The sequence below is a fragment of the Strigops habroptila genome, chromosome 5 (assembly GCF_004027225.2).
Source record: "Strigops habroptila isolate Jane chromosome 5, bStrHab1.2.pri, whole genome shotgun sequence".
Lineage (NCBI taxonomy): Eukaryota > Metazoa > Chordata > Aves > Psittaciformes > Psittacidae > Strigops > Strigops habroptila.
Window position 1 is genome coordinate 10,503,735 of NC_044281.2, and position 243,793 is coordinate 10,747,527.

General features: G+C 37.1%; 3 protein-coding genes and 1 long non-coding RNA gene across 8 annotated transcripts; 2 read left to right on the top strand and 2 right to left on the bottom strand.

The window, feature by feature from the left end:
* Positions 1-15,555: 15,555 nt before the first annotated feature.
* Positions 15,556-139,994, top strand: SLC39A10 (solute carrier family 39 member 10). 5 transcript variants are annotated; one of them, XM_030486337.1, is made up of 11 exons: positions 15,556-15,623; positions 33,049-33,123; positions 119,525-120,583; positions 121,636-121,837; positions 127,150-127,319; positions 128,341-128,559; positions 129,972-130,092; positions 131,902-132,270; positions 133,829-133,909; positions 134,705-134,895; positions 136,758-139,994. In XM_030486337.1, the coding sequence occupies exons 3-11, from the start codon at positions 119,534-119,536 to the stop codon at positions 136,914-136,916; spliced, it is 2,562 nt and encodes an 853-aa protein (XP_030342197.1). In that variant the 5' UTR covers positions 15,556-15,623; positions 33,049-33,123; positions 119,525-119,533; the 3' UTR covers positions 136,917-139,994. The 5 variants fall into 5 exon arrangements, with proteins under 5 accessions (XP_030342197.1, XP_030342196.1, XP_030342199.1 ...); XM_030486336.1 differs by lacking the exons at positions 15,556-15,623; positions 33,049-33,123 and adding an exon at positions 100,985-101,173; XM_030486339.1 differs by lacking the exons at positions 15,556-15,623; positions 33,049-33,123 and adding an exon at positions 101,070-101,173 and having other exon boundaries at positions 127,267-127,319.
* Positions 93,751-94,703, bottom strand: LOC115608113. Its single transcript, XR_003991439.1, has 2 exons — positions 94,556-94,703; positions 93,751-94,057 (listed from the first exon to the last, which is right to left on the bottom strand). It is a non-coding gene; the product is annotated as an uncharacterized LOC115608113 (long non-coding RNA).
* A 2-nt stretch (positions 139,995-139,996) lies between the features above and the next one.
* DNAH7 (dynein axonemal heavy chain 7) lies at positions 139,997-242,581 on the bottom strand. The gene is made up of 64 exons (XM_030486292.1): positions 242,549-242,581; positions 241,718-241,786; positions 241,140-241,248; positions 240,883-241,027; positions 240,472-240,565; positions 239,056-239,236; positions 238,173-238,242; positions 236,066-236,191; positions 234,369-234,488; positions 232,309-232,492; positions 230,670-230,849; positions 229,071-229,346; positions 228,013-228,140; positions 227,754-227,832; positions 223,121-223,345; positions 221,570-221,716; positions 220,275-220,960; positions 218,255-218,441; positions 213,607-213,800; positions 212,305-212,503; positions 210,671-210,811; positions 207,295-207,507; positions 206,254-206,363; positions 205,613-205,781; positions 204,215-204,317; positions 203,986-204,113; positions 202,530-202,742; positions 201,677-201,775; positions 199,080-199,328; positions 198,783-198,932; positions 197,406-197,588; positions 195,355-195,531; positions 194,914-195,045; positions 194,037-194,258; positions 192,421-192,618; positions 189,513-189,668; positions 188,799-188,967; positions 185,902-186,028; positions 184,819-185,038; positions 182,764-183,636; positions 181,698-181,927; positions 180,323-180,653; positions 177,457-177,803; positions 175,967-176,147; positions 174,538-174,723; positions 173,326-173,489; positions 167,081-167,235; positions 165,983-166,173; positions 162,942-163,075; positions 161,906-162,241; positions 159,299-159,425; positions 158,489-158,683; positions 155,567-155,659; positions 150,230-150,406; positions 149,796-149,957; positions 148,861-149,061; positions 147,859-148,020; positions 146,588-146,773; positions 146,041-146,178; positions 145,099-145,329; positions 144,057-144,209; positions 142,235-142,412; positions 140,776-140,879; positions 139,997-140,401 (listed from the first exon to the last, which is right to left on the bottom strand). The coding sequence occupies exons 1-64, from the start codon at positions 242,579-242,581 to the stop codon at positions 140,195-140,197; spliced, it is 12,033 nt and encodes a 4,010-aa protein (XP_030342152.1). The 3' UTR covers positions 139,997-140,194.
* Positions 151,374-155,058, top strand: LOC115608111 (baculoviral IAP repeat-containing protein 5.1-B-like). The gene is made up of 4 exons (XM_030486340.1): positions 151,374-151,520; positions 152,610-152,719; positions 153,047-153,161; positions 154,565-155,058. Exons 1-4 carry the CDS (start codon positions 151,383-151,385, stop codon positions 154,748-154,750), a joined length of 549 nt encoding a protein of 182 aa, XP_030342200.1. The 5' UTR covers positions 151,374-151,382; the 3' UTR covers positions 154,751-155,058.
* Positions 242,582-243,793: the final 1,212 nt, after the last annotated feature.

Below are 243,793 nucleotides of genomic sequence, written 5' to 3' on the forward strand. Positions count from 1 at the left end.
CTGTTATAGATGGTTACTTCATTCTGGTAACATAATTGGTCTGTTGGCATTACACCGACATTACTTCAAAGGATGAAAATAAAATTATGAAGTGCTGCATAAAGCCTGACATGGCTACCTTTAAGTTTAATCTTCCCTTTAATGCTGTAGAGTCTATAAAATATGCATTAATTCAGGTTTTTAATAGCTTTTATTAATCCATCTTTCCTTTGTAAAGGAGACAATATCTAATATGTATGGTCCTTCTCTTTATGCTTTCAACCTCATGATAAATCTTATTATCTTACCTTGTTTTAAAGTTACTTAACCCAGTTTGGTTGTCTGGAGCATGCAAAGCGATAACAGCTCCTGCTTTACTGGTATCTTCAGAATAAGGCGGTTATCCACAAGGTATATAGTGTAGGTGTACCCCAGTTCAACTGATTGAATATTAATGCCTTTCCACATAAGCAAATGGCAAATGGTTCATAAAACTTTAACATATTGGCAAAAGAATCGTTGTGTGATGTACACCAATTAATATGTTTCTATTGACTATGTACTTTTCCTTTGAGTACATACTTTCTGTAATATCCCTCAGCTTGCTGCTTTCTTAATGAACCTTCTATATTATATGGGAGAACAATAATGAAATTGCATGAGTAGAACAAAACTATCAGTGATTTCAAGTATTATATCACAAAATAATACTAAAAAGTAATAATGGGATGTTGCTTGAACATCCCTATGATGTTCTATGATACCTAGAAGTATCATAATTGTAGTCATGCTTCATAATTGACATAAAATACATAAAAGCCAGGGTATGACTGGGACCAAAGAGAGGAAATATAGATTTCTTCTCTTTGAACTACATGGATCTTTGTAGGGATAAGAGTTAATAGCTACCATCTTCCTGAAGGAAAAAAAAAAAATAAGATGCAGGGAAGGTTCATTCTAGTTTCTGTGGGTCTCATGGATTTTTATCTGGAGCAACATAGTTTCAGCCATACTCTCTGTCCTGGGCTTTCATGACAACATCTAGACAGAAGAGTTGTAGGATTTTGCTTTCACTAACATCTCTGAATGTGTATTAAATACTTTTATTCTTGCTATAGTTTCATCATTAAAAATGACTTAAAAATATCTATGTCTTGAGAATAACTGGTTAATATTTTTAACTGAACACATAATGTCACAGTGAAACTTACTGCCACCTGCCAGATACTTGTTTAGGTTCTGTGAAAAGCAGAATATTTAGGTTTTTTTAAGATAACCAAGGTTATATGAATGAGTAAGTCTCCAAAAATACTATAAAAGAAAATCTTCATGCTTCAAGATTTAAGCCAAACCCTGAATACTGCCATTACTATTAGAGGCTTAGCTCTTTCACAATACTAAAAACTGGATGCATGTTTCTCTTTCCTCTCCACCCTCCCTTAGTCCCTTTGAAAGCTTCAAGTTACTTCTGTAACTTTGTAGTTCTATAACAAAACAGGTAGCACTTATTCTGCATCCTGTTAGATTGACTTAAATCATCATATTTCACTTCATACTGAAGAACTGTACTGTGAGTGGAGCAGCTGAAAAGCTTCAGTTTAGAGAATGGTGAGAAGCAGCAGTGGACTCCAGTATGCTAGCCAGTATTCATGTTAGAGCTCCCCTTGATGGTTGTAATGTATCATTCCTGGGTTTTGATAGGATCTTGTATCTTTTAATTTTGATGCACTAAAATCCTAATGTTGAGTTAACACTAAAACCAATGTTGATTCTCTTAGTTTTCTAGGAGAGAAGTGGTAGGCAACCTACTGAAAAAAGTTTGGGGAGAGTGACAGAAAACTGGGAATCAGTGGTTACAGGCATATGTAGATGAAAGCAGGGTTTGTGGCAATGATCAAGAGATTAAAACTGAAGAGATATGAGATAAAAGAAATGGAGAACAGAACAGATACCCATTTGTCCACTACTATGTATGTGGCTGACTATTCCTACAACCTGGGTGCCAGTGAAAACTGCCCACTGCTGGCTGTTTACAGTGTATTGGATGAAAGGCAGTCGCTGCATAACCATCTGGAGCTATACTAGGATGAACCAGTACTGATATTTATTTTCCAGTACCTGTGCATCATTAGCTGAGTTATTTTTGCAGTGAGGGCAAAGTAACAGGAAGCGCTGCAGGGTTTTCTGAGGGAAGACTGCCTCACAAATCTGACTCCTAAACTGGAAGACTTTTAGGCTGTGTGGAACTGATGATGGGCTGAAAGCCTCTGTGATAGAAAGACCAAGATCTAGATAGCAGTATTTTGTCAGTCTCAGCTGATGTGTTTTAGGCTGTGCCACAAGTCTTGGGAATAAAAGGGAATTGGCTTGATGCATCAATATGATGACTGGCTTGTCAAATAGCTGAAAAGACTATTGTTTTGTGTTAGCAAGTTTGGTTAGGTGATGCCCTTGCTGTGAAACACCATTTCTGATTCTAGAACATTTCTGGTAGATCCCTGAGTCACTCATCCATAACTGCTCAGCACAGCTGTGGATAATGGTCCATTGTCAGGGCCCTTCCCTTTTTCCAAGGGTGCTCTGCATTATGGAGCTAACGTCATTATGCTGCAGACCAACTTTCTGTTACATTACATTACATTGCAGTACAACCAGATGTAAGGTGTGAACATGGAACTCGGTATCGTTTCCATCTTAAACTCAGTACAGTCTAGCAGCTATGTGTTTTGCAGATGCCAGGGAGCTGTTCAGATGAACAGCTTAGTTGGAAGAACTAAGGAGTTGACTTGATAGGAGTGTATTTTTTAGTGAAGGACTGGAAAACTCTAGTGTAGTGGAACTAAATTTCACAAAACAGAATGAGGAAACAAAAGCAATGCTAAACCCTGGTCACTGCAGCTTTCATCCTTGCTGACTCAAGAAATGTGAGTTGTTGACTGCAGCTCTCAACTGGATTTATTCCAGGTTAATAGAATCAGAACTGAACCTGAAATGTGGAAATCCATAGAGGAGTCTAAGTTATCCAATGAACATAGGAAGGTTGAAGTAGTGTGGCCTGTCATTCAGTAGGTTTCAATTAATTTCTTTGCTAACCCACAAAATTCTTGTATGACATTAAACAAATCAATCTATTTTGTCTGCAATCCCCCTTTGCTAAAATAGAATGAAACTTTAAGCTCATAGGAGAAAATCTGAAGATAAAGTAGGTCAGAAAGACTGATAGCAAAAGAGGAGTTTGCAAATTATTGCAGAGAACTGAGAGTAGAGATACTATTGAGGGAGAAGGTGTCTGCTGGAGCAGGGGGTGGTGGGTTCTTTGCTGCTCAGCATCTCATTCAGTGAGTTACCAGTAATGCTATTCTGACTCACTGGGATCATATTTGCCTTTCTGATCTTAGTACCAGGAAAAATTACTACATGTGGTGCCCAGAATCACACTGTGGAAGAAAGATGGAATTGAGCATTAAAAAAGATGGTGGGATGGGGAAAGAGTAGAGAGACAAGCTGCTTTTCTTTTATCACCTTTTGCAGTAGAGGATGCAGAATGAGTAGAAAGAATGTAAATTTAAAAAAGAGGGGGAAAAAACCCCGTGCAGATTGAGAGAGATGATGAGATGAAAAGGAATGATTCAAGTAAAGTAGAGTCCAGACTCAATCCTGCTGCCTTGCAGACAGCAAAACGTCCTCTGTGGACGTGGGATTTTTCTGTGCCAAGAAGTTACAAAAACATTAGTATCATCTTCAAAGACTAATGTGAGGAATTGTGGATTTATATTTTCTGAAAACAGGGTTATACCAGTAAGCTTCTGGTAAAAAACAGAAAGAAGTGTTCTGCAGTTGCTGCAGGTCTCTGGGATTTCTTCTCTATCCACCTTGGGATATTCTGATATGCTTTCCAAATATCCAACACAAGGAGCATTACCAGTAAACAGGAAGCCAGCAGAGGACATCCGTAGTGCTTTTTCATTACATTCTTTTTTGTTTTCTTGTTAGCACTCACATATTGGAAGTTTCGGAGCATGTTGTTTCTGAAATTCTCATTAATAAGCTACACTATAAATATGAGTGTGCTGTTTTATAAATACTGCTTTTCTAAATTCTCTGTGGGCAATAAATATGAAAGTTAATTCCCTGGAAACTAGCAGAATTAAGAAGCTGTAATGTAATAACGGTGCCTGTCTCCTTAGCTACCTTTTTTCAAGCAGTTTGTGATTAGGTCAGTGTTGCTTCTTCCTTGCCACCCATTATTCTCTCTTCATCCCATTGGCAAAGCCAACAGAAGGGTGCATTATCAGTTACATTTCTGCTGAGAAATAAAGTTACCTTGCTCCCAGTAACACTCTCAGTGATGCTAATGAAAGCCAAATGTTATTGCTAATATAAAGCTGGGGGAAGAGTGTTCACGGTGGGAATCAGCGATCTCTCTGCTGCACTATAAAGTAATATCCCATGCAGAGGCTTTACAAAATGACTGGGGCAGCTGTGATTGTTTTGCCTGATGCGTGTTGGCATGGATAATAGTGCTGTTTGCGCTTGTCGACATTAGGATGATCTATCCAGTTTATTTTAGCAATGTGGCCTACAAGAATGTAGAAGTCAACTACCTGTTTAGCTTTAAAGGCTACTGTTTTGAAAAGTTTTCAATTGGTGGTTTGCCAGTTGCTCATGTAAGAAGTCCAATCCTGCAACTGAGGCACAATTATTCACTAACTAGAGTGACTAAGTTAATTTCTATTGAAAACAATCCACAAAGATAGCTACTATAGGGTTCTTCCATTTGTAATATGTGTTAAGAACAAGGGAGGAGATGGTAACAAACCAAACAGTTGGGTTTAATAGATGAAGTTTTGCAGGCGAAATCAAGTGTGAATGGTCATTGTCTATCTCAGAGAGAGCAAGCCCATGCAAAACATGTCTCCACCACGCAACCTCTAGAGAATAGTTAGGTCAGTCTGTTGGAATATCTGAACATCTGAATTTTGTTTCCAAAATAACGCTAGTGAAATCCTCCCCAGTCTCTCAGTTTTCTTTCTTACAGCTGTGATTCCTGCTGGCACAGAAAGCGCTGAGCTGACTCAAGCACGAGTGAAGAGTGACACCAAGTGGTTGAGCAGTTTACTCCTATGTGATTTTTTTCGGAATATTTTTCTGCTTTATTTTTGATTTTGAAATATCGCTCCCGTTTTTTGTTTTTCTTTTCCTTCTAAACAGTCCTGATTTTGTCACTGAATATGTTTCTGTTTAAATACACACACACAAGCTCTCACTTGTAAACATCACCCAGATTTATGTTCTGATTCTTTCTGTCCATATAATATTTGTGTAAAATCTCTTTTCTCCAGACTAAGGCAGTTTCTGGGTTTTAATGAGGTATGTGCTGAGAAAGATGTGGCACTTCTCAAAGAGGAATAGAAAAGCAGCAGCTGCACTGCAATTCTTTTGACTGCAGAACAGTAAAAAGAATCAGCAGCAAAATGTGCTTTTGAGTAAGGAATGTTCAGGGCAGAGAAAATCTAGTCATGCTAGAATAATGCACACTTCTTTCTCCCTCACTTCTTTTTCAATGGTACATATCTAGTGGCAAGCTGTTCCCCTGTTTTCTTCATCTGAGCTCTGTGTAGGACAGGTATGAAGTAGCCCACTTACAACCCTGATTTAAAAAAAACAAACCCAAAATTGATAGAACTCTTGAATTAGAGCCTACTGCCAGAAAGCTCTTTAAATGGTGGTTTCATTCGTACAATCAGCAAAATAACAGCTCTGGTGATAGTTGTCCCCTCGTTTATCAAGGAGTAAATGGTTCTTGGTAGCCTTATGAACAGCCAGTTTTCTCAAATTAGGTAACCATTGTTCTTCCAGAAAGAAAAGATCTATTAGCCTGAGGTGTTGCTTTCTGTGGGAAGTAGGAGGACTAAGTCGAAGTAGACTTCCCTACCAAATATCCTGATGACCCTAGAAAAAGCGTATAGTTTACTGAAGTCCAGTACTTTCATTTTTTGGGGCCAAAAACACAAAGGAAAGGGAATCAATGCTGAAGGACACTCAGATGAATGACAGACAGAAAAAGCATGTGCCTATCCAGAAGACAAGCCTAATAAAGGGAGCACTGGAGAGAATAACAGTGGAGATTGCAGAATGAATGTTAATTTGAATAGAAGTCATTGGAAAGTCTCTGAGTTAATGGCTAGTCCTGCTGCCCATGGGGAAAATAGTAATTGTGTAATTGCTTGCATTAAAAATGATGCCAAAGACAAATCGGTTAAAGAACTGTGAATAATGACATAATTACTTAGGTCAATCTGCCATGCTTTCTAAAAATATCATATTTAAATAACTAGTGTTTCCAAAAAATGGCAACTGTTTTAACTGCACACATGAAATTGTTTCCATAAGCAAAATCTGGCATAGATAGTAAGCTCTCCGCTGTTCGTGTAGGACAAGTGTATTTGTGCGCTGAGTTGGAAGGTGACAATGTTTTTAGATGGTGCCCTTGTGATCTCAGTAATTATCACTTCCCCTGACAGGGTAACAAACTAATAGAGCAAAATATAGTTTGCAGGTACAGTTGTGAGAATTCAAGTAATTCAACTGCTACTGCAGAAGCAGCTGATGTGTCAGGATGGAGTGAGAAAAACTGCAAGGGATCACACTGTGTTCTGTGGAAAAAGTAAGAGCAGGATCTTCATAAAGGGATTATAGCCATTTTATATGGATGTCTCCAGTTGATGCTCTAGTTGATTTCAAAATCATAACATGCAGATTTTTTTTTTGAGTTTCAGTAAATACTGTGTTTGAGCATTGCTGTTACATTTTTGTTTCTTGCAAATCAGAAGCTGCTAATAATGAGTTCTTTGATTTTGCAGGTAAAACATTAGTATGTCCTCAGCACATGTATGTGTTTTATACAGGAAGTGTGAAGCTCCTTATTAATGTTCCTTGCATGCCTGTTAACTGGCGTTGCTTTGGCAACCTCTTCTTCATGCATTCCATTTATCTGCTGAATGGCTCAGCAACCATTATTTTGCATAATATTGGTATCAGTCCAGTTTTGTAAGACACACAATCAAATTTGTTGGTAATAGTAATTTTAATGATCTTTTTCCCCTTTTTTTTTTTAGTTATAAATAGAACTGGGTTTTTTTTAATGTGTTTTTTCCATGCACTTTTCAGTTTCAGATGAAAAGTAAAATTCTGGGCATAAGACATTGTTGCCATGTCAGCTACCTCCCCACCTGCAACAGACCGATGCATAAATCTCTTTTCTTCAGCTGTGGCTTTGCATAGTTTACTGTAGTGTAACCTTATATTTTGGAGCATCAGGTGACTGTATTAAATATCACGTGCTGGTAATAGCAAATACACAGCCCTTTTTGTCCACGCCTTTTGGAGAAACAGTGGTTGTTTTAGTGCCAGAGTTGCCTGATTTCCATAGACATTTGGTGTTCTCTCTTCGTGAATATCGAAAGTTAATTAATAAGAAATCTTCAAAGAAAGACTGTAAAAAGAGCTGCTTATGCTATAACAGGAATTCCATATGGCTTTGCATTTCCTACATTAAAAATCATTTTGCTATTCCTCATTCATGCTTTAGCAAGTTGAGAGCTATGTTACCATCTTCCTTTGCAAAAGGGCATCAGAGATAGCACAGAATATAAGCTAAATGCTGGAAAAAAATTATTGTTGCCAATCACTGGCAAACTAAGACTGTCCCATATCTTTCATTTGAAATCTGTATCTCATAGACCTGAGGCCATGGGAGATTGTATCAGGAGGTGTTTAGAGGTGATGCTGTTTATCTTCATTTGCAATAGGAAGTAGATTTTTATGTATTTGATCATTCCTAAGCCAAGCTCTTCAGTGGTTCATGCCTGCAAATATCAAGAGAGTTCCAAGACACCAAGCAGTAGCCACTGGAAGATCATAGAATCATAGAATGGTTTGTGTTGGAAAGGACCTTAGGATCATCAAGTTCCAACTCCTCTGCCGTGGGCAGGGACACCTCACACTAAACCATGCCACCCAAGGCTCTGTCCAACCTGGCCTTGAACACTGCCAGGGATGGAGCATTCACAATATCCTTGGGCAACCTGTTCTAGTGCCTCACCAGCCTCACAGTAAAGAACTTCTTCCTTGTATCTAACCTAAACTTCCCCCGTTTAACTACTAAATTTATTTCATAGTATTGTAAGCAGAGAACAACATAAAAATAGCATTTTTTTTTTTTCCAAGATGGAGATCCAGGAAAGAGAGCATGCTTGTGTGTGGTTTGTTGTAATGCAGATTTAAGTCCTACAGGGAAAAAAAATCACCTTCACTTTCAAGATCCAGGCAGGTTTTGTGACATATGAGGTACCATATGGGATGTTGCTGGATCGTGGGACTCAATTTAGCTCTTGCTAAAGCTGTTTTATCTAAGAGATATTTTGAATTGTTTTCATACAGTTTGCAGAAGTTAATAAAATATCATATGAAACAGTCTCAGAATCCATCACAAGCATTTTGAATCTCTCCTCTACTGTCAGAAAAAAAGGCTTGAGAGCTATTTAATATTGACTGGTCTCCCTTGAGGTGCCAATCAAATCAGCTGTAACAAAGTGACCATGAAATTTCACAGTATTATCAAGAACACTTCAGAACTGTCACTTTTTGTAATGTTCTATGTGTCAAAACAAAAAGGACCAGTCAAATGTATATTTTCTGGTAAGCTTTCCATTGACCCTAGCAAATGGATATGATGCATGACAAATCTAGTAACTTTTGTTCCTGGTAGAGAGTAGTGGAGCACCAGACTTTCAAGGAAATCTCAGATTTTATACAGTTTGTGCTTTCAAAAGCTATGGGCAGGACCAGTTTTTCCAGTAAGAATTAGAAGTCAATGTGATCAATGTTAGCTGAAGGTACTTAAGCGAAGTCTTGGCTCTTATATTTTCAAGGAGTCTCCGTAGATCCTGTTTGTCTAGTATTGGTATGGCTGGGGTTTGAGAGTCTGAGTGTCCTTGGGTGTGCTCTTACTAAACTGAGGAAAAAGTCATCCTTAAATCCTAATATAGGCAAGTAGCAATAACAAGCAGTTTCTCATTCTGTAGCTAAGAGTTATGAGCTGGTCTTCGGGTTAGCTGGATCAACCTAAGTTACCATTTGTTGGTTTAGGATTTTGCAAGATAGTTATCCTGCTTTTGCTTAGTGAAGACACAGTCTCTTTTCTATACTTGCATACTCTATCTTAAGGCACGCATCATCAGAGATGATAAACCTCAAGTACAGGAAGTCCCCATTTGCCTTTTTTCTTATTTCTCTTTATTTTAAACTATTTGTTGAGGTTTTCAAAGATTCTTGTAGACTCATCTGTTAAAGACTAATCCACATAAACTTAACAGAGAATGATACAATACAAATTAAAAACAGTCTATCCTTTCTGTACCAATACAATACTATGATCTCTCTCCCAGGATAAGTAAACTTTTACAGTTTTCCATAGAAATACTGCACCTACCAATTTAGAAGACCGTTAAGGGAAATATCTTAAGGAACCTAAAAGCAGCTGAGCAGATAGAAGCCCACTGGCAATTGCATATCATCAGTAAAAAAAATAAAACCAAATTTTGTATCTCTTAATGATATACAGTTGATACATTATATGAGACTAAATTCTCAGTTAGGCATCCTTATCTAGCTAATGTGCAACAGCCGAAGTGCCTTCTCTAAGTATGCCATTGGTAGTCTAGCTGCTTTTTTCAACTCTCACCAAGTTGCATTCACCACCTCAGGTGTGGTGCAAGGGTTAAACCAGTATCAGCCCTTATTATTGCACATTATTAATTGACAAGACATAAATGACTATTCATTATTTTTCAATGAGGTGATTATGCATGAGGTCTTAGCAAATCATTTAATGAAATCATCATGCTGTGCATGTTAACATTAGAGCAGTACCCTACTCACAAGGGGAAGTGAGGAAAAGAAAAAGAATCATTAATGAAGGGCTGAAAACTAAAAATAATACATTATTTTTCTAATGGAATTCAACTACCTTCTGTAAGAAAACAGGAGAATCCAAGCCTTTTTTTTTTTTCCCCTAGGTTTTCTACTTCTTCACCACGCTAAAAAGTACAAATAATCAACAGAGTCTTGCCACCTATACAGGTGGAAGCTGCATGTTTCCTCAGCTTCTTAGATTCTTACACATTTCAAGGCTTGAAAATCAGTGGTATCTCTTTGCATGGGCCATTTTTACTTGAATTTCTTAGGGGAAAAAATAATTTGTTTCTGCAGATTGTTATTTCTAAAGAGAAGGAGTTTACCAAATTTTATTTCACCTTTTTTTGTATATGCCAAGTAAATTATTTTACCACTGTTTACTTCTGCTTTTATTTGCCAGGACACCAAACACAGGTGTCCTTTGCATTTTTCATAAAAAGATTGACCATGTGATGACTGGCATTGAACGAACAGGCATTTGAATAAATTCCTGCATGACAGAATAGAAGAACCAGTCTTAATGTGCTTTCAACAACCTCAAAATTTTTCATGGTTATGCTACATCAAGGGAAATCATTGTTCAGCGTGCTCAGAACTCTTCTGTTAATTTTAATGGAAATGTGAGTGGAAATACTTGAAAAATCTTGAACTAGTGAGTAGTATTTTCCTCAGTTTTGAAACGGTCCTATTCTTAGAAGAATTAAATGTAATTCTATAGAAATTGTTCAAATATAGGTCATCATTCTTTCTGTTTGATTATTTTGTATTTTAGAAAATAAGTTTGTTACACTTCTTTTAAATGCTGTAAATTGGACCAAATTACCTTTAGAATGTTCATCACTTTATATTAAATTATCTGTTACTATCTCCACTGAAAATTGTCAATGAAATTTACAGTAGCAGGGTTGTCTTTGTGGTTGAAAAGCATTCTGCATTCTGAGAGATTTTAATGAATACTTCAAAAACCTCAGAGATTAATTTAGCTTTTCTGTGACTTTCTGTAAGTGCTTCATTAGGGTTATGTTTCCTTTTCAGCATTGGCAGGCATTCTTAAAACTGAGTGAATGCATAAACATTGCAACACTGTCATCTAAAATCATTTGCATCCTGTCCCCTAAACATCCTACGCATTCAGTCAAAGACCAGAAGACATGGCCAATTTAGGAAAGCTGCTTTGGAGGGAGATTAGGGGCAAACAATGCTGGTTTCAGATACCAAAATTAAGAAAAAATAATTTGTCTCATTTCCCACAGCTGAGAAATATTTGTTTGCCTATGTAGCCCAGGAGGTTCTCCCATCCTGCATCATTGTTTATGGTTGTCAGGCGTATGAAGAGTTTTTCACAGGGCTCTGTCACTCAGTCACTCAGCCATGATGGCCACAGGGCAAATTAAATAGCTGCATGATATGCTACAACAGCCTGTTCAGAACTCTTGAGCAAAAGTCTAGTCTCAAAGATCTTTGAGAGCTTAAGAACAAGGAGGGAGAGGAAAAAATGTTTCCATAGCACAATATTGATTATGGTTATATTATTTTTTCCTCAATAACTCATTATCTCTAGTCACCACCAACTAAACAGTAGAAATATTTCCAAGTATGGAAAACGTGACTGTCTATTGCACAACAACAACAAAAAGGTCAGCAGGACTCTCTTAGCAAGTAGGAGTGACAAAAGTGCACTTTTACTTTGCACTTTACTTTGGGACTTTTAAGGCCTGTTATTCAAGAGAATTTCAACCCTTTTTTTCTTTTTTTACGTGGCCCAAATTATTACACTAAAGCAGTGATGAGATCTGAACAATCAAATTACTATTGCCTGCAGACTCACTGCTACAGCTTCCCTTTGGAAAAACAGGCACAAAGTGCCTCCCAAGGCAGCTGTAACTCAAAAGTAGGAAGTTTTCCTCAGCAGCTGCAGAGATCTCTAGACGTGCTAACATTGTGACTTTGCAAGGACTTACAAAGGAGGGGGAGCACAGGTGTATTGGAAGATCATAGACTTTCAGGCACTGAGGACTGGATAGAGTTAGACAGTAAGCCACTCCAAGAGTAGTACTAGAAAAGCAAATCGAAGATGTGATGCAATAAGAAAAATATTACTATGAATTGCAGATAAATAATTTTTGGAGGCATGAACAGAAACAGTGAAGAAGAGGGATGGCTTCTAAGCAACATTATTTAAAGTCTTTAAAAAGAGCTGTGCTTTTCTTCTTCAAAATACTAGTGTTTTCATCTCTGGTTTTTGCATCTTCCATTTTGCTGGGGTTATGAAAAACAAACCTTAAAAATTCAGAGATGGCTTTGCTTGTCGAGAGTGTATATATTATTGGAATCATACTTAAGTGAATAATACTTTTCAGGATCTTCACAGTAATGCCTTGGATTTAATTGCAGGAAGTTAGTTTTATGTCATGGCATAAAGGCTTTCACAATTAAGATAGTAGCCGTGCACTTCTATTTTTCCCTAACTTCTCTTTGGGTTATTAAATTTTTCTTGAAATCTATATCAAATACCACTTTGGTTTATTAAATTCTTCCTGAGGTTTACACACTTTTGTGTTTCGTTGCAACTTGTCACACAAGAGAAGCACAGAGTATATATAGCGAGCATTCTCTTGGCATTGTCCCACCTAGTTACTAGCACAGCCTCCCTGACAGGACATAGGGTCTTGGTACAAAAGGCTGAACTGCTTTTTCCCAGTTTCCAATAGTGGTGGATGACCCCCTGTCATCTTGTAACTCAAGTTGATAGGAAGAGCTCAGACTTAGACTGTTCAGTTAGAATTTTTATACATTAATTTGTATGCATTTGTATCATTAATTTGCACGGCTACAGCTTTTAAATTTATGGTAGAATTGCTATTTCCAATGAATTCTTTTTGCAGATTCTTACAGTAGAATAATAGTGCTTTTCAATCCAGTTCAGAGTCTCAGAGTTCAGAATAAGGCATTTTAAGGTCTAGAATAAGAGTTAACAAGGGTTATCTCCTCCACAGTGATTTCCTCATGTGGATGAGCTCCTCAGATTTCTTGCCTGATTAGCTCTTCAGTGTAAATGTACAACTACCATTTTTCAGTTTCAAATTGCTTCCAATCAAACCAAAACCAAACCCAACATTGCCATTGCAGGTAGCATGTCAACATTTACTGAACATTTCTTTCCATGCAGGTTTTATGTTTAAAATAAACCTTTTCCCTTTCTAAAATCTTGGGCCCAAATGACTAATCATGGTTTTGTTGGTTTTGGTTTTTTTTTTTACCTCATTCGTTATTTTCTATAATGGCTACTGTATTACAATCATTCCTTCCAGAGAAGCAAATCCATCTCTACATACTGAAGCTGTTTTCAGCAACTTGTTTGTTGCTTTTCTGATTGATGTTAGCACTATCTCAGAGTGGTTTGACACTTGGGCAGCAAGCAAACTGATCTCTAAAAGGCTCTGCCCTGAGTGGCAGGGCTGTATATGACTGCTCTAGTGTGACCCGGAACCTCCTAGTAAAGGAAACATTCCTCTGAAGGGACCACTCCCTCACCTGTCAACTACTGCAGCATCCTAGCTCAAAACATATTTAAACATATTTAAAACCATAGGGGTTTACTAGTTTAAAAAGTTTTTAGTTGGAAATTGAAGAATACTTGTCATGGAAGGTGTTCTGAACAAGATTGTATTTTGAACATCTTTGAATTCTGGGAGTGTCTGCATTAGATTTTGCATTTTAACATACAAGTGGCTGTTGTATCAGGACTGAGGCACACTGGATTCAAGGGTACTGATGGGATATGAATTTTGTGGCCTAGATGAAAAGTGTTGATGGAGATAATTATTTATGGTTGCAAAGAGATAAAATATTTCAGAATCTTTTGGCAGAATGCAATACATGATATTGTGGACCAAATTAAGTTTGGGATGGAGCTCTGAACATCCCAATCTAGTTGATGTCCCAGCTTCTTGCAGGGGGGTGAGATGACTTTTCAAGGTCCCTTCCAACCCAAACTATTCTATGATTCTATATCTGAAAAAATTTGTTCTAAATCTTTTGTCCTTTTTTAAAAAGTCTACTTTTAAATGGAAAATGCTATTTTGAACAAAGCTATATTCAAATTTGAAACATTCCTTGTAAAACCCCCTACTTTCTTTGACAGAAATTATTTGCCAAATTTGCAAATACTTTTAGCTTCCTAAAACGATAATGCATGACAAATTTCCTGCTCAGCAAATACAAAATTTTGCCTATCTCTTTGCCAAATACCTTGAAACTCAGCAGAAAAAACAGATAATTACGCTTCCTGCAAGCTCATCTTTGCAATTAACTAGGTAGTAAAGATGGGCATGACTCCCGGGCCTGAATTAAGGCAGCCTGGGTTTTTTAGCACATTTTAGTACCATGACAGAGATGCCTTCTGGCTTTCCAGCTTTTCTTCCTTTTTTTTTTTTTTTAAATTAAAGGCTAGACATATTGTCTTGTTTTCCTATTACCAAATCTACGATTCTCATGTAATCATGTTGCTGGCTGTAGGTGCTGGCTTTGAAGGCTTCAGTATGTTCTGCTTATCCCCTAATTTGGCTCGGACAATAGCCAAGATAAGTTATCCAGTTAAATCTTTTGTGCAACTGTCTGGTATGGTTACTTCCATTCTACAAATGAGCAGGCACATGAAATTTATGTTCAATCAGATCAGCTCCTCCCCGCTGCCCAGCCTTACAACATACAGCAGCTAACTGGTGGTTTGGAGCTGTATAGCAAAGCTGATATTCATATCTGAATACATTAATGCTGAGAGACTGGGAGTGGAAATCTAGCTGAAAGGATGGGCCCTGACAGGAGGAAGGCTTGTGAAAGTACAGCTCAGAACTCTTTTTTTGCCAAGATAGTTTTGTATTCTCTTGGTTTGGCAGGTGACAGGAGAGCACGGGGAATTATTCCTCTCCTTGGGCTTTACCGCTTAGTTAACCGCCTGCAGCAGCACTGTTGTGTTTTCCATAACAAAGGGAAACTGCATATTTTTGATCTGGCTTTTATTAACACTGTGAAAGAAACAAGAGTTGAGGTTCCCATGAGGAAGCGCTGCATGCGCAAATGCTGTGAACTGCAGTCAGAACAAAACCGTTCTCCTTGGTGGAAGAACAGCTGCTCATAGAAACTTCAGATTCAAGTTTGTGGATTACAAAGAAATCCCAGTTCATATTTACTGAATGTCACGGTAACTATATTTAAATGAAAGCTTGTTCAATCCATCTATCCCATAAGCTTCTACGTCCAATAAAGGAGGAAGGACTGACTTATGATAAAGAATAAGGAAGACATTCCTTTATTACAGGAACACTTAAAAATGTGAACTAATTACTAGGCTGAAAATTCCAAAGGCACTGGCTAAAAACACATGGGAATCTAATATGTACTGTAACCGGATACACCCATCCAACCATGCTGCCGTGCACATCAGTCTTTCTCCTTCATTCGGCTGCATGTATGGGAGAGAACAACTCCAGCCTGTGTTTCGGTGGTAGTTCTCCAGGTGAGGGGGAAATGCTGTGGGAAGTGCTCTGAGTTTGTGGATAATAATCCTGTAAGGTGGCAAATTGTGGTTTCCAGAATCAAAGAAAAGTTTTGAAAGTTTGCTGCTACAAACTTTAATGAGACCCTGACCGAAGCCAGAACCACAGGTACGTTTGGATGCACTCATTCTTTGGGCTGAGCATACATGCTGTCACACTGAAAATCTCTGTCTTCCCTTTCCTGTGTGCACTTGGGATGGAGGGGGAGTGGGGGCCCAAAGTCACATACTGCTGCCTTCCAAAAATAAGAAAGTGACCTATTTAGAAAATTGTGATCACAGGGGGTAAGTGGGGGAGGACTGTTTTTCTGGTTTTAGTTTAAAAATGAGGCATTGGTCAAATCTCAAATTCTAAAAGCACACTCCTAAACCACTGTGCTAAACGGAAGATAAATGCGAAAATAGGACAAGTGTATTCTCTGTAAAAGACTGCCATTTTGATGAGATGCAGCTAATTGCTTTTAACCCTCTGGCAAAGTGAAGAAAATAGCTGCCTCCAAAATTTATGACGTTTCTTCCTTTTCCATGAAGGTATCCAACAGAATTGTAACCTGCAGGCAGTGTTAACATGCAAGCTGTGTTATCTGCACAGCAGGATGCAGTGTTGCTGATAAAGTGAAACTTTCCTAACACTGATCTGATTTGTAAAGAGATAAAAAAAGGGGTCAAGTCATGAACAAATACTTGGGTGTATCAGAGCTGGAGTAATGGAAAAGGGAGTTTGGATTGAGTGTTCTAGCTGTACAGACAGCATTTCTTTTTCTTCATTAAGAAGGAAAGTGTAGAAATTAGTAATTACATTAATATGCTTTATATTGTTCCTAAAAGGTCCTGCAGAATTAAACGTCTCTGAAGAGTTAAGTGTTCTTCTATTAGACAAATTTAACAGGAGAGTAGTGGAAGTCTTTCAGTTTTGGCGTTTTTTTTCCTTAACAACACATTAAACTTCAGGTATTAAAGCACATCTGTGTGAAAGGCCATGCCTGCTTTAGGCATTTCAGGTGTGTTTTAGTAATGGACTGACTTTTCCCCAAATCATTTCAGGACTTAAGTCCCTTTTCCTCAGGAAAATATATTACTATTTATACAAGCTGCAGAAATTCTGCTGTCACTACAAAAAATGTTTGGTCTGTACAAGCTTGGATGCATGTAATCTGAGGCTCCACAAAGCCTCTCATATCTTTGCACAGTTAATCACCATGCAGAGTTTGTTAGAAGGCCCTTGGGCTTCTTCTGGATGCTGTTTTTAATACCCAACTAAATGGGATCAGAACAGTACCAAAAAAAGACCAAAAAAAAAAAAAAAAAATCAAAATCATTACAAATATATTTAGCTGTGTTACATGCGTACTTGCTTCATGAATACACTGTTATCCCACATCTCCAGTGTTATTTTCTCCCCAGAGCTGTGCTCTTTTGAGATGGCTACTCTGAAATGCTACTTGAAATATATCAGGTTTATTGATGTCTGGCTGATGCCTTCCCATGCAAAGAAATACACCTTGAATAGGATTTGATCTGCTCTAGTATGAAGAAAAGCAGACAGAGCTTAGGTGATTCATGATTTATTCTCTTTCTGAATTTGACTGTACTAGTAAACCAGCTGTAAATGTATATATATATGTAAACTGTAACCTAGATGTTCTCTGCAAATTTTTAATCTCTTCTCTAAGGACATAGTTCTGTGTATCCTAAATTACATCCTAAAGCATGTAAATCAGCCTGTCAGCGAGGAACAAAGCAACTGTCCCAAATTTCAACACTGAGTTTGATATAGTAGATACAAGTCCACAAAAAGTCGAAAAGAATTTACAAAAAGTCAATGAGAAATGAAGGTAAATATTTCACTGAGAAAGGGTACAAGATGGACAGAAACCACAGGGAAACTCTGGTTCAACATTTTGTCTCAGGGGAGACAAGAAACAAATAACTAATGATTTTAAGGAGAGCTCACAGCCGAAGTACTAACTGGGGGGAAACCTTCCTTTATTTCTGAATCTACCCTCCCACAAGAAGCCAGGTATTTAAAGACAGACACATTTACCAGTTGTCTCCATATGAAAAATATAATAGGGCAAAAAAGAGTGGAATACTAAAAGCCAGACTAAGTAAACCTGCAGTGATTTTATAGCAAAGGATTCCAGTGTAGCCTCCAAAATATCAAAGTTGCAGAAGAATCATAAAAAGAAATTTAGAAGCTGTTCAGTGTAAATGCTTCTGACAGCATTCTTATTCACACAGCTGCACTATTTAAAAACAATTCTGTAAGAAACTGGGGTGTTTTTTACATGATTGGAATATTCATAGATGAGTGACTAGTACAACTAAATCTCTTCTAAATGAGATCCTTACAGATTTACAATGGATGTCTCTCTCAATGGAAGTTGCCATGGTTACAGCACAATTCTGCATGGAGCACACTTTCATCACAAATTGTTACACATTTATATACAAATAGTTGGAACACATATTTCCAGCTTCTTTTGAAGTGAGAGCTACAAGGATAGTCTTCAGCGAAAATTCCATGTTTGAGCCTCAGCACAGTGATGGTCCAGCTGTGCTCAGAGACATCGGATAGTTCAAGTTGGGGTGGAATAGGACCTCCTGCTCAGTCAGCTATCAGATAAGCCTAGGTTAGTTGGGGCTTTATCCAGTTGGATTTTGAAAGCTTTCAAGGTTGGAGACAGCACAACTTCCCTGGGCAACAGTCTTGTGTGCAAGAGGTGGTAGCGCTGCTTTGAAAACTCTTACTCTTTGCTTCCTGTGGCTGGGGTAAAAAGCACTTTTGTACAATCTGTCTTAGGAGAAAGACATTAGTGACTTACAGTCAGTCAGCTTTGCACTCCAAGCCTGCAACAAGACTCTCCACATTCTGTTGTCTTGCTCACAGTATGGAGTACAAACAGCAGAACTCTTGCTCCAGCCTCCTTTCCTGTAGTGATGCTCAAAGGTAATTTCAGAAGCCTCCTTGTGTAAAGACAAATGCTCTCTGGGCAGCCAGTTGTCCTGCTGAGGAGGTGTTATTAAAACATTTTTTTTTCTTTATTACTCTGCTGCATTTTATTGCTCTGGCTGCATCAGAGCATGCCATGCTTACTGAACAGAATAGTAACTGCTGTATAATCTCATGTCGCAAAATGCCCAGCATTCTTCATTCACCGTTTCACGATGTCCTTAACTCCTGTAGTGGACTTCTCTATTTGCATAGGCTCAGACATAGTTGTTTAGAATGTAATGTTTGATACAACTCTGATACAACTCTGAAAATGAGGGAGGAGACTTTCTTTTCACCATTTTGATAAATTCAGAACTAAACCAGCCTTTCAAATGACTTTGCCAGCAATCCTCATGTAACTAATTTGGCTCAAAGCTTCTTGGCATGGTTTAGGAGACAGGGTACAATCTTTTTTCTTCTTCTCCCCCTCTCCCTTATGAGTCCCTGATAAGTAACATAAATTAGAAGAACCTGCAGGAGGCCTAGACTCTTCTCTGAATCTGAAATAAATTTTTGAACATATGATTCTTAATGTTTTAATTGCAAGTACAGATTCAGAGGCAAGAAGGAAAACTAAGTTTCTAAACATATTGACTTGTAACAGAAATCAGGCCCCAAGTGCTGTCTGTGCCTATTCCCAAATCTTCCTGTTGAAATTTTTGCCTATTTATGTCTATATACTTGGATATTTAATGCAAAGTTGTCTCAGTAGCGCTGTGAGGAACCCTGATCTAAGTAATATGCTTGGAATCTGACTTGTCTCTGTTGAAAACTAAGTTTGCCTTTTGTTCCTCTTTGGGGTTTGGAGTTTTAAAATAATTATTGAAACAATTCTACAAATAAAAGCTGCTTATCACTTACTGCAAGTCCAGCAAACGCCTTCATGTGAAACATGTTTTATATGTGTGTGTCTACACAGCACGCACAGATCTTCCCTCGTATTCATCAAAAAAGAGACATTGACTTTGTTGTTTGATATGCAGGATTTTCAAAATACTCTCTGGTAAGCAAATGACCATTTAAAAATAAAACTCTAAGCTTATTTAATGATCTCACTATTGAGCTTCTCATTCATTGGCACCGTTTCCACTACTTTAATAGTCTTTCAGAATCTTCCAGTAGGGAGGAGAGGATTTTAGTAGAGTTATTTTCTTTATCTTTCAGCAATTGAAAAATCTAATCACTACTAAAAATCTTCTGGGCTTTTATTAAGTTAGCTCTGATTTATGTAGTTTGCCATAAAGTTCATTAAAGACTTCATTAATTTTTCACCAATCTGTAAGAGTCTTATCACTGCTGTTTTTATTAGCTCAGATATAATTAACTAGGTTTGACTTCTTAAATTTGGGGGCAAGTCATTTACCTGCCCTATCACTACTTTTATAATAATTACATTTTGCTTTGTCGGATGTGAAATGGTTCTCTTCTTATCCATCAGTTCCAGTGATTAGGACACGCTATTTCAGACTAAGTGCTTGCACTGACATTTCGATCTCAGCAGTTTATGTTCTCATTAGGTGACTGAATCCTTCGGTCTTTCTGCTTCCCAGAAGAATCATGGGGTTTGATGCTTCCAACACTAAAAAAGACAAAGAAAATTCCCATTGACCAGTAGCTCAGCCATGAACCCTGAATGGATGATGTCAACCTGGAATTCACTTGTTGTTTTTCCAGTGCCTTCCCTAGAGCTTAGTGGTCCTTTCTTGGAGCAAGGAAATATGAAAAATCTGCAGAGGTATGTTGCATGCCAGACTACCAGTCAGGGCACTGATTGGAAGTGTTTTGTAGTATACGATTCTTCAACAATCTTCTGTACTCTGGTAAGACTTTTCCACTCCCTAATGCACTATTATCTGTGCTATACAATCATCTATTTGACTTGTAATCTCTACCAGTGATTTCCAAAGAGATTGTCATTCCAGCACTGTTGGGTATACGGACCCACTCATGGCCTGGCAGATCAGCTGAATCATTCCGTTATGGACCAATGACTACCAATTCTAATACACCATTTCTCAATGTATGATAAGCCATGTACTCTTATATAAATTTGTAGGAGGTAAATAATAAGTAGGTATTAAAGGGAATGTTGGGAGGTGAAGTGGGAGAGAAGAAAGTGACGGTTCTGTGGTTTACCTCAAACCAAAGGTTATTGACTTTTTTCATCCAATAATCTAAAAACAGCTACAAGAAATTAATAGTAAGTGTATTTTTAAAGGAAAATTAGGCCGGTACCCATTCTCTCTTTCTTTCAGAACTGGCACTTCATAGTCATTTCCTCTAATACTAATCAGTAATAATTAGAGAAGAAACATGATCTTGCAAGAAAAACCCTGTTTTATTCAGAATTACTGTTACAGTTTCAGATTTTCTTTCTTTGCCCCCTTCCATTTGTACTCATCCTTGATAAAGTAAAATAACTGTGTAAAAGCTATCAGTGTGATTTGTATGATAACTCTGAGCCTTCTCCCACTGCAGTATTAGGAGCCTTTTGTGCCAAAGGAATGTTTCAGTACAGAAAGCAGAGCAATGCACTTGGTAAGCACAGAGGCTGTTTGGAACATTCATGGGAACTCCATTACAGACACAGTGACCTGACAAATACGTATATTGTCTCTAATACCTTAAATTCAGTGGGTTTAATCCCTACCTTTGAGAAGATTTTGACAAACCATTCATTTGAAGGACTTCTGGGATGCACAGGTGATGCCAGTTCACATAATGATTTTAAAGCTGTGTTGCTTGTGTTTACTTTTTAATACAAAAGAGAAATGCATACAGAAAGGCTAAGGAGGACCCTTTGCACACATTTGATACTCTACTTTGAAGCAGGAGTATGTTCTGATATTTAACTGAGAGTTTATTCAGAGATATATTCTTTAAAGGTAAACTTTCTTTAGTAGCAAAAGAGTGAAAGCATCTCAGTTAACCATGCTCCTGACTTCTCCCTCTTGACAGATGGGAAACTATTAATATAGCTTATTTCTAATTCTCATGATTGTTACAAATAGTGCTTTCCTCCCATACAACATTTTTGATCTGAAGAGCTTGAACAACCTGTGTCAGCATGGGAAACAGAATCACCATCCTGCCTTTAGATCTTCTGATCATAGCCTCTGGAGATTATATTTTCTAAAATGCCAAAGCTTGAGTAGGTACTCATAATTTTCAGCACATGAAAATGAAATTAGACTTGATTAAATGTCTAAATTAAAATACCTTGTTCTATTTATGGTTCTTGATTAATCTTTTTAAAACTATTGTACTAGTCTTAAGGTTTTCTCTAAATTAGCAATATTTCCTCTTTAAATTGCTTCAGAGAGGCAAGCCCTGTGTCTGCACCAAGCAGCATTAACTCCAGTGGGAACGGGAGCTTGCTCACATAGAATTCACAGCTTTGAAGACAAAGATTTAACCTTCTGATAGCATACATATCAGATAAATTAACTTGCCTGCAAGGAAACTGCAGCACTAGGATTTCTTATTGTATACTTGAAACTTCAAATTCACAAAGATGAAAAGAAAACAAACAGAAAGAAAAGCTAAACAAATTACTTCCAAGAAGCACAGAAGAGGAGAGATAGAAGTGGGTATTTTGTCTGTTATTTCATGACTTTTTTCTAATTTGAAGGTAAAACAATAACATTATTGTTGTAAATTCTTAATGGAAAAAAAAGAAAGAAAATCTGTCAGTTTGCAATGAAAAATAAAAAATCTCAGCCTTGAAGTTGAAAGATAATTGAGTTCTTTTCACATAAATACAATTTTAGGAAGATTTATTTGCAATTCCCTTTGAGACTGATTGGAGTTTCAAGGGCTGAGCACCTCCAAAATCAGAATATAAAAGCTTTTTAATAGCCAGCATCTTTTAGGATAGGGAATGCTGAGAGCCTGAAAAGCTGGCGAGAGCTGCCTGTGCTGTGTGTCAGTGTTTGCAAAGACATTCTGTAAAGCTCAGAACAGACAGGAAGGCCACGGGGGAGGAAACATCCCTACTAATTCACCAGCGCTGTTCTTTGTTCTCTTTCTGATTTATCTGTGCAGCTCTGCATTGTTCTAGCCACTGAGCAGCTGTGGTTTATCTTTTTTGATGGCCACAACAGGACCTATCATTGTAGCAACTGACCAGAGGTGGATAAAGTTCTTTAACAGCAACTAGTCCTTTCTGATGCACTTGGCTGTGTGCCTGTGACTCCTGATGCTTCTTTTTAACAAATACCTCTCAAGCTCCAAGGCAGTTGCTACCCACTGTTCTCCTCCCAGCTTCTGTTGTCCCTGGGCTTACACTGTCTCATGCTACCCATAACTACCCCATCATTGCTATCTTAATCTGCTTCTTCCATCTGCTGCTTCTGTACTTCAAAAGCCCTCTTCCCACTCTACACCTTCAGAAAGATACTCCTTACTGCCACTGTTGTTGAAAATAGAGGCATGCACACTCCAAATCTGCACTTGTCAGCAAACACTAGCTTGGTTGTTATTCTTTTTATTTTCCTTTTCCTTAGTAGGTATTGTGCAGGTGGAGATTCGAGAGTGACCTGAAAAAGTTTGTGCTGGAGGCTTTTTCCATGTCCTGCATTAGTCTTTTATTGCAGCCTTACACTTGTTTTTCACACAGACAGTCCACCAAATTGCTTGCTGATTTCACTCAGGCACACCCACATACAGGCAAAAATCCTTTAGAGACTATAAAAAACTTACACTCTTTTGAAACAAGATATATAAAGTGTGGTCTTTAATGGGAGCAGCTGTGATGTTATTCGCTCTAGCTGTTGGCTCAACAGTAACAGGTTCTTTCTCCGATGAACACTTCTCTTCATCCTCATGAAATTTTTGCTTACCCTTCTTTGATAGCCTTATGAATATTTTAAACTGTCTTCTACCAGCAATACTCCTCTTATATATTATTTCCCCTAAGATCAGTTCTCAATTTATGTGCTACTCATTTGGCAAATGTCTTGCTCAGAATAGTCATGCACTCTATAATTCAAATAAGCATTTGAAGAGGCGTAAGCTTTGAACATGTGCACAAGTATCTTGTGAATCAAGATGCAGTAAAGTAAGAGACCAAAATCTGTCCTGTGCACATGTGTAGATTTTTCTCAGTATATTCTATATCGCCTGTGTTTTGAATGTGTTTTGTGGTGGGAGATAAGAGCAGAATAGCATGGGGCAAACTTCAGTGTGAATTTGTAACCCTTAGCTACTTCCTGATAAATATCAATGCATGATCGATGCACAGTAAATTATAATTTTAGACATTTATCCTGTGCTACTGCCCGTACATTTATTCCATTGTAGCAGAGATGTATGCTATTTTTACTCTTCTAATAGAATTCTGTCTCACTCAGCTTTACAGTCAGTTCTCACTGTCTATAAACAGTAGCAGTCTGTAATATGTCATATTAGACCATCTTTCATTGGAGGATCTTAGAAGTTAGTTACAGTATATAGCACCCAAGAGAGTCAGTTAAGAAATCTGTTCTCACAGGAATCTCTTCAACCATCACAGAGCTGCATCTTCTCAAAGACAGAGTTGCAAAACATACAAAACAAGTCTCAGCAGTATGCATAAAGATTTCCAACAATATGAAAGGAAACATTACATGGAATTGAAGCTGATGCTATCAATCTCATTTTTTTTTCCAAATGAATCCTAGAGAATTTTTATGCATTCCTTCAAAGCCAATAAATTGCCTCATGTTGTCATCAGAATTTTCTTTGGAAATGAAAAGCAGTGAAAAAATGGCGAAGCCACCACACAGTGCATTATACATTCATTGTCTGACCTACAAAAGCAGTGGGTTTATTACTGTTAGTCTCAAGCACTTCTGTTACTGTGTGCACTTTGTATATTTAAACCTATTGTTAGATGTGAAAGCACTCATTTCACTTAATTTATAGGGAGAAAAGAAGCTTACATGTTTTTGACAAATCTACCTAGAAACAGCAGCACTAATATATTTTTTAAATAGGGTGAAAGATAGAGGGGGGCCTTCGAACCAGTAGTAAAGGCATTTTTGTATTCAATGTAATTTAATGAAAACATCTGTCATTAGGTCTCAACTTGTCACCAATTCTGGACTTGTCATTAATTCTCTTGGGTTTTGATTAATCTGCTCCCTGTTGGTTTGGATTATACATATTCATTGCTTAGAATTCAGAAATAACTACTTAGCTTCAGAATTTTCAGTTATTAAAATTAACATTTGGTTAATGTTTTCTTATTCCTTATTTCAGGCCATAATATAGAACTATAGTTAAAGCATTAGAATTAGCATTTTGAAACAGCTGTATGTTGTGAATTTTTTGTTTAAAGGTGATTTTTAGTCTTTATGTAAGGTGGAGACAGGCAGAAGGCGGCTTTATTGCTCTGGTTCAGTGTCTAGAGAAGTAGTGTGCTCCCACTACCAGCTCAGTGCATTTCTTTCCACTGTGAGTGGCAGAGAGACATAATGCTTCAATGTATGTACAGTGTTTAAACAGCAGTCAGATAAGGGGTCTGATATAGAGGGTCTATTCTCCAACACTTGATCAGTCAGTAAAACCCTCAGACTTTGGTGATTTCAAGTTACTAATTTATGACAGGGATACTGAGGGAAAGCAGCTTGGTGAGATTAGAAGAAGAAGAAAAAACAGCCCTGCCACATTTTGGAGGACAAAAAGGATATGGAGCCCTGATCTTAGTAAGTTGTTTGGAAGGAACAACAAAACTTATTTATATAGACATGATAACAGATGAGTTGCCAACCGGCCTTATGGAAGTCTGATGAAAAGCTGGCAAAACACTTGGACTACAGAGTGGGAAGTAAGTGGCAGTACAGGATAAATGGAGAGCAAGTCTTTTTGTCTGTATATTCTGCCATCATTCGGGATCTGGATTGTGTTTCTTTTCCTGTCCTTATGCTGTCTCCTGGATATAAGGTTGAAAGGATTACTTGGATTTCCTGTAAGAATTCCAGATTCTATCTTCCTTCTACAGACTGCTTTTCACAGGGCATTTTTGACCTTAGAGATAATTAACTGAATCTGGGGCTTTGTCTTTTTTAATTCTAATTGAGGAGAAACAGAATATCAATATTTTTCAGATGATAACGTCTGCAAAATGCTGAGGTGGCTTTTTCAAATACTGTATATTTTATCAAGAATATCTTTCACTTCAGGGTAAAAATAAGATACAGTCATTTAAATGCATGGTGTGACACAGACATTTTAACATCTAGTGCATTATTTGTTGAAAAGAGTGTAAAAGAGTAACTGAGTTTTCTGGCGGTATTGCAGAAATAAAAAATATTAAACTATAGAAAAAGCTATATTTTCTACTTCTGATTCATTAATATTTTGACGCTTGGTGCTGTGCTCCCAGTTAAGTGGATCCTTAACTTTTCCTGAGTAAAGCAGTGATGAAATTCTGTGAATGGAACTCACGATTACGAGATTCTTTTTAAGCTAATGAACTGATGCGACTTCCAAATATTTTGGGGAGTATTTTGCATGTTGCATATAGACATATGTCTGAGTTTATTCAGGTCCTGTAGTCCTGAAATATTCATGTCATGCAGAAACTTGTCTGAATATAAATGTCATCAAAATCTGGTGCATTCAAATCACAGCTTCTCAACTGACTGTTATTTCTGTAAACATCAAAACTCAGATCTAAACACATCTAATCTTAGTTTAGATCCAGATCTAAATTTCATAGTGGAAACTGATCTGTCCTATTCTTAGTATATCCTATCGTTAGTGGATCAATCTCAAATCTGCAAAAGAATGGATGATTTTTAAGTAATCACATGTCTATAATAGTAGCCAGTGCTGCTGATTTTGAGAGCCTTTCTTTAAATTTCAATTTTAAAAATCCAGTTTTAAAATTTTATACTGTGATTAAATTGCTTCTCTGACTGAGGTGTGTTTGAATAATCAATCTGTTGTATTCAGTTCACAGAGTTATAATTCATAGCTTTCCAAGTAATTTTTCCTCAAAAATTATGCAAATCTCTGTACAGACGTGCAGTAAATCCAAATCAACTGGGATCCTGTTAGATTTATTTTTCAAATGTCTTCTCTTTGTTCTTCACAGCTGAAATGAGAAATATTTCTATTTTCTGGCTTTTGTTTCCTCTAGGAGGGAACTTACTTCCAACATGTGAACCTCGCTCTGATCTTTTAAATAGGAAGAGGTACAGTGCTCAGTTCAAGTTACCAAAACATGAATGAAAGGTCATTTTTAGAATTATTTTTACTGTAATATATAGTTATTATAGTTGCTACATGCACACATATATGGAAATAATAGCCAGTGAAACAGAGCAGAGGTGTTGATGCATTTGCATGTAACAAATCTTTACTGTTCTCTTCCCACAGCTATATTTCTTTGGGTTCTAATCTAGTGTTTTAAGCCCCTAAGCAGTCTCAAGCAGCCAACAATTAAAGCTCTGTAAAAATACTTCTATTTCCTGTAACTATGGAATTTCCCCTAATATTGCATATGTTAGCTTAGTGGGTGGCTTTCTCTTGGTGTGTTTTTAGAGCTACACCTCAAAAGAATGGTGATCAATTTTTAAGTAATGAAGCAACTTGTGGAAAAAGGTGGCAACAGAAATCTCATCTTCTGTCTGTTTCCCCATAATTGAAATCTAGAGCCCAGTTTCAGTTCAAGGCAGTGAGAACTGAAATGATGTAGTAGCTGTAAACTCATCTGCTTCACCTCCATTTCAAACCTGCCTTCACTGCCACTCGTCTGCCCTACTCCACTCCTGGTCCTTGATTAAATCATGTTTAGTGCTTCACCCAAGTTCTTCATAAGCTCTTATGTGCTCCTGCAGGACCTTGCAATCTGATTGCTTCTGCTCCACTCCAGATATTTCTCTGTTCCTTGTCTCCTGCCTTTTCATATGCCTGGACATTGCCCATTAACACCAAAGTAAATAACTTAGAGAATACATGGCAGTGCACCTTACTGATCATTGGCACTAGGGCAACTATACTAGACCCACTCACAGAAAATAGAGGCAAGTTGCCACCTTTTCTTTGATAAAGGTTAAATGAGCAGATATCCTGGAAAAAATCTTGGTCCAGTTCTGAATTTCACCATGACACAAAAGACTTGGCCGTATAGGAAATGCAGCTCAAGATAGGAAATACAGTTCCTTGATGTTCTGTTGATTTAATGAACTGCAGAATTCTGCCAGAAAGCTATGAAAAGGAATTAGAATTTTCTCTTATAAAGCAGGCTATGAAAAGAAGATACAGAAGATTATTCCAGCTATACAGCAGATCCTGGATTTGAATTAAACTGTGACAAGGGGTATTCTTAAACTCATGACAGTTATTTAACAACATTTGTGCTCTGCTTGGATAAATCATGGAAAGCAATGTTTTGTCACAAAGGTAGTCCATGATTAACATTGAATAACTGCTTTACCAAGCACCTCTTGCTACTCCTAAGATAACAGAAGTAGCTGCTTACTCTCCATTATACAATTATCAGGTTCTAATCCCTTTATAGATCATAATCTAGCTTTAGGCCTTTTCCCATCCATAGCTATGCCTCTAATTGAGTTTACTTAGGAAGTGAATTGTGCAGTTGTCAGTAGCATAACTGGCAGACTCATTTTTCTACTTTTCAAACAGCTAGCCATGCAAACAGCCATAATATCTGGCAGAGCCTTGCTCTTTGTCAGCTAAATATTTCTTCTTCATTGTCTGTCTAAAATACCTTCTATCTCAAGAATAATTTGCATGTTTCTATGGCTTCCTGAAAGGTAGGAGAGTCTGTAAAGATGCTGTGATTGTGATGTACAACAACACAAACCGATCTAGTTATTGTATTAGTCTGCAGGGGGTTTTTTAAAGGAACTTTGTTTACCTAAAGCAGTCTACCCAGAATCTAACAGGACTTGGAACTACTATTCTATCTCAGTTCAATTCAGAGAAATGGTGTAAGCAAATCAGAAGAAGACAGTACTCCTCCCTTTGAAGCCAGTGTTGAACGTGGAAATGGAAATAGAAAATACAGTTTTCTCATTGACTCAAGTGAAGTAATGCAGATCCAAAAGGCAGTTCCAAGAGGGGGTAGATACATACAATGTCAAGACAATATCTTAGAGGAACAATATAGAAAGAACTAGCAATACAGAAAGAACTAGAACATGGTTTAGACATGGCTATGAATCAAGAGAAGTGCTTGGCTAATTATGTGATTTATACAGAGGATGGTGATATGTTGACAGCAATGCTAATCGGTACCAGTCTTGCCACGCCCTCTGCTTACCTTGCAAAGAGGAGAATTAAGGTAAATGAACCTACAGTCCAACAGAGGCTAGCCGTGATTGCCATCTTTAGTTTGCCTCTAGATGGACAGAGATTTGCAGCCCACTGGAAGGGTGTCCAAAAAGTGGCCATCAAAAGAAATCAGGGGTGGGATATTAAAATATAAAAGGTGAAAGTCAGACATGACACATCATCTTTCAGATCTACATATCCCAATGCATCATCAATGGCACAGCCCAGAAGTGATGAAGATCCCACAGTGAAGAAAAGTTAGGTAATGATTCAGGAGACAGACTCAAGAGTGTGAGGCATGATGTGATACACAGAAAGAGGAGACAATCCTCTTTCCATTTCTCTGAACAAGACTGCACTCCCCCAGATGTATTTAACTGCCACTATGAAAGGCATTGTTCTTCAGGGTGGAAAGTTTTTTAATTTACCAGTATTATCATTTCAGATGGTACTACCAGGGTTAAATCCCTTATGTGCCTCAGATGGAAGTTTACAAATAAAGCCCAATGGATGCAGGCATACATTTCCTAGAAAATACAGGTGTAATAAAAAAAAAGCCTATCTCTGATGTTTTCAATCTCAAGTGCTTGCTGTTGCTGCCTCATACTCCAGTAAAGCTGAGGGAGGAGAATGAGAACTGCAGTAACTGGCTGTATATCACTGATGCTATGGCAATAATATTGTGTCTGAATGGGGGAGCAACTCAGATTTTAGTACCAGCACATTTGACACACAGCATTTTGTCCATTGAGACTAAATAAAGTGTTTGACCCTCATGCTCACAAAAAAGGAAGTCTTCCTCTGGGTGAAAGCTTGTTTATTGCAGTATGGGCCCAAGTTCTTCTCTGTTCAGCAAAAATCATGTTTCAGTCTGCATTAACTTCTAGCAAGTATTTATATTTTTTGCTCGTATTGCAAAAGTGTAAAAACAATGTGAATTTCGATACTTACTTCATTGCTTTCCTGAATGGTGCCACAATGCCATTAAATAAAGCTGTTTTCAGCAGGGCTTTAGCTACTCTGAGATTAGTTTTACTGTATTTCATACGCGAGTTAAAAAGCATTTCCACAGAGTTACGGTATAACACAAAATCTTCTGTTCATCTAATCTAATTATTTCAAGTATGACTGGCACTCCTAACAATTGCCATAGTAATAATAATAACCTTTGTTTATTGGGACACTCTTAGTGCCTAAAATGAGAAATCTCAGCTTCTGAAGAGTTTTCAAAACATTTTTTTTACTTACAAACTTTTAGAAACAACACAGCAAAAAGGGATATACTATAGTGTGTGTGTCCTTCTGAGTGCCAGTGGCAGTTTATCTGACTAGGCATGAATGGTAATTAACCACACCAATATTTTCCTTGTAATATCACCTGTTTCCCCTTTTTAATTCCAAGTGGATTTCCTGTGCAAGATAAATTTACAAATACAAAAATCGCAGAAATTACAAAGCATAATTGCTACAGACACTGAACTTTTCCAGATCTGTTTAATAATAATAATCATAATAGCAATAGATATGGTGCCCTTGTCATTGAAGAACATAATTTCGTAAATAAAGCTCAGTGTATGTAAAATGTTCCTTCATAGTCAGTACATGAAAGTACTCCTAATGAGTCAGAGAATAACTATTGCAGTTCATTTTACTTAATGATGCCTCAGCTCAGAATTAGCATACGTTTCTTTTTGACAACTAAATGGGATTACCTGAATATAACTACAATCAGAATTAGTCTCACCCAAAACATGCAAAAGTAAAAGTTTTTTACCTAGGGTATTACTTGTTTTTATTTCATGCCACTGAATTATGCAGGCGTCCGGGAGCACCCATCGAGCACATAAGTAGTTTTGAATATCAGTGGCTTGGAAGAATCAGAGAAATAGGACCTTCAGAGATATGGAAAACTTACATAAACCAATAGTTTGTACAAGATTTTTTGTGTTACAGAAGTCCAGCAAACTGCAAATCTAGATAGGAGTTTTATGTAATAATCAGCATTAAAAATTCCATTATCAGAGCTACTAGGGGTGGATCAGGCATGATGAGAATATGCTGTGTTTATTGTCTGTATTAATGTCATCTTTCCATTTTCTGATCATACTAAAACCTTTTTTTATTAGGAGATTAGGCAGATGTGACTTGGAAGATATTACACACATTCTGATACATACGACATTGTTGAAGGTGCTTTTTCCTCTTTAAGTTTAAAATGTATTTTTCCCCAGTAAATTCCCTATGGTATATGCATTTTTGTTTAAAACATATAGCTCCTTTTCTTCTCTGAGGCAAAACTGCTAGGATTTTTATTTTCATTTCCTTTTGGATAAAACTTTAATCTACATCTGCTGGAGACACAAGAAGCGAGCTCTAAAGTAGGATTGCTGGAGAAAAATTCTTCTGGAATGATTTTTTTCCAGAATAAAATTAAAGTTTGGGGATCTTATGTAAGAGAAGGGGCACCCTACTACAGCTCATCTTCCTCCTGTTGCTTCATACAAGCATATCAAAGTAATATTCCTTTAACTTTGTTTTCTGTGTATCTAGATGTTCAAGACACACCAAAAGTCAACATAATTTTTAACTCAATTTTCAGTGATAACAATTACAGCATCATTTTTATTTTGATGAGTCTAGTATCTAGCACTATTCGCCTGATGAACTTCAGGCTTTTGTCAGTTAGAGAAAAATAAAGAATAGCTCAAATCTTTCATCGTTGAGCAGAAAACGCTAGGAAAGCCTGCTGTTCCTCTCAGCCCTTCACAAAACAAGTATAGAGAGGTTCAGTTCTTTTCTTTCTCTAATTCACCTGTATGGAGATATTGCTGGAAATGACTGTAAAGAGCAGCAATGAAGGGACACACGTGAAGAGGATCACCTTAAAATACTGTTGGCAAACTGAAATTTATTAGAACTCCATTGAAGAATATGACTGAATTTAAACAGAGAAAGAGAGCTGGTGGTAGAAAATTAACATAAACACAGGTAAGTCACTATACAAGAGGTATGCAGCCTCTGTTCACATAAGAAACGTGCTGCGTGAGATCTTTTTTGCTGCATCTGAACATCCACAGTAGTGACTGCTAAAACGTCACCTTCTTTCTGCAGAGCAGCAGAAGATTGTCCTTTCTTACCAGACCCTAATTTGGCAACAACGATGCACACACATGACTTCTAGGCCTGATTACTGCAATTCATTATAGCTAGGAATGAAGTAATTTGCCTTGAGACAGCTCCAGTTATATCAACCCACTCATTCAGCAGCCAGAGCTGTCAGCTCCCTGCTATCAACTTTCCACCCTATTCTCTGTCCCAGCTCCCTGTAGAACACATAATCCAATTCCAGGGTCTGATCTTTCCCAATGGGCATGGGATGGCTAATCAGAAACCATCACTGAAGCTGGCACTGACTGGTGCTTGTTTTGGCACCAGTTGCTGAAGATTGGGTGCGCCTGGAGATTGAGCTGACCTCTCCCTTACAGATGGGCTCTCTCCACCTGTTTTCTAAGCCAGCTCCTGCGTTCTTTGCCTACTCAAACCACCCACTGAAATGAGGATGTTTTGCATGCACTCAAAATGAGCAGGATCCCAATCTCTTTCTTCTTCTGAAGAATATTTAGTTAATTAAGATGCTGAAATAGAACTGAGGCATTTACAGTTATTATCTAAATTATTGTTATATGTCAATGTTTTTATCTGAAAATAGTATCTTATGTTATTTGGCTTCATAAAAGACTCTGCAAGTGCTGCTTGCCAGTTATTATACAAACATAGATTCTGTAATAAGAGACTCATGAGACTGAACTCTCACAGGATGGACCAAAAGTCTCTCACAACAGCTAGTGGGAGATGTCTAAACAAAGAGCATTGAAATTGGGTAAGCACACGGGGACACTTTCCTTGATATTCCTTCCCAATTTCTTACAGTCTTTTCCTTAGGAAACTCCTGGAGGGATTGCCTATGTTTCTGTGTTTAATAGATTTTTGTGTGTTATATACAAAGTTATATATATTATGTAGAAAATGGTTATGAACAAATAGTCATTCTCCTTGCCAAAGACAAGAGTGACAAGAGTAGACATAAGTGTGAGACTACGTTAATGTTATGAAAACAAAAATTAAAGGGTCATCTGGTCCACAGCAAGCCAAACAGAGATCAAAACTTCAATTTGTTTTCTTCATTCTGCAGTCTATATCTGTAAGCTATCTTAAGGATTGGTAGCTCTCTGACAATGTTGAAATTCTCTCCTAGGAAGGAACAGCAGCAAGTGTACTGATCCTGGTTAGACACGCAGTTCAGCCATGCTGAAGCCAAAGCGAGACCAAGGTAAGCATTGCTTGTAGACACAGCAAACCCAATTGTGTTAGTAATTAAAGGAGGCATTTCAGTCATAGTTCTATACTAGTCTTTATGTTCCTCATATACAGACATCCTGTCTCTACATACTGCTGAAAAGAGGAATGTAGCATGGCTATACTAGGTCACACAAAAGGTGATTTCTCCTCCATCTGTGATGCCAAGGGAAGAATACAGGAATAAGTAGAGTATATGCACATGTACAACTAGTATTTCCCAGCCTGCAGTCATTTGCAGTCCTGGGGCATTTTGAGGTTATCATAGCTCTGTCAATATTTTCCGCTTCTAGAGTTCTCTTTTTTTGAGATGCAGGCACTGGAAGAGCACCCTCATTCAGTTTGCCTTTCTGACTGTTACTGAGCACTAAGTTTAGTTTTTCATACAACTGTCATAACACCTAGATTTCTGAGTCAATGTTCAGCTGGGAGCTCATCATTTCATGCATGATTATTGTGCATCATTTATTTATATTCAATTTCACCTGCCATTTTATTTGCCTACTCACTCAATCTCGTAAGGCTCTTTTGCAATTCTGGCTGTGTTTTTGCCAATTATGACTCTCAGAACTGAGAGGAAGTATTATATGGACGTTGAAAATGGAAAATAAAGCCATAGTAGAAATGCCATGCAATAAAAAAAAAAGAAATGTCTTTGCGTTTTGGGAAATAAATGGAGGTCATGAAACAGCACAAAAATAATCAATAGATTTTGACTGATGAAATCAGAGAAGATGGTTTACTATGCAGCACTGAAAGAAGAGTAGATGTGATCCACTATGTTTGGATCAGCTTCTTAAGCAGTAGCATAAGTAAAGTAAGAATCTGGTAAGAAAGACCATATTCTGATCACATTATAGGAAGAAGTACTGGAAATCTGGTGAATGTCCTGTCCCATTTTACCCACTCCACAGCAATTTAGCTTTACATGGTTCATCTCTAGACCTTTGGAGATTCTTCTGTTACTAATTTTCATACTGGTTATAGAAGAAATAAGCTTTCATATTTTAAATCCAACCTTTTCATATACTAAACAATCGTAGAAAACAAGGTCAAACAATGGGATCTTTTTTAAAGCAGGTAGTACACTGTAAATAACTCCTTGGAAATGTGGCCATTGAAGGCAACTCCCTATCACAAAGCTTGGACAAAACACAGTTCTAGGAATATTGCCTGCTTTTCACTTCATAATTACCATTTCTCAGAGCAAGGATTTTGAATTAGTGACCAAGTAGAAACATCACTGTGATACCAACCTCCTCAGCTACCTAAATATAAATACAGATGCTCAAGTGAAAGGTGAGTTATATTTCTCATTGATTGCTCAGGTATTATAGCATGCAAGCAGGTTAAAGGTCTCTTCTGCTGTCTGGCCTGATTTCAGCAACTGCTGGGCCCACTCTAGTGCAGCCTCCTGGCAAAACTCTGCACAGCCTTCTCCCTGCATTGAGGCTATAATAGCCAAAAACTAGGCTAGGCTTGAGCTCGAATGATAAGATTGCAGCTATGGAAAAGCAGCTGTTTCATCATTACCTTCCTCAGTGGCTGACATGGAAGGGAAAAGGGTGTGGGATGTTGACTGCAGTAACAATGGTCACGTAAAAGGAAAGATGGAAAATGTCAAGTGTGACTTGTAAAGTAGCTAGAGGAAATCAAAGTGCATTATAAAATGTTAAAATCTGCATACTTACATATTTAGCTGGGTTTCCTGCCGAATGCTTTGTAGAGATACTGGACCACAAGATTTCCTGGTTTGTCATAATTTCTGGTGTAATTTATTAGGTTGCCACTTGTGTTGCTAGTGCTAGAAGCAGGATTGAATCTGGAAGCAGTGTTCCTTTAAATCCATATTAGAAATCAATATCCAGAAGACTTTTCAAGACTAGAATATGATGTGGTTGTAAAGCAAACAAAGGAGCAGCAGTATGAATGACAGCTTTACTAAAACATTAGGCTTCACCTAAGGCCAAAATCATGCGTAAGTGGAATAAAATTGCCACTAATGATCTTGGTCATTAATGTTTAATTATGCATTTCATTATGTAAAGTTCTTATTGTAAAGGAGTTCATTGTAACAATTAGAGTGCTTCTTTTCTAATTTATATGCACCTGTTCTTAATTACTACAGTATTGAAATCAATACTGAAAAATGCTTAGGTACTTCATATTCTACATACTGTACTGTATACAACTAGGATTACACCACCTTCACTGAGCTCTGCTGACATTGGATATATCTTCTGCTGTTCAACACCATACAGTTATTAGCTGCAGATCAAGCTGACATCTACTAAAATATGTTCCTCTGTTCTAAACTGAGGTCAAATCATTCTTCCTGTAAAATCCAAGTTTCATAGTGAAGGCAGAAGTTATCTGAATGAGTATGAAATTGATCTTTATAAGCCATTTCAAAATAATATTTTCTGGTTTCTATATTTTTAACTTCTCCATTCTAGAGTCTCTGTCACTGTTATATACCACTACTATATATAGTATACATAACATAACGGTTAAGTCAACTTTCATGGCATTCGTTACCATAATATGTCCTGACAGAAATAGTTGCTAGGGATAGTAACTGCGTGCCAACAGCAAGAAAGCTAGCTTCAGACATTTCATGTGAGATGACAGACTAAAAGTCCATTATCAATTCACAGCTCACACATACCAGTTTGACACTAAAAATAACCTTATTCTTTGTAATTTTTCATATATAGCCATATAATCTATATAGAAAGTCCAGTTTATGTAATATTTAACTTTAAATGAGTAATGGTGCTTTCTTGTGTAATTACTTAAAATTTTTCTTGATATGTATCTGTGATTATGTTTAACAAGCAACCCTTCAACAAGTATGCAGTGCTTAAAATAGTAATCCTTTTAACTTCAGCAAAACATCAGTGAGGTTAGAGAGCTGTGCCCTACAATTGCTCAGACCCAGCAACAAACACAGGAGTAGAATGAGAACCCTCCCAACTTCTCTTATTCCTCTAGCCTTTTGGTTTTGAAACCTATAGCCCACTGAGATTTCAAACGTTGCTACTTAAAGCCATTAAAGCTAAGAAATGGTTTGCGGTAAATTGGACTTCAAGCATACCGGGCACCTGTAGGAAGCCAGGTGTGGCTTTCTAGATCATATCTGATTCCTCAACTGTCAGGCAGATATGAGGCATGCCTCAGGCAAAATGTGGCTTAAGGTGTCCTTCCAGGTACCAGGCCTGTTCTGGTTTAGTCTTACATGTACTTGAGTCAGACCAGCCACACTGCCTTTCTCTCTTCCCTGGCCATCCTCCCATATATTCAAGATACAGTAGCATTACAACAAAGGTTCTATGCAATAAATGGTTTTTAAACCACTTAAATCTCTGATCTGATCCATGTGGTCTAAGCAAAAGGATTTTGATGTATGCTGTCTCGCACCTATTCCAGAATTCACAGTATTCTCTTCCCCTGTAAAAGCAAAAACAGGGAAAGTGGGGAAGTATCATAGCACCAATATGGTAGCAGGAAATGTTAGCAATAGTCCATGCAGACTTTTTAGCACAAAAAAGAAAACTGACCCAATACACTAATACACGGAAATAACAGAATCAACCTACTTGTCATAGGAACCCAAATGAAAGTTCATTCCCAGTTATGACTTAAAGGTATGATATGCTCATAATAAACTATAGCATTTTTCATATGAGAATGGAGTTCTGAGACACATTCTCTTACACAAATTAAAGTTTTTCAGTGCATCCTGTACTGGATGTACTGAATATTTGCTGGTATCTCAAGATGATGCCACAAATTTTGCCCATGAGATTCAGAAGAAGGTGAAAGAGGGCAAAACTGTCTTCATAAGATGAGTCTAGCAGGAGGAACCTTCAAAGAAAAACTGACTGATGTAGCAAATACGCTAAAAGCATAAGAACAAAGAAATACTCTCGATTGTGGAGAAGTTAGGATTTGGATCTGAACATTTCAGACTCAAGAAAACACTAACAATGCTAGGGCTTGCTTCTAGCACAAATTAAAGGCTATTCTTTAGGGTTTTTTCTAAATATGATTTACAGATGCTACATCTTCAAGCCATATCTTAATTACATTGCTCTGATGGTCTGGCTTTAATGCACGTTTTTAAACATGAAGCTGACAACCTGATAGCATTCATTAAAAATGTTTGTTTAAAATATTAATTTGCATCCATTTATTTATTTATTTTAACTTGAAATAACCATTCAAAAGAACAGTCCTGAAAGATCACTTTGTTCAGAAGGATAATACCAACACTGCAGAAATGTCTGCCATATAATTACATTGTCAATCTATTTTAAATTATGCAGATAATTACAGTTTATCTTCACAGAAAAATACTCTGGACTAAAATAATTGTCAGATGTAATCACAGAATCTCCTTAATTCACTTGCTCAAATATGGCAAATGTTTTAGGGTTTAGGTTAATGAAGAGAAGCAAGTAATAGCCTTGTTTTGGACAGGCATTCCTGCTTTAGCCTCCGGTTCACTAGAGACTGGTTGTTTCTATTTCTGTGCCTTTCCTACGTAAAGTACTAGTTATATCGACCTGTGTAGCAATTTTGCGACATGCACAAATTATGTATCAGTCTCCCTTTGTACAGAATCCCAGCTTTGTGATGCAGTACAAGGCTTTTGTCTGGTTTGGGATCAATCACTGAGATCCTGCTGCTGTAAAGCAGCTGGAATTGTTCATTAATCTTCCAGTCCAATAGTTTTCTCTTTCATGAAGCAAAATTGATTTCCTTATTTAAGCTCGCGAAGAACTGGAATGTGCACCTCTCTTGATTCATAGCCCAGGATGGGCAGTAACGGAGAAGGTATGAAAGCAGCAGCTTTTAGGACATCAGAAATAGGAGTTTTAGGTACAAAAGTGTGACATTTACTCATGGGTGGACTGCATACTGCACGGTAACTAGATAGCACTTTGAAAATAGGATATTTAGATTCTGAGAGATGAGATCCTTGGGGAGCCTTAGGTGTTTTACAGATTTGGTTTGTTTATTCTGTGCTGGAGAGCTTCCTGACAGTTTATATACTACAACAAATCACTTTAGTTGCAAGAGGGATAAATTTATTCCACTGTGTTTGAATCAGCTGAGAAAACGAGAAGTAACTTTGAGTTGGACTACTGATTAATTTACAGTATCTTTTCCAAGGACCAAAACCAACTCCAAACCCAAGTCAAATCTTGGTTCTCCCCTTTGATTTAACTGAAGTTCTGTGACAGTCTCCTACCTAGCAACTGACATTTGAGGAGCTATATTGTTTCCCATTCCTTTCCAATGTAGTCTGGGAGTGGCTGTACGATTCTTGCAAAGCCACCAACACAAATTCTTAAACCAAACACTGAAAAAGAGTGTCTGTATTACTTTGAATTTAGTCTACACTTTGTCCACCATCCTCATCTACTTTGTAATAAAAATGCAAATTATTTAAGCCTAGAATATAAATAGTATTCCAGACCTAGATCCCAGTTCCATATGGCTATTTCACTAAGTTCTTATTTTGTCCATTTTCTTTCCACTGAGAAGATACTCAAAACACTGCATTAATGTTCTGTAGACAGAAAAGAAACAGAGATAAATCAGCTAGGTATATCACAATTACTCCCTGGTCTGCAAAATAATTTCCTTGATAGCCATTTTTCTTACTGTTTGCTCCTACTTTCAGAACTCTCTGCATTAATAATGACGCTGTGCATCTAGATATTAACTATAGTAGGGCATAAGCTCTGCTAAAGGGAAGTTTAACAGTCACTGTCTGTGCAAAGATCATCTTATCTATGGGTTCTACCCACATGGTTGGTTAGAAGACGCAATGAGGAGTGTACTTGCATCTGTATTGCATCAATAAACAGAGCAGGGAATTTGTACCGTTAATGACAAAATATCACACCCACAAAAGGGGAAAATGTAACACAGACCTTTGATGGTTCTAGTTTCTGTTCCTTACTCATGTTATGTAGTCCTTTATCCCATATAAATACTTGTGACTACAAAAGATAAACATTTTACAGAGGTGTTATCCACCAGATGGTGGTGTCACTGTTTATGGTTGTTTCCAGCAGTTGGAATCAATATCTGAAATGTAAGTCAGACACTGGAAGACTTTGTAAATGTTTTTTACTGCAGCTTGGAATTGCAGCACTGGAATCTCTGACCTGTGGACACTGGCAGTTTAGGGTCTCCCGACATCTTGGTGGTTCTGTAATTTCATATAGCATCAGCAGAACTTAGCTAAGCATGCAAGGAAAGAGCTTGAAATAAATACCCTTCATGTTCAACACAGAGTATGCAGGTCACCTTAGGGGAAAAAAAAAAAAAATCAATAAATGCCAAGAACAAAGGGCCAACACAAAATATAACATACTGTTACTGCAATGCCCAGTGCTGTACACAGCTTCCTGTCAACAAATGCTCAGAAATAACAACAGATGGAGTGAAACCCCTCTTTTCATAGTTGTTTGGAAAGCAAAGCAACTGGAAACAAACCCATTCCACCAGGGAGAAGTGTTGTTCTCCTCCTATGAAATGGGTGACACCTGAGTTGTCTTAGACCAGGGCACAGGAGGGGAACCAGAGACAGAGTCAGCTGGATTTTACATCACGTAGTTATTTCTTTGAAATAAATGTTTTGCATTAGTTCTCTCAATCTTTTTATTACCATCGGATCTAATACGTGTGTATGTTTTGTTTTATAAGCAAGTGGAGTGCTAGATGTACTTTGAAGGATCTGTTAAAATGCCACTACGTGGAGAAGACCTGAACTAGATGAGGTTATAAGTAGTGTCTTTTTCTGGATTACTTCTTACCTTCATTTACCACATTTTTAACTGACTTTCAGATTCTGGTAGAACTGATTGCAGGCTAGAGTCCCTGCAGTACAGATAGGGTAAACAGTTCATTCAAATCTGAGATACGGGAAGGCTTAAGTAACTGTGCCATTCAGAAGGCATTACCCAAATTCCTGTCTGAGGAGAACTGCATGGCTAATGAACTACACAAAATCTACGCAAGACTTCAGAGTGCTAACTTGCTTAACTTCAAAAAATCACGTTTTGGCCATCATTTCTGCAGGGATTAGTGAGATGGGTGCTTTTGGAAGTACTTTTGAACAAAAGAACAGATTAGTTGAGAAAATATAACTTTGGTACTTCCCATCTGCTTTGTCAGCTTAATGGAATCAAGCTAGAATGAGGTACTAAGTATCATTACTTATGGGGCTGAAGTGGAAGGCCTTTATTCTACAAATGCCAGCATTAAAAGTGAAGGGAAATCCAAATACCAGTGAGAGGTAAATTCCTACATAAGAGAAGAAAATCAGTGAGCTATGGCAGTTGTCTGAAAACCTTATTAGTTCAACGAATCACATTTATATAGACACTAATAATTATAATATAAATAAGGCAGTCAGAATAATGTAAAATAGCCCATCATATAATACGCTATATGTCAATGTTATTACCATAGTGTTACAATTACTGAGGTTTAATAGAGAAATGTAAGACACACACAGAAAGTAATTGAGATAAAAGAGCACAGTAAATTGGTGTAGTACTGCAGAGAGTGATGAGCCACAGTTATTAATTTCAACAATTACAGACTTACAGAGCAAGTTCTGCTTCTCTTATCCCAATGAATGATTGTGTTAAAGCATAGTCCACGCTCCTAATATAATTCCCCTACCTCATAAATCTGTAAGGTTTGTTAAACATCCCACCTGGATTTTCTGCAGTGCTGCACTGCTTGTGTTTGAGTGTTTCTTCTGCAGCATTAATTGCAGATGGGGAAATTTCTTGAAGTGCTGTAAAATGTCTCTGCTCTTTGAAGTATCTTTTCTGAATGTAGCAGACATGGTATCAGCCTGCCTCAAAGCCAAGGACATTCATGGATCTCAAATGAAATAAACCAATTCTTTTTTGTGTCTCCCCCTACACTACAAAAGGAGAAAATAATCCAGGAAGATACAGTAGTGGTCACGTTTCTACAGTGCAGTGAGAAAAAGCAGGACAGATGTTTTGCGTAGCCAAAGTAATTGCTATTATAAGGAAAAAAGTCAAATCCAGAGAAATATTTGAAGTCTAGGAAGCAAGTCACCCTGGCATTGCCTTGGCATGATTTACATCAGACATTTCCTGGAGAAGAATTTCCATTGGAGAGGGACAGGGAGAGGCTCTGCTTGTGGTTTAAGGAGTAAAGGATACTGTCTGACTCAGTTGGCTTTGGATGTCAGCTGCATGAGATTTTATGATCAATCAGAAAATGCACATAGTGAAGTGCTTATAGGGTAGGATATCCAGCAAAAACCTTGCTGAGCTCCTCCTGTGATGAGCTTCTCCTGTTGAGCTCACACATCCTGTGAGCTCTCCCACTTGTCCAGATGTCACAGACATCTGGACATCAAAACTCTCTGGCCTTATTGCACTACTGGTTTGTGAGTAGTTGTCTGGTCTTAAAATAGCCTGAAAAATTAGGGTGACCTAATTTTCCACACACCCACAACATCCAACAATTAATTCTTTTATCCCCAGAACAGTCTTCCCTCCTCCTAGTTGCACATGTGTTCCTTCTGCAGCTTCTTCCCCACACCACCTTCTAATCCCAGAGGGCTGCAGAGAATCCTTAGCCTAACTGCCTTGCAGATCAGGAAAAAAAGAAAGAAGAAAGCGTAAGATTTACTGTGCCGGTTGGGGGGAGGAAATGCAGGTATCCTGAGATGCTTCAATGCTTTTAATGAATGAAATTGTACTGTGAACGAAATGCTTTCAAGGAGAGAAGGAAACCATTTTTTAAATGTTTGCAAGTTCAAGTTAGTAATTAATGCTTTGCATAGCTGTTAATAGGGGAACAACTAAGGCTGGATGAGACTGAAAATACCTGTTCTGAATTTGAATTTTTGCAGGCAATTGGACAATTAAAAAGGATAATGTGCAAATAAGAAGGGAAGATAACAGCTTGAAAATTCATTAAAGGAGAGGCTCAAAATCTTTTGATTTGCAGAACCCCTTCAGCATAGTATTTAATAACTTTTGCAGCATTCCCAGGATTTACAGTTGGAAATATTTAGACTCTGGGAAAGATCAGAGGTTTGTGCCTGTTTAACAGTATCACCTATGAGTCCGAACATAAGAAAAAAATATGTAAAGCTGTGAATGGGAATTACTGCTGGGACACACATATGCATTTTCCTGCCACTGTAGGAATGTAAGATTATTAGTCTGGGTCACTTTGTCTCTGGAAGAAATTCAAGAATTCATCCATAGCCCTTGTTTTTCCAGCTGCTTTTCTTCAAAGGTATCTAAGAGGGCTCCGTCAGCATAAATCTTTCCATGAAAGAGCAGCTTCTACATCCTTCCCCATAATACGCACACCCGTTTTCAGTCTGGTTCGTGGAAGGTGTCATGTCTGATGAAGGCAAGGAGCAGTGTCAATTGCCTGTTTTATGGGCTCCTCTGGATAAGATATTTCACAAACACCAAAATAACTTCTTCCTGTTGTGAGGGGCGTGTTTATGTTTCTCTGTGTCAGCTTAAGTAGAATGTGATAGCACTAGTTGCTATTCATATGAAAAACTATAAAGTGCTGTTCCAAGTCTATAATTCCATCTCTTTTGATACAGACCAATTAATAGGATTTAGTAGAGTAAAATAAAAAGTTGAAATATGCTTTCTATTAAAACAAACTCAAAGTCAAAAAAAAGCATTACAGTTTCTTAAATGAGCTATTTCAAGTTTGAGGGCATTTTCAGAATTGCATTTCAGACACAGAAAGTCCAAATCTTAACTTTTTACGTTGGTTCATATTCAAAGGGATGTAGAAACCTTGAAATGTTTCATATGATGGAAATCCTTTTCCTCCACTAGTTATACTTTCATCTGTTACTTCTCCTCCTGTCCCTGTCTCCTCCCCCCCACCCCCCACCCCCCCCCCAAAAAAAGAGGAATTAATAATTTTGGTCATTGAGGTACTTGTATAAAAATTAAAGTAACCTCGAGCTTTTACAATATAATGTGTATGCATTCACTTTGAAGTCTGATCCAGTACCCACTGACATCAATGACTAGACCTCTTTTGGATGAGACTAGTCACTGATGAGATTGGATGAGATTAGTCACTGAAATGAAGATGCTGTGTTACCAAACTCTCTGCCCATATTATGAATCTTAGGTAAAGACCCCATTATTAGTTTATGCTTACATCGAGCTTTACAAATTCCACAGGATTACTCTGTCTTAGTGGTATTGTCTTTAATGTTCAGATCTCTTCAAAATTCTCCCTCTTTTAATTAAGAGCTATGTGTAAAAATACTGTTAGTTCATAATCAGGCTGCAAAATTTATATATTAAAAAAAGTATTTATCTTTTGAGGAAACTTACAATAAGTTGGAAAAAAACAACCGAAATCTGTTTACCCCTAAAATTAACACATCAAACTTTATGATTCAAAAGCAAATGTTGCAAATATAGAAAGTTAAGTAATTTGCATAACTCAGACAAGAAATTTCATGTAACCCACTGTCAGTTTTATCAGTATTATGTTAAATTATTTCCTGCATTTGCTTCATTAAGCCCTGATAACATTTGTCTGTCTTTCTGGATTGAAATCATATTAGCATGACTAGAAGAGGAATCTGCTGGGAATGATTTATAAGGAACTTGGTGGAGCAGCTTATAACAATACCTAATCCTAGAACCTTAGCTATGACCTTTATTAACCAGAGAAATACTTCCAGTTATTAAAAAGATGAACTTCAAGAGCCAAATTTTACTTAAAAGCACTAAAAATAAAACCAAAGCCAAAGAAAAGCAGGTTTGGGAAAAGGAAACAGGCAATCTGCTTATGGGGGAGAAAAAAGAAACACGTTTCCAGACCAGAGCTGAGTAATTATCTAAAGCCAATTTCTGAATGCCAAAACCAAGATAAAAACCCCAGATGTGACATGACAGGCAGTCATGCCCCTGTGCCTTGTCAGTCATATAACCTTCCTCAGTGAGCACTGAAGTTGGGAGGCATCAAGTGGATCAGAATCATTCTGTCCTGCATTCCTTGGCTGAGACAGATTTGTACTTGTACTATCATATACTTGCTGTGTTTGGTTGTTTGCCTTCTATCAAAAGAAAGATGTTTCAAAACCGTTTAGAGTGGAGTACAAATGAATCCATACCCTATATGTTGCTGTTAATATACTCTTAGGGCACCCAGTGGACCTGGTTATGGAGCAGGTCCTTGTTGTGTTCAGTTACTATTCTGCTCATAAACATTTTAATGGAAACAACTAGATATAGCTGTGTCTGCACTTAAATTGCTCATTGTAATTTCACATCAGTTTCTATTCTGTATCAATTTTCTGTGCAAAATATCATAGTATCTGTTCATGTATTTTGTGCAGACTGTATAGCAAGAAATTTAATGTAAAACATCTGCAGCAAGACAAGATGATCGCATAAACATTATTTCTTGCAGAGGTTCTGACTATAAACTACACTGAAGTATGTTTCTACTGCATCAGCACAATCCTACCTTTGCATTTACCTTTTATCATCCAAATGGAGAACAGAGGAAAATAAAATACACAGGGAAAAGTCAAATTTCCAGGCACATAATCAGCGTGTTCAGACAGAACCTGACAAAGCTCTGAAAATTATGTCCCTAATCTGTAAACCTATTCAGTAAACTGCATTAAATATCACTGCTGAGTATCTGTTTATGTGCCTAAATTCCCAGTAAGCCATATTGAAAATTACTTTCTAATGTGGAATCACTAGAGCTTTTTGATAGCGAAAACTCTACACACATGCTAAACTGTTCCAGAGTAATTCATGTAGTCAGCAATTTGCAATTTTCAGAGCCTAATGGATACAGTAGACACTTAAGGGATGTCTCCACTTCAGCAGCAGCATTGTGCTCCATCACATTACCCTGCAATAAAAGCAACAGCACACAACATAGCTTCATAAAAGACAGTATAACTTATCCTTGGAGTTGAGATTTAACCTTGAAGGTTGGTATCCATACCCAAGTAATTTCTCTTCAATCATGCCCATTAGGCATTTTCTAAAGGATAGGAAAGTTTGCTCAGTATCAGACATGTTTCAGCTCCAAAGGTAGTTACATGCAGTCTCATCTGTGTATAAAATATAATAAGCATGCAGCTTGCCATCAACACACAAATAGCTTTTGTCAGCAAACATGCTAATTACAAAAATTTGTGTTCCAAGACTTTCCGTGTTAGTTCTTTAATGGACTAAGCACATTAGCTGTATTCTCATTACATCAGTTTGGATATGAGGATGAATGCAAGTCCCAACACAGGTTTCAGGCACTAGAGAGTGCAGATTATAAAGATTCACCTAATAGATGATAAATTTCACCAAAAAAAAGAGTAATTTTTACACACAAAAATGCTCTGAATGGAATATCTATTAAACACAATGCATGCCCTTTGGAAGTCAGTGGAGCACGTGGATCCCCTCTTGTGAGATTTTATTAATAAAATCTAGTCAGTTTGCATGATTTGTAGCTTCCTATTTGATCTTTCTACTTCAGAATGTTCAACATCCTTCGTGGAACATAAGCAGATGAGTTATATATTTGTACTTCTTAGATGCTTATAAGGATTTTTCCCTTTTATTATGATCCACCAAACTGGAGTAGAATTCAATTAATAAAACATACTCTTAACTCCAACTGGCCTATAATATGATAAGTCAGAATACCAGAGCCACTGCTGTAAATGCAGACATGTCAACACTTGAATGTCTGGTGACAAGTAGTTCATTGTGTAATTTTAACCAAAATAAATTAATTTTGTGGGGACAATTTAATAAGATTTTCCAAGCAAACTATATATAAGAAAAAACTACCCTAGTTTCTGCTGCTGAAGTAGCAGTAGGAGTAAAAGCACCATTTACCAAACAGGAAGTAAACTCATGGGAAGAAGGCTCATTTTCAAACCTCGAAACTTGGCTCTATGTACTGAAGTAAATTGAGGACATAGTACTGTTAGCTGCTGGTGAGTTCTCTTCTTTGGACTTTAGTAAATCTGGGGATTAAATAACAATAAAAATCCTTGGATGGCGAGACAGCCTTTGTTTCATATGGTTATGCAGGAGAAGAAACACAGCCCTATGGTACTGAGTCCAGTCCCAACTCACACTGTAATCAACACTCCTGTACTTAGTGCCCAGGCAGAGCCTCACTGACAAGGAGAGGTTCCTACATGCACAGGCACGGACATGTCAGCAGATCACAGGTATAATCACTGCGTCTTCAGTGGGGGGAGGAAAGAACTGTGAGAAAAAACTTGAGGCCAAAAACTGCCTAGAGCCTAAACACTGGCAATGACTTCACTTTTCGCTTTAGGACAGAAAGGAAGGTAGGAAGTCCTATTATGTGCGGGGAAGAAAACAGAGGCTCACTGGTGAAGTCTACGAATTGAAAAGTACTAATTTAACGCATGAGTAGTAAGTGGAATGATGGCATCTCTTCAAATGAATTCATAAATTAAAAGGTATTTCACATTCTTAAGGGAACATTTTTGTTGGTCATAAAGAAATTAAGAAAACTGAAAACCTCTGAGTAATACATTGTAATTGGATCCACAGGTTATCGCTGAACACTTGTGTTAAATGAGGAAAATAACATCTACAAAGGTTTTGAGCTTAAAATGAAAACTGTAGTAAGTCATTCTCAAAGACAGTTTAGTTCTTGGCAGCTCTTCTAAAGAACACATTGACTGATCTCTGCCCACATAAAAGAAGAGCCTATACTTAGTGCATTCAATAAATTGAAGGTTTGGATATTCCAAAAGGGTGTGGAGAACATGGGGAAAACGTAGATTTTCAAAATAGATTTTTAAAAAATCCCAGGTATTTCCTTCTGTGCAGCTGCTGTGCTCAATACAGTGAAAGCTGGTTCGATATTCCATATGCAGAAATGCACTGCATATGGAATAGAACTCAGCCTAGGTGAGCCCTTCTGACCTTAAAATGGAGACATAACTTAACTGAGTTTTATGGGACTCGGTAACATAGGCATCTGGCCAAAACAAGTTTTGTGAGAGTATTCCTTTGCATTATAGTTGTGTATTTAATGAGACTTCATACTTTTACTGTAAATTAGTATCTGAATCAAATGACTTTATTTACCAGGCTGTTTCCCTATCTGCTTCTTGTTCTTTTTTGCTCGTATTTCTCTTCCTTCATAGACTTTTTGCCAATTGTTTGTCCTTTTCCACTTTAGTGTCCCCTGCTACATACTTTTTTCAGTTTTTACTTGCATATCACAATTCATTTCTCTTCCTGCTTCTTTCCATCATCATCATCAAAAAATAGATAATAGCATCTTGCTGCTTTGCCTCCATTGCTAAACATATTTTACAGCTGGGAGATTGACCCAGGTAATAAATAATTTGCTAGTTTAGTAGTTCGCCTTTAAAGTATGTGTCACTGCTACAAACAGAACAGAGATCTTCTGCATTACTGGACAAAGCCCTAACTTATTTATTAATTATTTAAAGAACATTTTTCTTCTCTTTTACAAAACTGAAAGCACCTTTATTACAATTATAGATATAGCATCTTCTTTCAGAGATATACATACCATTTCATCAGTGAGAAATCTGATAGAGCAGTTTTCTCATTCCCCATCTCTGCTTTCGAAAGGCAGCCACGTTCGACACTCTGCCAGTGTTCAAGTTAGTCAGTAAGCACATCAGCACCACTGCCATTAAATACAAGTTCTTTTACAAGACTACCACACTTCTAAACCCACTCCCACCTTTTTCATACATCAGTTAAGTTTCATTTCTGTGGTTTTGTCCTCTGCATTAACTTGTCATGCCATGCCCCAAATCATACATCGAACTGGCTTCCGGTGCACTCTTTACAGAGGATGCAGAAAACACAGAAGTGTCTCACAGAATTCACTGATCACGCTGTGATTTATTATGAAATAATGAAGAAACTGATGGGCATTAGTTTCAAAGCTTTGAATCAGGCCCTTTGAGAATGGATGAAATTGGCTTGTATTATAAGATAGCAGATTTAAAGAAGAATTCTTCAAGTTTGGGTTGTATTACAAAAGATCCTGAAAAGATCCTAGCTAGCTTTGTCATCTATTTTGCAGTGAATTAAATAATTGTTTATACATGTGACATTCTCACTACAGGATTAAATTCATAATTATTCATTGTACAGCAATTCAGAGTACAAACACTCATGGAAAATACGAAGGCTCTAATCAAAACTATTTATAAATAATTGGTACTGAAGTAATTTTTCTGTAACAAGAATTTACCAGAGGGAAAAAGGAAACTCTCTAAAATATTTATAACAACACGATTAATTAGTTAAGCAAACAATAATTAATTTGTTTCTTTTGTAACATTTATTGCTGAGACTTAAAATGCATGGATGTTAGGCAGGGTTTTGGTTTATGGCAGTCACAGATTTTATAGTGCATGAGAAACTTGTCTTGTGTTTAATTTAAACTTTCATGGCATCCAACTTTTCACTTGAGCCTGCACGGGATCAGCACTTCCTTTTTTTGTATGCCTCAATGAAATTACAAAAAGAAAGCCATTTTATTTCACAAATGAGCATTTATTCATCTTAACGCAAATGGTTGAGGGTACACCTTGTTCATTAACACAATTACTGACCTAGCCAGAATTAAACGAACTCTGCATTTAAACTAATATGCTCTATGCAGCAGTGAATAAGGGTACCTAAACAGCAATTTAAATGCATCCATTTCAGTGGAATGAGTTATTATAAAAGAGAGACTTAGTTGATATTAGAAATCATTTCCTGCCCAACTCAGCATCTTTATATTATCTCCTGTGCTTATTTACTTTTCATATCATCACCACTTTTGCTTTGCCAGATATGGTTTTTTTAATTATAACATCAGTTTCTCTCAGCCAAGAGTCTTGTTTTCCATAGTTGCTCCTTATATTAGAACTTTGCAGAAATTAATGGTGATGTGGCATTACTTGTTGAGGTGATGCTGAGGACTTTCTAGACATTCAGAGCTAAAAATACACTTCCAGAAGAGGTAGTGGGAAATAGTCCCACTTTCAAATATAGGTTCCTAATTCAGCTGGTGACACTGACCAACACTAAGCCAGCAAGTTCATTCAGGGCACCTCTGAATTCAGTGGGCTTAGAAAGGTTCAGTTCACTATTGTCCTCTGTGCATAATTTAGGCATTCTTTCTCTCTGGTGAGACACTTGTGTGCTGGATTCTGTCTCTTTGTTTTTAATGTGCATATGATGACTTTAAAAAATTAGGTATCTTGTAAAATGTAAAAGACAGTGTTGTTAGAATTACATAATGCTGAGTGTAAATAAGGGTTTCCCAGAATGGCATTCATAACACTTTTGCACTAAGAACTGACTTTTCAGTAAAGACATCAGTTTAAGGCCAGATGAGGTAAGAAACGTTTTACTTTTTTACAACTGTTGTAGTCAATACTGCCTTTTTTATACTCTGAACAGTCAGAATTCAGTGATAAATGCAATCACTTTTTTTAGAAGTTTAGCTTAACCTGTCATTTATTTTGTATAAGATAGAAAAATTATCTCTTCATAGTTAGGATGGGACAAATGAGAGTTATACAGCTGCCACAAGAGTAATTGCAGATTCAGAAAGCTGATAATGAAAAGACATTGTAGATATGGTAAGTAATCCTACCATCTTCTCAGATCTGTGGAAGCCTCACAGTAGCCCTGAAGGTGAACTGGAACATCACATTCATTGTAAATATTTAGTCATCTCTTCTCCTGACCCTCCCCAGATCTCCTCCACCTAGAAATATCCATAAAGGCTGTAGTAGCTATCTGTGCTAGTTTTGGCTGGGATAGAGTTAACTTTCTTCATAGTAACTAGTATGGGGCTGTGTTTGGATTTGTGCTGAAAACGGAGTTGATAACACAGGGATGTTTTTGTTACTGCAGAGCAATGCTTACACAGAGTCAAGGCCTCTTCTTCTACTCACTCTACCCCATCAGCGAGCTGGCCGTTGGGAGAAGACACAGCCAGGACAGCTCACCCCCATTGACAAATGGGATATCCCATACCGTATGGTGTCCTGCTCAGTATATAGAGCTGGGGAAGAACAAGGAATAGGGGGATGTTTGGAATGATGGCATTTGTCTTCCCAAGTAACCATTAACATTCGATGGAGCCCTGCTTGCCTGGAGATGGCTGAACACCTGCCTGCTGATGGGAAGTGGTGAATGAATTCCTTTGTTTTGCTTTGCTTGCGTGCGCAGCTTTTGCTTCACCTATTAATCTGTCTTTATCTCAACCCACGAGTTTTCTCACTTTTACCCTTCCAATTCTCTTCCTCATCCCACTGCAGGGAAGTGAGCAAATGTCTCTGGTGCTTAGTTGCCTGCTGGAGTTAAACTACGATGGTATCTTATCTGTTCTCCTCTGAATGAGGTGCCAGTGGGCAAGTTGAAGCAACTGAACTAATATGACCAAATACCATTTAACTTTCCATGGCAATGCCTTGAACTCAGTTCGGTCCTTGGTTACATCTGTATAAAGCCAGAAAAGTTCTACTTACAAGAATCTGACTGAGTGCAGAATTTGATTGGTTATTTTTCATATCAAGTTAGGAGGAAATGGCATAAATGTGAAGTTCAAAATCAGTGTCTCCCAGCAATCCTTTTCCCACAGTGTTTCCTTACAAACTTACAGAATCAATATTTATACCCTATTGGGTATAAACTGAAGGTTTCTGTAATAAAAGACGGTGAAGTTAGTTCAGCAACTATTTAGAAGCCCTCAGAAACAACACATGCTAAATCAAGATATTATTATAATAGTGAAATGTATGGGGCACCAACTGGGATATACACTAGTTCATCCTCTGACCCAAACCTCCCTGGAACACACATTGTGACTGCATCCTGTTGGCAACCTTGAGTACCTGCTGCTAAAAATCCACCTATTGCAGTATAGTTTGATGAGTATGCTGCTTATCTTATATTCCATATATTCTCTCTTACAACATCCACTGGCCAGTATCAGGATAAGAAAATACCCCTTCCTGGAGAAGAACTTGGCATCATGTCCTGCAGGGCAGATGAGAGGTTTGTGCAGCTTCAGTTCAGGCTGCTGTTACAGCAATGTGGAATTGAGGTCCTGAAAAACAGCTGCTGTACATCTAGTGTCAAGAATATGCAGGCTCGTGTTTGGTTCCTATCATCAATCAAAATGTAGCCTGAGTAGTTCTGAGAATAGCCAAGTATGTGTGGGAACACTGACACATTAAAACCACCCTTCTTAAATAAATTTTTATTAATGAATTTATTAATATAAATTAATGAAAAATAATTTATATTAGCATAAGATCAATCAGATCAAAGTCTAACCCAGAGATTCTCTCTGGGAAGACTTCCCCTGTGATTTCACTTCATGTTTAGGTCTGTTGATCTATGCTGGAGAAATTGCATAACTGTATTTTTGGACTTTATCAAGTGATCCAAATTTCCTCACAGCTCAGATGTTGATTCTATAAAGTTATTCACGTACTTTAGACATCTTGAGAAGCCCAAATGCAGGGGCTAGTGTTCTTAGGCTATCTATAAATGTTGGCAGAGGGTGAGGGCTATTATAGGACATGTTTCAGAATAACATCTAAATTAGCATTGATATTCCCTCTTCCTTTGTGCCTCCCAAATTGTAATTTAGATGGCACAGTCCAATGCTTAGGGAGGACAAAGTCAACCTAGTATTATCTGTCAACTTTCAGGGGTGCTCTAGGTACTAAAATCATAGAATCACAGAATCATAGAACAGTTTGGGTTGGAACAGACCTTCAAAGTTCACCTAGTCCAACTCCCCCTGCAATGAACAGGGACATCTTCAACTAGACCAAGTGGCCCAGAACCATATCCAGCCTGGCCTTGAATGTCTCCAGGGATGGTGCATCCACTTCTCTGGGCAACCCGTTACAGTATTTTACAACTGTCATTGTACAGAATTTCATCCAGCCTGAATCTGCCCTCTTTTAGTTTAAAACCATTACCCCTCATCCTATTGCAACAGGCCCTGCTAAAAAGCCTCTCCCCATCTTTCTTATAGGCCCCTTTTAAGTACTGAAAGGCTGCAATAAAGTCTCCCCAGAGCCTTCTCTTCTCCAGGCTGAACAACCCCAACTCTCTCAGCCTTTCTTTGTAGGAGAGGTGCTCCAGCCCTCTGAGTGTGTCAGTGGCAATGCTTGTGTAAGCCTGTCTTATTTTATCCAGTATTTAGGAAGAGCTTATTATATTTCATGGCACTGTGTGGTTTAATTGTATGTGTCTTTTTTTCCTCTGACCCTTTCAAAATGAAGACTCTTATTTCCATGTATCCTTGCAGGCTATATGCCATTAATGATCATCCAGGCCACAGCTATATGTTTATTTCTGTGCATGATTTCCCACTGGCTCTCTGAAGTCTTTACTTTTCAAGTCATTCAGTCTTCTCTTGCAATATGTGAATAAGAGCTGATTTGTTCCTAAAGATAATCAAACTCTGCAAGAAGTGCCTGTGCTGGTTTTTATACACTACTCTTGCCTCTAAGCACAGAAGTACTTCTTAAATAGAAGTGTTAAAGCAAGTGAAAGGCAGGACGGTGAATCAACTAGGCACTCATGTTTAGGATGAGATAACTCAATGCTATTTCATGATCTTTTACTTGCAAAGGGGAACAGCAGTTGTGATTAAACACTGCCTTATATGTGCTCTTTGTAAGCATCGCGCAGTGCAGATGCCGGTGCGATATGGATAAGTTTTGAAGGCTTGTGCTTAAAAGAAATGTATCTTTAAGGCCAGTTCCTTACGTGGATTCTCTCCTAATTAAGAGCACCTGCAGAGGCCTGACCAGACCCTGTGGTTCAGCAGCAAACTGCCGAAGGGCTCCAAAAAGGCAGAAACTTTGTGTTGTCTTTTAGCCTAAATTATAGCAGGGTTCAAGCCTGTGCCAAGTGGAGTAAAGCTGTATAATTTATGAGCTATGAGGGCAGCTCTGGGGCCCTCTGAAGAGATTTTTATCAGTGTAGTAGCATAAACAGTTTTACTTTACTTGAACGTTGGGAACGGGGAGCACTGGAAGGCCTGCCATATAAAGGGGATCCAGCCTGAGCAAGTATCTGTGTAGCCCACGGATATTCAGGTAAGTGTGTTTGAATTCCTCTTCTTTTTTGAGCAATGGCTGAGGAAGAGGTTATGCTGAGCTCTTCTGCATGGGCTGTGTGCTGCGTGGCTATGCAAGGTGCAGTTTGAAGACAGCGGTTTGGTTTTTGCTGTTAAAGTTTTAAGCCTGTTAGAGAGGATCTCTTCTACTTCACTTGATTCGTTGTCTGCCTTTTCTTTTGGAAGGCCAGTTGTGCCAAACCTCACTCGTGGTGTAGTGGGACTCCCCACTGTCATGCAAACTGTACTCGGCCGTAATGATGGGTTTGGGCCCTTGCTCTGTGTGTGTTTTGAAGAAGTCTTATTCCTATGCACAGGCAGATGTAATTTAAGGACTGGTCCTTGAGTTCAGTGGAAAACTATTAGGTATAAGCAGAACTTGTAAAGAATTACTTTATTTGCTTGCTATATATTACTAATGTAGTTAGATATAAAGCATGAAAGATGGTTTGTAATAAACTCAGGATGATTTTATAGGACAGAACTCAACGCATTACATTTTTTCTGTCAGGGTTTGAGGGGCTTTAGGAGACTTAATCAGCTGTCACTGCAGCTGCATGTTCTTCTCAGCAAATACTAGGCAGGAGGTGAGAATACCCTAAAAGTATCAGCTAACTGAAAACAGAACTAATGCAATGTCCGGTTGACCCACCTCCAGAAACAACAGATAGGCTCCAGGAGCATCTGGCTTCTGTTTCTGTCTCAGAAGGTTGTTTTTTCGTGGTGCAGAGGTTTTAAACCCCTCCTTGGGAAGGGTTTAAACTGTTATTTTGACTCTAATCATTACAGGAAAAGGGATGCCTTGAAAATCTGAGTACTATGCTTCCCTCCTGCATATCCCCAGCAAAAAAATTAAATGTAAAATGACCTTAAAAGCCTTTGTTGGTATTGGTGCCTGACAGTTACTCTTAAAACAGCTGCAACAGTTGATGTCTGAATTTAAATATATATATTTAAAAACAAGGAAAGACAGAAACCTCTTTGAAGTTGCTCTATTTTTTATTTTCCTTGTAATGTTATGTGCTGACTGCTGCAGAGGGAGGGGTGGGGAGATAGATACATTTCAGGCTCAGCTTGCAGCAGAAGGGGACTTGTTATTTAGAAGCTTTGTCTTGATTAAAAGCTGCAGCCCTGCCCTCGTTAAGCACTGTCAGCTGCCATAACTCTCTTGTGCTGCCCAGTTATGCCCCATAAGTCTGGGATAAGAAGCTCTTTTTGCGAAATGATTAAGAGGGAGACTTTTAGAAATGTTTTACATTATGTAAGAACTGAGTCAAGCTGTAGGTTGTCCTTGGACTCGAAATAACCAGGGCCACAGTTCCAGCCCAAACATGAGCTCGGCACTCTCATCTTGGAGTTCTTCAGAATTCTAAGCCATTATGGTCTATGACTAACTCTGCCGCTTAGATTGGCACAGTCTCAAAGGGAAGGTATTTCCCTGCATCTGGAAAAAAAAGTGGATGCAGTCAATGGCCTTTTAAAGTAGACTGCAAGAGAACTATACAACAGCTAGAGGCATCATGTGTAGCTCCTTTAATTTCTTCAGCGTCATCCTTTTAATAGGTGTGTGTGTGCCAGTACCATAATTCTCCTTTCAGAAGTCCAGTAGAACACTAAATGCTTGACTAGTTCACACCAATGACTGTTATGGGATCTGCATGGTTCGTTGTTGTACATTTAATGCAATGGGTTTTTTCTGTAAACAATATCAAAGTCAGATCTCTCTTGTAGAATCTGAACATCATGAAAAGTTAAAGTATCTTTTGATTAAAAACTTTTAATATGTGAAGGATCCTATCTAATGTTGATAAGGTTGTTCTTAGTGTGATTAAATAACGGCATAACTTCATACAAACAACACCCTCAAAATATACATTAGGAGTGTATGAAACACACATGGGTTTAATTTCACTGGGTGATTATGCAGGCTGTAACATCCGCTATGGCTCATACTTCATTTTTGTTGTACCCTTCTGCTCATTGTGATTGTGTTTAGCTTTGATCCAGAAAGCAAAATGAGCATTTGAAATAATGAGCAGAAGAGGAAAAAGTATTGTCAAGGTCAGTTTGGAAGTTTCCCTTTCCCCTGGTCCCCAAGACCAAATCTGAGATTGATATTCATCCTTGCTTGAAAGGAGGAATAGAAAGCTGTGCCTTTGAGCAATTTAATGTTCTATCAGACATGCTTTGTCCCTGAAGTAAGGTGTGCAAGTTATAATAGTTGATGTGGTCACCTTGTTTCTCATTGTGAACAGTCACAGAATACTGGTCAGATGAACCAGACAATAGTCTCCTTGGATATTTGAAGGTATGTTGCTACCTGTAGTGGATTTTTTTTGTAATACTGCATGTGATGTCTCCCAGAAATAGAAGAATTTGGAATCTGATTTTTCTACTTTTTCCATTTTCAGCCACCTGACAGATAACAGCAGTTTGTGTATAGGTTTTCTATTGCTTTGTATAGGTCTTTGTGAACCAGGCAAATCACTGCTCAGACTCGAGGGAATGTATGGGTCAGGAACACTGCATACTCACCAGGTTGTCTAATGTCTGTTTAGACATTGCCTGTTTCAGGATTATTGTTTTTTTGTTTTATTCACATCACTGCTCATCTCACAGTTGTGATGGTCCAAGCACCTGACTGAAAAGCACATAGATCTCACTTCTCCTCTGCTTATTTTCTGTAATATTTGCATTTAAGACTTGGTGCTCCTAACAGAGAATTGAGTTGATTGTAACTAAGATCACTATCTACCAATCTCTACCAAAATGTTCTAAGGGTTTTACGCTTCTACAAAGCCTCTTTAAAAGGCGATTTGTTCTCAGATTACTGCATGAAACAGTTCTTGTCATAGGACTGAACAGTGGAGGTATACCAAAATCTTTCACTTGCTTCAAAAGCTTCTGTTGGAGATCCTCTGTCCTGTCTTGGTGCTGAGGGCACTATGTGTATCTTGTTGGTCATTATATTGCTGTGACTCCTCCAGATAAGACAGAATAAATAGCTCACCAAACTGAACAAGCAAGCTCAGAAGAACTAAGCAGACCTATGTATATAGGGAGTATGCATTCTGTAATGTGAATGATGGCCAGCGCTTAAATGAGAAGGTAATACCCAAGTGTAGTGTATTGGTGAGTACAAAGGTAAGCCCACCCTGGAACAAAGCAGTGTGTGGTGGGGTAGCTCTGAAAGAATGCCGATGGCAGACATCAGGAATGTATCTTCACGCCTACAAAATCCCTGCAAGTGAAAGTAGTGTCATGACCTAAAAGGCCAAGAAGTCATGCTGAAAAAATATAAATCTGGAAATCATCAACTTGAATCAGCCTACACTTTGAGTCAGGAAGGGCAGCAGGCTTGGGAAATAGGAGCATTGTGCACTTTGTGCTCAGTGTCCAACACTTTGCAAATTGTCCACCTGTGCTCCAGTCAGTGCTAATGCCATCACAGATGGGAACAGCACACTGGAAGTTTGCCGAGTGGTGATATGGCTGCTGACTGGGCAGCTGCCTCTGCAAGGCAAAGGGAAATCTTAAAGAAATTGGTGGATGAATGGGATTATACTTGTTCCTAGCATCAAAACCTCACAAAAAAAGGGGAGGAAATATTTGGGGATATGAAGGGAGGCAAGCTTTTCCAACCCAAACTATTCTACGATGTTGCACAGAAACAGCATGTTGAAAGAGCAAGGATAGAATGGGTGTTGTCAGGCATGGACATACCTGCATAAGGTATGGACTGCGCAGTGTGACGAGGCATAGTTTCATAAGCACTGTGTAGTTTGGGGTTTCTTCAAAAGAAAACAATAGACATCTATCTCCTGGGTAACTGTGTTAAAGAGAGAGGAAAATGGTGCCACCAGGACTAAAAAGAAGCAAATCCAAAGTGTGGGTTCTGGCGGTGCACATTAAACTCCCAGTAAGCCAGAAAGAAAATACGGTTTAGGGTGGCAACATCATTTAGAGGACAGGGATTCCTGTGCTGTTATAATTGACTTCAAATGTAGTTTGGTTGATTGTAATGAAAGGACTAAGAAAACTGGGAAAAAGTAATTATGTTCTCTATATATGATTTCTGTCATACTCAAGATAAATATTTCAATTTTGATTAAAATCTATGGATTCCTTCCTCCTTTACTTAGGCACTTCTTATATAAAGCTGCTACAACCCTTTCTCTTTATCAGTGTAGAAGTCTAACCCTGCAAACTTGCTAGAGAATTGCTTTACCCGCTTTCTCTTTCAGCTAAAACATAAAATTACATGTGCATGAAGTAGCTTGTGCGTTTTACAGGATCAGAGCATACCATGTTAAACTTTAATCTTGCCAAGTCTTTGGTACTGTCATGGTCTTGTCTTCCTTGGATGTTTCCATTGATGAGCATTGCTTATTCACGATAAGCTTAAGCACAGTTCAGCTGGAGCTGCTCTAGTTTTGGTCCATTATGCAACAAGAAAGATCAGTGTACTTCCTTAAATGTTAGCTTTGATTTATGATTTCTTTTTAATCTGTGCTAATTTTGGGGCTACTTGGCAGTAATGCATAGCTTGAAAAAGAGCATTAGTGACTCAAATGTTGTTGCCAGGTTTCTGTGGTTTACATTTGCCCATACCAGGCATTAAGCAATTAATTTCAAGGTCTTAGGCACAGCAAAACAAAACAAGTTCTCAGATGTGGCTTACTGTCAGTTTCAGAAAACTTTCATTGGCAACGAGGAATTTGAAAGAAAGAAGAACAGAATATTTATAAACAATAACTCTATGACAAAATGCTTCTGTAAGCAGAAACTAAACTTAGCATTTGCAAGATTTTTACCTGTTTTCTGAGTATTGTGAAGCACAGGTAAACTGTTTGATAGATCAAACAAAAGGTCTTGTATAAGTTGTCTACAGTTCTACACATACTTTTTTTTTTTTTTTTTTTTGACATCTTCCTGAAAACTACATTTGGGTTTTTTCCCTTTAAAATCTTTTTTCTTCATTTGAGGTTGTTAGACACAGCTCAGGTGAAAAGTTGTCTTTGAAATTGGTGCCAGGTGTTGTACAGATGAATTAAATTGCCTGGAGCAAATGTTGAGTAAACAGTGGGTATACAGCTTATGGCTATCCACACTTAATCAAAGTCAGTTTTCCTTTAGTGGGTATAGATAGCCACAGAGCACCTGCAATGCTAGGAACATCTGACGAGCCATATCATGGTGCATAGCTAAAGCACTTTATTGACCAGGCTTTTTCATGCTACAAAATGGGACAAACTCACTGGAAAACAATAAAGATCACAAGATTTTATTTACTTGCTTCCCTTGCTCTTCACCATCTTGATATGTTGCATATTTTTTAGTTGAGTTGGTTTATTCTGGCTTACATCAGAACCACATTGAAAGTGTTGGATGACATAGGACAGTAACTCCTTGCATATCTGGGCCAGGCATGAGCTTTCCAGCACTGCTGCATGACTTGTCTCGCTTGTTTAAAACCAGGCTGAAGTGTGGGTCTCAGTAGTTCCCTGGTCCATTAACAAACTGTGCACTGTGCCGAGGTCTGACACTGAGCACACATGTGTGTGCATGCTGAGGAATGAGTGAAGAGCTCTTTAATCCTAACAAGCCTCTCAACTGCTCCCTGCTGGCTGGAGTGAGCAGTTGGACTGGAGCCTGACTGCACATGGATGCCTGGCACTTGGGAGACAGCACCTCCCACCTGGGACACATAAACCACATAAAGGGTTAAGGATTGCTCATGTAGTCAGCTACAAATCGCTACCCTGTGGCTGCCAGCTGCCTGTGCTCTGGCCTTGCAGCACAGCAATCAAACAGCTCAGCTGTGACCACAGGTGAACTCGGTTGGAGCACATCAGACTGTCTCCATGAGGAGCAGCAGATGCTGCAGCCTCTGCCTTTCAGCTGAAAGTTGTGCTGCTTAGCAGTGGTTAAAGACAAGGGCAGCCACTCAGGAAACAACCTCATCTCTTTGATGTTCGCTGCTGAAATAAGTCTTTTCAGCCTTCATTTTGGGTGCTTTTAGGCTTCCTCCCCTTCTTTGAAATCCCAGAACTCTTCCTCAGGTCGTGCTAGGCAAATGCTGCAAATCTTCATGAGCCAAACTGCATTCAGCCTCAAGAAGTGGGGTTTTCCTAATAGGTCAAGATGACCAAGAGCATGTAGAAGCTCACAGATAGACTGGCCAGTGACCAGTGCAAAATTGCAAGGCTGGGTAGCTTGACAACTGCTCTGGAAAAGTAATTCTCTCTGCTTGATGTCATTCCTTGTTGAGACCCAGGATAAACCGTGTTTGGGTAGATGACAATATATAAAACAAAGGGTATTTAAACCACCAAATTACTTGAAGCAAGCAAAGATTTTGATGATGCTGGTTGCTTTAAAAGTATAGCTGAATCTTCAGCATAAGTACAAACCACCTCTAATATTTCTTTGTCCCATCTGTCTAGGTATATATTCTGACTTCATGGGGGGTCAGGAGGGTTTTTCTTCTGAGGCATAGGTGGGAGTTAAGGAAAAATGTTTCAACTATACACTGTTGTTACCAGGAAGTTTCTTAATAATGGTAGTTCAGAGAAAGCTTAGCAGAGTATTAGCAAAAGTGTAAAAGGAAACCAGGTAAAAATGGCTTTTGCAGAGAATTTGGGTTTCTTGTCATGAAACATGCTTTCAAGTTCTTGTGTGGGGAGATCAAGCAGACTGAGAGGAAACCAACATTTGCCAAATACTTTCAGTATTTCTAACAGGTGTGCAGACTACAGCTTTCGAAAGCTTCATTAGAATGCACAGTTAAAGACCTAAAAGAAGCAAATTTTTTAGCATTATATTGTCTCATTTTCTCCTGACAGCTTTGAAGATGATGTCCACTTTCAGCCAAATTTGACAGGCAAGTGTCACTATCTTTTTAAAGATAGTGAAGTTCACTAAAGTTTCATGAGATCTGTTGTATGAGCAGATCTGTTGTATGTATAGGAAGAGAGTTCCTATAGCTAATGCTAGAGAAGTTGCCCATGGATATGTTAGGTGTTGCCCATGCTGATCCTGCTAAGATTTGAGACTAGCAGCAGGGTCCTTTCCCACTAAGCATGATGTGGCACAAGAAGCATGGGGAAGTACAGTAGGACAAGTAAGAGTGTGGGCCTGAGGATAAGAGTATGGCTTCTGTTTTTCTAACAGAATTGTTCTGTGCTGCTAATGAAGTAATTTTAAACCAGCTTTTCATAACAGCTCCCTAATGTACCCTGTAAATGCCCCAATTAACATGTTGGAAGCTGTGAGGATGTGGGACTGTTACTAAGGGGAATTCCTAGCTGGATAAGAGTCTTCTCTCCAAAAAACAAGCAATGTACTTGCTGTGCTGGAGAAAGAGCTGTTCTCCTAACTCTTCTGCTACTATTTAACAAAGCAGAAATCCCACTTTTCTCCTCCTGTATGAAGCAGTGGACCCTGCTTTACTACAGGCTGCCTGCAACACCACTTTCCTACTTAATAGATGTAACCCAAACAAAGCTCAGCTATGTTGTTTCTCCCAAACCCCTTCACCTATCTTCATGTTACCTGTTACCATCACCCCATTCATTTTAAATAGTTGGCCTCTGTAGTTAGCTATCTTTATCCCCTTAGGGATTCTATCTGTCCTACACTTGTAGGGCCATTTCCTATTCTCATGAGCCCTCGGAGTCCTTTATTCCTTTCCACGTACCTGTTTACAACCTACTTATGAGGGCCCAGCTAAGAGGGCTAAAGGCCGAATCCAAAATTAACTAAATACAGCTGTTCCACAGGGAAGCATATTTACCGATAAGGGCATCAAATTACAGGAAAAAATAGAGATGCAGAACATGAGTCCTGTACAGCCAAGAGCAATTAATAATATTCAGACAATGGCTAAACCAGCTGGGTAACAAGGTTCAATATAGCCAGGAAAAAAACAACAGTGCAGCGAACTAAGTAGAGCTGTTCAGGCAGCCTTGTCTTGCCTCCTACCTAGGTAACTAAGATGTAGTCTGTGTTTTTGCCTGCTGCCCAAAAGGCATGATTATTCTGGGGGGTCCCTCAAGGCAGAAGGCTAGCACTGTGGATGTTGTTCTAGCAATCCTACAATGAATGTACACTGGGTATCTGCTACAGGAAGGACAGGAAGGATAGCTGCTTCAGGAGTCCTTAAAACCTCCCCAGGCATGGAGATTCTGCAGTCTCTTCAGATAGCTTGTTCCAGTGCTGTACAACTACCCTCCTTGTGAAGCTTTTACAGATAGCTTGCAGGGTCTTGCAGACCTTTCCTTGACTATCATTTCATTTGATTCCTCCTCAAAATGCGCTCTGGCCTCCTGCCTTAAAACTGAAAATCTTTTTCCTCCTCTTCCTGAATGTCCATAGAAAGACAATCTTTGAGAGTTTAGGAAAAATAGACAGGCTGCTCCTGCTTTCAGTGCCTGCCCTGGTTCAATGTTAGCATCACTAGGAATGTCCAGCTTTGCCTCTGAGTTAAGGATACACTTTCTAGTCTGAAGAACTATGTGCTAGGAACTATAAGGAACCTGGACATAATCATCAAGTGTAAACCTACACAACTGTGGGACACCAAGATGCTGGGGAAGGGGTGTCCAAGTGGCATTTATGAGCTTCTGTCAAAAGCTTATAACTTGGCCAAACTCGGAGGGATTTCCTCTCCCCATCCTTGGAACAACACAGGATCCCTCCCTGACATGTGTTCCTCTCATTCTGTTTCATACGTATAGTCTGCTGCATGAGGCATAGGAGAAAATGTTACCATAATTCTTGCTGAATTGACAGAGCTTTCCACACAAGCGTCTTAAAAAAGGGGCACAAAAAAGAAACCCCACCAAAAGAAAAACCCCACCAAACTCAGCCATGCACTGGGCATGAAATATTTAAGTCCAAATGATATGCAGTTGTACATCTTATGTGAAAGAAGTGATGAGCAAGTATATTAATATGTATTAATGTTACAAGCTTGGCCATTAACCAGTTCAGGTTATGCTTTATCTGTTGTGTTCTCTTACCTATTATGAGACTGGTTAAGTGAGAGAGGCAAATAAGATTTGATTCTTGGAGGGTTTAAATCTTAGCATCTGAAGTGCAGGATGCTTTTTAAAGAGTGATTAGTACATGTTGGAAAACACTATAAACCACTGTATCTGTTCCTCTGTAAGTTCACATCAGATGTGATTAATCTCATAAAATAGTAATAATAAGGTTTTTCTTTTAAGTGTTAAGCTTGAACTCAGTCTCAGAGTTGAAAGCCAAGACATTTCTTCATTCTGGTTCATTGTCAATAATAAAATGTATGTAGGCCAAACTATATTTTCATTGACAATTGCATAACCTTATGGAGTTGCTGCTGGCTGAAAATAACTAATTATCCTCTCAGCCTCCATTATTTTTGGTGTTTGTTTTTGTTTGTTTGTTTGTTTTAATGAAGAACAAGGAAAAAGCAAGTCTTCAGCATATTCTTGGCTGGACCTGTAAAGCTGACAATAAAAAAAAGCAGAACTCCTGTGTTAGTAAAGGAAGCTATTAATCTACCAGGATACAGAATTCATCAAATGCATGAGTTGAATATAATAGTGGAAGAAAGTAAGATGGAGTACCAGATACTCTGAAATGTAGTATTGCTATTGATTGGTGGTGTTGGAAATGCCTACACCAAATGGTGCAAAGGTAGTGGAGATGGTGAACAACTAGGTATCAGTAAGGTCTAATCTCTTCATGTTTTTGAAGTGATAGCATAAAGACCAGGAACTCAACTGGATGTACTCCCTATATTTTTCTCTGTAGGTAAATCAATAAACAACTGGATTTTTCCTAATAAACTCTCCAAAGGTAATCCTACTGGTCTGCTTAACTACACTGTGCACAGTAACAGCAAGACTCAGGAAGGTCAGTGTGCCTTGTGTAGATTTCAAGCCAGTTAAGATTAGTGTTGCTCAAAGGACACGACTACCGATATAGCCTGTCTAATCAAGAGATTATGAAATCTCTAATCATCATTGTTTAGGAGGTAAACTTTCATCTGTAGGAATGAAAACAGGATGTAAACTAGCACACATTCTGCAGCACAAAATGTGCTTACAGTAAAGATCCCCTGTGGGACTGTACACAGCTTTGGGCTAGAGGAAGCTTGATAGATGGAGCAGTTAGTTTCCCTTTCTCTTGCCAGCTTCTCTGAAGGGGGGCAAAGCTTTGAGTGGTTATATACCATATCAGAGGTATGCTCTGGGGAAGAAAGGAAATGTGGCAGAGACATTTATTGTAAGAACTGAGTGTAGTTATGTTTGTTAATCTCTAGTGGTATGCTATCTCTATGTGCTGTATTCAAATATTTATTAACATTACAACTGATCCACAGATGTTTGGTTTAAAATTGGCTTAAGGAAATTAGGGGCTGGAGTCAAAAAGCTTCCAATTCACAGGTTTTAAGAAAATAAGGGATAGTGGAGAATGAAGGCAAAATCAGGCCAGTACAAAAGGGAGTACAGAAATTTCAGCACACGACACTCCAGGAATGTCATGCAGAGCATGAAATTACCTTAAAGCTCTTAGGGCTCTCTCTGCTGCAGTGAAGTAATGGAAATGGACATGGGAGAAGTAGTTGACCTCCTTGACCTGCAGGTGGTTTAGCCTTGCTACTACTTCAGCTAATGGTGATGTAGTGACACAAAGCTTGCAAATGATATAGTAACATAATTGTGGTTCAGAGAGAAAACAGGCTTCTGTAACAGAAATATAATCAAGTTCTTAAGGGGTGGCAGTTGATGGTCAAGTAAAGGACAGACATCAAATAACAAGACAGGTAAAGAAGAAAGTATATTTATAAGCGTCCTGGTGAAGGGAAAGGGAGCACTCTAAGTTGACATTAAAGAATCTAAATAAGTAAATACACCAGTGAAGGGAATCTTATCAGTGCCCCATTGAAGAAGCAAAAGCTTTAATTGGAGCCTGAAATAACTTCAAGAAATGGAGCAGTCAGAAGGGAAGAGTTGGCATATGTGAAATCTTCAATTGTTCCCTCATTTTCTACCCTCCTCAGTCAGATTGTTTTTCTTCTGGTTTTGCTTACGCTCTCTCCCAGTGAAGTTCCAGTGTGGTCACAAATGATTAGTCAAATTTCCTTAGTATAAGTTCTCCCATCATCTGATCTTCTTTTAATCTCATTGCTGAGAAATATTAACATGGTAGGATCTCAAACATGTTTAAAAACAAAACCCACCAACAATATACACGCAGACTGTCCTATCTCACATTAGTTCTGCTTGGTCCAAACCAAAATATCCAGTATTAGTAGTGTGATCTGAACACTGTATTCAATTTGCTTTTGATTATCTCAATGTAACTGACAGTAGAACCAGCTCTGCTCTGTTGATGCATTTTTGGATCATTAGCATCTAGACAAGCTAGCTGAGATCAGAACTCTATTTTTCTAAACACTGAGCCCTGCACAAAACAAGACTGTAAAACCCTTGCAATACTAAGATTAAGGATAATCAACCCTTAAATAACAGTCTGCTGGGGAGTAGGCTGCTAGTTCAGAATCTGAAATAAGTGAAAGCAAGTCTTTGTTCACAGACTGAACTGTGGTTTCAGCACACAATAAAATTACAGTATTTTACAAATAGCTGCCTGCCAAATGAATCACAGTATAGTCTATGTGGACACTCTTTATCTGGCCCCTTAGTGAGGTAATGCAGCTTAGACAGAGCTTGCATGGAAAAAATATGCTGTGTCTTTGGAAGCAACCGGCTTCGATGTACAAACGCTGACAGTATCAAGGAAGCTGAACAGACAACAAATCATTTTATTGCCTCTTCAATATAAAACTCAAAAGAGAGCAGAGAATCTTAGTGCATCAGTGAAATAAATTCTGGTGGTCTTTGGACTAAAACATAAGACAAATATTGTGGTAGCCACCCCCAAGAGCAAGTTCTGAAGCTTTCGGAGATATGGTATGAATTTTAGGATCAGAAGATGTGTACAATGAAAACTGAAAGTCATCTTTTAAGCTGAAAATTCCAAACTAGGTGAAGTTAATTTCTTTGCTTCTCTCCCTAGTGAACAAGGAACACACTATTTTACATTTTGCGTGACGAATTTGGGGCCTTCAAAGAAATGGAGTGTGCAAGGGACCAGGTAGTGAAAAACATGCTTAGTTGGGGAACAGATGTGTAAAAACTTGGGTCCATAGCCTTTCAAGACTTCCATTTATGCTTATCTTATGCAGATAAATCATCTTTTTTTATTTCACTTTACATACCACATATGTAAAGCTAAGTAAGTCTGTGTGCACAAGTAAAATGCCTTCTGATGATCCTGCAGGGACTGCCTGCCTGTGTGGTAGAACAGAACTTCTTGTAAGCTTGTATTACTGTGTTTAATGCTCTGCGTGTATGTGCGCTGTTACGTGACAGTGTTGCATCCTTGTAAGCATTCCAAAGCATTAACCCATTTCTAAGAATACTTTATTACTGACCTAATGGCAAGCATGCAGAAATGTGGAGAAACGAGCTGCTGATTTACAGGTTAAAAGATTTATTAAACAGGAATTTTCACAGTCAAGCTGCAATACATATTGTGGATCTTTAGTAATAGCAGATTGATCTTACACTGGTGTGAAGCCTAACTGTAGCATATTTTATGAGTATCATGAGCTATTATCATCAATCATTCTTGCTAGAGTTGCACTGAAAAAGGTGAATAAACTTAAGTAATTGGGCCTTTACTTGAAATGTAAACATATGATTTAACAGATTGCTGGAACAGATTATATATTAAAATGAAACTGAATTGGGTTATTTCAGAAAATTAACCAAGGTTAACAAATGTTGTATAAGAAAAAGAAATTTCCCAGAATTCCACTGTCAGCAGTTAAAATGCATTCAGTACTAATCATATGTGACAAGCATAGAAACAACTAACCCCAGTTGGAACACATCTAGAAGATGAGTTCTTGATTCTGTTGGCATTGTAATTGTTTTAAACTGAATTCTGAGCCCATCTCTGGTGTTGACATGCTATTATAAAAGTAAGGGCAATTATATCAAGAGCATCTGTGGATGCCCCATACCTTGCAGCGTTCAAGGCCAAGGTGGATGGGGCTTTGAGCAACCTGGTCTGTGGAAGGTGTCCCTGGAGATGGCAGGGGGGTTGGAAGTAGATGATCTTTAAGGTCCCTTCCACCCCAAACCATTCTATGATTTGTCATTCTCTAAACCTTAAAGAATTTTAGCAAGTGATGTGACTTATAGCTTATGACTTCAGGATGAGCAAGGTATGAACTTGGAAAGAAATAAATTTAGAAGTACCTTCGAGCTCTTTGATGCCAAACGACTTAAAGCAACAACAACAGAATATATAACAACCTGTTTTGTCTAGTGCCAATAGCCACTACCATTCCTTCAGCCTTTCTGTCCATGTTCCCAGCTGTGCTAACCATTAAGTAAGCCAAAGATGATGGTTGTATTTAGAATCTCTGTGGTTCAACCCTTAATACAGATGCATAATCATAAGTTTGTTCTTCACACCAGTCTGTCTGCTGGAAGCAGCATTGGTAACCAGATCTTGCTTTTCCTTTTTGTCTTTTTATCTATAATATATAAATAGTTCTGGTTTGTTTTTTGAGTAGTGATACTTTATGGGTATGGGTTTTAAAGTAGGAGAAATTTTAAATGTCGGGCAGAAACATTTAATTCAAGGAACCAAATTTGCAAACTTAAATAGTGCTGGATTGGAGGTTTTGTTTGTTTTGTGTGGTTTCTTCTTGTTGTTGTATGTACTAAAATGTTCCGTAATGTTTAGTTTGTTTTTTTATTTCACAGGTAATATTTTACTGAGAAAACTTGAAAAGAAATCCAATAGCTTACAAAACTATAATGCCCAACTGTATTTAGAATTGCTTGTATCTGTACAACAAAGTGGGAGACTCAAAGGGGCTAGGTTTTAAATTAACTACCTGAGCCATGTGATCTAGCAAAGCTTCCAAAGAATGAAAAGTATGTTTAATCTGGTAATGACTTGTTTGATCTCTTCCTACCAAAGCAATATAACTGGTGTTGATTTCTCAAGAGTTTCTCTCTCAAATCCACTTAACTTTATTCTTAATAACTTGGAAATAATCTCCCTTATACTTCTAAAGCAAAAATTTAAGGCTGAGAATTTCAGGAGTCCAGTGAAGTCCAGAGGCCCAATGCCTACTGAATTCTAGTGGAAACAAAACCAACTTTCACAAGCGGCTCAGCCCAACATTGTTTTCCAGCAGTTTCATTTGAAAACACATTTGACTTTACTGTGGCTGTAACTGCCATGACAGAAAGCTCTGACATTTGAAACAGATCTCAACAATCTTAGTTATCCTTAGTGTTTTATCTTCCTGCCTCTTTGATGCTTCTCTTCTCCCCCACACCCTCATCTGCTCCAGCCTCTGGAAGAAAAGCAGGGAGGATATATGCAATGTACTGGCACCTCCAGCCTAGGCCCCATCTCCATGCAAGTGAGCATAATTCAGCTCTTCTCAAGCTTTAGGGAGATTTGCAGGGAACAACCGTACAGGCACAAACTTCTTCTCATACTGTACCATACTTCTATCTGAGGTTTGGGGCTTTTTTGGTTTGTGGGGCAGGGGGTTTGCCATACGAGAAACTTGCAGCCAGCTCTCAGCTTGGCAGTCAGGGGGTGAGTTATCATTGGTACTAAATGTGTCCTGCAGAGAATGGATAACCATGGTTAGTCAGTGTTTGAACACCTCATTCGTGTCAGTAATTCACTAAAGAAGTGGAGAGAGAGAGGTAGTTTTCTTTGTACTCTTTATCCAGCCTCTGTTTTGGAAGTAACTGTGTATTGTAACTGCTAGTGGTTGTGGTGCTGATGCCTTCTGCATCATAATTTGTTCTGTCAGTGAAGGGATATCGTTTTTAGTTATTCTATGGTGGGTGCTGCTGGCTTGCTTTGTGTTATTTATGGCCTGTAATTCGTTCTATATTTTCAGTAGCTTTATATGGACCTAGCTTGGACTCTTAGCATCATAATTCAAAGTGTTCCATCCTTTGCTCTCCTACTAGTTTCTCCTAAATGAGCTTACATATATGTTGTTTGATAATTATACATTGTGTAAAGCCTGCAATATAGCCACTCGCTCTTCTAGATTCTTCATTGAAAATAGATCTATTCTTTGTGGTCTTGGGGTTGTGGTTTGGAGGTTTTGAATTGTTTTGGGTTTTCTCACCCCCACCCCCCATGATCAAAAGAATGTAAAAACTTCTAAACTCTCTCCTGCTACTGGTCCTGCTCAGGTTTGAAATATGGTGTGCTGCCATCATAATAGTAGAAGGCTTTTTTATGTAAGGAAATGAAAGGGCAGTATTGCACACCCACTTCAACCCTCTCTCACATACACACACTTTTAGTTGCCATTTCATATGCCAGTAAAGGCCAATATGAATCAGAAACTTGATTTGTTGTCAAATGATGATAAAAAAGCCACTGAGTTCCTATTTTTTCCAGTCTACACTACATACAGCCCCATTTTAGTTCCTTGTACACCCTCCTTACATGGAGCTGTTAAAATATTTGTCATGAGGATTTTGCTGTTTTCTGTTCTGGAAAAGAAGTGCTTAAACTCCAGCTCTCTGTAGAAATACTGGTAATGACACAGGTTTTTCTTCATAAAATTAATACAACAAGAGGTCCCTTAGAATAGGACATTCCTGGTGGAAATAAGGTGATAGAGCAATCTTTTTTTCCTCCTCACCACCCCACCCCCCCCTCCTCCTTTCACCCCAACATAGCTCCCGGAGAATAGTAATAACCACTACAGCTAGGCAGCAGTAATCGACATTAGGATGTGGCCCAAGGCAGAGTTGGCTCCTTTTCTATAGTAGGTCCTTGAGTGGCTCAGAAAATGTTGCAAAGAGCGGTGGGAGTAATCATTTTCCTACCTTTTGACTGCATGAGATAAACCTGCATTTCACTCTTTTCTTGCACACAATCGCCTCATCTGCAAAATGAGGAGGAGGAAGGAGAGGATGATATTTGTCTTTGTTATCCACATGTCCTTCATCAGCACTCCTTACTGTACTGTAACCTCTGTCCTCCCTTGCATCTGTTCTCAATTGATAGGTTCATTGGCATTGTAATAAAGTTCGGTTGTCATTGATGTAGACAGTGAACATAATAACTCTGATATTTTCAAATATGTAGCCTGATCCACATCACAGGTGACTTCCCACATAAGTAATATGGTAAATGATGCCAAGCTCTATGTAGAGCACTTGTCTTCAACCCATCATTTGGGGCAACTGTTTTCTTTCAATACAGGAAGCTTTACCATTCAAATCAAGTGATTGTGTGTGCTTGTTTGCTGTCTTGCAAATGCATATGTATGCTATATTACATCATTTTTTTGTTTAAACATAGTACATAAAATTCTCAGTTAACAATGGTCATGAGCTGAGGCGCTCCAATCCATAGCTAAGATTAATACACATCATAGCTGAAGCACTGCTTAGATTTTTTCTGGGCCCATCTCAAGTAAGTCCAAGCTAATAGCAATTTTCTACCTTTTTTCTGCTGCCACTCCCCCAAATCTTTTACAATACTTGCCTACCTTGGGGCTTGGGAGGGAAGCAGTCTTTCCAGCCAAACTGCTGTTTTGGCCTTTAATCAGTTGGCAGGAGGAGCCAGAGTTAAAACTTTAACTTATTTGCTAGATTGATGACTTCCTGGCTTTCCTTCATTCTTTGTTTCTTGCTTATAATCCCAAGCCGGTGCTTTTAGATCCACTAAATGCACTAGATGCACAGTGGGGCTTTGGAGGCCCATGCAGCAGAGATTGTATCTTTTCATCTTAGGAGGTAGAGAGAACAGCAAAGGCTTATCAGGAGCTCTGCTGTGGGACTAGACTGCTTTCAGCAAAATGTTTCTAGTCTAACTGTAGTAGAGAAAGTCTAAAACATATAAATTGATCAATAGATTTAAATGCCTGATGGACTCTCTTTCTTTGAAACTTCTCCCAAAATTGCCTTTCTGAAAAGCACAGGATAACTTTGCAAATGGCAGACATGCTCCCTTCAGGTTTGCTGGAGCTCCATGCAGTCTACAGCAGAGCTAGTACTTGTGCTGTTTCTATCTTCTTTCTATTTTGGACATGCTAGAAAGGAGAGTGAAAGCATAAAGAAGTGGCATCTCAGTAGAACTGTCAGCAAAAATTCCCGTGCTCTGATAGGGCTCTTCCACTACCTCTGAAACTGCCTCCCTCTGAGCATGACTCTTTTAGCTCCAGCTTTCTCTTAGTAGCATGACAGGTATGACCTTCCTATTGATAGGCTTAACATAAGAAAGGATATACTCTGTAAAATAAAGGTGATAGTTATAAATTTGCGGAAACATCTTGGGGTGGAGAGTTCTAAATGAAGGGAAGAAAATGTGTTCTCCACTGAAAGATTATTTTCAATTTTACCAGGAACCACCCCTCTCTTCCTAATCATTAACCAGAGTATCCACAACTGAAATCCATTCCCTGCACCATCCTCTCTTACATCCAGTCACAACTAAAAGCAGCTACTAATTCCAGTCCTATTGAGTCACGTTTGCCCAGCTATACTGCCTTCAATTCTGGTACCGGCCTCGGGATCTTTGTGCTACATTACAATATGTAATGTAGGCAAGTCCTCAAATCATCATACTGCCTCATCTTAAACAGGAGGCTTTTCCTGATTTAGGATAATTGATTGCTTTGTCATGAATCTCTCATTCATAGACTGATCCCTTGTTTCCTGACTCAAAAGTTGGAAATGTTGTCAAGAGTGTATTACTGCAGAGAAGCAGAGGGTAAGGTAACATACAATGCCAGTATATCTAGTGGCCTCTGTGAACTTCTTATGAACATATGCAGTTTGCAGTGACTGCTTTTCCATTCAGCCGATTAAAGAGTGTGCAAACAAATATGTAACACTTAAACAGTGTGTGTGTGTGTGTGTATGTATGTATACATGGGTGTCAATTTCAAGGATTGAAGAGAGCCTAGAAAATTCTTAAAATATACAAGCTTTTACTAGGCTTCACAAACTACTTTCCCTTTGGCCTGGGACCCAGTATATCCATATTATAATCTCTTGGCATGAAACTCTGTCTCTGATGGTTTAATTCTTCTGAGAATAACTAACACTTCACCAGAAACCTTATTTAAGCACAGAAGGTGACCTTCAAACAAATCTTTTTTCTCTTACTTGAGAACTTGGCTGGAAACTGGATGGGAAGCATGCAAAGCTGGGCATTGTACCATGAGCTCCGTTGCCTCCTTTTATCTTGCACCTCACCTCCCTAGGCCCTCTCTGGCTGGTGTCACTGCAGTGAAATATCTGTAGCTTATTCTTTGTGAGAACAAAGGGCTTCACAAGCTGGTTGCAAACCAGACCACTTCTTGTAGAAGTGGTTCACCAGGTGGTAGTTTTCTTGCCAAAAGGGAGGCTAAGCTCAGTTCTTGGGTTCCTGTTGACTTCCAGGCTCGCCAAGAACTGGGTGATGCTGGATGTCTTCCGAGTTCTGAGTAAAGCAGGAGGATGCAACCTTGGTTGCCAAATGTTTATTATATACCACTGCCCTTTAGCTGCTCATTGGTATAATAGGTAAATGGCTGTAATACTTGGGGGAATGCTGATCAGGAAGACAAACATTTCCATATTCATGTGAGCTGTTTCCTTGCTCACAAAAGCCTAAGTTCCAAGTAAGTGTTATGCTACTTGCTGCATAGGAGTGAACGAGGTTTTGCGTTACTGTGGGGAAATACGTCTGGTCTGGAAAGGGAGGCAAAAGACATCAGCAGTAACACCTACACAGTTCAGAAACCTCATTTCCTCCAAACCATCAATAACCTTGCATGCTAGCAGTCTGTGAACAAAATTAACATTTACAGGGACAGCTACTGTCTGTCAGTCAGCTCAAACCAGAGAGCTGCTGGGTGAGAGGAGGTGGATATGGCATCCTGCTCTCCTAAAGATTACTTTGTCCCGAGAAAACAGTCCAGATTTCAGTCACACTGTGTAGGTGAGTTGAGGCCATGGTGTTCCTAGTGTAAGTGATTAATATGGGACACTGTAATCACCTTGGTGGGAGATGGTTCTAACAGCTTGGGATCTTACTGAACCTCAGTACTTCTGCTGGTGGGTGTTGCCATGAAAAAACAGGGAGTACTTACAATTTTGGGATCCTTCAACACTGGGCTTCCTGGGTTGTGAATGCAGATGTATTGCAAAAGGCACTTTTGATAATAAGTATATTAACTACCAAATGCATACCCTGTAGCATGATATTCTCTCCAAGAAAACAGGCAGTAATGAAACCAGATTGCGCTGGATAAGGAGCGCTCAACAGCCCAAACTGGATTTTGGCAGGAAGAACACCACAAACAGTAACACATCCCCTCTTGCAAAAAAAAAAAAAAAAAAAAAAAAGGGAGGGGGGAAGTAAAATTTAAAGGTCAGAAAAATACATTAAATTGTTAATGACCAAATATAATCAGAACCTTGATCTTGATTCCAAGAAAAGGCACCTCAAGCCATTATTTGGTATCTCAAAAGCAGGCCCAGGCATTGGTTTAATAATGGTACAGACTAAACTTAATGATGCTGTCTGCTGCTGGTTCTCCCATTTTGCTTAGCCTATGCCTACCTACTTAAGCTACAAAAACTAAGAGGCTGTTTCATTTTTGTTGATAACCAGAGACCCTTATGGGTTTTAAATGCATTATACAAAACAGATGATAACCCCCTGTTCTTGAAAAAAGGCTGTTCCAGTGTAGTAAGAGGCAGTATGGTTAAATCAGAGTGAATACTTGTTCTCAGCCCAGTTTGATACTGTCTATATTAAATAATGGTTGTCAAACTTGGGTCCCAGAATTCCTATTGTGAGTATAAAATCCACAAGGGATAAACAGGAGGCCATTTTTTTTTTTAGTGAGTATTTAGCATTCTATAAATAAACTCGCAGAAGTTGTATCACAAAACTGAGACCATATGTAAGAAGCTGCAGAATATGAAACCAAATAAATGTAAATACTTACTGGTATGAACATAAAACTGCTGCCTGCCACTAGGATTTCACTGAGGAGAACACTTCTGGTGAAGAACACAGAATGGCAGAGCAGTGGGATGAAGGGAAGGGGCAAAACAGTCCATGGCCTTCTAAACAACAGAGATCATGATCTAGGAGGGACCATGGGTGGACAACCCCTCCCATGTGAGCTACTAACACTAAAAGAGCTGATGGGTTGGTTTTGTGTGTGTGCACAACATTTGTAATACTCCAGTCCTTTTTACTCTACTACCTTTGAGCAGTGACCTATTGGATGCCCAGCAGTGCAGACCACTGGATCCCCACACATCTAGAGGAAGACAAGTTTGGTGCTAGAGCAACTTTATACTGACCAGCACAGTAAGACAGATCAGCAATGTGTTATTAGCTGTGTGTAGTAAATCCAGTACATGATCTGACAGATTTCCAGCAGGCTGGTGACTTGCATTCACTCAGGACACCCATCAGGTTTACTGCAACTTGTACCTGAGCCTCTCAGTTATGGAGGAGACACAGTTCAGCCAGACTGAATTGAGTACACAACATAGATCAAGCACTCTACCCAGAATTGTTGGTGAAGGCTGAAAAGGGAATGAATGTAAAGTGGCACAGACTTCAAAGAAGGCTCAGAAGGGAAGAGGGAAGAATGGTGGAAGTAGAAGGAACACTTTGGTTTTATAAATATAAATAGCTGCCACTAGCTAAGCCATGCCTGTAGCGGCACAGAGCTCATGGGAATTGGTGGGGGGAAAAAGGCAGGTATTAGCATATTCAAAGATCATGATCCTTTTCAAGTTAATCAAGGCTGAATGGCTCAAACCGCATCTGAAGAGTGAAAGCTTAAAGGCCATCATAGCTATATGTAACATCTTGTCCCAGATTATCTAATCACATGATTAACCTACTGCTTCTGGCAATCCAAGACAGTAACTTGCATAGAAAAGCCGTTTACATTATTTTATTCCATGCACACCACGCACATTCCATTTTCTACAGTCAAATATGCTGTATTTAGGGTTCGGGGTGGGTGTTTTGTTGTATATTTTAGTGTTTATTTCCTAAGAAAACAATCAAGCTCCAGGCACTTCAATCTCCTGTAGTTTTCACCATTCTAAAACTAAGGCAAATTGCTAGTGCTTTTATGAGTTAATTTTCTTCATCCTTTGTTTTGGTCATAGGACCTGTCCTACTGATTTTTACAAGACACATGCTGATTCATTCCCTTTGGGGGAAAAAATGTAGCAATATCATCCTGCTTCTTACCTACGAGAGGCATCTTGCACGTATCTTTCAGCCATCACTCCCCTTGCTTCCTAAGCAAGTCTGAAATGATTATGCCACAGTTTGCTTTCAAATAAAGAAATTAATGTTTAGCTCAGTTTGGGGGTGTGAGGGTTTTATTCTTTTGGTGACTTGTAACATGTCAAATTCTGAATGTTCTAAGTCTAACCTTCATGAAAACAAATTCTCTTGGTATTTCATAGTGGGGGAGAGGTGTGGTGGGTGTGAAACTGGAGATTCTCTAACCATCCTTCAGACAGCTTAAAAAATAGTTTCCAGGGCTGTGCTTTTAGGGGTTGTAGTTTTTTGTTAAGCAACTTCTCCAGAACGCCTGTCAGCTGGCAAATGCAAGGAGAATTATCAGGGCAACTAAATTACAAGGAAGGGAAAGGTTCAACAGAAGCAAATTGAGGCATTAAAATGACTGGGATTGCAGCAAAAGTCAAGTACTATCTGTCTTCAGAATTCAAGCCTTAAGTAACAGGTTTGATTTTACTGTGAGGGGTTCCTTGTACAGCTGCTGGTTTTCTTCCAATGCATTTTGAAATATATTTACACCTTAGGTCTGTTTCATATTGTATTTCAGACAAAGGGTTGTATTCAATGGAGATCTAAAAGAGTATAAAATCAGACCAGTGCTGCTGCTCAGTATTTAAGAGGCAACTGGTGCTTTTTTTTTGCTATAATCCACCCTCATTACATCGTGATATTCTCCCTAATCACTTTGGCCATTTTAGGTGTATTGTGAACAGAAGATGTGTCTCTTTTTATCTCCCCTGCATTCCCATCTATTTGTTTCTTTCTTATCGACAAATATCTATTCATTGGTCCTATCTTTTTTTTGCATTTATCTGCATTAAAATGTGTCACTCATTACCTCAGGGTTTATACATAAATTAAAGTCTCCTGCATCTAGCAGTCCTGTTCTTCCTAGCTACTGCATCACCTAGAAACAAAACTATTGTTTATAGCAGATACTTGCATTTCTATCCCTTAACTATTTCTTAGTTCAGTCAGTCAATTTTTGCAATTGGATTGTGCTGAAGTCCTGTGAGTTTGACAGAATAACTGTAATCATCATTGGAAAAACAAACACTATTTTGTGCAAGAAAGAAAAGGTTTCTGATTTCTGACCCTTTTCTGAAAAGAGCTTTGAGAGTTATTTAGATAGAAAACTCACACATTTATAAGCTTCAGCTATATCAGCTTTACCCTGAAATACAAGTCCAGCATCTGGAAGGCAGTTCATATTTAAATGTGAATTTCTAGTGAGCTACTTGGTATTTTCTGTCTTACGAGTGTACTTAGGAGGACTAATCAAAGAGTTTTCTCTCAACTGCTCTGTAGTCATAGTGTTGGTTTTTTTTACTCCTCAAAGTACTGAACTACTCTGTATGTAGGTATGTTCACATTAATTTTTCACATAATTTAAAAAATCCTACCATACATAATATAATTTCTTGTAATAATGTTAAGATGTTCATGGCGAAATACAGAGAATGCAGTAGAGCAATAATGCAAGGTAAATTTGATTATATAAATGAGGTCTTGATAATTAATGCTGATCTGTAATCTTTGCCTTGTAGATGTGTAATAAGCCTTCCCAAAACAGTTGCATCAGATTTCTAGCATTTTATCCAGCTAGGGGAATCAAATGTTACTGTTGTTTAACTCTATAATCATACAATAGGACAAGCGGTAACGGGTTCAAACTTAAACAGGCAAAGTTCAGGTTAGATATAACCTCTTTACTGGGAGGGTGATGAGGCACTGGCACAGGTTGCCCAGAGAAGTGGTAAATGCTCCATCCCTGGCAGTGTTCAAGGCCAGGTTGGACAGAGCCTTGGGCGACATGGTCTAGTGTGAGGCGTCCCTGCACATGGCAAGGGGGTTGGAACAAGATGATCTTAAAGTCCTTGCCAACCCAAACCATTCTATGATTCTATTATCATAAAACTCTAAAGCACTCTGATGCTCCTAGAAGGGCTCGGATAGGCAAGTCTCTCACATGTAGTACTGAGACCTTCCTGGGTGAAGGAAGATCCTTTCCTAAATGCCTCTCTTCTGGCTAGCAGAACATGACTCCTTTTGCCAACTGCCGCTACTGTTCCTCCAGACTGACCCGCTGCCCAGTGGCTACATCACTTTCCACTGGCACAGCTAATCTGGCAGGTGTAGAGGTCAAGGGTGCTTATTGCTGGTGTGAAGAAAGTGCTGCTTCATGCTCGACTGGTAAGAGTTTCTGGGATAATGCAAATGTAATGGTGAAAACTTACAACTAGATTAGGAGCATCTGAAAACAGACTTTGAAATATGGCACAAAATAGCCTGACTTTAGTTTCCAACCATGCCACTTTTCAACTGTGTAACTCTACCCCAGTTGAACAATTACATAGTATTCAATTATGGCTTTGTAATGAGGAGAATTTAATTTGTTTGTTACCTGTACAAATAATTCTAATCTACCGATCAGTTGCCCTCGTTTGAATGTTGCTGTGTTAAACTTCAAATACACATGTCTAAACCTAGCTTGCAATGTTGAAGCAACTTATTAAAAAAGATATTTGACATGTTTGGTCTCTTAGATATGTGCAGCTGATAACTAAAGTTTATGATCATAATTCCATTTAGTTAAATGTGCAGTTTTTCCAGCAGAAACACAGGTAATATTAGTATCATGTCTGAACAAACTACCTGTAATTGCTTCTTGTCAGAACTGATGTAAAAGGACTGGGAAACAAGTCAACTCTTGATTATTTGATACTGGATGTTCTATTGTCTGATGCAAGAAAAAAAAATGGGGGAAAACCATTTACTACTATCATCATCTTATTTCTGTAGCGCAGAAGTTACTTCACAATTACATAACCCATAACTATGTCCTTTGCAGCTTTGGTGTCTTTTGTTTGTAAATTATCTCAAGGAAATCCACAAAGCTGCTACCAGCAGACAGAGGCAGGAATTTTAAGTAGTTTTCAGGACAAGCTTTTTACCAAACATGGCATGTTTCATGGCCAGTTCCTGGTAGCAATCTTATTTAATAAACATTCTTCATGTGTTTTGGACCTCCTTGTGCTTATGATGTTACCCCAGTAGTCTTTTGCGGCACTCCTGTGGATAAGAGGCTTAGGGAATGCTTTGCATATAATTAGAGTAAAATCTCTAGTCCTTTTTCTCCCCCTGTGAAGACAAGAGTCCAGTCATCTCCAGGACAGCCAGTAAGTGTAACAGGATCTTTCATTTCTTTCTGTTATCCTAGCCGAGCAGACAGTATGTTATCAGACAACGACATGGTGAAATATAATTAACTTCTACAGAATTGTTAAGAAAATTGCAGATGCAGAGCAAGAATTTGAGTCTGTTCCAAACTCCCTAAGTCTAAGCCACTAGATGTAAACCTGAGGGCAGAATTTGGTTACTTTGTTGAACCGGGAATTATGGGAAGTCAATTAGCTTTTCCTGTCCCACAGACTGTTTATGAAACATCAGAGGGAGCAAAGGGAGAGAAGTATTCCTTCAGCTTGTGAGCAGAAGCAATAAACCTGGAAATATGGCTTTTTATTTTCAGATTTAAATGTGTTGTGGGCATAAAATATTCTCCTAGGAAGCTGGTTGGTTCATAAGTGGGAACCATGATATCAGATGTAATAAAGACATATTGGACCATCTCTTGTATTAATTCAGAAGTGTTGCAAGTTTTGCAACTTTTTCACATAGGAGGGTTTTAGCTCTAAACTATAGGTGGTATGAAAACCTGTTGCACGCTAAATGTACTCAGCAGCTTGTATTGTTTACTTTGTAAAATAGGCAGTTCGATAAGTAAACACCTACTGGGTGATCAGGAAAGAAAAGAGAAGACACATACGAAGTAAGTGAAGAATATACCTGGATCAGGTGTGTTAAGCAGTAGTGAATGAGAAACTTGCTGTTAGTGTGTTCGTCACCGGTCTTTAATGACACATCATAACTATTTTCCTACTATTCATGTGTAGAGTGTTAATGGGATAGGCTCAGAAGCTCAGAAAGAAACAACTGCATTACATCATTTCATCTTGAACTGTTCTTTAGAGTTGTTTTAGATGTTAAGCAAACAGATAGTGACGTGAAGGTGGTAGAGCAGAAGATAACTTGGCTGTCCAAATGGATTCACCAAACACCTGCATTTTAAAAGGGTTATGGTAAACTTGTTACACCCTTATCAAGCAATGAATGTTATATAGTATGGTTAAAAGTGTGTTTCTGGGGGTGTTAGATTAAGAAATGTGTTAGATAATTGAAAATTTAATTTGCCAGTGATGGATCATCAATAGCTAAAGCCAAGCAAGGGTGAGGGGTGCTACCTCAAGTTAGATATCAAATCTAGGGGTGGCAAGATCATACTGTCCTCCAGAGACAATTTCTGGAGGGAAAGGGTTCAAGGGGCAGAAGGGGTAGTCTTCCCAAGCCCACTTTTACAGAATGCTGCAGTGTCTGATTTCAGATAAGGTCTTGGATAAACTGCAAATAAACTGGGTTATGCAATTAAATCAGACTAGGTGGTTACATATGCACATGAAGTATCAGGTTGTATGATAAGCTCTGTTGGAAAAAAAGCATCAGCCTGAGTCTTGAATTGCTTGAAAAGAAAGGGCGTTTTACATCACAGCGCGTTAAAACTCTTCTGGAGTACCATTAGCATAACCTGTTTGCTGTGTAGTCAGTTGATGATTGCTCCTGGATAGGCCTAAAGGAAATGAACACTTTGAAAGCATAAAGGGGTGCTCAGTGGCAAGGAGAGAGGAATTCTGAAGCTACCTGGGACCAAATGAATACTAAGAAATCCTTCTCATCAGGGTGGAGTGAGGAAGAAGCCTTTATTCTTAACTCTCCAAGCAGTGTGCTGGTAGTACAAAAAAGGGATTCACAACACTAGGCTCCTTTTATCGCTCAGGACAGAAATTATGCAAAAGGACCAAATCTCTGAATATCCGTGTTAAGAATCTAACAGCACATTGGCTGTTAGATAATTGAAACTGGATAGAAGGAAAGCAGAAGAAACTTCTGGTCTTGCAATAAGTAGATTTTGTATGGTCCCTCCCATTTCTCTCCTCTGTCTGTAAGTGCTTTGTATGTAATTCAGTTATCTATTTTGGATTTCGTATAAACAACCTTGCTACTTTTTCTTAACCTGAATTTAATAACCCAGATTTTAATTACTTGAAGAAATTTAACTAATGTCAAGGTATTCCACCCTCTACAGGCATGGTAAACTTTAAGCTGGGATGCTGGGACTATTTTCACAATGTGCCCTCCCCACCTCCATCCAATATCACTCCCAGGTATCCGAAGGATAACCAAGTGTACCTTCATCAAGGTGCATGGGCTACTGTAGAGATGGCAATTCAGAGCTGTAGGTCAAAGAAACATCTTTGGATTGGCAGTATTAGCCAAGAAGCATCTTGGTATACATTAAGATAGCAGGGCCTGTACAACTAAGAATACTTAATGTTTCCTGTCACTGAATTTTGGCAGCTTCCTGTTCAGTGTGTCAGCTGCTATGAATGGTATTCTGGAAGATATAAGAACATGGATTGTATTTCAGGGAGAGAATTGATTGACTTAAGTATTGAAGCATTCACCATGTGTTTTTTGTTTTGAGAGCCTAGTACTAGGTGATATAGAAGCTTTCATGCTTAGCCTGCATGAAAGTTTTTTATACATTTACTTCTAATTGAATATACAGGCTCCTAACCAAAACTGATAACTAATATTGTAAAAATTCTACCTACAATACCAAGGGTACCAACTAATCAACAATATCCTCTTTTAAAGTTATGGATTTTGGCAGCTTTCAGGGGATTCAGGAGCAAAGTTGTAATTACACAAGGGTTTAGGGTTTGGTTTTGGAGGGTTTTTTTGTTTGTTTTTCCTGAGCTGCAACTGTACAAACTGAAATCCTAATCAAAATTGATCCTGATAAATTTCAAGGAGTGTCTTCCCTGTCAAAATGTCCCCTAAAGGTTTCAAGTACTACTTAGTTTTTCACTCTATCAAATTTGTTCTTTTTAAGGTCACTGCACTTGCTCAGTCAACAAAACTTCCCCATGACTTTTTCACTAGCCACTTTTGCTTTCTCCTTCTCGGTTCCCTTTTTCTTTTTACCTCATATTTGCATTTTTTAAATCTGTTCCTATTCATCCAATTTACTCCTTCATCTGTATTCCAGAATATCCATTGCTTTTATGATTTCTTACTTGGTCCAACAGACAACTCTCTCTTTCCCCCCTCCCTTCCCCATCATTTGGTCTATTCTCATTATTATTCTCCCTAACTCATTTTATTAAGCTCCCACTTAAACACTAATATATCATTCCAGGTGCAGCTGCATTAAAGTAATACTGGCCATTAAATTATTTTAAATTAATAGGCATGAGTTGTACTCCTTTTGTACTAAAGAAAATGAGGTTTTATTGGCAAGGAGACAGAGTGAAGCTGACTGTCAGAAATTCTATATTGCTTTTCCAGTTGTTCATCTGATCTGGTATGTAACTTACTGCGATGTTCTTGTGCTTCTAATTTCAACCTCCAAGCCTATGTATTACAATACTCATCTTAATTCTTGCTAGCATATTTTAATTATTTGCATTCTCTTACAAGTCTTGTTCCTCAGACCAGTAGAAACTATAATGCTAATTCAGTATGTCTAACTTTGAAGCACAAAGTGCACATTTTGGTCCAGGAAAACTACTAAAAATCCAAAACAGTAAATCTTTTTTAATAGTAGATATATTAAATGGCTTCTAGGTTTTGTGTCTCCTTCCTCATCACTGGTTTTGAGTCGCTTTTGCTGCCTCTTCATAGCGCTGCAGTAGTGTCAGAAATGTCAATGTGGTGGTTGGGTTTTTTTATGCCATCATTTATCATGGAGTTAATATTAAATTGAAATGTCAAGTTAATGTTCACTGTCCAGAACAAGATCATCTAGATACCATTGGAAAAGAGCTCAAGAAAATATTTTTCCTTTATGTTCCTGTTAGTTAAGACTTAGTTTTCCATTCCAATTAGGCTGAAAAGAGAGAATCTCTGAGGTTTTATGTAGGATGAAGGGCCTGTCTGTCCAATGCTGACTCAAAGAGGAAGACTTGGAATCACTTCCTCTTGTCTTGGGAGAAGTGGCCTATATGGAAACTCTGTCACAGTTCAGGGTTACTGTCTGCCAGTATAGGATGTCTGTGAGGATGGTATTGCAAGGGCATCCTTTGCTATGTCACACAATAAATGTGATGTGTAGGGAACATCAGACTTCATATTATATCATAGAATGGTTTGGGCTGGAAGGGACCTTAAAGATCATCTAGTTCTAACCCCTATGCTGGGGCAGGGACACCTTCCACTAGACCAGGTTGCTCAATGCCCCATCCAACCTGGCTTTGTCCAGGGATGGGGCATCCACAGCTTCTCCGGGCAACCTGTGCCAGTATCTCACCACCCTCACAGTAAAGAATTTCTTCCTAATATCTAATGTAAGTCTCCTCCCTGTCAGTTTAAAGCCATTATCCATTTTCCTATCGCTACATCCCCTTGTAAAAAGTCCCTCTGCAGATTTCTTGTAGGCCCCCTTCAAGTACTGGAAGGCTGTTTTAAGGTCTCCCCAGAGCCTTCCCTTCTCCAGGCTGAACAAGCCCAACTCTCTCAGCCTGTCTTCATAGGAGAAGTGCTCCAGCCCTTGGACTATCTTTGTGGTCCTCCTGTGGGCTTGCTTCAACAGGCCCATGTCATTCTTATGTTGGGGGCCCCTGCACACAAGCTGCAATAAGGATGCTTGCTCAGTGAATGCCACAGATTTCCAGGTAAAATCCAATCATGGTTTAAAAAAGATCATGCGCTTGCATCTATCTGCAGTAATTGCACATGAGAAGGACCTCTTAAGTCTGTCACTGAGAACGGGACCAATATATCAAAGCTGTTTGTTAACTCAAACAAGATTCTATCTAGGAGCAGAAGACTGGAAAGCATAAAAGCATCATTGGGCTGATTATCTCGCACCAGTAGATCTTCCAGGGGATTTCCATGTATATAATGCTTAAATATTAAAAGTGTTCAAGAGTTTGCCCTTGCTGAGGTAATTCTCTATTGCTATAGCAATTTCTCTTTTTCCCAGGCATACAACAGTGAGGGAAATCTAGGAGCAGGAATATTAATCTAGTCAGTGCCTGAATATTGGGAAGAGGGATGTATAAATGACAAATAGCTAGAGCTTTTTTCCAAGACATTTCAGGGACATTATTGTACAGTATGAAAATTGCCAAAGCTGAAGATAAAAAGAATCTCTTACAACCTATGTCACTATAAAAATTGGTTAAATGTGTCAAATGAGCTACTTTAATGTTCTCAGACACTTCCTTTCAGGCATTCTCCCAGCTCATAATACCTTCTGAATTTTCCCTAAAATACTGCTTCAACATATCTGCCATCCACTTTTGCAAAGGGGGAGGTGGGAGCAGAAAGCTTTTTGACACTGCCAATTCCTTCAGGCACCTGACTCAAGTGACACTTGTCTGTTCCAGATTAGTTTCCATTTTGATTCTCTTCAGGTCGAACCTTTTATTTTCTTCTATTAAAGCAGTGAACATATAATCATGTACATTCTCCACCTCTTTAATTTTGTCTGAAAATTATTCTGACCCTTTGGTCTTAATTACCCTGAAACAATCTTGAACTACATTTTAAACCACTTTGTGATGCAAGCCCATGTTCTACATATTAATTATATTTTTCAAATTGAGGATTCCTGCCATCCAGTCTTCAGATATATTTGAATTGCACCCTGAAATAGAGGTTTGTAGTTAAAACTCTTTCTATAGAGCAGTATCTCTAGTTAATAAGAGCCCAATTCCAGTCCAGATGTAGCTAGTAAAATGTTAACCCTTCAACTGCCTCAAAAAAGAAGTGAGGGCAAGGTTAAAAACATCAGTTGTTCACTTTGTGCCTTTCTTCTATTATGATTTTCAAATATGTATGCATCAGTATAACCAAATTGGGCTCAAAAGGGCAACTAGATTAGCAGAATTTCAAAAGTTGTGGCTTTTTATAACTGTCTTGTCTTGGCCAAGAAGAATCATTATTATAATTCCATCTGGATAAAGGATGCTCACCACCTCAACAATTTGTTCACTGTTGTCTCTATCGGTATGCACTCTGATACCCTTCTCCAATGTCTTGTTACTGGTTGCTAGCTCTGGAGGAAAACAGCGAGAGACAGGACTAATGGAAGAGTTAAATTAGCCCACTTCCACACACCACCTTTAGTAAATCTCCACCTGAATAAAGGGCTTCAGTAGCCAGAAGGAAGAATAGAAGGTAAAAACTGTAGCACAAGAGAGGCAAATCTGTGACTGACTCCTCAGAGCATCATTGCAGGGAATACCTGCAATGTCCTTCAAGTCCATTTCCTTTCTTACTGTAGGGCTATGTCAGACCTAATGCTACTTGATCCATACCTTGTTGGCTTAACCTTAGACCTTCCTCTCTCAAATAGAGAAGCAAGCACTTTGGTTTTGCATAGATGGGGTATCAATCCTCTACAGTGAAGCACTACTGTTACTGCAAGAAACCTCATGCAGATACTGGAATTAAGGTAGTCTAAAAATACAACGTACACCATCTTCTCTTTAACAGAGAAAGACAGATTACTGCTGCAATTAAAAACACTGCCTGAAAGGGCTTTTCTTTCTCCTGTATTTCATTCTGTGTCCAAAAATTCACCTGAAGAACTCGGAATTTTAACACTTTACTGTGATGATCATAATAAAAGCAAATTTTGTGCTTCTTTTTCAATGCTAAATAAGTAAAATTACTACTTCTTCTCTTTATTCTTGAAGTGTTAGGTAAGTTATTATTAACCCAAATCACTATGTTTGAAAACATTAAATCATTGTCCCCCATAAGTAAACGAAAACCATCCCAAAGAATTCACAGGACACTGCAACGGGGGGAAAAACCCCAATAATTATTGTTATAGAGTACATCTGTATATTTTGGGAAATATAAACAGTGTTATTGTGTTTCTTAAAGTAATTCTAAATACAGGGTATTTTGGAGGGGGTTTTACCATTGCAATTTTAAATTTGCAGTCTCTTTGGTGTGTAGTTTAGAGTTGAATGTACAAATCAATGTTCTAAGTAAGGAACTACCATCGTTGATTTTAGTTAATGTGCAACCATTGAGAGGAATCCTAAAACAAAACAGTCCCACAACAGATATCCCACTCTGGAAAGAGCATGGTAACTTATGCTTGACAGTACAAAGTAAAATGCATGTATTTTTCAGATTTATACCAGGTAAATTAGGAGGTTATCATTTATTTTCAGGTTAGTGATCATTAATCTATCTGCTAAAACCCCAACATTCTGATAAAAAAACTTGATTGTATAAGAAGTGTCAATCAATAGAAACAGAGTCTATTAACAAACTGAATGCTGTGTACCTAATTAGGCTTGTCTGAGCTAACTGCTCCACGAACATTTCTTCTTATGCTTCAACTAGAAAGCCATCCTCAGGGCACAGCTTGTTTTCTATTCCTGTTGTGCAGCCTTAATCTAGTAAAATTCCACCTCTGAACTCATTAAAAGATTTTATTTCCTTAATTACAAGATACTTGTTCCTTTCTTCTGCAAGACCATCTCTCCTGATTCCATCTCTGCATTACATGTTTTTAGATTTTGGCATATCTAAGCATTAGAGAAACAGAATCTGAATCCATTTTGACTGTGATTGGAGAGATCTGATCCCTGGAAAAGGGGCTGTGCTAGTTTGAGTAAAGGTAGTAAGACTTCTTGTAAGTCTTAAGACGTTGCTGGAGTAGTGATGACTTAGATATGGAAAACATGTTTGACCAGATTAATAGTTTTTCCTAAGAGGATTACTGTAAACTGCCTTGCAGACATGAAGTGTTGAATCACAACAGTGAGACCCAATTTTTTTTTTATCCGAAATCAAAGGCACATCAGGTTTTGGATTTAGCTAACATCATAACATCATGCAGTGTAGCTAGGGAGAGTGGCACTGGGCTTTGTTGTCAGCATTCTTTAGGTATCGTAATCTTGGGTGTTTTGGTCTTCTGTAAATGGTCATGACTTTGCTTTCTATGCTGCATAGCTTGATTTAAAATACATTTTAAAGATTCACAGAAGAACTGGCAAAGGTCAGACTATACTGGCATAGTCAAAGGTGAGGCAGCTTCAAATATTCTGCAGTCGAACTTTAAGACTATTATCATGGCTCAAGAACCATGGTCATGGTTTTCTATGAAACCAGTATCAATGGTTTGTGTTCAGTGTGCTGCACTACTAGTTCAAGCAAGAAAACCAAGTAGCTGAAAACTAAACAGTTATCTAAAACTTTTTAATATTAAAAATTAGGAGGGAAAAATGACCAAAAGAACTGGCTAAACAATGTTGTATTTAATCATGCAATGATTCGTGAACAGAGTGCTGCCTCCAATTCCTTTTGGGACATTCTCATGAAATCTCACATTTGACTCATTGCTGGATCAGGCTTCCTGTGTCTTGGGGAAAACAAAGAAGGAAAAAAAAAAAGGTATTATGTTTGAGTTTTTAAGTAGTGTTTTGTTTGTAAAACAAAGTGCCTTTTCTGGAAATAGGCATCAGACTAATTCCAGGACTACAACACTGGAGCCGAAATGACGTGTGTTACAAATACAATTTGTGATAAATTTATGGTGCTAGTCAGCAGCTTTAAATGTAGGCTTTGCTTCCTATAAATCTAGAATGAAGAGATTTTGGTGGATTTGAAATGTAGAATATTGTTAACATTAACACAGAGTGATTGTAAAAAAATTATCTAAACTTCTGCAAAAATACAAGTACCCATGCTTTTGAACATCTTATGGACATCACAGTCTCCCTCTGTATTTAGTTAATATTATGTATTCTCTTTTATTTATCCTTTTACTTATAATTAATTTATGTGTAGAGAATAGGCTAGTACATGTGGCTCTGTGTTTTCCTACTTTTCCTACAGCTGATCTACAGGAGTGGGCCTCAAAACAGCAAAGGAAAAACTTCTGTGAAGTGGCAAAACAAGAATAACTTACTCTTCAACTTAATATTTTAATAGATCCCCTCAGCACAGACACAGAAAGGTTGTTCTTAATGCAGAATTGTCATTATGAGTAAACTGGACTTAATAATTATAAGCTACTAATATGAACATGAGCAAATGAAGGTGAAGCAAAGAGGCAGATTATTAAGGTAGACAGTACATAGTTTCTGGAATATAGTTCCTGCTGTATTCTCTTCTGTGCCTACTTCTGGCAGTTGAAAGCAACAAAACACTTTGCTGCTTACAATGAAATATACTCAGATATTTTTTACGATGGCTCAAAGAAACTAAAAGCTAAAACAATTTTCTTGAAAGAGCCTTTCTTCATATGCAAAGATCTCTATGGGAAGGAAAGCAAGATTATCATTTAATGATAGCTGTGCATTACTGCTTCATTGTCGATGTGGTTTTATCTTTTATATTCTTCTCTTCCACTGTCATTACAGAAATCTCTATTGAAGCTGAAACTTGAGAAACAAAGCTAACTTTGAAGTTTAATCCAGAGTTTAGTGAAGTGAGCATATTAATTTTTGTAGATTTTGCATCAGCCATTTGGTACACTGCATTTCTCAGAGCCACACATACTAGCACACACACTGCATACTAGAGAAGCCTAAACATCTTTATCAAATGGAAAAAGAAACTATGTCATCTTGGTTCATACTGAATTCAGTATGTATGAAGCATTTCATTAAGAAGCAGATTTGTTATGTTGCTATGGTGGTTATGTGGTTATGCCATCATGTACCTGGTAGAAATCAAGATTTTTGTCTGTACGTATGCAGTGTACCTAAAGAAATAACACAGCTTTCAAAATACATAGCTTCTAGCATCTAGGACTCCTCCAGAAATGGCGCAATCTGGAATAGGTCTAAATGCTTGGCAATCCTCCCCCACCCTGCCCATTCACACGCACACCAGCTTCGTGAACTGCCATACTCTACCTTCCATAAGAAATGCTCTTGTCCTAATTTGGTGTATGGTCACAACCACATTTTTCAGTAGTGATTGTGACATGCAAAGGACATGACTCAGCAGGACCCTAAAGCATGTGCCTCACTCACAGCACGTTTACATTCCCTTGATATGTAAGGAGCTACTAAGCAACTGAGTCCAGGTGTCAATGAATACTTGCCTGTGTAAAGCCAACAATATGTTTTAAACTCTCGAATTTGTGCCTGATAAAGGGTAAGTACCATGTTCCTTTATTAACTTGTTTTATCATCATTTTCAGGGAAAAAAATTAAAGCAAGCAGACTTCCTTTAAGCTCACTAGGTGACTACTGGAAATGATTGCTTCAGGGCCATAGAAACCAAATAATCCTTTTTCCACATTCTCTTGGAACATCACCAGCAACAAGCACAATGGGGGGTGGAGGGAGGAAAGTCTTACATCCCATTGTCTCCACAGGACTCAGTGTTCCCTACGGAACATCAGTGTCAATTTTTCCAACAGCTTACAGATTTGTCAGAATGAAAGCATCTTTCTGCCAAAGATAATGTCTATGTTTTAAGCGTATGGGTAAAGAAGACAATTGTGTCATCACTTGAATATGGCTTGCTTGTTTAAGCACTTCAGTAATCATTCCTACCTTGTAGTTTGCGGGTGCTTTGCAGTACTTAAGACTAAATTGTATTAAATCCTAGCTTCAAAAGTCTCAACAAAGTAGTATTGTTACAGGAATCTCCAAATTATGTATGATACTTTTTATATATTTTTTTTAAAGATCGGTGTTGAAATAAGTTCTCTAAAAAAGCTCTAGTGGTCAGCTTTTTTTGTGGGAGGTTTCTGCTGTTTAGTTCTGCTCCTCCTAGAACGTGACAAAATGAAACTAAAGGAAAACACCTTTTGCCTCCTCTCTGAACTTAACAACATGCATTTTTTCCAAAAACAAGAGAGTTCAAGACCACACAAATATTATTGCTAAATTTTAATCCCCTGAGAATAAAGTCAGGGTAAAGCAAACAAAGTCCATTGAGGAGAAGCTGTTCTTATTAGGGCATTAACTTCAGCAATGCTGTGAAAGGCCACTCCAGTGTATGTTCGCTATGCAAGCATCAGATGGGAAAGCATTCTCAAGCTGCCTCTTCCTGAATGATATTGAGGGAAAACTGTTTTAAAACTTTATCCTGGGAAGACTATTTCTCATCAGTATCTCAGGAACAAAGTACATATGTATTGTATGTCCTTTACATCACCAAGGCATGGCTGTCTGAGAGGGATGATGAGTAATAACAGTCAGTGATTAGAGACTTCAAAGGTCTGCAGCGAGGATAGTGAGCCGGTGGTGAAGAGAGAGAGTTTATGTTTAACATATGAGCCCTTATCAGCAACAGATTTGTTTTTCTTATTGATTCCTCTGTACTTGGCACTATATAGTTACAATTCTACCTTCGCAAGTGCTGCCACTGAGGAACCATCAGCACTAGTTTAAGTTCTATGTTTCCTGACCTTCAAAGAAAAACTTCACATGACAATTTGGTGATGTCCTAACATAGACATGACTTTTCTGGAGCTGCATTGGTAACAGCAGTAGGAGGAACTGGAGGAGAGAACAAAGTCAGGGGGAAGACCACTTCGGACGAAATCTATTTTAGAGCATGTCCCAGATTGAGTATCTTTGGATTTGTAGCATTTCAAGGCAGCGGTCTGTTGTGAACATGACTGTCCCTATCTTGCAAACACCTCACCATGAGCACAGACAAAAATGCATTTTTTTTTTTTCCCAGCATCATTAAAGAGAGAGACTGATTTGAGGATATATCTAAGATAATTTTGTGTCACTGACCATACAAAATTAAAATCAACTCATAATCCCCACCCCAGCACAAGTTAGTGAATACAGAAGTAGTATGCTGCTCTGCTCTGCTCTTCCTGAAGAGTGGGTGTGGTCTTATTTACATTGGCAAATGTATTCCAGCTGCCTCAACAGCTGGAAATTCAACAGATTAGGCTCTGTTGAAGTATACACTGTGAGAAAAGGACATGGCAGTGCTGTCCCCAGAAGGAACAGAATCGCTGGACTGGTTTCCTACAACTGGAAACAACAATGTCTGTCTTTCTGGGGCCTCTGCACAGATGATACCATAAATTTATGTCATGTTGGGAAAAAAAGAAGCTGAGCTGCTTTTGCTGAGATTCTCAAAAGTACAAACTACTGCTTTTATGAAGACTGAATCATCTCTGAAAAGGTTTCTATGGCCAAGGTATTTTCTCTGTATCTGCCAGAGTTTAGGAAAGCCAATTTTATGAGGACAAGAGAGCAGAACTATGTGTTGTCTTTATTTAGATGGCATTATAACCTAAAATTGCTGGGTGACCTCACTGGTAGTTCCAGCCAAAGGGCTGAACATGAGCCATACCAAGACAGAAAGCTGTGGGACACCTGAAGCAGACAGAACTGGGTGCAGTGCACAGATGTTTTGGGGCAATTCTATCTGCCTCTGCCAGATTCTTGAAGTCTAGTTATTTCCTTCTCACTCAGCTTACTGAACGATTGCTGATCAGGTTATATTAGCATTAAGACTGCTGTCTCTTGCTCTCAGGAGATCACTGACTTCTGAAATGAATGCTGTTTCTGTGCTGGTTTGCAGTGCAACACAAGTGGCAGTAATTTTGATCCACCCTGCCCTCCCCTGCAAAAATTACTGTTCTCTGAGTTTTAACTGTAACCCAAAACTTAATGATCAGCAATAACCTCTGAAAAATAGCCTACTGCTGCTTTGCTGTTCAGACTAAGTGGGGCTTTGTGCTCTGCACACATCTCAGTGCTCAACAGTCAGAAGTTTTGTGCAGCAATTTGAAGTGTCCTGTGAAAACAGCAGCTCTGGTTTTAGAACTGGAGCACTACCATAATATTGTTCTTACTAGCTCAAGGTTCAGTTTCAATGTAATAATAAATAAAAGCCCCCTGTTCAAATAGTTCCTTAAAAATACAGTAGTTTAAAAAGGAAACTGCAAAGATAGCAACTATTCCTGTTGAGGGAAGTGACTATAGGCCATGCAGGCTCTCCCTCCTGTAAATGAGGAAGAAGAGAATTACAAGAATCAAACACTGCTGTCCTGAATGATGAAGGTGACACTCAACATCATGTAAGTGGACTGATCTGTTCTGTAATGTGTGCGTGCTGCTCTCAAGAAGGGGGTACATGCATTAGTTTCAGGCGCATCATAGCTGGTAGTTCATTTTCTTATTCACTGCTGTTTAGAAGCTGCATAACCAAGTCTATTGTTGTCTAATTAGTCATAGCTGTGATACTGTTAGTATCTTCTAAGATGGGGCCAAAATTTGTATACTTCTCTTAGGGTAAGAAATGTAGATTACATGAAAACTGAAGCCCCCTTAGAAAAAACAGCAATGAATGCTTGCCATTCTTATGCTAGGAATTTAAAACACCTTTATATATAAATGTTATTTCAGAATCACACTGTCCAAATGAAGAACTTCTCAGTCATTTGAGATAAACTTAAATAAAACCCCATGAGCTGTTTTGGAGATGAGAATTTCCCAGAATCTCTGCTTCACATGGGAATTTGGTAATGAGTCAGACCAGCTCCAAGTACCTGTGAGCTGGAGAGCCCCAGGCAGTCTCTTTTCATGTAACTGGCTTGCCTAAAGTACTCTTATTCCAAGCATTCTTGCAAATTATTAATAAGTATTGACTTTAGGTTTAGCTTCTGCTTAGGTTTAAGAAACAATGCTTTGAAGCTCCTGTGTACAGTTTCCTTCTTTTCATTATATATATTGATTTGCCAAAGGATCTTATGTTGTGCTTCAGAAACATATTCTCAGAATCTTAGTGAACTAAAAATGTGATAGATTACAGGCTTTCAAATTTCAGATTTGCAATTAATCCTGTGGATTTGTCTCATATATTTAACTTCTAATTAATAAAAACTAATTCTGAAAATGTGAATGAAATTAGAGTGTTTACCCAGCTACAAAGACTTATACTAAACTACCTGGGGGGAAAAAAAAAAAAAAAAAAGATAATTCTCTGAAGTAAATACTTTTCAAAGGCTATGATTTAAACAACTGTGTAAAGGTACTAGGCTTAGTAACTACATAAGTGGTCTGATAACCAAAAGCTACTGTGAGACTGCTTTCAGTGAGAACCACTAGTCACTCACTTTCGTATAGGAACAGGGTGAAGCACCATCATGGATCTTCTTTTTGTTGTTGTTTTCTTCTGAGAACTAACTAAGAAACCTCAGCAGTAACTTATACTGATAACCTGTTAAGAAGCTATACAGATACTCTTCATATGTTTAGAGAAAGCCACCTATTGGAAGCAGTTCCACAAGCAGACATATTTATTGAGAGATGGCACCATGATGAAGTGAGAAAATCATGGTTGTCCTTAAAGAGCTCAAATTCTGCCCCTACCTGTCCAGAAGGCAGTAATACTTGTTTGCTTTCTAGATTAATTTTCAGCCTTGAATTACATCACTGCAAACTTGTGGAGCATTTTGGTATACATTCAATAACGTAAACCTGTTTAAAATACTGAACAGCAAAAGCTGCTCTTTGTATTTTAAACGTTCTTGGAATGCTCTGCTTTACCAAGTAAAGGTACGAACTCAAATTCGTATGTTTCTCTTGGAGAAGTCTACAAGCTATATTACAGCTACCATTAGAGGCTCATCTCAGTTTATCTGTTGTACATATGGGTATGAATTTTGAGAGGGGCAGAAAGACGTAATAGTGTGAGTGAAATCAAGTGTTTTCAAGCATAACTTTTTTCTTCCCAATTTCAGTGTTAACAAAACTGGCATTAAGTTTGTCTCAGACTGGTTTGCTTCCCCATTAGTTATCTAGTCCACTAGTTATCTCAGCAATGTTAGTCCAACACAACCATTGCAGAAATGGCTTTATTTTTCTCTCTGCTTGTTTATTGACATTCCCACCCTTGAATCTTCTCAGAGGTCTCTCAATGCTCTAATACATGCCAAATACATCACCTGACATGTCAGGAAAATGCATGACAAACATCCCCTCTTTCACAAGCAGTCTCACTATCCCATGCTTGTTTGAGGAAATGCTTCAAAACTTCTCTTCCTTATCTTCCTTTCCTTTGATAATGGGATTTATTCATCACTGTATTACTCTGTCCTGCTGCTGTAGCTTGCTCGGTGGAATTACTATTAGTTTACAGCAACAGGCATCAAGTGAGGTTGCCAAGTCATGCAGCTGAAAAATAGCAATGAAACAGGCCTCCCCATTTCTCTGCCTCTCTTTCCAGCTTCTAGCTCTGCAACATCCCCGTCGCCTGTCTCTCCACGTAATTTCACAGGTATTCATCTCCGATTTTTCTCGTTTCTTGTCATTTAGACCATATTCTCTGTCTTCTCTTCATGCTTCATCTCTTTGTGTATCAGCTAAAGTTTACTTTCTCCTTTGTAGCTGTTTATGCTTAAATTCACACTCCTACTTGTGTCATTAAAACTGTAATTAACATCCAACTGTGCAAAGCATTTTGGGGCAGCAACACAGAAAATAAAGCTGCAGCACCTAGCAGTACTGTCAAGTGGTTTGGATATAACAGTGTTTCCTAATGTCATTCATACACTTCCTGGTGCCTCCTTATTTGCTTTCTGTAGAAATGGGGTATTTTAACATGCTTTTACATCATGGAATACAGGTGGAACAAATACAAAAATATTTTTTTTGGGGGGGGAACCAACTACTTCAGTGCATGCCAGCATTTCAAAGCCACGGTCATGTATTTTAACAGTGATGTCACCCTGAAGGTCAGCATCCTACTGCTCCCTCCAGTTCCCATTTATGCAATTATCAGGCATGGAAGTAAGTTTAAGCTAACTACTTCCCTACACTGTGGACCAGTCATCAATAATTTGATGAGCCTTTCTGTTGATTTTAGGTTTTACTACTGGTACATTGATTTAAAGAAAAGCAAACAAAACATCCATTTCATAATTTGCTTTATTTCTGCCAGCAATATTTTTGTTTGTTTTCCCTGCCAGTGCATGTTCTTGGTCCCCTGTCATCTCTGTGGGTGTCCCTTTGAGGCTTTGGATCTTTGGTAAAGAAGGGACGAGGCCGTGTGACATCCTTGCGTATTCGTTCAAGCTTAGATTACTGAAGCATATCCACAGTAGTTCTTATTGGTTCCCCTTTCCACTGCTGAAATTCCAGAGACGATTAGTGCCTTCTGAGGTATTCAAAACAGGTAGCCAGTAACTTAAGGATGTCCTGGCTTTCTGATTCTGCCTGCTGATAATGGAGGAATTGCAGTTCAGCTTTAGAAGAGCTAAACTTGTATTACTCAGTTAAGTCTAGGTCATACATAAAGACTGCCAGTCACCAAACTAGTGGTTAAAAATTGGCAGGTACTGACATAAAAGATACTGACCGTCATTCTGTTAATTTAATCTGCTCACTGATTCTTTCAAATCATGTCAAGGACAGTATCATTAAATTTTTACATTCTGTTTGAGAAAAGGGCGTAAAACAAATTCCTCAGCATGTAAAGAGATTACATTAAAGTCAATATTTTCTCTTTGGTCAGGTGGGTCAGTTTTGGAATTGATCCAGTTTGCTTTCCTAAGTGTAAGCCTTCAGAGGAATTTTCAGTTTACCCCACCCAGCCAGCAAGCACAGCTTTGTTTAATGTTTTGAACCCTGCCTAGCTCCAGCAGAGAATATCCCATATTTATTGATACAGAGATCTTCTATGAATATGATAATAAATTCTTTGTGCTCAGCACTCACCCCGCTCATGTGCTAAAGGAAGCAGCTGACTGGCCTCTCCCTTCCATCATATCCTCTGGTATGAAGATAGTATCTTTCTGCAACCATTGCATACAGAAAAGATGCCACAAGCAAGCAGGTGTTCTCAACAGGCAGGAAGGAAGGGAGGAAAATAAATAAACCCAAGTCTGCAAATAAACCCAAGTCTGCAAAAGAGGAAGAAAGCTGTGACACACTGTCCTCGCTTTCTAGTATCTTACATTTTGAATCTTATCCCAGCCCTGCTACCAGCAAATCCCATGTGTCTTGAATCCAATGAAAGGGCTTTGGGCTGCTTTAGACAGTAGGGCTGGCAAGTTATGTTTCAAACAAATAATAACAAAACAAAGGAAGAGCCATTTAATAAGGTTTGCCCAGCAGAAGTTTTCCTGTGGATAAGCTACACTGGTGTTTGTCAGCTTTGCAAAATTAACCAAAGGTCCGTGAGTCATACTGGCTTTTTTCTATATTGCAGAAAAAAGCTTTCTGTGGAACGAACACTCGGGTTGTTGCTGCACCATCACAACCTTTTACATATGTCCTTTGATGTTTATGTAGCCTTAAATAATATTTTTCATTGGCTCTAAACTTATTTTTCACTAAAAATGTCAGGTTATGTTTAAAAACAAAACCAGAAAGCCTAGCCCTTTCCCAGCGGCTGCATGGCACTTAGTTGCCAGCTGGGGTTAAATTGCAACACCCGCAAAGAGACAAACTAAAATACTTCTAAAACAGAGATCTATAAAATGTGTATCTTGACATGTTAAAAAGAAATAATAAAAATCATGGGCTTCTGTTTAAACTAATTTCCTGCCAGTATTTACACTTGTATTTAAAATTATACAGACTGTGTCATTGACATCAATACTTTTGCTTAAAAACCTACATATATGCCCATACATGTTTATACACTGTCTGAACAGGGGAGTATGTACATGTTGTTGTAAGACAATGTACATCTTGTTATAAGAGAAGGGTAAGAATTGTTTTAAAAACCAAAAAAGTTCAGATGGATTGCCCTTTCTGTCCCATCTTTTGAGTAAAGAAACTTTCAAATTATACTTTCTAGTTAGAGCAATACTAGCCAGATCCACTTTGAATTATCATTAGAATTTATACAGTTGAAACCAATTAAAACTAACTAAACAAATCTTCCAAGCAAAGGCTTAAACAAGATCGCCCAGTTTAGCAGGAATGTGGAAAAAAGCATACGCAGTCTCTACTAAAAGTACCATTTTTATATACGGCCTTGGAGTTAAACAAACTTGGGCTTTAAATTCATTGCAAATAAGCCAAGTAGCCCTGAGGCAGTGAAATCCCCCAGAGGACATCACTGCCTACTTCCAAGCATGACTTTAATCACCAAATCACTACTTGCTTGTAGGGATACTTAAGCTTGCCCTGATGCTTAAACATCTTCACTTACTTTCTTGCCATAAGCAGAGTTTTTGCTGCTTCAGTACCCAATCTCAGCACCCTCTCATATAGCTTGGGAATGAATACGCATCAAACTACTGAATAGTGAAAGTACAAGTAAGTCTGTACAATACAACTGACCACATACGGTTATACAATAAGTACATCAGTAAATTCAAAGCAGAATAGATGACTCAATGGGTCATATTTTGAGATCCAGATTAGGAAATGATGTAATTGAAAAGTAAATGTCTTCTGTATGATGCCTTGATATTTCACTTCAGCAGTTCTTCTCAATGTACTTCTGAGCAAAGCCTCCTGTAGTAAAACTCTTTCACTCCTAAGGAATTTGGTAAAATCTCTTTGGTAGGCAAGTCAGCATTGACAACAGCTGTGCCCCGTGAACCATTCTCTACCTCCTCAAGGTTATTTCTGCTGCTAGCTATCTCCATGAATCTCTCCAGCAAGCTGAATAATACTTGTTGGCCATTGTCAAATATGAAATAGCATTTCTGACTTTGATTCAGGTTCTCAGAATGAATGAAGGGCAAGGACAGAAGCTAGAAAAGAACAGGAAAGAAAACACGTGTAACATATACCACAAACTCAGCTGTGTTGGCATTGCCCTAAATTCTGATTAAATCTTTGGACGATTCCAAATAAAGGAGGAAGTTGATGTTTCAAGCAGTTATCTTGGCTTTTTCTTGAGACATCAATATTTCAAAAGTAAGAAAATTAAGTTGGGTTCTTCACAGAAGTTAAACTTGCCAGAGGGGTAGAAAATTTCATTTCAGCAAGAAACAGTAACATTTTTTTCCCTACTTAAATAGCAGAAAAAATGTACACCTTCAACTACTAGCTTTCTAAATGAATTTCTCCCAGTTAAAATCTTTTTCAATATATTGTTCCTCATCTCCAAAGAATGCTCACAAGACTCTTGCTTCTGCCTACAGTCAGAGGCAGTATGAGGATATAAGAACTAAACCCGTGTGCAGAATTACTAACTGGGTGTCATGAAGCTCTCCTGTATGGCAGCAGGCTGCACAGCAGTTATCTCCCCTTGAGCAGGGATACCTCTCAAGGTTGCTCCTTGAGGCTGAAAGTCCCTTTACCTGTCATCATGGTACTGAATATCCTTTTAGTTGGTTTGAGTCAGGTGTACTGTCTCTGCTCCCTCTCAGCTGGGCCCTCCTCACTTGCACAGGATAAGAGACTGGAAAGTCCTTGATCAGGCTAAGTGCTACTGAGCAACAACTAAAACATCCGTGTGTTATCAGCATTATTCTCAGACGGAAGCCAAAACACAGCACTGCACCAGCTACTAGGAAGAAAATTAACTCTATCCCAGCCAAACCCATGACACTGGGTATAAGAACACAGGTGGAAGCAAAATCTAATTTTTTTTTTTCATTGTTTTTTTAATTGTGAGGAAAAGGTTGCTTCTAAACAAACTACTACTTCTATGTATATGTGTGTATATGTCAGCCTTCTATCCCTCACATGCAAAATTGGGCTGTTACAAGGAAGAGAAATCAGCATATGAGATCTGTCAGACTCTGCCCAATCTCACACATCTTCTCTTTAGGCTTGCATTTCACAATTGAAGCATGACACTATATCCTGTCACTTCCTTTATCATCTTCTATGCCAGCACAACTAGCTGACCCAAAACTGGGGTCTGCTGACCAAATGCATCAGGTCCACAGGGTACTGGAAAGAGGTCATAGCACTCTACTGAAGCTGGAGATGTGCCTTTAGACAGGACCCCATCTTGAGATAAGCTCTGCTAGAAGCCACAATCTGCTTTTGCAGCATTGTACCCCAAGCCCTTCCATATTACTTGATAGGATATATTCCTTTCCTGCAGACCAATGTACAAGCATGTACCGTGTGGTATTACTCAGCAAGTACACACCCTAGGGGGGTGAGGGGGGGGGAAGACAGTTCTGTTCTAAAAGTATAGTAACCTATTGTTCTGTTTGAAGCTTGAAAAGTCAATCTGGATTTGTTGCATGCATTTGTGTTATCCTGAGCTATCAGCAATGCTGGCTACCCTACTCTGTTGTACCAGCTCCCTGCAGCATAGAAAGTTGTTGCACATGCTTTACAGGGAAGCATATTCTCTGCTCCTCATAGTAATGCCTGATTTAATAGTTTTTGTTCTGGGTTTCTGAAGCTGAGGTATAGAGACTCACACTTGATTTTCTTTAAGTATTGACGGGTGGGCAGTTCTTGTACTAGAATGTATGGTTAAAACTAGGCAGAAGTAACCCAGTTGCAAGATACAATGTACAACTATAGGGAAAATATTCTAAATACAAACAAGCTTTTCAATGTACCAGATGAAAGCCCAGAGAAGACTAACCAGGATGATTATAGCCTAACTCAAAATACAAACGAGAGTCACATTTCTTAACAGGAAAAGATACTCTTATCTCATAGTGCTGGCAGGCCTACTAATAATGGTCCCTTCTGGCTTTAAAATACATGGCTGCGTATCAGAACGTGTAACAGCTGGAGAGGAGGAAGGCTTCCACAGAGAGAAACCACTAATATAGAGATGTATTTTTTTACTGGTATACCTTGCTTGGGAGAATCTCTGGAAAGTAACTATGTAGCATCAGTATCTCCACAGTAAGGTAAAGTTGCCTTCAGAGAAGCTTCCCTACCGCCTTACCTACATGCTGTAATTTTTCTAAATACAGTAAAACCAGTACAAAATCAGCCAAGCCTGAAATTTTAAAGGACCTTTCTGTAGTAAACTTCTTAATTTCAATTGATTCTATGATTGTAGTGCTCATTCTGGAGTTCTCGATTTTGGGTTTTTATGATATTTTTACATTATTTGCATTTTATTTGGAAAAGCTCACAAACCCCATATGCTCTATTTTATTACCGTGTACAGTTCACTCAGTAAAAATCTGAAAGAAGAAGATACAAACCTTTACATTTCTTTTATGTTCTTTGAACTCGGTGGATTTCTTTCTAGACCAAAGAGCAGCAGCAATCAGTCGCACCTAGTGATCAGCAGTGGGTACTGGGGTAGGTGTCTAATGGCCAGTGTCAGAAGCAGCTCTGTATTTTATTTGTGAGAGAGATAAAAGACCTGCCTTGAACTCAGGAATCATTCAAATCCATGTGCAAATGATGTGATGTAACAGTAACAGTCTGGTTTAGATCCTCATAATCAGTTTAACACTCCCTGAAACTTGACCTGAGCAGAGGTTGTCAAATTTTTGCACTAGTATGGTTTGTACTCTAGTGATTGATTCCATAAGACATTGGGGAAAAAATGAGGAAGGGAATGTAGGTGTTGTGGTTTTTTTCTCCTCAAAATAAATACTACAGAGAGAAAAAGGTGTTGGAGGAGATTTGAAATTAGAAAGTCTGTTCCTCAGATATGAAATTTATGGAGAGAAAAAAAACAACCCAACAACTGATTGGAAAAGTTCAGTAACGATTCAGCATCACATCACTGAAAGATTGGTGTAGCATAACACACAGAACTGATGTGGGCTTAGGTCCTGATTGATAGGTCTACATGTCTTAATCAGTTTACTACATTATCTGCATTTTAACAACTATTCAAATTATTAAGGAAGGTTTACTCTGAGTTTCCTTTGCTATGTGACTTCAGTGTTGTGCTTATGTGGGTTTTTTTGAGTCTTACAGATATCAAGTTTTGTTTGGTTTCTAAGCAAGTACTATTAATCCTTTACATTTTTACTATTTTAAACTGTTTTTGTGTTCTAGGGACATATCACCAAGCAAACATTCACATAATGACTTTGGGAGGGTATTGGGGTGGCCGACTGTGGGGCAAGGCTTGGACTGAGACAGGACTATGGAGAAGATTGGATTCTGGATCTGCCAGGCCAGACTGAGGTAGTGCTGGTGTGAACCATCTGGTTTAACAAAGGGTCAAGTTTAGAAAGGATTAGGTGAATTAGTTCAATTTGGTAATATAAGAGTCTAAAAGAAAAATGCATGTTCCTTTCACAAATGGGGAGGGGGTGTTGATTTGCTTGTAGATTGAAGCCTGCTACAGAAACATCAGTTATTGTTGGAGGAAACTGCTGAAAATTGTATGTGAACTTCTCAGAAAGAAAGATGAAACAGTCTAAAACTTATTTGAGATGTCCCTACAACTGCACTTCAGCCTCTGAACACACTTTCTATAACTAACCATTACAGAGTAAGCTGGTCTATTTTGAAATAGTATTTGCTGTGAAGTACTCCTATATATTGCAGGTCTTCTGTCATAAACCAAGACGTCTTCGGTGTTGTTCTGTAAAGAGTTTTAATTTACATACGGTATTATTTTTAGTTCTATAACTGTTGTCTAGGAATCAAATGTATCCTCACGAGGGGCTCCACCTCCAAGAGGGGGGGAATGGTTATCATCTAAATACGATTTTCCAGAGTTAAGTAAATGGCGGGTAATACGTATCCCGTTCTCGGAGAGGTATCTCGGCACGAAATCCATGCTCCATCCTTCGTTCCTGAAAGACGCTTTTTCCCCTTGCCACCGGGAGCACAGACAGCTTCCCGGCTGCAGACGAAGGCCCGTCCCCGACCCGAGCGGCAGGCCCGGCTCTCGCCGAGCCGCCGGCCGTTCGCCGCCGGGGCAGCGGCCAACGACGCCGCCGCAACACGGGCGGCGGCTCCGCTCCCCCCTCCGCCGCCCGCCCGGAGAGGGGGCTGCAAGGCTCTGGGCCGGGGGCTCGCCTGGGCCCCGCGGCCGTTGGCGGCCAGGCGGCACAGCTAAGGCCGGCGGTGCCTGTGGTGCGCGGCCTCCTGCCCCGGGGCTGCGTCCCGCCCCGGCCGCCTCCCCGCTCCGATCGCTTGAGTGATGAGCGCAAGCCGCCGCAGGAAGGGGGGGGAGGGCGCAGGCCGCGCTACGCCATTTTCGTAGTCGGTAGTGGAGCAGGGGAGGGGGGAGCGGAGTGAAGCGGCGGGGGGGGGGGGGGGGTGGGGAGGAAATGGCTCCGTATTGGGTGAAGCGGGCTGCGGGGACGCGTGTGTAGAACGGGCCGCATGGTGCGTAGTGTCGAGTGTGGGGCCTGGCGTAGCCGTGGTTGGTGAATAGCGTGGCGGCAGCAGGAGCTGCAGGAGGAGGAGGAGGAGGCGCTGCGGCGGTTTGGTACCGAGCGGAGAGGGAGATGCACACGGCACTCGAGTGAGGTAGCTATAAAACCCCATTTGTTTACATTCCCTCCCCCACAACCGGCCGGCGCTGCGGTGAGGGTGGCGGCAGGCCCCGGGCTGGCGGCTGGGGGGGGCACTGAGGGGCGCGCAGGGCTTGCGGACGAGGAGAAGGAGCCGGTGACGATCGGCAGTAACGGACACGACCTTCCCCGGGATGCCGAGCGGGGGACACGGCGGCGCGGCCGCCTCATCACGTGTCGGCGGCGAGACCCGCCACCGGGCCTGGGGTCTGCGCGGGTGGGCGAGGGAGGCCGGCGGGAAGCCGGGGGGCGGTGGTTGGGGGGGTGGGGGGAGCCGTGCCCGGCCTCCCCTCCGAAGTAGCGGAGCATGAGGCGCAGCCGTGGCCCCCTGGCACATCTCCCCCACCCCCTTTCTTCCTCCGGCTCTCGAGTCGACCATGCGGCAGGTAAATCCTCCCTGCCCCCCTTTCTCTCTTGAGGGGACTGGGACGTGGCGGCGGCTACTGGGCCGTAACTGCCCTCGCCGTTTTGGGCGGAGAGAGAAAAGAGGGGGGGCGGCAGGATGCGGCGGTTGGTTGGGGGGCGGGCGGCGCTGCGGCGTCCCGCTGGGTCCCGCGGCAGGCTCAGGTCTGTCCGGGGCGGCCGGGATCTCCGGGCGGCGCGTAGCGCTGCTTCGCTTCGGCTCTTGTCATTTTCTTCTCGACCCAGTTCCCGTCCCGAGTGCGGTTTGGGAGTGCCCGTCCTTGCAGGGCCACGGGGAGGTCCCGGGCACAGGCGGACGGTGCTGTGCTTTCCCGTTCCGCACAGGCTGCCGCTGCTGCAAGGAGAGGGTCGCTGCCAGCGGGTGTGCGGGAGGGGTCAGCTTCGGGGCTGTGTCTGTCTAGGGCTCTGTAGCGTTCTGTCATAGTGGTTGAGGGGCAGCACAGTGATGGTGGATGATGAGAAATCCACGAGATTAAATCTTGCTTGGCCTGACGTTCCTAATTAGCGTTAAAACGGCAGAAATGGCACTTGGGCTGTAAACTGTATGTAAGCTTAAAGTTATGAGCGGGTTGGGAGATGTCGTCGCTGGCTGTAGTATACTGTACACAGAACTGAGTGAAAGGAATTGATCTACTGATCTCAACTGTTTCTACTGCTTATGCTGCATCCATTGGAAACATACCTAACGTTGAAACCTTGGAATAAAATTACTCTTTAAAACGTTTAGTTACCTTTGTCTTTTTTGGGGGGCTCCTGTAGAAGTGTTGATACCTGCTAGCTCTTGAACTCTTGCCTCTGAGCAAGACTTGCCTGACTTAGAAACAGCTCAGGTTTCTAGCACCCTAAAAACGATATGCCTTTAAGCAGCAATCATAATTTGTTCTTCTAAGTGAAGATAACATGTCATACCATACCTCAGTATGATAGTACTGGGGGAAACTGCAATACATGAAGCCTGATGCACTGTTGAGAAATGTACACTGGAAGGCCTGGTTAAATTTTCAGAAATGGGGAAGCAGTTGCCATCTAGTTACTAAATATAATTCCTGGAGTGTTTCAGCTGGTATGTTCTAGTGTCGCTTACAGTGTAGTAACTGATACAATGACATAGAAGATTATTTCTGTGTAAAATAGGTATCCTATTACGTTTTAAAAAGTCTTATTTTAACAGAAGACACTCGAGAGTTTCTGTCACTGAAGAATGTGTTTTCCATTAGATGCATAGGGGAATGAGCTTGCTGTCTGGACTGGAGGAGCATATGACTCAACTTCAAAGCAAGAGTCAGACTTACTCATGGTAACTTCTTAGGCTAGCACTCAGTTACGACAATATAAGAAAATAATGTGGAGAAAGTTCTGTGGTTCCTAAGGACTCTGAGACCAGCATGACTATAGACTTTACTAACTACATTTTTGTTGTAAGCTTAAAATAGTGGTGGTGGTGTCCTGCAGCTCTTCTTTTTAAACTGCTTTCAACACTTACTTCTGAGAAAGAAAGTATACAGCCATGCCATCCACTTCTAAAAATGTGGCCGGTATATAGTCTGAATTAATTGTGTATGTTTTAGGAGATTAATGTGGCAGTTCCATAGGGTATGTGCCTTAGTGTCCACAGAAGACGTGGAAGGATTGTACGCAGTTGCATATCTGGAATAGGCAACATGAAAAGTGATTCTGCCTAGGTAAAAAAAAAAAAATTCTCCAAAACAACGAGGTTTATTTTAACTAATATTCTTTGCTCTTGTGTGGGTCTTCGTGCCTTTTCCAGGTTGGCAAGTTTGGAGTATGTATTCAGTCAGTCATAAATTGTGCAATTACAGAAAAGTCTTATACAGTGATGCAAATGTGTTCATAGGCTTGGCTGTCTTAACATTTGTTTCTCCCATTACAAAAAAAAAAAACCAAACAAGTGAAATTGGATCATCATGGTAATTCAAGTATATTGCAGAAAGTTAATGTGAAAAAGCACAGATCCTGGTGCTGACCTCTGTCTACTGTGGTGCTTGGAAATACCCCTTGTTTAATTAGTGATCTCAGGCTAAGATCTATGTGACTTTGTAACAGTATCAATTTTCTGGAGTTAGATGTGAAAAGTCAGCAGGAGAGTATTGAGTGCATTTGGTACTTAGGCCTTAAATGTTAATAAACCATTCGTTTTGAGTGCTCAGTAGGAAGCCTTCATAAGATACATACTTTTTGTGTAGTTAGACTTAACACAAATAAGATACAAATGTATACACATGGAAAAATGACTATATCTAACCTGGCATAGATTTCCTTGGTGGTCTTCACTAAGTCAAGCAACTAATTTATATACTTCAATCCATAAAACGTTTTTGGCAAAACAATGGCTGATTCAAGTAGGAAGAAACTTTTAAGTAGTGCCCAGATTACATGGACCTCAAACTTGGGTGTGTATAGTCCCAAAAGAACTATGTTTAGACTTGTTTGCTTTGGCTGTCTGATTTTAATGTTGTTTGATCATGATCGTACCTATTGTAATGACTGTTCTTCCTGTCTCTGTCACAGTTTTTACAGAAGTGGAAGTTTATTTTGAATGTATGATGGGCACTTGATAAATTGGTGATAAATCAGTCTGAATTTGGAAGCAGTTACATGTTTCCATCAGATGGAATTACTGAAGTAAAATTGCACGAGCTACTTAAAAGCTGAGCTCCATGAAAGTTTTCCTGCAAGTCAAGGTTTGGTCCTTAACTCTGGTGAAACTTAATGAAAAGATCGTGATACCTTTGCAAACTACAGAATCAGGGATGGACAGGCATAACTGTGTGTGTCAATGAAAATTAGAGCAAGAAAACCTCATTCCATTTTCTTCGCAGTTTGGCTATCAACTGTCAGAGCGTTCGCTATTTTATAGCATGTTATAAAATGTTTTCAGAATTGTCAAATGAATGTATCCTGGCTCTTCTCAACACAATGGAAAATATCAGTAGAAGTTTCAAAGAAGGAAAGCTTAATTGGAGTTCCTCTTAATTGTGTAGGTATGCTTTTCACAGAATTAGCTTTAGGTGCAGGGAGAGTTCTCTGAAGACTAAGAATTGCCTTTAGGGAAGTAATTTCTGTCCTAATGTGAAGAAAACCAGCATCGCTTCCTGTTTTTCTATGGGAGTCCAACTTAATTTAGAGAGCAATTATTTAAAACAATTTTACCATATGACAAGATCTCATTTTTGGGGGTGGGCCACTGAAGTTACCTTAAATAAGAACTAGTAATTTTAGTTTGATAAAGGCCTGAAGTAACACCTGATGCAGAAAGAATTTAGATTGGTTTTAGGTCATTCTTAAATTGCGACTGAGATATTACTTGAAATGCACCCAATAAAATCTGGTAAAGAAATGTGTACCCATTAGGCAAAGCTATATCAAAGCTGTTCTTTAAGTTTCAAAAACTGATTGAAATGCTGGAAACCATGTCTTGCCTACATTGTAATCTAAAGGAAAGAAAGGTACGCACTGTGTCAGTCCACCTATTCATAATACTTTATGTGGTATTGCATCAGTGCCATTGCTCCTTTTATTTCTCTCTTTTTCTATGTAATAGAAATCTGACGGGTTAAAGTTAAAAAATAGTTGTTTGAAGTCACTTTTCTTTTGTTACCTGTTGTGATAATCCAAACCCTGTACAGGTTTTAATGCACAAAAAGCTGGAAGCCAGCATGAAAGACAGGGAAGATGATGGTTTCCTGATGTTCATCTCAAAAGCTTCTGAGAAGAAGAGATGCTGAAATTATATGTAGGGTGTTGTGCCCATGCTGGGGGACACAGTTCATTACACTGGAAATATCCTAATCTTCTGGGTATCACATCGTGCTGCCTCATCTTCTGCTTTCCATTTTCTGACTTTGTTGCTGCAGAGGAGGAATGACTCAGCTGTTGTCTTTTCTCTCTCAGCTTTTGATGACCTATGAGCTTCATTCTCCTCTGGCTGTCACCTTTTCTATAGCTTGATGCTTTCCAAAGCAGAAGCACGAGTGAAGAAAATCTTGCTGGTTGGTCTAATGCAAAATCAGATTGCTACTAAAAATGTATGGACCTGTTACAAAATTTATACTGCGCTATTGGAGAGCCTGAATTTAGGTGTATTTGTCTGTTACTGTGGCTCTGTGAACAACATGAACAGAACAAGAAATATTCCTAAATGGATCTTGAACATAAGCAAAATTAACCTAGATCAGTTTGGTTGTGTTTATTGGGAGATTTTTGGCAGTGCACATTAATAAAACTAATCTCTAGGTTTGGAGTTTTTTCTGCGGGGGTTGTTTGGTTTTGGTTTTGGTAAAGGTTTTTTTTTTGAAGAGCAGTTCTAAGAGAAATCTCATTTTCACTTGTGAGGAATATATCTGTAGTTTCATGATAAAGTTTGCTACAGAAACCTACTCCTTTTTTATTCTGTGTTGGCACATCATCTTAGTATTAAAATATCAAGTATGTACAAAATGTGGAATATTAACTAGAGAGGAGTTAGAGCTCTGTTAAGAGGTACAGAAAATGGTACTCTGTAAGCATTTGATTTGGTGCTTAAGTGACAGAGACTTTCTGAAGTCAATGGCATTAGGTAGCTAAACCAATCTAGAACTGAGATAAAGTCTGCGTAATGGTGGAAGTTAATGAGTAACTATGATCACATCTGAAACTCATTAATCACAGTAAGTCCTGTAAAAATATTCCTGTGGTTAGTCTTTTTGTAAATGCATACGTGAGATAAAAAGCTCTTCAGATTAAGAATGTATGAAGGATGTTTTATGCAAGACTACAGGATTTCCATAGAATTATGCTCAACAGACTTTGTGCAGTGTTTCTGCATGTAGGTTGTAAACACTTCACAAATAGTTTCCAATCACAGCTCCTAGTAATGACTGCTGTAATAAAAAGTGAATTCCGGATAGGTGCTGTCATACACTTTCTGTATAAAGATAGATGTATCAAGATTACTTGACTTGTAACACATTCATAAACTGATCTTAATGTGTTTTTATTACAGCTGCATTTTTATCACTGCAGTGTGGTGATTACTAGTGGACAAAAATAAGATATTGAATTCTGAGGAGTAACTGTAAACGATAATGGATTTACAGCTGGTGATTGGGTATCTATAAATAGTTCCTCTTTTAAGCAAGCTAATTGCTGATGATAACATGCAGCCATACTTGGGTTTGAGTATCAAAGCCAAACAAAGGAAAAATACATGTAATACCCAAGGTACTCTCCTCAAATAGGTGTTTTGAGTATTTTGTTAATATTCAGAGCCTTGGGCAACATGGTCTAGTGTGAGGCGTCCCTGCCCATGTCAGGGGAGTTACAACTAGATGATCTTAAGGTCCTTTCCACCCCTAACCATTCTATGATTCTGTGATTTGATTTGCAATATTTTGTCAATATTGATTTGCATTCTAAGTTGGACTGAGTAGCACTGTATACCTGGATGACTGCTTCTAAAGTTGTTCATGTTAGTAACCATATGTCATTTGTACAACTGAAACTTGAGTTTAACTCACCTTGCACAAATCCTAATAATACCACAACAGTGTTTCCTGCGAGGGCAATAATGAGCAGGTATGCATCTGGGTCAAAGGCTTATTTTGCCACTGTAGGCACTACTTCATTCATATCATATGCGGAACAGTCCAGAAGAGTTTCTTTACCGTCAAGTGGAATATCGTAGTCTATGTTATAACTGATCATATTACCCTCAAGGCTCTATGCAATTTCTGTGATCCATTCCTGTAAAGAAAGACATCTTTTCAGTCAGGGCTCCACTACCTTGATAAGTACTCTCACTCCATGAAATGCAAGCCATATAATTTAGGCTATATTTATTGGCTAGTTCTGTTTGCAGAGCATAGAAGCATTTTATTTATTGTTGACCTGAATATATCTGTCTACAAAAGACAGTATCTCAGCTGAAAAGTACAGTTCTAACGTGTACTAGCTTACACGAAAACTTAAGAGAGATGCTACTTGGCTGCAGTCCAAATAATGTGCTAGCTTTGCATTGCTCCATATTTGGTGTTTGTGGTGTTTGTTTGTTTGGGGTTTTTTAATAAAAATAAAATATTCTTGTTTATTCGATGTCTGATATAGTGTGTAAACAGGATAGACTTTCCATCATTCCTGTTCTGAACTGCATATTGAGGCAACTGTCTAGCAGAGGCATTGTATTATGTAATGGTGCTTGAATTGTCCAGCTGCTCTCAAGACTTGTACCATATATTCACTTAACTATATAGTAGTTGGAGCAGTAACAAAATTTAGCTTAGTACTGTAATCTGCCCATAGATAACAAAATGTGTATGTGTAACAAAATTTAGCTTTTTATTGTAATATGCCCATAGATAATTTCTTAATGCTTGTAATATATTCTAGACTTCTATTTTATTTGCTTGTTATCAAAAGCCAAAATTTCCTCCCATGCAAAACTTACTTTTTGACACGGTTACTGTTTTTATACTACAAGTAAGAGATTGAGTTTTGTAAAGTGTGTAGTCCAAATTTATGCATCTTCGTCTTGCAGGGTGAGGTACAGAGCATGTCAGGAGAATTTCGGTTTCAGTCCTCGGGGCAAAAATTCCCGTGCTGGCTTTTGCTGACTATGTATGTTAAGTAGTAGGGAGAGGAATGCAAGGGGCTTATGCCGACTCCTAAAAGAATGGATTAAGATGAGATGCTTTAATAATGCTGCAACTGTAACAAATTATTATGACTCACTTCTATTTCTTTGTATCAAACTTTGTGGCTCAAATTAATTGCAGTAAACAGTCATGCTAGGCAATGTAAACACTTTCACTGTCTTTGAAGACTGTACCTGGTCTTGTATTCCTCATAGAAACTGCTGTTTTGTCAGTGCTAAGTGGCTGCATTTGTCTAATGAAGAGTGCATTATTGTTGTGCTTTTTATCCTTTAATGCATAGGAACACCTCTCATAGTTTAATTGTGGTGTAGATTAAGCCAAAACCCCTTAAAATGTATGGATTTAATATTTTAATGGGTTTTTGTTAATTGGACTGTGGACAAATCAAAAGTGTTTTAGAATAAGACAACATACTGTTGTTGAGTTCTTAGTTTAAAAAATGAAAAAGGCAAATTGTCACTTCAGGGAAAATTCTGAGTGTTTCTACAACTAAATTAATGTACTGGAATTTTCTGTCTTACCATAGCTTAATTGTTAACAAAAAATTCAAAATGTGGACATGAAAGGCAAAGGATTAATTACATTTTATAAACAAAATATTCTCAAAATAAAACATTGAGAGGAGTGCATTGTTCTTCAAATAAAAATGATGAGTTTTAACTATGAAAAAATACATTTTTCCTGACTTTTTGCCCATATCTTATCAAAAACATCACACAGTAGTTCCAAGAAGTGATTGAATAATAATCTGAAGTAATAGTCACGTGCTCTACTGTTTTCTCTTCCGTACATGCAACTACGGTTTGCTTTGGTTTTACTTTTCTTGACAAGCAAAGCAAGATCCTTAACTTTTCTACCTTATAGTCCTCTTACCACTATCCACTTATTAAACATTACATTTACAGTATTAAAGCTGAAAACTAGAAAGTATATTTGATTTAATCAGAAATGTGTAAACAGTGAACTTAGCTTATCAGACAAGAAAATACTTTCTAGTATTTGTGCTTATTTGTTGTGCTTTGCTTTGAGGATACAATTATGCTGGCCAAAGATAAGATCCATTGTTAGCTTTGCTAAATTTCTAAAATGGTATTTCTACATTTATTATTCAGGCATCAGGTTATAAGATTTCCCCCCTATATTGGAAACTTCTCTGGTCAGGGACTATGGTAGAGCATTAGCTAGGTACGGATGTCAAATACAGGTTTGGGTGCCAAATAGCGAACCTATTTATTGAAGTATTTAAACGTCTTAACCTGGCAGTGAGGTGGCCTGCTATGTTATGCTGGTGCCTAGATATCATAAAAACTTAAATGACTATGAAGAGGATCAGAGGATTCACAAGAAACTGTGTTGTGCATCTAGAAATAAGAAAAGTAAAACCTCAGACTCTTCTAACAGCACACAAGTGTTTAGGTATCTTCAGGTGTTGATAGCTGGAATGAGAAGCTTGTTCTCAGGATTAAATTCTCATACTGTTTAATGATATTTTAAACTGAGCTATTTTAGATGTTAAAATAAGTTTAGAGGTGTGGATGGATTGTAACTGTCTTGATTTGTAACTGGTTCTTCCAGTAGATTTTAATTTTGCTGATGCATATCAGTTTGATGGATTTCTGTCAGTTTAGCCTGGTGGTTTAAGCCATCTTCTACCACATGTAATTTGAAATACTGTAGTTTTAATTGGCTATATTTTGTAGAAAAGATGTGCAACCCTGGTCACATAATGCATTTACCTTCAATAGCTTTAATATGATCACAGTCGGGTATTTTGTAATACAACTTTGATGTGCTCAGCAGACTCTGGAAGGGGATGATGGACTGGCAATTACAGTAGCAAAAGGGGAGGGAGGGAGGATCATTTTAACAGAAAAAGCTGACTCCACTATGCATGGAATAATAAAGCATTTGTTGCAGAAACTCATGTTTACATTCTGTGAATCTCTTAAATATTTTTGAAGTTGAACCTGTGAAATAATGGTCACAACTGACTATTGACCCTTTGATTTTGGAGGTAAAGTCCAGTTTTCATTTGGTTTCAGCTATCAGTGCCAAAGAGCATAAACATCTTTGGGAAATTTGATAACCCATAATTTCAGTGGTAGGCTGCCAAACCATTTCTGTTCATCAAAAAGAGAAAAACTACAAATATTTTACATCACCCTTTGCGGAATGTACCTCTTGATTAGTCAGGATGGTTGTGTTCTTCCAAAAGAATAGATTTGTTTCAAGATTCGCTTACTGATCACTTGTGTTAAAGGTAGAGACAGCAAGTAGGTCTTCAACTAACATTTTTTTTAGCTGTTTCTTGTAGCATAGTTTGACAGTAGAAACAATTTCAAGTTTTAATGATGGAAAAAATCACAAGAAATTGGTTCACTTGCTTATTAACTGAATTGACAGGTTTCATGTGATTAGGGGGATGTATGAAAGTACTGGGTTCCTGATGAAAAGGAACCCATTTCTTTACTGAATTTCCCATTTCTTTACTGAACCCAATTCTTTACTGTATTTATTTTCTTTACTGAAATAGGTTACAGAAATTACATAGAGCCTTGAGAAGTAATAGGATCATGTAAAATGAAGACAGCCCCAATAGCAAGGGAAAACAATAATGAAGATGGAAGGTACCAGTGATCCAAGGAGTGGCACAGAAAACGTTAATGTTCTAGTGATCCTGCTGGGAAGGATGGTGACCACAATAGTACTGAACCAAACAAACAGTTCAGAAAATCCTTAAAGTAATAATAATAAGAAGACATGGTGACACTTAAGGAAAATGACAGGGGAACGTCTGTATTTCAGGACAGGTATAGAAGAAGAATGTACCGAACTGTAGTTACCTTAAAAGCCAGGAAGTAATATCAGATCAAATTACAACATAGCCTAGGTTAGATATTTAATTGTAATATAGTTTTAGAAAAACTGGTAATGCAGTCTCACTTTCCTGTCCTTGCTTGTCTGTGTTGCTACTACAACATACCTGCACTTGCATGGTGATTGACACAGGGAAGTACATATACATAATGTTATTTTTAAGTTTTAGCCCATCGGTGTTTTTAATTGGATTGGCTAAGAAGATATCTCTGTTTGCATTATATATTAAGGCTCTTAAGGGTTGTGCTTCCTTTCCCCTTTTCTGCCTCTAATCTTGCAGTAAGTGTAATGCTGGGTTTAAATACTATATTTTCATTTATTTGCCTCAGAGCTGTGTCCCTTCAAAGTTGCTTTAATACCTTGTTAAGAAAGGCTAGTAGTTCATAGTGAGTGATTTTTGAAGCCAGTCAGTATTTGTGTCATTTTGAATTGTTGCCTCGATCATCACACAGCCCTGTAATGAGTAGCCATGTAGATCTTTAACAGTAGTCTTGGCTAAAATAAATGAGAGCTAGGCAATGACTTCTGTTAATGTCTTACTTGGAATGTGATGGAAATTACACATACTGGTTCAGCATTTTCTTGGTGGATCTGCCTATTGAAATATGTACGGATATTTTATGTCACGTGTCAGACTGGTTCAGTGTTACTTCTCAATCAGCCGAGATGTCCCTATGAACACTTTTGTCTCCCACAATTATTGAACAAAGGCATCTTTGGAAGCCCACTAACTCAAGATATGAGTGGTTCCAGCAGCTGCCTGTTGTCTCCCAAATGGTGGCCTGTACATCCATATGAGAAGGTGGCTGTGTCTTGCTTAAGAAGAGTAGTTGTCTTGATTTGTACTCTTGACAGAATGAATTTGCTAAGAAGAATTTGAATGGCACATTGACAGAGGGCCTTATGAAAGTCTGTGACAGTGCTTCATTACTTTAATCTCCTATTTAAAAAAAAAAAAAAAAGACATCTTTCAATCAATGGTATATGTTGTCAAGTAAAAAATTTGCAACCCCTAAATTCTAGACATGGACTTTAATAATTATAATCCTCCAGGCACTAATTTGGCATAGCACTTGTAACAGAAACATGCCTTAGTCCTGTTTTTTAATGGACTTTTATGCTTGATAGCTTAAATAAAGTCATCAGCTTAATAGTAGACATGCATCATCCCTTTTGGGCTGTAGCTGTGATAGGAGGGATTTTTAATTGTAATAGTGTAAGAATTAAACACATACCAAAGCCATGCCTTTAATGCCCTTAAACAGAATTCAAGTATTTTAACATAGCACAAGGATGAAATAGGTATAGTGAAATAGTGGTTTAAGTTACAGGAAGAAGAAAAATACTGCAACTGGTTTTAACACTTTGTTGCAAACATTATTCTTACTCTGTATTGAAGAGAAAGTTGGAGAAATTATTCTCAAGTAGTCTTCAATAGGAAATTTGTCCACTGCTGTTTTTTCGATGTTATTTGAGTACATTTTGAGGTGGCCAGTTGTTTTATTTGTGCTATAGCCAAAATACTCTCTTAGACTGCAGATCAACCAAATCTGTAAGCTGGTGTTGCCACCAAAAGCAAGGCTAATCTTTTTTTGTGTGGACTGTGGTGTTTGTGCAGCTGCACAGTGAGCCAGATAGGAAAAGTAATCTGTCTTGAAAATAATCTTTTTATTATTTTTCTAGGCCATTTTTTTCTGCAGAATCTACTTGTACAACTGCACAGTGAACAGATCAGCAAACAAATGTGATGCTATACAAAAATGGTTTCATGGTAGTGAGTGAACGAAACAGTGGGGGAGGGCAGGACTGCTGCTTGAAGTACAACATCATCTTAAAATATTCGTTGAACTTCAACCTTAGTTCTAACAAAAACATTTGCTTTCTCCCAGTAAAAAAGTAAAATATTAAAATGCAGGTGTAACTGGTTCATCTTTTCAAGTATTTAATTCTTCTAAGCACTGGTATCTTAAGAGAACCTCATTAAACAGTAGAATATTGGCACAAAATCAAACCAGCTCAGTTATAAATTTTGTGCATTAATAGATGTTTTATGGACTACATACACTTTGTATATGAAAGACTGAAACCTAATTCTTGGTAAGCAAAACTAATACTTACAGAATTTCCAGCTGTTTTGATGGTCTTATATTCTTTGGAGCTTTGAGAAGGAGCAATTTCTTACAAATAACTGACTTTTTGAAGAAGGCTGTCCATTTTTCTTCTGTTCAAAATAAAGTAAATGCCCCTTTCCAGATAACTGAACTAGTAGATTGCTGCTGTATTAGTTTGGCATAATTTTCTAGCATGCTTAGGATTTAGCATTTCAAATACTTAACATTTCAGATTTTTAAAGTTTTGCTGGTGTGTTCAGTTATGCATAAATGCTGTCTGTGCTACTTAAGTCTTATCTGGTATTAAGCAAATATGGCTTGGATCAATTAGTTAAAGGTCTCTTCTTACAAAGTGCCCCTCCTACCAGTCTGTAGATTTTCAAATGAATGAGTTTTACTTAAATCCACAAACCTGTTTCCCTGAAATTGAAGAGGGAAGAAAATACAGGAGATGGGTGAGAACTGAAGTTAGAAATGGTTAATTGTAGCTTTTTAGCTCTGTAGTATGTTTTCCTATTTGTGTATCCAGAAGCTAATGTCAGCTTAAAACTGATAAAACAAAAAGAGATTATTATTTAAATGCTTTTATGGCTTTCTTAAAGTATCTTTTAGTAACAACGATATATTAAATTCACATTAATATTTTAAAACATAATTTATCTTTAAAATGTGTGCTAGAATAATAGGACTTTCTATTCTTGCATTTGTTAAAAACTTGAAATTTGGAAAATAAACTGTGGGTTCATTTGGATTTTCAGATTCCATCCTTTTTCTGAACTGAGTATGAAATACTCCACAGTTGCTGGAGTGGAAGTGGTTGGGGGCTGCAGGCATCTCTCCTGCATGTACATTGATGTAAATACCTGCAGTATAGGAAATAATCTAAATTTTCAGGAATTGTGAGAAAAACTGTCCTCACGTAGTCACAAGCTTTATTTCAAGACTTAGTTCTCTTTTTTTAAAAAAGCCATTTCTCATAGAGCTGTTATTCTAAGCAGTTCTTAATAGAAATTAATGACATAAACACTTTTCAGTCGTGAACAAGAAAAGTAGTTTGGTAAGAATATTGCTTTGTCTTTATTTTTAACACCTTTTGTCTTTCTCAGTTCTCTGAAACTTCTGGTTGCTTGTGAAGTGTTTCTAAGGCACTTTACTCATTGTGGCGTTCAAGCTGAGTAACTACTTAGAGAAGTCAGAGATACTCTTTGAAGATCTCTTCTGCATAATAGAAAAAAAGGCAAAACATTCTTCAGAGAAAACGAAGAGTTAAAAAGGGAGAGAAACTAACATAGCTTGCAACAACACATAGGAAGAGGAGAACATTTATGCTACAAATATTTCAGGTTATTAAAATTGTTGGGAGCAAACAGGAAGGGGGGAGAAAATCGGGCACTTTAAAATATTCTAGTCGGTGTTGTACATGAACAGTGGTAGATGTGATAGATGTGACTTTCAGTTGAGTTTGAATTTTGTGTGACCACATTACTTGAACCAAAATTTGTTGTTTTAAATGAAGCCTAACTATCAACTAGTTTTCTAGTTTCGGTGAAGCAGTTTGTGATAAATAAACAAAGTATTTCCCAAAATCATGTTTGTATTTCAGAGTTTAAATGAAGTCTTCTGAAAAATAAAGTGCTATAAAAGAACAGTTGAAATAGTAGGCATTATGGAGAAGTTTTAGGAATCCAAGGGAAACTGAATGAAGCAGCTGTAAAAAAAATACCAACTTTCATCAGAGTTGATTTAGTTTAATAGATGAAACACCATAGGCACAGTGTTTTAGTGGTTTAACACATGATACTGTGAGTTTTCCATACAGAAAAGAGAGCTCTGCTGATGTATTGCTCAGGTTCTTTGACCTCAAACCTTTGATTTAAGACCTTGTATATGCATATGCAGTCAGTACTGCGTTTAGTATGAATGATTTGCTTGCATTGATGAATGAGGAGATAAGGGGTGCATTTGGCAGCACTGTGTGTGGTTTCTGCTCTGTCAGCTGGTGTGGCCGAACTATTTATCCTACCTACTGTAAATTTACACATTTGTTCTAACTTTGCAGCTTGACTTGGGGTGGAGGTGTCCCACTGCCTGCGTGAATCCTGCAATACTTGTTCTTGTTTGCAGTTCAACAAAACGTAGTAGGTGCTGCTATTTCCAGCTGTGGCCTACGGGTGCTGTATTTTCTTACCTGACAGCTAGCTAGGAGAGATTTCCCTCATGTCTCCCGGATTGGCTGCCCAACCATTACTGAGCTGAGGAGGGAAGGAGGGGAGGCAGCTGGGAGTCAAATGAGTGAATAAAATAAGGCAAAGGCTGAAAGCAGTAATAGGCAGAATCTTTTTCAACTTTGCAGCCTTGTCCTCAGGCTGCCCTTCCATATTCTTTTGAAGGATTCAAGAGTCTTAATGTTTTTATATTGAGATCAGCTATGTACAATTCTGTGCCACTGAAACGTATAGGATTTGAACTTCAGCTTTCTGGTATTTTACACATATAAATACTGCCTGACAGGTTAAAGATGACAGCTATTTATGACTGCCTAGAGAATAATGAAGCTTGTTTAAAAACAAACAAATAATCAAGTCTTAATAGTTCTTCTGTTTGAGACTTTTTTATGATGGATATGTTTTGTAGGCATCTTTGTTCTGAAACAAGAGTTACATTAGAAGATACAGAAGATTGTATAATAGAAGATTAAAAATATTGTGCTAGAGTTATTACTATTTAAACTGAAAATAGTGAGACATCTAATTGATCTTAAAATTGGTCTAATAGTGCTCAGCTCTTGTATTTCAGCAATGAATCATGATCATCAGTTACAAACTATTTTAACCAATAGGGCATGGAGAAAAGGTACCATTGAAAGCTAAACACTACAATTAGAGATGCATGACTAAATTTTCAAAGTAATGTATTAGCAGTATTGTATGAGACAGTCACATGAAAAAGATCATGAGGTCGTGGAAAGGATTATGATCATGCTTAAGTCATGAATTTCCTGGTAGAGATATTTTAGTCTGAATCCGTGCTTGTTTAAATGAGAATAATTTGACTTTGCTTGTTCTGGTTTTATATTACCATTATGTGGCAAAGAGTGAGAAAAGGTGTCTTATCTACAAAAGTAGTATCCTTTGAGTAACTGAATTTTACTTAAACTTGAGATGCTGTTTTCACTAGTGAGAAAGTGAAGTTACAAAATTACTGAACAATTTGCCAGAGCATTACAGTACACTACATGTACTTACCTGCTGCCGCCATCTTCTGTGCAAGTGTATTTAAGTTCGCTTTTCTCCCAGGGCTTTCATTTGTCTTGTGTGTGTCTTAACTGCTTGTTCCGGCTCCTGAACCTGTTCTTCCCATTCAGTAACGTTCAACGTTGTAAATCCCGTTGATGAAAATCTGCATATTCCTATAGAAACGTGGAGCTCTGTTGATCTGTCACCAGATATACTCCTGACCCAGTACCTTTACTTACTGCCAGAATGTTTCTGCTTCCTGGGATGATGCAAGTCACAGAGCTCAGGTTCTCAGCCTGTGTGAGAAAGAGCATATGTTCTTTATTTAAAGGTTATGTTTCCAGAGTTTCTAGACAATCATACAATCTGAGGGTTGACTCAGTCCAGTGACTTTTGGATAAAGGTTTGCAACCTGTTTCCTTGTATTCCACCAGTAACAACTCTGTGCTCACCTGTTTCCTCAAAGGGGAATGCAGAAAGCTTCTGGAAGGTGCTTTGAAATGCTTTCAGTTTTTCCATATGAATGTCAGTGATGTATGTATAAGAACATTAAGGATGCCTTAAGTGGAGTCCATGAGTGAAAAGGACTATATGAAAATAGTATCTCAGTAAATTTTGGGGATGAACTAATTTACTTGAAAAGGTTGTTGCAGCCCTTAGAACAGTAACTGGAATATAGGTGATTGAACTGGAGACTGGGGTTATTCCAGACTGATGGTTGAACTGTTGTTCATAAAAACAAAACAGTAGTATACCGTGATTACCCAGTGACTTGTGTGATGTCCCAGGAATCAATTTTGATGCAGATGCCTCCATTTGACAGTTACTTTCCTGATCTTATATTTGTAAGGGGTCAGTATTGCAAAAGAGAGTTTTGTTGTGTTGTTTTTTCTTAATCTTGCAAACATTTGAAGCTTCAGTAAAAACTCAATTGTCATCTTTTGTGAAGGTTATAGGAAAAAATTTCCTTTGGTCTTTTTTGTTAACTCATTTATTTTCTATATAAAGTCATTAAAAGTTATCCCTTTCCTTCTTTACCTCTGATTCCTTTCATCTATCAACCTGTTGCAAACATAGGAGCTTCCAAGAGAATTCTTTTTTTTTCTTTTTTTTTTTGTGTGTGCATTAGCGTTGAAAGTTCTTAAGCACAAAAATCAAGCTAATATTTTAGGAAATTAAAATGGACTTTAAATGTTTGTGGTTTTCTGCAAAGCATTTTCATGACCAGTTTCATGAAGTGCATTTTAGTTCACAGCTGGGGTGGGCTTGAGAAGGGTGGTTAAATTTACCATTTCTTGTCTGAAAGTCAGTAACATGTTAGGATGCACGGACTAGGTCACTTGCATCTTTGTGAATGTAGGGTCAGTCACAGCTCTACTCAAGGTGCACATAAGGAACTAAAACTGCTTTCAGTGTAAAAAGAGATGAAAACTTGACCTGTGTTCTTGTTATTTTACATCCTTGCATTTGCTGCAGTGTTGTGGTAGCATTTGGGTATGCAGAAAGCAGGATGGGTTGAACTTCTGTCCTTACCCTTTCTCTCAGCTCTTGTTTGTCAGTCATATTTTAAATTTAACTAGTTACATGTGAAAAGCTGTACTGTACTTGTTTCCTTTGTCTATTTTAGTTAACCATGTTAAACTGTTCAAACTTGTCATTCAACTATTCAGATTGATTGGGAAGCTTCATGCTGCTTTCTTTTTGTTGTCTGCTCCTTCGCTGATAGGATGGCTTGACTGACTACTACATGTATGTAGCAGAACTGTTGTAAATGTTCCACATTTTGATTGGCTTAGTAACCAGCAGAACAAATTAAGTCTTGCTAGAAAACCCTGGCAGTCTTTAAATTATTTATTTTTTCCTTAAAAAAATCCCCATGTATTTTAGAGGTTATTCTCTTCCCAAAATGAAGTCTCTAGAAAATAGAATTCATAAAATACAGTTCTTGGCTTATCTTTAGCTTTCTAGTTCATTGGCATTTTTACATAAGCTCGGATTCTTTTTTCTTAAAAGTTTTTCTTAGAAGAATTATTCTGGTTTTACGTACATTTTTACTAGCAGATGTAGACAAAAGAACACTGTCATACTTCGTAATGTAGTGAATTGTTTTCAACTCTGAACACAAGATCGACTTCTGCAGTGTCCTCTTGTTATCTGACATTGAATAGTAACTTTCTTGCATTTAAAACAAAGTTGAAAACCACATTGTCTAGATGATAGAATTTCTAAAAATTGGTACTACCTACTTTGAGCTAGACTGCGTCAGCATTAGCAGCACTTTTGAGTTGCATAAATGGACGTTTTCTGTATAACCTGATTTTTAAATTAACATCCACTTAGTTCTTCAAAATCAGTAAACTCATGTAAGTAAAACGTACTAAAAATACAAACATTTAAGCAATACATTGAAGTTCATCAATGACAACTTATTTTTAAATCACTAATTATCAATCAAAATCAACCCTAACTATTCTATGATTCTGTGATTCCATGAAATAGGGAATTGTGCAGTGTGTGTGTTTAGTGGGGGTACTTCAGCAGCACATAAGAGAACAAATGATGTGTAGGTTTTCAACTGTATTATCTGCCTGTCATCCCCATAATTAAGAAAATATTGTATGGGGTTTTTTTAATATTTTTTATTCTTTTGTAACTTGTATTTTAACAAGATTTCCAACATTATAGGTTATCATAAGTACAGATGCCTCTGAAAATATACACAAAAAGTGTTCTGATATGACTGACTGTAAATGCTGATCTTTTTATTGTAACTGCCTCTTAAAAGTGTGGTATGTAAGACTGCATCTCTAAATACACAGAGCCTATCTTACTGTTGGATAAGTATATCAATACAATTTCTGCAGTAAAAATACTGCAGTTGTGAATGGCGATATCTAAAAAGATTTGTGAGTCATTCAGTTGGTACAAAGCAGCACCAAACTGATAATCGTGTAGTACAAATGCTGAGATTGCTCTTACACCTAAGTGCTTCCCCTTGTGTTTCTTGTAGGAAACAGAGATGAAGGTACACATGCACACAAAATTTTGCATCATTTGTTTGCTGACATTTACCTTTCATCAATGCAATCATTGCCATAAAGATGGGCATCACCGTGGTCCCAAAGGGAAATGTGGACACTACCATAATGACTGTCAGATCTCAAATGATTCCTACTTCCAGAATGGAGGAACAGAATCTATGCCGAGTAAATTTTCAACGTTGGAAGCTGAAAATGAACAAAAATACTACATTGAAAAGATTTTTGATCGTTATGGTGAAAATGGAAGATTATCCTTTTTTGGCCTGGAAAAGCTGTTAATAAGCCTTGGCTTAGGAGAGGTAAAAGTAGTGATGATAAATCATGATGATATTGGCCATGATCATGTTTCTCACTTATATGCTTTAGAAGTCCAGGAAGGAAAGCATTCTCACTCTCATAACCATCCTCATAGCCACTCTGATGCAGAAAACCAAACCACGGTTGGTATGGCTGTAAAGAGAAATCATAAATGTGACCCTGAGAGAGAGACAGTAGCGCTGTCAGTAAAAGATGATGGCAAACACAGTCATGACCAGAGTCGTCATCATCGTCATCACCACCCTCATCTACATCATCATGACCATAATGGTACACATCATTCTCGTAATGATTCAGTTAGTCACAGTGAACATGGAGAACAGAACCATGAACCTTCAACAGAGACAAACACAACTCAAGATCAGCCAGAAAGAAAACAACGGAAACAGAAGAAGAAGCAAAAGAAAATCAGTGAGACTTCAGGAGATTATGCCCCAGATCATGATTCAGGTGATCAGCATGAGCACAATCGTGTTCATAAACTTGATCATGCACATGATGCATCCCACTTGCATGTACGCCGTCATGAACACAGTAGTGATCGTTCTACTAGTCATGGACATCAGGATTCCAGTTTAGGTAATGAGGATGGACACCACCATACCAGCAAGCGAGAGGCACCTCGTAAGCAGAGTAGTGTAAGAAAACGTGCTCTTTTTCCATCACGTAGTCATAAGGATCATAATGAAGATGAACGTGATCGTGAAGAGGTGAGTATTAAATGAACCAGTAAGTTGACTTTTGCTGTTGTTGCATAACACTTGAAGGTAGATACCCACAAATCAGTGCAGAAGCACTGAGACCATTGCATAACACAGGTACCAGAGTGAAAAGGCGAGAGGTTACTGCCACAGTTTTGAGTTTACTGTATGGGTGTTCATTTCTGTCTGCTCGTCTTTTCTCAGAGATCTATCTTCATGCCTGTTTATCTGTATAAAAGAGCTCCTTAAAGCTTTCTGAGATACCCTGCTTACAGGTGGGGTTGTTTTTCTTCCCAATATTAATGAATACTTCACTCACACGCTCTCTCCTTTTTTTGGACTTCTTTCTGAATCTAAGATCATTAACATGTTTGGAAACTGAACAGAGACTCTTTCTAAAAGAAACACCTGCATCTTTTCAACATGCTTCTAATTTCTTTGTCCTAAGAGATTGTGAAGCAATGTAGATGTAACTTCAGTAGCACTGTGGTCAGTGTAAACTCTTCCATTTCTCCCTTCAGCATCCATTATTTCTGCCAGAATCGTAAATATACTTTCCCCTCCCCCTTGCAGTTGCCTGCTAAAGCAGGACATTTTGCTGTCATGGTTTTAAACTAGAAGTCAGGATAGGAAAGGATGGAGTGAGTGCTGAGGTTGAGGTTTTAATCTGAATTAAAAACTGAAACTCCAAACAGAGAAGGTCAATAAAGAGAAGTGTTAGAAAACCTGTTTTGGATTTATGTTCTTGCACTCCTTTCTTGTTGCTCTTTCTTCATTGCTTGTACTTTGTAATGGTAAAGACTATGGAAACTCATTTTGATTGACATCTATCAAAAATGATCTTAGTGTCTGAATTTATAGTGCAGATATTTTTACTGTTTCTTTCCCCTCATAAACCACTTAGATCAGCTAAGACATGTTTTAGCACTGGTGGAGTGTTGTGGGCCAGAGTTTCCACTTTCTGTTTGTGTTCTCAAGTCATATGCTAAATTTTCCATAACTGTAGTTTTTAATGAAATAGTTGCTTTCATACTTAATTTGTGTGTACAATTTGCTCGCAGTGCTTAAATGTTACCCAGCTGCTACGATACTATGGTCTGGAAACCAGCTCTCCAATATCTCCTGAATTGTTTATATACATGTGTCCTGCTTTGCTATACCAGATTGAGAGAAGGCTTTGTATTGTACATTATGATGAGCTTGAAGATGTTATGAAAAGTAAAAATGCATCAATTGAGAATAAAGATAAAACAGGTGCATCAGGTAAGTGTGTAACATCTAAAGTCTTCAAAATCATTTTGCATTGTACATACTAACTTGAAAGTTTAAAATGTCATACAACTTAGTATTGACTGTAAAGGAATGGTTACAATTTAACATATTTATTAGAAGAAATTTGAGACAGCATGCTCCTTTAAGTCAGGAAACAGCATCCTGTTTGGTAGTATAATAGCTTCTCCTAAATAACCTTGGCTCAGGGAGCCTCTCTCGTATCTTTTTATCCTTTTTCATTGTTTTCACTTTTTATTTTATGTTTGCTTATTTTTACTTCCATTTTTTTGGTCTTCTGTCATTGAGGCCTAACATCCTATCTTTGGGCCTATGGCCCAGGCATTTTGGCCTGGATTCTTTTCCCACATATCTTTAGATGTTGGACTCTTCTGTAGGAACATGGGCAAGGTACAGAATCTTTGGGGATGGAATGACCTATAGGGATGACCAAGTCTGCCCACGGTTTGGATTATTTTCTTAAAACATGTTAAATACTTTCTCTCTTAGTGTGACTGAGGTGGTCTGTTTGATTATCTCGAAGTTGGAATGTTGGAGCATGAGTTTGGCATAAATTTTCTTAATAAATTTGACCTGGATTTATGAATTGAGGAACAGAGAACAGCACCTTTGTCACAGTTCATTTACTGGAAGATATTAGTTTAGCTGTTGCTGGTTTTATATTCTAGCAGTAATGCAAATTTGTAGAATTAACATCCAGAATTTTTTGTGAACTGAAGAAATACAAAGACTTACGCAAGACATAAGAGCATTTAAATTGCCGTTTCTGACAACACTTCCCTTTTCTGACTTCCAATATCAATTATTCTATACTGCTACTCTCTTAAGCATATGAGAAGTATTCAGTCAAAATCCTCTGTTGGCAGTTTCTTGGCAGTTTGCCGAGAGTTAAAATCAGTAGACTTTTTTTCTTCTTACTTTTTTTTTTTTGAAGCTAAAAATATTTTTACTACTGTTAAAGCGGTTATTTTTAGGGTGGCATCCATTGTGATTTCATAACTGAGTGTACTTCTAAAATACATGCTTACTCCTGCTGTCTTTCATAAATTATAGTGGAACTGTTGACATGTTTAGCTGTGGTGTAGTGTTAAAAATCTAATAAATCTTGGGTACAATGTTCCTGTTTTGAGAATAAAGATATTGGTAATTGTGAATATTTATTAGTACATACGTGCTTATTAGTACCATTCGAAATAAAGCTTGAAGTAACTACATTCTCATAGATGATAACCGTTGGAAAGAATGCATTGCTGGTAATCTTTCTTAACAATGCTGGGTTCATTAAAATAATTAACTTGTTACACATGAATCTCCTACAGTGACACAGCTACTATCTTGTTAATTATTCAAAGGTGGTAAACCAAATATACTGTGTGTGTTATATGGCAGCGGATTGTTTCGTGGGGTAGTTTCACTGTGGTAAGGGTTGACCCCTGCCTTATTACCAAAAGGATTTCTAGAGTAGCTCTAAGCATTTTCTGCCAATTAAAAGGTGGAAACCATGTACAAAACTGCCGTATTGCACATGCTTTGAGCCAGTTTAATTAGAAAGTTTCTACAGATGAGTGCTGCTTTTTAAAAGAATGCATTTTCTTTCTCTGTAATGAGTAAGGCAGTAGATGTATAACTCAGCTTGATGACCTTCAACATTTTGAGAGACTTAATTTGCAAAATTAGTGAAGCATATTGTGGACATTTAACATGTTTTATGGCAACTCGTATCTTAAGTATAAATAGAACTTTTGCCAGTTAATTGTAAAAAATTGGGGTTTAAGTTACTGATTGTGAAAACGCAGTAACCTCTAAAACAGGTCAGCTTGGTTAGATAATGATAAATCATTCTTCATAACAATTTTCTGTATACTGTTAACTACAGTGAGACTTCAGTTTTTGTAATAATCATCTTCCTTTCTTAAGGAAGTGAATCACAAAATAACAAATCTTAACTGCTATATGGGGATTGTAGGAGGTGTAGGACAAATGTCAGTCGTGAGTAACTTAACCTGCAGGTTGTAGGATGCTACGAAAATGAAAATGTGTGCTTACCTGAGCTAAGGTAAACCTTTTTAGATAAAAGTATTTGCCAAAGTTATGAGCATGCAGACATTATTAAACACTGTTTTTCTCTGATTTTCTTCAGTTTTAATTAAAGCTTTCAAAAAAAGCTGCTTCATTGATACTAACCTGTAAGGTCTCTATTAGTTCTGATAATACAGTTTTCTAAAGCAGTTTAGTTAACTGATGACGAAAAACTGAGGAAGCCACATTGCTTTTTCTTCCTGTAATTTACAGATAGTTCTGCAATTAGTTCTGCTAATAGAAGATTTTAAAGGACTTATGCATACAACTGAGCTTTCACAGTGTCCCTTATTGGGAGAAGTGGCATTGAAATCAAGAGCTCCTAAACAATTTGACTTAAAAGGAAAGGTACAGGCTACTATGAATCAACCTAATAGAAGTGATACAAGTAAACAGTAACAGGGGGTTTTTTATAATGGAGATCAGTCAGAGCTGTTGATTAAAAGTATTTCAGATATCTTGTAAATCTGCCTGTGGTTATACCAGTGTTCCCTGAACCCAGCAAGGCTTTGCTTCAGTGGAGCCTTTCTGTTATCTGCAAGTTTTAACAAGAAAGCAAGCTAGCTAACCATTGTTGACCTTCCAGGGCCTTGCTACCCTTTTAGTCTATTTTAATGTACAGATAGCTGTCCAAATCTGGTGTGAGAAGCTGTCTTTTGTTTGTTACCCACTGTAACAGAGGGCCCTTACTGAAGAAATTGCTCAGTCGCAAACCTCTTGTTTTTTCCCACAGAGAGATTTTATAAGCAACTGCATAATAACTTCACCTCCATTGACAAAGCTTTATATAGTATTCCTAGGAGTGTTAACACCAAGATCTTTTTAATTTAAGAGCTCTTGCAATGTTCATAATATTGCATATTAGTTCCACTTCTGTAATATTTTAGTGTTTTGAACACTACAGATCAATGAAATCTTTCAATAAATTTTTTTGTCAGAATTTTGTTATAAGTCTTCCTTAGCAGTCCTTTTTATATGAGGAATGTTGGTACATATATGTAACTGTGGGGCCATGTACAGCTTCTGTATATAATACATTTTTTTAATCTTTGATTTGACAGCAACCTTTTTCTGATAATTTTGGTTACGTACCATTTTTTAAAAGAGTTTAGACAGAAGCTGATGACCAACATCTGAGAGATGCACAGATTCTGTATTCTAATTCTCATGTGCCTTATCTTAATCATGGTGCCATGTTTAGATAGTGTATAATTCATAAGAGTATGTAAGACCTTCCAAGATGCATTTGCCAAATCTGTGCTATGATATGTGAAACTGAAGACATAATCTCTTTTCCATTTATCTCCATGTAAGGCTCTTGATCATCTAACCTGGCACTTAACATCATAATGTCTGTGTCCATATTGGAGATCCAGAGTCCTGCCAAATGACTTTGTAATATTTATTTGGGCTACTTAGGCATGCGCACATGAATTGAATTACGTGTCCATGTGTGCTGTTTCTTTCAGCAGAGCCTGTTAATCCAGAATACATGACTGAAGTGCTCTGGGGATGAACTAAGGCTGCGTAGTGGCAGCATTTTGGTTAGCAGGGACCTGCTTCTGCTCTAGACCTACTTTTCTATTCCCATTTTCCAACCTCGGTTTCTTAGTTCCTCATCTGATGGCGGTCTTTGCCTTTTCACCAGCTCTTGTGTTTTCCTCTTGGTATCAATATACATTTTAGTGTACACTGTATACTTTCTAAAGATTTTTCCAGTCAGATTCTCCTTGTGGATGTGCTTTTATACCCTTTGCATTTGAATTGAATTGTTTCCTTTTCTTCACTGTTGTGGAATGACAGCTACAGACTTCATAAGAACAAAAATCCCAAAATAGAATTTAAACCAGCAGATATTGTAAATTTTGGTGTTGAACAGACCAGGCCTGCAGCAGCCACAATTCTAGTGGCAAAGTCTTGTCAAATCTGATCTGTAGAATTCTCGGAACATTTGACTGCTAAATCACAGAATTCATTGAGCAGCTACAACATATTCATTCCTTCTCTCTTCTCCTCTTCCCTCCATCCCCCCCATTTCTGAGGATGGTTTTACCCTGCTTGATCTAAAATGAGTGGACCTGTAAGCAAAATTCATGCACCAAAGTACGGAAATGCTGATGATCTTACATGAGTTGTTAACTTCCATGAAAGCTGGCAAACTATATCGGCATTTTTGATTAAGAATGAAGCTAGCAAAAAACTTAGAAGAACCTGAAGCATTTAGGCTAAAATAACAACAACAACAAAAAAGTTCAGATTGAGGAAGCCATGTTCATGAAAGATCTCAGCCCAAACAGTTAATGTTTGTAAAATAGGAGCACCAACTACTGCTGTCTTTGGGACTATGAACCTTTTGAATTGTATTGTTGTAATTAAACAGTTTTTACTTACTGTTCTTTGAAGTTTCTGTGATGGAAAGAAACAAGAGAAGATGGAGAGGCAAAGAGAGAAGTGAAAAAAGACAAAACATCAGTTTTTAATTCTTAGCCTTATTGATGACTTGAAAGTAGAAGAAAAAATATTTTATTAGGGTGAGATGCTGACTGCAAGAGCCATGTTTCTTTGCCTATAGGATTATGTTGGGTGTACCATATTCCTATTATCACATAATGCTTTTTGTTGATAGCAAGTTAATTTCAGCTCTTCAAGCTCTTACTATAGCATTTTCTTTTAAAGTTCCTCTGTCAAAGGTTGAGTCTTACTTGTCATAAATAAATACTTATGTTTCAAAGCACCAGGTGAAATGAATGGTGCCTAACTGAACATGCTTCTCCTAACAAAGAAGAAAAACTGATTACAGTTAAATTTTGCAGGCAGAATTGTTTTAAAAACAAGTTAAATATGAATTAGTACTCAAAGAACTCTGTTAAGTTAAATAGCAGAGACTGATTCGTTGCAACACAAAATCTTTTGCTTTTTGTGTTTCATTAAGGGCTACAGAGGTATGCCTGGAACTTACAGCCAGGAAGAATTGCTGAGCTCCTTTTAGGGGATTGTCCTCTGGTGTCTTTCACTATATTGTACTGTACTGCGAATAACCCTTGTGTCTTTTACTGGGGACTTCAGCATTGCCTTTTTGAATGAACAGTCACAATTAGGTTAAAGGAAAGTGACATTCTTGAGAGAGAGTTGAAATTCATTAACCAGCCTTAAAAGTCTTATAAGTATTGTTCTGATAATCTTTCTGTATTCATTTCTTCCCACAGCCTGGTTTTGTGGTATCATCTCTATCACCGTCATTAGCCTGCTTTCCTTACTAGGTGTGATCTTGATTCCCATCATTAACCAATGGTGCTTCAAATTTCTTCTAACTTTCTTGGTAGCTCTGGCTGTAGGAACAATGAGTGGAGATGCACTACTCCATCTCTTGCCACATGTAAGTATGGTTTCCTTACCTTTTTTTTTTCCCCCCTTACACTTAATTGTAACTGGATATAGAATTTTCAACAAATTGTTTGACAAGTATCAACAAATAAATGTTCACTGATGCAGATGCAGATTGACTTAACTGTGAGGGACAGCCTGAAACTGTTTGAGACTTTCTGTTAACAAAAAGAAAGAAAATGTGGATTAAAGTAGTTGTGTATTCATAGTTTTAACTTCTGTCACAGTATTTTGAAACATCTAATGAGACCAACAAGAGTATTTAAAGTTAGCACTATTTCTTGTCTACTGATACCAGTGTATCAGTACCACCAGAAGTATTTCAGGGGGGCTAAACTTCCCTAGCTTTTGGGGAGAAAGTAAGCTCTAACTTACTAAACCAAGATGTTGTCCCAGTTCCTGGGAAGGTAAGCAGGTTTTAGTTTGTGGTGGTATACTGCAATTCTAAATGTTGTTACCTTAATTCTTTCAGCAAAAAGTCTAATGTTTGCATGTTTTCTTGGTGTAACATTTAATAGAAATTTCTGGGCATGTATTTTTTTTTTGATGTGTGTATTTCATATCAGAAGTAAGGCTGTAACTGGCTGTAACTGTTCAAAAAAATCATCTTTGGTTGCTAATGGGAGTGTGGGAATGGTAGTTCCTTGTGACATTCTGAGCGTTAGTCTCGTTAGCTTTAGCATTGTGACAACCTCATTATGTTCAGCATTGTGACAGGAAAAAGCTGAAACTAGATTATCTCCCACTCGCCTCTAAAAAATTTCCCAGAGGAATAATTTTTTATTCATTAGGGTAATGAATAGTGTAGTGAAAAGTTTCTGTAGTAAAATGTGTTTGTGTTTTAAAAACAAACAAAACCAACCAACCAAACCCACACAAACGCACAACCCAACTTTTAAAGTCTTTTTATGCTACTTTTCTGGCAATGTTACATGTTTTGTCATCTGAGCTTGGATCCATTTCAGTCTCGTGATTGCACCAGGTCATGATGTTTTATTATTTTCTCTCCTAAGTCACATGGAGGCCACAACCACAGTCACCACCATGGCCAAGGTCATGTTCATGAACACAAGCGTTCTCATCGACATGCCCACGGACATGGAGTGCAGACGGAAGGCTTTCTAGAAGAAAATGATCCAGTGCTGAAAGGTCTTGTGGCACTTGGAGGCATTTATGTTTTGTTCATTATTGAACATTGTTTAAGAATGTACAAGCATTACAATAAACAGAAGGTATGTGCTAAAATTGCATGCTATGTTAAAATGTATTACCTGAAGTTCTCTTCTGCCTGTTGAGGAATTGTCTTTGTGATGATTCATTATATTGTGAAGATGAACAAGTGCTGCTTATCTGCATTCTGTTTGATTTTGTGTGAGGAAACCCTTTTCTAAAAGAGGCAATTTGGGAAGACAGAGAAGAAATCTTAAGCGGTGAGGCTGCAGCTTTTTGGCCAGATATATTTGGAGGTAGATCTAAGTAAAAGAGATTACAGCTCTTTCTCCAAAGCACCGTGACTTTTGCAAAATACGAAAGGCAGTGTGTAGGAAAGAACTGGTAATAGAGCGGTACAATTGTCAGACAATTTACGAGAAATTTAACTGTATACTGTTAGCTAATGAGGCCAGTGTAAAGAGCTGTTCAGTTTTTCCACATGAGAAAATGCTGAAATTTGCAGACCTCCTGCTTTCTATAAATTGCCAGTCAAATTTTAACTTGATTCCCTAAAATTATTGGATTTTTAGGGCTGGGAGCATGTGGTCTAAAAGGAGAGGAAGTACCTCAGGGTACTTGAGTGACAGTGGGTAGAAATTCAAGTGGCCAAAGAGCCATATTCTTCCAACAGTCAGTATAGAATCAGAATCATAGAACGGTTAAGGTTGGAAAGGACCTTAATCTGATTCCAACCTCCCTAGCATAAATACACTTTCAACTTTTGCCTCCATCGTTCAACTTTGAGGAATAAATGGTGAAATTGTAACCACCCAAAATGAGTGTGGAAACTTCTAAAGTTCTCTGTTTTCATGTCAGACTTGCCGCCTCAGCTGGACGGGCAGCGAAACATTTTTTGTGTTGGAGGAGATATTTCTTAGATCTTCTGATAAAGAGATAAAAGCTGTCACATTGGGCATATCTTCTTTGAGTTTAATTAAATATTTTAATCCCCTACACTGCTTTGTCAAATGTATGATCTCTGTTGCATGGGTCTCAGATAGGAAAGTAGCAAGCTTTTCTCTAAAGGGAAATACAAGGAAGTTATAGGAGTATAAAAAAATGGAAGTTGAACAAAATAGAGGAGCTGTTCTTGCTGCATGTTTGCTTTGTTGAGCAAAATAAGCAAATATAATAACTGCCTACATGTGTTTCTGGGCCATTAGTGCAGTCCTTGCCATTATGTATTTTGTTACTGAAGTGAAATACCATCTGTGTGTGAGTGAGATTCTATGGTGGGCAGCTAGGAATTTCCACTGGGATAGATATCGTTGCTGAGCCTTAAAAAGATTAATATTCTGTAAGTCCCATACTTCTGATAGATGTATCAAGAGAGAGTAACTTAGTCTATTTTGAAGAGATTTTTGGACAACATTTCAGTTTATTTCCACTGATGTCCTTTTACAAACTAGATGTTATCTGTTTCCTGTTGCAGAGTAAGCAGAAATGGTGCAAAAAAACCCAGACTGAAGAATCACCAATTGGAAGGAAACTTTCTGATCACAAGTTAAATAATAGACCAGATGCTGACTGGCTTCAGCTCAAACCCCTTGCAGGTAGGCATTCATTTTCAGAATTTTCTCTGACTGTGAGATTCAAAGTAATGGCACGTAAGCTATGGCATTGTAGCATGTAACCTCTTGTACAGTTTTGCTGCTGTTATGCAAATCATTGTTAATAAGACTTAATAGGCTTTCCCTATTAAATCTTTCTTTATTTTGTTTTCCTTAGATCTGAGAGCGCTCTGAATGCTTCCTAATATGCTATACAAATGGTTCTCAGACTTCTGAAGCAGTGAGGTTTTGGGTGGCTGCGGTTCTTTGGAAGGGGGGATTATTTGTTTGGCTTTGGGGTGTTTTCTGGTTAAGCTGTGCCTGACTAGCTCAGCCCTGGCAAAAATGAGATCAGAAATGAATACACACAATCTGAAAGGGGTTACCTGTTTCACTTTGAAGGTTGCAGCCTCTGACCAATTATAGTTTGGCTAAGAGGGCTAAACAAAATTAATTTATTTTCATAAATACAACTAAGTATTCTGAATTATTACTCAAATATCCAAAACAACTTTCAATGCTGTTCCTTCATGGCAGTCTGGATGCTCATGTGGTGTGTACCCATAAGGAATCGCCCTTCTCAAAGGGGCGAGGGGAAGGGCTTTGCTTCATAGCCTTCCCTTCCTGTTGCCTGCATGGCTGTTGAATTAATTTGTGATGAAGAATCCATAGGCTTTATTTACACCAGTGCAATTTTGTTATTTTGGATGGTTTCTAAAAGGGAGAGTTGGGACTTCTCAAACAACTTAAAATGGAATTTGGGACATCGATATAGAACATAGAAAGGCTTTCAGCTGTGAGAATGGTGGTACATATCATCATGTCTTCATTTCTTTCAATGTCTTAATTTTCTTTCAGTGGGCAATCAGAGGAATTTTGCTTCTAATAACATGGAGCACGTACTGGTTTCATTACACTGCCTCTGAAAATATGCACTCTGCTGATCAGTAAATCATTCATGCTACAGGCACTGGAAGCCCATGCTGAATTTGAATGTTTAATTGTGGTGCCACTACCACTGACCTGAACGGCCATTCCAAGTGATGTTTAAGAACCTGTTTCTCTAGAATTCTTTGAACTCTTTGCTGCTTAGGCACTCTGTGCCTTTTTTTTTTTTTTATTTCACTTACTGTCTGCTTATTTTTGACTCTGAAATATTTCTGTTATATTATTGTGCACTAATAACTTCATTGCCCAGAACCGCTTTTTTTTTCCACAACTGGTTTTGTTTCCTGGAGCATAGATTGCCAGTTTCATGTATTTGTTAATACTTTAGAAATATTAGTAGACTTAAAATTAATGCACATCTGCCTTCTGCATAGTTTTCACTTTGTATTTCTTTTTGTAAAAAAAGCTTTGATTGCTAGCAGGGTAATATGCCGCATTGAAGGAGCTCACTGTATGACACAAGTGTCTGACATAAAGATGCATGCAGTACAGAAACTATTCGAAGACCTGTTGTATCAGTGGCAGATGCTGGAATGCTTCAGTGAAGGCTAAGTTGTGACCTGTATGGGTGTGCATTGAGTAGCCAGTTAAAGTTTCCGAGCCATTCAGATTCCATCTACAACGTGTAAGACATTATTATCATTCTGGCAACTCATTTTGTAATGTTGAACCATAACCTTCGTCAGTAGCAAAATTATAGGCTAAACTGAACGTAACAACAAAGTTGCTAGACTGGGATGTGTTAAAATACTCCTTTTGCTTTTGCAGAGCAGTTAAATGCTTTGCTCAGTGATGCTCAGTAGTTGCTGGTGGTATTTTAAATAAGAATTAATGCCATTTCTCTCCCATCCGGCTTCAATGTAGGAGCAGACGACTCAGTTTTGTCTGAAGATCGACTCAACGAAACTGAACTAACTGATTTAGATGGCCAGCTGGAATCCCCTCCCAAAAACTTCTTGTCTGTAGAAGAGGACAACAATATGCACCATTCTCACAATGATATCTCACACGCTGCTCAAGAGCATGATCTTCATGATTCAGAGTATGACAGCCATGGCGAAGATAAAATGATAGCTAGAAAGCACAGTCACCACTGGCATCACAAACATTCCCATCATTCCCATGGCCACTGTCATTCTGGAAAAGACCTGAAGGATACTGGGATAGCTAATATTGCATGGATGGTAATTATGGGAGATGGCATTCACAACTTTAGTGATGGCTTAGCAATCGGTAAGCAAAAAGCACTGAGTATTTCTCAAGTTTCTTCTTGTCTTTAGTAACTTCGGTAATATTTTACTTATCAGTGATCACAGGTAAGGTTTCTACTTAGCTCCTGTGGTTGCTGGCATTGTTTAATCTCCTTCAGAGCAGAAATTAAAAAGTCATCAATTGCAATAGTCTTCCCTTTGTTAATACTCTCCTGACTCCTCCTATCATTACAGTGATCTTGATGTAGCGACAGTTGCAATCTCTGCCAAATGAAGATAGGTGCAGACAAACCTCCTTATGAATTATGGATCACATGCAATGCACATTTGTTTTTTGGATCTTAATATGTCCCTTTGAATAATAAAAAAGGGCCTTTCAGTCTTATTTATAATGATACATGTTTATAATATTAATACGATTTCTATTATTATTAATACATAGAATTATACAGTACTTGTAAATAATAAATGGCTATGGTCAGGTTACTGAAATACTTTTTTTAAAGTACTACTTAGGATAATTTATTTTTTGTTTGAGCAAAGTATTGTGTTGGCTTATGGTCAGTATAGCTTTATTTCTAGCCAAATGTAGAAGAGATTGAAGTACCAAGAAGATCTTAGTAGATTTTTTTAAATCAGTTTGATGCACATAGACTTCTAAATGTGATTCGAACTGTAAAACACATTCATTTGAATATATGTCATACAAATCGAAATGATGGTGAGAGTTCTGAACTGCATACTTTTTACTAAGGTAGCAACTAAGAGTACACAGTTGTACCAAACTACTAGCAGAAGGAACATACTCACTTTGAAGAATGGGGGATAAGCTACTTATTAGGGTATTCAGTTAACAATGGAATCAACTACAATTTTCCACTTTCTCCAAACAATTTCTAAAGAAACTAAACTCCAAAAAATAAACTTTTTTCTTCATTATCACATTAAATAGGTTAAGACATTTAGACAGTGGCTTCTAAGACCAAAAAGGATCTCTGCACTAAAATCGATTGAATTAAATTAGCTTACACAAAAGTTACTGAAAGAGGTTTATGCCAGTGTTTTTCGTCTTTTTATTTTCCACGTCTGATTTATTAATATTGCTGATACGAGCTCTACAAATAAGCATAAAGGATATGCTTATTTGGAGGAGCATAAAGGAGGTTGTGGGTTAAATATTAGTTTGGATTTCCAACCTGGAAAGGAGAGAGCTAGACTGTTGCTCATGTGCCTTCTTGACTGTCCTAGTGTACTTGAGAGTTCCTAAATTATTAGCTTGTTGCCTTTATGTCTCTCTTTTGCTTAGTGTGTTCTCCTCTCCCAGGATTTGGCTTTCAGGTAAACTGAGTAATGAAGCCTGCAGTGGCAATGCACGTAATTCAGTTTATATACAGACAGGACACAGACATAATGAAAAACCATGCATTCACGAGAGCGTGCGTTCATGAGAGCATGCATTCTAAGAGAAGAGTGTCACCTCTGGAAAGGCTGTTGATGAAATTTTCTGACATGAAAATAGTAAAATATCATTTGACTCTTCTTTTTTTTTCCTTTTTCTTTTTTTAATTCCCTTTCCCCAGGAGCAGCTTTTAGTGCTGGACTTACAGGAGGAATTAGTACGTCTATAGCAGTGTTCTGTCACGAGCTTCCCCATGAATTAGGTAACTAATTTAATATACCCAGTGTGTTCAGTCTTTTCATCTGTACAAAACAGTTATCTAAAAGCTGTTGTGATACTCATCCTGATAAGCATAATGCAATGCAGATGCTGCAGGGGTGACCAGAACTTCAAAGAGTAGTGGAGCAATATTGCTTCATCAGAGTACATAACGAGAATGTTAAGCAGGATTATACCGCAGGTTATCTAGCTACAGCAGTTCTGTGAGGCTTTTTGAACATGTTTTTAAAATGCTCTTAGGAGCATACAGCTTAGTTTTGGTGTTACACCTCTCTGCATTTTATAGAAAGCATTTCACACTACTCCCTGTGGCATTGTCTTACACAAAGTTAAGTAAGTAAAATTACATAAGTAAACACAAGTTTTTACATAAGTAAAATTCTGTGTAGGGGTCTTCAGAAGATGCTTTGTACCAATTGTAGCTGAGTCCAGTAGGTGTGGGTGACTGTTTAGGGTATAAACCTGTAGACATTGGTGCCAGTGCTGCTGATGCATTGATTCTTCCCCTGTAATTGAAGCATTTCTTCTTGGGGTTAGCTAACCAAGAGGAAACCTGTTGTTTTACTGTGAACCATAAGGCACATTGCATGCACCTTGAGACTTAAAAAAAGAGCAGCTAGAGAGAGGAGTCGTCGTCTTTATTGCCAGTAGCATGAAACTGTACTAGATTAAATTCTCTACAATAATTTATGTACTCATAGTGAATGCAGACTTATTTATCTACTTACTGTCCTGAGAAACACTGATAATAAACCCCTGTGTTCTGTCTCCATTTTAGGTGACTTTGCTGTGCTGCTTAAAGCAGGTATGACAGTAAAGCAAGCTATTGTGTACAACCTCCTGTCTGCCATGATGGCTTACATAGGGATGCTGATAGGCACAGCGGTGGGACAGTATGCTAACAACATCACCTTGTGGATCTTTGCAATCACTGCAGGCATGTTCCTCTATGTGGCATTGGTCGACATGGTAAGAGTGTTATGTTATTTTTGCATGCCGTGCATAAAACCTAGGGCTTGAAATGGCACCTGCAACAGAACTTATTCTGTTATAGCACATATCTGTAGACGGGTGTTTCTGTTATATGACTTTAAAATGTTTAATATACTTTGGGAGGATGACTTTCTGGTTTTATGGATGGGCCATTACATGCTGGAGATCAGTCCAGTATTTAGAATTGTTTGTCACTAAAATTTAATCTTCACATATTTGGAAAGCTTAGTCTGAACTCTTGGCATGAGCAGCTGGTAATAGATGGGTTTTGTGGTGATTAGCTTTTTATCTGGTGGAATATCTGACACCTGTCACTAGCCATAGCTAAGAGTTCACTTCTACTCATCATACTCTCCCTTTTCATGCGCATGGAAGGGGAAACCTTGGAAGTTATGGAGACAGAGCACTATGCTCTGTCTTTTGAAACAGTTCCCAAAATATACTTGGATTACTCTTAAAAGCATCTTTAGATTTGGCACAGCAATATTACATCTCTGTAGAAGTAAGTCAATTACAAAATCTGAATTACATGCAGATTTTCCATTCAAAAAACATGAAGGTGAGAATTGGCGGCAACAAGTGAAGCACAAGTCTCTGATTAGGTTTGGTATTGCTTGGTGAATACAACTGTGATTTATTAAAAACAAAATAATTCTGCAAGAAATGTTGCCTGCCAACATGACAGCTGTATAGCAATCTTCAGTAGTGATTACTTCAGTTATTCTTAATGACTTAACAGTACTTTGAAATCTGGCATAGTGCTTGCTGTTAAGCTGCCTGGTCTGTTTGTTGTAGAGGTGATAAACATTTTGCACACCAGTATATTTTTTTATATTTAACAACTACTCATTGGTCAAATTAATTGTCAGCTTTATGTATCTTTTTGGAATACAGTAATACAAGAACAGATGGGTATTATATATTTGATTTTCTGATAATTTGTCATTGTTGTACAGTATTCAGGTACTCGGAATAACCAAAACTGTTCTAGCCTAATGAAGAGTAGTACATAGAGACTTGTGCTGTGCACTACCCGAAGTTTGTACTGTATTGTTTTTCACACCGAAGTGTTTCTTGAAGGAATTCCTTCATTTACCTCATGCTTTCTTGAATTAATTTCTTTATAAAACTCTTAAAGTTATTTCTCTTCTCTATGGGTGGTTTTGTAAGACACTTCATAAGATTTATTTTTACATCTTCCAAGTCCACTATTATTTATTTGTTGCCATTGTCAGTACTGTTTGACTTTTCTTCATAGGTGAGGAACATAAGAAATATCCAGAGTTTTCAAAATTTTTTATAGAGCCACATAGAATTTCTCTTGAATTACTTGGAGCTATTATTCCTGTATTTAAAAGGGACATGTATGTGAACACATCTAAGCATGTAACATGAGAAAGGAATGGCTAAAAGTTAATCAGCAAAGACATTATAAAGGGTGTATTTGTAGCAATGTAATTACTGTAGAAATAGTCAAAGCTTTTTATTGTGTTTATTTGAACATGACAATTTTAAATAAGTAAAAGAACTTGGAAGAGCAGAACTGGAAGAATGCTGGGCTGGTCCTTATCTTGGGGAACTTTGCATAGATGTGTAATCCAATAAAAGCTTAAGAAAAAAAAGTGGAAAGGAAAGGCATTTTTAGTTTGTTTTTAAATACATGATATGATCATGTTTTTATCAGATGTAGTGGTTAGGTAGCAAAGCTATGTCTTAGTGTATTGTTTTTATAACTGAATCCTGGAGTGTTTATTCTGTATAGTATCAATCATCTTGTAAACTTGTCTGTATATAAATGGAGTAGAGGGTGAAATAACTTCAATTGCTGTTTCTTTTAGCTTCCAGAAATGCTTCATGGAGATGGAGATAATGAAGAGCATGGTTATTGTCCTGTGGGGCAGTTCATTCTTCAGAATCTAGGCCTGCTGCTTGGATTTGCCATCATGCTGGTGATTGCCCTCTATGAAGATAAAATTGTACTTGACATTCAGTTTTGACCCAATTCTGGTAATCACTGTGGTTACAATAATGTTACTGTATGGCTTTGAGTCTGCACTGTTTCACTGTATGCACATTGCTCAGAGGAAAAGCAGTGGCTTGCACTACTTACACAAGTACAGTATATTCATTTCTATGTAGATTAATTTCTGCTTTTTTTCTAATTCAAATCAGATGAGATTACCCAATGCATCTTCTAAACTCAAGTGAGTGACAATTAGGAAATACTAAATCTGAGAAATAAATGCCAAGCTCATGTACTATATAGGAAGCACTGCTTGTTTAAGAAAGAAAAAGTACAGTGAATGATCTACATTTGGGAAAATGCCATTTCATTAGTACATTTGAACAGAACCCAGAAAATGTTACAGCTGAAGTTCGTACCTCTGCAAGGAACCCGAGTAAGCTTTTAGTGCCACGTAAGTCTTAAGCAGCTCATATATATATATATATATATATATATATCTGTATGTATATATAGATATATATAGAGATGGATATATAGATATATACAGATGTGCATGCATGTATGTGTGTGCGTGTGTGTATATATTCATTCTGTGCTGATTCTTCTGCATAGTGGTGACTTGAAGTATTAAATCTCACAACAGCACATGACTGGAAACCACTGGTTTAAATTTTAAAAAATGAAACCAAAAACCTAAACACTGTTTAAATTCTTAGAATATGTGTTAAGCTGCACTCCATCATTATAAACTTCATGTGTAAGAAGGCAGGCTGTTGCAATATATTCTGCAAAGTGCTATGTTCTGTCGAGGATCAGTTTGACGATGTTTTTCCTGACTAAGATTTATTTGATGTTTGTTCCTTGATATTAGTAGGAAAATGCAAAATGCAGTAGAATTAGTGTTAGCTTGGGGAAATCCCTGATGTTGGAGTTATTGAGCTATTTCTGGTTCTTTTTTACAGATGCTAAACATGTATTGTGTGCCACTTGCAGCATAAACTACTGAAGAATTGTGGCTGTGAATTTGTGCAAACTCTTTTAACAGAGAATCCATATGGGAATTTCTCCATTTTTTTTAACAATTATTTTGGGCTGTTTTCTCCTCCTCATGTTAAAACAATCCAAAGTGTAAGAAAGACACTAGTTACTGAACCTGGGCACAAAGGTTAAATTGTGGTCTGTGTATGTAGTACTGGTAGGTTATTTACAATACCATAATACCAGATCAGAATCTGTTTCTCCAATGCCTTTGGTATCGGACATTGTAGCACCAGCCATTTCTGGCAGTAGAGAGTAAGAAGATTTCTACTTCCAGCATAAACAAGTTAGTTTCTATGATGTCTTCTTACAGTTTTGGTATTAATTAGATTATTAAAAAGCAGATATGACAGACCCATGATATTTGTAATTTGGAAGGGTAGACTGAAAATTTGGGCCTTAACTTCTGGGATCAGCTGTCCTAGATCGGATTGTGCTGATATTCTTACATTGCCAGACGTTAGTTCCTGTACCCATCTCCTTAAAAACATTGTGAGTTTGTGAGGAGTGCAAGTTGATTCTGTAGTACCAGTTCTAAGCATGGTAGTAGCCTTTTTTAAAACACAGTTCATCTTCTTTTATGTGTATGCCAGGTAAAAGCTGTATTTTGACTATGTGCCGTAAGTTTTGTTAGGTCTGCTTGGTGCCAGTGTAACTGCTAAGAACACTGATTCTAATGCCTTTAATGAGAGCCAGTTGGTATCTTCATTCCATTTCAAGTTAATGATGTGTTTCCTATGGCCCTTTTTACTTTTTCAAGCTTCATTGGTCAATTAATTTTTACTGAGGGCAGCTCATGTATTTTAAAGATATTGGTTGGTTCTTGCCAGTATTTCTTCTAATGCAGTATCAAGAAACAGTATTAAGGGTCCATTTCAAAGACGGGCACAGTTTCTTCAGTGAAGAAGCCAAAAGCCCAGAGTTCAGGCATGCAGCCATTTGATGCTCTGAACTCCGGTTTTCTTTTTTCTTCTTTAAAACACGTTTACTGTTGGACCCTAATTAGCAAACACACTGTTGTTGGCTTCAGATGGTGACTGAATTTCTGCAGTGTAAAGATCCTGGGTGACATGTTTTCATAGTGCCCATGTCAGGTCACCGAGTACCATTTTCAAAGAGACTTAACTCACTGCATACCTTCTGAGGATCTAATTTTAAACAACTTGTTTCTTTTGTATTAAACTGACCCTTTTCTGTTAATTCTGTTGAGTATAAGGGGGTCATTATGTGGTTGAACTGATATTTTGTCAAATAATTTTTCAAAGGTTATTTCTTGTAAATCTGTTCAAATGAAGATTTCTGTATTTCAGGTAGTAGATTTACTTTTGTATTAGTTGGAATATGGTTATAGCTTAATACACTGCCTCTATAGAAAAATAGTTAACTTCCTTCCAAGACCATCTTCAGACAAGGGAAAAACATGGTCCTTGAAGGTAGGTACTGTATTTTTCATGAAATATGGGTTATTTCCTTTTATTTTCTAGTATTTATTACAAGTTATGAAGAGCAGTGTAACAGCTGTGGCTTCTATGTGTTTCCACCAGTACTGAGTTCCAAATAATTCTAATGTGTGCTTTTGAGTCATGTTACAGACAATCTCAATTCCACTACATTTCTACTTGGCTTCAACATTCCATTCTGCTTGAATCCAGAGTCTCATTTAACTTGTATTTGTTGGAGGGCATAAATGTTACTTGTATATTACAATGCTGTCACTGTGTGACATCCCATATGAATTTTGATGTAGATCACATTGCACTCAATCTGCTGTGATTATGCTTCGAAAATACTGTAGTTGCTAGATGCAGTGTGATTTCATTTTTTTTAATTTTTTTCTTTCCCTTCCCCATTAACAATTAAGTCTATGGTTTAAAATGTGATTCTGGTCCTATAAGATAACTTGCTGAGCTGTCAGTCTTTTTGTTATAACTAAATAGTTTTTTTAAATTTTATAAAGCTGGAAAAATGATCAAATGCTGTTTTGTTCATTGTCAACAGTGTTGTGTTCATTTTATGTATGTTCCTTATAAATAAGGAGCTTTCAGAAAAATAAAATTATTCAAGGAGCAGATATTTTTTGTTGGCTTTTATAAAGTTTTATTGTGCATCTTTGTATTTTAGTATTTGTATTTCAAATCTCATGAAAGGCACAAATGCAACATCAGAAACAAATTCGTTGTGATTTCTCTTTTAACGTGGCCTTTCAGGACCAACATGTGTTCTTTATAAGTGATCTGGAATATGCACCTACCTCCCAAAATGGTAATAGGTTTATGAGTTAAGCTGGCATAGTAACGCCACACCCCGTCTGATCCAGTGCTCTTCGGGTTTGTCTGAAGCAAGCGTTATTGCAATGACGAAGTTGGTGGAATGGCCTGTAGTTGACAGAGTCCCTCTTCTCTCGCTGGTCTTGTACAATGGGGCCAGATAACTTGGTCGCTTTGGAATCTCTGATCTCTTACATGGCTTTAGCCATATCTGCAGTAAAGAATAAAATAATCCTCCTCAGTTAAAAAAAGAAATAGGGAAACAGTCTTGGCTTTGCCAAAGTATTGGGACATTGGTTTGTTTGCCTTATAACAACAGATAGCCCTGAAACCCTGTTTCTTCTTTCTTAGCAGATTGCTTCCTCTCTCAAAACATGCAATACCAAACTTCCTGTTGCTGTCATTAATAGCAGAATAATCTTAGCTCCTCTCAGACAATTTATTTCAACACAAAACGTTTTGATTAAATTGTTTTTTAAGTATTACCCTGTTCATTCTTTGAAGACTAGAAATTCAAGAGTATTAATTCTACAGTATTTGTTAGTATATAATACTATAAAATGTCACCGAACAGGAGATACTGACCACAGGCACTGTATCATAGAGGACTTTCGGATGAGATTCTCCGAGCATCTTAGTTTGCCTGTTCCAGCGTGCTCCATCCAAGAACAACCCCTGAATGTAGACACCTGAATCAGTTGGAAAGGATAGCATGTTACCCAAAACCTGCAAATGTTCCTAGCTGAGAGCAGCAGCTAGTGCAGTGCACTTTGCTAACTGTCAGTTAACTGAGTGCATGGGACTTTGTGTGTTCCAAGTGATGATCAAATAACTTTTGTGTGTAACACAGTCATATACTTTATGACTACAATTCTGTAAAAAGTTTTATAAAGTTACAATGCCTAGTGATATCACAGTGTATCCAGCCTTTTCTGAATGGTCAGTGACAGCTTAAGAATTATTCTGTAGTACAGGACACTATTTTTAAACTTGTCATTATTATAAAGTTTTCTGTACATACTACATATTGTCAGCTTTAAAGTTTCCAAACTTGGAGATTTTATCATATAAACTGTCTTTCACTATTTAGTCTTCACATTGTTTCATTGCTTACGTTTAAAATTGCTACTTGCTTATACCTTTCTAAAGCGGTTCATTAATGGAGTAAAATAAAAGTTTGTTTAAAAACCATAAATATCTTTATTTGACATGTCATCATGACATGACATGTCATTCCCTCAGAATTTCAGAAGGAAAAAAGGTAACAGCATCTGGTTTTCATCAGATTTGCACCCTCTTGTTCTGTAGACTGAAAACTGTAACTTCCAAAACAATAAACATGCCCCAACAGAAAATGACTTGAACTGACTGGATGTGGCTCTCCCAGGCAACATGCTAAGCCCTTCTTTTTATACAACTTCCAGTCAAACTGATCCTCAGAAAGTTATTAAAAAGAGTATTAAGAACAGTTCTGTTTAATCTCTCCTTTTTCTGAGGAAGGGTAAGCTAACAAACATATCTGCAACTGGAACCTAAGGTAAATAATGTATGATAAAGCAGTCTGATAAAAAATAGAGCTTTTCCCTGCTTAGAGTGGTCCCCTATTGCACGTTGTGATCATATCAGTAAGACACTTTTCTAGGGATAGTTAAGGTAGCATACGCAACTTCTCTACTGAATGCTTGGTTTTCCTTGGCTTAGGCATCTTCAGACATATATACTAGTAGAGTGAAATAAAAGGATTAAAAAAGGCAAGCTGGATATCACTTGAAAGTTTGATCTGTTGTGGAAGTTTAGGTCAAGGAGTGTCCTCTGTTGGTGTTATTTTTATCTACATGCTAAACCAGGATGTGAATTAATCTGAGCCATTCCTAGGGATTTAAAATTTGCCTCTTCACTTCTCATGCACCTTGTGGGGAGCAGTGCAGCTGTGCATGTTTGCCATCTGAATTAATGAACTTAATTGCATAACTGAGCCTGCACATTAATGTTGTCTTCTAAACGCATCAGCAAAGGCAGATAATTGTGTGATGCTTTTGCTTACCATCTTCAGGAGCAGTGTCATATTGCTTATCTTCCAGCACTTCATAATCAAATTCTAGTTGGTCTATTGGAATGGTGTATTTTCTGGCATAGTTCTGCTGGGCACCTGTTAAGAATGCTTGAGTGAAGAAGAATCCTGAAATCCAGAAGACTGGTGGAGCTCCATTTTCATACCACACCTGCAGCAGCAAAAGAGAGAGGAGGGAAAATAACCAAACAAATCGGCCTTTTATTTAGTACTTAGGAAAGCAAATATTTTCTAGATTAACAGCAAAGTAATTTTTTGCTTTGTGAATCCAGGGCTGTCCTTGGGCTCTTTGTTCTTTTCCTAAAGCAGAGGAACTTTGGATGGCTGACACATCTTTTTTAAATGTCACTAGCTTCTGGTTTTTTTAAAACAAAAAAAAAATCACATACAATAAAATTAGTTTCAAAAAGTCTGTTAAACATGCATCATCCCTCTAAGTTCATCAAATCCTCCTTCTCTCCCTTGTTACCTTTGTTTCTCTGTGCAAATGACAGACCTCTTTTGCAGGCTGTTTTCTCTTTGAAAGGATCATATTTCCCTTCCAGTGCCAAAGTCACATGTTGCAAGTGTGTACACCAAGTTGAAGATGAGGCGGGATGATACGTTGTCTGATTAAACTGCTGTTGCTTTGGGGCAGGGAGCTGTGTTTTGGGGTCTTTGGTTAATTTTTTGTTCTGTTTTTAATAGCTTACACTGTGGAGGCATCTGTATAAAAATGATTTTTAAAAATTGCAACATTCATCGGATTGGGTTGTAATATATGACAGGTCTGTTGCAACGCTGAATAATTACTGGGTGCAAGAAGACCTTTTTCTGTGCTGCAAACATCAGTTTTGAGTAACACCTGAAAAATTTCCTACAGTTACCTGCTGCAGAGAATTACAATGAAGAAACTACACTGGTTGTCTCTGCTAGTAAGGAGTTTTCTTCCCAATAAATAAAAAGTCATCCTTGTAGCTACTGTTAGGCTTCCTACAGATGAAAGTGGGAGTTACTGGGGCATGGGGACTGTGTGATTGATGTGTGTCTAACACATAAGATGGAGGTTCTCTGGAAAAGCAGATTTTGTGAATATCCTTCTAGACCCAAAACTGGATGCTGCTTTTGCTATTATATTTTAATTCTATTTTATTTTTAATTTACTTTTGATTTTAGTTCTATCTTGGGACCTACGGAGTAGGGCAACCTGCTATAAGCTTGGTTTTCTTAAGTTGTCAGAGATTACTAAGCCACAGAATGGTGCTGAAACTCTAGCTATTACTCATTTAAAGTCAAGTTTTGGGAATGCGCTCTTGCAGGTGAAAGAGCCCCACTGATTAACTCATCCAGCTTGCTTTCAGCATTCTACTAAAAAGCTTGGTATTTGACCTTTAACGTAATATTTTGTGTTAAAATGTTTTTAAGTTGGCTCACTGGAAAAGAAACTTGGTGGTATTTTACTAAGAAGTTCTATTTTAATTAACTTCATTCATGGCTAATTAACCACCACCAGATCTGTATGAAGAGGCCCTTAGTAAATTTACCTCAGAAGGCCAATTCTGTCATACGGGATTACTGACACACAGCAGCTGTTCATGAGGTGGAGGGTATGTGGCAAAATGTAGTGCTTCATTAGATGCTGTGATGGGCAAAGGGCTATACAAAATGGATGCTCAGATGAACTGAACCTGTCACGTACTTATTCAGTGGAAGTAATTGGAATGGGTATGTTCACTTGAGATGTCACCTGCCATCAACAGACAAAAATAAGAAACGGCATTGAACAAATATGTGTAAATAAATGGAGTGTGCTCACCTGCAGAAACTTCAGTCTTTGAAGGAAGTCAGTCACGTAGCTGCCCAAAGGCTTGAGGCTTGGGTAAGACTTACTCATCCATAGTTCTGGAATTCTGCCTTTCAGAATGCTGTCTACCACTTCTTCCAGTTCAGCAGACATCACTACTAGCCCCTAAAGGAAATTTTGGAAACGAAGATATCAAAATACTTTGCCTAAGCAGCTTGCTTTAATGGTAACGTAGTGCTCAGATGTATCAACCAAACCACATAACTTTGTGTGTTGGCAAACTTGCTGAGGGTGCGCTCAGTCCCACTGATCTCAGAGCACTTCTGAGTTTACTAAGTGTAAATGCTCTTATTTATAATTATTTTAAGTTAAGTTTCCTCAAAACTCTGTGACATTGCTACAAGTGCCTTATTCTGAAGAGGCAGACATTTTAGATTGTAGTTTGGCTTTAATGGGGAGAGGAGTGGTGGTTTTGGGATAAATAAAAATTGCTTAAACTGTTCTTTTTCCTGGGGTTTTTTTGTGAGGTTCCCCCCCCCCCCCCCGATTTTTTTTGCACAGCTTTAGCTTCTCATTCCTTTTGATTCTGAGAACAAACGTTGACTTTAGACTGTGGTATCTTAACTGGAATCCTCTCGGGCAGTAATTTGCTATTTTTGAGGTGTTGAGAACATCTGCTTTCATCTGTAAGAAATTCTGTGAGGTGTTTCAGTCTTTCATACCAGTGAGGCAGAAAAACAGACATGAACCTAGGTACTGCTTGTCTTGCTAGCAGAGCAAGTAGTTGTTAGCAAGTAGCAAGAGCTAGCAGAGCTGTAGTTGAAAACTTTCTGATTTGGTTTCTCTACAGTAGGCACAGTAGTGCTTTTATAGTCCATTATACTCCTACCAGTTTTCAAGATACAGATCAATAAATCTGTTTCAAATTTGGATTCTTTAAAGTATTTGACCTGAATCCAACTTCAAGGTCAGTTTTGTAGGGCACCTGCATTGATAGCTCAGAGATCAAGTCTAGGTTCTAGGTAAATGCCTTTAAAGGTTGCCTTCAGCTCACCTTTATTGCTTTCTGGATGTTAATACAGGAGTCTCGTATCGTCTGCAATAACTTGTTAAAGCGTCCCATCTCTTGTACAAGCACAGTATTCATGCTTTGAGTATAAATAGTTGGATATTGTCTCATTGCTGCTTCAGTGTCAAAATTTGGAGGAAGTTTGCTCAGGATGTCATCTGTGACTTCATGGATAACTTCATCGGTGGATTTTGCACCACCACCAGATGCCCGGGACTATAGGGAGAGCCAAAAATTTACATTTATTTTGACAAAGAGGAGTTAGGAGAGTAATTAAAACACAGGAAAATAGAGCTCTTACAAAGGCATTGTTTAAAAGATCATTACAGTTCCAACCCTCTTTCCCTGTGATTGAAATGAATTTGTTTCAGAATTTCCTACATTATTGCAATAAGTTATTAGCTTAGAAGTAGCAAAATCTGGTTTCCTACATATTTGCGTCCTCCTCATTTTTTTGTGGAAATTCTACTTACACTATGAACCAGTCTTTCTGCCCCATCTTCAATATCAGCACAGTGGCTGACCAGGTACTGTGAAATAGCACAGAGCAACACCAAGTTCTGTCTCGCTGTCCCTCTTGCTCTCTATATTCTTTATGCTCTTCATTTTCCTCATGAAGCTTACAGTAACTGTAGTATCCCTACATTGTACCTGGCTTTCAAATTGGATTGAAACTGGCCAAGAAGTTGAAAATTGTTAAAAGCTGGGGAAGTATAGGAGGTACGTTTCCTTGGAAAGACAGGAAAAAATACAAAGCCAAAAAAGCTTTAAAAGATTCTTAAGTAGAACAGTAATTTCACCAGAATTGAGACACAACATAATAAGGTACAGTAAAAACTGGAAAAAAAAAAAAAAGTGAACATACTAATGTGGAGATATAGTAGAATGTTATGGCAAGGTGGTGTGTGATTTCTACACTTTACATACCAGTGTAAGAAGAATGCTGTCAAATAACAGTTGTGTTTCTGACTGATCCTTGGTAATATCCGCATTTGCATTCATTCCAAATATTTCTGGGGAAGGATTCAGTGGAAGTGTCTTTGTATAGTCAATATAGCTTTGGTACTGAAAAATGGAAAAAAACCACAAACCCTCTAGACCCACACTCTCCTGTGTGATAAATTAAGCTGATTACTATGTCGTTTCTACCTACAGCAGATACAATCAAGTACTTCTCTTATGCCTATTCTATAGTGCTTTTAACTTTAGCAGGCTCGCTCTTTTACCGTCCCCTGTGTGCTGACCCACACAGAGCAAAGGCAATGTAGTGGGTAGTAGTTGGAGGTGGGTTTTTCATATTATTTCCATTTCTTAGAAGTCAATGGAACAAATTCTAATAAAACACAAGATTAAGTCACAAAAGCAAGCAGTGACAGGGTAAGCTCTGAGGTTCATATCAATGTCAATAAAGATAGACCTGTTTTTGAAAAAGATAAGTAATATCTTGATAATCCTGTTGTTCTGGGATACTTACATCTCCTTCAGGAGGAGCAAAATAAAGGCCACTTGGATCAAATTTATAATCTATATTTGTAATGATTTCTGAGGAAAAGAATATGTTTAGAACACTACGGAGCGTACGCCGATCCCAGTCATCGGTGACTCTGCCACCGTAATTACATTCTCCAGTCATATAGCGAAGAGCATCATATGGCACCTCCTGAAAAAAAAAGCAAGAAAACAATCTGAACTGTAGCCTAGCACTTCTCTGGGCAGCCATATTGGTGTCATCGTAGTTTAAAGTCATCCAGAATTCTCACTGGGAAGTTTAAAAGCTGTTAGTTACTTCCGCTAGTTCATGCTTGTAGCATTGATCTCCTGATCTTCAACTACTTTAATAATCATCCATCAAGTCACCCAGCATTGCAACTTTTGAAGAATAGCCTCAAAAGTTTCTGTAGTAGTCCAGCTAGAAGTTCCTGAGTACATGTTTATGGAAAACTTTACCAAAAATATCTCGTTTGTCTATACATACTTCTCCCCCCTCCCGAGCACCTCCCTTTCACTCTTCTGCAGGGAAAGAAACACACACCTTTTTGAAGTTGCTTTCTCATGATGAATCACAATTTATCTATTAACCACATTGATAAGCAAAACCACTCCAGGCTGATAGTGGTTTGAAGCTAACACCCCTTTCCTGCCCCTAGCCGTAACTTTTAGCAGATTCTGGCTATAGTGGGTTGCCTATAAAGTTGGAACATAAAGAAGTGTTATGTATTGCTAGCAAATTCCACAGCAGCTTTGAAACACTGCCTAGCTCTGCAAACAGGGAAGGAAATGTCATCTGCCAAATTTACACAAATAGATCAAGGTTGTTATTAATCCACAACAGGCCAGGGTCTAATATTATCCCTATCTTTGAGTAAATCATAGTTAGCAATAAGTATTTTAGTAGACTATTTTACAGCTTGCAGTAACATCACTTAACAGCTGAATCCACAGCTCCTGTCTAGAGACAGGATAAGATTCCAATGAATAAGGCAACTGTGTGGAACAAACGCTGCTCTGTTTTGCATGGCAGAACTTCTAAATTCTAATTTGAAAGTTTCTCACATTAGTTATATACTGATCATAGTGCATTAACCACTTAAATTGCTTGTGGTTAGCACTACTGCAAGTAGACTTTGGTTTCTAATTCACCGCTCCCAGTTGGCCATGGCAGCACTCAGCCTGCCTTGGTACATGCACTAGCAGCCCAAGAAAGTGCAAGCAAGGACTGGTGACCACAGTGAGAGGTTGCTGTACCTCATACTGGTTGAGGAAGGTGTGAAGCTGCTGCACGCTGATGCGCAAGTCGGTCTCATTGAAGCTGTATGGAATGTTCCAACCCAGTGGTCCAAAATTCCGCCTTTCTTGCACCAGCGCATGGAAGAAGCAGAGGCCATACAGCAATGTCTTGAACTCAGCCTTAAAACCAAATGCAACAACATTAATTAATCACAGCTGGTTTAAACCATTTTTTCTCACATCCTGTACAACAGTGCTGTCTTTGAGTCACTCAAATCCCAGCCTCTCCTGCTCTACTAACATACTGTTTAGAAGTAAGTCAGGGGTAGCTTGTTCTTGACATACAAAGGCATAAACAACAGTTTTCATAAACATCAGTTCTAAATACTTAAAACAGTGTGAACCCTCAAAGCAATTTCATTTTAAAGCTATATATCAATGTATATCTAATTAATATACATGACACATACAACTGTGTATGAGACCACAGACCTCTGATATTTTTTTTTTACACCACTGTATTATAAAACACTGCATAAAATATCTCTGTTGGTTTTGGGTTTGCTTTTTTTCTCTTTATCAAGAGGCCTTTGAAGAAAAACTTCAGCTAAGAACATTTGATTTGGTTTTCAATTGAGACTATGTAGCAAAGCGGATTACCCCATTTAGAAGAACTATATTAATTATAGAAAAATAATGTAAAATAATATGCTTCCAAACAGACATCTAGTTATGAAAAGACTGGGGTTTTTCCCAGTCTTACTCAGTTGGTTTTTTTTTTTTTTAACTTGAGAGCTGTGTTATTAATACCCTACCACAAAATTTCACTTGTAGAAGTAGGAGAAAAAACAGTAAAAATAAATAAATAAATAATTTCACTATTGCCAGTAACCAAAAGTGTTTCATTGCAGTGGAAGACATCTATTTAATCTGGGAGGTTCTTTTCCCCCAGAGCACACATACACAGTCATCAGGGTCTGCTTTAACTGATTTGCAAAGTTACAGGATGACATTACTAACTGGTTTGCTGCAGCTGTTGAAAAATTCAGGATCAGATATTGGATCCATCATGTACGAACTAATTATATTGGCCCGTAAACCTTTGGGTGCTTCATTAGTCATCTTCACTCCATTCTGAAGCACAGACACTGGGAACGTGGCAGATGGGTAACTGGTGAGCCAGAGTCGGAAATCTGGATGTGTTGTATCAGGGTTCAGCTCCTATAATAAACACATATAAATACAGGCAATTAGAAGACGCGCTAAATTAATGTACACCTCAAGTTTTATTATTAAAGCCATTTTTTTAAAGTGGGAAGATATACCACTTCTGCTTACAAAGTGTAATTTCTTAGATACTTTAGACACTATAATCACATATAAATTATATGTGATTATAGTGAAAGTCATGGTTATAAATGACAACTTCTCTTCCACAATTGGTATATTTTTATTCAAGCCTTTCAGTATTTTGAACTAAACATCCTCTCTGTGCATGTTTATGGAATATATGACCAAAATGCACTTATTGTCATACAGGTGTTCTGGGAAGGGCTATAGTAATAGTATCACATCAGAAATGTGTTATGTTTATTAAGGGAGAAAGAAAAGAAAGAACTATACACTAGTACCTCTTTGGAAACCTATAGCTGTTCAAGAGTAAAATTCCTTAGCATACTGCCTTTCTGCAGCAATAGACATATGATGAAAGACCATGCCCTGAAGAGACTGTTGTAGCAGCTGGGATTTACCATTCAGGGAATGGGCCAGACCCGTCATGTTTGTGAGCACTTTCTATTCCAGCAGGCAGAAGGAAAAAGTCAGAATCAGTATGTGACGATTACCCTTTTATAATAGAAATCATCATGAAATATTGCTAAGCTGGCTTTTCAGCCACCTGAATGGATCAGACATGCCTTCAGAAGTATTTATAAGAAGGAAATACTTTTTTTTACCTCACAGACTTTTTCCAGTGTTGGCATCCATGAACTTGCAAGATGGCAGTTTTGCAGAACTACCCATGTTCCTTCCTTTACTGCCTTCTCTATCATTTTCATGGCTATTGGGCCTTGGCCTTGACCAAGTGACAGAGAACTAAGCTTTGCATCCCCATATCCCTGCATACAGAAAGTGTGGTATAAGTAAGAATAATATTGCATAAATAGAAAAAACCTTGTGGTATGAGACTTCACATCTATATGTGAATATTAATACTAAATATTTAATGTACAGCATATTTTAAAATACAGTTTAAATCTTATTTTTCATGTCATTCCAGTTGACTAAAAACCTCTAATTTATCTAAAGTTCCTTACTTCATGCAAACCGTTAGTAGACAAACATGCACAAGCATCAAATACATTAAAAAAGCCTGGAGATATTAAAATACCTGATCATCAGCAAACCTGACAAGGGCTGCCATGGGGTCTGCACCAGGGGAAAGTACAAATATCAGTGGTGCACAAGCATGACTGTCCGAAAATGCTTTTGACAAATCAAATGGAGGTGGCTCAATAAATGGATGGCCCAGGTTGTGACTGATAAATTCCTGCACCATTGGTATTATCTAAAAGAAAAGGAAAGAACAGAAATAAATGTCCTACTTTTGTGTAAGCGTTAACACACATTACTCTAAATATTTTAATATAAATTTCAAGGACAGCATTCTTGCACGTAAAATCAAATACACACACAGTCCAGAGGAGTCAATGATTTAGCACGTGTAAATCTAGGCAAAAAAAAAAAAAGAAAGATGCTTTAGGAGGGTTGAAATTGGAAGTCCTATGCAAATGATCCTTAATCCCATCTCTGTCACCACATCAGAACAGACTAATGTGCTGGTGTAGAAAAAAAGATTTTTTCCTGTGCTTGCTCGATCTGTATTATGGAGAGGATTTCGATTTTCAAATCTCATAATGCAACACCTTTCAAAGGAGTTAAAATCTTGGCTTAGGAAACTGCTGTATACAGTACTGTTATACAGTACACTGTTGTACACACTAGTGTTTCACCTTCCTACTGAAGTTAACTGGGTTCTGTACCAAAATGAGAGACAATTTATAAAATGTCAGCTTAATGCTTTCATCCTGTAAACTCTTATAGTTCTTTTAAATATCACCATCAATTCTATCTCTGGACACACTCTAGAGTATTTTACCATAGCCACCTCCCCTTTAAAGGAATGCAACAGTATTCACAAATGGGATACTGAGATTTCATCTCTGAACACTAAATTCAAGAAATGCTGAAGGTTTCAAACAGCAATGTTAACTCAACCACTTTGGTAATTTTCATACTGCATTAGTGTAGGTGTTTTCAGTTAATAAATACATAATGTGACCAAATACACAGAATGTGACACAAGGGAAAAAGCTCCAATAGCATTATTTCTCTTGATTGTCCTGCTCACAAACTCACCTGTGTTTTTATTTACTTTAAAACTTACCCTGCTTTACAGGTGCACTGTGTCACCAATTAGTATAATGCCTTAAATTTGAGAGCAGGAGGGAGGCTGTAGGCTACACCAGTTGCAGGCTTTAAAGATGGAGATGCTCTTGAAAGAACTTGGTTCAGCTTCCAAGCTTCTGAGTGATTTTAAGGACATGTATGAATATGAGAACCGTTTAAAAACCTTCACAAACTGGCCTTTTAGAGAGAACTGCAAGTGCACTCCGGAGAATGTAAGTCTGATAAATGGTTATTTTTACTATGCCTTATTTTTTGTATACTGTGCATGAATGTGATGCTTTGTTAAGTATATTCATACTCAAGAAGAGTTGTGAACTTCTGCTAAGTCTGAAGAAGATGAAAAATTAAATACTCTAACTTTCCTCTGTTCCCAGCTCAGAGATACTGTAGTAGTGTGATTGGCTTCTGCATGTCTAGCTACAGAAGTGAATATAGTTACTTCTCGTTTTTATTGGTTTTTTGTTCTTGTTGCTTAAAAGTTAATTTCTTGTATTAGTAGTCTTTCTGATTGCAAGTTTTCATTCATAAAAAAGAAGCCTACACTAGAAGAAACAAGCAGACACCCAGCAGGAAGGATGAAGAAGAAGAATGATCACTACTTAAAATTCAGAAATTGAAATTATTTAAATTGTAGAAAGCTTAATGTTCATGTCCCTGCAGCCTTTGGCTTGAGCATTAAAAAAAAAACTAAAAACCAAAAAAACCCCAGAAATCCACTTGACTTGTACTTTGGCTCATGCATAAAACTTCCAGGCTGGATCTCAGATGGGTCACACTGCAAAAGTTCTCTGAGAATGTGTGAAGTTTGATAACTAACACAAACTTACTTAATTTTTAGTGTTCTGACCAGATATGCTCCCTCTATAACCAGTTAAAGATGTAGTGTTCTACTTACATAACTTATATTTAAAGATTCCATACATCCATGGTCTTATGCTATTTTTTTTTTTCTCTGAAAATATTCTCTATAGTCCTGGCTACGGCAGAGCTCATGCACTGCTTCTGAAATGCATGTGTAGCATGACAACATCTACTAGATGTTTTTTGGTAGAGCAAAACTACTCTGGCAGCCTGCAGATGCCACAGTTGTGCAGAAATCTGTTCACTGCTTGCAGCCTGTTCATTTACTAGTTGCTTATCTGCCTGCTTGCAGCCCTTGCACTTAAAATGTATTTTTCACCTTGATCTATGCTGATAGATATTGTGGGGAAAGGCATTATTTGTAAGCTCTCAGAGTTGGCTGATGTGAACATGAGCTGTGTGTTGGATGAGGCTGTAAACTTCCAAACTGTCACCTGCAGATGGCAAAGGCGGGCTTTGTCCACTGTCCAGATGAAAATGAACCAGATGTGGTAAAATGTTTCTTTTGCTTGATAGAACTGGAAGGCTGGGAACCAAATGATGACCCATGGTAAGCACAGATGTGACAATGTTCTTGAAGTATTCCTCCAAACTTCTTTAACAACATCCCCTTACTCATTATAAAATTACCAATTTCCTCTGTAGCAGTTCAAAGAACTGAAGCCTACTGAAAGTTTATCTTACTCAGTAACTTTGAAATAGTTCAACTAGCTTTTATCTGAGATACAGTAAAATCTATTTCATGTGTTTTCTGTATGACACTTTTTCTGCTGATAGCAGAAGTACTGAAGAGAACTGTCTGTTCAGGTATCTTTATTGCTTGAAATGTAACTTTCATGGGTTTAATACCTGTTCTTATGCTGGGTTTTCATTGCAGGAATGAACACATCAAACGTTACAACTGTGGCTTTTTAGCCCTCACCAAGCCCTTTGATGACCTGACCATGGAGGAATACTACATGCTGGAGATGACACGGCTGAGAACCTTCCTTGTAAGTGTTAACCAAATAATCTTAATATAAGCTAGAAGGAAAACAAGAACTTTCATCTCTAAGATTTCCAATCATCAGCAAGGAGTGATTGTGTAAGGCTAGAACACAGCTTACTTTTGAAGTAATGATTTAGGTGCATTATTGGCTAAGAAATCTGCACCTGAACACTTCCTAGTGTAGTCAACTGTCTAGCTTTTGAAGGAAAACTGGTTTCCTTTAGAAATGTTTTTCCAACAAATCATTAGAACAGAAAAAATATCTTGGGTACAATAATCAATCAATTCAGGAAGCTTTATAATGAGCAGCTCTATCCTTCTCAGGAAGGATAAACAGCACATGTGAAAAGACAAAATTTGACCAGATCATTGCTTCATATTTCTAGATCTCCATGTAGATCAGTCTAATTAAGCTTTCAAACTCTAAAGCCCATGGATACTAAGAATCAAGTGAACCAAGGTCCCAAGGTCCCTAATGAGGCACAATAAAGGTTCTGCATCTTCCTTCCTGGTGGGTTTGCACAAATGAGATCTTTACTTTGCTGATAATTGATATTGAAAATACACCTGGTGACTGTCAAGGTTAAGTGTTTAAGGTCTGTATACACCAAACTCAAATACATAAAAATAGGATCACATGCTGCAGTGGGAGCAGCCTCATATCTTAAAAGATGGACCAAGAGTGAGAAGATGATGTTGTCTAACCTGAACAGCAAATGCTTTAAAGCAGTGGTCCAAGGTCCAATATTGTACTTAAACTTCATTGTACTGAAAGTGTACTTTAAGTACAATATTGTACTTAAAGCAGTGTTCCAAGGTACAATAGGTTTCCTATTGTACCTTCCAATAGGCCATAATACTACTTTATGTAATATTTTCTAAGTACATTATATATAAAACTTGAAGCAGCAGCTTCAAGTGGGGGACAATTTCCCCCCAAGAATATTGTCACCAACTGCTTGGAGGGCTATGCATTAGGCTGATTCAGAGCATGCTTGCCATCTTGAAGCATTAATATCCTAATGCATCCCAAGAAGCAAGATTGTGCCTTTTCCCACAGAAGAAAATCAAACTCAAGCCTCCATCCTTCATGTGATGTAAAACACAGCTGAAAGTAGGTTCACAATTTACTTTAAAAGTATACTAGACATACCCAAAAGTGGTCACTGAACTGAGGCCTACTGGCAAGACTAGTTGAGAAGTTTCTGAATCAAATGGGACTACGCATGCGAAATAGCTGGCAAACTCATCATTCAGGCAGCAGTATTAACCATAGGCTAAAAGTAGACTTCAAAGCTAGAATTAGTGGCAGATTAGTAGGATTCTGAGGATCTAATTTTTGAATGTAGATGAACTACATGGTTAAATTGCTCAACTGAAAGTCTCAATCTTTTGCTTTGCTTTAAGTGCAAAACTGGCAGAAGCATAATAAACTCTTTTGAAGAAGAAGTCGCTGCAACTAGGCAGCGTCTTATGGATAACTTTGTCTCCAAGCATCAGTGTGCACCACTGCCACCACTGCCTCGCCATGCTGAGCCATCTGCCCAACGTTCTAAAAGCTCATACCGCCAGTCAAAGAAACTCCAGAAGTGAAGTGTAAAGTCTGAAGGTTTCTCTTCTTCATATGGTACAAACATTTATATTTTTATCTGAATACTACTATAAACCTAAATGGTTGCGTGAGGAAGTGTAGTGAATTCCTTTCACAGGCTTTCTGGAATAGAAGCCCTAAGTGTTTATACTAACTCCTATCTTTCACAGTATGCTTTGTCATTATAGCTAGGTGTGGACTAATAGTAGTTCCTCTAACCTGAGTATATATGACAAGTGTCCAAGCAAATACTTGTATTCTGGCTTTTTAGTGTGTTGACTTTTTTGGAATAAAGATTCATAACTTTGAGCACTTTTTGTGATCTGTGCCACATTGAAGACTTACAGCTAGACAGACTAAATCAGAACAGTTCTGCTTCAAAACACTTTCCATAGAACAAAACGGATCTGTGTGTCTGCAATAATTGCTACCTTTAAAGCACCTACATTATCTTCTTAGATCAGGCAAAATTCACCACAGATAATGACATCCATCAAAAAAGACATGTAAGCAAATACAGTAAGTGTACTGAAAAAGGAAAGTCACAAGGCTTGTAAGACAGCCTAAAGGAGGAAGAGATCTGGGGATTTTGGTTATGTACACTGAAACTTAACCTAAAGGCCTACCTTCTGTTTTAAATATTTTTTTTTTAATTACAATTTTAAAATTGCTGGGTTTTTTAATCTCATTAATTCCCATTTTCCTTTATGACAGACTGTTGTAGAATGGTTATAGACAACACAGTTAGAATGCATAGTTGTAAATACTTTTAGTTTCCAAGATGGACAGACCTTTTTGAATAAAAGTTTCATACGTACTTTATCAGGCCTCAGGCAGCGAATGACAAGCATCCTTTGGAACTCCCCCAGTTTGTCTTGCCACTGCGCAGGAAAATCCTCATTCTGGGGATTCTAAAAGCATGTATTTCAACATTATTTAAAGCATTTGTGAATTACCTATAGTGAGAGTAAATTATCTTTTAATTAATTGCATTAGTCCATTATGTATTTTTTCTTAATCTACAGAAATGGGGTTGACATGCTTAAAGCTTTAAAACAAAACTACCAAAAAACCCTCAAAACCAAAAAACAAATAAAAGACACAACCAACCTTTAAATAACTAAGAAGCTTCTCTTATAGCAGGGAAGTTACAGTAATTTTTAAGTGTTTAAAAGATGATAACCCAAAGTTTTTCTCTACGAAGTAGAGAAGGAATGAGGTAGAAGAAACCTGAAAATGCACTTTGCCTCCCTCTTTCTGATAGAACTGTCAGTCTTCAATATTACAATGACAGCCATATAATCAATGACAATCATATTACAGCACTACCTGACAACTGTGAGTTAGGTTACATCTGAATGCAGAAAATTAGCACAGGAAAAGAAGAATTGGAAAATTAAGTGAAACAATGCATCAGAGAACTTGGTTTGTAAATGACCCATGAATAATCCAACTGTTACATTGTTATTGCAGTTATCAGATTGGGAACAGCAGTCGTTGTGTGGCATGTTAACTTCTTATTAAACAGAAGTACAGTATGCCTTTCTGGAAACATTTTCTCTGCTTGTGAGCTTCTTGCACTTGCCTGAGGAGGGCTGGCCACAGACGTATGCAGACAAACCCACACAAACTGCATTCTGAGCAACTTTGATTTAGCAAATCAAATCATAATGGTGCTCATGTTCTGCTAAGGATCTACAGCATGGCTCCTGCCTTCCTCAATTTCTAGGCACTTTTGGTTTCAGACTGGAATCCAAAATGCTGCAATGTTTTTATATTAATATAAGGAAAAAACAGGTACCTCAGAATGACATAGCAGCTGTTGAAGAGTTTAGCTAATAATTTACAAGCTTTATAGAAACCTGAGTGAATTGGGAAACACTGAGGACTCCATTGAGTATTGCCACTGTGCTGAAAACTCTTCACTTCTCCATGAGAAGGGATGAATGAGTAGCTTTGAGATTAAGTTAGCCAGCTAGAGGAGAAGCAAGTTTCAGTCCCTACTCCAAGATACGCAATATAACTTTAGATAAAATACATGGAATCCTTGAATTGGGAAGTTGAAGTCAGGTCTCCCCTACTTTTGGAAGCGACCTGATCTATAACAGTAGGAGAAAAGTGCATCTCAAACTCGTTTGAAAAAGTCCTATTCAGTATGGCTGCTGATGACAAAGTGGCTCATGCAACACTGATGTGTGTGTTCTCTCTAACACAAATGCATACATGCATGAAACTGTCATTTTAAAACAATTTGTGTATCACTAACAATTAGTGGGAATGAACTATACTAGCAATTAAAATAAATGCAACTATCAAAAAGGAATCTTCCCCAAGACTATTAACTAGTATTTTTGAAAATTATACTGCATTCACATGAAAGTACTAGTATTAAAGCTAGGAAGGTAATGAAAGTGTTTTTACATAACAGGTAAAAGGCATAGTGACTCTTCTGTATCAGGACAGTGACAGATAATTCCATTCCTAGCACTTCTAGCACTCCAGGTTCAGTAACTGAATGTTCTTGGCTTCAGTGTTACCATTTGTCAGATTCTTTATCAGTTATCTAACTGATGACCTGATTCCATCAGTCTCATTTTATTGAATGCCACTTAAATGAAGGAATTTCTAGTTATTTCAGTTTGGCTGTGTGAATGGACATGTAGCCATCACACACTTCTTGAATCTTTACTTCCAAAAGTCAGTACCTTTCATTTATATGGGGCATTGCTTAAAAAAGCTAGAATTCCAAAGGGGACATAGTCATCCCCTCCCTCAGCCTCTTTTTCAAATGCCATCATTTCTCTTTTCATTTTCCAAGCAACTATTTCCCAAAGAACAAAAGCTCTCAAGTTGCTGTATCTTTAAGCCCACATTTAAATAGGCAGGATTTCAAAATCCTTGACATTTACAATGATTAAAACACATGGTGTGTTAAATGGGTATAAGAAGTCCTGGGTCATTAGACTGAATATTGCTGATAAATTTTCATCATTTAAGTTAACAGTAAGAAAAGTGGTTCAATGGACTAGCACAAAAGAACAGCATTATCTGAAAATGGAAGTGATTATGGTCAGATATAGTGCAAGTAGGAAAGAAGGATAACTTTTTAAATCATTTGTCCGGGAAGCATGTGTACAATGAGCACTTTGCCTATCAAGAAGCAGAAGGGAGGAAGTATGACAAAAAAAAAAAAAAAAAAAAGAGTTAATAGTAACATTAAACATGAAGCAAGTGCCCAAATTTAGATTCTAAGGAAACAGTGGTGAAGTCAAAGACAAAGTCATTAATGCATACATAAGGTCACTGTGAGAATAAGGAATCACAGGTCTCCCAAACTCCATTCTAGTTTCTCTACATGACAATAATTGTTTATTTACACTTGTTCAGGAAAGGGGTATACTACATAATAGCAGGAAAAGGCACCCTCAAAGCTTAGTAAGCAAATGTATAAACTGACAAGGAACAGCAGTTGCCTTAATTTACCAAATTTCAGTTTCACCTTCCCACTCCAGGTTTGTTGCCTTTTTTCAATCCATATTCAATTCAAATCCTGACTTGCTATTCAGAAGCCACCTGACAAATTGGCAATAATCTACTACTACACACCATTTGCTTAAATATTTACATTCATATATGTAAGAACATACGATGTAAAATGACAGCACTTTCTTTTCCCTGTATAAATATTTTCAGTGTGTTAATTGGCTTATGAATGCAAGCAATCAGGAATGTTAACATACCAAACTGTCGTATACTAATTTCCATCCATCCTTCAGTTGTGCAAAATTCTTACGAATGTTTGTGAAGCATGGCAAATTTTCTAGTCGACAAATTTCATCCCATGATTTTTGAGGAAGCCAGGTACATGGATTAGAAAATGGATTCTCCAAACCTATGCCTCCAGTCAACAGGAATTGCCACTCATTCTCATTAATCTACAAAGAAAAAGCATTATTCTCAGGACTAAATAAAAAAAATATAATGATTTTAGTATATCATGTAAGAAATACATTTATCTGAATTCTTGCATTAGTTGAAAAAGCTTCTATACAACTGCTAAAAGCTTATACATGGTTAAAATGCATGTGCTTCATTATGAACTTTAAAAGTCCACGTAAGAAACATTTTGTAAAGAATTCCTAGAAATCAATAGAATTCAGTTGGCAGAGTGCTTGATTTTGAGGAATTCTATGCAAAAATAAACACATTTAGCACCTTAAGTGAGAAAGATGAGTAGTTTCTCAAATCAATGGTTACAATTCATTTTGATATTCTCTTAGAATTACATTAAAATTTTACAAAATGTTCACTGTAAGAACAACACAGGCTGGACTTTGATTCAAATAATGTTAGAAAAACTGTTATCATCGAACTCAGTTTTGACATACCTTTTTGTTATATATTTACTTTATTCTAGAGAATCTTTTTCAGTGCTTATAACTGCTTATTACAATGAAAATAAACCACCACAAAATCGAGGCTTAAGTGATCTAGTTATTTATAAACTTATTTTTCTGTTCTTTTACTACAAATTATTTTTAATTACTCACCAATTTTTCATATTTCATGAGATTCACAGTTAGACAAAAAGAGAAGAGCAGCTTGTCCTTTTCAAAGAGGGAGCGACAAATATTGACATAGAGTGAATAAGTAAAATGATCCTTGAGAGTCTTCAACCTACAGGTGTCGGAAAAAGAACAACCGTCCATTAATATCACTCTAAAGAGTGTGCAGCTCTGCAAACCTATTACAAATCATTGCATCTTCTTTGTTCTAATATACTCTCTGGTTGATTACCCCCAAGCAATCAGTAAATGCATGTACTATTTTGTGAGTAAGTAACATGAAAAAAAATAAAGTGCAATTACACTTCACATAACATGTGATTTTCAGAGGAAGTGAGAGGTCCCTTTTGGGACAGGCAGAAAAGAGCAGCAATTTAAAAACTCATTATGAATATGAATTCCAGAGCCAAAACCAAAACAATCCGTCTTTAAAGGTTATTTGAAATATGTGCACTATAATACAAATATATTTACACTTCTGTGATTTATTACAAATCTTTTTCTTTAAATACAAAACAAGGAGGCCATCTATTGTTTTATAAAGGTTTAAGTTTGAATACCTAGTCAAAACAAGGAAAAGTCCATTTGGGTGGTTAGAAATGCAATATCTGAATTTTCACAAGTATTTCAAATACTTTTCTCAAGGTAGTAACAAAGATGTGGAGGGGTTCTATGGCTTTTTTTCAACTACACAGGTCATCAATCTCTTGATAGTGAGCTACTCAGGGAGTATTCCTGCAGTTCAGAGATGGTGATCATTCAGAAACCTAAGTGTGATCTATCATAATTGAAAAGAGGAAAGCTTTTGATAGAAGATCAAGATTGAGAGCAACCTATGTTGTTTGATCTGTGTCTCCTTTTCAGGCTCGTGTTTCAATATATTTTTTATTTCTTCCATTCAGCTAACAAGAAATAGACCATTTTAAATAATATTGCTGTAATATATGAATGCTTCTGAGTTTTTATTAGCATTTTAAGTTCTTTCAAAATTACTGATTCCTCATCAGTTAAATGGGGATTTTTACACAAAATACTGACACAAAGATACTGGGACAAAATGTAAACTTTTTTTCAAGTTACAGAAGTGACATGGTTTGCATGAGAAAAGGATGATTACAAATTCTCAGCACAGAGCCTCTAATAAAAAATGTCCGACTAGTGAAGATAGCCCAAGACAGTCTTACGTGAGTTGCTAGTTCACAGAGAATTTTCTGTGAGTCTGTCTTCCTCTGCCTTCACTGGGCAAAATCACCAAAACGGGCTTAGACCTGTCATTCCCTGGGAATGCATACTGTCAGCTGGGATTGAGGTCCTATATCTTTATATTTCTGCTTACATAGAAGTTCTGAATCAAACTCAGGTTATTTTATTTATTACTTACTTTAATTTAGGCAAGGGGTTTTTTTTTTTTGAGATGTGAAAGACTAAGATTTAAAGTCAAAGAGCTAGGTACATAGAACACAGATTGCCTTATTGGTAAAAGCCTACCTTGAATGTAGTTTCAAATGCAATACTAAATATTAAGCTTTGACTTACATGATTAGTAGCAATATCTTTGTTAAAACAGTTATGCTAGATTGCCCAGGCATTGACATAATTCTAATGAAAAATAAGCTTCATAACCAGTATGCCACTAAGTTGAACACTACACATTAAGTCACACACACTAAGTATTACCTCACCGGGTAATACAACTTACTTGTATTTATAGAAATTATGGACAGTAATGGATAAATTCAGAAATTGCCATTTGCAGTATTAAGTAGAAACAATTTCTGTATGCAAATTGGGAGTAGTTTCCCTCTCCCGTACTTTGTTCATTTGATGAAGAGGCAAGTAGCTAAGTAACAGAAGCAACGCTCTGTGATTTGAAGATCAAATAAAACCTCTAGAGTTTAGTAAATGATGTGATGGAACACTGAAAAACTTTCTTTAAACAATCTCTGTGTAGACAATTCACTTCAAGGATATATTTTGAATATTCCTAATGTGATCATAATAGCAAGGTTCATCACATGTAAAATAAATTCAGATCATTAAAAATTGCACAGTTTCTCCTGTTCTCAGAAACAAGCTGGAAGAGGGAGGGACACCTTACTTATAAAAAAAAAAAAAAAAAAAAACAAAAAAACAAAAAAAAACCAAAAAACCTGAATTAAATAAAAATTGTTTGGGTTGATAATTACTGCCTTGCATACTCTACAGCCAAAACCCCAGTCACAAGACTTCATTCTCTCTGACCAGCGGTGTGAAAAAGTTTCCTGTCTGTTTCTTGAAGACATGCAAAGTCATTACATGAAATATAAAATCAAAGCAAGTGGGCCATTTTAATCTGATACTTTGTAATTTCACACACAACTTGAGGTAGCAATTACTAAATAGAAGTAGTGGAATATGTTACACTTGTAATATATTGTACCATTTTGTTCCTATGAATAAATCATTTTCCAGGAAAATATCTGACATACATATGGACAAAATACATTTCAAAATGCAGTGCTCGAGACAATACGCTTTGGAGAAATGACAGTAACATTTCTGGAGTAACTAGAAATACATCACTAACTACAAATGGTGAATTATCACTCTTACCTTGTTGGTAAATCTTCTGATTGCTCTGAATTATCTATAGACATAATGAAAAGGTTAATAAACCACATGAGTGAATACTGGTACATTGGCTCAATGTTGGCTAGATCAGCAATAGAAAAAAACAACACTGTTGAATGGATAGCAATAGGACAATAGCCCATACGAGCAGCATCAATCTTCTTTTCTGTCTCTTCAGCTACAGCTTGCTTTTCAGAAATCTCGTTAGCCAGAACTTTTGAAGAAGATAATATCTGGATAGCAGTTTCATCCTCCAAAATATTTCCTCCTGAGGCTGAAAGAACTTCTAAAATCTTGTCTTCTATTTCTTTCAGCTGCCTAAAATAATATACGAGATTTTTCACATTCGAAAATTACAGCTGTTTTCTGTTAGTTTCTATAAAATAAGACAATGTGTAAATTTTATTCTTGGTATGCAACTTACATTAAAAAACTTCTTATTAAACATTCCCTTAAATTTGTTAAAAATTTATCCACTTAGTCTAAAAATGTATGGCTAAGGGAGGAAATGACAAACCACTTTGAATACTGCACATTTCATGCTTTGACTCATGGGGAAAGATGCCCTTTGCGATGTAAAATCAGTGCAAATCTAGCATACAATGAAAACCTTTCTAAAAGACAACCTTTAATATTTAATGAAAATTTGTGAGGACAGCAAATCATGAGCCAAGATCATTGAAGGGATGCATAAAACCAGAGGACAGGATCAAGAGTTACATTTGCAATGACACAACCTGCAATTCAATTCTTTAATGTTTTTTAATAATCCTACAAATAGGAAACCATATCAGAAGAAGGAAGGCACAAACAGCAGTAATATAAGTAAGAGTACGCATTCAAATCAGCCTAAAAAAACCCAAACAGAAGCCTAAGTTTGGGCTCTCAAAAACAGCAGTCTTGAATTTTCTGTTGAATCAAACAACAACAACAAGGGTCTCTGAAATATCTTTCCCATGAGTGTAGCTCCTTAACAGAAATCTGCTTCTATCTCTAACAAGGTAAGTTATCTTGATACCTTTTATTCTCAGCCCCCTGAACGATGAGGGCTTGTTTTTCTTCTTCAAGATCTGGCCTTTCTTTTGCAACTACAATTCCAAGAAGCTGATCTTGCATTCCTTCTGAAGTTATCATGAAGTTCAATAATGTTACCTGTTAGAAGAAATATTTTTTGAGAGATAGTACACTTACGGCCAGGTGCAATTAAAATGCTGCTTTGTTTACAAGATGACGTTTGAATAATGTCATATATTATGCTCAACCAAACTTTGAGAGTAAATGAATTGCAGCTGAGGGTTTAAGATTATGTGTTAGAAAGCTAACTTCAGGATTAACCCAGAAAGTTAACCACAAAAGCGATGTGACATGAATTTACAGAACTTCATTCCGCTCCTCGAATTACACTGAAAATTTGAAGACTCAACTTAATGTACAGATTTTGTAAGTAAATGTGGTATCATTTGTTTTCCAGAATTGCTCCATCTGAACATCCCAGTGCAAATGGGATGCTAGCCAGTATCTTGTAAAAATATAAAGACCAGGTAGATCACATTTTCTGGTGTTTAGAAACGTTTCCCCCATAAAATTTTTGTTGTTTTCATAAAGTAAGTGGTAACATACATGCTGGGGTTGTACTTCAAACTATTATTGCCTCTGCCACATGTTTTCTCTCTTTATTGGCCTCATTCACACACAATTTGTGGTGGTGTTATTACAGGGGTATTTGTATCCTAGAATTAGGATAGCAACATATTTTCTTTTTTTCATGAGAAAATAAGTGACTGGAAAAAAAGTCACTGTTTAAAAGAATTCCCATCCTATGACATATTTATAACAGATCCAGAAAACCCCACATGCTCTTGCTGAAGAAGTGGCAAAAACGTACAGTATTTTACATGAGAAAGGGATGGAATACATTACCAGCAGAAGGGTAGAAAATAGTTAGATGCATGGAGCTCAAAACCAAGAAAATAATCTACTTATCAAGACTGATGAAAGTATTGGTTTTCATTAAATGACTAGGTAATAGTAACTACAGATTCTTTAGGCTTTTTTTGAGGGGGTACAGATACCATCGACTTTTATTTCAAAAGAACATTCACCTTGAACATAATGATCAGTTAGAACATGGAATACCTGTGAAGTTAACTTGTCTTGATCTGCTTCTGCCACTAACATCTGAAAGTTGTCCAAATATTGAGGCTTTTTTTCATGAGTTTTGCTTTTAAAGTTAAGAAGGTACTATTTTAACTTTCTTCAAATACATCACTAATAGTGTTTTGTTACAGCCTGAACTGAAAAAAACCATTTAGTAGTGCAGATAGCACATCACACTGTTCTTTCACACAGGAATTTTGAGAGGAGGTTCAGTTCTATATGACATTAAGAATCAGTAAGATCTTCACAAGCAACATGGCCACATCTGATTTACATCTTCCACATCTGATTTACAATTTTAGTAATGGGAAATAAAAGAGGGACCTGTTTCAAAACTTCAAGAGTTTTCTATAAGCTCAATTGTTGTTGTTGTTGTTGTTCTTCTTCTTCTTCTTCTTCTTCGAAGTAAAAGGCTACAAACCATGTTATGAGTTAGCTGTTAGTCAGAGCTGCCATGCTCTGAAAGGTTGGCTGGTTCAGACATCAGAACCTCTGAGGTCTAAGCACAAACTGCTGTATACATGCTGAATTTCTCATTGGTCCACGAGGGACAGGCTAATATTTTTTATGGACGTGAATAAGTCACCTTTCCCTCAGCAGTCTTGAAAATTATCTGACTTTTTTAGTGGTTTTTACTACATTTAAGTAATAGTTCTAGAAGCAGAAAAAAGCTAATCCAAATGGCTAATAACTGCAAATACATGCAAATACATTCTATGTAGGTACTTATAAATCCATGACTTCTGTCTCTTTGCAGGCTTTGCTATGTAAGACACATTAGAATTCGGTAGTCTCTTTCTGTGAGATATGAAAACCATACCAATAACCATTTTCCATGGTCTCATTTCATTAGCTAGCTCCTGAATAAACCTCATGACAAATTCACCAACGGATGCTGAAATTAGCTTCAGACTAAGATATTGAGATACTACTTTTCTGCCTCCTGCTCCCTGTTATGTGAGCCACCATAAGTCAGCTAGCTCGGCAGTGTGTGGTATAGCTGGGCATATACCCAACCATGTCATGAAGGAACTGCTCCTCATTAGAGCAATTATCAACTTAAGTCTGACTGCATGCTGCATTGAACCCAACTAGAGAAGTTTCATATAGCTTTAAAATGTGTATGTACATTTTTTTCTGCATCAGTATTCCTTCATTGTCGAAACAACTTACTGTTCCATTTTACTGAATGTCATAATAGCTTAGAAAGTTTTGATTTCAAGGATTTGTGTTTCAGTATATGTCTATGTTTAACCAAACTGTAAATATACAATACTTTCCTATAAACAATTCTTCAAAACCAGTAATAAATGAAAGGGGGAATACATCTCCCAAGCAACTTCAAAAAAACTGAACCACCAATTTAATTTTTCAAAGCAGGAAACCACCTTTCTTTTTGTCCTAACATAGAAAAATAAGAATAGCTATAGTTATCAATTATATAAATCTGTAAATATATTTCCTATCTGATATAAACGAGGCACAATGCCAAGAATTGCTCAGACTCCTGTCCCTAATCATACTACAGATAAAAATCACAAACATGCAAGCCTAATGCAGAGTTTGAATGTGAGCTGACTATTCTATTAAGCCTTTGAAAATATTCTTATAATAAAAGATGACTAAATAGCATCAGGAGATACAGCCTAGGAACAGTGATAAAATTACTCAATCAATTAAAAAACTGACAGTATGAAAGAATGACAGTATTGCAAGGTGAAGTATTAGGTATGAGAAACGTCAACACTTCTAAGATGACACCAGTCTTCCAGCAGTGTAAAATAAAAAAAAGCAATGTTGGCAGGGAAGGGGGAAAAAATGCCAAAAATCCTTCCCTGGCTTTAGCCAAGGAATCACTTTAAAATTAAAACAGAGTCGCACATTCATTTACAAAATTCTCACCTTAACAGATGTTTCAGGAAGATAATGTGGATTTCTCAGCTTTGTTGTAATATAAAAGCGGAATTCAGGAGCATACTCGATAATGGCATCTCCAAGGCAAATGCATATACTCCCTGACTGCTTAAATGTCTGTTTGAGCAAAAGCGGCTCTAGGATAGGATCAAGTTCTTCCCCAATATTCTCCAGTAGCACTTCAGAATAACACAAGAATTAGTAGATTATTCTTGGCATTTACATTACTCATTGACTGTTCCTTACAATACATACATATAATGTGTATTTACAGTGTGCAAACAATAAAAAAAATCAATATCTAGAGATAAGGTTAAGTTTCTTCAAATGTTCAGCTGATTGAAAAATGAATTAATGTACTTTTAATTTCTTTTTCTAATATCATATCAATTTGAAAAAAAAGCTACTAAAATGCTATCACTATTACTGCTGCCAATAGCTTAGAACAGCATTCTAAGTCTATAATTTTTAAAAAGGGAAATAACAACAAACTAAATACCACGAGCCACAGCAATATTTTTGGGTAACTACTTCTGCTTCAATTTTCACTGTAAGAATATGAGACTGCCAAAATCAAGAAAGAAAGAATGGAGAATAAACAATTTCTTCACTTGTACTCTAGTCAGCCACTGAAAAATAGCTGAAGTTGCAACTATGTGTTTCATTAATTTATTTCTATTTGAGGGTAATAAGACTATTTGCAATAAAGGTACTACAGAGAATACAAGAATCATTAATGATCACAGCTTAGCAACACAGTATTTATAGTCTTGAAAGGACAAATAAAACCAATATTACTTTTGAGAAATAAAATTATTGTAACATGAAAACAAAGAAATGACAAATCTCATAAAGCAATTAAGATACAAATTAAACTGAGTATTATGTTGTACTAAGTAGTATCTTATAACCTGAGGTGAGGACTTCAATTATTTTAGTACTAATTTGACTCAAAATGAGAAAAAAAAAAAAAATTCTCTTTTCCTTAACTATGAGGACATTTGATACTCACTGGAGTTTCATTTCTTAGCTAATTGTGCCCCCTCCAGGTTCTTCTGTAATTTACACTTCCATTAATCAACTTACCAGGACTGCCAAACTGAATGCAATTTTCCAGTGTTGTAACAAATTGAGAGTCGCTGAGTTTGATGATATGCAAATTGTTGGCTTTTTCCATATTCTTTATCCATTTATTTGCTTGACCCTGAGGATCTATCATCAGAGGCCATCTTCTTGCATTACTGAAGGGAAAAATACAAACTTTCAAAATTGAAATATAAGCTCTTCAGTACCTTAAAGTACTTCTTAAGGCAATTTATTCCTTTTTGTCATTAAAACAAAAGTGTGTCACTATGAAATCATAGTAGGCGCATACTCAATTATAATCCTTAATGAATTTAAGAGGAGATAGATTAAAGTTCTTTGTTTAAAAAAACCCACAATTTTTCTCTTTCAAAAAAAGTACTTAGAATAAGACTTCTTACTTCCCAGAAAGTTTAATCACATTTAATTTTATAAGACTTACTTTCAAAATAAAAATAGCACGCTTAGTTTTGAAATTTTGAACAGCTTTAATACAGTCATAAGTATAAGTGAGCATTTTTCAAGTGAAAACGAATGGAAATTTCTACTAAAGAACCATTTTAGAGTTAGTATAAAGAGAAATGTGTAAGCAGATTTAAAGACCTTTTAATCCCTAATCTTTAAGCAGAAATGGACAAAAGAACTTCTGCGTTTTGTGTTTGGCAGATTTAGTAACTACTTCACAGATCTTTTGTATAGTTCTCTACCACATGTAGTTACATTACCAAGATATCTAAGTCTAGTGAAACATTTTAACGGCTAATTACAATTACAGCAATAACCACCTAAATTAGAAACCATCTAAGCAGGCAAAAGTGGGAATTCCAAAATAAATGCAGTCCTAAAAATTTGGATCAAGGGGCCCAGTCAGATCCCATTTGGTTAGGAGATATATCTGTATATATCTACTACCAGAAGATAAAAACTGGTAATAGCTTTTTTTCCAGATTCAGCATAAAAAGAAATCTTTCAGACCACTTCTATGGCCTCTATCATTATTACAAGTTACCTTACACACAGTGACAATGGCAAATCAGTTAAGATTAATATTTTTTAAAAATTGAACTTCTCTCTCGAAAAATTTTAATTCACAAATAAAACTTGTCATGTAAACATGTCTGCATCTGTATTCTTAGTTTCCTTAAAAATACTAAGATGAAATGTATGCAATTAAGTAAAACACAATCTCTTTTTTTGTCTGATCATCATTTATACATTTTTTTCTTAGAGTGATGTTTTATGGAAGGTTTCCATAAATTGTCAACAGAAAGTGATAAGCCTTGAATTAGAAAAAGGTACAGAGGAAGTAGTTGTAGATACAGTGAAAGGTCTAAAAGACAATGCTCAGACAAGTTTAGTTCAATGCAATATAAGTTCTTGCAGGCTTATTAGTAGTTTCAAAGTTGCTGGCAGGCAAAACTGTGTAACACATTATACACCTTGATCCTCTTTCAAGAGAGTAATTTTAAAATAGGTAAAACACAGTTTAAGACAGAAAAATCCTTTATGTTCTCTGTTACAATCTCTACTCCATAAACTTATTAAGGACCAAGCGTAGTTATAAGGCCTATTTAATACATATATAAATACTACAACACACAATAAAATGCATGTAACCTTTATTCCAAAGGTTCAGCTGTGACTCAGGCACAGTTCTATGAGGGGCAGCTGTGTGACTAGATTATCATTACTGAACTTCACATTTATTTCTTTTTTAAGCTGTGAGAGGCTAGATAAGCAAAACTATGCAAAATACAAAAAGTGAAAACAAAGCTGAAAGGGAAGTTGGTTGCTTAGCAACTCACAAGAAGTTATGGAACTTTGCAAAGAAGAAGAAAGCAGAAACTAGTATTTTGTTTTTGGCAACTGTTGTCAGATTTGGCAGCTCAGCAAGATCAAGAACCAATCCTTTCCAAGATGCAACAGAGGCAAACATTTCCCCACCTCGATATCAGCCTTCTGGCTGATGTACAAAGTGTTCTTGATGCAGTTATGAGCAAATTGATGTTTAGCTTAGTAGTGTTAGTCCTAACTATCATGTATGTGTATTACTGAAAAAAACACAACTCAGAAATCATGACTGATCCTGCTTGCAGAATCTCTGCACAGTAAAATGTGCACAAATGAATGGGACGGCTCATATATATATATATGGAGCTAGAGAGCAGAAGCAGCTTGAGGTTCTTTGGACTGAAAATGGACATTGTGAAAACAAAATAGCATAAGTTTAGGAGCAAAAGTTTTGCAAGAGAAATCTACCATGAGTGGCAGTAGCCTGAGATTATACATGATATGCTATACACGGGTTCCTTCTGTGCTATGGATCACAAATTGGACTTGGCAGTGACCCTTCACCAGCTGAAGAAGGATGGCTTTCTTCTCCCTTATAGAATGATTTAGGAAATTGGGTCATCTAAAAGGGACCATGCCCAGCCTACCTATGAAAGAAGAAAGTTTTCACAAGTAAAATGCATTGAGAGATTCAGGAAATGCATTTGTAATCCACCAGGATGGTGCAGTATCTAAGCAGACATTAAGTTAAAATGTAGACTTTGTAAAGTTACAAGTATTTTGAATAATTTGGTACCACAGTAGGTCTAGAGAAGTAAACAGGAGGATTTGAAATCTGAACATCTGTCAGATGAGGCAGTAGCATCAGCAGTATTAGAAGACAAACTCACAGTAGGTAACAATGTTCACCAATGGATCCCAAGTGTAATGAAAGAACTGCTGAGCTCCCAGATTGCTAGGTACTTCAGTTGCTTATGAGAACCCAAAGGAAGACCCAAAGGATAGATGGCCAGGTGATTTTAAGAATAAGATGATACAAGGTGATATAGCGATTGCAAACTGTAAACTGAACACAATGAACTTACATGTTAAGCATATTCTAAACCAGGCACTATTTATGTCATTTGCTTGTAATAATTTTGCTTGCTCTTATTTTAAATTTGAGAAAACCTCAGCCAAAACCTACAGTATGTACCTCTTTCCCTAATGACTTCACATATTATTTTCAGCATATCCCAGTTCAGACCTATTGTGTAGCAGACATGAAATACTTAAGACTGAATAACTAAAGGGTAATTCTCTAATAACAGCCAAACACATAGCTTTCATTAATGATAAAATCGTCTTCATTGATGGGAATGCATAAGAGGTCACTATGTATGTTTGCAAATTATCCCTGAATAGCTCTCCAATTCTGTTTTTTGAAAGATCTGTTGTTATAAAAAGCTTGAGTTGCATTTTACATGGTTCCTGGGGTCCTTATATAAAATTAATCTAGCCATAAACTCGTAACTACAAGCCATAATGTGTATCATCAATTTGAGGTAGATTACATCTCACATTTCAAAATTAAAAGCTATCATTATTTACTTTTAAAATGCTAACCATCTTTCCATTAGTTTGAAGATAATTTTGATCAAAGCTTTATAAAAAGTGAAGTGCTAGGATGTACTGTAGAAGTGTTGAATCCATTAACATTTGTCAACTCTTTAGCCTGATTGAATTATTAATACAGTAATTGCCTAAAAAAGTGTAACATATACAGTCATAATCCCAGTGTATATCCTCTAACTTCAATGAGTAGTTTAGCTTCCAGAAGTACAATCAATGCCAATTTTTGAAGTCACATGAAAGTACATTAAGGTTCTTTAGATAGCACATTATTTTGTCCTGTTTCATTTTGCCCTTTCCCACATATCCAGTTGCCAAAGCAGAAGTATTACCCATGCGTCTGTGCTTCCACAGGTTAACCCTATAATATGCAATTTCAGTTATGTATGAAAACCTAACATTCACTCTACAGTAAAAGAAGTATTCATTCACCAGTACTATACAACATGACTCTTCAGTCTGTAGAACTGTCAGTCTAAGAAAACTGTAGTAAAAATGAAAGATTTATATTAGTAAGTTTCTGCAGTAGCGCACTGCATAAAAGATGTATAAATGTTAGCTACCTGTTATCATAGACTTGACAACCATTAACCTGGCTACAGAAACGAATTGTAAGAATTACTTATTCATCATCCAGAAAACAGACAGACATGACATAAATGTGTAGCAATCACAAACAGAAAAGCAGTTAAAACAACGTTGTTCCACAATCAATTCAGCTTCACCTGTACTAAGAACAAAACCTGAAAACTAAAAGTCAGTAGGAATGCATTAGCAAGCATACTGGGCAGGACTGAGAGGATTTTTTGTTTCACAAACACAAAGTCCAAATGAAAATCATAACTGCTTATGCAAGATCACAAAGCTTAGTGTATTGCAAGCATCCAGCTCTGTATTTAACAAAAGTGCCAATGCCATACATATCTCAGTCATCGGTAGACTCATTAACCTAAAGCTAATCGCTAGTGAGCTGCAGATATTTCTAGATGTTAAAACATTACGTGGTCAGTTCCCACGCTACGCATTGTCAAAGAAATCAGTGATGTTTGCACAGATTGTGACATTGATATATACCAGGTGAACTCTGCCCAGACAAACATATTTCTAGTGACTAATGTGAGACAGATGTGCATGTATTAGAACACCACATAAGAATGTAGAATCATCTTTAAAGTGAAAGGCAATAATAATAATATTTAGAGTTCATGGGATCCATATTTTCTTTCATGAGTAATTTTGAGATTTCAGAATTTGTTCCACCTGCCAAATAACAATGAGAATATCTTTAAATATACAGAATTTTAAAAATGTTTAAATCAAACAATATATTGTTAGATAAATTCAAAGTATTTTATTTGGATGTAGCTTAAGATAATTACAAAAGGGAAAAATTAGAAACAAAAAGGGGATTTCAAAATGAAAAATAAATCCTTCTTTCCTTATCGGAACGTTCTTCAACTTGTGATAAGACTATTGTAATTCTAACTACATTACAATAGGAAGCTGCAATTGTAACTGCTGTGCTTTTAACTATAAATAGTATTTAGTAAATTCCAGCACTCCAAAGATGTAATCAAGTTTCTGCTATGAATTCACTTTTTTTTTTAAAGTTCTTTGAGGACTGGACTGGGTGCCAGGAAGACTTTGTGGTGCCCCATTCATAATTCCTACTAAAGAGGTCTCTAAACTAACCCCAAAACCAAAGTTCTCTTAGCTGTTGTCTAGGAATATGCTGGGTTGTTCTGCTTCAGAAGGGATCCTAGGAATTACTAGTCTGTATGAAGTACTGGTAGGGAAATGAGGCCCTAAAGAAAACAGATGCCAAATCGTCAGTACAGATATACCTTTTCACCTTTCATCAAATATCTAAATCTCACATGGATGAGGAAGACCAATATCTAACTCCCAGCTGCCTGACGGAATGTGAAAGCCCACATTTCTGAAATTGGAGGTTATTGCAGGAACACATTTTCTTGTTGAAGCAGTTTAGAAGTACACAGAATAAAAGGCAAGAAACAAGAGGAAGAAACTGGCAAGAACACATGGTTGGGATCATCTTCTGTAAGAAAGACTAGAAAGTCCATTCTAGCTTTTTGCACCTCCTTTACTGCCTTCAGTAAAGATACGCATGGGCCTTTTTTTGCTGTTTTGTTACTGTGCCCTAGCAAAATAAAGATCCAATTCCCAGTGCACAAACCAATGCTTCCAAAATGTCAAGGCTTTATATACTAAATATGTTACAAGCCTGGATGTTAATCTCCTACCAGTTGGCAACATAAACTGGAAGACTGTTTACAGAAAGCTAATCAAGACATTATCTGTATTTCCAGTGCCATCTTAGGGGAAAAGTATGTGACCCTCATAGAAATATTAGCAAAATAATCTTCAGTACCTCTGCAGAGACACCTCGTGGCAGCAGCTGATGGTAGTACATTTCTTTAAAATTAAAGTGCTTTTTTAAGGAGAATTACTTCTGTATCTACTGATTATACTACAAGAATAGTACTCAAAATTCTACTCCTGGAGCACTTTAGGATGTCTTCAACTGAATCCAGCGTGCAGCTTACTTGTGGAAAAAAAAAAAAAGAAAGAGGGTGGGGGGGAGGAGGTATCATTTTATCAATCCATAGGAGTTAAGAAGGAGGGGAGTGAATTCACAGATTGAAAAACTTTACCTTATAAAGTTAAAAAGTATTATTAGTATTTTTTATAAATTTGAACATCACAGGCATTTTATAACTCTGATTGTTAAACTGGATATACAGTAGAAAACTGTCTATAAAAACAGAAAAGCATGTTGTGACAAGCTACTTAATGAATATTTTTCCTTTTTGGTTTTTACTTACGAGATAATGATGCCATTATCAATAGAAAACATGTCATAAGGTAGTCCAGCAATATTCCAAGCTCTGATCTTTATTGGTTCTCCCAGGGTATTTGTTAAGGAAAAATCATCAGAACAAGGAATGTTTCTTGTTTTACATAGCAATACCCACTTTTTAGTTTGCATCTAGATAAGAAGAAAACAAATATTAACTGAAGTTCTGCCTATTCACAAATTTTTCAGACCATTAAAAAAATGTAGTTTTCAACCCATTTCCCATAACATATGCTACATGCAATATCACTAGATCTTCAAATGGAAAGAAACTCATCTTTCTATATACAATGTCTAAAAATGTCTTTAAAAAATGCCTTTGTGTGTGATTTCTACATATGAAATACAAGTTTATTTGGTCAGAACCTTGGTATGATTTCATTTACCATTTCAGCAGTAGTCTTCTATATTGAAAGTATAATTAATAATATAATTTACTCATATTTGTTTGAAAGAACAGTACGAAATTTTCTAAGAAAAAATGGACGAAGGAAGTACATTGAAGGAAAAGTTGAAATAAGGATTACATCCAAATTCTGTGTTCAAATGAGGTACATTAATTTCTTTTCTCTCTTAATTTTTAGCAATATTTTTTATACTTTGACTTGATTTTCAAAAGAAATGGAGATTAATTTCTTTGGCTGAATTCAGTGGCAGGTTTTGGTGTTCAAAAACTTCAAAGTCAGGGTAATCTTGACACCCAAAATTTGTTATAGCTAAAATCAGGTTCCACGTCAAAATCTTTTTGTATTTAGAATTTCTTTCACTAAGAGTTACAGACACAAGTCTGCTATATTATTGAGCTATTGTATCTTTTGTCTCTTTTTGTACAGAATTAGTCCACTTTTAGAACTTGCTTAATTGCAATGCTGCTGAAATAGAAGCTAATTTAGCCACTGAATGAGAGTAACCAGAACCATCAGGTATAAAGTTACCAGCAATTGCTTCAGTGAAGAAAAAGCGACTAAAGGACTCTATGCTTTATACCGCAACAAGTAGAACAAAGGAAGAATTTCCCTTAAGAGTCTTAAAAACAAAAATTCAAAATCCTACAATAGTTTCAGTTCCACCTATGAATTCTATTAAAATATAAATAAAAATTATAAACTTTGTAATAGAAGAAAAATTAATTAAATTTAATTATTACAAAACACAGGGACAAAATCCCTGTACACCTTACTTGTCTATAGCTGGATGTAAAGGCTCCTAGGTAAGCTACAATTCCTGATGAAATAAGTATATCTCCAGTCAAATTAGTGTACTTCTGTCCCAGGTCCAAAGCAGTCTCATGCCAGCGAGTTTTCTCGCCCCCAAGGCCACTAATCAACTGTTCTGCTCGCTGCAGTTTTTTGCTGCATAAGTCAACCTCAGAAAGAAAAAAATGGCCGATTATATTACAGGATGACTTTAAAGACATTTTACAAATATTAGAAGCATTCAAGGATTATTTTCCTGTGCAGATGTTTTCTTAAGTAATTTCATCAAATAGAAAGAAAGCACTTTTGTATTATAATAAAAATTTTAAAGAACAAAACCAATCTCAGTACCGGTACAGTAAAGTCTATTCAGTTACTTTTTCAACCAAATAAAGGAAGACGACCAGTATAAAACATTCAATTCAAAATAGCTCTATATGCAATATGGAAGATAATCATAGTCAAGGAAATTATCTGTATGTCATAAAAGAAACAAAAACACCTTAAAGACATCACTTTCTCATGAAAGTAGGTGTGTTTCTGCAAAAAAACTAACCAAACAAAAACCCCAAACCAAATCCCATCCTTATGAATACATAATCTGCATTTCTGCTGTTGGTTTTTAACTAAGCCATCTTTCCAGGCATGTTTATAACCTAACAGGAATTTAATTCAGCTGTGTTAGAATTCTTTACTATTTAGTAGAAACACATTTCGGCCACAGGATAGGAGGAAAATTATGTCAACTCTTGCTGCTGTTTCAATTCTCTCTCTCTTCTGGTAACCATAGCAGCCAATTTACACCACAGTAACAAACTGCTTGCATAGTTTATCCCTTCCTTCTACTTCCAAACCACATCAGGATGCAGAAGAAACACACAAAGAACTGAATTTAACTACAGACAAGAATTAAGACTCCATTTCAAATTCCCACACTATTTTTGTAAAAAAGCTCAAGATGATGTACTGCAAATCTTAAAAAAAAAAAAGTCTTCTAAATATTGCCTATTTCTGCACACATGACAGCTATTTACCAGACAGGAGCAGAGTTTACCAAAAACATTCTCAAAATTGCATTAGTAGAAAAGGCATAAATAAACTTTCAAAACTTTAAATGTACTGACTCGCAAGTTAGTAGATGAATCAAATTCTTAGTACAATCATTGAAAATTTATCAAAAGCAGATATAAGTGAGAGTGTAGGAGAGGGGTATCAGCTGGTAAATTCATAACATTTATTTCCTATTACTTTAAAGCATTTATTCCCTATGCTTTGCCCATTTATGAGTTCAAGACCATTACACCAAAATAAAAAGATAGTTATCTGAAATTACGACATATTGGCAGTTAAAAGGAAGAAATACTTGATAAAGAAGCAAATTTTAAAGAATTTTACTGGATATCCATCATATACCTGATTTTCCAAGTCCGCCTTCTCCTGTTTCTTGGATTCCAATGTATGCTGGAGTACAGCCAATTTATCTTGAACCTCCTTCAGATCTGCTTGTTTCTTTCTTAGACTATCCATAGCAATCTTTAATTCTCCTTCAGCTTGATTCAACTTTAGCTTTTTGGGTGCAACATTTTTTGCCACTCTAAATAAAGTCAAAGAATAAATTAAACATCTGAAAGCTACACTCTCACTCCAAGGGTTACTATTTTAAAAATTAACATAGGAAAAATGAAGTAAAACCTCTGCAACTCAGTAGCTCATGCAATATTCCATTTCATGATTTGATGATATCTGAAGACAAGTGATTTTTCCTTAATCTTAGAATCATAGAACAGTTAGGGTTGGAAAAGACCTTAAGATCATCTAGTTCCAATCCCCCTGCCATGGACAGGGACACTACGCACTAGACCATGTCACCCAAGACTCCTTGAACACTGCCAGGATAGAGCATTCACCACTTATGCAGTTTCTGCAAATTTTTCTTTAATAACAGGTAACAATTAAAAGCAAAAAGGATTATGCTTCCAAACTGTGTCCTATTTGAACACAATTTAGAATCCATTATGGATTTCTGCCATTAGAAATACACAAATAATCATATCTATTAAGTAACATTCACAGACACTGTACACACATATACAGCCAACTCTGTACAAAAAATAAAATACAAAACACAGAAAAAAACAGCTTTTCACATCCAAGAATCTGTTTTCCAGTTTTCAGGATTTCAATCTTTTACACAGCTGCTTTTGTGAGGAGAGTATTGGAAGTAACATATTATTTATCTACCCAAAAACAACAAGCAAGAAAATGTGCTAGAACGTCCCTATGCTCAACTGAAATAGTGTTTCACAAGTATTAACCTCATAATTAATGACTCCATTCTCATACTCTTTTAAGTCGTAGATCTCCTTCAAAGTAAACCTTTTAGTTAACTTTCTCTCTATCAATTGGTACTTGCAATGTTAATAGTTGTTCTCAATTTGAGAAGCTTGCCAAGCATGCATTTACTAATTTTCTAGTAAAGTAACAAAATATCCCCTCAAATGAAGGCATGCATTACCTACCATCACTCAGCTTTCAAACTACAAGTTGACTTTAGTCACCCAGTGCTGATTTGCTGTTAAATGGGAGTTCCAGATGTTTCAAAGTAGGAAATACCACAAAAAATAAGCACATTTTTTCAGTGCATTGAATAGGATGTGTAACAAAAAACATCCCTTTGTCTTGATATGATTACCAGAAACTTCCAACAACATTTCAATAATGCCTCTATTTTGTACAACACTCTAAAAGGAAGATAACTATTTTCTGAGCACATTGTTGCTCCCATGCCTTTTTAGAAAAATTCAGAACTGAATATCAGGCTCTACACCTTAACATCAAAATAAACTGATCTCTTTAATCAAATTTATTTTAACCTTTTAAAAGTTATCTTTATACGTACTTACGTATCATAAAACTCCATGGCTATGACCCATTTGCACAGACCCTCTGCTGCTGTGGAAGCATTTCGAACTTTCTCTGGTACGAATTCTGGATTTGTAAGATACTGTTTTCTTATGATAGCCATGTAAGCTGCAGGAATGTTATCCTTGTCATATTCATGAAGAGATTGAAGAAATCTTATGTCACCCAGAAGTCTCTTAGCAGGACCCCAGAAATCCTCGATTTTTTTCCCAGAACCTGATGGATCTGGAATCCTATCTGCTTTGATGCCTTTAAGGATGCATATAGCTTCCATTACAAGCTTGACACCAGAAGGAGGACTCTTCATGGATTTAACCACTGTAATATCCTTAAAATTATAATTAAAAAACCCACCTTTAGAGCTCTGAACACAGGTGTATTGATTCTTCTATTACAATAATAACCCTTTTTATGTCAATATAATATTTTCCCATATACACTTGCTGTTCTCATACTTGATATTTAAATACACTATGATCTCAAATTCATAGCACAAGCCTGCATTGTCCATGCATATTTATCATTTTTGTTTGCTTGGGGAGGGATGTTCAAACTTGTTATTTCATTTTTTCCTTTCTTTCTGTTTTTTTCTTTTAGGTACTATGCAGGTTAAACTAACACTGACATCTAAACAAAAATATCTGAAATCTAGTCAACAATCAGTTCAGACAAGACAAAAAACTCTTATGTGTAATTCATTTTTTCTGCTTCTAATTCAGTAGTGGGCATGGCACCTCAGTTATGGAGCACAGATGGTCCAGTGCTATGCTCTACCCTTCACTTCAGGCTCTAACAGTACTTCCAAGCTTACAGGATCACAGCAGTAGTGGATTGTAGATTTAAGATAACAAGGTAAAAGCTGCCTTCAACCCAGAACTAATGAACTATGCTCTCCAAGTACAGCAAATAAATCAATTAGTATTCTGGTCAGTTACTGAACTCCCAGAGTGAGCTGAATGAGAGAAGAGGCAGCTAAAAGGGAGACAATTACTGGGTAAGAAGTACTAACATTATAAGAAATAGCAGGAAATTAATAAGCAAAGTTTTAACTGCAAATATAGAATAATAAAAGAATTAAATACTTCTACGCATATGTGTACAATTAATTAAGCAAGGGGTTTGTAATCTAAGGATTTATGGAGAATAATCTCTTTTACTCTTCCCAAAGAATAACTCTGCATGAAAATACAAATATTCTTTCTAAGAGCTTTCCTCGGAGAATACATACTCTTAAAGGAGTTTTAGATTCTCATGTTTATTTTGCCAATTAGTGTTAGATTTTGAGAGCTTGCCCGTGGCTTCTTTGAGGTCTAAAACTTTGGCAATTTGGATAGAAAGAGCATCTGAAGTGAGTATGGAAAAGTCCAGAAAGAATAACCAGTAAAGCAAATTGATGTATGAGAAAAGACTAAAAGAATAGTGATTACTTAGCTTACAGAAAAGAAAACTGGAAGTGCAATGAGTGCAATCTTTAACTGCGTAAAAGATAAAGAACCATGTCCACAGGGAGCAGGACAAAAACAAGGTTAAGTCGTAATGAGTAAAATGAAAAGTAAACACCAGGAAAATCTTCTTAATGATAAATGTGTAAAGTAAAAGAGATTACCAAGATTACAGGTTGAAGATGACAACTTCCAGAGGTCCCTTCCTAGTTCTAAATTTCAGTGTCTTTGTATATGTATTGCTACAGAACTTAGATGTCAACAATAAATAACATTTAAAATTGCTATACTTTCTCTAATCTTTGCTGAACTAAGAGCCATATGAGGTACAGAGTTCCTTTTGACTTCAGATGCAGTACTGAATTATGTAGATCTGTTTCTCCAAACTAAGCATTTAATCTGCACATTTATGTACATGGATTTATGGGCACAATTTGCAATATGTGTCCTGCTCTGCTTTCCATCAGTGGTGGCCAGGGTGAAGGGTGAATCAAAAACAAGAGTCCTGTACAGGTACTCGAAGCTCTTCCTGGGCACAGGGGTTTTTTGAGTTCATCATGATATTTAAATATATTTTAAGCAAAAAAACTCTGAGTTTTTTTCCCTTGGAAGTTCCTACTACATTTTTTTTCCTCTTGTATCACAATACTCCCTTCTTGGAGACACTGAGCACTGACAGCAGCTGAAGTATTACTTCATTAGCCTTCAAAGCCTCATTCTTATCTTGTTATTCACAAGTATAATGCAATTGCCTTGAAGTGACTAAGTAGCCATTCGCTATTTTAACAAAGCATTGCAATGATTTGTTAAAACTTTTGAAACCAAGCAATAGCTGTAGATAAAAAACTCAATTTTATCTGTTTCCTTGAAAATTTTTGAAAATCTTATTTTCAGCAACTATAGCTGGAGTATATAGTCCATTCATTATCCAGGCAAAGAAAACCTGAATATCCATAAAATCAGAGGCGACTGCCTCCATTGTCATACTCTTATGAGGGCTGGTCCCTTAACACAAGGAAGTACAGAATTTCAACATCAGTTTCTAGATTCTGAAGAACTGGATATAAAAATATTATTTGAAAGGCTGGCAGGTTCTGAATAAGAAAGCTAAAAGCAAACATTTTCTAACTAACTTCTCCATTGTCGAGTCAAAATATTTTTGTAACTATGAATTTTGAAGCGTCTAGAATAATATTTGATCTTGTAATCCATAAAAATTTTGTTACAGCTTTTTCACCAGACAATAAAGACAAAGTAATATTTTGCTTTTTAAAACTGAAAGATTTCAAGAAGTTCCTAAATTATAAAACTGTGTAAGTAAATGTAAAATCTGAAAAGGCAGATATTCCATACTTTTGATATCTGAATGCCTCTCCAGCATGTAAATACATATTGTTAGCCATACCTGTGCAGTGAGAGTGTCCAGGGCAGCCAGAGCATTTTCTAAAAAAGGCATGGCTTGCGCTAAGTCAGCATCGCATTCATCTTTGATGGCTTTTGCAGCCACAGCCTGCTCATTTGCCACTTCTTCATCAGCTTTCACGACTTTTTCAGTTTTGGCTACTTCCAAAGATTCTTTTTCAATAACAACCATCATTTCATCAACCTGTTTGCTAGCTACCCGTAACTGAGGTTGCAGAGCCTCCAGCTCAGCCTGCATGGAGGCTACTTGAGACGCAGCAGAGTTCAGTTGCTCCAAGCCAACTTCATATCTTCTTTTCAATTTCATCACCTTACTGAAAATAAATAGTACTTTATTATAAAGATATTTTACCAGTAGTTGATCACTTCATTCATTAGGATCCAGTCCCCAAATTTCACGGTACTCCGAATAATCAAATGCTCTGCCAATCTTGTTTGATTTGCTTAACAAGTAGTAAACATAGCAGGGATAACTTGAGCCATAGTCTTGAACTATTCTATGATGTATACTCAGAGATTGGGATATAGACAAACAAGTGATCACTTACAGGTGAATAAATGATTGTTAAGCTTCCACCTTTTTGTTGGCAGGAGCTACAAAATCAAGATTGCATGGTAATAACAGACATGAAAAGAAGAGGGAAGAGATGGGGATATACCCGTGAAGATTATTAGTTGAGGTTGAAATAGAATTACTATCATTTGGAAAATCATTTTAGCAGAAGTGAGTGGCTCTGGGGACAACCAACCATGTCAGAATCAAGAAATTCCAAAGGCACTGGATAACTACATTCAAAACAGTGTTCCTTTAGTCCTGGAATTTCTTGCTGCATGCAGTGTTTCATACAGCGTGTTGATCAAATTAAGCACTTGTCTTAATTGTTATGGTAGTGTCTTATCAATGAGTAAGAAAGGAAAGAAAAAAGAACTTTCCCTCACCAGTCATGAGAATAGAACAGAGAGGCACATGCATACAGAAGTCCTTTCTGCACAGGCACAGCACAGCTGAACCCTGCTAGCAAGCCACTGACACCTCGCAAATTGAAAGCTGGTTTCCCAGATATCATCTTCCCTACATCATCCAGAGAAGCATGGAGTAAGCAGGCTGCATTAATTACCCTGGTAGCATAATATACATAATCAACATATAACAATGTCACCATGGATGTCAGAAGTGGTCTAATGCAAGTATGTTTTGAGAGCATCAAGTCAGTCCAGTGAGAAAGCATGTGTCCTACAAGTCCATTTAAATTAACTAAAAACAATTCACTTGTTTTGTTCCAATTAGCTATAAGAGAGAGAAAACATTTTTAGTGAACCTGAGTTCCTCTAAAAAAGGTCACATTATAAATCCTTACGTGCGTTTCTTTTCAAGTAGACTTTTAAAAGTGTAGATCAATTCCAAGTATGAAGTAGGTGTAACATAGTTGTGTCTTTGAAGCTCTGCACAGTATAAGTCCGATAAATCAATGGTAGATGTATGAAAGCTTTTACACATATCAATACACCCAGTTCGAGTTTCTTCTGACATTTCAACATCTTCTAAGAAGCGAAAGGCAACAGCTTCTAATGCATCTTCAGGCCATGACTAAAACAAATTAATAAATGCCTTTCTTTTATTCAGTATTTCACACTCATAAATCTTAAAACATTTTTCAGAAAAGCATTTTTACCTCAATTCATAGGTAAAGTTACCGAGGCACAGAGAAATGACTTCATAATGAAAAGATCAGCAAATAGGACAATAACAGAACTAGAAAGAACCAGACTACTTAGGGATTCAGTTCAAGCCTACTGTCTTACTTCATCCAATAGAAATACTGTTACTAAAAGGAACATTTTGCATTTTCATTATGTCTATGTGTGTGTGACTCTCTCCACTCTTCCTCTTCAAAATAACCTTTAAGATTAAGGTTACTGTTAAAGATACAGTACTACATTTGAACACTTGATAAAATCTAAGTTGCTCAGATTTTTTATATGATTAAATTCTACGTCTTAAATATTCTAAGGTCTTCTGCACATAACAGTCAGAATATAGTTTTATTGCAAAGTAGTGGGGAAAAATCTGCATCAAAAGTTCTATTTTTGACAGGCATATCAGTTCCAAACATTTATGGCACCCTAGATTCTGCCAGTCCTAGTAATAAAACACTACATATTTAAATCTGTAATGTCTACAGTTCTATGTTCATTCAGGTATAGTCTTCTACCACAGTCAGTTATTTTCTTGATGATTTTGCATTCAGCCTATACTGGCCTTTATTACAGTCAGAATGGTTCTAATGGTGTAAATTACTTAAAACATGACACTAAGAAAATTCAAGATATTTTCCACTGCTAACTTGACCAAAGAGAATTGCTTGTTGTAAAAAGGCTTGAAGTCATGTTTCTATTGAATAACAACATCAACTTTGTTTTTACCTGAAACCAGTCCAGTGTGCAGCAGTTAACAAGGGCCGGAAATTTACGAAGGCGATTACGAAAAGCATCTCCAATGGGACTCATTGCCAGTACTATGTGCAGCTGATCTCGACAGCGAGCAACAAACATGTTAAAAAGAGCTATAGGGCTGCCGTCTGTCTGTTTTGACCTGTCCTGTTGGCGATCTATTTGACGCATTTGATCACAAATTTCTTGTTTCTCATCTGCTGCAAAGAGGTTTGGCACTTCACCTGCATTTAGTAAATTATTAATGTCTTCTAAGAATGATTCCTTTTTAATCTGTGTATCTGTGAACAAGAAAACTCCCTGTGTTTCTCCTTCAGCAGATTTTCTTAATATGAATTTTAAGTCTTTATGCCACTCACTGTTACCATAACTTTTAGTTATTTCAACCTGAAAAAGGTTGTATTCAGCCATATGGGCTGCTAATCGAGTAAGAGATTGCCGACCACTACCTCCAACACCAACAAGGAGGGCATGGCTGCGAGGCTGTTTCAGAATACGGGAAATTCTACAAATATGTTCAATAGCAAATCGGAACAGGACAAGCTGCATTGGCTTTTTGCTCGTGTTATTAAACTCTTCAAGGTGACTCTCTACAACTAATCTCAATTGATCCACATCATTAATCTCCCTGTATGAAGTGTTCTCTCTCTTAGGGTCATGAAAATCACAAAACATTAGGCTACGCAAGTCATCTTCTTCAACTCTGCCATCATTGTTGAAGTCCAGATTTTGGAAAAGTTCATTAAAGTCTTCATTTAAGTCATTTTTCACTACTTCTTGGATAAATCCAACAAGCCAAGCCCGGTCAGGATTATCCACCAAGCGATCATAATACACTCTAAGAACCTGTATAATAAAAAAATAATTCTTTAAATAGTTGTTTCTGCTTTTGTATCTGTACTTCTTTTAAACAAGTTAAAACAAATACAATTCTGCAAAAGGCTTCAAAATATAAATGTAAACTTCGCTACACAGAAAACACAACATAGATATTTAGAATTCATTTGAACCATTAAGCCCAGTAATAATGCTTCTGAAATGGAAATCCATATGGAAATACATACAGACACATATATACATATATTTATAAATGTTATTATATAAATGCATAAAAGGCTGCTGCAAAGAGGATGGGAACATGTTGATTTTTCCACTACAGCTAGATAGGACAAGTCATAGGGTTGTATTTCAAGAAAGACAACTGCAACTGGGTATTTAGAATGAAAAAGATAGTGAAGAACTTGAACAGATTGCCTGGAAGTCTGAACATCTTTCATCCTTACTTAGAGAACTGTAAGAAATTTTTAGAAAAAAACCCAAACACCTCAAAAGTTACTGTCGTTCCTCTCTTTAGGTGATCCTGCTTTGAGGAAGGATGATGGGCTAATGATCACTTCCATAGTCACTTTATGCTGATTTGATTCTATGAACTATAGCTAAATATTTAAAAGCAACATTTTTCAATAACTTTGTTTTCTTTTAATCTACAAAAAAAAACCCACAAAACAACAACAAAAAAAAAAAAAGCAAGCAAACACAAAAACCCCAAAGAGCAGATATCGCTTACATGAGGCTTTTGCCTTGTTTTTAAAAGGCATCATTCACTTCAACTCTTTTAGTGTGTCTATCCTATTATGACTGAAAGACAAGAAGCATTTCCTGAAGACAGTAAGCTCAAAAATTTCTTCTAAAGGCGGTCCAGAATTAAGGGGGGGGCGGGGGGGGGGGGAATCTCACTGTTGATTTGGCTTTTTTTGGAGGAAAGAGAGAAGAAATAGAAAACACTGTGCAGGCATTAAGAGTAGCAAACTGAGTCTACATAGTCACATGAAAGTGAAAGTTTAAACAATCAACTTTACTATTGAGATACAATTCATATTTTTTAAAAAGTCTGATTTCCTCTGCCCCTTCTCATCAGTGTGATACCAATTCACAGCTATTAACCAATAGGAGATGGAATTACAAAATACACAAATTCACACTTTTCTTACTTATAATAAATATATTCCTTACTATTGGGTGATTTACCTCGTGAACCCAAAGACGTTTTATCATGCTGTCAGATTCTGTTGTTTCAGGCCTTGACAGGCAAACACCTTGAATAACACGTGAAAAGTCACGGAGATTGAACAAATAATGAGATTTGGCTGGAGTAGGAAGCAGATTCTTCATAGCTTCTTTATATATATGCATGGTTCCGTTAATAATCTGTGGAGTCAGTTCTACATATTCTGACGGAAAGCTATAACTGACAAGTTGTAAAAGGTGGTAAGAATAGAATGATTCTCATAATCCCATCATATCTGCATATGACTTAATAAATATTTTACATGTACACAGATTTACTTATAAGTTCATGCCAATTTTTAATTTCTATGATTATACTTCCTCACAGGTAGTTTTAAAAAAATCTTAGTTCTGTCACTAGATTAACAGATTAACTCTACAAATCAAACCTAGTAACTTTGCTGATGCTGACAAACTTTGCTATATTAGATAGCTAATTATACCCTTCTCATTTTTATGACTAACAATTGGGAAGTCAGGTCAAATAGCTCTTGCTGTCTCCTGGGACTTCTTTCCCTCAAAGGACCAGAAGCTGTCAAATCACAAACTTGGTCTGGAAACAGGATATGATCATCTTTTGAGGTTTAGCTGTCAGAATGGATAGACAATGAAAGTTGAAGTCCATTCCTAATAATGCAATTAAAAATTACATACTGGTGAAAGGCCAAAGAAAGAGTAAGCCTTTTCAAACCACAGGAAATTTAAGAGCAGTTTCCAGTTCTATTCTTTGAATAATGACTAACCAAATTCTATTCTTAGTTATTATACGTGAAAGAGTTCTGTATTACAGAAATACCTCAACTAACTGAATTAGCCCTAGGTAATATAAACCTATGTTAGAGACACCAGAACAAGAACTTTTCCATCAGAGTATTTTAAGATGAGCCCTATTTCTGTAGGGTAATGAATAACTCAAAAGGCACAGGATATAAAAGATCGTCATTTCTTTTCAAGAGCAGTGTCCTACAAACATATCTTGGAGACTTCCTAGTGCCATAATTTAAACACTGAGTTTAATTTTTCCAATACATAGAGATTACTTACCATATTGTTAGATGCCAGTCTAGGATTCTGGAAAAAATTGTGTACATGGATTCGTCATCAAAGTCATTAATAGTAACTGTATTGAAGTGTCGCAAGAATCGTGGTGTTACTGGGTTTCGACCACCACCTAAATATTAGAAAGCACTAATGCTATAACTAACAGAAAAAAAATTTAAAATAAAGCAGTAAAAGCCTAACATTTTTTCCCTAATCTTTGATTCAGCTAGCAGGCTCACATTAAAAAGCACCACACCTTGTCATAAGTCTAATAAAAGCAACATGTAACAATCAGTTCTTCTGTAACCGATAGTCTGCAAAATACAGATTGAATTCTCAAGTTGTAGATAGATTGACACGATTTTAACTATGCTTCTGTTATATAAGCAAACTTTTATTACAAACTCCAAAACCACGTTCTTGATTTTCAAAGCATCCTAATGAAAGAAGCCTCTACAAGTAATGTTGTATACTTTATTCAATTTAAATTTTATCCCAGTTCTAGAGCTAGGAGTTTTTATGACTAAATTGTGATTTGGACAATGAAGGTATTTATGGAAATAAGGGGGTGTAAATAAGAAATTTATTGGATACTTGCTCCTTCTGTTTAGAATTCAGGGTTAAGCTGCTGCACAGTGTGTTCAGCCTTCTTACAGCAGCCAATCAGAAAAAAACTAGCTGAAAAGTGGGCAATCTACCATCCTGTCGTGGGTTCAGCAGCAGCAGTCATTTTTTCTTCTTCTTAGTAGCTGGTGCAGTGCTGTGTTTTTTACTTTCAGCCTGGGAATAATGCTGGTAACACCGATGTTTTCAGTTGTTGCTAAGTAATGTTTACTCTGATCAAGGACTTTCTCAGTCTCATGCTCTGCCAGGGAGGAAGGGAAGCCAGGAGGAAGCAGAGACAGGACACCTGATCCAAACTAGCCAAAGGGGTATTCAATACGACAGCACGTCATGCCCAGTATGTGAACCAGGGGGAGTTAACCAGAAGGCCGAGATCGCTGCTGGGGTCGGAAGAAGGGGGGGAATGAGCGAGCGGCTGCATGGTTCTGGGTTGCTGGCTGGGCTTAAACCACAATGCATCCCTGACATTAGGAGCATAGATAAAGGCAACCAAATTAGCATGGTAAGTTCTTTTAAAACATGTGACTTTGGAGCTAAGGCATGACTCTGCACTAATAAAACTAAGACTGCTGGCCTAGAGCCATCTCACATTCAGCCACCTGAGTCTGCAAGCAGAATTAGTGATTGTCTATATTTAACTGTGTATGCGCTACTAGTATCTGCTGAGGAATCTCAGTATTTTATGCAAAATAGGCCAGTTATTCATCCTACTTCCTTCTACCCTAAGGTCATCTCTCAGCCACAGCAGATTACAATGCTTCTTTAAATTTACATGTGCACTGATGGCAAAATTACACAAACTATTGAGATATAAATAAGACTTTTACCCAAGAGATAATCCTTTCCTAATATAAATTTTAAATCTATTTAACCAAGTAGCTTTAAATGTTCTTTAAATAGCTTTGTATTTGTTTCAATAGCAATAACACGTACAGATTTCTGATTTTCATTTCCTGCTGGAAGAAAAAAAAATAAGCACAGGATAGAAAGGAGAATATAACTTTGCAAGTTCTGGAAGTAGCTCCCTGTACAAAGCTACTAAAATAAAATATTCAGCCTCGAATTTAGCTGAATTGTAATATTTGACACAAATAGTTAAGAACATAACTTATACATTTGCTCAGTCCATTTTTCACCATATGACCAGAAAAGTACTGGAACAAAATTAGCTACAAGCTTTCCTGGGAAAGGAAAATTAGAGTCAATTTCAGAGCAGTTGAAAATCACATTATCACTGTCAAACAGGAACATAATATGAAAGGATGATTTGCAGAAAAAGCTTTATGAAAAATGAACATGTAAAATTTCAAAATCCTTTCACAGTTTCCTTCTGCTCACTTATTCTACACACTGATAGTTTGAACTATGTGGATGAACACTGTCTCTAATTTAAAATGACTGTAAGAGCAGTTTTGCTTCTTTAGGAATCAGACAGGTGAAACAGCAGTGGACCCCTATCCCATTGGGCATGCATCACCAAACACAAAAGTAGTCTCAGCAAAGAACTAGCATGTTCTTTTGTGTGTTTGTGTGTGTAAATAACTCTACAAAATAAAGGAGGAGCTCTAAGGAGGCTGAAGCAGACGAGAAGGAAGGTACCAATCACAGTTCAATTTAATACTGTAAATGTGCTCAGCTATGGTATGTTAGAGGCAGGGCTGTGAACAATTCTGTAAAAAGAAATTGTTATATGGTTCCTGCAGTAGTGAAGTAAATAGATTATATAGTTTCTATAAAACCAAACACAACAGCATCAAATAAACATTAATTCCTCATTTTAACTGATAAAATATGACAGATTTTTTTTTTTTTTTAACTAAATAGGTCATATAGTAAATGTGTATGCAGGTTATCAGAAAAGTAATGACCTCTTTACATCATATGCTTTATTTCTTTTTGGACAAATAAAGTAAGGTTTATGTGCTTAAGAACATCACCTAGTCCTATTTAGACAAGTTTTGAAGAAGAATAAAAATGACTGAAGGCCAATGAGGGACCTCATTAGACTACAGGGATTTCATAAATACTTGGTAGATACATTCTTGTTTTCCTGAGAAGAAATATTTCTTTCTGTCAGAGGCTAATACTAGTCTCTCTGCTACTCCTCAACCACTCTACTATGACTGCTGCTCATGTTTCCTGCAGCAGTCAAGCAAAGGGTTCCTTGAGTCCTATCCATAGCCATAAAGACCCAAACTGTAAAACTATGCCTCAATAAGCATTCAGTCTTTGGAAACCAAAGGAACATGAAAAAGCATATAGGACACATCTCTTACCTGGTGGTCCCATTGCACACACAATCTGAAGATCTATAAGTTTAATCTTTGAGCAGTCTTTAAGGTCGTACCAATTCCAGTGATCTAACCACTGCCGTAGTAATTCAACAGGTGGTTGAGCACCATAGACCTCTCGTGCTGGCATATTAACATCATCTACAAATACAACCTGAAAAGAAAAACAGAAAGGATTTTTCATTTATACATTTTACTGAATATATACCACTATTCTGCTTGATTCTGGAAACACTGCACATCAATTCACTCCCATTAAAATTAATGGTAGTAATAAACATATAGTTTTGAAAAGTGCCCCTAAGCTCATAATGCAGTTTCTGCTGAGATAAACAAAAATCAAACTTAAGAAGTAACTGTGGCATTCTAAAGCCATTACAAAACATATCTGCCAAGGAGAGAAAAAACTGTGCTTCTCATTTCTGAGTATATTTAATGAAAGATGGTAAACTAATACTTGCTATTTAAACCTTACTCTGCTACATACATGGCTTTTCTTGGAAAAAAAGATGGAGTCAAGACAACCCACAAAAATCTCAAAAGGTGGTGACAGATAGATATGTATGCTTACATACTGGTACTTTCAGGATGCCTGTAGACTTCTTGTACATGCAGCCTTGTTTTTTATTTCTTTTTGGTATTTCCCAGCTATTTTCTTTGTATTTAAAACTTATTTTCATACAGAAATGTATTAGTTACCATTTTTTTCCCAAAAGGAGGTCCAAAAATTCCTTTTCTCCTTTTGTCCATCTTGGACATTATAATATTCTGAGTCTGAGCTGCTGTAGTTTGTGCTGAAAAGTTAATGAGCAGTGGCGTGTAGGCATCTTTATTCAAATTATTTAAAAGAAAATTCTGGAAGGATTGTGAAAAGGAAAAAGTTAAACTATCTACACAGATCAACAAATTTTATAGCACTTTAGCAAATAGCAATCAGACATTTTTGTACCATTTTTATCTCATTTAAAATTATTCATTAATTTATTTAATTTATCTCTAAGAAAACTCTAATAACTATTTCATCAGATAAACCAATATTCTTGAAAAATTGAAACCATAATAAACTTAATTTGTCAGGGAAAAATTTCTACCTCCAATATAGACATTTTCACAAGAAAAAATAAATATATATATACCTAGTGTATTATATAAATCCACTATGTTAATATTTTGCACTTCATACTACTACATACTACAATTACAGTTTATAAATATTGCCTGTACTAATCCACACCCAAATATGTAAAGGTATCCACAGGACCTAATACTCATGCCTAGTTTTGAAGGTTTTACAGGAGTATTTTGTCTGAAGGGCATAGCAAGCATATCTAATGATAAGCTTTAAAATACTACCATCAAGACTGGTAGCATTTTATAATGCTAACTGCCTTCCAAAGACCCGTACATTAGCTGCAATTTAACCTCTGTGAGAAATCTGGATCAAAGTCAGCATTTCAAGTGAGACTGAAAAGGACTCATTTCTTACCCACACATGAGTAAAAAACACAGGGGGAAGAAATCCTCCCATCCCTCCCAGCAGTTACCACAGACCATTACTGCAGAAAAAGTAATGTTTCTAATGACTAGTCTGATCTCTGTCAACAGCTGTTGAGACCTTCCAGACTATATAGGTTTTTTTCCAACAGAAAAAAATGTTGAATCTCTATCCTTGATGGAAAAATCTGAGCTGCACCACAAAAATATAATAATGACAACTTATGGAAATCACAGAGCAATGGAACTTAATGGCCATATTTATTTTATTTCTTTGATCAGGTCTGAACTCCCCAGAAATATCACATTCTTAACAACCATCCCAGAAATTAACTGGGCAGTAGAAACTAGTTACATTCTTTGTTGAACAAATGTTTTATTGTACTTCTGACATTGATATTCTAGGAACAGTCCTTTGTGAAGAGATCTCTTTCCAGCCTTAATATTTTTCTCAAAATTATTTCAGAAAATTAACTTAAAACCAAAAATAAGTTAAAATAATCCTTAGTCAGTAATTTCAGAGTTAATTTTTATCACAGAAAAGGAATGAAAGTTAACAGATTCAAGACAACGAAGCCAAATATATCTTATCTGCTTATATATCTTTTAACTTTTGCTCGCTGCAAAACAACTGGGTGTACACAGGCTTCATGCTGATTGCACTGGAGCAATCAATAGAAGCAAAATCCTCTACATAAAGACATACTGGTGGAAAAAAGTACAAACAAAATAAAGTTTGTGCCACTCAGAGGAACAGCTTCTACCTTCTCTCTCAGGATTTTCTTGGAGAATCTCAGTAGCTAAAAATGCAATAATGGCTTTGCCTTATCTCCACTTATGTATCCCCTTTTTGCCTCAAAAGTATACTTTCCCATGGATATAGATGGAACCCTGTGAAAAAAGCTGAATTTGGAAATTTCTTTAAGTGAACCTCAACACCATGAGCATTCTATTAGCACAGTCCTCTTGCCTGTCAGGCTTTAATAGTCTCCCAGAAAGAGATGCCACCAGTATTTAAGCCGTAGCATTTGGCAGATCTGCCTGAAAAATTAAAACTAACATTTTTAATCTAGACTACTAAAATAATGTTCTATATTACCCACATTGTTATTTTAGTAGCCACATGACAAAATTAAAATTAACAAAGCATCACTTGGTGACTTAAGATGAAAAAAAGAGGAAACACTATCCCAAAATAACTGTGACTCAATTATGTCAAAAAGATAATAAAATCTGCTTTCAATCATATAGTCTGACTTACCCCTTTAGACAGAAAGAGTCATATTTGTAGACACGGGAAAATAACCCAAAACCTTTATCTTGAATTCTTATTCTAATACCTGAAGCTAAAATGCTGTTTACAAGATTGTCATTCCCTTTGATTAGAATTTCACAAGCTCTGAGAAATATATCGCATTTGGCTGTATTAAGTCATTACTTACATTAAATGTTTTTATTACTTACTATCATGTGTTTTGATTATCATTAGGCCCAATCAGAACTAAGTATATCTTGACACTTTCAATATAAAAAATGCACACTGGTAACTTAAAAAACAGCTGATAATGATTTGTTTTCTCTTCAGTGCTCATCTTATTTATTAAACAGAATTAAAATCATATTCAAAGACAAAATTAATCATTTCCTTACAAGCTTCTCTATGGTACACACCAGTACAAAGATACAGAAAGGTAAGGGGCAAAATATTACCCAGTTAAATCTTTAACTTAGATAACAACAACTTGATTTTTTTAAGAACAGCACTTCTGCAAATCAGAACGCATGGATTCAGATCAGCCCTCCAGAAAATGAGGAACATAGTGTGAAAATGTGTATGACTTAGGTGACCTGCCTACTTTTACAGAATCTTATGGGGGATGGAGGCATGGAAATATATCATCATGCAATTAAAGAGTTTATCATAATGAATGTACAAGAAATGTCAAAGTATTGTATAAGATTATATATATAATAATCTCTTTTTAGTTACACATATTTCATTTCCTAATATATAAAAAATTCATCTCTCATTTTTCTTTTTTAAAAAAAGTTGAATTATTACTCACCTTACCCCTTTCATAGCTATTTCGAACATCAAAATTGAAGTACTTACAGTAATATAGGTACTCTTCCCAGTTCCTGTTGGCCCCACAAATATAGAAGGTTTTTGATGTAATGTCAGCAATTCCATCAATGCCATGTATCGAACAGTATCCAGAGTTGGTACAATTATTTCATTAAACATCATATCATCACGTATAGGAGGAGCTGATTTGAGTGTTTCCACCCAGGGTTCCCAAATTCCTGCTCCCTATTTTAATGTATTTAAAAGTCATATATTTGTAATTAACAGGAAAAAAGAGCATAGAACCAATGGAAATAGAAAAATCAAAGTTCTATGACTTAACAGGTGGGGTTATCAACAAATTTTTAAAAGGATTAAAAAAATAATTTCATAGGTTGTTCAGTTTGTTTCAGAATTTAGTGTTTTCAACTCAAAAGTGCTCAAAAAAATAACACGCCTCTGCCTGAAGCATGCAACTACTGAAAGACAAAGAATGTATCTTATTTTTTGTATCTGTACACATATTTTATATATATATACACACACAAAATGAAAAAATACATATACTTATTTACCTGTTATATACAGTATATAAATATGTAATATATTAGGAAATTATTGTATAAAAATTTAACCACTAAAACTAAAAAAGCATAGTCAGGCTTTCCACAGACTCCCATAATAAATACCTCCAAACTACCTCCCAATTTGAGGGCAGATTAATTTTGGTGCTGAATCTCCATAGCAAAGCTTTCTTTTTCAGACCAGGCTACTAGAGGAGTCATAAAAGATGTCAAAACTCTCCAGCAGTAAATGAATATAAGGAGATGTTAAAAAACTGTAAATAGCCCTGAAACAACTGTATGTTCTATCTTATCCCCAAAAAATTCTACCTTGAGATAAAAGTCATATGAAACTCCTAGAGATCATTCTCTCTTTATGTCTTTCTTAGAGGGGGCATATTCTCACCTCTGTACACAAAAACCCCTTTACCGGAAGAACATGTTTTTATGGATCATGATCAGAAGAAATAAAGCCTTTACTAATGATTGAAACCTTGGCCACTTGGTGAGATGCAAGAATCATCTATGAGCTGAAATCTAGACAAAAGTAATTCTTACACTTCTACAGGACTTCACAGGAATCACAAACTCAAAAAAAAAAAAAAAAAGTACATTTATTTTATCTCAGTGTCTCTGGAGCATACCAGATCCAGAGTGTGAAGTTCTCCTCTCCACTGGGAGAGATGCATCAAACATTCACATCTTAATCCCAGGAAAAAAAGGCAGAGAAGAGGCAGAGAGGTAGCCTACCACAGTAATGAAACCTAAGAAAAGGGCTGAATTCCAAAATAAAATAATTTTGTAAGAAATCAAGAATAAAAAAAAAAAAAAAATGACAGAGACAAAATAACTGGTCGAGTTTTGCTGCAAACTTGTTCTGCCACAGCAGGCAAATATTCTGGTAGCCAAGAAGACAGGCTTTGGTGCTGCAAGTCCCAACCAGGACACTAGACCATCACTAGCTTGCAAGGATGGATGTCTGCCCTATTCATTGATAAAAGAAGTAGGTGGCAGAAACAGATTTATAGCAATAATACACACCTTGTAGGATTCATTGACTACTATAAAATGGAAGCTCACTTTATATTTTGCAATCCTCACCTCTTTGACAAACCGATAATCATAAATTGTTGCTTCTCTTGGAAATGGGACTGTGAAAGCTTTTGAAGACTGTTCGAAATTGGTCAACAATTTGTATTGTTTGTTTGTGTCCTCACTAAGTGATCCACTAAGCATTTCTCGCAGAATTTTGTCAAATTTCAGTCGACCATCGTCCCTACAGCTGGCTCCTACAGACCATGTCAGTGAAAATAGAAAAATACCCTAGAGATGGAAAACCAAAATGTAACTGCAATAACTGCATATTACAAAGTTATTATTCATTGAAGTCAAAGAAACCTTTGCCACAAATCACAGCAGAAATACACTGGACCAACTTGATTTTATGTATATAGTATGGAACCATACTGCTAGTAAAATAGAACACCATTATGTTAACTATCAGTATCTGATCACTTCTGTCATACAGCAAAATGCCCGACCTGCTCAGCGCAGAGCTGTTACTTTGGGAAAGTTCAAGCATAAGCTGCTTTTTATTCCAGACCAATTTAGATTATCTTTCTGTTATTCAAAGGCCAATCTCATACACTGATAGCTATGTCTTGTTCACAGGGCTTTCCTTGAATTACAATCCTTATATGGTATCGTTCTAACTACTAATAAACTGAGATACCATAAACTGGAGAATCATATACAATTTTGGCTGGTTTGTATAAAATTCATTCAATTTTTATTAAGATATCAAAGACATCAGACTCAACTATGTATCAATTATAAAAAATGCAATAGTATTCTCCTCAATAGACATTACAAAATATGTAATTCTAATTACAAAATACAGGTTTTATTGCTTGTGAAGTCCATTTCACTAAAGCCTGGTTTAGAGTTTCCTATTCTTTACGTTTAACAAACTGCCTACCTCAAGCCAAGAGAAAATGTCTTGGTCATTCATTTCCTTAACTTTGGCTTCATCAGCAAATTCATCCATCATGCAGTCCATCAGATTCATTAGTGATCGAATTAAGTTTGTATCTGAAGTAGGAGACAGCTCCTGAAAAGAAAGAAGTCACCTCAGTTGCATGTGTGTTTTACTCATTGAAAAGAGACTGATAAATAGCAGGGGTTTATTTCCTCACTCCGAAGATAAAAAACCCAGTAGCGTAAATATGTCTAAAATACATTCAGAAGTCAGTTAAACAAGACACAGAAACCTTGCTCACAGCCTTCATCTTAACAGCTGTTACTAAAAATTAATAAATATAAATTAATATGGTCCAAATAGAACAATTTGTTCCTTTGGCACTTGGAAGTGAAAACAATTCATACGATCTTCATTTCTCAGAAAAGTAATTCATCCTACCTTTGTGTATTTCCTAATAAACTCAAGGCAGAGTGGAGCCATTCTGTCAAACAGGCTTATTATAAATTCTTTATGCACAGAGCTGATTCCTGAATGCAATGTATTTAGCCAAGACACCATTAATGGTCTCCAGCCTAACATCTGGGGTTCCATATAGATCATACCACACCTTGAAACCTAAAAATAAAAGAACAAACAGGTACATAATGGGGCTACAGAACGGATGGATAGAGGCAAAGCAGCTGACATCATCCACCTGGACTTGTGCAAAGCGTTTGACACTGTCCCACACGAAGTCTTTGTGTCTAAACTGGAGGGACATAAATTTGATGGATGGACTACTTGGTGGATACAGAATTGGCTGGATAGGTGCACACTAAGAGTTGCGGTCAATGGCTCAATGTCCAATTGGAGACCGGTAACGAGTGATGTCCCTCAGGGGTTGGTGTTGGGACTGATCCTGTTCAACGTCTTTGTCGGCGACATGAACAGTGGGATTGATGCGCCCTCAGCAAGTTTGCCAATAACACTAAGTTATGTGATTTGGTTGATACGCTGGAGGGAAGAGATGCCATCCAGAGGGACCTTGACTCGCTTGAGAGGTGGCCAATGCCAAGCTCATGAAGTTCAACCAAGCCAAGTGCAAGGTCCTACACCTGGGTCGGGGCAATCCCAGGCACAGCTACAGGTTGGGCAGAGAAGAGATTCAGAGCAGCTCTGCAGAGAAGGACTTGGGGGTGTTGGTCAGTGAGAAACTAACATGAGCCGGCTTCAGTGTGCGCTTACAGCCCAGAAAGCAAAGCGTATCCTGGGCTGCATCAAAAGAAGTATGACCAGCAGTCAAAGGAGGTGATCCTGTCCCTCTACTCTGCTCTCGTGAGACCCCACCTGGAGTATTGTGTACAGTTCTGCTGTCCTCAACATAAAAAGGACATGGAGCTGTTGGAGCAAGTCCAGAGGAGGGCCACAAGGATGATAAGGGGGCTGGAGCACCTCCTGTATGAAGACAGGCTGAGAGAGTTGGGGCTGTTCAGCCTGGAGAAGAGAAGCTGCGTGGAGACCTCATAGCAGCCTTCCAGTATCTGAAAGGGGTCTACAAGGATGCTGAAGAGGGACTCTTCATTAGGGACAGTAGTGATAGGACAAGGGGTAATGGGTTTAAACTTAAACAGGGGAAGTTCAGGTTAGATATAAGGAAGAAGTTCTTTACTGTGAGGGTGGTGAGGCAGTGAAACATGTTGCCCAAAGAAGTGGTAAATGCTCCATCCCTGGCAGTTTTCAAGGCCAGGTTGGTCAAAGCCTTGCGTGACATGGTCTAGAGTGAGGTGTCCCTGTCCATGGCAGGGGGGGCTGGAACTAGACGATCTTAAGGTTCTTTCCAACCCTAACCGTTCCATGATTCTATGATTCTGTGTCATCTTCTGTGATTTTCAAAGGGTTTTTTCTAGCTACAAGAACATAACATAACATTCAGTGTTACACCACACAGCTTCTGGGATTATTAGAAGCTGGTATAAAATGTACAGTGGGACTCTCTCAACTCTGAGACAGATAAGGTTCAAACTTTGCTTTATTTCTTCAGCCAACAGGAGACCTAATGTTGAAGACAAATTTTCCTCTTAAATAGAATTAGTTCCCAACATTAAGATCACAAAAGATAATAAGCTAACTACTAGAGTGCCTAAAAATTGTTTTTTAATTGTTTTATGTAACTTTTAAGTAAAAAGTGCTTCCCAGTATGACTATGCAGATATTTTGTTCTGTTCATATTATTATGAACCTTTTTTCATATTCAAGAGATTTTTTTTTTTTCAGTGATTGTTGGTTTTACCGGAATTTTTCTGGGATGTAAGCGATTTTATTTTTCTCATCAGGCACTTGCCAGACCCTGAACAGTTATGGAGTCTTCTGTATATGTAACTTACATTACACATGTAAATATGTAATATGTCACATTATATTGCAAGATTATGAAAAATTTAAACAAGAAAACCAAGTTACAATCGGCAACAACACCTCACACTAGACCATCATCAAAGACAAATACTCACAGTAGCAGGAGAAGCAACTTCTAAATCCATTGGTTCAAAAATGAGGCTCATCTGATCTGACATTTTGATGATCTCTCCACTCATAAGGCACAACTTTTTATTATCATCAAGCACAGTATTCATATTCTCAATCCATACTGCATCCACTGGTCCATCAAAAATCAGCCATTTTCTATCTGGAGTCTGGTAGCAGAAAATACTTTTAATCAAATATCTGCAATTTTATGTTTACTGTAAAATAAACAGATCTAAAGTTATTTTCAACAAAAGCTAATTCAAAATTTCGGTTTCTGAAATCACAATCTATATTCACAATTTAGTTTTATAATGTTAAAGCATATACTGTTTAACTATAGAAGGTTAATATCTTTGGTTTCTTTCAGTTATACTTCATAGAATCATAGAATAGTTAGGGTTGGAAAGGACCTTAGGATCATCCAGTTCCAACCCCTCAGCCATGGCAGGGACACATCGCACTAAACCATGTCGCCCAAGGCTCTGTCCAACCTGGCCTTGAACACCGCCAGGGATGGAGCATTCACAACTTCCTTGGGCATACCTGTATACTTGCAATACAGTATATTGCTTCTGTCAAACTGCAACATAGACAAATACTTTGACTTACAACACAGTGAGATTGTTAATACGAGTTACTACTACTCACTACTATTACACACTTACCATGGAAGTCAATAGGACTAATTTAAGGAATATGGTAATACCTAAACGTAATATATGGGAGTTTTTCAGAATATAAGCAAATAGTCATAGGTGTTCATCATACTTCTTACAGGAAAATACAAGGCAGTTATGCAGTTCTGCAAATGTTATTAGAGATGGTAAACTTTGCACTGATCAACTTCAATATACTACTTAAATTTCTGGGTCAAACAGTTTGATAATGCAATGACCAAAAACGAGCACAGCATCAGTCAGAAAGATGTGTCTTGTATTATACTCAGTGAAAATATTTCAATGGACTTTAATGGAAGGTCAGCCAAAGGCCACACACAGACAGCAGTTTCTTCCAAAACAAACATCAAAATGCCAATATACATTAACAGCACAGATTTGGGGCAAATCAGACAAAATATGGGATGACAATATGGTAGAAAAATTAAATATTCATTTATTTATAACATGCAAAAAACCAAACCCTGGCCCTTTATCTTTACATAAGGATTTCTGAAACACAAATCTTAATCTATCAGCACCCAGAAAGCACTTTGCATGGCACTTACTACAATCCAATCATGCCAAAATGCAGTCTCTGCATTCAAATGATTAAGCATGTGAATCCTACAAATAAAATCTAAAAAGTATAAATTGAAAATGCTCTAAATTTCCCAAAATGCTCTAAGCCTGATAAGCTCTTACTTGAGAAGCAGCAAATGCTCTGAAGTTCACTGCTAGGACACCATCTGACCATTCATGTGACACTGGATCAAATTGTCCATACAGCTGACCCATAGTTATGGATTTGGGATTTAAAACAGCGATTTGAACTTTGTTTTCTTCCATCAGCCCCTGCAGACACAAAAGTAATAAAATCTTTTAATTTTAAACACGTGATTTATTATTCCTTTTTAATTATTATTATTTGTCATAAAAATAAAACTAAAATTTGCTTGAACACAGTTTTCACCAAAAATATTTATAAAAATGTTTAGATACCTTCTTACTTATGTCTCCCAATGCTCCTGCCAGAACTTTATACGCACTTGTTTTCCCTCCAAAAGGCTCACCGACTATCATAAAGCCATGACGCACAATCATCATCTCATATATCTGCAGGATCTTCATAGTAAATGAATCAGTCATTTGCAAATTCATAGCTTCACAGTTTGTTTTGATGGCTTCCAATAGGTGATTGTAGTCTGGTTTTGGTAGCTTCACACCAGGAAACAAATCAGAAGTAATACCCTATTCAAACAATTAATTAAAAGTACACTTAATTTCATAATAATTTGGTTTGAAACTCATGCAATAAACCCTTTGTTGACTCTAAGCAGACTAATACCTATTTTGATTAAAATAAAATAGTTATTAATTTTACGTCACTCTTGCCTCAGCCAAAATTCTGAGGTTTTAATTTATTATTGATATTTATTTCATGTATCTTTTTCATATTTATCTGGGCACACAGAGAAGCAATTAACTGCCTAAGCATGTTCTTTCGTGATAAACATTGGCTTTTATAAAAATAGTTTATAAAACTTGCAGTTAGAAATTGGAGAAAATGTTATCTTTTTTCCCTCAATAACTGAATGCGTTAAAAATCAAGAAACAAAAAACTGGACAGATCATAAATAACTTAAAACAAAGTGAAGGAGAGTTTTGAGCAAAACAAGACTTGGAAAGCATGTTATCATTTGCATGCTCCTACATAAACACAGAAGAGTTATGTGTATCTCAAAGCCAGATGTACCCGACTACACTGGGCACCTGAACAACAAAGGCAAAACCAGCAAAATTAAAGTGAATTACAGAGGATATGGGGGTTTCCCATTTCTTTCAAGCATGATATATAAATTGAGGGAAGAAATAACTATTTTTCATAATAAAAATATAAAAATTCTTAAAATCATATTCAGTATTTTAAATTATATTACTACTGCTGAACTCTTTTTATAATTCTTTCTGTATCTGATAAGAATTTCAAACAAAGCTATTGCATTCTAGAACTAAAAGAATTAAGCTATTACAATAGCCACATAGTCTAGGCCTCATTTACTGCTGACCCCAGTGGATAATTACTGTCCCTCAGTGGATAATTAATTACAGTGACATTGTGGCATCATGCTCATTCATCTGTGTTTTTCCTTGTTACATGCATCTTTTCTGTACTGCCACAATCATCTACTTTAATTCCATTAGCCTCACATTCCTTAGCCTTCTTTTGCTGTTTCCAAGTCAATAATGTGACACTTCCTAGTTTCAACTTAGGAAATTTTTCCTATTTTTGGGATATGCCAACAAGTAAAATATTAGTATGTGCAAGGCTGTTTCATCTCTAAACCAACATATATTTGTTAATCCAAGACAGTGAAAAACATACTTCTGAAGTATTACTTCTTAAATATACTTAATTTCTGTACACAAAATTGTTAATGTTGCTATTCTTATTCTTAAAGACTGAAACTTGGAGAAACAATTAGTGAAGATGCTTCAGCTTTCCCAGACTTCTGTAAATTTATCTCTGCTGTTTCCAAACTTATGAAAATATGAATTCTCCCTTCATGTCATGATTTGTTTTCAGGAACAAGTGTCTAATTTAGGCAAAATCTTATTTAGAGTAACAGTGACCAGAGACGTATGTTCAGTTTCTAATTAATTACATTTTCATACAACTTTGGGCAAGGCAATTATCTTTTCCAGATTTTCAAGATTTTCTTCAGATTTCTAAGGCTTTTCCTTAAGATTCCTAAAGGAAAGAGCTTCCACATTACTTTCATGCACTCATGCATGTTTTCTTATAGAAATTGCCTCATTTTATTCCATAATGAAATTATACAAAAAAAGTATTATACACTGTACACAAAGGACACACACAAAGGACAAGGTTTTCAGTTTCCAAACATTTATATACACCAACACAGACCCTTTCTTGTTTTTCTAACAGAGCACAGAAAGCTCATAGCTACTGAGGAAGATTTCAGATTTTTCCTAACGAAGTTCACAACTCACATCTGTGTTGGGAATGTCTGGTTAGATCAGAGGTATATTAAACATGCCTACCCTGCAGTAGCAGATTAGAAATCCAATCTGAATGGAACATATAAGGAAACAGACCGCTAGTGGATTCTGTAAATCAGGTGAGCGAGTTGCAGATCATTTTCTTCGGCTCAGTTCCATATTGAGATCAACTCATGACAAGAATGAATGTGGGCCACTTAGTCTATTTACTATTTTGCATGTTTTAAATAAAAAACCAGATTTTCCTCTTATAAGAGGAGACTATTAGTAACCACCTGTTTCATGAGAACACTTCTAAGGTACTCTGAAATCTTGCATATATGACATGTAAAAATAGTATGTTACCATTTCAAGCGGTAGACTTGGAAGAAACTTTCATTGGTCTAACTCCTCAGAACCAAAATGCTTGCTATATTTGCTAGGAAGGAACAGTTAAGACTAAGTTTTAAACTAATTACAAGCTACATTAAAAAAGACTTTGGACCATCTCTCTAATAAACCTATTGTATAATATTTTTATCAACTAGTATTTTTAGCAAGCTCTTCACATTATTGAAAATCTGTATGTTTTCTACCTCAAAAAGTGGTAAATCATGAGACAAGAATTTCGGCAGGTTGACATCTGTAATGGATCTAAGGAGCAAAATTTCTTCATCTTCCGATGGATATTTCAGCTAAAAGATGTAAAAAAATAGTGTTAGTTGATTTTTATAATTTCAAAAACTAGATATTACACTTGTTTGTTTTAAAGCACACTTCCTGTTTTGCAACTATTTTGGCAGGTTCAGGTCCACTTGATAACCTCTTTTGTCTCAGTAGATATCTTAGTTACTGATTCTGAGTTCTGTAGAGGGGTTTTGTAATATTAGGATTATAGGTTAAAAAAAAAAAAAAAAAAAAAAAGGAAGAGAATTACCAATTATACTGGTCTATCTAAATAAAAAATACTGAATTAATAAAACAAAAGCTTAGTTTTTTATAAAATGTATGCATTCATCTACAACACAAGCCAAAACAAAATACTACATCCTACACCATTTTTCTTAAGAGTGATGAAAGTCACATGTGGCAGATATTAGCCAGTGTGTTACTGCAAAAGTGCTCACATACTATGGCAAAGGAACCTGCTAAGAAAGGCAGAGCAAAGCAATAGCCAACATGCCAAACAACTCAGTAAACCCACATTTAACATAAATTCTCGAAAGATAATCAGCACACTTAATAGGTACATCATTCAGTGACAAGCGGTGTGGTGAATGGTCCAGTAGCTTTACCTCTTCTTGACTTTCCACAATTTATGCCCTAATACGTACCCTTTTCATTTCCATAGGTATCACAGGATGAAATTTTAAACAAGTATTTGCCATTATGTAGAACATAACAGTATATTCTGTTACAAAAGAGACAGTTTACTAAAAAGCCGTTTACCTTCAGGTTGCCAGCAGCAGTGAGTACTGATTTCACAGCTCTCATTCCATAATCGTAATGGTGCTGAGAAGACAACTGCTCTGAACACAGACGATACGTTGCTACGATTTTGACAGATAAAGGTCGAGCAGTAACAAACCCACAAGAATAAAGAACAATCTCTGCAATCATGGCGTAATCAGGAACCATCATAGCTACTGTTCTAAAGAGAGCCTATTAAACATACATATGAAGAATCACATCAGAAAAAAAACCCCACATACCACAATATTATACACCTTTTTTTATACAGCTAGAACTTCCACTACTTTTCATATTCTACCAGAAAGTTTTTTGAATTATCCTCTTTCATCTATACAAGTAGTATTTCTGAGTCTTCTATTCATACAATTACATCAAATATTATTTTCTTTCATTATTTCATTAATACAGTGATAGCCAATTAAATTCAACTATCACAATTATGACTACAATACATTTAATGGCTTTTCATAGATTATTAGAAATACTTTATTTTCCATTGTGACAACTCATGGCTGTAGGTCTTCATTCAAGAACAAAAACACATAAACCACTACAAGCTCTAGAACAGATGGGGGAGTGCAATACAACTACCACAAGTACGGTGATGATGTCAGACTCCTACTAGCATTGTTTAGCTGCAACCCATGCTTCAATTTCTCCATTGTTCTACCAAACAAGCATCAGAATAATTTTAAACAGCTAAAACTTTCACTATTTTTCATATCCACTAGAAAGTTTTTTGAATTATCCTCTTTCGTTTATACAAGTAGTGTTTCTGAATCTTCTATTCATACTATGTGCTAGTGAATAAACTTCCCATACAGTTCTGAGAAATATTTATAAAGACTGCATTTTTCTATGTTTTTATTAATTTATCAAGATATTTGCTCAGCTTTCCTTTTCTTTCTCTGGAGACAGGACAGATTTCTTTAAAAGGGTAAGAAAGCATGTTGCACTCTTGAAACAATCACTTAAACAGAGTAGAAATCTCTTACATTTAAAACACCACAAGTCCTTTCAGATCAAACCAAAATATCAGAAACCCTGGAAACTAATAAAACCCCCCACATTTTTATTCAATATTAAGATATTATTCACTGCTTGTACACTAGAAAGCATTGGTGTACACTAGAAAGCTTAGCCAAGAAACACATTAACTTGGGGGTTTTTTAACTTTTTTTTTGTCCTGACAGTCAGACCTTGAATCAAGCAACCTGACATTTTAAATTTCAGTTTATTCCTATTTTCAGTCTAGTTATTCTTTTAAATTTATTTTTCTTCTGAGAGAAGATTATTTTTTCCTCATATCATCAAAAATTGAAGGTCACCAATGTTAAATACTCTTAATTTCTATATTAGACAAAACGTCATTTCTTATTTTTACTTTCTGTATTAGCTATTAAAAGTAATCAAATTACAAGTGTTATAGTACCTTAAGATTATCAGGAAGCTCTGAACGCCCAGCGTAACCAGGATTCATCGTAATGAAGACTGCACATGTAGGGTTCAGCTTCAGTTCAGTTCCTTCAAATACTATTATCTCAGCTCCTGAATTAATGCCTATGGAGAAATAAAAACTAATGTCATTGCTGGGCAGGTATTGTTGCATCTTTATTCTTTATCATACGTAAGTGAAAGTTCTGACTAAAATAACAGGTTACCTCTTTGGATAGTAAAAATCTGCTGAGCAACCACAGAGAGTACTTCCAAATCAATCCTGTTGAATTCATCAAAGCAAGCCCATGCCCCACAAGTCAATAAACCCTAGAAAAAAAGAGACATATGACTAATTAATAGGTAACTACTTATTTTGGACATGCTGATCAAAACAATTCTGCAACAAGAAAAAGCTTTAATGTCCAAAGGAAGGACTTACATCCATGATCCACAGCACTAACCCCTAAACAAAAATCGCTCCAGAAAGAATGTTTCAAAAAGAATTACAGAAATTTTAAAAAAAGTTTGCTTGTAAAAAACCCAAAATAATTAAGACAAAAAAACCTGTACAAACTGATCTAAAATCCTTATTCTTCTGTCATACGCAAAGTGCCTATGAAACACAAGCATTTTGTGTGTTTTACCTTTATAGTCAGTATTTTGCAACTAAACAAGGAGGAAGTTTTCAACTAAACAAGCCTCCAAACAATGCTCTCTTATTTTGTCTATGCTAACAGGGTTCACAGTGACAAAAGGCAGTGTAAGGACTTCTGCACAGATCAAATTCACCATTTGGTTATGGAATCTCATGGAATACCATGTTATCTAAAGTGTTATTAAATAATAATTCTCTTTTCCTACAGTTCTGGTTAACTTATGGGGTTTTTTCTCAGATATGCTGCCCAAATGCTACTGTACTGTCTCTGCAGCACTGGTAGCCTGTTATTATATGACAGTATTTCATGCTTTGCTACCAGTATCTCTAAAATTCCCATTTAAGACTCAGAATTTTGCCTTCATCATTCTAAATAAAAACTCTTAATTTAGCTTGTTTTGGTGAACTTCCATCACGCTGAATTTTGAAGATAAATCACATCACTCAGAAGGTAAGAATAATGCTGGGGAGGAAAGCATACTTGCTCTATTTTTGTATCATTCCATTCCAAACCAGGACACTGGGCTAGAAGACACACATGTCCATTCAGGATACTTTTTCATAATACAGAGCTGTCTAATAAGGGTAATATTGAAATGAATATATGTTTGATTTGTATAATATAATGACTCTTACCAGCTTATTTGAAGTTTAGATTAAACCTCAAGTCCCCTAAAATTTGCAATCAGGTATTAAAAATGCACTTATTGAAATGGCATCTATATTGCCTATTTAAAGCAAATAAAATCACTATGGTATATTTCACTTTCAAAACACATAAAAAACATTCTGACATCTCAGTTGGATTCTTACTTACAATAAAACCTATCTGCACAATATTAGCATCATACAGTAGCCTGGAAGTGGCTAAAGATACATTTAAAATACCTTAAGACAACTTCAAATGCCAGAATAATAAAATAGCTTTAATATAATTGAGAATACAACCATCACAATTTATCCAAACCTTAAAAAATTTTCCTAGTTCAAGGTAATCCAATCCATCAGAACAATTGAAAACCACACACTGTTTAGCTACAGCCTTTGCTAAATCTTTTGTAGTTTCTGTTTTTCCAGTTCCAGCAGGACCTTCAGGGGCACCTCCAAGATGCAGATGTAGTGCACCAAATAGAGTTCTGGAAATAAAACAATTGGGGGTGGGGAGAGAGGGGAAAAGGGAAGTACAAATCTTTATGCTATTTTTCCAGCTGCTCTAACTTTTATAGAAACTTTAAAAACTTTGTTTCATGTCTGCATTTTCATATGATGGTACAGCTTGCTTCTGGCCAGCTACAATTTACAAATGTGTAGCAATGTATGAAGTTTAGTAGAAGTTCACAACGAGGAATAGCTTACATTCCACTATCTATAGCCTCCTGTAATTTATCACTAATTATAGTTTCACAAAAGATTTAATTATATCACAAATTTAAATGCTTATACAGGACCAAATTTATTCCACCAGAAGAAATGTAGCCTATTCTAATTATGCCTGTTAGAACATAAAAAAAATACAAACCTGTAATCATTTATTCTCGGGATTAATTAAAATATCTCAGCTAAATAAATTCTTCCTAATAAAGCACATTCAGCAGCTTGCAGGTTTACCTGTAGCATCTGTCTGTAAGTGGAGTAATAACCAGCCTAGGGGTATTGCCAAGATATTCATATCCATACCTCAGTCCAGCATTAATCATCTTTGTTTCTAGATGCCCTTCCTAAGAAACAAGGCATTAATTTTATAGAATAAAAAAATTAAAAAACCACACACACAAAACAACAAACAAAGCCAGAAACCCCCACATACCCACAACTCAATACTATTTCTCAAGTTCCTTAGCAGGCCTGATGCTCTTAGAAACAACTGATTGCTCTAGGACACTAGTTTCAATGTGACTCGTACAAAAAAAAAAAAATAAAAAACCACCAAGCAATTAATAGATACTAAAGTATCAAACAAAAGACCATTTTTTACATTAACCATTATCCATACGAAAGTCCTACTAACCATATAGCAGAGTAGAACTGTCTTGTTAGCTACTTAGAAGGTTAATGACTTTCTAAAAGGGTAAACAGAAATAAGCATCACCAGCAGCTACAGTTATGGTCAATCTGATGACTGATCCAGCAATGTACAATCCCTACATATATATTTTTTAATTTCACACGCAATTTCCTCTGTATTATGGGAAACCTTATCCTGATGATTGTAAAAGTATCATATCCTACCACTATACAGTATAAACACTGTTATTTTTCCAATAAATGTAATGCTTAAAATAATATTGAAAATAGGTCACATGAAAAACTCCAGCTCAAAATTGTCATCCCTATAGTATTCTCTATTCTGCAGAATCAGAAGACCAAAATACAGTCTCTGACTGAACAAATTTTGTCTGTAACCTCCCCCCTGCAAATTCAGCAATGTACTGAGACTCAACAGTGATGAAAAAAGTAATTTTAATTAAAAACTGTGTCTGGCTACTGGCCATTCTAGTTAGCAATCCATAAAAGGATTGGTTACAGACATTATCTTATCAGCAGAAATTCCCACAGTAGTGTAAGCACTCTCAGCATAAGCAAGCAAGCAGAAATTGAAAAGCTGTGAATAGAAATTACCTTCTAATAGGATTGAGAGGTATCACTTACCTCCCAGTAGTACCTAAGCTGACTTAACCATTCAAAGTCATCCTCATCTTTGACTTTCTTGCTTACTAGAGATGCAAGAACATCCCTAGCATGAACATCAAGCACAACAAGTGCTCCTAAAGTCACTCGATTCTGCTGAGACAGCTTTCCTCGCACCAAGGTGACAATGTCCTCAATTTGTTTATTATTCTGTTTCAGATAATCCTCTAGTGCCTGCAAAAATGTTTAGAAGTTAAGAAGTTGCATGGCTAGTCTAAGGCATGATTATTTTTTCTTAGTACCACTTTTATGTCTCTGTATTAAAAAGTTCTTTCTCACTGTAATAGTAGTTCAACGTCTTTCATTCACTGGCAGTTCAATAGGATTTGGGGTTTGGGGGGGGGGGTGGTCCTACTTTTACAGGACCATATGTAAAGCATCAATGATATGTATCTGGAAACAAAATAGCACACATTATTTTCTTCCCAGAACACAGGAAATAGTCAACTTTTTATACATTTCACATTAAGAAAAACAAAATGCCACATGCGTTTTAAAGATCTATATATACAATATAAATTCCTATGATTAAGGGACACTGTTACCTTAAAGAAAAACACCTTTATGTCCAACAACAGTCAGAAAAAAAACCAGTTCTATAATTCAAAAAAGTTAACAAGAAAACGCATTATCTTGTTAGTTTTTAGTTTATTTACTTCTGGTTACAGTGTGCGTTCCATTAGTTCAATCATTTCTTTTACACAGTAATTGATAGTTTCTTTCATGCTAATAAGTTGCTGGTAAAGGAAAGGGCTTGTATCATGACATTACTTAGATGTGGTTAAGTGCCTTACTGAATTGAAATTAAAAAGTGGGAATAACCTTAGTAATACATTGACACCAAAGCATGTTTCTATAGAGGCACAGCTTCTAGTTGTCTGGAGAACAACTCATCTAGGCCTCTTTTAGATTTTCCTCCCTGCTAGCCTGCTGTTCCTCTCCAAATACTGGCACTGGTAGCCCTCAAGAGATTATATGGTTTTGAAATATCTCATCTCAGCTAGTTATTTTCCAAACATTAAGTTCCAAAAATCATCTGCTTGATATGACTTCTTTTTATGCATAAGAATGAAGCAACAAACACAGAGCTCAAAAGCATTAGAAGTCCTGACCAGCACAAAATCTGAAGTATCTCTCTCAAGTCAGGGACAACAACCCACCTGCTTACCGCCAAGCTTGCCTCAGCAAACATGAGATATCACTTGAGGCACAGAGTATGTCCTCAACTCCTAGATCAGTAACATTCCTCAGTGCTATCCTTCTGACCATATGACTGCATATCACTGAGAATGCACATGGCCAGCAAGACAATGCTCTCAAAGTTTATGAAACACCTCTGGTTTTATACAGCATCTTAGTTCATTATTTGGTTTCAATAAGAAATTTGCACCTTTGATTTATGTACAAAAGTTATTTGTTGGAAACAACTCAAAAATGTTTAAAAGGGAGCATGTGTGTGTATGCATGTGCATGTATGTGTGAACACATACTTAATATTAATTAAACAGCTACAGGCTGGGCAGAGAGGTGATCCAGAGCAGCCCTGCAGAGAACAACTTGGGAGTGTTGGTTGATGAGAGAGTGAACTTGAGCTGCTTCAGTGTGTGCTTACAGTCCAGAAAGCCTACCGTATCCTGGGCTGCATCAAAAGAAGTATGACCAGCAGGTCAAAGGAGGTGATCCTGTCCCTCTACTCTGCTCTTGTGAGACCCCACCTGGAGTATTGTGTACAGTTCTGGTGTCCTCAACATAAAAAGGACATGGAGCTGTTGGAGCAAGTCCAGAGGAGGGCCACAAGGATGATAAGAGGGCTGGAGCACCTCCTGTATGAAGACAGGCTGGGAAAGTTGGGGCTGTTCAGCCTGGAGAAGAGAAGCTGTGTGGAGACCTCATAGCAGCCTTCCAGTATCTGAAAGGGGTCTACAAGGCTGCCGGAGAGGGACTCTTCATCAGGGACTGTAGCGACAGGAGAAGGGGTAATGGGTTTAAACTTAAACAGGGGAAGTTCAGGTTAGATATAAGGAAGAAGCTCTTTACTGTAAGAGTGGTGAGGCAGTGAAACTGGCTGCCCAAGGAAGTTGTATATGCTCCATCCCTGGCAGTGTTCAAAGCCAGGCTGGGCAGAGCCTTGTGGTGACATGGTCTAGCACGAGGTTCCAGCTGGCATGGGGGTTGGAACTAGATGATCTTAAGGTCCTTTCCAATCCTAACCACTCCATGATTCTATGATTCATGAATGACTTAAATGATATTGGCATCCTATCCCAGAAAGCACTGAAGTGCTTCAGGCAGAATGCAGTACTTTCGGCCTCTCATATGGTCATTGATTGTCTGTCATGTTTCTTATACTTTAGTATATAACATAGGAAAAGAGAAAAAATATTGAAGGCCCTAAGATTGAGAGTTCTTCTCCCTGTCACAGATTTGGAACAGACTGTCAGGAGATGCAAATGCCTCTTCACCACCTCACTAAATACAAGCCCCTTTCCACAGCAGAATGAAGATTCTTGGGCTGAAGCCAGATGAGCAGAATTCTCATGACAACAGAATTGGACTGAAAGCTATAGGAAGGACAGGTTTCCTTGCATGCCCATGTACAGAAAAAACTTGATACAGACCAGCACAAGAACTTTTGTCTAGGCTGAGAATTCTGTAACAAACATTCCCAAAAGCAAATTAATTAATTTAACCTTTGCTTAACTTCCTCTAAAATCTCTAAGATTAGTTGCCTCATCTGATGGTGGCAATTCTGGAACACTTCCAAATACAACAGGGGAGATCATTAAGCCTTAGTGATAAACAGTAGAAAGGTTCTAAAAAACACATATCCTGAATCTTAATTCAGTGCCTTAAGTACCTTTATTCTCTGTAGCACTACTAATAGATTACAAATTCTGTACCAGTCAGGCATATATATTCATTATTTGACAAGGCTGAGGATGGTATATACCTTCTAATGCTAGTCCTAGCCCATCTTCATAAAAAGAGCTTAACATTAATGAAGGTAAGTTAGACTTCTGAACCAGAGATGAACAGATAAGCTATGCTAGTGCATACCACCTGAATACCCCACTGGGCTGCTTTCACAGAAACATGTAATTTTTGTGTTGTCAGAATTCACTCTGACATAGCGCAGAAGCATTGGTGCCTATATCCAAAAGCAAATACTAACGTGAAAGTCTTCAAGGATCACATTTCAGGTAGATCTTTAAAGAAAATACTCAAAAGATTAACTATTCCATTGTACACCTATTCATCCAAAAAGGTTATTATCAAAGGTCTGATTTACTACTCCATGATATCAATTTGACTTAATTTAAATTTAAAAGATTCTTACCGCTTGGCCCTTTCTAATAGACATCTGTACTTCCACTGTCCAGAAAGTTTGGGATACACAAAGAACTGTTTGTCCGGGCCACTCTCTTACCCAATTAACACGTGCAGTTTTTGGATAAGCTTCAAGTGCCTCCCCAATGACCTAGACAGGAAAAAGCACAGTATCACTACATGCGAAAGCAGGTAATGTTCAGATATAGAATTAATTTAGGTTAGATTGTATTACTGAGAATAATGTGGATTCAGCCTCAAAAATTCAACTCTATAATAGTGATAATTTTGCAAGCAAATCTCTCAATAAAGCTCAAAAGCCCAAAATGTCATAATATGAACAAGCGATCACACAGAATTTCTGAGAATTTATTTCACTACGCATTCTAAAATGACTCTTGCCATCAGATACATAAATTTTACACATCCATCTACAATGAAACTAGAAAGCAAGCACAAACACAATTTAGTTAGAAGTGGCATCCCACACTGAAAGTATTCTCATCTATTAATTCTAGTAAAAACCCAGAGCTTTTAATTTTGCAGATGATATTATTTAAACTTGTATCTAACTTCGAATGTATTTTCTAATAACAGAATAATTAACCTGGTTCTAGTGCCCTTCAAGAATAATCACAATGAAATTAAAACTTGCACTGGAAAAAAACTTCCAGTCTATATCAACAGGTCATTTCCCCCCATTAACAAAACCCAAGAAAGAACAGTCTTATTATCAACAAACTCCTCAATAAATTTAGATGGCTCTTCAAACAGTGAAAACAACCTGAGTGAAAATCTACCACTTGTTTTGCAGTTTCAAGCCTTTTTGCTTTTAGCAATCTACACATACAATAGCTTAAATTAAAAAAATATACATCTATGAGGGAAAAATGTGTCTGCATTAACATTAAAACTATGTAAATGTTATCCAGCGTAGATCATTATAAAAGTTCTGTAGTCAAGGGTAAATGGATGCAAACGGTGCTTAAACATTTCTTAGTCATGCACCTCAGTTTGTCCATGTCTGGTGTGCACCAAAAAGATCAGGTTATTCACTTTCTTCTGTACTGCTAAGCCACTACAATAAACTCTTGTAACTGTAAGAAAGCATGTGTACATTCAATCACATCCCTTGACATTGAAAAGGACCGCAAAAAAGACGACAATAGAGATGGTTAAATATATGACACAATAATGAGACACTGTAAACACTAGAACAATAAAATCTGAAGAGGTAATGGTCTTTATTAACATAGTCATAATTAAGAGAAATAGTAGAAAAATAGAAAAAAACTCAAATCTGGGCAATCTTTCAGCTTAATCTTGTCCCTTAATGTGACATCAAGTGGCATAAACAATCTCTGGTAAAGTGACATTAACTGACAACAATCTCTGGCAAAAAGATCCTTGGTGCAAGCATTTTTTTACTCTACTATTTAATGTAAAGAATTTTAGATAATTTTATGACCAGTAATTGACACCAGAACTAAAAAAACTATGTAACCTTTAGAGACTGAATTCATTGGTTTCATGTTCATGCTAGATGCAAGGAATAAAAAGTGATTCCAGTATATGTTCATGTTTACTGAAGAAACCAATGCTGAATGACATTAGCCTAGAAAATAAGAGGTTGGGACTTGTTACCTTGTGGATAGACTTCAGCATAGCTTTCTCCAGTTCAACCAGCCATCTTTCAACCTGACCTCTAGCTGCCGATGTCGAGATTGTCTCTATGAGTTCCACAGTCTCTCCTTCATGACTTTTAATGTGTGTAATATCTAATGCATCGGTAAATTCCACTTTTGCAATTCCTTCAAAACACTTTTTCAAGTGAGGTTGTACTCTAGAAAACAAAAATAGTGTTAAATAGCTACTGACAATTTTTTCTTGCCAATACTACCAAAGAAGATCTAACTAACTAAACAACCAAAAAAACCTGAACCATTTTCTAAAAAGACCATTCCAAGTTTGTTAAAAAAGTTTATTCTCAACAATAATTCTTGTGTACTACCCCCTGCAACATGCTTACCACAATTTTGGAAGACAATTTTAGATATGTAAAATATTACTTATGATCTCTGTCACGTATAAACTAGTAACAATAAACGAATATCCTTTAACTGCTAACCCACATACAGTACATGAAATTCCATTATTTATACATTCCCAGCAAACCAGAGTAAACATCAAGAAATTTGAGTAAAGCAACCAGGTATGACCTTAACACAATACCTTTTCCTCACAAGATCTCTTGCCCTGTTCATTGCACTGTATGAATATTTCTTTGTGACTGAGTTGGCTTTTTTTTTTTTCATATCCCTTCTTATTTTTGCATGACCTTGCACTAAATTCACCAAACACTATCAAGTCTGCATATTGGAAATCAAACCCAAGTTTCTCCACTTATAGCAAAGGCTCTAAGTGCAAGATCACTTCTGCAGGAATCATCATAGAGTTAATTCCAGTCAGTATAAGGAGAACTTATACTGAGTTATACTTTTGTCTTCATACTCATTCAGTATAATGCTGAATGTAGTTGGGGAGTAGAAATCCCAGCGAGAGTTAAAACTTGGCAAAAAACTTCCGAAATACTTTAATTAGGACTGCTCCTAAAAAGATAAAGCTCAGGTCAGCAGTTCCATCTGATATTCAATTTTCTCATGGGATGAATCAGGCATGTTCATTTTCCCATGAATTACTACATGGATTTCTGATTCTTCTGAAAACCAGTGTATGGAAGGGTTACTAGTTTAGAAAACAGAACTGAATTTAATTACCTATATTAAAAATTACTCTGTGTTCACCTGTCATAAAATCTAACAATCAGATACTTAATGCCATAACTCTCAGTGAGAAAAAAGTGAGTTCTGGGCTCAGAAAAACAATATGACAAGACTATCTGCATGCACTATAAGTTGCAAATACAACTATTAAAAATTACTATACCGAGTAGGATCTTTGGTCTCTGAAAGAATCTCAAGGAGTTCATCATTCGACAAGAAAAAGAATCTTGGGAAAAACAGACGCTTCTTCTCTAGGTATTCATTAAGTCCCTTGAGAATTAGCTCCATAAATTCATTGCACTTTCTCAGTTTTTCCAACATACTGTCTATTTCTGCTACTGCCAGAACGTGCTTGTCCTGGAAAAGAAATTATTCCGGATAAAAATGTTAATGCCTTCTTAAGCAAATCAAAAAGCACCGCAGGAATTCTTAAGCAAAACCAATCTCCATTTCAAATTCTGCTTTACTCAAACCATTGTCAGGTTTACAATTTACTAGCTTTCATTGCAGGGTTCACTGGAAAATGAGTTTGGCAGTTGGCATTAAAAAAATTTTTTGCAAAACAGAACCCTTATCGTTGAAAATGCTTTTCAAAACAGAATCAATTCAAACAACAGAATTCCCATCATTTTGTTGGAGCAACACCAACTTGTACTGACTATTCAATTGGATTATGTAATTAAGTAGCATGAGCAATTAAAAGGTTTTGACAGATGCTTAAAAGTGTACTTTCATGACAACAATGCAGCCACATCTTATAAGTGGTAATCACGTCTCAGAGTTCAATGCATAAATAAATGAGCTTTCCTTCCATATAAAGTATATAAATATATATTTGAACTTATAAGTATTGAGATGGCAAAGTTGCATGGAGGCAACAGTGACATTTCAGTACTAACATTAACTAGTAATCTGATCTAAAAAAAAGATATTCTCTGATCCTAAAACATTTACTTGCTTGAATACACTTTCACTAGTAAAATGTAGAAAGCTATACTTGCTTTAAGAACATAAATTATATTTTTATTTCTTTTTACAGTAACACTTGATAATATGTACTACTGGATAAGTACTGGGTTTCTTATATTTATGCACTTTGTAGACGACAAAATATATATTGAGATACAGTGCATTCCAAATGCTTTCTACTGCTTTCCATATTAACCTCTCAAATTAAATGAAAGCTACTGCATAAGATGAAAGTTAGGTCAGTTACTACAAATACAAAAATGATTTTGCAGAAGACCTAAAGGTTGCTAAGCTAAGAAGCTTTAAAACAATACAGCTGTCTGAACATTAGGTACTAGCATTTAATATACCTTATGACAAATTTATAGCCTAATCATCATTACATTTTTTAATCTTGCTCACCAAGTATGGGGTTTGGGAAGCAAAACACTACATGCATTGAAAAGTAGGAAATTATGCAGATTTGTGATGGTGGAAGTCAAACCAAGCAAATGCTTCTACTCAGTTCCAGTATGGGCTTGGGTTCACCTGTGACTGAATTTATTCTAATTCAGTTCTAGTTCAGGCCTGTGCCAATACAGCAACTGACTTGTTAACTGTGAACTGATTCAAACCCATTCATGTTGCAATACGTAATGTTTTATAATTACGAAGTCCTGGCAAAGAAATGAGGAGTGATTAACCCCAATCCCCTGTTCAACTTCCGAAAGTCTGGGAACACACCTTCTGCCATATCAACACCTAAACCATACTGCATTTCCCCAGAATTTGAATGTGGCCAGAATGACCATAGGTGACATGGAAACAGAGCTAACTAGAATTCCTAGATCCCCTCTGTTCTGCCCAGTGAGTCTGCACCCGTAAGCACACATCATAGAAGATGGTATACGGGATTAAAAAAAGATACAGGTATATTCAACAATAAGAAACACTAAAAAGATTGGTAGGGAGAATTTCAGACTAGTCAGTCTCCTGAAGGCTTTTAAGAACTGCTGACAAAGACTACTACCGCAATGGACCGCAGAAATCAAAGATGCACCCAGACTATTTCCACTTTGAACAGTTTTGTCAGAGACCATTACAAATATAGAATGTCCCACTCAGAAAAGTCCCTGATGGGGTTTGCAGAACAACACAGCCTCACAGAACAGAAGCACAGGTGACTCATGTTGCAAAGGATGAGAGATGAGAGACAGGCCAGACTGCTGTGTAAAGCCCAGAAGGTGTAAAAGGTATCTGTAAGAAACAGACTCTGCATAGGGTGACAATGCAGATCTGACCCAACAACCTGACTGCTGTGCAGCTTCGGTTTGGAGAGTTTAATAATAAATTCCAAGTTCAGCTTCAGTTCAAAAACTCATAACATTTTGAATTATTTGCAATGTGCATTCAGCATTGGTTCAATTCCCTGCTCATGTTACACATATACTTCCAATCTACTGAAAAAACCCAGAATTGTATGTTTATCTAATTGATCTTCATGAGGGTGTACCTCCTTAATATAATAATCACAGTGTTCCTTTGTACTACATTTACCTACTGTCGCTTGCCTCTTGCATCACACCAAACCAGAACAAACTCAATAACTACATATACTTTTCATCTAGACATAGACAATTAAGCTGTCAGGATACAAACATAGTTCATAATTGGTTTTCTAAAAGTTTTTTTATGCACAAGCAACTGCGTAACTACATGTTGTCAACAGAAGGAGGTTTTGTTCCCTTTCTTAGTGTATTTATCATCAGCAAATAGAACTAAGTGCAACTGGTAAAGCACATCAAAGCTGTGTTGCCAGTTTTATAAATGGGAGTCTTCGTGCTTGTTTTCTCTTTCATATGAGAAAAAGTCAGGCAAAAAAATAATTTATGCTTCAACATAGATTTCCTATTTACAGTTCTGCTAAAGAATGAATTAAAAAAAGGTAAAGCCATCATTCTCAGTCTTATGAAACATCAGTGTAACTTTGTCTGTGATACTCTCAGTGTCAATTAGGGAAAAAAAACTATCAGGAAAATAGTATAAATCAAGTGTATAAAAGTCGTTTGAGCACCCTATTAAAAGACCATCACTAACTCTAGTTTCCAAATACAATTTTTCACATATCACAATTTGCAGCCTCTATTTTGTTCTTTCTTTCTTCCCAACAAAGACAGAAAAGCTTCAGTATCCCAGATATTTTTAAATGTATGGGAATCACTAAGTAACTTAACCCTCATTAACATGCACTGCTTAAAGTAGATATTTAAAATTAAGGAATAAAGTATGATTATTCAAATTTGTGATGAAAAGCTAAGCAAATAGAGTAATTTTATAATACACAGCAATTTCATAATACAATGCAAAAAAGCACAGACAGACTCAAATTAGCTATATGCTTTAAGAAAGACCATTCATATAGACTGAGGAAGAGCATTCTTTTAAGCCATGAAATTAAACACTACATTTGTGGAAACAGACTGCCATCTTCTGGAAAACAGTGCCTGCTTGTTCAGCCAAAATCAACTTGAGATTCTTAAAGTTCTATTCTGCCATTTGTACTCTCCTGTACAAAAAAGAGATTTATCTTTTTTCTGCAGTGATAACACGTATCACATTCAAAAAATACTTTATATTTGATTAGCACTGAATATATGAATTAGAAGATCTTATCAAAAGAGATCATTCAGCACACAATATCCAGAAATATAAGCCTAACTACTGAAACAAAGAACATTCATATAATCTCATGAATTGATCCTAATAACTGTGCTAACTTCTGGAAAGTGTCAAAGCAGCAGACTGGCAAGACAGTAACATTTTGAACTGCCAGGCATGTGCACTGATAGTGTCTGACAATTGCCTTACGTACAGATTTACAGTAAATCAGAATAGTACTTTTGAAGTAAGTTAAATATCTAAGCAGTTTAAAGTTACAGAGGAATCTCTACCATTCAATATGCAAATAAACAGCATTTTTCAAAACGAACAATCAGTACTGGACACAGTGCTCCAGATGTGGCCTCACCAGGGCAGAGTAGAGGGAAGATCACCCCTCTCAACCTGCTGCAATGCTCTTCCCAATGCAGTCCAGGATACCATTGACCTTCTTGGCCACAAGGGCACACCGCTGACTCACGGACAACTTGTTCACTCTCCACAGAGCTACTTCCCAGCAGGTCAGCCCTTATCTGTACTGGTGCATGGGGTTATTCCTTCTCAGGTGCAGGACCATGCACCGTATGTGAAGACATTGGGAGAGCTGGACTTGTTCATCTTGGTGAACAGGTTGCCCAAAGAAGTGATAAATGTGCCATCCCTGGCAGTGTTCAAGGCCAGGTTGGGCGACACGGCCTAGGGTGAAGCGTCCCTGCCTATGGCAGGGGGGTTGGAACTAGATGATCTTAAGGTCCTTTCTAACCCAAACCATTCTATGATTCTAAGTGGAAAGCGAAGAGCCAACTTCTCAGCAATGCAGCAAGGGGCAATAGGTACAAATCTTTGCTTGGGAGGTTCAGCTTGGACGTTAGGAAAAAAATATTCACTGGGAAGGTACTGCAGCACTGAATTCTCTGAAGGTAATGCCAAGAAATGTCTGTCCTTGAAGATTTTTGAAATTTGGCTACACAATGCTTTGGCTGACCTGATGTAGTGTTGGCAAAAGTTCTGCTTTTAGAAACAAGTCAGACTAAAAGTGGTGGCCCCTCCCAATCAATGTTCCTATGGTTCTATGTGAAACAGTTCTGCAAAATCATTTTTTAAAGAACCTAAGAAAGGGGGGTAATATGAAACAGAAAGCAGATTACTGTGTTACCAAAACATACTAAAAATTCATTCTATATTCTTAGGACAGCAGTACTTACCTCTAAAACTGATTTCATCACTTCCTTCCATGTCTTAACCACAGTAGTGAATCGTCTACTTTCTTCAGGCATCTGAGCCATGATGTCAGGAGAACTGAAAATTGGCTCCAAATAAAGCCAGGTAGCCTGTACCTTCAGCCATTCATCCAGGATATCCTGTACCAGTAACAGCTTTGCTTCCCATTCTCTATAAAATAGCATTAGTTCAAATGTATTAATTGATACTTCCTGTAAAACATTTCCAGCTGTCCTGCTTTCAGCTGGGATACTTAATTTTCTTCCTGGTAGCTGGTGCAGTGTTTGTTTTGGCTTTAGTCTGAGAACAGTGCTGATAACACACCAATGTTTTAGTTGTTGCTCAGTAGCACTTACTTGATCAAGGACTTGCTCTGCCAGTGAGGAGGGGCCAGGAGGAAGCAGAGACAGGACACCTGACCCAAACTGGCCAAAGGGGTATTCCATACCACAGCACATCATGCCCAGTATATAAACTGGGGGAGTTATCCAGAAGCCCAGACCACTGCTGGGGTCGGGCTGGGTATCGGTCAGCGGGTGGCGAGCAATTTGTATTGTGCATCACTGTTGTTTGTTGTTATTTGGGTTTTGGTTTCTCTCTCTCTGTATTTCCCTTTTCATTATTAGTATTATTAGCAGTATATTATACCTTATTTTAATTATTAAACTGTTCTTAACTCACAGGTTTTACCTTTTTTCTGATTCTTCTCCCCACCCCATTGAGGAGCAGGGGGAAGTGAGCAAGTTGTTGCATGATAATTAGTTGCTAGCTGGCGTTAAACCACAGCAACAGACTGCTATAATCTTTTTGGAAATTTGCATATTCAGCAAGTGCAACAGGTATGTTTTAAGACATCAGCAGAAATCATATTCACCTAGCCTGATTTCCTGCATAAGAAGTCCATAGTAATCACCTCTGGTGATTTTGCTGTTACCAAGAGGTAGCAAAAATGCAGCTTTCCAAAAGGTAACTTACACCAAAAATACACCATAATGAAGATGAAGAATTTGGAATAATCTCTGGCAGCAACTCAGAATTCTACCTGCTTTGTTGGGTTATCGAGAAAAGCAACCAATCTGTTATTGCCTAGATCTCAAAGTCTGAATTAATAGTAATGACTTGCATTATTACAAATGCTGTCAGTCATCAAACAACTCTTGATGAAATTACCATGGTGTGCTTCCTCTTTTTTCACAGGCAAAACCTACCATTTTACACTAATAAGGAAGAAAGTCTTACACTACAATACAGTAGTAACTAGAGAATTAATGCTTTGCATTCATTTAATAATGCTTTTGGAAAGTACCTGTATGTATATGTACATATATATTCATATTTATTAATATGTGCTAAAATCTGAAATAGCATTTCTGCAGGTTAATAGGAGTTTGGAGGTACCTATGTAACTAGATAATTATAGCCAAACTTTAGATGAAAGAGAGAAAACCAGACTAAAATCTATGCTCAAAGATGGAAGTACAGAAATTTTAACATGCAATGCTGTTTTAGAATTTAATTTTCTGTATTAGGAAACAAAATTTTTCATCACATCCCTGTCTTGTTTTCATTTTCTTTATCTCCTTACATAAGACCTAATATTTTTAACGAAGAGCTAAAAGATTGAGCAGTTTTATAATTTAGGTAGAAAGTTTAGACTATATTCTCTTAGTCTACAACCTTTCCCTCTATACCTCAGATATGTTTCATCTGGTAAAACAGAGATAACGGTATGATGCATCTGGTACATTAAGAACAAGAGCATGTTCAAAATGTTTAGTAACCTCTCCAATGCACCAGCACTCCCCATATTGTTACTTTAAATTAAAAATCAGCTTTATGAGATTAAATGGCATGTAGCTGACAAAAGCTTTAGCCTTTTAAAATGAGATTAATCCGCTGCTTAAGGGAATAAACAAAAGCATCTGAAGTCCCTACAGATGAAGCAGAAAAGATTTATTTGGTAACATTACTTGGTGACTTTCTATTAGAAAAACAAAAAAATACCTTATTCTCGTTTCATAAGGCTTAACGAATGGAGAGCCTCTCATAGTCTGAGTTTTGACAATGTGATCATCCAGCAACATCTGAATATCATCCACAGATGACAAAATATAGCTTCCTGTGTCTCGATAGATATGGAGACCAAACTCGATTTCATCCCATTCAGAAATCATTTTCACTAAAGCTTTCTCAAGTGAATGCTCTTTGCTGGCTGTTTCACTGATGGTCTCAAACTTTTCCAGGAATGGTTCAAGATTCATGTCAATATATGACAAGAGATTTGAGTCTTCAGAAGGAGACAGTGGTAAACCAACAATTTTTGACATCTCTTCCCAGTGCCTTTCTTGCAAACCAGGATTACAAATCACCTGGATTAGAGGAATGTGGTGTTTGAATTCCTCTACTTTTGATCTAACCTGTCTTGTTATTGCTAATGCATTTGGAAAATTTTGGAAGGATTTTTCTAGTTTATACAGTCCCTGCCAGTAGCTTCCTACATCTACTTCTACTTTGTCTGCATCCACTTCTGCAAATGGTCCCTCTGTCCAGTCTTCATGTTTTTTGTTGAATTCAACAGCCATATCATAGAGACGAAGATATGGAGCAAGAGTATTCCGGATGCTTCTATGCTGAGGGAACTGAGATACTGGCCATCCGAAGGACTCTTCTTCTGAATTAAACTGATCCATCTGTTGAAACACAAATGAGGGCTGAAATACAAAGCTGTCTGGATATCAGGTTTAGGTTTAGGGGATTAGGGAGGGATTAGGGAGGTTTACTGGTGTCTTCAACAAGCTTCAAATTAAGTTTTGAGTTACTAAACCAGTAACTATAACTGCTGCCACTGACTGCAGTTAAAGGAAACTAACAGTAACAGCTCAGCGTTCATGCTAGTCAAATAGAGGAATATGCTTAGAGATTAAAAATGGTACCTGGCTATTCCTCTATAATTTGCATTACCACAAAGGCTTTAACAGATGGCAGGTAATACTGAGCATCAGGAATTGCACTTCCAAGAACATAAAATTATAATTTCTACATAAACCCATGTAAACTTAATCCACTCTTATTGTGCAAAGTGCTGCCACATTAACACAAGACTACACAGTAACAAATTACTGTGCTCAGTAAATTTGCAGTTTAAATCATAAAGCATGTAAAAATGTTTCATAACTGAATTAAGAATTATTTTGCCACATCTCAGTAACTGCATTACTAAGCAAACTGATGATTCTGATAACACAAATATTAAGATTTACAATTTATACTATTGGACTAGATTAGACTATAACATGTACCTTGTCACCAGCAACATCCAATTTCGCATTTAATGCTTGAGCTTTCTTCAAATACTTGTCAAGTTCCTGAACATCTCCAAATGTGCTAAATTCTTCAACCTGCTTAGCGTAGCCTTCCAGTTCCTCAGCAAATTGCTGACAGTGCATCTAATTAAACATCAAGCAAACACATACTCATTTTTAAAAAATCACAATAAATTTCTGTAAAAAAAAAAAAGGAATAACTATTCTGATTTGCTACAGTAGGACACTTTATACTTGTAAAATATCCAAGACATCCAACATATTTGCACAAGTAGCTATTCCACCCAAATTACAGAATTTGCCCTGGATCCTACTGTTACCCACAGTGATTTATTGGGCTGACAGAGGGTTCTATGTCGCAGGATATAGTTGGCCATAAAAACTTCTACTTTTTGGGGTAGATGTAGTCAGCAGACCAATAATAGAAAGTTGAATTCAAATTCCTAGTATATCTCAAATTAAAACAGAATAATAGGATGAATCAAATTACAGACAAAGCCAAACACTTTGACAAGGCAGAGGGGTTTCTTGTCTTAAAACCATACAGTTCAAGGACAGCTTTTTCCTCGTACATACAACTCCACAACACATACTTCACATTGAGTATCAGTAGTGATCAGTGCCTGAAACATCATACCATACAAAGCATCAAACCATACAAAGCAATAATGTGTTTCAAGATAAGAGTCTATGCTGCACATTTATTTATACAGTAACACTTACCAGCTACTTCTTTAAATGTACTGCATAAACAGAGAAGCTCAATATCTTAAAATATGTGTGATCTAAGACAAAATGATGAGGAGACTAAGGAGCACAATAAAACCAAAGCAGACAGCTCTACAGGCAGTAATTGTAATGAATCAGCAGCCTGGTAATTAGCAATCCTTGTGGAGAGACCCCATCACCCAGATAATATAAGAAACTGTACTGTAGGAGGCTAGTAAATAGGATGAAAAATTCTAAGAGAGATAAAATGCAGGTAAAGTGTAACAGATCAAAAAATAAGAACATTTAAACCAGATCTGGATCAAGATGCACTTATGTTACAAAACTACCTTATTTGACATTATCTTAACAGCAAAATCACACTTACAAATAAATGCAGGATTTGTTTGGGAGTTTTCTGAGCTATCACAGAAATTTCATATACTGCCATTGACTTTAAAGGCACTGCTTATGGGCTTAAATCAAGCCATGTATGTGTCTTTAAAGGATGTATCTGAATTTTACTATTTCATATACAGACAACTTTCATCAACATTGCTGGAAGTTCTGTCACCGAAGAGCTTCCAGAGTACAAAATGTGAGATGTGGCTTGTCTTGCAGTATTCATGGATATGTGAGAAAGAAATGAGTGGCAGGCACGCAGAAATTAGTACCAAGAATAATACAAACACATCTACTTCAAACTTCTTTTAAAAATATATGGGAAAATAAAAGTGGTTATTCAACCCATTATGTCATGTCCTATATGCCATCCAAAAATAGTAGGTCAAGGATTTTTTAAATATTGTCATTACAAACCTTAAGCTCTTCTTGAAATTGCATAGTTTTTTCTTCAATTATCTTTCTGTGGTCTTCAAAGATACCTGGCATTCGATCACGCCACTGAAAAACACTACTGTTCAGTCGAATGTCTGCTGGTGAAAAGCTGATGCGTTCTATCAGGAAAACAATATATTTTACAGCATCTGCTAATTTCTGCTCCAATTCGATTACGTCACATGTTTCTATGTTCTTTACAGTGTCCTGGGAAACACAAATTAAAAATCAAGACTTTTTTATATAATTTAATGCCAAAATAATGCCTGAAGTAGTTAATAATTAAACATTAAAAGCTAATTTTTTACAAAGAAAATTAAATAAAGTTAAATAAAAAAATGTGACCTGAAAAGGTGTTCATTTGGAACAGGGTGGTATTAGCCATTTTTAAAGCATATAGATTTTTAATACAACGGCCCAACTAGCTATTTTATTGAATAAAACTTCAAAGAATGGGTGAAACTGCAGGCACAAAGGTTTGGAGTAATGGAAGCCAATCCAGATAGCTTGTTCTAAGTGTTGCAGGTTTGGGAAAGAAAGCATTTTGTTACTGACAAAAAATTAGTATAATAACTACAAGAGAAAAGGAGGACACAACTTCAGAAAGGGAAGCACTGCATGGCTCCATGTAGATTTAGGTCTTCCCTGACAGTAAGAATGTAAGGAATATAGACAGCCACTGTACTGCTCAGTATAATTAAAATAAATTTTACACTGTTCTTTCAGTCCTCAAGAGTTGGTAGTAAATTGCGTTGATACACATACTCATTGCTATAGATCTAGAGAATATTTGGCTATTAAAAGAATCCCCAAAGACTGATAAACCCTTTCAGCAATCACATGGAAAAACTATTAGAAGGGCTTTCACACTGGTACAATTATTATATACTATCCATGGTTACATGCAATTTGTTTATTCTCCAACACAAAATTATAGCATAGTGCCATGTTCTCAGATAGCACATAGTTCAACTTCTAAAGATTTTACTTTTTACTTGAAAAAATTACTTCAGTTATACTCCATGTTAAACTTTTATCGAAAGTTCAAATCACTCAGACCCAAATTCATCCAACCACTCAGACACCCAATTTATTTTAAGCACATATCTACATTCCACACATTTAATAGTGGGCACATATATCAGAACATTGCTGAACAGCAAGAGACTAAGACACATTACCTTTCAAGTGTGAATATAAATGCTTTGCAGAACTGGAGTTTGAATACATCAAAGAAACAGCAGGGTTTTGATTATAAAAGTAGTACTTGTGAGTGAGATGGGATTTTACAGTTACCAAACTGCAAACCCTACATCTGCTAAATTTTAAATCATCATTTAACAAAGGATGTAAAGGCAAAATTACTTCATGTTACTTGCCAATAAGTGCTTTTTAAAGTTTCCTCATGAAGAATTAAATACACCCTAAAGTTCTCTGCATCTCAGGTTTCAACTCTTTGATTAGTTTAGGATATTGAGAATGAATATTCAGAGTCTTCCACATCTAATTTGATTACTTGAATTTAATTTAGGAGAACTAAGGGATATTCACTGTGTTACTACGCTATCTGTTCAGAAGCCTGAAAAACATGCAGTCTTAGTTTTAATTCTATTGGCATATCGCCCGCACTACAGAAATTACTTGGTAGCTGGTTACAATAGCTAGATGGGGATAGAAATACAACCATGCACTTATTCCAAGCCATCATTTACAAACACATTGCTTCCTGAAAAATGAGTGGAAAAAACTTCCAGGTGATATCTATATTACTAACTAAATATGTATATTACTAACAAGCTCAATCACTATTCCAGCCAGCCACACTGCTTGCTAGCATGCTGCCCTACAGCAGTGGTCTCCAGTGTTCTTGATCACACATCCTTACTAGCAAGGAATTTTTCAGCATGCACCCCCAATTTATTTATAAATTATACACACATACTACAGGATGGTAAAAAGCTGACACGTTCTATCAGGAAAGCAACATATATATATATGGTATACGATACATATATAAACACATACATGTTTTCAGCAAGCATCACTTGAAACATCACTGAAAAATTGTAGAGGTTTCTCTTCATGAGTCAGATGCTTAGTTTTTACTGTACTAACATACTGTATACACAAAAAAGCATGCACAATAGAAATTAAAAAAGGATTAAATGGAGATGAAATAAAAATGTTGAATATTTTTATTAGTTTTACAGAAATCTTGTTGCTTTCACTATTAATAATATATCTAGTGAAAGCAATATGATCAAATGTGCTTTACCTAATACTTCGAGATTCAGAGATTCAAAGATCTTGTTCTAAGTTCAGTTTATTTCAATGCGTTTTAATGGCTGTCATAGCCAAAAAAACCCCAAACCCTCAAAGATACATAGATCCAAATGGAAGAATTGCATCATTGGCTGCACTTAGTAAATCATGATTCCCATCCACCACTTATGCAAAGGTTTTTGTTGAAATTAATCTAGTAAATATCCATCTTCCCTGATGTCACTCAGTTGTTCTTGCAAACTAACTGGAAGGTGCTGCATTTTTAACAAATGCATTCAAAACCCACTGAAACATTTTGTAAGACTAAAACAGCTCAGAAAATTCTGTTTCCAAGCTTTTAAAGTGTACGGATATGGGGAGTGGAGGAGTGGCACAGTTTTCAGCAACAAAATCACCTAACAATGGAAACATTTCCAAACATCCATTTTCAAAATTCTCCCTCCAAAGCAGGATTTTCTTTTGAAAAGCAGTTAATTTCTCACTCATTCTGAAAGATGTCACCTGTACCTTGAAGGACAGATTAAGTGTCATTTTTTTACCAGAAACATCTGCGAGGTAACATGTTACTGACAGCCACTTGTCAGTAGGTCAGCAGAATTAGGAATACTTGTATTTTTGTAAAAGAAAAACACATAATTCATCTTTAAGTAGCTCAGAAAAAGGTAGTTCTTCATGTACGTCATTACTGAAACGGAATCTAGCAAATACCATAAACAGAGATATAATAAACATCTGTGCTTTCATCCAGCTGTACAGCAAATCTCCCACACTGCATAATTTGTTCTAATACTTGTTTCTACAAATCTTCAGCAATGTTTTCCATGTGCCTTCAAACAGAAATGCATTTCAGTTTGTCACCATATTGTTTCTCATGTATTATTTCAGCCACTCAGATAGCAGGAAGAACAAGTGTTTCCCCAATGGTATGTGGCTTTTTCTTTCACCATTGAGTAAGAAGAGACTTCTGAGTCTTCTAGCATGGATCATTACATTTTGTAGGGTACTCGATTAAGTATTGCATGACTTGAAACATCACTTAAAAACTGTAGAGGTTTCTTTTTATGAGCCAGATGCTTAGTTTTTACATGTGTTGTTGAGCGTGATGGTTTCATACTATAATTAACTAATATCTCAAGCACAATAGACATTTCAGGCAAAGTTCATTGTTAACAACACTGGATGTAAACTCATACTTCAAATACTTTTACTGATAATTCTGATTTGTTTTGGGGATTTTTGCCAACTAGTCAAATGTGACTAGAACCATTATTTTTACTTTGTAATGTGGACAACGCAGAGCTCGTAGTAGGGGTAGAAGCATCAGCTCTGCTATTTTCTTGATGACTTGTGCTCATATTATTAGTATCATCTTCAATCAAAAATTATCTAGTTTCTTTGAGGGCACTTTACTGTGAGGGTGGTGAGGCACTGGAACAGGTTGCCCAGAGACATCGTGGATGCCCCATCCCTGGAAGTTCAAGGCCAGGCTGGATGGGGCTTTGAACAACCTGGTCTAGTAGGAGGTATCCCTGCCCACGGCAGAGGGGTTGTAACTAGATGATCTTTGAGGTCCCTTCCAACCCAAACCATTCTATGATTCTATGATGATCTTTTTAAGCCAGTTGCCCATTTTGTGAGAGTTAGGTTAATTAAAACTAGATAACATAATCCACAAATCTATTTAACTGGGCACACAAACTGCAGTATATAGTAATACACTGAAAGCAAGTGAAGAAGTGAGGGTGCCACTGTGAATCCCTCTGCATTGTGGAACACCCACTCTTTCCTCAGGAAACTTCACATACATATGTGACACAGGACCCTCTGATATACAGATTACACATTAAATATTGCCAAAGCTTAATTTCTTTCTCACCTTTTTTTTAGATAAAAAATAAATGCTATTATGTCATGTACTTCAATGGATCATCTTGTGCACCCCTGAGCTGCACACCCCCCTACTTTGGAGACAGCTGCCCTGCAGGGCTTTGGTCCATGCTAACTGGCATTCTTGCCAATAATACCACTGTATAGGGTAAGTGACAGCACAGACAGTGAACTATTCCAAATCAGCAGTCTGGTTGCAGCCATGATGTTTTGGTGAGCAAAGCAGAGTTTAAATGTATGTATAAGGGCCAGGCTATGACATTTAGTCTCATGGCCAAAGACCTGTCCTTTTCTGTTTTGCAATACAGATACAACACAAGAGTGACTTTAACAAGGCCAGAATCATACCTGTAAAGGGGGTAACCTGCATATCTTACTGCTTAAGGCCAGAGCAATAGTATTGGTAGCTACTTCTATCTTGGACTCATGAAAAAAAGAAGAGTACCTTAAGCTGCATCAGCTCCTGTGTGTTAGCCGGAAGAGAAAGGGCTTTTTCTGATATTTTCTCATACCCATCACATAGTCTGAAAAATACATTAAAAAACCAGTTTGGTACGTGTGTTTTGCTTGAATCATCCTTGGACCAATCACATACATTTATAACAACAGAAACAAGATCAACACATCCTTTGAAGATTAAAAAGATTCAAAGGCGTAAACAAAATTAAATACATTTCAATACACATTTTCCGCTTGAGAGTTACCTCATATTTATGTCTTGAAGATCGTCAAGCATTTTGGAAATCACTTTTTCGCGGATGTTTTCTGCTCGCTTTCCCAAAGCACTTATTAAATCATCACAATGCAATTCAAACAATCCTAGACGGAGGCGCTGCAATACAAATATATCAGGCATCTGAACACTGGATAGCTTTTACATATTTTCTCCACTGTCATAAGCAGAATGCCAGGGATCTTACCTAGGAACTTAGTTAAACCATAAAATACTTTTAAAACTTTCAAGTGAAGAAGGGAAAGAAAAAGCCACAGTTGCGAATAACTGTTCTGTACTTGTACATTAAACTTCATCTAAATGTTACCTCTATTGCTTTTGACCTTGACAAAAAAACCAAATCTACTTCCTCAAAAATGAAGGGCATCTACTATCGAAATTATAGAGTTTGAGAAACATCTAAAATATGGTAATCTTGTGTTACTGTTAGAGGCATATAACACTCCTTAGGATTAAAAAGGGACTCTGCCTCCCAGTGGGTCCCTGAATCCAATGCTGTCTATGACTAGTGGGCAAGTAAGCTTGACTTTCACACACAGACTCCCTCATGACAGGCCTGTAGGTACTAGTTTCTCCAGAAGCGAGGTTTGCACTGAATGCTACAAGAGAAACAACGTAAAGAAAACCACTTTAGCCTTCTTTTTTCAGAATAGATGTACAAAGGATTCTTACCACAGAATATCATTACAGGGACAAAAAAAAGCGTGTTTCATGTTAAAGAGCCTCTCTCTGCCTTAGATGCTGGGAAGGAATTTGTAGGTGGCTGGACTCACACTTTATCTTCTCTTCCGCATCTAAGAGGAGCATACTCTGAATGTCTTCAGAAGCCCCAAAACAATTTCTAGCAAACATAACTCTTGCGTAATATGACAAATACAAGCCAGAAATGCTAAAATAAATAAATAAATAAAATATTCTATTTCACTTTAATCATCTCAGCTAATTATCAGCACCTTTGACAACATTCTTAAGCACAAAATCAATATTAAAATTATATCCATATCTCTTTTGATTATTTTTATCATTTACCTTCTCAGAAGTACATTTTATTTCCTTAGCAAGTTTCTGGTACTTTATAATTTCCGCTTTCATTTCTTCAAAGGTATATTCCCCTGACAGGAATTGATCAATATCTCGTTCAGCTTGTTTGTTTATCAGGAAGTTGTACTTATCATACAGCTTGAGATGTTCCACAAGTGCAGCACTTTCTTTGATTATTTCTTCTCTGATCCTTTTCTTATGTTCATCCAGGATCTCATCTAGGATAATGGGCTTCAAGATAGTTGTTGAGAACTCACCTTTTGGCTTTGGGAAAAAAAACAAAACCAACAAACACATTTTCAAATTACAGTTATGTCTGTAGCTCATTTATGTCATGGAAGTTAAACATAGCTAGAAAAAATCAACTGTTACCTTAAAACCTTTCTAATTAGAGTCCAACTACAAGCCTAATTTTGTAGATACAGCTATTTACAGTCTACTCCCATATTTTTTTTAAATCTCAGCTTATGGATGTTTGCCTCCAACAAGCAAGAAATCGGAGCTGCTTCTTGCAGAAACTCACACTTATTTACTTACCCAAAACAATTCTATCAACAATTTTAAATTTAACCTACATGGACTTTATTTTTCCTGAATCACAAGCACAACTTCAATTTTGCTATCAACTGATCAATCTGTAACATTAGTAATATGGAAAACACGTTCCTACAGACCTCCAGAAGATCTAGAGCCTTGCTCTTGTACATTTAGACATGCTTCAGATGCTTCATTTTTCTTTTCACAGGTTATTGGTTAGTGCTTTTATAAAGCATAGCATACTACTCAGGTTTCTGCTTGGTCATGTGTTCAAGCATATTAACAAAAACAGTGAGGGTTAGTATCCTTAAAAATCAAGTTGGTGCTAAACAGAAAGGACAACAGAATGTCCAAATTATATTCCTTCAGGAAAAAAGAAATGTTCACCTCCCACAGCTCTCTGGGAAACAACTAAGATGCACCACAAGGCGTTACTTTCACTCTCCATCATGAAAACTAAAATTGCTGTACTGAAAATAATACACAATCCTAAACCAAGTAAATACTTTATGATAATAATAATTATTATTATTACTATTGTTAGTTCACAATATGTTTTTACTTAACTTGGATTGTTTCCTGTTTGAATTATCATTTTAACCTGGCTGAATGCATAAACCAACTAAAACATCAACAGCTTAAAAATTATAGTTTAATATTTTTTTAAGGATAGTCTGCTCAAAAGTTTCCATATTTAAAAGACAGCATCCTTTCCAGTACCAAAATAGAACGTATTTTCCAGAATACTGCAGAAATATGTTTAAAATTTAAATGCATCCATTTTCTTTGTAGTACATTTGTAGCAGCTGCTGCAGAAAATAACTCACAGGAGAAAATAGCATTCTTGGGTTTTATTTACTTAGAGAACACTCATTAGGCTCTTTATTAATAATATTAAGATTATTTCAAATTTTTCCAAATATCCTGAAAGAATATTGTAATATTACTATGCAAGTTCTGACAATAGGGCTATTCATTAAAATACCTAGGAACTAAATGCAGCAACAATATAATGATAAAACAAAACTCATGAGTATTGTAATTTCTTACCCACTTAGAAAATAATTTGGTCTCAATTCTTGGTATATCACTGACAGCTTGAATCATAATAGTGTAAACATTCAGTAATGTATCCTCATAGTCACAAAACTCAGGTTCAAACTTAATATTGTCATTCTGAAGGATTGGTTTCAGGATTAAACCTGGCTGTTTGTAGGCTTGGAACGATTTCTAACACACACACAAACAAAATGAAAAGAAAGAAAGAAAATTATTAGTTAACCTAACTCCTGCAGGAAAAGTCAAAGGATCATTAAGAATTACTCCAGCATATGCATTTTAAATTGCCAGGATTTTACTTGCAAATGACATGCTATAATTGTAACAAAAATACTCGTGCAAGCAGGAAATATGTCTCTGATGTAATTCACATAACCTTATGTTCATTAAGATGAAATACAACATTATTTTTAGTAGGCACAAGAGGCATCCCCTATATGCCAGCCAACAACTTTTATAAATTGGTTTGCATAGACTGAGGCATAGTAGCCTTACAGCAGTAGCCCTCACAAAGGTAGCAATATATAAAATTATTACATGTACAGCAGTACCTGTATTCATCATTTGGTGCAGTCACTATGAATCTACTAATAAAGAAGTGTTACATCCAATTATATTTGCTACAAAATCCACAAAACTGAGTATTATGAAGGTTATATTTGCAGTATGGATTCCCATGTATTCCAGTATGAAAATTTGTATATGCTTTTGTCCTTGGTGGCATGACTTGATTTTCTATTGTATCTTTAATCTAAATCAGACATCGCTTAACTTTCCCATATCTGCTAACATATTCTAACTACACAAAAAAATTAAGAAACATGAGGAAACATTTTATCACTGCTAGGTAGCATAGGATCATCATTAGGAAGGATAAGGTTACAAAATTTGTACTTATTACTAATAATAGCAGAAAATAGTACTGTACACAGCAAAGCTCACTTATCTCAGAAGTATGAAAAGCAACTACAAGGGACTAGGAATAAAAAAGTAAATACTCTGCTTCCACAACATAGGTCCTCACTTACATTTTCTGCATATTGTTTCATCAATATTATTTGGAGCCAGAGTTCTGTGGATATTTGACGGCAAGGCTGCATTAACAGAAAGCTGAACAAAGATCCAGTTGCACTCCAAGACATCAAATATCAACAAGAAATATTTACCTCTACTATAGACATTATGTGCGTGCAAAAGAGAAACTTCTTTTTCTTACTTTTCCCCAAGAACTACATTGCCAAAGCATGTAGTAGACACCTACTAGTAGCAGAGAGGGTAAGACTTCTTTACAGATGGCTATTACAGAGAGACCACTCATGCAAGATGCAAACAGCCTTCATATTAATGAATTTCTACTGTATGTCTAACTGACTGCAATATGTTCTTGAGGATATCAAATTTAAAATATCTTGATATTTCCCTTCTTATATGACCAAAAAAAAGTTATTTTAACTCTACTTACTAAAAAATGCGTTCCTAAAATATTGCTCCTCTTTTTCCAGAAAGCACATGCCACCAAAGTTTATACTTACTCTTCTATTGTTTTTCAAAAGAAGCAAAATAAAGAGGAAATAAACTGTATGTACATGGATAAACGATGCTGCTAGTATGCATATGGAAGACTACTTACTGCAGGTTGAGCAATTAAATCTGTAAAGTCTTGAAATGAATGTAAAAGTAAATGTTGTAGTTGACGAGTCATTAAAGTGGCAGCACAACCGAAGAAAGACTCTAATTTCCTGGTGCTGGCACCGCTGGGTACTTGTTTCCGTTTATTTCCCTGGTAAAAGATTTTCTGGACTTCTGGAAGCCAACTTAAAAGAATACAATATCTTTAAGTTTTTCAAGTGATGAGCATTAATAGACCTGTGGTTTTAAGTTAATTGCTTGGATTACATGCAGTCAAAAGATGCTGCAGTATGCTTGGGAAATTACATAACTTAAGTAGGTCATATGGTAGTATCCTTAAAATCTAAGGAATCATGTCTCTGAAAATGTTATCTATTATTATGGAACCATATATAAAATAAAAGATAGCATGATAGTCAAGTTGGCTGTCTTGCTTTAGCCTCCTATTTCTCAGCCAAGAGAGGCTTTGCAGGCAGCACACTTAAGTGCCACGGTTATACAGTTCATTATGCAGCCTTGCAACCTCAGTAGCTGTTAGGATTTAAAAGCAATCCAAAGGGAATTCTGCCCAGTTGCCCTCAATCAAAATGAAATTGGCTCTGGTATTGTTGGGAAATAGGAAGAAAGCACAGAAGAGTACAGCCTTCAGTTAATAGCAGAAAGGCATCTTCAGGGTCAGGAAGAAATACATCTGAAAACAGTAAAGACAATATGTAACAGAATCATGAGCAGGTACAGAAATAAAAACCTTCAAGGTTAATAGCATGAAAAACAGTTTATTTGAGACTATAGTGGTCTCAGCCATTATTTTATTTAATAAAAACCTGAGATAGTAAAAATGCAGTAATATATAACTGCAGGAATCAAGCATTATTGGTTCAAGAAAGATCAGATGCATACAAACAATGCTTGGTCTGGTGGAGGGTGTCCCTGCCTGTGGCAGGGGGATTGAGGCTGGATGATCCTTAAGGTCCCTTCCAACCCAAACCATTCCATGATTCTAAGAAAAGGGTATGGAATTCCAGCAGTCTGTGCTTGCAGGGCCTGGGCAGAGCTCAGCACTGCTGGATGTGTGGCTGGGAGCCCAAGGCAATTGCCTGACTTTAGCATCTGGGAGGTTTTTAAGAAGCGACCATGGGATTTGGTAGGCGTGCTGTGGGTTTCTGGGGTTCCTCACAGCCCATCATTACTTGAAACAGTAAAATTTGTACTCTGGTTGGACTTGATGATCTTAAAAGTCCAACCTAGTTGATCCTGTGATTCTGTGCATACAGTCTCGCCTCAAACATCTAAAAAAGACCTAGCAATTTCGATGCTTTATTTGAAAACTTAACTGCAGCATACTGAGTGCAGTACCAAGAAAACTGCCTTTTGTCTTTTAAAACATCTCGGACAATACAAACGTTATGATAGCCAAATGCTTTACTTTAGAAAATCTCAGTCATGATCTCTAAAGTAAATATATCTCATTAATACAACAATTTTGAGATGACTCTGCTCTCAGATGCAGCTACAAAACTGAGAATATACAAGCTGAAATTCCAAAGTCATCAACATATGTTGTACAGAGATACTGCCATTGTAGTGATACTAGGCTAGTCTTCCCCTTGATCAGATGCTTCCTTTGTGTGAAGTAGGGATAGGGCAAGTCTTATCATATATAATAAGTTATATCACAGTTTATATTCTAAAATGTCATAAATTAGTAATAGTAGCAACATTATATTTTCTCACTTATCCAGCACAAATCAGTCCACAAAATAAAAGCTTTTGTCATAACAGACTGAAACATGTATGTTGTTAATCTCTAAGAAGTGAGCAAAATACAAAACCACCAAAAGTTAGAATAAGTGCACAAATTGTGATACCATGCTCAACATTCACACAGCTTTTGTTCAAAGGCCTCAAAGAATTTCACAACACTGCAACTCATTTTTCAATATGTATGATTAAAATGGGTCATTTCTTCTCCCTCCAGAAAATTCAGAGTTTCAGAAACAGCTGAAGGAAAAGTTAAATCTTTAATTCTAACTTAAAAAATATGGATACACTGGATCATACTTCTTAGATAGAATCAATCTGGATTTTCCAATTTCCTTTATGATTTTATTCTGGAATCCTGAGAGGTCTTCAGCTTCTGGTTGATCGTGAAATATTTTTGTATCAAGAAGGCGGAAATTTCTGAAACAATATAACATGAATATTTTAGGAGCATATTCACCCTAACTTGGTTGTTGTTTGGTTTTTTTGTTTTTTTTTTTTTTTTTCCACAAAACCTTTTTTATATTTCACAAAGCTTAAAGGATTTTTAATCATAAACACTTAAAAATAATGTTCATTTCAGAAATTAGCACTTATTGCTTCGGAACAACCACACAGAAGCACTGCAGTACTGTCTGTACACATGGTCTTAAACTGAAGTAGTAATTATTACATTTGAGCATATTAATAACTATTCTCAGAGTCAGAATTTATGTATATGTTAAATAGCATTCCTTTCTTGGACTGGATGGCTTCTCATAAACACCAGGAAACGACATAAAAATAAATAAATGACCACCTAAACCTAGCTTCAAATAATTTCCAGGTTTTAGATTTTTAAAAGACATTGGCTAAGTTTTGCCTCCTACTTAGCACATACAACAAAAATAGAAAAAAAAACCCAACAAAAACAACCCCAAAACAAACTAAAAAAAACCAAAACCAAAAAAATAAACCACTCCCAAACCAACCAACCAGCCACCAGAACCAACCCAACCCAACAACCCACTCCCTGCAACTTGTTCCGGCTCCTGGCCTGGACAGATCAGTTCATTCTCTTTTGTATCACCAGTCAAGAAATAAACAAGCAGTTTGGTCTACTCGGGAAAGCAAAAAATAATAGCCCATTTAATGCTTTTTCCCCTTGTTAACCAGATAAGAGGGGAAAAAAAGTGTATGTGCCCTACTAGGCAAGACAGCAACCCTTCTCTTGGGAGACAGACTATTTTGAATATTCCTGACCTGAGAAAGACCAAGCTCTAAAGATAATTAAACATGAAATGGCTAAACTAGACCTCATAGCAGCCTTCCAGCATCTGAAAGGGGCCTTCGAGGATGCTGGAGAGGGACCTTTCATCAGGGACTGCAGCAACAGGACAAGGGGTGATGGGTTCAAACTTAAACAGGGGAAGTTCAGGTTAGATATAAGGAAGAAGCTCTTTACTGTGAGGGTGGTGAGGTACTGGAACAGGTTGCCCAAAAAAGTGGTAAATGGTCCATCCCTGGCAGTGTTCAAGACCAGGTTGGATGGAGCCTTGGGCAACATGGTCTAGAGCGAGGCATCCCTGCCCACGGCAGGGGGGTTGGAACTAGATGATCTTAAAGTCCTTTCCAACTCTAACTATTCTATGGTTCTATGATTCATTTCAACTTTCATGTGTAGCTTCTTGCTTAAAACTGCCTAGATACCAAAGGAAATGAAGATGGCAAAGTGTTCCATGTGATTTCTGGGGAAGTACAGATAAGAAACTTGACCTCTATTGAGGAACAGTTGACAGAAACTATTCACAGGATAAAGTTAGAGATAACACGGAGTGTATCTGGGACAATGGCTTTTGAACAAAGCCATCAGAACCAGGATGAGATGCAATACTGTAGGCAGCACAAAATTCAATAGGGCAAACTGGAAATCTGAAGTTGTCACCATCCATTATTTCCCTATACAGATTCAGAAATCATTGAGCAGCTGAAACCTAAGAGATATAGGTAACACTCACTTAAACGAGGTCTCCCATAAGTTCAGAACAGCAAGCATCGCAGGATTTATTGCATGCAAATTTGCTTTCATGTAACTGCATGCTGACAAGAAAGACTTGTTCCAAGGCTTTGGCACTACTGCTATTCTAAAAAAAAAAAAAAAAAAAAAATCAACCACAAAACCAACAAGATACAGTAAGATGAATGTAGATGTGTTAAGAACCGAAATATATATACATTTGGTTTAATAATATAATTGTTTTGCATCCCAGAAAGCACAAAATTCAGGAGATAAATCTAGTTTTCTGCTCATTATTCAGATACCAAAAAAAAGTCTTCAAATATTGACCGGTGTATAAAAAAAAATAATAATATGAAAGAAATATTGGCCGGATCCTAAGAGATCTGTAGCCTATTCATGGTCCCTATATTTAGCATGTAAGAAAATCATTACACATATATAATGTATTTAGTCCATTCATTTTTCTACAATAAGTCGTATCTCTGTTTATGTTCCTAACACCAAATCTGCAAAAGCTCATAAGTTTAGAGCCTTTTCATAAACTTAGATTGCTTTCAAATTTTTTAAAACACCAAGCTATTTTGGTGGAGTTTTTTATATACTCATAGCCTTTATTTGCTTTAAAAATTACTGTCAACTTCTACAGACAGTCTGATTTTACTATTAAAATACAAGTAGTGCAACTTCAGTACTATACATTACAATCTTCAGGTTGCAAGGGAAAAGCAAAAACACTCCTGAGAACTGTCATATATTTGTAACACTTTTGTTCTCATTTCTGTAATGAACTCCTACTAAAGAAAAAATTAATTCTGATGTAAAACTTGCATTCATTTCTCAGTGAATCTGCATTCTATAGCAAACACAAACAGCAGCTACAGGAAGTTAAAAAGTTTTTCCACATCTATCTTACGTATTTCTTCAGAAGAAAGTTTCATATTTCAAATACAATCAATGGAATAAAACTGTGTTACCAACAATTATCCTGCTAGAAGAATTGTGTAAGTTTGGATTTGCATGTAAGCATGAGACATAAGCTTAAATACCAACTACTGTGATGTCCTACACAGTTCCTAGGAGATATGGAAGATCTACAAAGAATCAGATGTAAAAGATGTATCTTTTACCCAAGGGATGGATACAACAACAAAAATAAGTTAATCATGTATTACTTCTCTTTTTAAGATGCAAATTGCTTAAGTAACATCTGTCACAGCCACCCCTTTTGTTATAATCTAATGCCTACCATTTGATATCTAAAAGCATCTACCTCAAACCACAGGCCAGAAATTATTTATAATAAAACTACTCAGTAATGCTACCCCCAATACAGAACCTGGTTAGTACTGGTGGAAATGTTTTGTTTCTGCACCATTTGTAAGATTTGATTCCTCTAAAAGGCAAACATATTGCACCATTTTTTGGCTACACCTTTGAAAGAGGTAGCTCTTCACCTTCACACCTCAGGAAGAATTAAAGTATGTTCTAGGAAAGTTGATTCTTGGTAGGCTGATTCACGCTGGACAGATGTATGATCCTGGGAGTAGCACTACACTTGATTGCAGTAGACTGCAGACTTTTTAAGTAAAGGGAACCAAGATACTCCACTACCCCAAACTGGAAGTTGCTACATACTGGAAAACCCAGCATCTATCACTGTTTACACTTCATATTGCTGAATTGTTCTGAGGAACAAGTCAGCCTGTATTTATTACATTCTTAAATCTGTATATATATTGAGCCAAACTGTCACAATCTGTAAGCAAGACAGAGCTTCAGTGAAATCTGTGCAGAACGTGACATTCTTCCATTGATTACAACAGTTGAAACCTAAGCATTTGGTTGCCTATGTCAATGCCACGGAGTTAATTGTTAGACTTTTTACCAGTTAAGTACTGCTAAACAAAACTAACTCCAAATGATCTTTCAAGTGAAAAGACAGAATTTTTCCAAAGATGCTGTATAACGATATTATTTGAATTTACACAATGAATAACTAAGTCTTATTTACAGCTGACACTGACTACTATTAAGAGTGTTCCTTATACATGCTATTCTACCCCCTGTTCTGTAGTTAGTGTTTTTGAATAAAGAGATTTTCTTACTCTGCACGATGAGGAAGATCATCTTTCTTGTCTTCATCTTTTTCCCTGGTGTCTCTTAAAACAAAGTCAACTGAAAAAAAGTATTTAAAAAAAAAAAAAAAAAAAGAAAGAAAGAAAGAGAAAAGGGAGGGAGAAGAAAAACCAAAATAAGCTTAGCAAATAAATAGAATCATAGAATCAATCAGGCTGGAAAAGTCCCTTAAGATCATAGTGTCCAACCATTAACCTAGCATTGCCAAGTCCACCACTTCACAGTATCTCCAAGTGCCACATCTTCTAAATACCTTCAGGCATGGGGACTCCACCACTTCCCTGGGCAGCCTGTTCCAATGGCCGATAACCCTTTCAGTGAAGAAATTCACCTTTTGGGTGAAGATACTGATAGCCACCTCGCTACAGCCTCCTTTCAGGTAGTTGCAGGGAACAGTAAGGTTTCCCTTGAGCCTCCTTTTCTCCAGGCTAAACAACCCCAGTTCCCTCAGCTTCTTCTCATAGGACTTGGTCTCTAAACCCTTCACCAGCTTGATTGCTCTTCTTTGGACATGCTCCAGCACCTTAATGTCTCAACCAAATACACAACTCATTGAGATGAATGGTTTTACCTAAATATACATGAAAAGGGATTTAAGAAAAGCATTGTTTATAACATAATGCTTTTAAAAACTACTGACAGATCAATAATAATGACTATTATTATCTTTGGTTATAACAAAGATAAGAAAACCTGAGTATTCTTTTTATTAAAATGTGCCTCTAACATCCAGGAGAGCACTTTCATATAACAATTCCACAATGGCAGCTCTCAGCAGCAAACAACACTCAATGAACACTTTTTAGTATTAGCAGCTTAGGAGAAAATGCAAGCAAACTTCTGGAAATCTACCTATAGCCTTTTTTACACTCAGAAGATAGTCTTCTTTTATTTCATCAGTCAGTGAACGTATACTTCCACTGAGTACTTTCAGATGTTCTGGAATTAAAGCTAAGATGTGGTCTATCCATGCCTGATCCACTGGGGCCACATTTGCTGTATCAATTCCATGGCGAATGTAATAGTAGTATTTCTGCAGGATAAAAGGGTAAGATGCATCAAGTAAGTCCAGTATTAGACAGTCATTGCTACTACAGATTTAACTAGATAGATGGGCTTATTTAGTAAAAATAAATGTAATTAGTAATACTTTATGTGTTAAATTACATCATTAAATCTGATCTCAATACTTTCATCAGCCTGTCAAACGGTAGTGGGTAGAATAATGATAAAAAGCTGCCAAGATAGAAAAACAGGGTATAGTGGCATAAGCTTCATTCCATTTCTCTGATAAGAGCTAAATAACAAAAATTTCATTGAAGAATGGACATAACTCATAGAAATATGGCTTTTGTTTTGGTTTTGCTTTTACAATTCTACAGGTTTGGTGAGATGCCTCTCCTTTGCACTGTCCCAGTACCAACCTTTTCCTTAATTAAAATTTCCAATATGTAGTCATCTATCTCATAATTCCAGTGTTGCCATTATTATCCATTAGCTCTGCGGCTGGTCCATATATTCAAAAAGCAAGCCATACATTCTGGTGAGTTTTGTTTGGATACGCAACATACTGCTCATTGTTCAGAATATGAATGTATAACACAAATAAGTACATCTGCTTGTATGCCAGCATTTAAACAGGCATGTGAAATGTGATTAACAAAAAACCCCAGAGCACTAAAGGAAACACAGATGAAGAAATGTACCAGCTCAAATTCAAAGAAATGCAGAATGGACTATTTACTGGAAGCTTACCAATGTCAGGAAGTAACACATTAACCTATTTCAATCCATTTATGCCAAAATGAACTTAATCCATCTTAAATAGATCTATCTTTGTACATAAATTACAAAATTGTGTATACAATTGTGTCATACAAGGTATCTTAAACCAGAATGAGAATGAAGAATATCCCAGCCTTTAGATGAAGATAACTCAAAGAGAATTGCTCAACTGGTCAAAGCAGTGCACCCTCCCCTTGCAAGTTATTCTCGCCTTCAGCAAATGTAGAAAAGATTCATTTATTACTTCCTGACATTGGTCATCCTCCAGTTGTTATTCCATTCTGCAATTCTTTGATTCATGCATACGTTCCTAATGCTCCATTCTCAACAGTAACATTATAAATGACATATGGTGTGAAACTAATAGTGGAAAAATACATCACTGTCAGTCATCTCTCATTATGTCAATCATCTTGTCAAAATTTACATAAAGTGACTGGCACTGCATTTCATTTAATACTCTAGAAAACAGTCTTTAGCTACCAAAATATCTTTCTCTATTGGTGCAGAAGAATCTGCTTCTGAAGGCTGGCTTCCATCAGGAGGCAGAAGCTGTTCTTCAGGAAGGTCTTGGTGCCTGAGACAAAAAAATCCCCAATAAAATAAAGAGTACACATCACATTCTTCAGATACATTTTACTGGTTTAAGTAACATCTAATCATCCTGCATGCCAGTTGTGAACAAACAGAACAAAAAAAGGGAACTGACAAAACTTGACAATGAGCATATGACATTCCGATTCAAAAAGAACGCTGCAGCATGTGACCAAGTTTGTATTTTACCTGCTAAGGCACAGCTTTTAAAATTGGTGATATAGTTCATGCTCACATACATACTTTTTGGTTCATTTATCAATAAGGAAAAACATGTTATTCAAAGATAAGGAAACTCACAATATAAAGTCAACAAGAGCACTTCTGAAACGTTGTTTTTTCAGATGGCTGGTGCTCTGTGGTTTAGAAGTTGATGGTCCAGCACCTCCTTTATTACCTGTAGAATGCTGTATCTTCTGTCTCTTGGATCTCACCTCCAAATATTCTTGCAGAAAACACATTTTGAAATTAAGTTTAAAAAAAGGTTCAAATACACCACACATACATTTATATTTCCGAGAGGTTTTCTTTATTAGTACTAAATATATTAACCTTACCAGATAAACATTCATTTTTTACAGTAAACTCATCTGACTCATCGTCTTTCTGTTCTTTGCTCAGACGGAATGAAGGACAAGTCTGCTGCCACAGTGGTTTAGACCTTATCTGGAATAAATATTTTACATTTTAGTTTTACACTTGTTGTAGGTGCTACTAACACACACTTCAAGACTTCTTAAATATAGCAAATCAAAGATACTGTAGCCTAACACATAGAAGGAATAAGCTAGCATAAAAATTGTACAATAAAGTACTACTAATATGTTGCCCTCAAATTCTAAATATCCAGACTATTAGAGATAAGCATGTTAAATTTATACATGATATTTGTAAACTTTCTAGTTATACGCCTTACTTAAATATTTTCAAATTTGGACAAATACTGCACTTTCAATGTTTTCCAAGTATTGAAATACCAACGACGTTCCACATACAGGTATAATAAAAATACATAGTGCAGAGATAGAGAACATACAACTCAGCACATATTTGAATGAGAACTATGGTCTCCACAAAACCATGCTGTGACAGAGATTTGAAACGAAAGCTTACAAAAGAAAGCCAACAAAACTACCTGAGGCAACTGTGGTAGTACTAAGTTCTCTGTTTTCTTTGTCGACTTCCTTTTGGCACTTGGACTGGGCTTGGGAGGGAAAACAAAAAAAGGAAAATCACAACCAGAAATTTAAATTACCACTAACGTCAGACTTTCGTGACTAGTTAAAATTGTAAACTAGCTCCAATTCCATTTTTACCTCTTACATAACAACTTTTACACATACAATTTCATATCACTTCCCCATTCTTGCTAGAGTGTTTCCATGTAGAATTGAACTTTGTCAAATGACTTTGAAAAATCAGAGCTCTGACAAATTAATTTTAGGCTGGGAGGCATATATGCTACCTTTCTGCCAAGATACACGTTAAAACATTACAAGATACCATTAAATAATAAACAATTTTCTTATTCCCTTTCTTCAGTCACCATTTTTAAAATGTAAAATGGCGTTTTTTTTCCTAATCTATAAACTTTCATTTAAGAGTATCCAGTGTTTTCTGCTTTTCCACACTGCTGATCCCTCAGCATCAGACATCAAAGCTTGCTGTCCAAAAGCACTCCCTGACCATGCCCAGGACTCTGGCTAGCACATTTTGGCAAGGAACAGCACCTTCCTATAAACAAACAAGACAATCTAGTGGTAAAAATAACTGCCTTGGGCTACGCTATTTCTCCTCTGGTTTACACCAACACCTCCACCTCTGCCACTGCCCACACCATGTCTTTCCATACAGCTGTACTTGCAGCAATATTGCATGCCTATGCTACAGCCATTCTGCTTTGTGTCTTATGCAAAGGCTGTAATGGAGGAAAGACACAAAGCACAGAAAGTTTGTGTAGACGTACCTGAGCTACCCTTAAACAGCTTGGGTTGGCCATCATTTGCAATGCAGTTGCTGTGGAATAGAACTCATGCAAATTTTAGGCACTTAACTATTCACATGAATTCTGCAGTCAAGGATAAACTCTGGCAATTCCCAAGTGAGCCAAAAATCAAACCAGACTCCAAAGATAACCTCCTTCAGTGATAAAATATCTACAGACATACATTATCAGTTGTTAGCAAACTCATTCCAGTTCTAGGGTGTTCTTCCCCTGAAGGCAATGGGGACAAATAACTAGACTATCGCTAGCTGAGTCATACAACAAAATGGTTTAAGTATCTTGTTTCAAAATCAACAGCGCTATTTTTACTGAACAATAGATCCGTATTCCCCTTTACTCCAAGATTAAACACATCCCTTTGAACAGAGATCAAAATGCCTGGTGAATTGAAGTGCACTAAACACCAAGCAGGCCAATTTTAATATTTTTAACCTAGCTCTTTGGCAAACACAGGAAAAGTGAGCGAAGACTTTGCCACAGTAACCACAAATCTCTTTCAGTCCATTATTTAATGCTCTGGCCAGTCTATCTTCCAGCTAGGCATGGCCCACATGCAAGATTTTTCACACCTCAAAACTCTAATGCCTATACCAGTCTCACAGTCTGCAGTGACACAGATGAGGAACTTACTTCAGCACAAATAAGGGAAAAGCAGTATTATAACCAGTACAGAAAGATTTACATGACAAGCCTGCTTTTGTCTGGTAAGTGGAGCACTTGTAACTCTACTGAAAAAGCCATTTATTTCTCTGTAGTCTAACATATTCAGCTATAAAAAGATTCTTACCACAAACCATGTAACAGCTACCAGTCTCTTCTAATACTAGCAGGAATGCATCTCCTCACAGTGCATCCACACTGCCCCCATAAAGCTACTTATCGAGCCAAGAAGCCTAAAGAATGCAGTGTAGCCTATGGACAGTTTGGATTGGTTTGGACACAGCTCTATACGAACATGCTATGACAGAATGATAGGCAAAATTAGGCTGAAAAGGGCCTCTGATTACCCGGTCTCCTCCTCAAAGCAGTTCTAACTAGAAAAAGTTAGGTCAGATTGCACAGGGCCTTGTCTGGTCAAGATCTGAAGTTCTCTAAAGCCACTGCTGCTCTGGGCAACCTTCTCCCCTGTTTAATCATGTCACTGTGAAGAACGTCACCCTTATGTCTACTCAGTTCCTCCCTCCTGGCAACTTGAGCGCGTTGCCT

Coding starts and splice junctions, on each gene's coding strand:
- SLC39A10 (XM_030486335.1), top strand. Junction 121,838..127,149: donor AGATAAAACAGGTGCATCAG/GTAAGTGTGTAA, acceptor TTCTTCCCACAG/CCTGGTTTTGTGGTATCATC. Junction 128,560..129,971: donor AGCATTACAATAAACAGAAG/GTATGTGCTAAA, acceptor TTCCTGTTGCAG/AGTAAGCAGAAATGGTGCAA.
- LOC115608111 (XM_030486340.1), top strand. CDS start 151,383: ATGGAGATGCTCTTGAAAGAACTTGGTTCAGCTTCCAAGCTTCTGAGT. Junction 151,521..152,609: donor GCAAGTGCACTCCGGAGAAT/GTAAGTCTGATA, acceptor TGTCACCTGCAG/ATGGCAAAGGCGGGCTTTGT. Junction 153,162..154,564: donor CACGGCTGAGAACCTTCCTT/GTAAGTGTTAAC, acceptor CTTTGCTTTAAG/TGCAAAACTGGCAGAAGCAT.
- DNAH7 (XM_030486292.1), bottom strand. CDS start 242,581: ATGGCCAACCCAAGCTGTTTAAGGGTAGCTCAG. Junction 204,318..205,612: donor AACTAGGAAAATTTTTTAAG/GTTTGGATAAAT, acceptor CTTTTTTTCTAG/GGTTTATTGACTTGTGGGGC. Junction 163,076..165,982: donor TTCCTGAAACATCTGTTAAG/GTGAGAATTTTG, acceptor TTCTTCTAACAG/GTAACATTATTGAACTTCAT.